The 258,832-nt window shown below is 26.6% G+C and overlaps 23 protein-coding genes and 1 long non-coding RNA gene across 34 annotated transcripts; 16 read left to right on the top strand and 8 right to left on the bottom strand.

The window, feature by feature from the left end:
- The first annotated feature begins 16,199 nt into the window (after positions 1 to 16,199).
- On the top strand, positions 16,200 to 21,040 carry LOC149033324 (uncharacterized). Its single transcript, XR_016175734.1, has 3 exons — positions 16,200 to 16,336; positions 19,984 to 20,108; positions 20,853 to 21,040. It is a non-coding gene; the product is annotated as an uncharacterized LOC149033324 (long non-coding RNA).
- A 1,784-nt stretch (positions 21,041 to 22,824) lies between these two features.
- On the top strand, positions 22,825 to 25,716 carry LOC149033323 (uncharacterized). Its single transcript, XM_089169863.1, has 4 exons — positions 22,825 to 23,801; positions 24,025 to 24,431; positions 24,833 to 25,004; positions 25,401 to 25,716. Exons 1-4 carry the CDS (start codon positions 23,505 to 23,507, stop codon positions 25,635 to 25,637), a joined length of 1,113 nt encoding a protein of 370 aa, XP_089025989.1. The 5' UTR covers positions 22,825 to 23,504; the 3' UTR covers positions 25,638 to 25,716.
- Positions 25,717 to 27,210: 1,494 nt separating this feature from the next.
- On the top strand, positions 27,211 to 28,735 carry LOC149033322 (putative odorant receptor 92a). Its single transcript, XM_089169763.1, has 6 exons — positions 27,211 to 27,498; positions 27,577 to 27,983; positions 28,062 to 28,161; positions 28,263 to 28,364; positions 28,450 to 28,608; positions 28,682 to 28,735. Exons 1-6 carry the CDS (start codon positions 27,211 to 27,213, stop codon positions 28,733 to 28,735), a joined length of 1,110 nt encoding a protein of 369 aa, XP_089025889.1.
- A 1,179-nt stretch (positions 28,736 to 29,914) lies between these two features.
- LOC149033321 (odorant receptor Or2-like) lies at positions 29,915 to 31,997 on the top strand. The gene is made up of 6 exons (XM_089169762.1): positions 29,915 to 30,558; positions 30,647 to 31,053; positions 31,147 to 31,246; positions 31,474 to 31,575; positions 31,661 to 31,819; positions 31,894 to 31,997. The coding sequence occupies exons 1-6, from the start codon at positions 30,271 to 30,273 to the stop codon at positions 31,945 to 31,947; spliced, it is 1,110 nt and encodes a 369-aa protein (XP_089025888.1). The 5' UTR covers positions 29,915 to 30,270; the 3' UTR covers positions 31,948 to 31,997.
- Positions 31,998 to 35,020: 3,023 nt separating this feature from the next.
- On the top strand, positions 35,021 to 36,547 carry LOC149033320 (odorant receptor 4-like). The gene is made up of 6 exons (XM_089169862.1): positions 35,021 to 35,314; positions 35,407 to 35,774; positions 35,912 to 36,011; positions 36,088 to 36,189; positions 36,262 to 36,420; positions 36,494 to 36,547. Exons 1-6 carry the CDS (start codon positions 35,021 to 35,023, stop codon positions 36,545 to 36,547), a joined length of 1,077 nt encoding a protein of 358 aa, XP_089025988.1.
- A 1,316-nt stretch (positions 36,548 to 37,863) lies between these two features.
- Positions 37,864 to 42,173, top strand: LOC107068975 (uncharacterized). The gene is made up of 12 exons (XM_089169861.1): positions 37,864 to 38,151; positions 38,226 to 38,632; positions 38,722 to 38,821; positions 39,069 to 39,170; positions 39,257 to 39,415; positions 39,523 to 39,572; positions 40,659 to 40,941; positions 41,033 to 41,439; positions 41,538 to 41,637; positions 41,714 to 41,815; positions 41,888 to 42,046; positions 42,120 to 42,173. Exons 1-12 carry the CDS (start codon positions 37,864 to 37,866, stop codon positions 42,171 to 42,173), a joined length of 2,211 nt encoding a protein of 736 aa, XP_089025987.1.
- Positions 42,174 to 43,631: 1,458 nt separating this feature from the next.
- Eaf6 (chromatin modification-related protein EAF6/MEAF6) lies at positions 43,632 to 46,578 on the top strand. Its single transcript, XM_015326027.2, has 4 exons — positions 43,632 to 43,842; positions 44,191 to 44,394; positions 44,489 to 44,525; positions 45,222 to 46,578. Exons 1-4 carry the CDS (start codon positions 43,771 to 43,773, stop codon positions 45,554 to 45,556), a joined length of 648 nt encoding a protein of 215 aa, XP_015181513.1. The 5' UTR covers positions 43,632 to 43,770; the 3' UTR covers positions 45,557 to 46,578.
- Positions 44,809 to 50,799, bottom strand: LOC107069066 (uncharacterized). Of its 4 annotated transcripts, none has more exons than XM_015326023.2 (5): positions 48,410 to 50,799; positions 47,796 to 48,105; positions 46,920 to 47,213; positions 46,637 to 46,839; positions 44,809 to 45,053 (listed from the first exon to the last, which is right to left on the bottom strand). In XM_015326023.2, the coding sequence occupies exons 1-3, from the start codon at positions 48,508 to 48,510 to the stop codon at positions 46,929 to 46,931; spliced, it is 696 nt and encodes a 231-aa protein (XP_015181509.1). In that variant the 5' UTR covers positions 48,511 to 50,799; the 3' UTR covers positions 44,809 to 45,053; positions 46,637 to 46,839; positions 46,920 to 46,928. The 4 variants fall into 4 exon arrangements, with proteins under 4 accessions (XP_015181509.1, XP_089026075.1, XP_089026074.1 ...); XM_089169949.1 differs by having other exon boundaries at positions 46,637 to 47,213; positions 48,410 to 48,462; positions 49,359 to 50,799; XM_089169948.1 differs by having other exon boundaries at positions 46,637 to 47,213.
- A 148-nt stretch (positions 50,800 to 50,947) lies between these two features.
- Positions 50,948 to 52,662, bottom strand: bonsai (28S ribosomal protein S15, mitochondrial). The gene is made up of 4 exons (XM_015325847.2): positions 52,250 to 52,662; positions 51,911 to 52,044; positions 51,412 to 51,607; positions 50,948 to 51,319 (listed from the first exon to the last, which is right to left on the bottom strand). The coding sequence occupies exons 1-4, from the start codon at positions 52,483 to 52,485 to the stop codon at positions 51,058 to 51,060; spliced, it is 828 nt and encodes a 275-aa protein (XP_015181333.1). The 5' UTR covers positions 52,486 to 52,662; the 3' UTR covers positions 50,948 to 51,057.
- A 222-nt stretch (positions 52,663 to 52,884) lies between these two features.
- On the bottom strand, positions 52,885 to 164,801 carry LOC107069037 (midasin). The gene is made up of 24 exons (XM_015325960.2): positions 164,643 to 164,801; positions 164,332 to 164,564; positions 163,757 to 163,990; positions 162,622 to 163,679; positions 161,062 to 162,536; positions 160,660 to 160,927; positions 160,368 to 160,549; positions 160,066 to 160,252; positions 159,344 to 159,994; positions 158,767 to 159,244; positions 158,322 to 158,694; positions 157,913 to 158,230; positions 157,528 to 157,836; positions 157,232 to 157,456; positions 156,702 to 156,830; positions 64,496 to 64,643; positions 64,128 to 64,354; positions 63,779 to 63,990; positions 61,914 to 62,911; positions 60,664 to 61,832; positions 56,219 to 60,588; positions 53,647 to 56,133; positions 53,319 to 53,559; positions 52,885 to 53,206 (listed from the first exon to the last, which is right to left on the bottom strand). Exons 1-24 carry the CDS (start codon positions 164,721 to 164,723, stop codon positions 53,024 to 53,026), a joined length of 16,236 nt encoding a protein of 5,411 aa, XP_015181446.2. The 5' UTR covers positions 164,724 to 164,801; the 3' UTR covers positions 52,885 to 53,023.
- LOC107069038 (uncharacterized) lies at positions 95,759 to 155,327 on the top strand. Its single transcript, XM_089169947.1, is given in 12 exon segments — positions 95,759 to 98,968; positions 99,851 to 99,962; positions 127,632 to 128,221; positions 129,669 to 130,187; positions 149,511 to 149,712; positions 150,113 to 150,365; positions 150,879 to 151,133; positions 151,249 to 151,368; positions 151,796 to 151,870; positions 151,872 to 151,979; positions 152,260 to 152,571; positions 152,874 to 155,327. Coding segments are annotated over 9 exon segments (1,512 nt in total). The 5' UTR covers positions 95,759 to 98,968; positions 99,851 to 99,962; positions 127,632 to 128,221; positions 129,669 to 130,177; the 3' UTR covers positions 153,051 to 155,327.
- A 1,516-nt stretch (positions 164,802 to 166,317) lies between the features above and the next one.
- Positions 166,318 to 172,144, top strand: Usp16-45 (ubiquitin specific protease 16/45). 4 transcript variants are annotated; one of them, XM_015325966.2, is made up of 8 exons: positions 166,318 to 166,454; positions 166,537 to 166,738; positions 167,026 to 167,196; positions 167,409 to 167,630; positions 167,780 to 168,039; positions 168,124 to 168,335; positions 168,414 to 169,186; positions 169,292 to 172,144. In XM_015325966.2, the coding sequence occupies exons 2-8, from the start codon at positions 166,565 to 166,567 to the stop codon at positions 169,811 to 169,813; spliced, it is 2,334 nt and encodes a 777-aa protein (XP_015181452.1). In that variant the 5' UTR covers positions 166,318 to 166,454; positions 166,537 to 166,564; the 3' UTR covers positions 169,814 to 172,144. The 4 variants fall into 4 exon arrangements, with proteins under 4 accessions (XP_015181452.1, XP_015181451.1, XP_015181453.1 ...); XM_015325965.2 differs by having other exon boundaries at positions 166,323 to 166,454; positions 166,534 to 166,738; XM_015325967.2 differs by having other exon boundaries at positions 166,366 to 166,738; positions 168,124 to 168,320.
- On the bottom strand, positions 170,972 to 197,741 carry Regnase-1 (zinc finger CCCH-type containing protein regnase 1). 2 transcript variants are annotated; one of them, XM_015325969.2, is made up of 8 exons: positions 197,516 to 197,741; positions 196,703 to 197,343; positions 175,981 to 176,212; positions 175,361 to 175,844; positions 174,919 to 175,204; positions 174,488 to 174,827; positions 174,073 to 174,382; positions 170,972 to 173,917 (listed from the first exon to the last, which is right to left on the bottom strand). In XM_015325969.2, exons 2-8 carry the CDS (start codon positions 197,294 to 197,296, stop codon positions 173,566 to 173,568), a joined length of 2,598 nt encoding a protein of 865 aa, XP_015181455.2. In that variant the 5' UTR covers positions 197,297 to 197,343; positions 197,516 to 197,741; the 3' UTR covers positions 170,972 to 173,565. The 2 variants fall into 2 exon arrangements, with proteins under 2 accessions (XP_015181455.2, XP_015181454.2); XM_015325968.2 differs by having other exon boundaries at positions 196,703 to 197,741.
- An 808-nt stretch (positions 197,742 to 198,549) lies between these two features.
- LOC107069062 (fatty-acid amide hydrolase 2) lies at positions 198,550 to 202,634 on the bottom strand. 2 transcript variants are annotated; one of them, XM_089169959.1, is made up of 10 exons: positions 202,278 to 202,366; positions 202,001 to 202,059; positions 201,649 to 201,854; positions 200,983 to 201,209; positions 200,453 to 200,782; positions 199,979 to 200,274; positions 199,797 to 199,892; positions 199,567 to 199,725; positions 199,272 to 199,454; positions 198,550 to 199,199 (listed from the first exon to the last, which is right to left on the bottom strand). In XM_089169959.1, the coding sequence occupies exons 2-10, from the start codon at positions 202,025 to 202,027 to the stop codon at positions 199,107 to 199,109; spliced, it is 1,617 nt and encodes a 538-aa protein (XP_089026085.1). In that variant the 5' UTR covers positions 202,028 to 202,059; positions 202,278 to 202,366; the 3' UTR covers positions 198,550 to 199,106. The 2 variants fall into 2 exon arrangements, with proteins under 2 accessions (XP_089026085.1, XP_015181501.1); XM_015326015.2 differs by having other exon boundaries at positions 202,001 to 202,634.
- A 359-nt stretch (positions 202,635 to 202,993) lies between these two features.
- Positions 202,994 to 204,827, top strand: Chmp1 (charged multivesicular body protein 1). 2 transcript variants are annotated; one of them, XM_015326003.2, is made up of 4 exons: positions 202,994 to 203,177; positions 203,421 to 203,521; positions 203,846 to 204,311; positions 204,405 to 204,827. In XM_015326003.2, the coding sequence occupies exons 2-4, from the start codon at positions 203,500 to 203,502 to the stop codon at positions 204,517 to 204,519; spliced, it is 603 nt and encodes a 200-aa protein (XP_015181489.1). In that variant the 5' UTR covers positions 202,994 to 203,177; positions 203,421 to 203,499; the 3' UTR covers positions 204,520 to 204,827. The 2 variants fall into 2 exon arrangements, with proteins under 2 accessions (XP_015181489.1, XP_015181490.1); XM_015326004.2 differs by lacking the exon at positions 202,994 to 203,177 and adding an exon at positions 203,209 to 203,333.
- Positions 204,583 to 210,343, bottom strand: LOC107069055 (uncharacterized). 2 transcript variants are annotated; one of them, XM_015326000.2, is made up of 14 exons: positions 210,203 to 210,343; positions 208,561 to 208,712; positions 208,355 to 208,482; positions 208,122 to 208,170; positions 207,914 to 208,034; positions 207,640 to 207,725; positions 207,407 to 207,558; positions 207,153 to 207,301; positions 206,842 to 207,081; positions 206,580 to 206,760; positions 206,238 to 206,499; positions 205,742 to 205,905; positions 205,564 to 205,680; positions 204,583 to 205,463 (listed from the first exon to the last, which is right to left on the bottom strand). In XM_015326000.2, the coding sequence occupies exons 2-13, from the start codon at positions 208,710 to 208,712 to the stop codon at positions 205,589 to 205,591; spliced, it is 1,776 nt and encodes a 591-aa protein (XP_015181486.2). In that variant the 5' UTR covers positions 210,203 to 210,343; the 3' UTR covers positions 204,583 to 205,463; positions 205,564 to 205,588. The 2 variants fall into 2 exon arrangements, with proteins under 2 accessions (XP_015181486.2, XP_015181485.2); XM_015325999.2 differs by having other exon boundaries at positions 204,583 to 205,680.
- A 1,425-nt stretch (positions 210,344 to 211,768) lies between these two features.
- On the bottom strand, positions 211,769 to 213,527 carry LOC107069058 (uncharacterized). Its single transcript, XM_015326005.2, has 6 exons — positions 213,371 to 213,527; positions 213,072 to 213,214; positions 212,865 to 212,992; positions 212,717 to 212,768; positions 212,504 to 212,645; positions 211,769 to 211,942 (listed from the first exon to the last, which is right to left on the bottom strand). The coding sequence occupies exons 2-6, from the start codon at positions 213,212 to 213,214 to the stop codon at positions 211,931 to 211,933; spliced, it is 477 nt and encodes a 158-aa protein (XP_015181491.1). The 5' UTR covers positions 213,371 to 213,527; the 3' UTR covers positions 211,769 to 211,930.
- A 3,797-nt stretch (positions 213,528 to 217,324) lies between these two features.
- On the top strand, positions 217,325 to 218,930 carry LOC149033319 (uncharacterized). The gene is made up of 2 exons (XM_089169960.1): positions 217,325 to 218,283; positions 218,446 to 218,930. Exons 1-2 carry the CDS (start codon positions 218,038 to 218,040, stop codon positions 218,608 to 218,610), a joined length of 411 nt encoding a protein of 136 aa, XP_089026086.1. The 5' UTR covers positions 217,325 to 218,037; the 3' UTR covers positions 218,611 to 218,930.
- On the top strand, positions 218,637 to 220,237 carry LOC107068954 (odorant receptor 13a-like). The gene is made up of 7 exons (XM_015325832.2): positions 218,637 to 218,776; positions 218,860 to 219,121; positions 219,207 to 219,329; positions 219,447 to 219,537; positions 219,615 to 219,751; positions 219,869 to 220,001; positions 220,103 to 220,237. Exons 1-7 carry the CDS (start codon positions 218,656 to 218,658, stop codon positions 220,151 to 220,153), a joined length of 918 nt encoding a protein of 305 aa, XP_015181318.2. The 5' UTR covers positions 218,637 to 218,655; the 3' UTR covers positions 220,154 to 220,237.
- Positions 220,238 to 220,309: 72 nt separating this feature from the next.
- LOC107069069 (KICSTOR subunit 2) lies at positions 220,310 to 222,624 on the bottom strand. Its single transcript, XM_015326031.2, has 9 exons — positions 222,385 to 222,624; positions 222,157 to 222,303; positions 221,879 to 222,030; positions 221,671 to 221,811; positions 221,454 to 221,592; positions 221,191 to 221,384; positions 220,966 to 221,116; positions 220,779 to 220,889; positions 220,310 to 220,699 (listed from the first exon to the last, which is right to left on the bottom strand). Exons 1-9 carry the CDS (start codon positions 222,463 to 222,465, stop codon positions 220,529 to 220,531), a joined length of 1,287 nt encoding a protein of 428 aa, XP_015181517.1. The 5' UTR covers positions 222,466 to 222,624; the 3' UTR covers positions 220,310 to 220,528.
- Positions 222,625 to 223,788: 1,164 nt separating this feature from the next.
- LOC107068955 (uncharacterized) lies at positions 223,789 to 225,059 on the top strand. The gene is made up of 2 exons (XM_089179859.1): positions 223,789 to 224,322; positions 224,407 to 225,059. The coding sequence occupies exons 1-2, from the start codon at positions 224,078 to 224,080 to the stop codon at positions 224,636 to 224,638; spliced, it is 477 nt and encodes a 158-aa protein (XP_089035985.1). The 5' UTR covers positions 223,789 to 224,077; the 3' UTR covers positions 224,639 to 225,059.
- Positions 225,060 to 226,802: 1,743 nt separating this feature from the next.
- On the top strand, positions 226,803 to 231,531 carry LOC107068956 (odorant receptor 94b). Its single transcript, XM_089179858.1, has 9 exons — positions 226,803 to 227,270; positions 228,099 to 228,221; positions 228,322 to 228,442; positions 229,033 to 229,297; positions 229,400 to 229,522; positions 229,602 to 229,692; positions 230,335 to 230,471; positions 230,539 to 230,671; positions 230,853 to 231,531. The coding sequence occupies exons 1-9, from the start codon at positions 227,049 to 227,051 to the stop codon at positions 230,901 to 230,903; spliced, it is 1,266 nt and encodes a 421-aa protein (XP_089035984.1). The 5' UTR covers positions 226,803 to 227,048; the 3' UTR covers positions 230,904 to 231,531.
- Positions 231,532 to 232,124: 593 nt separating this feature from the next.
- LOC107068957 (uncharacterized) lies at positions 232,125 to 234,663 on the top strand. Its single transcript, XM_089169768.1, has 3 exons — positions 232,125 to 233,423; positions 233,760 to 233,967; positions 234,221 to 234,663. Exons 1-3 carry the CDS (start codon positions 233,065 to 233,067, stop codon positions 234,497 to 234,499), a joined length of 846 nt encoding a protein of 281 aa, XP_089025894.1. The 5' UTR covers positions 232,125 to 233,064; the 3' UTR covers positions 234,500 to 234,663.
- Positions 234,664 to 256,466: 21,803 nt separating this feature from the next.
- Positions 256,467 to 257,871, top strand: LOC107068959 (uncharacterized). Its single transcript, XM_015325836.2, has 2 exons — positions 256,467 to 256,491; positions 256,790 to 257,871. Exon 2 carries the CDS (start codon positions 256,831 to 256,833, stop codon positions 257,869 to 257,871), a length of 1,041 nt encoding a protein of 346 aa, XP_015181322.1. The 5' UTR covers positions 256,467 to 256,491; positions 256,790 to 256,830.
- Positions 257,872 to 258,832: the final 961 nt, after the last annotated feature.

Raw genomic sequence — 258,832 nt, 5'->3', positions numbered from 1 at the left:
AGACCTGCGAGAGACTATCGAAATTTACCACAAGTTTGTTATTATCTTCTCTATGTGTACCTAGCTTATAACATAATTACCTCTTTGTCTAGGAAAACAATTAACCGAGTTTCCTTGTGTTATATAATATAAGAACCACTCATAAGATTCCAAGAAGCTTTAATCATTATTATTATTAACCCTCTTTTGCGTTCGATAAGTTACTCTCTCGGTCATATCACACTAGGTTAACGCGATAATTCGAAATATAATGATTCATAAATGCCATCAAAAATACATACGTCCAAAAACAACAAAAAATATTAAATACATTAGATACATGTTTATATAAAGCTTCTTTTTCGACTATAATTAATTTGAAATAGACACTCAATATCAGACATCAGGAATATTATTTTCAAAATTACGAAGCCCCAATAAGCATGGAATACGATGATCAAATCAGTTCAAGTGAAAATGAATTCGATTTTTCGTCGATTAAATGACCGGTCATTTTATTTGACCCATAAACCCATAATCCGGATAATGTTCGAAATAACAGATCATTCCCTCTCTCTCTTTCTATATATATATATGAAATAATCTATTATTAAACTCTAACGCATGACAAAGTTTCGATTTCGTTTGATATCATTGCCCATCCTCGCACTTTGCGACAAAATTCAGGATCCACTACGAGCGGCAACGTGCGGAAACTCGAAAATGGTGATACAGTTTTGTCGACACAACGCATAGTGTTTTGACAAGGTATACTATTCCATTTGTGCAACAACGAACCACTTGAATAACGCATGAGTTTAACAGATATGACTATTTGATTGTCACGAATACGTGACAATCAAATACCACACACTACCCGGATATACATCTACGTATGCCAGTGAAGCGAGTAAATGCGCACTCATTCTATCGACGCTTTCAAACGATGAAATGCTTTTTTTAACCGCCCCCCCCCCTATCTCCACCCTCCTACCCTTTCACCCTCCCTCCCTTCAACCGAACACCGATCAAACGATAAACGTTCACGCACTATCATTTAAACTATTTATTTTCTATCCATTAATTATTTTTTATTCAATATTTGCTATTACTAAAAATAAAAAGGAAAAATAGTATAAGGAAACAATAGTTGGTCAGGCTATTATACTATATGATTTTTTTATATAATAAAATTCATCGATTATTCAAATAAAATATGTTTTCTTTTTCCAGCAAATAGTATTTAATACGTTCTTTGTGTTTTTTTTTTTTTTGTATGTAATAAGTATTATATCTGTCGAGAAATTAGGCGAAAATTAAAATTAGAAATTTTTAGTAAGATAATATGAATTATCCTATATATTAAAAGGGATAAATGTATTAGAAAATATTTTTAATTAATATTATTTACAATCATAGATATTTATAATAAAATATTGACGCTCGTGTAACTTTTGAAACAATCTGATCCTTAAAAAAAATACAACAACAAAAAACAAAAAAACGTACCAATCATAAATTAAAACAAATTTACATATCAATTACAATTGTATAGAAAAAAAAAATTGATCGAATGAATAAAAATATAAAAAAAATATATAATAATAAAAATAGTAAATTATTTAATATAGAATTTTCCAAATATAGAATGGTATTAGCTCGAATAGAAATTTCAAATCGTTCTAATGGTTTAAGCGGTGACTGAATACAAAGCCACTATGAGGTTCGAAGCTCATTCAGAGATTCGACTGATTAACGAGGTATAGAGAGTCATTGCGTAAATCGGCCTACACAAGGGAGTCAATGAAAGGCACTTAATTGCATTTGGATACAATGCTTCGACCCTGTAATATTCTCTCGTACGCGTTTTACCATCCGCGTTGTCAGCTATTGCCATGTTCTAATTTTCTATCTAGAAAGTTCATTCTCTCTGTTGGCCCATTTTGTTGTTCCTATTAAACGTCTCATAAAAAACTACGCACGATGAGAATTTTCTTTTGTTTTATTTTACTTTGTACTGTTGTACTCTCTTTTTTTTTTTTAAATAAACAACATTTGAATAATCTGTTTTACCAACATTTTTTATTTTTTAATCTGTCACGTTTACTAATATTTGACATGATTTAAAGAAATATTTTATATTTTATATTTAATTATAAATAGAATTATATCAAAGATACAATTGGTTCAAGTTCATTTGTTTAATATTCTTTTTTTCCTCAGCATTGAGTAGCATGTTTTGTATTCATAGAACATCTTATAAAAATTCAATTTGTTCCTTAGTAAAAGAGAAAAATAATTATATTGATAAAAATAAAATAGTTGTTTTTAATATTATTTAGGAATAAATCAAAATCACAGTTTCGTCAAAATATTATGTAAATAATAACCTCCCTATCTCCCCATGTTGATCTTCATTCGAATTGATATCGAAAATCCGAAAAAATAATTTACTATTATATAGAGGAATATTTATTTGCAAAAAAGATTTAATCATTCGATAAAAAGCACGTTTACTACGTTGTATACAAACTCTTTATTGATTTATGCATATCATTCATATTTTTTTCTTTCTTTTAGAAAAGTGTAATTTCGAACTTAAAAGAACTTTGATATCAAATTATTTTTTTTATGATTTTCAGTACTGAAATGAGAGTTTGAACGAAAATTTTAATTAAAAAGTATAACAATAAAAAAAAAAAGAATTGCAAATAATTCTTTGGAACTTTGAAAAGTTATTAACTGTTACAATTACTATCTTTCTTTTTCTTTTTCTCTCTTTGTCTCATTTTTTTTTATAAAATAGATATCTTTGAGGCAAAGTAAGTACACTTCCACGATGTAAAAATAAATTTAACTGCTTTTCGAGTGGTTATGTAACCCACAACGTTTATGGAAAATATGGAAATGAATTATTAGTTTCTCTTTCATAACATACACACATATTTCCTTTTACTTTGTAAAATACATTTGAAACGTTTAAATTGTACCTCCTCAAATATAGATTTATCAACTTAAATATAATTTCCCAGAGTACTCGAAGTTATCTTTTTACTATTTTTCCATCTTTTTTTTTCTTTTAAAGAAGAATGAAATTCGTATAATTTTTAATTAAAATTTTCATACATTTAGAAAGTTATATGTCATTTTTATCAATTGTTTTACTGATGCGATAAATGTAAATTTTTATGCCAGATTTTAAATAAAACATTTTGGACTATTGACGCTGCCAAAGGAAAAGTAAGAGGTGTGTTGATACAAAGAATATTAAATGGATGGAAATATCATTCTTTTGATTATTGCAACATTAACTTGCCTTTCTCTTCACAATTCTCACTCTTCTCTCTTATGACGAAACGTTTTCAGATGTGTTACCGATTTACATACTACACATTTTTCTATATCGTTTAAAGTGCTTTTTCTTACTATACTATAGCGTTAAAAGTGTTTCTTCATATAAGATGTTTAATAGAATGATAATTATTTTATTAACAAAATCTCAAACTATGCATACTTCATCTTTATAATAGTAACAACCCTTCATAATTTTTACAGATTTATAGTTACTGTTAAATTTAATTAAAATTGGTTGGGGATCAGGTTGGTTGGATGATAACAAACTTGAAAGTACAACTATTATTATTTATTATAACTAATTAATTCAAAACTTACATATTTTAATGGTCATCAAAGACCAAGCGCAAACGCGTATACATCACGTGGAGCTATATATACGACTAACTACGGTAAAACAAAAAGGAATCATTCGAAGAAATTCGGATCGAGTCGGCCGCTGCCGCTCAAGCTTATCAGCAATATAAACTGTACATACTTCAACAGTTACTGTTATGTCACGCTACCTTATCGATACTAACAATTAGCAGTTATACTAGTGATTCACACGCAGTATTCCAACTGCTAGGCTAGTTAGAAAAAATGCAAGTATTTCGAGTAAATAGCAAATAATATCATTTTTTAGCAGTTAAGACAAGTAACCATTAAAAAAATATTCTAGTAGTTTCCATAATAAGAGGCAAATAATCAAGGCTACATGCACCCATTTCCAACAACTCATATAGATTATATAGTAAGATAAAATGTTTGCATAAATTATGATAATAAGACAAATGACATGACGCTAGAATACGATAAAAAAAAAACTCATAAGTAAAAATAAACCAAAGAAAAAAAGTATGACAAGAATGAAGACAGGACTATTCAATACGAGATGTCAAAACATAAAAACTTGAATTAGGTAATTCAAATCATCGTTGTTATAAATACTGAACAGAGATTTATGTTTCTTTAAATAACAATAAAAATTTAATTAAATAAAAAAAACCAATTAACTTACTAACACTATTAATAATTATTATATATATTTTAATTCTAATATGAATCACTGCTAGTAATTACAAATAGATTTAATTACCATTGTTATTGTTATTTCACATACGAAAAATAGGTTAATCGAAATAGAACGCCATTCTCGTTTGTGGGAACGGAAATTTTAGTATCATAGTGGTGATACAAAACCGAGAAAATTGAAACCGACGTGAGAATGATCGATAAGTGAAGTTAAAAAAAAAAATACAAGGAAACTGCAAAACTTTTTTGTTTTTCTCTGTGTTGTTTAAAACATGCAGATGTTGTATGCGGGTAATACAAACCGACGTCATGTTGCAAGTCAAAATATTCATTTTTTTGTTTTTCAAAATATTACGAAGAACAAAAATGACTAATAACTATTATACTCTTTAGCATTCATTTATTCAAATTATTTTTTTTTTTTTTTTTGTAACTCCTGCTTCCAAAGTTCAATTTTGGAGTCTTGCCTAGCAACCGTAAAGTCGCGTATTCTCGAGATGGTTGTAACTATGTAGTAACTATGGTTGTCACTATAGTAGCGTGCGGGAAAGTAGTCGGAGTTGAACTTCCCAACCGATTGACCGTGCGGGAATGAAAATTAACTACAAAAAATGTATACGATTCATAGAATGTATGTGTTCGTCACTACCACTACATTCAAACCATCAAGCGTACTGAGATTAATTCTAGCGTCTGCGCATACCAAATAACCACTTATGAAAAGCAGCCTGTCGATCATATGTTCAACTCTGTGCAATTCCTAACCATAACTGCGTGTATTATTTATATTATTTATAGTAATTTTTGATAACTAATATAGTTAAGCTAATTACAATATTTCTTTATAAATGAATAATTTCTCTCTATTGAACTTTGAAAGAAGTCGTTACAAAAAATATTGTTCGATGCATATGTTCTAACTGAGGCATTCACAGGGCTTAATTGAGACACTCGCCAGAAGAAACGGCGCGTTTACGACAAGACCGAGTACGCTTACCAACACTCGCCTGACGACTCGTGGGGGTAATCTGCGTACTCGTCCCCGTTGTAAACGCGCCGTTTCTTAGGCTCGTGTCTCAATTTTTAATCCCTGGAATGCCTCACTTCGCACATATGTATCGAAAATATCTATTATGTACTAATACGTTATCGGAATGTAAAGATAATATTATTTTGATTATATTAATATAAATTCTTTTTATTTTTATAATAAAAGTAACATGTGTTCGGTTTATATTCGATTTGCTTTTTTTTCCTATTCAAAAATGCAACTCGCACATACATTATTCGTTTCTTCAGTCTAACGAAAGGTGTTGATTAGATTCTACCTCAGTATTTCTTTAGTATACTGTATTTTAAATTGAAATATTATTTATTTATTGTACAATGCAATCATATTTGAATTTGTTGATTTAAAATACTAGACACTATGTTGTTTAATGAAATATAAAATATAAAAACATTTTTTTAAACTTAATCGAGAAACTAATCGAATATTTTTATTATAAAATAATTAAATCAAAAAAAGAAAAAAGTACATTCTAAATAATAAATAATAAAAATGAATAAAGTTGATTATAAAGTTATTGAAACCCCCCCCCCTCAACTCGATGACATTATTTTAATAAATCATAATCAATCATTTAATTTTGACGTTAGATCGATTATTTTTTTTATAATCAACACTGCACCAACGACAACTCGTAATAAAAATATTACTTTACTAAAAGCTGCATTTTAGTTAATTACATCATGGAAAACAACCCCTAAGAAAGAAGAAGAAGAAGAAGAAGAAGAAGAAGAAGAAGAAGAAGAAGAAGAAGAAGAAGAAGAAGAAGAAGAAGAAGTAGGAAAAAGAAAAAAATAGAAATAAAAGAGGTAAGAAAAAAAAGGTAAACTGGTGGTAAGATCCATCTTGAGTTGCGAAGATTAAGCGAACAGTGAAGGAAAATCGGAATTGGGATAAGAGTGGAGGAAGTCAAGCGCAAAGTGAAACAAATCGTCGTATAGGGGTAGCTTTGGGGATTACCAACATACACTTCTTGATCTTTACCTGTTCCCCTTGAACCCTTACCGAAGACCCCTCTTTAACCAAACTTTACCAAAACGATATCAAAAATCCTACTAATTTTCTTCCTGACAAATCTTCAATTTTAAAAAAATCCCACGGATTGATATAACGCAAAGTAAGAAAAAAAAAGAAAATAAATATGTATGAACAATAAATTGTATGAATAATTTATAATAATCTACATTCTCTCGATTGAAATTATGACAAAAATTCGTGCCTAAAGATGAATGAAATAAATAATACGAGTAATAATTGTAGCTACCTTGCAAAATGTTTTTACTTTCTCTTCGAATTAAAAAAAAAAAGATAAGAAAAGAAAAACAAACTAAACAAACAAACAAAAGGAAAAAGAAGAGAAAAAAACATCTAACATAGTTTAATATAAAGACAGGGTGGGTACATTGCGTGCAAATTATTAACGATGGCCGATGGCGACGAGATTAGGTTTGAGGAAGGGAGGGAGAGGGGTTGGACGTCGTAAAAATCTTAATTACAGAATAGTTTGTCCTTGCTCTAGAAGGAAGGAAGGAAGGAAGGAAGGAAGGTAACCTGGCAGCCGGTGCAGAAATCGTCAAGGCAATTAAAACTTCCGGACGGTAAGTTTAATGTTCTCTCTCTACGTTCTATGCTACTCCGATAAAAAGTGTAAACGGTAAATGAGATTTCGACGGGATAAACTAGATACCGAGAGTGAAAGAAACACAGAAATAGAGAAAGAGAGAGAGAGAGAAAGGATCGAAATCGAACCGAGTTCTAATTTTTTTTCTTTCCCCACCCCCTCCACTTTTACCTTTCCACCAAATTTTCTTATGTTTTCTCGTTAAAAGGTAAAACTGAAAGAAGTGGGCGGATGGGTTGGGGAACTGAGGAGTTAAAGTAAGGCCTGGTTCGTTTGTTTCTTTTTTTTCTTAAATTCTTTTTTTATTCTTGTTGTTGTAAAGAAACGAAAGGGTCGAAGTAGAACAGGATGGAGGGTCTTAATGTAAGGCCAGTTGTATAAAGGAACACATTAGCATGGCTAACAATAAGCTATAAAGCAGTAATAGGTGGCTATGCTTTCGTAGTATTATTAGTCAGGGCACAGCATAATTATTACGCCAATGTCGATTACCATTGACGATAGTTATTACGTATTCGGTTAAATAATCTACAATGGTACGTACTACTGTGTACCACGTATATAATTTACTTACGTAACGTTCAAATCAAAGTAGTTTTGATTATCTCTTAAAATTGACATTTGAAAATTTATTATTAGTTCATAGTTAATTTACTTTTGCATAATTTTCAATATTATTATTACTTTTTTTTATATTGTTCGTTATTACTATAAAATATGTATATTATATTATATCTTTCAAATTATAGCACGAATGAAATTTCATTTTCACTCATATTTATATGTAAGAATAAATCTAGTATTATAATTTGATTAGAAATTATTAATCATGTTATTGGTATTATATAATTACATTTGTGTTTGACTTTATTGATTGGTATGAATAAAAAATTATATTTACTCGTAAGTAATTTTAATATTAACAATTTTATATTCGATTTTATTCCTAATAGGATTAATATGATTTTACTTCGATAATATTTCTGTTTTATTTCAAAATTAATTATTTGTTTCTGTATTGAGTAAAGAGAAACATTCTTGACCGATTTAAAATATACCGACCGTATAAAACAATATCGTTCAAAATGCATATTTGAAGAACGTGAAATAGAGGAAACAAAAAAAGAAAAAACAATTAACATGATTTATGTTAACTAGCATCAACGTTTTGCTCATTTGTAAAATTTACATTCTATCGAGTTTGCCGCGGTCTTTTGTAACGATTCGATAGAAAGCACCAATTATTATTGCTAACCGAACATTCCGTGGTAATACGTTTTATTACGATTTATCACGAATTTCGTTTTACCCCTTTTTCTTTCTATCGCATATATTATATTTCGTAGATATTTTTTTTCAAGCGTATATTATTTCGATATGCAATTCAATCGTTTTTATATGCGTACATTAACCTTATTTAAATAATATTTCATTAAAAGAAATCAATAGAGATAATAAATACATCGGAAAATTTTATATGTTTTTAAATTTAATTAAAAAGTATTTATGATTAAATCTTCGAATAAAGAAAAAAATTTAAATTTATTCATAATAACATTAATTAATAAAGATGATCAGATTTTAAGTATCAATATTAATATATATATATATAATATTTATATTATATTATATATTTTTATATTTATTATATATTTATTATATATTTATTATATTTTATGTTTATTGAATTTTTATGTTATATTATATTTTTATTATATTTTATATTTTTCATATTTTTATATTATATTATATTTCTTATTACTTTTTATATTTTTTATATTTTTATATTATATTATATGTTTTTATATATTATATTTATATATTATATTATGTATTTTTTATGTAAAAAATTCCTAATAAATATATAATAGTCTATCGATTCGCATAAAGAATGAAAGAAATGAAATGAGTATGAAGTATTGATTAAATAAGATCTTATATTATTATATTATAGATGGTTGCATTTAATACATAATATTTAAAAAGGTAAAATATTTTCTTTTGAATGAAAAGAAGTGTCGTTAGAAATCAGAAAAATAAATCTCAAGATCTCGATAGTAATCTACTTTTAATATCCTGCGTCGAAGAAATCTCGATGAACCATGTTCCTCTTGAATCGTTTCGATGAAAAAAAAAAAGGGAAAAGGTTTTAACCGTTGAAGCGAGAAGGTCGAACCAGACGTGACTCCTTTTCCTTTGAACGGAGATTGAGAGAAGAAACGAAAGAGGAAAGGAAGGAAATAAAGAAAGAAAGAATGAATGAATGAAAGAAAGAAAGAAAGAAAGAAAGAAAGAAAGAAAAAAGCAGAAAAAAGAATAAGAAGTAGGAAAGAACGAAGGAAGAAAAATAAAGTATAAAATCTCCAATCTTTGCAGAAAAGAAACGAGCTTTATCAGTGGCGGATTTAACGACTGCATAGGACCCCAAAATACCAAAAAGCCCTCTACTTCTTTAAATTTTATTATCATCAGTATTCGAGGAAAATTAAATTACGGTTTTTATTTTTTTTTTTTTTTTTTTTTTAATAAATTTAATCGAACGCGTTATGGCATGAAAATTTGTCTACATTTCATTTTCTAACGTCATAGCGGGAATTTATTTTGAAACTCTATTTTCTGTTTTTTTTTTGTTCTTTTCTTTTCATTCTAACTTTACTTTGAGGATAACGAAATTTACTTTTTTATTTCCCCCTAAGGGATTACCCTTAGGGGCTACCACTTCGCTTTATCCGCTACTGTGTACTACTCGACTCTTCTCTACATCGAGTTGTAGAGACATATGAAAGATCATCTGAAATGCGTTCAGATTTATAACAAGATATTCTGATTCGACAGTCTTGAGACCGTATCGAGACGTATTCATCATTCAACGTCGAAAAGAAGTGTCTCTCATCGAACACATACAATCCCATTCGCGAGTTATTTTTGATAAGATAGATCTTACTTCTTTTCTATCCTGTATCTATATGTAAACGAGAAAAACATCGGGAATTTTCTTTTCAATTCTTCTTGAAAATTCTTACAAATCCTTTAACTAAATATCTATTACTTTCTATACTGAAATATTGTATTGTTATTTTTTTATCAAAAATTTAACTCCAACATTTTTTATAATATCTTATAAACAAGATTAATCTATATATTTTTAGAAGATAATTTATAACACTATGAAAGGACCCTAATAGCACAAAATATTGAATACATGTAGATTTAATATTAAAAAGAGATTCAATGTCTTTTTAATATTAAATACACATGTATTCAATATTTTGTGCTACTAGAGGATATAGAAATAGAAATAATATAATATAATAATAAAATATAATAATAAAATATAATAATATAATATAATATATATAAGTCAATTGAATGATATATTTTTTGTGCGCAATTACAAAACTTATTATGTTTAACACATTTTTTTCTAATATAAGTTGTTATATAAAACGTACTATTATATTATTATTTATACATAAATAATAATTATATGTTTGTAATTGAAATGTATGGTGTTTATTATATAGAGGAGGGTTGAAAAATTCAGAACCTATCATGCAGTATAATGCAAATTTTTATTTATTTAATTTAGATTCTTGAAACGTTTAATTTTTTCATACTTAAACGAAACAAATGTTATAGTAGTATTTATATATAATATAATGGAAATTCACTTTATCTTTAATATGTAGAGAAGGGCTGAAAAGTTCAAAATGTAGCATGTTAATGCATTGTACGAAATAACATTTACGTATATAAAATACATATAAGTATATGTTATATATATTATATATAAAAGAAGAGCAGTTTTCCTGCATATAGGAATGCTGAAAAGTTTTGAATCCAGCATGCGGGTGTAGGGGTGTAATAGAATGGCCTATTATTTCGTACATTAAACAAAACGAGTATTCATCTTGTAAATTGTTTGTATAAAATACCACACAAAACAACAATACATAGTTTAATGTTTAACAAATGTCTTTCTTTAAAGTATAAAGATATATAAAATATTAAAATATAATATAATAGTTTACAACGTTAAATTATGGGTTCAATCATTTGAAGGATAGCTGTAAGAAATTCATCAAATATTAAAGTTGATGAACAAAAAAGACCACCAGTGTAAAGGATTAATTAAATTGGCATATTTAATATTAAAAATATAAATAAAAGTTAATGTATAATAATTCGATTAAGAAAGATATTATGATGATATTTTCTAATTTTGAGAAATAAAATTTTACAATTTAGTGTTAACGAACTATAGAAATACAAAAACTCAATTATGTTGATTAGTAAGGTAGTATTATTTTTATTATACCGTTTTATTGGTTACTTTTTTCTTTTCTTATATTTTCTTTTATCGAATATTTAAATTGTTTGGACGAGTTCATAATACCAATTGTAATCTATTTGATCTCGTTAGCTGGTAAATATAAAAAAAGAAATCGGTATGTGTATTAGGATGTAAAATTAACTAGTTCCTTTTTCCTTTGAACTTTACGGATTCTTCGAAAAGACGCTTTAAATTCTAAAGTACCCTTTTGGGAAAAGGATTTTCAATCTTAAAGTAACTTAAACTGTCTTCGAAAGTCTTCAGGAAAACTTTGCAAATCGTTTGGTACGTACTTCGAAACGAAAAACTTGAGGTATCCTTGCAAGATTACTTTATTACAAGCTTCGATAATGCTAACGTTTTATTATATCATCTCTCTTTTTTTTCTTTCTTTTTTCTTCTTACTTTTTTTCCAATTGATTCAAACTGCCAATTAAACTTTTACTCGCATAAGGTGTCATACTTTTTAAACCCTTTTCAACACCATATACTCGAATATATACTTGAGTACTTAACTCCTTATAAAAAAATTAAATAAAATCAAAAATAAATCGTAACTTCGTTTGAAAGTATTATATAATTAAACGTGTATAAAAAACTTTTGGAAAGATCGATAGAAGAGATTCAATATTTTAATTCTAATCTCTTTTTTTCTTTTCATTGATTTCATTGAAATTGAAAATGAAACTTTTTACAACTCAATATGCATATTTTTAAAAAATTTGCGTAATTTTAAGGATACTTATCTTCCTATGAAAAAAAATAAATAAACGATTTTATTTTAAACATCAAAACGTACACGCAAGTACAAATAAAAAATTGACCAAAAAAAAGCATTGATTTAAAATCTTACATTAAATTTAACTTGTTATAAGAAATTGACAAAACTGATGATTACGTTCAAAAAAAAATTACCGACCATACACATTTGCAATTCATACACATTACACACACACGGATAAATAAATAAATATATATATATATATATATACTAGATAATTCCACGTTGTCTCTCATCCGATTTTAGTGGGCCAGCAGCACAGTTGACTTCTTACTTTATCAAATTTTATGGGACGGTAAGCTCGAGTATTTTCCTGTTTGCAAGATCCGAACTCCCACGGGGGCTCAACGAGGCAATCTGTAAAGTACACACAGCGAGAAATGCCAAGGAAATACGGGATTACAGGAAATTGATAACTACGATGGCGATGTTTGTTACTAACGGATCCCACCTCTCTTGGCGTGTCTAACTGCTTTTATATTTCTCACTACTTTTTCTTTTTGAAGTAAAAACTTCTTCAGAATGGGGGTGATTTGAAAAAATGAAACACGGCAGCGATTCGATGCAGCGGCCACGATTCTAAGTAAGAAGAGAAAAAGAGACAAACATGTAGAATTGTGCCTGCGAGAGAATGAGACAGAATATAGCTATATAGGTTTTCCTATTCTCGGTCTCCACTTTATGCCCTCCTTCGTAGTTATCGCTCCAAATTGTATATGTGTGTGTTTGTGTGCAACTGCATAATACGAAGCGTGGACACATATAATTTCGATACTAAACCTCTTTGTAGGTAGGAGCGATAGAAAGGTAGAAGAATAAACAGAACTAAGTGTGTAGGCGACAAAAGAATAAGATACAAACGAACTGACGATCGAAATAAAGAAAGAAGGTATGTGATCTGTTTTTGTAAGTTGTTAAGTTGTGTAAGTCTGTGTTAGTCTGGAAGGTTCTCGAACAATACCGATGCTTTGTTTATTGCATGAGACCGGAAGTTTTGGAAAAATCGAGAATAGCTTGCGGATGGATATAAAGGAGTGAATATTGAGTCGTCATGAGTAGTCGCCAGTCGCCAGTCGTCATCAGTCGTCGTTCTTCGTCGTAATTCAGTTGAAAAAGTTCAGTTGCTTATATCGGTTATTATTATAAGATTGTGAAGCCTTTATATTGTATCTTTTCTAATACATATTTTAAATGCATATATTTTGTCAGTAGGTTTAAACTGGGTGTACGCTAACCTCACACCTCTACACTAAACCCAATCCTAAATGTATATATATAAATATGAATACAATAATGAATCTTACTTTTAGCTAATCTATAAATGTGTAAATGAGTACTTATACACTTCGCATTCTAGTCTCTTGATCGGTCACCGACTCGATCATCGTACGTGACTAATAAAAGAATAGCGCGCGTGTATTCCCACTGTATGGGCCTAGCAGAACGCTACTTATTTTATGACGAATTATATTTCCCTCGATAAATATCCTACGATTTTGATGCTATCTTTTAGTTTTTCTCTAAAGCAAATCTTTAGTTTTTTCTCAAAGAAAAATCATTTTTTTTAAAAGCATTGAAAAAAATGTTTCTAAATTGTTCTGTTTGATATTACAAAAAAATAATAATAAAGGAACAAAACAAACATTTAAAACCTTTTTCGTTAAAAAAATATATAATATTTTATAGTCAAAATTACTACGTCGTGATAAATAAATAATAATATTGTTATTGTTGTATTTTAACTATACCATACTATACCTTATTATGCTTCCAAAGTGAATAGGAATAAATGGTACACGTACTTCATATCCATCGTAATTTAGAAAACAAACAAAAACACACACACAGAAACTAGAACGGTGTTACGAAGAAGAAAAATTCTTTTTCGATTTCTCATCCCCGCCCTCACTTCCCGCTCCGTAAACTCGGTGAATTATTTTACAAAACTACAATATTCAATTTAGATTCCCAATATATACGCATGCCGATATTTTTCTCATTCCCAAAGTGATAACTATATTTTCTACTCTTGGAAAAAAATAGTATTACGGTTCGTAGTAACGCCACTTTCTCGTCTATAGATTTTTTCGTTTTTTTTTTTTTTTTTTTTAATTTCATTTTCATTCGCAAAAATAGTAGTTCAAAGTGAAATAAACTCTTTTACCAAATTGATGTCGTACTAGACATCAATGTATTGAGGTTTTTATGACAGTGGATTGAATGAAAACAAAATTGTTGTTAAAAAAGATTTATTTATAGAATTGATTTTATAGTATAAATATTTGAAATATTAAATAAATCATGAAATCAATATATATGTATATAATTTTATGATATATATAATATAAATAAGCCCTGCCACAATCCTGACTCGTATATTATCAAAGATTTATATATTATCCTTTTTATTATATATATTTATTATTTATTTATCTCGAATTCATTTCATTTGTGTATTTTTCTTTTATTAAAATAACTAATGATTAGTCTTTGATTAAAAATCCTTTTCAAAGTTGCAATTTTGATGTCATAAAATGAATAATATCGTTAATAATTCTTCATATAATTCTTTCTTTGTTCTATTCCAATTTATTTTTTCTTCTGTCTGTCTCTCTCTCTCTCTCTCTCTCTCTCCCTGGTTATTTTCTTTTTCATTTTTCAACGTTTATCCATTCAAAACTACCCGTTTTACTTGCAACTCTGCACAACGCACGTACATACGTACGTATACTCATATGCGTCAGAGTTCGACGATAAAAATAAAAAAAAAATAGAAATATAGTATAAAAAAGTAAAAGAGAATAAATAAAAATAAAAAAGAAAAAGAAATGTAAAAAATATGAGGAGAAAAAAAAAGAGAAGAAGGAAAAGAGCGCAAGTGAAATCCATTTATCTTTACGGGTAAGGTAATAAACGGTGTGTGCTAACAAAATAAATGTTTCGCTTTTGATGCGTTAGAAATTGACATTTTGACAAAAAATTATTCGTTCGTTGGTTGACGTTATTTTTAAACGTAAAAGAAAAGGGAAAATAATATAAAACCCCTTTACGAAATTCCATTAACGTTTAAACGTATAGTAACTTAAGAAATAAATAAAAAATGTATAAAATAATCAATCTCGTTTCAATAATTTACACCTAATACAAATTACAAATTTATTCGTATTATTTAAATTCGCGTAATTGATTATAATAATATGATAAGGATTATAACCAATTAAAGAGTTCCTGTAATTTTAAATTATGAACAATTTCGTTACTAACTAAAATCCAATTTTTTGTCTGGAATTTAAAATGAAAAGTTCTTTTTTTATTTCATGCAAAAGTTATCGGTTTTCTTATGCAGACAAATTTTTTTATGATAAAAAATGTAGGTTTCTATTAAAAAAAAAAAAAAAAAAAAAAAAAAAACAAGAAAAAACGCAAAGTTAACTTTAAAAATATTCGATGAATAAAATATAACAAATGGTATTATAAAAATATGTAATATTTTCCCTTTAAAATCAAATAATTCTTATCTGAATGATAATATTTTTAAATTACTGCATTTTTCAGATAAAACTTTGTGACACTTTATTTTAAACACCTAGTTTATATTATAATAGAGTATTATCATACAATATGTCGAAATCATAGAATGCTTATTCACCTTATTTATTTTTAAAATTCTTTTCCTTTTTTGATTTTTAGAATAAATCTTCATTCGTTTTGTAAATTTTAAATATTATCTAATCAATAATATACGATGAAATTTTTCCATAATTAACATAATATAAAAACTATAAATTAAGAAAATTAATGAAATAAAGATAAACAAGTTACACAGATGTCATATAATTTATACTTATGTTAAATACGAATGAGTTTAATGATTCGTAACTCTTTAAATTGGAGTTAAACGTTTTAAATCCTTGAAGTTATTAAGAAAGATAAGAAAATATTATTAAAAGTCCAATAATAATTGTCCATTTAATGTTATCTCTAAAAGAGATAAGTGAAAGATAACACAGAAGAGTTATTGGAATGTGTTATTCGACTATGATTTTACTTCAGTATCAATTGAACTGATGTAAAGAATTGACGTGAAAAAAATAAAATAAATAAAGAAAAAAAATGTTACGGCAATTATTTTTTCTAATATTTGTTTGCATCTTTTATTCCATCTGCAACGCACAGAAACTTCAGGTATGTACTTTTAAACATTTAAAAGAATCTCTTCAATTCCCGGAGTATTCATTTAGGACGTTGAGTCAACGCCCTGCGGCATGTGACTTTTATATATAAAAAAAAAGGGTACTTGTAAAACAGAGAAAGAAAGAGAGAGAGAGAGAAGAAAGTAAAGAATAAACGCAAACGACATTGCAATTTATAATTTATTTCTTGAATGTATCAGAGTAATTGAATTTATTTCAATCATGATTAAAAAAATATTATTTAGTGCTTATATATATATATACATGCACACATATACAGAATACACGAATTGCTTTAAGATTATTTCTTGCAATAAATAAATATTTATATTTATATTGATTTAAAAAGATTAAACGCGTTGTTCATTAATAGTTAATAATATATTTGAATATTTGTTTATTAATATTTTAAATATATCGTCTTTAATATTAATATATAGTAAATATATTAAATAATTGTAACAATATTTATATGAGAAAGTATTTAAAATGTATCAAATATTAATATACAACTTGATAAAATTACAAATATTAATAAATATCTATATTTAAAATATTAATTAAATTAATATTTATACTATAATAATAATAATAATAATAATAATAATCTATAGGAAATAAAAAAATATGAAATATGATTGTGATAAAGTTTTAATGAAGTAACATTAACAATGGGTTATTTTCGTCTGGGTATTTAAATACACCTGACAATTTCCGTAAACATTTGGAAGCTTCGAGAATCGTAAAGTTCCTAAGGTAATACCAAGCCCCGTGCATAAACTTATCGGTCGCAAAAAAAAAAAAATAGACACCGCCAAGCTGTCGTGCGATTAAACCGTTTATACTTTTAATATTAGTATATACCATTCCTCTGAAGGAACGTTGTTAACGAGATAAGTTAAACAATAAGAAGTCCTAATGGGAAAAGGTACGAAAGTCAACTCGTCAAACTTTTATGCGACACAATGTAATCAACGTATTTTGATTTTTACGTTTTTCCGTCATTATTAAGAAAAAAGTATATATTTTTCTCTATTATTATTTTTTATTACACGTAAAATAACAAATTTATTATTATTATTTTTTATTATCCGCAGATAAAAATAAAATTGTTAATCTTTTTTATAAAGTAACCTTTTCAAAAGAAAGTATTAATATTTTTTGTTCTGTATTACAACAATAACAATAATATTTTATTTCTATTAGAAATCCATTTTTTAATATTCTATAATATTATTTATGCAATAGTATGAATAATTGTATACTCGAACAGTTCTTCTGCTTCAAATATTTGTATTTTTATTTTTTACAAAAAAAAAAATACATTTTTCTATCTTTTATTCTTTCATCCATTTTCTACATTGAACATTTTTAATCTACATTTACTATTAGCATATTTCTTTTTTAAATAAATACATTTTATAAATCGAATATTTTTTTCTGCTTTTATTATTCGTACACTTTTTTATAATATTTTCAATTAAATTCTTTACTTTCAATCCGTGAAATAAAAATTATTTTATTTGCAACATTTATTGGATAAACACTTAATTCTTTTTTTTTCTACAGATAAAAGTAGAATTTCTTGTTAATTTTGAAGTATTTGAAAGAAAGATAGAGAAGTGTGTTCGATCGATGAAGTTAGAAGAGAATCTTCTGTTAGCTTTTACTATTTGTATTCTTTCTCTTTACCTCTCTCCCTCTCTCCCTCCCTTTCTCTCTTTATCGTGGTTGTTCGTTATCACAGTAAAGTTGAAGTAACGAGAGAAACCATCTTACATTCTTATTGTACCAAACGACGATCAAAGTTTTCCTTTGGTTAATTAATTCCCACTTGATTTCACGAACACGTATAACTTTCTAGAAAATACAATGATCCAGTTTGTCTACCGTTTGACTGTTAGTTGTCGTTGACCAAACTAAGAAACTCAAAGAAAACAAACAAGATAGGATAGAATAAATAAAGATAAAGAAAAAAAACTATGTGAACGGAGTTATATTTTTAAAAATTAAAGACAAATAAAAAGAAAGAGAAGATAATAAAGAAAAATATAAATAGAAAGACAAAATTTTTGATGGTATAAAAATTTTCTATTTTTTATCATTGCTTAAGGGGGGGGGGGGGAGGTAAGATTAATTCGAACAAAAAAAGGCATGTTTTTGTGAATTTTTTGTGAAGACACAGTTAAAATCTATTTATTAAAACCAATGATATATATACATTAAAGTATGACATTCAAAGAATATTGTATAAAATTTTCACGAAGAAATATTTAAAAATACGGCAATGGCAGCAATTATTCGGACGTGTTTCAGGAAAAAGCAGAATTGCGGGGCCCCTCATAACTTGGTGCTGGACCATCTGAAATCAAAAAATCAAAGTTCATTCGTTGGATAATAGTTTTCCCCAGGTAACGCTGGAAGGGTTTTCCGAAATTTCAATTTTTCACTTTTTTAGAATACTTTGAAGGGAAAAACAGGATTTATGCGAAAAAAAAAATCGGCTAAAAAATCGCGTTTTTCCCTTTAAAGTATTCTAAAAAAGTGAAAAATTGAAATTTCGAAAAACCCTCCCAGCGTTACCTGGGGAAAACTATTATCTAACGAATAAACTTTGATTTTTTGATTTCAGATGATCCAGCACCAAATTATGAGGGGCCCCGCAATTCTACTTTTTTCCTGAGACACGTCCGAATAATTGCTGCCATTGCCGTATTTTTAAATATTTCTTCGTGAAAATTTCATACAATATTCTTCGAATGTCATACTTTAATGTATATATATCATTGGTTTTAATAAAGAGATTTTAACTGTGTATTCACTAAAAATTCACAAAAACATGCCTTTTTTGTACGAATTAACCTAACCCCCCCCCCCTTTAAAAGGATTAGAAACTTATTGGAACTTCGAATTTTCATTAGAATTATTTTCAATAATTTAATACAGGTGCATATACACCAAGTATACGAATTTTTATTATGCAGAATTTCATTATAATTGTTTCAGTATTTAGAATCGTTTATTTTATCACTTCAAATATTTTTCTAATTTAATACAAATGTTATACAAATATTTTACTATCAAAAAATCAAATTTTTTATAGATTATAAATCGGTGTCAATGATTAGACCATGAATAATCATTTAAAAATTACACGAAGATCGTATATTTACGTTTTTATATAATCAACATCAAAGATCCATACAAATATTTAATTAAAAAAAAGAACAAGATATTTTTTCAATAATAAACATTTTGAAAATTGTTTGAATAATGTAAAAATATGAATGGAATAAAATTGACAGTAATTTAATGACCTTTGAAATGTTACTATGCAAGATTAAACGTGAAAAATGCCCATCTTCTGAGTAGTTTTTCAAAATAACAAAACTTTACTAAGAAACACGTTTTCGAAATTCGTATTACAACGGAAATATTTCTAGTAAAATGGTCATTCGGTATAGTAAAAGTTTGTAAGAAAAAGTTCAGAGAATTTCTCTTTCTCTCTCTTTCTCGAAATATACTATATATATAAAAGATATCGTCGTAACATGCAATTTTCTTTAAAAGCGTATCTTCCCGTATCGAAAGTTTCGTGATAAAACATTTTATTGGAGTCTTTCTTACATTGAATTTCAGGAAACAAAGACGGAAATTCACATTGGCAATAAATCTCCTCTCGGAGAGTCAATGATCCTCACAGTGGTTATGGTTTGTTGTATGGGTTCAGTATTGATGATACTCATACCAACAGCATTATATCAGTAAGTATATTACAATTTAATCAACATGCTTATTTGATATAACGTGGAATAAAAGAAACTGATATATCAATATCTTATTCGTTTATCGATAACGTATACCTTATTTATCGATATAAAAAACGTGAGATTAGAATTTTATGTTGGGTTGAATTCTTTGATATAATAGATTTATCAACACTTATTGTATACATTTTTTTCCTTGAAATATAGTTTAATATTTTTATCATAATTTTAATTTATATTATCTGATAGATTAAAGTTAATAGAAAATTGCATATAAAAATATATTATATTTATATTATTTATTATTATATTATTAGGTTATATTGATATTATGATTTTATTATTGCAATATTATTTTCGGATTATCATCTTTTTATATTAAAAGATAAAATGTATAAAAAGTTTGATATTATTAATCAAATTATATACTGGGTGTGTGTTTATGAATTAGTTAATATACAGGGTGTCCTAAAATACGAACAAATTGTATTCTACATTTTCGTGTATAATTATCTTCTGCTATTTTACACCATCAGTTTAAGGACACCCAGTATAAGCTGATTTTCAGTATCAAATATTTTTACATTTAAATCTATATTTATTAATAACCGTCTCATATGGTCAAAAGTTTTTTTATTTAATATCTAAATAAATACCAAACTATTATTATATATTACATTTAAATAAATACTTTTAATTTCCATTTAATCTAATTTCAATTCTTTGTTTGTTTTTTTACAGTAAATATTGTATTAAAAAGAACGATGATGCTATCTAATGAAATACATTAGAAAAGCAACCCTGACGCAACCTTTACACGAAGCCTTTGACTCGAGCAACTTTTTTATAAACAAAAAAAAGAAAAAGACAAGGAAACACAAAATTAAGAACATTATTCGATTGTAAAAAAAAAAAAAAAATGAATAAAAGAGTAACAACAGAGAATAGGAGAAAGAATTGATGAGAGGAAAAAAAAACGGAAAGAATGGGTGGGCGAGTTGAAAGTAGGAGGAGAAGGGTAGAAAAAGGGGGGAAAATGTGAGGGGGGGTGGAATTTTGGCGACGACACGAAATCGTAAGCTCAATAAATCGAGGAGAATTAATCGTATATCGTAGACGGGAACAAATACGAATTCGATAATTAATCCGTTGATCGGTTTTATGACTCTCCGTTTGAACGACACTTCTCTACTGGTTATATTGGTGTTAGTGGGTGGTAGTGATAGTAGTAGTGGTAGTGCTATTGCTCGTACAGATCGTACGTTTTCTCTTTATCCGTTCGTTCTTGTTTTAACTTCGGCCATTTGGCAACGAACGCTGATAATGGGACAGCTAGGTGGGTAGCCGTACGAACGATTTCATCGAACGATCCCGATTATTTTGGATGAAATGCTGTGTGTATAACCGGGCCGAATAACAATAAGCCGAAACGTGCAACACTAGTTTCTATCGAATCCACAAAACGACTAACTCGCAACTATTATTATGTCGATGGTAATTTAGAGATATAAATCTAATACGATTATTGTTTTATTCGTTTAACATAAATTTACATTGGAACGATGATAAACAAAATTTCATGACAAAATACAAAATGTTCATCTATCATATTTGATCTAGATAAAGAAAGTATTTATATACGTATTATTTTTTCTTTGAATATTTCATCAACTGAATTAATGCGTCAAAGGATAATATTCAAACGTGTTTTTAATAAGATTATTTTTCTGTATTTTTGTGTTTAATATAAATTAATAATGTACAAATTTGTAATCAGGTCAATCGATATTTAACGTGTGTCAAACTTCTTTTTTTTTTTAGTATTCGTGTAACATATTTTTAATAAATATATCGACTTTAATTTATAAATTGTTACGATAAGATTATCGTTTAAATATTACCATACATTTTTATTTCAAATATAAAATATTGGAAATATTTTCATTATAATACGAATACCATAACAAATTATTAATATAGGTATCATAAAATTATTGAAACGTATAAAATTATGGTAAAACATTACTGAGAACTAACTGGAAAAAAAAAAGTTTTAATATTTCTCTTCTAAATTTAGAAAAATAATATTAAAATACTTTTAAAGTGAAATTCTGTGATAACATTAGTATGAATACGTATAATATAATTAGAATTTCTAAAAGATCGAAAACATTGTATGTATATAACATTTTCGTACGCTTACATTTTATGCATAGAATATCAAGGATAATATTAGCGAATAATCTTTGTTTAGATAATGTACATACAGTTTACATATATATACACTAGACAGATTCGAAATACTGAAGTAGGACGATGTCAGTTCTTTGTTTATCTCCGTCCAGAGTATCATGCGTCACGTATTTTCCTGTGAATATTATTTTCTCTCAACTCGATCGAAATTCTACTACTTTATTAATAATTATAACATAATTTGAAATATACTTTATCAATTAATACTATAGTTTCTATGATATTTCCTAAAATTGAAATAATTAAACTTTGATCGATATTTTGTACTTATATTGTTTTCAAATTTTATTAAAACAATTGGAAATATTTCTTTTGTTTCAAAATCAACATCAAATATTCTTTTTTTTTGCAAACCGATAATAATAATAAGATAACAATGATTATAAAAAATGTTATACTTTTTTATCATCAAAAATGTATATTTTTATCTTAGGTTTATCAAGAAAAATTACAGACATTTCGAAATTGTTTCTTTAAACGAATAAAATAATATTTTCAAATATAGGTAATTAATTTTAAATAATAGTAGATACCTTATATGATTAATCATTTTTTAAATGTACAATATATAAATTAAAATATAAAATATATGATTTATTTTTTTGTTTAACGATGATGTTAAAATAGTATAATTAACAACGAATGAACAACGTAGACAAGAAATTCACGTTTTCTATGTACTTAGATATTTTAGTTAATTTGCACAAGAGCATATTACACAAACTGAAATATACCTTGTCGTAAAACGAACTGAACTAACTTCACTTTCCAACCTTACATATCCTTAAATATGTAAACGTTCGAAACCAAGAGAAGTAGAAAGAAAGAAAGAGAATGGTAACAGCTGACTGTAGATTTGCACTAATAAATGGTAATTAGACAAAAATAGAAAGTAACTATGGAATGCATGGTGCAAGAATATTTCCTACTTCTTGGAAAATTCGATAAATTCTTGCTGAAGCAAGGATAAGGAAAACTTAGATTCTAACAGAAGACAAAGAAGACTATAATTTATTCATAGACCAATCGGCAAAGCATTTACGTTTCAGGATTCTAGCTTTAGTGTAGAAAATGATGATGATAAGGAAGGGTTGAATTCACGCGTGTTAACATTTACTTTCTAAATTATTTTTCATCGTAATGCTTGTGCCTAAGGTCAGTCCAGAGAGTGCATTAAAATTTACTAAACTTGGTGTATTACCATTGGGTTCTTGGCCGCCATCAATAAACGCTACTAAAAGGGAACTCATATTACGCGAAATCAGATGGTGGATATCGTTCTTAATTATTTTATTATTTTTATTTGCTGAACTTTATGGAATACGTAAACATTATCAAGATTCGGTGATATTTACCCAATCAATTTGTTTTTTTATGGGTTCCTCACAAATTTGGATTAAAATGATTATATTTAAAAGTCAATCATCGAGACTTCAGGTAAATCATTAATTTATTAAAATTAAATAAACATTTATCCCTTGATTCAAGCAAAAACGTATAATCAGATAAATTAAATTTCCACCAAAATTTTCTAACGTGCTAATTTAAATTGTCTATAATAAAAGAATAAATCACAAATAAAGGGTAACGCGTAAATCAAGGGACATATTATATTCGTTAGAAAAAAAAGAGAAAAGAAAAGGAAAAATATGACTCGTAGATGGTAACCATTGAGATGGAAGACTTCATCAAAAAGATGAACAACTTTGAGAGAACGATTCTGCAGAGATACGTCGACAAAAGTGCCATGTTTCATCTTGCGATGACATTTAGTTATTACACGATTTGCGTGGCCTTCATCATGGGACCTATAATATTACCACGTCCATTTCCAACTTTTGCGGAATATCCTTTCGATGTTAAATCTCACCCGATTTACGAAATCATTTATTTGCAGCAAGCATTTGTTGGAATCCAAGCAGCCGTTGGTGTTACTATCGATTGTCAGGTTGCATTTTTACTTTGGTTTACAGGAGCCAGATTTGAAATGTTAACGATTCAATTAAGTAATATAACCAATGAACACGAATTAAGATCTTGCATTAAATTACATCTCGATTTATTAAGGTAATCTTTTTTATTAAATTATATGTTCGTTTCTTGTTAATAATTTATATTGATATTAGTATTTAGTATTTATTAATATTTATGTAATAATTAAATTAATCAATAATTTATATAATATTAAAAAATTAATATTTCAATTATTTAATATTGTTAATTAATATTTTTAAATTGGTATCGTTAAGTCGTGAGTTGAGATTTTATTTTTCGTTTATCATTTTTTAATAAATGTAAGTAAATCAACACATTGTTGAGTCACGAATAAAAATTGTTCAATATTGTATTAATCATAATTTTAAGTTTTAACATTGTTAAATAAAACTACATAGAGTTTTACTAGTTGTGAAATAATTAATAGAAACTGAAAATGTTTTTGCGTTTATCTATTATCTCAAATTTTTCAGATATGCAGAAAATGTTGTTAAATCAGTTCGTTTTATCATACTAACCAGTATTGGTGTTTCATCCGTATGCATAGTGTTCGGTGGAGTGGAATTTCTCTTTGTTAGTTATTTATTTCCTTTTATTTTTTTTATTTTTGTTTTTTTTTCGTTTTCTTTTCTTCCATTGAATTGTTGGAATTAATGATTGGTTATCGCAATAGGCAGATTCGATAACACTGAAACTTCAATTCGTTTCGTTGATAGCTGGATCGATCTTCGAATTATTTTTATGTTGTAGACCTACTGATAATCTGATGGAAATGGTAAATAAATTTTTCAAAAATATACTCATTAATTTTATAGTAACCATTGAATTCAAGCAATTTTTGATTTTATATTTAAAGTACAATCAAAATCATGAATATAATATTTTGTTATAATTTATATCAATTAAATATTGTATGGAATAAAAAAAATTTTTATATGCTCATCAATGATGTGTAGCAGTATACAAAAATTATAAAAATTAATATCCTTAAATTTAGTATTAAAAAAAAAAATTATTAATTATTAATTTATTGAATTGTAGAGTTTAGCCGTGGGATTAGCAGCATATGAATCTAACTGGATCAACAAATCCCCAAAAATAAAAAGTAATTTATATTCTTTAATGCAAAGATCTCAAAAACCTGTGATTGTAGCGATCGATGGTATATTACCTCCGTTGTCCTTGGAGTATTATCTATCGGTAAGATACACAACTAGGATAACTTCAAATGCTGAGTGCAAAGTACACGTAGGAAAATTTCATTCACTCCTTTGGTAAAAGATACTTTTCCATTGAATCGATGAAATCGATAATACAGTACTTCGTAGTTAACACAAGTACAAATTAATACCAATTTCCATTCGTCGGTATTTCTGTAATCATAAATAAACAAAATTATTATTTTTTTATATTTAATAAAACAAATAATTGATATAAGAAATCTTGTTTTTCTTTTCAGTTTTTAAATGTATCCTTTCGATACTTTACAACAATCCGAGCCGTTTTCATATAATAATATTTAAAAAAAAAAAAAATAATATATATATGAAACATTATCAATTCTAAAATATTAATGATAATATTTAAACTAGACTTACGTAATTAAGAATAACAATTGTTAATGTAAATATGAAATATCATTAAAAATTAAATAATATTTTATTTCCATTTCTACTATCACTTCAATCATTTCGTATCATAATCCTTGTATTTTTTATTCATACATATTATTCGAATAAATTCGAACTTTAATCCTTTGCACTAGGTTGTCCCCTCTGAGGGGACATGAAAGTTTATTAACGATTACGGAGAATGAACTTGTTCCACCGCAATTTTTTAAGAAACACGTGTTTTCCTGTAGTTTTCTATTAAAATGGCACAAAAAAACAAATCGAAATATGATAAAATTAAGAAATATATAATAATAAGATAATAAAAATGATAATATAATAAGAAATATATATATATATATATATATAAGAAAGATAAATAAAGAAAGAAAACGGGATTGTATTGTCTGTTCTGACAGAAAAATATCAGGTGGAAAGCGGCAAACAACATTTTATTGTGAAACATGTACAAATCAACCTGCTATGCATATTGGGAATTGCTTCAGACTTTACCATACCGTAGAAAATTATAAAAAATAAATTTTTTTTTTGGAAATATGTGTTCTTCTTCAATGTCCACAAATACATATAAACCAAATTTCATTACAATTCCTTACTTGGTTCTAAAATTGTACTGTATAATATCACGTTTCCAGGGTGTACGTTTTCGCGAAAAAGTGGCGTCGAGTTGCTGGTAGGTAACGTGTACAATAAATGAACTGAACTTCATTGTAGATAGAAATACGTCAGGTTTCAAACTAAACCTTACTGTTACCCAATCTAAATAATTATTTATTCTTCTCTCTCTCTCTCTCTCTCTTTCTCTGTGTTAGAATTTTCCAACTACAATGTAACACGTAAGAAAACTTATGCGAAGGTAAAAGGGTAGGAAGGAATCGCTTATCTACTCGGAACACAATAATTTAAGATAATTATAGATACGTGTTGCAATATACGTGTAGCGTGCAAAGAACACCTAACTAATTTATAATACCTTCGACTATTGGAAATAGTGGTAAAACACATTTCAAGAGAGAATTCAAAATTAAAGTTTACGTAAGAATATCGAACGAACAATAAACAGAAATGTCTTCCACGCATTTGTTAAAATAGTACAAATTCCGAACAACAGATCATCAGATCTTTGTGAACATTGAACAATTTTGTATTCACGAATAAAGATTTCAGATCAGACTGTCGAATCGGTCAGGTGAACGAAATAAATATAAATAAATATCATCATGAAATATACTATTGAAGAAGCGTTAAAATTTACCAAAAGTAGCGTAGCTTTAGTAATTTCATGGCCACCTCTGATAAACGAATCAAAAATCAAATTATTCTTTTTAGATATATATTTATGCATATCATTTATATCAGCTCAAACAATTTTAATCGCTTTGGTGAACACGATATACGCTTGTCGGGATAATATAGAAATTATGATACGAACAGCATGCTCGTGTTTGGTTATTATAGAAATGAGCATAAAAATGGTTGCGTGTAGAGCACAACGTTCCAGTTTGCGGGTATATTGAAAAATGATATGTTTATTTTATCTATAAAAAAAATTTGTAGTAAAATAATCATTTCATCGTTTTTTTTAGTCGATAATATTGGAAATGGAAAATATTATCAAAATAGCTAAACCATATGAAAAAACAATTTTAGAAAAATATGTGAACAAGTGTGCACCATTACACATGTATCTAACTTTTGGATTTTATTTAGCCGGTATCAATTTTATCATTGGACCAATATTTCTACCGCAATCGTTACCAACCTTTACCGTTTATCCTTTCGATATAGAACCACATCCAATATACGAATTTATTTATTTTCAACATGTTGTTGCTGCTTTGCAAACATGCGCAGGTGCTTCGATTGATTGTCAAGTTGCCTTTTTTCTTTGGTTCGCTGGTGCAAGATTTGAAATGTTACAAAACGAAGTTGCAAATACTGTAAACGAGCATGATCTCAAATGGTGTATACTGAAACATCGTCATATTGTCAGGTAATATTTATCATTATTGTAAATTAAATATTGTATTTTGATTTTACGATTAAATAACTTTTTGATTTTTCCGTACAGTTATGCAGAAAATGTCGTCGAAGTTGCACGTTATGTGATTTTAACTACTGTCGGAATTACGACAACATTAATCGTGTTCAGTGGATTCTTATTAGTTTTTGTTAGTAACATTTTATATTAAAATTATTTTTTAATAATTTGTATAATGTTAAATATTCAATTAAAATTTTTTAAAGTATAATAATATTTTTTTTATAACAGACAGATTCAGCGGCAGCCAAATTTCAATTCTTCGTTCTAGATATTGTCTCAATTATTCAGTTATTTGTCAGCTCGTATCCGGCTGAAAATTTAATTGAAATGGTATAGTTTGTTCACATTTTTCAAATAATCATAAATATAATTGATCTGTACAGTTAATAATATTATTAATAATTTTTTATGACAGAGTTCTGCGATCGGATCGGCAGCTTATAATTTAAATTGGGTTGGAAAATCCAAAAAAATATCGAAAAACATACTTTTTCTCATTCAAAGATCCCAAAAACCAATTATAATCAAAATTAGTGGATTTATGCCAATATTATCTTTATCTTACTATATGTCGGTAGGTTTGCATTAATTGTAAAATAATTTTGATACTTTAAAAGACGCAGATAATATTATTTTAAATGTTTCAGTTCTTGTCCTCGGCATTCTCGTATTTCACAACAATGAGAGCTGTAGTTAATTAAATAATAAAATTTTGAGTATTTCTATTAATACACATATAGTATCTATCTGATGGAAACACAGAATTTTTAATCAAAAATTAGATTTCAATAATAACAATCTTTAGAATATCATTTTCTCATTTCATTATAAACCCGAATATGTATTTAATAAAAGATGAAGAAAAATGATTAAAACTGTGGATAAAATTATCGAATTCGATGTTAAAAAAAAAAATGTTGGTTTTAAATTAAATTTAAAATCTAAAGATAAATGTGTTCTTGAAGGAAATACGAACAACTGAAAAACTATGACCATTTTTTATTTGCTTTCGAAAGGTCGTTTTATAGTTTGAACAAAAATAACGTTCGTGCACTAGCGAGTAAATTGTAACTGGTGAAAACCGTAAGTAAAGTTATATCCTAAATCGTTCGTTCCTGAACATTCGAAAAATCCACGAATCGTAAAATTGCACCTTAGTGAAACTCGTAGATACTTAAGTATATACTCGAGAACGTGTACATGCTCGTATAACGTGATACGGTGACTCGCATTTTCGTTTCACGAAGATAATCCCACCTTCCTAGCACAACCTAACACTTCGACGAACTTTCAACACAAATCTCGTGCAACGCTAATCCCATATTAATGCCAACTTTCGGATATTTCACTCTTACTTTGCATACAACATATTCAACTCACAATTATAAGAATTACGCTAAAGTCATCAATATTATAATTGTTTTTCCAAGAGAAATTTATTATTCTTCTAATCTCAATTTTTTTCATCATTTTATCCTTTAAAAATCCTAATATAATAGAAAATTGGAAAGAATAAAATTGTAAAATTAATTATATCCTACACACAAATTTGTTTTATACATTTATTATGATACTTTAATCAATATTAAAACTTTTTTCTTAAAATTATTTCTATTTGCAATACAAACTACAAAATTCGATTTTTAAATTAAATTTTTACGATTCAATTCAATTCGCAAATTTACTTTTTATTTAAGTAATTGTAAACCTTGATACAAACTTCCAAAATTTGTTCTTTACAAAAATAATCTAACAACTATCTCAACAGCTCGTTCATAGTTATACTTTGAACTTACCATTACTTAAATAACGCGAGAAAAAGAAATGTATCGACTATCGAAGTGAAACAATGTACGATATAGTTACGAAGAATGATACAACCTTATTTACTTATTCATGTAAAAGTAGTTCAACGAAGGAAGCTACGGAAGAAACAGCTTAACTTCTTTCCCCATGATAATTAAAGATAATAACAGATATGTGTAAGAAACGAAACACACATTGCGTGTAAAGAACTTCTGACTGATTTATTCCCTTCAACGAATGACTATAGTGGAAATTACAATACGTTCTATCGAGAGAATTTAATATGAGGATTTACGTAAGAATATCGAGCGAACAATATACGAGAATTTCTTCAAATAATTTGTTGAAATAAAATCGAAGAAGAAAATTCTCTGTACTTTAAATACAAACAATTTCTAACAGATTACCAATAACGTTAATTCAAATTATCATGACATTTACAACAGAAACAGCATTAAAATTTACGAAAAGTAGCGTAGCCTTGTTAACTTCTTGGCCACCGTCAATGAACTCATCTAAAACAAAATTGTTTTTTCTCGATTTATATTTGGTTATTTCTATGTTTTGTGCTCAAACGTTGTTATTAATGTTGTTGTACAGTATATACATTAATCGAAATAATTTAGAGATAATGATACAAACAATTTGTGTAATAATTGCTGTTATACAAATGAGTGTAAAAATGGTAACATGTAGATTGCAACGTTCGAATTTCCAGGTGTAATAAAATAATATATGTATTAATTCGTTTTATTTAATTTGAAAAAAAACTATTTAATATTAATTTTTTGTCTTTATCGTTTTAGTCGATAATCGTTGAAATGGAAAATATTGTTAAACAAGCAAAACCATACGAAAAAGCTATACTAACAAAATATGTTAACAGATGTGCTATGCTTCACCTATATCTTACCTTTGGGTTTTATATAGCTAGTATAAATATTGTTTTGGGACCAATATTTTTACCACAACCATTACCAACTTTTGCTGTTTATCCGTTCAATGTGGAAACACATCCAATATACGAAATTGTTTATTTTATGCAAGCAATAACTGGTATACAATCATCTACAGGTGCTACGATTGATTGTCAAGTTGCTGTTTTACTTTGGTTCGCTGGTGCAAGATTTGAAATGCTGCAAATTGAAATAGCAAATTCTGTAAATGAGTATGATCTCAAATGGTGTATCATAAAACATCAACAAATTCTCTAGTAACGTATATCAATAAAATTAATTATAGATTATATTTTTATTTTTACGATAAAGTGAACATTTATCTTTTTTTATTTTTTTTAATTTTTTAGTTATGCAGAAAATGTGGTTAAAACTGTACGTTTTGTGATTTTTTCTACCGTATGCATTACAACCATATTAATAGTGTCCAGTGGACTTTTATTCCTTTTCGTTAGTATCTTTTTATATGCAATAATAATTTACAATAATATATTATCATATTTGCTTATATATTTAATCATAATTTCATTAATCATAAACATAATTGTTTGAAATAAGGTTTGCCCAAGATATCAAGCATAATTTATTCATACGTGTAAAATAATTTTTTTTTATTGTAAACTTTACGATTTATTTGTATAACTTTTAATGTATGCTTTTTTTTGGTTCGATAATAGACTGATTCAATAACTATCAAATGTCAATTTCTTCTTCTGGATATTGTCGCCAGTATTCAATTATTTGTCAACTCGTATCCAGCTGAAAATTTAATTGAAATGGTATAGTTTGTTCACATTTTTCAAATAATCATAAATATAAATGATCTGTACAGTTAATAATATTATTAATAATTTTTTATGACAGAGTTCTACGATCGGATCGGCAGCTTATAATTTAAATTGGGTTGAAAAATCACAAAAGATGTTAAAAAACTTACTCTTTCTTATTCAAAGATCCCAAAAGCCAATTATAATCAGGGTTAATGGATTTTTACCAGCATTATCATTATCTTATTATATGTCGGTAGGTTTACATTAATTATAAAATAGTTTTAATACTTTAAAAAAACGCAAATAATATTATTTTAAATGTTTCAGTTCTTGTCCTCGGCATTCTCGTATTTCACAACAATGAGAGCTGCAGTTAATTAAAAAAATTGTTTTATTATCTCTATTAATACACGTAAAGAATATATACTGATGGAAACACAGAATTTTTAATCTAAAATTAGTTTTCAACAATAACAATCTTTCGAATATCATTTTTTAATTTTATTATCAATCTGAAAATATGTATTTAATAGAAAATGAAGAAAAATTATTAAAATTATGGATAAAATTATGGAATTCGATGTAAAAAAGAAATTATTGATTTTAAATTAAATTAAATAAACTAAAGATATATGTTACTTGAAGGAAATACGAATAACTGAACTTTTTATTAACCTTCGATAGTTCGTTGTATTGTTTAAACAAAAAAAAATGTTTATTGTTTAGAGAATAAATGTTAAATAGTGAAAAAAGTAATCAAATTAATTATCAAAATTGTTTATTCCTAAACATTCGGAATTGTAAAATTGAAATTAAGTAAAACTCATAGATTCTTAATTATATACTTTAGAACGTGTACCTGTTTCATATACCGTGATACGATGACTCACATTTTTGTTCCTTGGGGATAATCTTCCTTCCTACCACGACCTAACACTCAGACAAACTTTTAACACAAATCTCATGCAACACTAATCCCACATTAGTGTCAACTTTCGGATATTTTACTCTTACTTTGCATATAACACATATTCAACATCCAATTATAAGAATCACGCTAAAGTCATCAATATTCTAATTATTTTTTTCAAATTAAATTTATTATTCTTCTATTCTAAAATTTTTTTATAATTTCATCATTTAAAATCCAAAATAATAGAAAATTACAAAGAGAATAAATTTATAAAGTTAATTATTAGGTTGGTAAGTAAATAACTGCAGATTTTGTTGATAAGTTGCCTTTCAAAATTAGCAATGACTTACTTGCCAACCCAATATATTATATGAATTTGTTTTATTCATTTATTATAATACTTTTATCAATATTAAAACTTTTTTCTTAAAATTATTTCTAATTGCAAGACAAACTACAAGTTCGATTCTTAAATTAAATTTCCACAAATTTATTTTTTATTTACGTTATTGTAAGCCTTGACTCAAACTGCAAATATTGTTCCAGTCGTGGAATTATTTTCTTTACAAAAATAATCTAATAATTATCTCAACAGCTCGTTCATAGTTATACTTTGAACTTACCATTACTTAAATAACGCAAAAAAAAGAAATGTATCGACTATCGAAGTAAAACAATGTACGATATAATTACGAAGAATGATACAACCTTATTTACTTATTCATGTAAAAATAGTTCAACAAAGGAAGCTACGGAAAAAACAGCTTATTACTAGCTGCAAGATAAGTTATCTTAAATCGTATTTATCTGTATGTTATAATTATTTCATTACTGTTTTAAATATTCGTAATAAAATTTGTAGAAAAATTCATACTCTTTTATATAATGAATTTTTTGGACTATAAACATTGTAATCTTTTCTTTTAACTTTTGATGAATTATTTGCTTTGATAATAGACAGATTCAAGGACGATCAAATTTCAATTCCTCATTTTGAATATTGTCGCTATTATTCAATTATTTCTTAACTCGTATCCGGCTGAAAATTTAATTGAAACGGTATAGTTTTCTCACATTTTTAAAAATAATCATAAATATTAATAATCTATACAGGTGATTATTTGATTAGAAATTTGTTATAATAGAGTTCTGAGATTGGATCGGCAGCTTATAATCTAAATTGGGTTGAAAAACAACGAACGATGTCAAAAAACATACTTTTTCTCATGCAAAGATCCCAAAAACCCGTAATAGTTACAATTAGTGGATTTATACCGATATTATCTTTATCTTATTACATGTCGGTAAGATTTTCGTTACTTTAAAAATTATTAGTATGTTCTAAAATAACACCTGTATTTGTTTTTTTTTTCAAATACATCAATTTATTTTATTATTTGAATTATTTCAGTTCCTGTCTTCTGCATTTTCATTTTTAACAACATTGAGAGCTGTAGTTAAGTAAAACATTTAATCTAATTTTTTATATTTCTGTAAATGTCATTGTATTTATTGATGAAACTATTATTAAAAATTTAATTTTAATAAAAATGTTCACGTATAATATTATAACATACATTTATTTTTAATAACTCCGTCTATAAAAATAGATACGATTAATATCTAAAAATTATATTTGAAGATTGTTTGTAACAAACTTACTTTCAATTCGATGTTTAAATTCCTGAAACATACACAAACATATACACACACGCGTGAGAAATTGTACTGTAGAAAATAAAATCCTTTCAACTAATGTCAGTTTTCGTTGAAAGAAAAGAAAGAGCTCGCTTATCGTATAAACGGAATCTAGAATTTATTTCTTAATAACACCTAGAAAGAAAATCTAACATAAGAAAAAAGAAAAGGTGGAATAATAGAATTATCGAGTATGCGAAGGAATAAGCGATAATTATGAACCATAAGAAAAGCCACACACACTATAAGCTTCTTAATTTATTCATCCTTCGAGAAAAAAAGGGTAAGGGAAAGAATAAAGCAAATAATACGTTTGTCTACATGCACATGATGGAATACGTAAACACAAATGCAATAGGTGTAACGATGAAATACTTTTCTATTACATCTTCTAGACTATAGATTTGAAATTACAGGAGAAATGAAGACAATGAATCAAAAATGAATCTAAAGTCTATTTAAATGATAAATCCTAAAATGAATTAAACATAGGACACTATTATTCGAGAAATGGAATAAATCAACTTAAAATTTGATGAAAGCACGGATGCTTCACTTACACACACACACACACACATATACAAATGATGACTTTAGACGCATTAAAAAGTAATTGATAATAATTCTTACAACGTGGAAGCAACATTGTGCACATAATTCATCTAATGACTTATTTATATGCTACTGTAATCTCACATACATGCACAGTTATATACATCATTTTTGAAATGTACTTGCAAGAAGTTTGATTTCTAAATTGTCATAATCGAATATCGAATTAATTCTCGGAAATATTTCTAACTCAAATGTCAATAATTTTAATTGAAATTTAATTTTTTAAAAATGGTATGGAGCGTTTCACTGAATACTGCATTGAAGTTTACTAAATTAAGTGTTATCATAATGGGCTGTTGGCCACCACCTTTAAATGCAACAAAAAAACAATTATTATTACGTGACCTTTATTGGTGGTCAACGTTTGTGATAGCTTTACTTTTGAATTTAACATTAATTAATGGAATTTACGAGTATCGTCATAATACTTTAATTATGATACAAACTACGTGCATTTTGGCAGGTGTTTTTCAAATGTGTTTAAAAATGATCCTTATGAGAATACAACGTTGGAAATTTCAAGTAAATTAACAATTATATCCTGGTATTTTTTTCTTTTTTTTATATATATATCTATCGTTTGATATTTTGATTTTCTATTTCTTTTCACGCAGTCAATAATACAGGAAATGGAAAATTTTGTGGAACAAGCCAACTCGTTTGAAAAAGTCATTTTACAAAATTACGTGAACAAGTGTTGGATATTTCATTTAACAATGACCATTGGCTTTTATGTGATTTGTTTAGGTCTTGTTCTAGGACCAGCTATTTTATCACAACCATTTCCAACTTTCGCGAAGTATCCTTTCAAAGTGGATTCACATCCGATGTACGAGATAGTTTACTTTCAGCAAGCATTTATTGGAACACTATCAGCTGTCGGTGGTACCATTGATTGTCAAAATGCGGTTTTATTGTGGTTTGCTTCAGCGAGATTTGAAATCTTGTCTATCGAATTAACAAAACTTATTGATCTCGATAATATAAATTATTACATAAATAAACATTTAAAATTACTCAAGTAATTAATATTCCGATTATTTTAATTTAACTTATTGTCTTAATAAAAAACAATTAAGATTAATAATTAAATATTATTTGTCCTTTATATTTTTTTAGATATTCACAGGATGTTGTGTTAAGTGTGCGTTACATTATTTTGATCACCAATTGTATTACATCTTTGATAATGATATTCGGTGCATTGCAAATTCTTTTTGTTAGTTGTCAAAAATTTATTTCTATTTTATTATTTGATAAAATTAATTTTTAATCAATATTTTTTTCAATAACAGGCAAAATCAACAACCATAAGAATTCAATTCATCATTTTCGTAATTGGTGCATCAATACAACTGTTCATATCCTCACGTCCAGCTGAACATTTATCAGAAATGGTAAACAAAATTGAATCATTATAAAATGATTTCATTACAAAATTAATAATCATTTATATCTTTCATAAAAAGAGTTTAGCTGTTGGTCTATCGATTTATAATTCTAATTGGATTGGAAAATCTTCAAAGGTATTAAAAAATATGTGCATATTGGTCCAAAGATCCCAAAAACCTATAATCATCAAAGTCAATGGATTTTTACCAACGTTATCCCTTAAATACTACACTTCGGTAAAATAATATTTTATAAATAAAATGATAATTATTACAAATAAAAAAAATTCTAACAAACATCATTTTACAGTTTCTGTCATCGTCGTTCTCATACTTTACAACGTTACGTGCTATAGTCACTTAAAAAATAAATTAATCATTTAATTGTTACTACTAAACTAATAGAAAAAATAAATAGTACTAAATTAATAATAATAAATTAGTAATTATAAAATTAGTAATAATAGAATACTAAATTAATAGAGAAAAGTTTTTTATAAAATCATTATTATAAATAAAATATGGAATTGAAATATTTAATCCTAAAGAAATATTATAATTTACTCACATTTCTGTTCCTTGGGGATAATCTCCCTTCCTACCACGACCTAACACTCAGACAAACTTTTAACACAAATCTCATGCAACACTAATCCCACATTAGTGTCAACTTTCGGATATTTTACTCTTACTTTGCATACAACACATATTCAACATCCAATTATAAGAATCACGCTAAAGTCATCAATATTCTAATTATTTTTTTCAAATTAAATTTATTATTCTTCTATTCTAAATTTTTTCATAATTTCATCATTTAAAATCCAAAATAATAAAAAATTACAAAGAGAATAAATTTATAATGTTAATTATTAGGTTGGTAAGTAAATAACTGCAGATTTTGTTCATAGGTTGCCTTTTAAAATTAGCAATGACTTAATTGCCAACCCAATATATTATATGAATTTGTTTTATTCATTTATTATAATACTTTTATCAATATTAAAACTTTTTTCTTAAAATTATTTCTAATTGCAAGACAAACTACAAGTTCGATTCTTAAATTAAATTTCCACAAATTTATTTTTTATTTACGTTATTGTAAGCCTTGACTCAAACTGCAAATATTGTTCCAGTCGTGGAATTATTTTCTTTCCAAAAATAATCTAACAATTATTTCAACAGCTCGTTCATAGTTATACTTTGAACTTACCATTACTTAAATAACGCGAGAAAAAGAAATGTATCGACTATCGAAGTGAAACAATGTACGATATAATTACGAAGAATGATACAACCTTATTTACTTATTCATGTAAAAGTAGTTCAACAAAGGAAGCTACGGAAAAAACAGCTTAACTTCTTTCCCCATAATAATTTAAGATAATAACAGATGTGTGTAAGAAACGAAACACATAGCGTGTAAAGAACTTCTGACTGATTTATTCCCTTCAACATATGGCGATAGTATAAATTACATTTTACAGAGAGCACTTCAAATGAAGATTTACGTAAGAATATCGAACGAAATATTAACGAGAATTTCGTTGAATAATTTGTTGATACAAAATCGAAGAAAAAAATTCTTTCTTCGTTTCTATCTTTAAATAAAAACAACGTGTAACAATTTACCCATAACGTTCAATTCAATCGCATTAAATAGAAGGTAATTTTATTGTCATGAAACTTACACCAGAAGCAGCAGTAAAATTTACAAAAAGAAGCGTAGCTTTGTTAGTTTCTTGGCCACCGCCAATGAACGCATCTAAAATAAAATTGTTTTTTATCGATTTATATTTTTTTATCTCATTTTTTCTCGCACAAACATTTTTATTAATGTTGTTGTACGGTATATACGTTAATCGAAATAATTTAGAGATCATAATACAAACAATGTGTATAATAATCGCTGTTATACAAATGAGTGTAAAAATGGTAGCATGTAGAGTGCAACGTTCGAATTTTCAGGTTTAATAAAATAATCTATAATTATTTATTTATTTTAGTTTGAATATGAACAATTTACTATTAAATTTTTTTAGTCGATAGTCGTGGAAATGGAAAATGTTTTTAAACAAGCAAAACCTTACGAAAAAATGATACTTACGAAATATGTTGAAAGATGTGCTAAACTTCATATATTTCTTACCTTTGGGTTTTATTTAGCTGCTACAAATATTGTTTTGGGGCCAATATTTTTACCACAACCATTACCATCTTTTGCTGTTTATCCGTTCAACGTGGAAACACATCCAATATATGAAATTGTTTATTTTATGCAAGCAGTTACTTGTATACAAGCATCTACAGGTGCTACGATTGATTGTCAAGTCGCTGTTTTACTTTGGTTCGCTGGTGCAAGATTTGAAATGTTACAAATTGATATTGCAAATATTTTGGACGAGTATGATCTCAAATGGTGTATCTTGAAACATCGACAAATTCTCTGGTAACGTATATCAATAAAATTAATAATAGATTATATTTTTATTTTTACGATAAAGTAAACATTTATCTCTTTTTCTTTTAATTTTTTAGTTATGCAGAAAACGTGGTTAAAACTGTACGTTTTGTGATTTTTGCTACCGTATGTATTACAACCATATTAATAGTGTCCAGTGGACTTTTATTCCTTTTTGTTAGTATCATTTTATGATGCTATAATAATTGACAATTTAAATCATTAAACTCGATTATTAATAGCTGCAAGATAAGTTATCTTAAATCGTATTTATTTATATGTTATAATTATTTCATTACTGTTTTAAATATTCGTAATAAAATTTGTAGAAAAATTCATACTCTTTTATATAATGAATTTTTTGGACTATAAACATTGTAATCTTTTCTTTTAACTTTTGATGAATTATTTGCTTTGATAATAGACAGATTCAAGGACGATCAAATTTCAATTCCTCATTTTGAATATTGTCGCTATTATTCAATTATTTCTTAACTCGTATCCGGCTGAAAATTTAATTGAAACGGTATAGTTTTCTCACATTTTTAAAAATAATAATAAATATTAATAATCTATACAGGTGATTATTTGATTAAAAATTTGTTATAATAGAGTTCTGAGATTGGATCGGCAGCTTATAATCTAAATTGGGTTGAAAAACAACGAACGATGTCGAAAAACATACTTTTTCTCATGCAAAGATCCCAAAAACCAGTTATAGTTACAATTAGTGGATTTATACCGATATTATCTTTATCTTATTACATGTCGGTAAGATTTTCGTTACTTTAAAAATTATTAGTATGTTCTAAAATAACACCTGTATTTGTTTTTTTTTTCAAATACATCAATTTATTTTATTATTTGAATTATTTCAGTTCCTGTCTTCTGCATTTTCATTTTTAACAACATTGAGAGCTGTAGTTAAGTAAAACATTTAATCTAATTTTTTATATTTCTGTAAATGTCATTGTATTTATTGATAAAACTATTATTAAAAATTTAATTTTAATAAAAATGTTCACGTATAATATTATAACATTCATTTATTTTTAATAACTCCGTCTATAAAGATAGATACGATTAATATCTAAAAATTATATTTGAAGATTGTTTGTAACAAACTCAATTCGATATTTAAATTCCTGAAACATACACAAACATATACACACACGCGTGAGAAGTTATTCTGTAGAAAATGAAAACCTTTCAACTAATGTCAGTTTTCGTTGAAAGAAAAGAAAGAGCTCGCTTATCGTATAAACGGGCATCTAGAATTTATTCCTTCATAACACCTAGAAAGAAAATCTAACATAAGAAACAAGAAAAGGTGGAATAATAGAATTATCGAGTATGCGAAGGAATAAGCGATAATTATGAACCATAAGAAAAGCCACACACACTATAAGCTTCTTAATTTATTCATCCTTCGAGAAAAAGAGGGTAAGGGAAAGAATAAAGCAAATAATACGTTTGTCTATATGCACATGATGGAATACGTAAAAACAAATGCAATATTCGTAACGATGAAATACTTTTCTAATACATCTTCTAGACTATAGATTTGAAATTACAGGAAAAATGAAGACAATGAATCAAAAATGAATCTAAATTTGTCTATTTAAATGATAAATCCTAAAATGAATTAATCATGGGACACTATTATTCGAGAAATGGAATAAATCAACTTAAAATTTGATGAAAGCACGGATGCTTCATTAATACACACACACACATATACACAAATGATGACTGTAGACGCATTATAAAGTAATTGATAATAATTGGTACAACGTGGAAGCAACATTGTGCACATAATTCATCTAATGAGTTATTTATATGCTACTGTAATCTCACATACATGCACAGTTGTATACATCATTTTTGAAATGTACTTGCAAGAAGTTTGATTTCTAAACTGTCATAATCGAATATCGAATTAATTCTCGGAAATACTTTTAACTCAAATGTCAATAATTTTAATTAAGATTTAATTTAAAAAAATGGTATTGAGCGTTTCACTGAATACTGCATTGAAGTTTACTAAATTAAGTGTTATCATAATGGGCTGTTGGCCACCACCTTTAAATGCAACAAAAAAACAATTATTATTACGTGACCTTTATTGGTGGTCAACGATTGTGATAGCTTTACTTGGCATTTTATCATTAATTAGTGGAATTTACGAGCATCGTCATAATGCTTTAATTATGACACAAACTACGTGCGTTTTGGCAGGTGTTATTCAAATGTGTTTAAAAATGATCCTAATGAGAATACAACGTTGGAAATTTCAAGTAAATTAACAATTATATCCTGGTATTTTTTTCTTTTTTTTTATATATATCTATCGTTTGATATTTTGATTTTCTATTTCTTTTCACGCAGTCAATAATACAGGAAATGGAAAATTTTGTGGAACAAGCCAACTCGTTTGAAAAAGTCATTTTACAAAATTACGTGAACAAGTGTTGGATATTTCATTTAACAATGACCATTGGCTTTTATGTGATTTGTATAGGTCTTGTTCTAGGACCAGTTATTTTATCACAACCATTGCCAACTTTCGCGAAGTATCCTTTCAAAGTGGATTCACATCCGATGTACGAGATAGTTTACTTTCAGCAAGCATTTATTGGAACACTATCAGCTGTCGGTGGTACCATTGATTGTCAAAATGCGGTTTTATTGTGGTTTGCTTCAGCGAGATTTGAAATCTTGTCTATCGAATTAACAAAACTTATTGATCTTGATAATATAAATTATTACATAAATGAACATTTAAAATTACTCAGGTAATTAATATTCCGATTATTTTAATTTAACTTATTGTCTTAATAAAAAACAATTAAGATTAATAATTAAATATTATTTATCCTTTATATTTTTTTAGATATTCACAGGATGTTGTGTTAAGTGTGCGTTACATTATTTTGATCACCAATTGTATTACATCTTTGATAATGATATTCGGTGCATTGCAAATTCTTTTTGTTAGTTGTCAAAAATTTATTTCTATTTTATTATTTGATAAAATTAATTTTTAATCAATATTTTTTTCAATAACAGGCAAAATCAACAACCATAAGAATTCAATTCGTCATTTTCGTAATTGGTGCATCAATACAACTGTTCATATCCTCACGTCCAGCTGAACATTTATCAGAAATGGTAAACAAAATTTAATCATTATAAAATGATTTCATTATAAAGTTAATAATCATTTATATCTTTCATAAAAAGAGTTTAGCTGTTGGTCTATCGATTTATAATTCTAATTGGATTGGAAAATCTTCAAAGTTATTAAAAAATATGTGCATATTGGTCCAAAGATCCCAAAAACCTATAATCATCAAAGTCAATGGATTTTTACCTACGTTATCCCTTAAATACTACTCTTCGGTAAAATAATATTTAATAAATAAAATGATAATTATTACAAATAAAAAAAATTCTAACAAACATCATTTTACAGTTTCTGTCATCGTCGTTCTCATACTTTACAACGTTACGTGCTATAGTCACTTAAAAAATAAATCAATCAATCAAATGTTACTAGTAAACTAATAGAGAAAATAAATAGTACTAAATTAATAATAATAAATTAGTAATTATAAAATTAGTAATAATAGAGTACTAAATTAATAGAGAAAAGTTTATTATAAAATAATTAATATAAATAAAATATGGAATTGAAATATTTAATCTTAAAGAAATATAATTTATATATTTTTATTATATACATATACATTACATACATGTATATGTATATAATAAACACATACATTATATATATATATATATATATATATATATATATATATATATATATATATATATATTATATGTCCATTCAAAAGGTATAAACTTAAATTAATTTTATATATAGCGTGTATAAAGTTATCTTTTGTGCGTACCACATAAAATAATTATATACTAGAATATATAATTATACACCATGTATTATTCTAAAGCCAAAGAGGAAAATGTAGTAACTAACGTAACTGTAGCAAAAGAACAAGAAGGAAACATATATCCCTTTTCAGGATATCTCAATATGGTACCCTGAGTTTATGAAGATGGATATGCATTGTTATTATTCCTAACGCACATACGCATACATATATGTATAGTATAGTTACCTTTCCATTTATCACCGTTTCCTGTAATCGAACTTACTCTTCCGAGGAGGAAATAAAGTGCTACAGTATTATACATACACCTCTAATACTTTGATAAAACAGTCGAGGATTTTGTTATAATAATTCTAGGAAATGAAAATAACTAATTCGTTTTTCTTAATCCAGTAGTATTAGTCAATCATAAATGAGACAAAAGAACTAATTTTCTAATTTTTATAATTTGTAATACGAATAAATGTAAGTATTCATCGATTTAGATATAGTTAAATAATTCATGTAAATGTGATTGAGTAATATATTTTTTTTTAATTATAGATTTTCTATGTAACAATTTACCTGTAGTGAGATCTGGATAAGTATTATTTGCGATTTATCAAAATTTTATTGTAAATTATATGACGCAAGTACTGCTGCATATTTCGGTATATTTTTTAAGACATATTTTCTAATTTCTAATGTTTCATTTTTATTTTTTAACCCTTTGCACTCCGCACGATTCTTTAACGTTAAGTTATTTATATTAGCTAATACATTTACATTTATTTCAATAATATTTAATACCCACCCAGTATAGTTAAGTGATATTTAAACAATAGTACATTTGTTAATTTAATATTATTATTATATCAATCAATGTAATGTTATACAAATTTCTTATAATTAATTTTTTAAATAATTATTATTAATCTAATGTGTGTCAAAAATTATTTTCAAAGATTTCAAAGGTTTAAAGAAATTCGCGCCAACTCGTTCAAAGATCTATGATTGGTTGACATTATTTTAATTCTCAGAAATATTAAAATAAATAAACCACATTTTTGTTACTGCGCCTGTACGTATGCAACAGTAGTTTAAATTTTACTCGCACTTGTGGATACGGAAAACGTTCTATGTCCTAGAAAGTTATTTCTCTTTGATACAATTTTATCATTAAAAAATTATATATTTATATTATAATTATAAACATTTAAAAGTGAATCAATAATGTCGACGAAAACCACAGTGGATTTAAGAGCCGAATTAGCGGAACTTGTAAAGCGTAAAGCTGAAATTGCTGTAAGTAAAATATTGTTATTGTACTTTAATATAAAACAAAAGAAAACATTTATCAGTAAATTTATTGATCTGTTTAATAAATCAAAAGTAAAAATAAATTATTTTATGTTTATTTATAAAAAATAGTTTTAAATAAAACGAATTTTTATGCCTTAGACATGCATTGACTTTTGAGGTTATGTTGTTAGGTTAAAGTTCTTATTTTACACAGTATTATTGATTTAATTTTATCATTTTGTTGAAAATCTATTTAATTAAATAACTTTACTTGTATTGTTTAATTTGTTTGTAGATATATTATAATAATTATTTATTTAAATGAATTGAAATGTTGTTGTATTTACATAGGATACATTAGCAAATTTAGAACGTCAAATCTATGCATTTGAGGGAAGTTACTTGGAAGATACACAACTATATGGAAATATAATAAGAGGATGGGACAGATATTTAGCCAGCAATAAAAATACTAATAGCAAAGCTGATAAGCGTAACAGAAAATTCAAGGAAGCTGAAAGATTATTTTCTAAATCATCCATCACATCGATGGCGGTGAATAACTGTTCTTATTTACATGATTGTATCTAATTAATTAAAATGACATAATAAACATATTTGATCGGCTTATCTTAATTACTTGTTGCAGGCTGTTAATGGTCTTGTGGAGAACACACAAGAAAAAAGTAAGGACCTGAATGGATATTAATTATCTATTTATTTAAAAAATGAATATCTCAATGCCTTAGTTGTATTTTTTTTCTTATTTTCCTTTCTCTAGAACTTATTGCAGTTTTAATTAATTTCTTTCGCATAAGTAGCAATATTTATCTAAGTTTTCATTTATTGATTTTATTTATACTGTGCCATTATGCTTTATATATATATATTTTTTTTTAATATTACAATAGTAATTTTATAGTATGTAACATTTAAGTATTTGACTGAAATCATTGTTATCGAATATAATTTTATTTAAAGTTATAATTACTGTGTATACATTATGCATGAACGTTAAAATCTTAAAATGGAATTCTCTTCAAAGGACCGTCAATTAATTTTCTGGAAATCTTTTCATATGTGACTTCGCTATGATATAAAAAGTTATTTCTGTAATACGTCCAAGTGGTAGTTCTGTTAAAATCCTTGTTTTTAGTATCATAGAAATAATTTAGCTTGATCCTAGTGTGTGCATCTATTCGTCACTTCCATCGCTACAAATTAATGTATGATAAAAACTATTTAGTCGGTGTGTTTTTGTAATACGCTTGTAAGACAATGATTGCACGTATAATGAGCTTTCTTTTTCCATTCTACGCTTCTCTAAATTTGTTTAATTTTAATCATATTGTGTACCGTTAACCTCAGCCCGATCATTCCAGTTGAACGATACAGTGAATCGGAGTCTCAAATTGGAAACAGTGGCAGTGAGGATAATTGCAACTTCAACAATTCTAATACAATCTCTAGCAATAACAAGGAAACAAGTGGGAAGAATCATACTTCTGTACAAGCCGGATATACTCAAAATAATGGCACTGTTAGCAACCCTGATTCTGCTTCCACCACTTTCTCCAATGGACCTATGTCCAATGGCAACATAGAACATGTTCCTACACCAATCAAGGATTGCCATAGTAACAGCAAAGACTCCAATAAAACCAAATCTACTAATAGTGCTAAGAAAAATAGTAACAAAAGATCAAGAAACAGATAGAATTAATAATGATCATTAAATTACATGCTTCTCTTTGTGTTCACAAGTGACATTATTATTTATGGACAAATTTCTATTTCATCAAAGTAATTTAATGCAAACATCAAAGTGTATTAAGGTATCAAAGTATCGACATTAGAAAAAGGAATACGAGTCGTTGTTTACAAAAAATGAAAGAAAAATAGGTTTCAAAAAAAATGATTAAATTTGAAAAGCAATGTGCTCCGAATTAACTTTTTTAACCATTCGTACCTTTGATGTAAAAAAAAATTAAATTTAGCGCGCACAATGCGTTTTTAATAAATTAATTACGTAATTATAATATATAATTAAAAACAAAAAGAGAGAGAGAGAGAGAAAGCTATCAGCGTTCTTATAATTGCAATCATCGTCATTGTTAAATACTTATAAAATATCTATATTAATTGTATGGAAATGTTTTTCTATACAATAATAAGCTAAATGCAGTAATAAAATGGACAGAATCTTATACGTGAGTAAATTAATTATTAAAGGATATAATAAATTTGTTTTAAATGTAATTCGTAATGTACCTGTCCGAATGTAGTAAAAAAAATATTTTACATGTACTGTTATATTTCGGTGAGATATATCTCAATTCGTCCAGCTGTTTTAACAAATATGATGTGTGTGTGTGTGTACGCGCGCGCGCGCGCGCGTGTGTGTGTATGTATGAATGTCTTATTTTATTATTTTGTTCTTTTTATATTAAATATTCTTATTTCTGACACTTGCTTTATACAAGTGTCCAAGGTATTGCCGGTCAAACGGTTTCAAAGTATTCTATGCACAAAAATATGATAAAAAAGTTATACAACATAGATTGTATAACTTATTTTCGTGCATAGAATATATTGACATCGTTTAATCAAAAAAATCTCAAATATCTTGTATATTCAAATTCTTGATTCTTCTGTATAGTAGATTTTCTGTCTATACAGAATTATCGTTTATAGATAGATAATAAAAAATATTGAATAATAAATTAACTCCAAACAATACATGATTGGTTTTGTATAAATATAATAATATAGTATGTATTATATATACATTATGTACCTTAGATAAAATAGCTAAAGCACAGTCTAAGTTAGACTTCAGCGTTGTTAAGTACAAATTTGAAAAGTTCTTATATATGTTGAAGTCTCACATTCCTTAATTCATTATTTCTTATTATTTTTTATTATTTTTTTTTTTTTTTATTAGTATTATTAATTACTTGCAAGGAACTATTATTACATTCCGTCGATTTTTTTATGTTCCTATAAAAAAAATTAATAAGAATACAAATAACAATGAATATATTATATCATAAAAGTATAGAAGAAAAAAAATTGATTACCACGAAGGATCAATGTCGCAATTTTTGAATATCTCCATTCAAAATGGATGCCGGTACAAATGCTTTCACATTCTCTGAAGATTTGTTTTTCTTCGGAGGTTCACTTCTCGTGACTACGGCGTTAAAACCATTGTGATCATCGGCCGTGTAGGAAACTGTTCGAATGGTACCATCAGCTTCAACTACCGAGTATTCTCCCTTCACAGTATCTCCGTCTCTTTCTTCCCACGCAGATTTAGAATCGCCAGTATAGCCATCGATAACTCCGTAATTAAACGAATACTTTGGATAAGACTAAAGAAATAAAAAACAAATATATATTTATATATAATGTTAAATACTAAATCTGTCTTATCGTTAGAGTAAAATAGTAATTTTTAGTATATTTTTTAAAATTTAATTTATTCATTCAAAAATCGCTATTTATTCAGTTAATATTTTTATACGTTTTTTTGTATCAGTGTTTCTAAATAAACAATTTAGTATTTATAATAAAATATTTTGTGTACTGATGCAATTTTGCATTTATTAGAAATACTGAACCAAATTTGGTATACAGGATGGGTGATACAAACCGAGTAGAGGATGATACTACATAAAAAACTAACAAATCGAAAATATAGAATAAAATTAATTTAAAAAGTGTGCACTCGATTGAATTTGCAATCCTGAAAACTAAATTTTCTAATTTATTTTTCTCAAAATTTCAAAATTTCATACGAACAAATTTTATCTTACATTATCAACTTATGTTAATTTGTAATGTAGAATCTTTTTCTTTTCGGTACTATCAAAATTTACAAAGCACTCTGAATATTATTTTTTTATTACAATTTATATTTTACTCATTAATATTAATAATTATATTTTGTTTACCATATAATCGACATCCTTCTCAGCAGATTTTCGATCGGTTGCAACCACAGCGGACGCTGATTTGACGATGGGTGGTGCGACGTATACCAATGAAGATGTCCTTGGTAATGGTTTGTAGGATATCGGTGAAGATACCTTCACATATGTAGGTGAATGAGCACGACTAGAAGCATGGGAACCTCTTTTCACCGTCATTCCAGATTTAAAAGCACACGCGATAGCAGTTGGAATAGCGGCGTCGAGAGGTAAGCCACCAACCGATGAACATGGATAGAAATTTCGTTTACTTTCGAAATTTTCCGGAGTATACCTTTCCAAAAATAAAAAAAAAGATAAAGAAAAATACACCAATCTTAAATTTATGTAAAATTAACTGTACATTTTTATTGAGTTAACCAAAAATGTTACAATTTTTTATTTAATGCGTTCAAATTTATGTTAGCGATGAATGTCCTAGATGTTAAAAGATATTGACAATGCAATTATTTTTTGTTAATTGATGAAACGAATGAAGTATTAAACTATTATAGATTTTTATTATCATCAAATTGAAGAATGTAATTTATTCGAAAACATTCTTAATGATTTAAACATAGAAAATTTCTAATTCTTACTCTGGGAAAACGTCGGCACGATTAAACTGCAATAGGCAACATAAAAGGAGTATCTGAAAGTAAATAAAATAAAAAGAAAAGAAGAAATGTAATTTCGTCATCTTAGGAAGACATTCCAAAGAATGAAAGAGAAAGAAATGAAGAGTTAGAGAAAGAACTGTTCCTTATGGGAATCACGCGATCTTTTATGAGAGTTGCGTATGCGTGCACCAGATATATATCATTTGTAATAGTGTTCGTAAAATCCTCGTTGCATAATAGAAATGGAAACGATGAGTTTGTACCTTATAAAGGAGTGCCTCTCGTCTATTCGTTTGCTTTAGAAATACACAAATGTGTGTGTTCGTTTGAAATTAATTGCCAACCCACACGTCAATTTATCCTAACTTGTTCTCTCTTGAAACATAATTTAAAAGATACTTCTATCCTGACCTCTCTCAACACATATACACACACATACACTCACATATACGGAAGACACGACTTAGAAATCTAAGATAATGATCATTGTTAATCCTAAACTCATTTCTCTCCTAACTTTTTATTTTATATATAATAAACATATATAATTAATTAAAATTATTTATTTTTATTTTTTTTTTTAATAAAATTTAGAAACAATCATTAATTTTAATTCAATAATTTATTTAAAAATATTTAAAAATTATAATTAAATTTTACAGAGACACTCCGAAGATTATTTTCGTAAAAAAATCAATTTTTAAGTCCAAATTTTTATAACAAATAATTCCGTAATACTTATACTTATACACACACATACACACACATACATTTTCACAGAGCCAAAGCATCGCGTTCGCACGGTGATTTCGAAACGGCGAGTAGTTGCACGCGGGTAAAGATTAAAAGACTAATCCTTCTTTTAAAACGAATTAAAATATAAAATCAAATTCAAACAACCCTTATCAATCCTTTCGAAATGTTTTACCTCTAGCAACATCATCGTCGAACTTTTCTTGATAAAATTCTCTTTTTGTTTTCAAATCTTAAAAAAAATAAAAAAAGAGGAAAACCCTCGCGTAAAACAAAAACCCAAGAAACTAAGAAAGAAAATAAATGAAGTAAAAGATTGTTTGATATTTATTTTTTTTTTGTAAAGATTCTTGTTTGGTGTTCTACGAGAAATATTTAAAATCGGCAATTGAACGAAGTCTTAGCGTGCTCAGACGGTTGCAGCATCCAACAGTGCGATTCTCTTCCTTTATATATACCGCGAACGTTCACTCACATTTTTCTTGTCCTCTCTTCCTCTCAGTGAGCTCGTCCTAAGACGACCACTTTAACTCGGTGCAATCTAAAAGATCCATTGCGCACGACACGCGCATGGGAACGAGACGTTTGCTCAAATACGATTCTATTTAACTGCTAATTTTATTCAACACTTACATAGTCGATCTCATTTCTCCTAATGAAGCTCAAACACTTTCCTAAAGAAAATGATTAAATTTACATCATAGTTTCGACAATTATTACTTTCTTTTCGTTACTCTCATTTTCTTCACCTTTTACTCTCTCACCTCGATATTCTTCAAGGATATTCATTTTTAATTGAAGATGGGATCAATCTTGTTCGATCATTGTTGCAACCATGATTGATCTTATCGTGATCCTATAAATGATCATTTTTTCGAGGACTCGTTAAATATTCAATTTTATTTCTCTTTTTATGAAAAATATAGTATACAATATATATATAGTAGTTATAATCTAACTTTATCTATCGCGATTTTTAAATTGGAATATATTTGAGAAAAAAAAATATTCTATTTTAAAGTTCGACTATATTTTTCTCGTATAGTTTTTTTTTAATTATAATATACATATACGTTTTTTTGTAATATGTTAAATCAATTATGTTTGATCATCCGGATGAATTAATTTTCAATGTTTTTTTTTTATTATGTTTATAGATGCAGTATAAGAATATTTATATATAAACCGAGCAATACTTTTACGTGATCATATTACGTGAATATTCTGCTTATGTTCCCCTATACTTAAGAGAAATGCATACATAATAAAAGTACAATAGTGAAAGATTCTGGTTGCTAACCACTCCCTACAAATTTCTCCAATTATTTGCGCTCGTCTCGAGGTATTCCTATAACCGATATATGCTTTCTAACGAAACTATCCAAATCCGAATTAAAGTTGACAAACCGGATATAAAGACTCGTTCGATAAAAGAAGTTTCTTCTACCATTTTCGTCATGAATATCCATCAAACAGGACTGGACACTTTTATGCGTGAAAAATAATGTCAATTAATTAAGAAAAAGGAAACAGAAATTGTTTAAATACAATCTACTTTCGATTTTACGTGTTAATATTTTAACTCTTTGTATTATAATTATTTTTCTCTACTATATTCCTTGCCAATTCGGATTTAATTTTTCTAGTTTTGGTATTTCATATCAAAATTAGAATATTTAGAGTTTATTATTGTTTATATTCTTTTTTAAATATAGTACTGAAAAAGAAAGCTCATATGAATATTTTAAATAAAACTATTTTAAATGGATTTACACAAATAACTTTTTATTTTAGGGTAAATGTAATTTTGTTATTAATGCTAACATAGTTTGCATAATTTATAATTATAAAGTCGTCGAGAACAACAGGTTTTATTAACTCGTTTGTTCGTTAAGTACCTCGTTCAGTTGACCCCTTGCTCTTTCGATATCATCTTCCGTCACAGTTGGTTCCAAGCCTAATTCTAATTCCTCTTTTCTAATGAAAATAAGTTTTTCCACTTTATCTTTAAAAAATGTTTTCTGTTCTTGTTTCAATTGAGCTTTATAAGCATCCAATTTTGCTTGTTTTATTTTATCGCAATGCTTCTGCGTTAATTTTCTTAAAGAATCCTTCCTATAAGCTGGAGTATTATCTCTATTGAACAAAGTTAAGATAAAGAAATATATTAATTGCAATGTATCGTTTTAAAATTAATTAAGATATGAAAGAAAATAAGGTATACATACGTTGGTAAGGCTTTGTAAAAAAGATTTAATCTTTCTAAAATCCATTCATAACGTTTGTAATCCCATTTGCGCATTTTTCTCAAATATTTATTTCTCTTGTCTATTAATTCCCTTAAAAATACTTTCTCTCTTTTATCTCTAATATTATTTACCGCATTTTCTTGTAACTGTAGTATTTCAGCTGTCATTGCAGCAACTTAAAAAAAGATTTATTTGTTTATATATTTAAATACATATGAGAAATCAGTAACGCATAAACCTACCGACCATCAATATAATTGAAACTTCATTAAACACAGTATTAATTCTACAATTATGCGATCTTTACTTTATCCTATTTTAGGTTTATAAACTAAACAAAGTTTGTATGATAAGCTATATTGTTTTATTTTTTTTAAATTAAAATCCTTCAATTTTATTTAGTCAATTTCAGGTTGTTGAGTATCGGTAGGTTCATGACTAAAATTTTGTTTTGGTTCAATCATAAAATAAAACGTACTCATAACTTCTGGAGATCCACGGTCTGATCCATGTCTTTTAACCAATTCTATTATCTTCTCACTTCTTGTTTTTATAGTTTCTTTCCGAGGATAAAATTGTAATGTAACTAATCTTCTTACGATCTCATTGGCACTAATATAAAATTTCTAACTTTTAGATGCAATATTGCAAATATATACAAGATGTTCTTGTTATTCTTATAATAACTTTTTAATAAAACATTTAAAAGTCTATATTTATGCAACATTTCTTCCTTATTTTTATTTATGAAATATGTTGGTAAGAAGCTGGAACATGCTGTATATAATATTATGTACACTTGTAGAATTATACTTACTCTTGTAATTCTTTGGACTTTTCATATCCTGGAACTAATTGTGTTGGTTTTACATCATGAGGTATACCCAGGTCACCACTCTTTTCTGGTTTTGATTTTGGTATTACCGTAGGTCTAACCCATTTGATATTATAATCTGACAAATGTGTACCATATTCTTTTACAAAATATTGATTTGTTATTCTATTAATTGTTGTCTTAGATAAATTCTTACAACAATTAACTAATGAATTCATTTTGTTAATCTTCACTTTTTTTAATTAATAATAATTGCTTTAATTCAGCATCATACACTTGTTACTCCATGTAAACAGAAACTGTTTTTAAGGTTATGTATGATTATAAATGCAGGCAATTTTAGAATTGGAATTTAGAGATTAAATTAACTTTGTTTTTGTTAATTATATTCAATTAAATTTATAATCGTTAAAAATATTGTAATATTTTAATATTTTATTACACGAAATATTTATTTGTATTTGTAGCTCGTGATTGGTCATATTATAAAAGCACGTTTCCGATTGGTTAGACTAATTCTATATTTGAAAGCCACGTAATTTTTTAAATTAGTATTATTTAAAATTATGAAGGATAGATTCTGTAGATTTTAAGTTTAATAAAACAGAATCGTGTCGTTCGGTATAATAATATAATATACATTATATATTTTTTTTATAATAAATATACAATTGAGTATTAATATTAATATACAATTAGTAAATAATTAATATACATAAACATACTTAATAATTAATATATAATTGATTATTAATATTAAGCATCTATCTTCCCAACAACTTCGAACCATTGTCTTAATGCATCGCTTAAAACTTCAGGTAACATATTGATATCTCTCAAAATCATATAAAATGGAAATGGAAAACTATCCATGTAAGAACGAATTCCTAATAATTTACCATCTTCAAATACAGGCATCCTTATATCCAAAATGGAATCCTAGAAATACAAAAATTACCCATTGTTATAAAAACTTTTTCAATAATATCTTTCATAGTATCTGTCAACAATAATAATAAGACATATTTTAATAATTTAAAAAATATATTACCTTATTTATTGGATTATCCACTATTATGAATATAAGGAAAATATCTGTCATTTTTGCTCTTCTAACAGCATAATTTATTTTATCTGTTCCTTCTGAAAATACACCTCTACCATCGGATAATATAACAACCAATTTAGCATTATCAGAAGAGGTAGATTGAGTTTCAAACATATCTACAGTAAAGTCAACTAATTGTCCCACTGATGTCTTTGTTTGCTCAAATCTCATATTTTGAATTAATCTAGAAAAAAATATTGAAAGTAATCAATTAAATTTGAAATTCATATTTCATATTAAGAACATGTAAAATATAAAGCATGTTATTTACCTTGAACCACTTTGTTCTGTGAATGTTTCTCCTAAAGGATGTAAAACGCTTACACGTTCACCGAAACTTATAACGCTAAGTTGTCCTACTTCTAAATACGTTAAAGCTTTGCTTATTAATGATAAAGATTCAAAAGCTAATTCTTTGGAATGATTATCAGCCATACTACTCGAATCATCCAAAGCTAAGACAATTTGATAATCACGTTTAAAAGGTTTTGTTCTTCTAAGCCAAATTTTGTCTTTTCTAAATTGACTAGCAATAAATGGAATAATTTTTCGCATATTAATACGTTTGCCTGTTCTGTAGTCTCCTTTTAATCTTGTTGCTTTTGTAGGTTCTAAAACCAATCTTAATTGTTCAGACAAACCACGAGCTGCTGAATCGGTGACTTCACATAAACGATTCCATACAACTGCTGCTTCTTCAGTCGATGGTACATCAGTCCATTCGCTTAAGATCTTTTCAACATCTGATCTAGCAATTTCTATTACATTATTTATTGCACTATTATTCTCTACATCCATATTAGTATGAAACGTTGTATCATTTCCACGTTCTATTTTATATGTTTGAGCAACATCGCCTTCTACTTCAACATTCGTTTCCATTTGATTCATTTCAGTGGTATTTCCTTTTGCCGATGGATCGTCCTTATTTTGTTCTTTTTTGTCTCGTGCTAATGTTTCTGGATTTTGTTTGGGTACATTATTCTCTTCTTTATTATCTTCATTTTCATCCTGATGAAGATCAATGTCCATATTCTCTTCTTCCTCTTCTTCTTTCTTTTCTTCATCTTTGATATTTGATGCTTGTTGTTTAACTTGATTTTCGGTAGCTGCATCCATTGCATAATCATCGAATTGTTCGCTATTTTTAATATGTTGACACATATCAATATCATCTTTATCTTTGTTTGTTGATCGATCCTGTTGTTCCTGTTCTGAAATTTCTTCCTGTGTATGAATCATTTTCAATTTTTTCATTTCTGGTTCATTTGTGTCTAATAAACTTCTATTTTCGTCAGCTGTGCCTAAAGTTTTTCTTTTACTCATTTTTTGTGATTTACTTTCTTGATGGGATATAGAACTATTGTCATCTAAAGATGAACCTGCGTGACCACTTTCTTGTCTTTCTGATTGCGATTGTCCAACGCCATTATTTTTACTGTCATCTTGACTGCTTTCTGTAGGTGTCTCTTGTTTTTGTTCTGTTTGAGATTCTTGTATAACATTATCTTTAGATCCATCTTTACTAGCATCAATTTGTTCTGCAGCATCAAGTTCCTTGCTTGCATCATCTGCACTTGGTGCAGCCTTTTCTTGTAACTCTTGTTTGTCCTCTGTTTCTTCGTCTTTCTTTTCTTCTTCTTCTTCTTTATTTGTATCTTGCGTTGGATTCGATGTACCTTTAGGATCAGCATCTTCATCTACTTGTTCATCATTATCCTGATTTTCTGGTTCCCCTTGTTCTATATTTTCATCGTTATTAGTGTCCTCATTATCGTCATCATCAGAAGAAACATCCATTTCGTTCGTTTCTTCAGTTGTTTCTTTTGTTTCTTCTGTATCTTCAATTTCTGGTGGTGGTTTAGAATCTTTCATTTCGTCTATGTCAAATGGATTTTCATCACCAGGATTATTGTCTTCTTTTTCATTATCGTCTTCATCCAAATTCATGTCTTCCGGTAAATCCAATGGTTCAGGTTCTGGCTGTGGTTGATTTTTACCATGATAAGGATCGATTTGATCATCGTTATATTCCGGTTCATTTATTTCATTGATTTCTTTCTTCTCTTCCTCATGTCGCTCATCTTCATCGTGTTCTTTTTCATTATTTTGATCATTTTTGTCGGAACCATCCTTTGCAGTGAGTTCTTTATTACCAATCTCTTCGCCTTGTCCTCGTTCATCTTCACCATCTTTAGGCTCGTTATTCTCATTTTCAGATTCCTCCTCCTCATCATCGCCCCAAATTTCTTTATCCAGTTTTTCAGCACCTTCCTCTGTTTCACCCATTTCTTTATCCAAATCTTCATCTTTCTCATCATCTTTCTCTTCCTCTTCCTCTTCATTTTCATCTTTCTCAATATCTTGCAACTTGTTATCAAAGTTTTCAGACATTTCAATTCCGTTATCTTCTTCTTTACAATCTTTATCTTCTGATTTTTCTTCTTCTTCGTCAGGTCGTTTTGCATCTTCTAACTGATCTTCAGTTTCAATCCTATCGGAAACATCTTTTTGTCCTTCTCCTTCACCCAAACCCATTCCACCTGTTTTAACATCATTTCCTGTCTCATCTGTTTCACCCTCTTCTAAATCCAAATCTTTGGGAACACAGAATCCATTTGTTGCTAAATCCAAAAACACATTTAATTGCAAATACAATAATTTACACGTAACTCGGAAAGATGCAACTTGTTCATTTAAATAAAACTGTATCAATAAAAGATATTGTTCCATTAATGGGAGACATTGCAAGAGTAGCCTGTAACAAATAATAATAGTCATATAAATGCAATTCAATTGAACTATTTCATAGAAAAAAAAAAGATATTTTATAAATACTTTACCTCTTATGATCTTGATTTCCACCTATTTTGAACAAAAGATTGTTGAACAATGCAGATATATGAGAAATGTTTAATTCTTCTATATTCTTTTCTAAATCTTCTATTAATTTTTCTGTCAATTTATTCTTTTCGAATTCATCGTCATCGTTTTTATCGTTGACATTATCATCAGCATTGTTTAAAATTGGTGCATTGTTCTCAATCGTATTGGCTTTGTATTTCTTTTGTACGACAAGTAAAATATTTTTGACTAGATTATCTATACACTTTTTAATACATTCTGTATCATTTGAAGATAAATCTACGTTTTTATTAATCGGCAATTTTCTTAATTCGTTGAATGTATCAATGCTATTTTCAATTTGTGTTTGTAAAAATTCTATACTTTCTACAATAGGATGTTTATCATTCTCAGAAATAAAAGCTGAATACAATGCAGTTGTTTCCATTTTTAACGTTGTAATATGTTTGAAAGTATCTTCCAAAACTTGCAAATGATATAAGTCAAAAGTATTATCATTTATCATATTTTCTATTTTCGTAGAAACAAACACTGTGTTAAAAGTTTTTGAAATTGCTCTTATGAATTTTAAATTTTCTTTCAATTTAGTTTTTATATCATCCTGAATATTGTTGGAAGAATCAAATACTGGCAATGTAGTTTTTTCTAAAATTAATATGTTAATTTTGTTTTCCTCTGATAAATTATTTGGACAATATTGCATGTATAACAAAAGTTGTTCAAAACTGAGTTCCAAATTGACCATTAATTCTTTAATTATTTCAATATTGTTTTTGAATTCTTGAGAAATATCGATGTAAACGTTATCGATTTCTGATAAATTTTCAACAAGCGTTCTAAGAGGCTTATAATTAACAAATAATTTACTTAGAATTAATCTTTGTTTATTAGCCATTAACATCATATGACTCGAATAACCACGACAACGTTCTATGTTCTGTATGCCCAGATCGGTTTGTGCTGTTCTTAATATCGCATTAAGTGCATTTAATTTAATAATTGATTTGTAATAATATTTATCGCAACTTGTCCATTGTATAAGCATTTGTTTATCTACCTTTGACAGTTTGAAATATTTGTTTACGACAGAAATATCTAAGGGTGGTATCGTAAAATCAATAATTTTACTAAGATTATTTTTCCAAGTTAATATACCGATACGGTAGGATACACCCATTAAATTCAAAGCTTTGAAATAATCAGTTAAAGTCATTTTCTTCTGTTGCAAAATACTCTTTGCTTGTGATTTTTGTTTATTTTTTGGTAACGATTTATCAATCTCTAAATTCTTCAGATGGATACTCTGTTCTATGTAATCTTGTATAAAATTCTCAACGTCCATTCGAATTGTAGGATATGAACTCGTTAAAATGATTTCTTTGCAGTAACGTTTAGTTTTGTTCAAAAGTTTCTCACCACTCGAAACAAATTCGTTTTTCACGTTCCGAGAGCTAACATTTTTCGATTCGAATTTATATTTTACATCCTGAATGCTGATATCTTTAATTGTAGTCTCAGGTAGGACGAAATCATTCGGATTGATTACGTATTCTTTTTGAGCGTTATCGGTTTTTAAATTATTTTCTAAATCCGCGTTACTGTTTTTAGCTGTTACAGTTAAACACGAAAGAACACTTTGCTTCAAACTATTTTCGTATTCTTTAACAAATTTATGTAATGTTCTGTGTGTTTTGTCAACGGTTTCTTTAATTGACCAATAAGTGATATCATTCCAACGTACAATTTTAACGAAATCTTTCAATTTCTTTTCAATGGGTGCTTTTAGCGATTGAATTTTGATATTAACATCAGTTATAAATTGTTTGTAATAATGATAAATGTTCCACAATATTGCTAAAAGATCTTCTTTCTCTACCGAAGGATTAAAGTAAAGAACGTGACAGTGGAAAGTTAATAATAAAATAAGTCTTGTTTCAAATTCAGCAAGAGATGACTCGTTGATAAATCGTTCTAATAATTCTATTAATTTTTCTTTACTGATAGATTCATTTTCCTTAATGATATTTGCTGTCGTTGTAGATGTAGATTTAAACATATAACTCTCGATCAGTGTATACAGATAAAACCACCATTTTGATGTTTGTGATCTCATATTATTGAAAGTGGTATCGAGACAACTGTTCCAACAAGCTAATTCGAGTTTTCTCCAATCAATGATTTGTCGTTGCAATAACAATATTTCATTCATCAGACTATAATCAGCAGAAGCTTGTTCTTCCCATTTATTTAATTTTGCCAATAGCAATTCTAATCCCGTTAAAAATCGTCCAACGGAAGATGTTACAGGAAAACTATAAATTCTTTCTATTATAATCTTAATCAATTGCAAAACAGGATGTTCAGACCACATTTCTAAGAAATTATTGATTTTCATTAAAATACTATTACACAATGGCAAACATTGTTTCACTTGTTGAATGTTAGAATCTTTATAGAAATCATAAGGTTTTTGATGAGTTTTGATCATATTGTGCATCGTTTCTTGAACACTTTCATCTTCAGTAGTTTGTAATGATTGTGAGACTAACATTTGTAAACTGTTGTACAATTTTGAGGTAAATTTTTCATTCAAATTGTATTTTATACTTTTTAACAACATATCTGCTGTTTCATATCGTTCTAATAAAGGACGAATGTAGTTTGGTTCAACGTTATCATTTTCAGGATAGATCCATTCACATTTGACAAAAGATGTAACGATGATTGAATGAATTTGTTGAGTTTCTTTAATATCGTCTCGTGAAATGATGTTGCTGTAAGATTCTTGTAATTCTTTGGGTGCAACATTTTGTTCCAAAGTAGCATTTGTAGCATTTTCAATATCAATGAAGTCGTTCTCTCGGTAAGTTGGAAACATATTTTGAAGTTCGACAGTAAGATCATTCGTCTCAGTTGATTTATTTTTGTAAAGACTTTCTTTTTCGGCTGCTTTCTTCTCGCTTTCCTCTTGCTGTTGTTTCCATATTATTACTAGTTGTTGTAATAACTCGTTCAACAATTCCCAATTTTTCTTAGATAAATTTCTGTTTAATACAATGTAATTAAATAATTCATATAAACCACATTTAACAATTCGAAATTGTTCTTTCACGGAAACTGAAGTATCTACCAGAGGCAGCAAGCTTTTATTAATCATAAATTTAGTATAATTTGAGGTACACGTAGAAATTAAATGTAATAAATTATTTTGTCCTGTTCCTATAGTTGGATAACGAATCATGTTATAGATCAATGTTTCTAAATTACCTTCATTGGAATCTATTTTAACAGAAGATATTAATTTTTCTGTTTCATTCATTAAAAGAGATACTCCTTGCTTTAAATGTACCAATGCTACAAGTATAGGAAGAACTATGTCAGAATAAACAGAGTAATATTTCGTTTCTATTTGTTCTGCAAAACGTTTAACCGATTGATACCACATTTGTGCTTCTCTTAACGAATCTTCAGCAATTTTGATAAATTTTTTAGATGGTTTTTCATTGATCTTATTTATAACAAATGTTAAACGATTAATATGTTTGTAAACTAATTCATAAGATGTTATCATATTTCTGAAGTTAATAACATCGTTATTCAGCATTGTAAAATCTGCCGAAGCCGGTCGGAATGCTTCTGATAATTTCAACTTGTCTTTTTCTGTTAATATCTTTGTTAAATATTTCATCATTATTGAATATCGAGGAGGAGCATTCTCATAATTAAATTCTCTTTTTACGATAGAAGTCTGCAATGCATTTACATAAACTGTTGCATAAATATCTTGAATTTCTTCTTCCAAATATTTTAGTTTCAAATTAATCTTATGCACAGGATCAATGTAACCCAAATTTCCAAATATTAGAAGTTCCAAATAACCAATTAACATCCAAGTTTTTCCTCTTTCAACAATATCATTATCTGTATTTTCATTTGTAAATTTCTTTTCTATTTCACGTAATTCTTCTATCGGTTTCAAATATTCATTTGTATACACGTTTTCTATTTCTTGTCGTTTATGTTGTCCTTTCTTTTCAATTGCAGAAATAATAAGTTTATCTATATCATTTTCGGCATACATATCGTCAATAGCAGACACATATAAATTTAAATAAAATTTCATTACTGCAAAATCATTTGTGGCAATTTCGTAATTCGTTGATGTTAGCGTTACACCATTATACCATAAAATATGAGTTAAATTTTGTAATTGTTTAGTACGAATGGTATATGTGCCTAACGTGGTTGCAGCAAGAATTTTATCTTCCTTCTGTTGTTGTTCTGTTTTTTGTAATATTAATTTGAATATTAAATTCATCAATACAGCTCCACTCGTGTATTTAGGTGCCTAAAAATATACAAATAATTATTAATAAATCAAAATACAGTATATGTCTTTTATATTATTATAATAATACTTTACCTCAGATACTTCGTAAGAAATAACAGAACTTTCTATATCGTCTTCACTTATTCCTTTCAAATGTAAAAGCATTTTAGAATCTTTCACGGCATAACTGTTTTGAGAAAATTGAAATAAGAAGACGCATAATTCAAAAATTAATGTCATTTGTTCATACGAGTTAATTTTTTTCGTATGAATCATAGATATTATCGCAATCAAATTAGCAGGTATGCTGGGTACTTCAACAAAATGTTTTAACCAACTGTATTCAATTTGAAAATTATTTTCTAAATTAATTTCATGGTTTATCTTATTTTCACAAATCTTTTTATAAGAAGTATGTGCTAATAATAAAAACAAGTATTCATAAATAGGCCACATTTGTATATTGAAGGCAATCGAGTTTAAATCTTCTTGATCAATAGCATTGACGTTTTGTAAAGCTTTGGTTAATTCTTTATCTGTGTGCAAATTGAAAAAATCCGAATAACAAAAGCTTTTCATTGACATTATTTCATTTGAAATAGATTCGTACAAATCTAATTTTAAATACATTTGCGTCCATAACAATATCATTTGTTTACGGATTGAAATTGCTTCGTTAGTTCGAATAAACCAAATTTTAAGTTGTTTCTTTAACTGGTGATTATTAATACCATTATTGCATGGTAAAAAGTTTCTTAATATTTCTCTCATTTGTTCGTGATTTTTCAATAATTCTTCAGAATTATATGGTAATGGTAATATCAATTGTTTCTTAATCAGTTTTGTTATTTTTCTAAATGGATCAAGTTTAATTTCACATAATAAATCATTGATCTCACTGACCATAGTTAATAAAATGTCTTTGTTATTAATCGTGTCTTGAGATAGCATGGAATGATCTTGACAAATTCCATATATTTTAAATATAAATTTAATCAACCATCTGTAATGTACTTTCAATAGCAAAACTATTTTGTTCAAATTGATATTATTACTATTTGATTTATCTATTATAATATTATTTCCCAATTCTACGAATCTGTTCAAATATTTTAAACCTTCTCTAATTTCTATGTACATTTCGTTATTTATTAATAAACCTTTGTCTCGTAATAAAGAACAAATGCATACGTTTATACGATAAACCAATTTTACATAATTTATAACAAGTGGTTGATTTTTGAATTTCGATGTAAGTTTATCTGTAAAAAAAAAAAGACAAATTCATTATTATTATTATAACAATAAATAAACATTATAAATATTAGAAAATATAAACTTACTGTGAAATATTGCATTGGAGTATTCCTTAATAGATATTGTTTTGTTTTTCTTAGTCAACAAATTTGCATCCAAGATCGTATCATCTATAATAATCATAGTTTGCAGATATAAAAGTAAAGATAGTTTATTTGCATCGTTCATTATTTCATTGTTCGCATAGTTAGCTGCAAATACAGGTAAATATCCAAGATCCCAAGGTAATTCCCTATTAGGAATATGAAAGTCAAATGACGAAACTTCACTCGCTAATAATTTGCTCTTTTTTGCGAGATCCTTTAAAGTATCATTATTATCAGGTAACTTCTCATACCACAAACTTCTGATCTCAACATCGGCTAATGTAGATCTTTCATAAAAATTAATCAATAAATGTGGTAAAATATTGTCGAGTTTAATTTCATTTAAATTCTGCAAAATTTCATTCATGGATTCCATATCGAGAATATCGTTCCAATAAACCGATGTTATCTTTTTTAAATTACTTTCAAGTGAATGATTAGCGTAGATATTAATCGCCGATCTTAAAAATTCACCTTCCTGTCTGATAATGGTAAGTTTAGAATTTTCTTGTAAATTTTTAATACTCCATGTGAGTGCATCTACATCAACGTAATTATCATTGGTATTCTGTTTCATTAAAATATCAATAAAATCATTGATTAATTCGAATATTTGTTCCTGCGTTACTGAAAACTGTAGGGATTTGTTTTTGATGTATACATCCTGGCAAACAGTTTTTATTGCTGAAATTGGATCAAAACCACGTGTAAATCGTCGAGCCGACAGAAATGCTGAATGCATTAGATCATGTATATTGCAAGAATCGGCAAAATAGTTTGTTTCAACTATTAATTTAAATAATCCATGTAAAGCTTTTTGATTAAAACGATTGGTTATTCCAGAATGATACAACATTGATTTCAAATCTCTGTCATTGTAATTAAAATTTTCTTTAGAACCAAGCATGTATATTTCAACGCCACGATTACGCATTGCTCTGAAAATAAAAATATAAGAAACGTCAGAGAAATACTCTACAAAGGTAATAAACTTAATTAACACGCTTTTCTACCAAGCTGAATGTACATTTAGTGTCATTATCATGTTATGTGTACAAAAATGGTACACAGGTCTAATGTATTTGCAAAATTTACTTATATATACATATGTATATTATTTTATTATTATATAATATTATGTATTATATATATATATTTTTGTCTACACTGAAAATTGATATTTTTCTAACTTTAATATTAATTTTAGCGTTTACATCATTTTCAAGGTATGTATTATTTTATATCGTTAATCAGTGTTTCTTTACACCATAAAATATTTTCGTAATGGTATAAATTAAATTTTTAATATATTATTTTATATTTACAATTTTCAAGAACTCGCTATTACGCTGTATTTTTTACTTATAATAGTATTAATAATATTCTACAAATACAATCGTTATTACTGTATTTTTAATGAATCAGAAGAAAAAAAATTACAATTTAAAATTACGATAACTGTCTCGATATCTTTTACAAATTAATTATATCACTTTTTTATTATCAACATTGGTATAAATTTGTAGTTATCATCTTACACAAGTCATTAAAAATATAACCCAGTTCAATAATATTGGGATTACCGTAAATGAGTTAAGAAACACCAGGTTAATATAAATCATGAAGAGAATTGCATTTCAATAAATTAATTAACACAATGTATGATATATACTTTCAATAATCGATATTTGCTAATAGTAAGATATTATTAAAAGCAATTTAATTAACATTACTCTCACTCTTTCTATCTTTTTCTCGATATTCTTAATAAACTTTCTTTGACTTTTTTTAATTGTTTAAATTACCTGGAAATTTCTCCGTAATGAGGGTCCATCGTTAAAAATAATCGGAAATTTTTATGTGGCTTAATGGTAACCACATTTCCTTGATTATCCACTCCTCTTTCACCAATGGTTAGTACACCATTTGGTTCTAATAATCCATTTAAACGATCTAATACTGCTGGACTGCACTGATTTACTTGATCAATCAAAAGCCACGTTCCATCACGAAGACACTGAACAATTATTATTATTATTATTATTAATATTGTTATTTGTTTTTCATTGTTCACATAATCATTATTTTTATTATAGTACAAGAAATATAATAATTCATATTAAAAAAAAAAAAAAAAGAAACAAATAATCTTACTTTGACCAATACGCTGTCAACCCATTCAAACTTTCCACCAGCATTTAAACATTTATCTTGTTCTACGGATGTTGACAATGTTTTCAACTTAGTTTCGATTTCTTCTAAGATAAACTCGTAAGATGGTTCGAAAGTTTTTATTTTTAAAACTAGTTTTGACAATTCGTTGATTTTTTGCAAAAATAGTTTAGTTTCCGATGCCATTGTTCTTATATTATCACCATCATCTGAAGTTTATGAAAAATATAACGATCAATATATGAAATAAACTTTCTTAGCTATTCTTAAGATAAAAATATCATCAATTTTATTATTATTATTATTATTATTATTATTATTATTGTTATAGATGTAATAAAATAATTTACCGTTTGAAATATGTTTCACATTTTCTAATAGAGTATGATAATTGTCAAGTTGTTCCAAGTCTCCATTGTGTATTTTATTCTTCAAACTTTCCAAAAGTAAATCTTCCGTTCTTTCCAATAATTCTTCCAAATGTCGACTGTAATCGATCTAAACAATAAAAAACAAAAAAAATATGAAAATAAATGAAACATTAAACAAAATAGATTAAAAAATATAAATGATAAACTTTTACAAATTGGTAAAGTTTGAAAAAGTAATCAGTAAGTGACCAAATTGAAAAATATAAATTATGTAAGTATTATTAATTTATTATTTTAATAATATTATTTATTAATATATATAATATAATATTATATATATATATTTTTATTTATTTATTTATTATTTTTATTATTTATTAATATATATATATATATAATATTATATTTAATATTATAAATAAATTTAATATTATATTATATCATATATAATATATTACTTTCATAATCATAAAAGTGATCTAACTATAAGTCATATATCTTTTGTTTCACAATATTTAAAAAATTACATTTGAACACTAAATAAATTCTATATAATATTGAAATAACAAACACTGTATCTAAAGGTTTATTTTTAACAATATTGTGAAAATTGCATTGATTTAATTTAGTTTAAAATAATGTTATGTGAAATGACAGATAAACTCATTTTTTTCTTTTTTAAATTTTGACTTAGACCACTTTCATAATTATGGGGATAATTCTTCTTAAAAACATTTCAAGATTAGCAACCCTTCCAACATTTTTCTTTTTGTTTTTTTAACTAATAATAAACATCGTATTTATTTTATCGATGTTCTTATCATCCACGTGATATATAAATATTTCATATGTGTGAACTTTTGCGTAAACGTGTTTATGGTGGAGGAAGGAGAGGAGGAGGAATGGGACAATGTGTTTTCGTGTAAAAATTTCATCACACGTTCGACATTTATGAGTTTAGACAAGCCGAACACGTCGTGATATCAGGATCAAACTTTTTTGATCCAAGGACACATTATTGTACCTACTCACCACCTACGAAAGTTAGATTTTTTTTCTCTCTCTCTCTCTCTCTCTCTCTCTCTTTCGTACGGGGTGGGGAAGAAATTAGGGGTCAGAAATATTCGACCTCGAGGTTAAACGATTTCCTTTTAAGGAATATACAGGAGAAATGAGAATGGAAGATGGTGAAATGTGGTAACGTCTAACTTCAAGCTCTTTCCTAGCTGTTTTATTATGAAGGAAACCTCGTAAATCACGGTGATATAAAATGAACTCGTCTACTACTACTACTAACTCCTCTTTCCCCCTCCCCCTTTCCTCTTCTTACTCTTCTTCTTTTCATCTTTTATGCTTTTCCTGACGCCTCATCGATCTGAGGAAAAGGATAATATCCTTTATATGCCATTTTTATTATAGAAATATTTTTTATATTTACAAATATACATATATAACATAAATATGTTGACAAATAATACATTTGGTTATACGCGCGTATGAATTTATTTGATTTAAAAATGAATTTTCATTTTTTAGTTTATAAAGAATATTTTCTTTTTTTTTTTTTTCATTTATTATCTCAAATGTAGCCAATTTAAAAAAATGCTACTAAATCAAAATATCTAATCGCAATTGTTTTTACATTTAAAATAAAATCTTTATTCAGATTTTGTTAATTTATACTTTTAAATATTTATTTTTTAAATTCTATATAAATATTTATTAATCTTTATTAATCTTAAAAATGTGATATTTTGAAAGCTAATTATTTAAACGATAAATTATTTGATCTTACTGAGAAAATTGTTATTGCATTTATTAATTTTTTAACACACTAGTTAATAATAATTTTATTGTTATTTTTAAAGGAGAATTTTATAACAGCAAAGTTAATTTACCGTATAATTTTTCGATTGAATTATATTATATTTTTAAATTTATTTTTAAAGTTAAAAAAAATATATATATATATATATATATATATATATATATATATATAAAATAAATAAAAATATATATATATTATATTTTTATTTAATACAATATATACATTAAATAAAATTTATTAAGAAACTTTAATTAAATGAAATATATATTTTTATTTATTTATTTATTTATTTAAAATAAAAAATATATATTTATTTAAAAATAAATAAAATCAAATCAAATAATAATAATATTAATAATATCAAATTTCAAATCAATTGAATTGAATTTGATTTATCCTTTAAATACACTATATACATCTCTATATCATGTATATATGTATATATGAGTATATAATATATCAATCTATGAGAAATACACGCATTTTTCGATAAATTCAACGGATATTTCGCAGCTGGTGCAAATGAAAAATTTCATTTTCGAAAGAATATATCCTTTAGGATTATCCTTAGGAAGAGGATCGTCAGAAATATTCGCTCGCGGTGGAATCAACGTGATTGATGGGCTTTTTCTTCAGCCTATCCTTCCGTTTTCACGTCACTATGGATTTTCACGGCTATTTAGCTCCAAGTAGTTAGACATTTTTTTCTAACGATTCTTCTTCTTCCTCTTCTTCACTATCTTCCCCCACTCCCTTTTTTTTTTTTTTAAAGGGACAATTCAACCCAAATACGCCGTTTATCCATTTGAAGAAGATGAAAATTATTCAAGAATTTAACATAAATGTTGTACAAACTTTTTTTTAACCTTTTCTTTTTTTTTTTTTTTTTAAGAAATCAACAACGTGTTTTTTTTCTTTTTTGGAGATGAAAGTCTTGAAAGATTTTGATAATTCGTTAAATTTTGTTCAAATAAATCGCGGAAGATTATTAAATTTCAAGAAAATTCTTAATAAAATCTTAAAATAGTCTCTTGACAGATGTTGCCATAGTTCAATTGGCACTTTTCTGATATTGGACGACAAATTTCTACTCGTTTTTTTTTTAAAGGATGATAACGCGAAGAATTTTCCGTAAAAGACGAAATTTCATTCAGAAACCTTAAGACTTCTTTCATTGCATGAATCGACTTTTACCTATCTAGCGAAAATTCAAATTTGAATGTAATTCAAATAAATTGAATTCACTAGTAGTAGAAAATAGAGTTCCTTATTCATTCTGGAGAAAGGAGGAACGTAAAATTCGTCCAATTTTATTTTCCTTTTAAGAATCAATTGATTTTTCTCTTTTAATTGGCTTTATATCTCATAAAAATTTCTATGAAAATTACCAACGTAATAACGAGTTATAAATTTATTCATAAAGAGATAACAGTCGACATATTTTTGTTTTCTTTCTTTTTATTTTCAAAAACATGAAACCCACATCATCCACTCCAAAATTTCGACCAACTTCAAAAAAAAAAAATTTATTTTATAATTTAATTTATTATATGTTAATTTATTTAATAATTAAATATTAAGATAACAGTTGACATATATATATATATATTTTTTTTTTTTTACCAAAAACATGGAACCCGCATCATTCACTCCAAATCTTCGATCAACTTCAATGAAAAAAATTAAAAAAAAAAAAAAAAAAAAAAAATTTTCCAAAGAAAATGAAAACAAAATGGATTGATTTGGAATGAAATTATTTGTTTATTTTGTTTTGTTTTTATTTTTGTTTTTATTGACAGGACAATGGAAAATGTAGTAAAAAAAAAAAAAACAAAAAAGAAGCGAATGGATTTTTAGGGAAAATTGCTTCGAAGAAAATGCTATTTCTAAAAGAATATTCGTAGCACGTAATGCTCCAGGAGGATCGAGCTATGAATCAAAAGCGGATATACCAAGGGATAAAGAAAAGAGGAGGAACAGGAGGAGGAAGAAGAGGAGGAAGAGGAGGAGGAAGAAGAGGAGGAAGAGGAGGAGGAGGATGAGGAAAGCGAGCAAATAAACCCGTCGGCATTTTGGTAACGAAGGCTGGTGATAAAAGATTCCTCGTTTATACAGATTCGCTCGTGTCACGAAACTTGCCAGAACCAGAGATGATCGATTAAATCCTAAATCGATCGATTTTATTACATTTTCTTTTTTCTTATTGGTTCTTAACATGTTTTATCCGTGTTTGCAATTCGTGTTATAATAGAATTGCAAAATATAATAAAAAAGAGCTTTTTAAAAAGAGTATCGAAAAAATTCATGTCGTAATATTGGTTAAAATATTTTTAAATAATCTAATATCTTTTTATTATTATTCTTTTTTTCGTATCAATTAAAAAAAAAAATGTAAGAGCTTTGATAGGACCCATTATAAGCCTCCCTTCCCCCTAAACGAATATTTAATTTAAATATTTTATTTATTTAATTTTTATTATTTTTTTTATTATATTGAATTAAATAATAAAAATTATATATTTTATTACAATATAATAATTTAAAAATATTAAAATAAAAAAAAATATAATAAAATATATTATTTTAATTATTTTATATATATATATTATATTATATTATTTCCCTACATAATTATTTCCCTAAAAATCCATATACATATTATATATACAATTTGATATATATGGTTGTTTTTAATATAATTTTTAGTATAAATTAATGTTATCAAATTTGGTCTCATAGTAATAAGGTCTCATGGTTAATATGATTACTGATTAAGAAAATTGTTAAAAAAGAATAATTAACATAATTGGATATTATTTATTTTTTATTTTCGAAACACGATCTAATAAGAAAAACGATTTCAAGATAGAAATTGACCATTTTGTCGTTCTTCGAATTTCTTCTTCTTCTCCTTCTCTGTCCATTCAGATACACATGTAGAATCTTAATTCGATATCTCAGTTTCAAGCTAAATCTCAAATAATCTTTGTGTGTTGGACGTGTCCAAATTGAATTTAAAGTACTTTCCTTTTGTTATTTTATTTTTATCATTATTATTAAAACTATGTCAAGAATACAAATAGTTGGTCATTCCAATAAATTACTTTTCTTTTTTCGAACAATCCAATTAAAAAAGTAAAAGTATAATAAAATAACATTTTTTGATATTAAAAATGTGAACGTATCGATCACATCATCATCATCGTCATCATCGTCATCTTGTCTGATCAAAGTAAAAAAAAAAAAAAACAATTATACGTTTCATCATCGTGTAATTAAAAGTGAAATGTTACCTGTGTTGTTTGATGGTAGTTAACAAGGTGTTCTAATTAATTTCTTAATTAACGTTTGTATAAGAAGTAGATAAGTTTGAAAACAAAAAAAAATAAATCATAAATAAATCATAAATATATATATATATACAGTATATGTATATTTTATAATTTATTTTCTCATAGATATTTCTCAACAATTCTAACTTTCTGTTTGAGTAACATTCTTATCATCCAGTTAGAATCTTTCCCGTTCGAGAAATCGTTCAGGAGAAACGTGGATTGTTCCTGTAGACTCTTGCGATTTCTGTCTATCCAAGCGTGTTGATTAATCGGCCATTTCTAATTGGATTGATCTTAGCTTAGAATCAAATGCTAGATAGAAAATTTACCATGTTCTTTTTCTTCCTTCCTTTTTTTTCTTCATCGAGAATCAGAATCACAAACAGATGAGGGGGAAAAAAAGGAATTTAACGTTTCGTTGAATCAACGAAATTAATTTTAAAATTTTTAATAATTTAATAATAAATTAAATTTAATAATTAAATATTTATTAAATTAATTTAATAATTATTAATTTATTTATATTAAATTAAATTAAATATAATTATAATTTTTATTTTATATTAAAATTTTATTTAATTTAATATTTTTAATAATTAATTAATTTTATTTCTTTCAAGAATATCTGCGATTAACCCTTTGAGTGCTGAATACTTTTTACTGAAATATTTTGTAGAAACGGATTAATTTATTATTAATCAGATTCTTATAATAAATTATATTTAATAATTAAAGTTCTTCTTTCTGTAAATATAATTTAATTAATTAATATAAACATTACATTATTTTACATTAATATTAACAAACACGTATGTATATGCATTGAACAACCACTCTAGTAATTTTTATCAAACGCATATATAATCGTCCATAACACTCTAAAGGTTAATAATAAAATTTTATTTTTATTTTTAGGATTAATTTTATTATAGGATTAATTTTAAAACGTTGATAAATAATTGGAGGGTAGGGGTAAGGGAGAGGGGTGAGGGAGAGGGGTTCAGAGTACGAGAAAAATACTTGTTGCAAATGTATAAGTGTATTTTTTAACGTTTATAAAATATGCCAATAATGTTTGGATGGTTTAAACAATCGTTGAGTATCCTACTTGGGAATATACGTCGGTGGCACTTAAAGTAGAAATCGATATCAGGTACACTCGATATCGATTTGGAATTTACGTGGCACATGCGAAAACTACCTTCTGCAAAGCACGTTTATGTTCAAATACTTAAGGCATCCTTCTCTCTCTCTCCCTCTCTCTCTCTCTCTTTCTATTCAATTTAAAGTGTTCCTCTTAGCAAGATTTCTAATTGCTAATAAAAGATAAAAAGAAACTGAAAAGTTTCTATCATCTCTTATAATTTTAATGAAGAATCTTATTTAAGATTTCTTAAACAAGAAAAGTCAAAGATACATTTTCAAATGAATTATTTATAATAAAATAAATCATCTGATGGTCGATTTTTTTTTTTTTATGCGTTTCAAATGTCGAAGCACTTAAATGTATTTTTGAAAAAAAAAAAACAAAAAAAAAACCAAAAAAAAAAAGAAGAAACAAAAAGGGGGTCAATAAAACATGTGGACGAGTAATCAGATTTGGGAAATATTTTAATGGATACGCAAATGTACAGGGAATTTGAATTTTTCGATGTAACGGATGTAAATTATTAATTTTTTTTTTTTTTTAAAGGAAAATATATATATACACATATTATCACTTTTTCATAAAATTGATGAATTATTCATTCATTTGATACATGAGAATGTAGGAATGTAAATTTCGTGTGAAAAATGGAAATAACAAATAAAAATATTTTTTTATATTTTATGTGAACGTTCGTGTGAACGATTCACACGTTTAGATATATATATATATATATATATAATATACTGATGCATGTGTATATATGTATGAAGAATTTATATACACGTCGTACTTGAATAGAAGCAATTTAGAAGGAGTACCAAAAAGTATTGATTCTTGTTTGCTTAGAAAGTAAAAGTTGCCCATTTTGCTTCGAGTAGACCGCATGAAAGGATCCGATTTAAGGTTTATGTGGTACCTTCTTTTCACCTTTCCTTTTTATTCCAGTATTATTGTATATTCACACAATATTAATAATTCATTTTTAACAAGATTTATGTTCTATTTGCGGTAACAGATAATCTATAAATATGTATTACTGTATACTCAACCATATAAGTTGTTCATATTTTATTTTTGTGCTTTTCCAATTTCAAAAGATAAAAAAATAAACAAAACAAAAATAATAACGAAATATATTGAGTTGGCAACAAGTAATTTCGGCTTGCATCAATAGATAGTATAATGTTTGTTTCGTTATTCTTCTTTTAATGTTAGAATTTTTTAGTTATTTAATTTAAAGTTCATTTTTTGTATAGAAACAATTGAGTTTTATTTCACACTAGAAAACCGAAATTACTTTTCTGCCAACCCAATAAATAATTAACAATTTTCAATCTTAACACTTTAATGGCCGCACGTCTACGCAGTCAAACGTAGTCCGTAATAGTCTTGAAAAATTAATTTAAAAAAACTCTATTAAAGTTACGAAAAAATTAACTTAAAAAAAACAACAACAAATTTAATTTTATATAATTTTAAATATATAAAAAGTGATAAATAAATAATGGCCAATAAAGGTTGTTCCGAATATCACACACATGTTGTGTAAGCGGCCATTAAAGTGTTAATTATACAAAAAAGAATTGTAATAAATTTCAATTAATTAATTATATTTAAAAAATTAATTAAAATAGCCTGATAATAAAATAAAAATAAAAAAATTTTGAAGTAAATAAAAATATATAAAATAGAAGAAACCGACAGTTTTCAAAGTTAACCCCTTCAGATCCTGTGCAGATTGTAATGTACATAGTACTTTATCTACATTTATTCTACAAATATTTCTCAAAATCTAAATAATCTTTATATTAATCTTTATATTTTATTATAATAATCTTTATATTAATTATATCTAAATAATCTTTAAATAAAAATAAAAATATTCATTTTAGTATAAAAATAATTTTGTCTTAAGCGAAAAAAAAAAGAAATTCGGGTCTGAAGAAGTTAAATTGTGAGTCTCTTTTAAAACTGAACGATGAATTTGGCATGAGACTTGAAATGAAGACGAAATGAAAAGTATTCATTGTCGATAAATAAAGAAAATCCTTTACTGAAAGGAAAGAAATAATCTCTCTTTCTCTCTCTTTCTTTCTGCGTTAATGACGAGTACCACACAGTGACTTTATTTTTCCTTTGGTATAATATTATTCATCAAATAAAAACAAAAACAAAAACAAAAACAAAAATAAAAATAAAAATCATATTTCACATAGGTAGGTAGGTAGGTAAATGGGGTATATATATCACTAGATATACAACCATTTTCAGTATACCTATTTCTACCACACAAGTCAAAATGACTGATGTATAAAAAAAATGCTTTTTACAGCTTTCAGTCTTTATTTACTCTTAAAAGATAACAAAACGCTTAATTATTTACAGAATTCAAATGTTACATATGTGTGTGAAGTAGAAATTTTGAATTAAAATGGCCCGACCAGTCAAAATGATTGATCTGGTATATCTAGTGATATATATATAAATATACATATCATCATCAAGTAGTGCAAGAACCCGATGAGCCTGAGACTTGAGAGTACAAGAACCTGCACAAATTTAACGAGCGTAACACGAAGAACGGCACCCTACTGTAACTCCCATCGTTAGCGGGACACGGGCATTCAAAGGAGGAGAAGGAAAAGAGGAGAAAAAAAGTGTGAGAGAGAGAGAGAGAGAGAGAGAAAGAAAAAGAGAAAGAGAAAGAGAGGACCGACCGTCCTTTTGGCTATTGAACGTACCACCTTGCAAGAAAATAATCGTAAGGTCGATGACTCTGAAAAGGGTTGGTACGCGAAAGAAAATTCTACCTTCAAGGTGTTCGCCTCGGTTCGCAGAGACACTCCGGGCCACTTCTCTCAATCTTCCATTTTATCTTTTTCTTTCTTTCTCTCCCTCTCTCTCTCTCTCTCTCTCTCTCTCTCTCTCTCACTCTCTTATTACTTTTATCTATCTTCTCTCTCACCCTCCATTCGTCTCCTTCTCTCGTTCTATCTCTACTTATATCCTTCTCTTTCTCTCTATCTCTCACTCTCTTGCATTGTTTCTATCTCTTTCTATCTTTCATCCACCACCTATATTTTTCTCTCTCAAACATTGTAACTATCTTTTTCTGTCTTTCATCCACTATATATCTCCTTCTCTCTCTAGATATTTTTTTTCTTTCTCTTTCTCGTTCATCTTCTCCCCCTCCTTCTCTCCACAACTTTTCTTTCTATCATTCTATCTTTCTCTCTTAATCATTTTTCTTTTTCTCTCTCTCTCCTTCTGTTTCTGTCTCTTTCTCTTTCTCATTCTTTTTTTTCTGTCATTCTCTTTCTTTCTTATTTTATCTCTTACACCAACTACTCGAACTTTCTTTCTCTCTTAATTTCTCTCATTCTCATTCTTTTTCTCTCTTTCTTTTACCGTGCACACTACCGGGTGTTAAAAAAAAAGAAAAGAAAAGAATAAGACGATAAAAGCACACACGTACCCTACCTACCCTACCTTTGGCCAATGACACGAATTTCGTGAATTCGTTCTCTCAATTCAACGTCAAGTATCCCACAAAAAAGGGTAAGTTGGTTGGCCCTTGAGTGGCAATCGAATATTAATTGATTTCTCGTATACATACATACATACATACATACATACATACATACATACATACATGCATGCATACATACATATATATATATATATGTATATAATTATAAAAAACTTTATTATTTTATATATATTATTTTTATATATATTATTCCATATATATCGAATTTTTATATTATATAATATATATAATATATAAATTATATTATAATTATATAAAAATATAAATTATATTATATTATATATTAATTTATTATAAATTGTAATTATATAAAAATATAAATTATATTATATTATATATTAATTTATTATAAATTATAATTATATATAAAAACTATATTACTCATATATATAGCGAATTTTTAAATTATATTATATATGCATAATAATATTACAATTATATAATTATATGCATATATATATAATAATAATAATAATATAGTTTTTTATAATTATAATTATTGATCGTTATCAAAATATATTTATTTTTATTTTATATATTATCTCTTTTTTCTTCTTCTAAATATAGGTATATGTAATTTTGCAACTAATTAACATATAATTGAAAATGAGATTTATTTCTAGAGAAATTTTATAGATTAGTTAGCTTAGTATGTGTTCTACGATGATATTATTATACATAAATTAACAATAATCCACTTTACTGAAATTTGCATTCTCTTCCTTCTCCTTTTCTTTTGCATATTCATTCTTTTCTCATTATTGCTTCTTTTTTTTCTCTTTCCTCTTCCCCCTCTACCCTTTTTTCTTCTACATTTTTTTCTTCTTCGTAGATTCACGAATACAATGACATCGGTGAAGTGGTTTCGATAAGATTTATGCGTGTAAAGCATTTTCTATAGTCTTCTTTTTCTATTTTTCACCTTTCTATCCACCCCCCTTTATTTCCACCTCCTTCACCCCCTTCCCCTCTTCCATCACTCCTTGCCATCTCATTCTTTTCTCTCAATAACTCGTTCAATCAATCTTTTTTTCTTCTTTTTCTTTTTTTTTTTCTTTCTTCAAGTTGAAAAATCTTTGACTCACTTTAACGGGCTCTTCTTCCTCTACCGTTAAAATTTTTCATTGCCTTTACGAGGCCGACATATATATTTTACTCTTTCCAATTTATTCAAGTGAGAACTACTACTACTATTACTATTTCCACTTTTCCTATTATCTATTTGAAACAGTAAATGATAAAAAGAATGAAAGAATGAAAAATGAAAGTTGGTCAGACAATTAAAGGGGGTAAGTACTATCGTTGAACAAACTATCTTTCCGTGATCCTTATCGATCCAAAAAAAATCAAGAATAAGGGTTGAATGTAAGGGTCAATAATAGTGGTGGATAAGGATTATTTTCGAAACAAAAGAAAAAAAAAGAAAATTAGTTAATATCTTGCTCAAGTGTGACATTTATCTCTTGGTACTTTTTCTTTTTCTTTTTTTTTTTTTTTAAACTTTCTATTGATGACAATGTCAAACATTTAATTTAATATCTTTTAGGATGATACAATTATCCGAGATAGAATATTCGATCACGAAGGTATTATGTACTCTTTTAATATTTGCCATATTAAAGCTTGAAGAGACAACGAATTTCTAAAGTAAATGAACTCTTAATTGATCTACACACTTTCAATTATTAATTAATTTTTATTTTTTATTTTTCACGAAGGTGAATAAGGGATTTGATTGAATTAGTAAAAGATTTCCTATATTGAAAAAAAAATCATTGATGTTTACCGTAAAGATATAAATATATTTTATGTATTATATATATTTTATGTAAAATGTATTATTCTCTGAATTAGAAAAAGGTTTCCTATATTGAAAAAAAAAAAATCATTGACCTTTATCTTAAATATATAAATATATTTTATGTATTGTATATATTTTATGCAAATTAAATTATTAGTTATATAATTATAATATAATATATAATAGCACATAAAATTATTAATTATAATATATAATAGCATATAAAATTATTAATTATAATTTAAATTACGTAATTTAAATTATTTTTTGAATTAGAAAAAGGTTTCCTATATTAAAAAAAAAATATATTTTATATTTTTATACGTATATATTTTATGTAAAATGTATTATCTTTTGAATTCGAAAAAGGTTTCCTATATTAAAAAAAAAAAAAATCATTGACGTGTATTTTAGAGATATAAATATATTTTATACCATTAAAAAGTTTTCTGATTACTTTATTCTACGTTTAAAAATACTTTACGAAAAACGCAAAAAAAAAAAAAAAACAAAGAAAGAAAATTACTTTCAACAAATCATAAAACCTACACTGAAAGTAAACATCGTTTCATCTGATCTCCTAGCATAAAAATTTTCTATATTTGCATAATTCAAAAATATAATTATAATATACAGAAAAAAAAATAAAACAAAAAAAAAAGAGAGGAACAAAAGAAACTTTTCTATCATTGAAAGAACATATTTGCAAAATCTGTTGAACTTTTCTCAATACACCTGGTGGTTTTCCTTTTATAATACTATAAAAAAAAAAAAAAAAAAAATCAGGTCGCTTCGCGCGAATTTCTTTTTGTTCATAAAACCCTGTACCCGCCGCCTTCCTCTTCGTCCAGTTTTACTTTTTTTTTTTTTTTAATTTTTTATTTTCCAATGAACGTGGTGACACGGATTATATAAAACGTTCGGGATGATACGACACGGCTGACGGAAATCTGTGCAACTGGTGAAATTAACGGATGACATTAAATCCCTGTTCGTGTATTCGACGTTATCGTATCGACGACCACGAATCTATATTTCGTAAAATTCCCAAAAGAAAATAATAATAATAATAAAAAATAAAAAAATAAAATTTGAAAAAAAAGAAATTAAAAAAAGTAAAATAAAAATTTATTAACAATAAAAGAGAACACACAATTGTTTTACGAATAATTATATAAAATAAATATATTATAACAAAAAATTAATAATTAATTATAATAAATTATTAATGAAATATTAAAAAAAAAAACCATAAATTTAAAAAATAATTTTTCCTCATATTTACTTATGGAATATGTATATAATAATAATAAATAATAATAAAATATATGGTATATAGTAATAATAATAAAAAATAAAAAAATAGAATAAAAATTTATTGAGAATAACAAAAAATACACAATTGTTTTACGAATAATTATATTATAAAATATTTATTATAATATATTATAAAAGTATAATAAATAAATTATTATATTATACTATATAATAAAAAAATTAATAAATAATTACATTATTATTAGTTGGCATTAGGAACTGGAAAGTTCATTGCCGCAAATAACAAATAAATAATTATAATAAATTATTCATAAAATATTAAAAAAAAAAAAAGAAAAAACCCCTTAAATTTAAAAAACAATTTTTGCTCATATTTACTTATGGAATATGTTGGTATAATTTTGCGCGCGAACATACGCGTGTGTGTGAGAGAAGGGAGGTGAGGAGGAGGAAATAACTGAAACACTTTGCATAATGATTGAAATTTCGATAAGAAAAAAATTCGAAACATCGCATTTGCCTAATATCGGAAAGCATTAGGCAGCACTTTATTTAAAGAATGATGTTAAAAAAGAAATCTTTTAAAAAATCAAGCCAACGGTTATTATGTTAATATTAATAAAATACGTCATACATAATGCAAGATTATTCGAAGGTATATATGTATCTATTTTTTTTTTTTTTATAATCCTGAATGCAAGATATATTATAATATCAATAATAACATTCAATCGATAAATTGGAACACACCAACGTTGCTTGCATGATTTATGCAATCATTTATGTAACATAATGTTTAATTAAGGTTTATTTCTTGAAATAAACCTAACACCCGTTCTTCATTCGTAAAATATTAAAATAAAAAAAAAATAAATAAATAAAATAAAATACATAAAATAAATTAATCGTAAATTCGTTACAACGGAATTTATTAAAGAAAGAAATTGTTCTTTTTATTTTGTGTATCATTTTTTTCCTGTAGTTAACCGTTTAGATCAGACAAAGTTAACTTAGCGATTAGCAAGTAAAGCTTAAGAAGAAACTTGACTGGTAAGAAACTGACATTTGCAAGTTGAGTAAAAGAGACACCAAAGATGCAGCAGCTGTTGTTTTACGACACTCACTTAAGTCTAAACTTTTCCAACCTAGTCATATTCTCGCTTGATTAGCTTTTACGACTAACCAATAAAATACCTATGATGTAAATGAAAGTTCGGTTAAATTAAAACATTAAAGTACTTCATTCTTTTTTTTTCTTCTACTTTATTTTATTTTATTTTTTAAATCATTTGAGACCACTTGCACACCGTGAGTGCAATCATACTTTGCTATTATCAGTTATTTTGAGTAAAGTATTCGTCGAAATAAGACTTTTTTGGTATAAATAGTATCTTTAAAGTATAGAAATAATAAATTTGGCATTGTAAAACTGGTAATATAATAAAAAAATTTTATTTATATATAGTAGTTTATATTCATATAATAGTAATTTTATTTTCGACAAATAAAACAGAAAAACCAAATTTGGCATTGTAAAACTGGCAATATAATACAAAATTTTATTTATATAATAGTCATTTTATTTTCGACATATAAAAAATAAAAACCAAATTTGGCATTGTAAAATTGGCAATATAATAAAAAAATTGTATTTATATAATAGTATAATATATTATTTTATTTATATAATAGTAATTTTATTTTCGACGAATAAAAAAGATGAAGTTCCAAACTTACAAATAACACGTTCAACGTTTTGAAGATTTAGAAAAAAAAAAAGAGACAAATAAGGATATGTAAAATGTACAATGTATATGTAAAAAAAAAATATTGAAAAAATTTAAAAATAATAAGAGACTTGTTAAATTCGAATTGCAATTTGAATTGGTCGAAATTTTTGATGAAGTGTGAAGATTTTTTAAGTCACAAAAAAAAATTGTTATTATACACAAAAATAGGAATTTAAACAAAAAAAAAAAAAATGAAATTTAAGAACACTTTTGGAAAATGTAATCGTATAAAATAATCCTACTCCCCCATAGAATTTTATCAAAAGTAATCCAGTTTTCGTCCTCATCTGACTAATGCGAAACTCTTTTATTGAATTTCAGAGAAGAAAGTAAATATTCTGTGGAGTATTTACTTTAGAAGCCAAGTCCTCTCTCTCTCTCTATTTCTCTCTCTTAGTGATCTGGAAACTCTATATATAAGAAGATTTTAATAGTACCCAATGAAGTATTAGGATTTTAAAAAGGTAGCAGTTCCAAAAAAAAAAAAATAAAAAAAAATGAAAAAAAAAAAGTAAAACTAACGATAAGTAACAAAATGAAAAGAAAAAAAAAATAAAACAAATGAGAAAATCAAATTTCGTTTTTGATCAAAATGCAACTATGTGTTTGAATTCAATTTCAATTTTAAATTGAAAAATATTTTAAATAATATATATAAACGAATGATGATTGGTCAAAATGTGTCAGGGTCTTATGTTGAAATTTGAAACAGGGTTGAAAGTTGAAACATGGAAGACAAATTTTACATTTAATGTAAAATCGTTTGATAAAATAATTCTAATTTTAATAATAGTATATATATATATATATATATATTTTTTTTTTCTTATGAAAATAATTTTAAAGAAAAAGTTATTAAAAAAAAGCAGAAACAAAAAGAAAAAGAAAGAAGGAAAGAGAAAAATGAAAAATTGAAAATTAATAAAGAAATACAAAGAGATAGATAGATAGAGAGAGAGAGAGAGAGAGAGAGAGAGAGGAAGATAGAGAAGATTACTAGATAGAAGGATAAAAAAAATATGTATTAAAGTAAAAGAAAGAGAAAGATTAATAAAGAAAGAAAAGAGTGAGTGGGAGGTAAAGGGAGAAGAAGATTAAGAATAAGCGAACAAAAAAATTGAGGGAGTTAAGAAATAAATTAAAAAAGAAATTAAAAAAAGACAAAGAGAGAGTGAAAAGGTGGGAAATGGAAAAAAAAAAGATATTAAAAGCGAAAGAACACAATAAAAAGTTGAGAAACAATAAAAAAGTCAAAAAAGAAAAGAAAAATGAAGAAAAGACAGAAAAAAAGGTGAGAATAGAGATAAAAAATATTAAGAGTGAGAAAGAACAAAAAATTTAGAAATAAACAAAGAAATCAGAAAGAAAGAGAAGGTGAGAAAGAGGAAAAAAAAATATTAAGTGTGAAAGAAGGCAAAAAAATTGAGAAATAAATAAAAAAAGTCAACAAAAAATGAAGAAAAGACGCAGAAAGAAAGAAACACTTCTAAAAAGAGAGAGAGAGAAAAAAGAAAGAGAGAGAAGAAAATTGTGTACGAGTGAAGTTGGTAGGTGTGGGTTGATAGAAGGTACAGGTAAATACTCGTACGTTGGAAGTCTTTGATCTTTAGAAAGAGAGAAGGAGAGAAAGAGAGAGAGAGAGAGAGAGAAAGAGAGAGAGAAAGAGACAGAGTGAGATCACATTACATGGTCCAGTGTCGTTGTAACGTCATTGGCTTTCTGCTAACGAGGAAATATCGCGAGTGGTAGAAAGCTTTCTCGACTCTTAGAGGGAAAGTTAGTGGGTTGTGCTTGCATCCTCTCTTTGAGAGCGAGAGAGGCTACTTTCCTCTAGGTAAACACAATTGTCAGTTAAATGCCACTCGCGAATTCTATCTCTTGTGCGTGTAACCACCATTTTGCCTCCACTAACGATTCACTACCTCCTACATGGTATCCGAATTCCATTCCCATAATACTTCTTCCTAACCAAACTAAAATTACCTTTTTCCTACGAGAATTCTAGGAACCCCCATTTTATAGAAAATCTGCCAACGAAAGCTGTTTCTTTTCTTCTTTCCTTCCTCTCGTGTTATACTCGATTTCAACTTATTGAAAGAAGCTTTAAAACCTTTGAAATCATATATATATATATATATATATATATATATATATATATATATATATATATATATATATATCATCACATCGAATGTGACCAATACAGATTTTCGAGAAAATAAAAAAATGTCATTTTTGAAGTTTGTCTAAGGTAATAGTATTTTTGGTTGTTACCAGAACGTTGGCATAGTTATTAATGTTTCTCTCTTCCAATGATTTATATATCGTATATTATTTCGTCTATTACTGCATAAAAATTATATATATATATATATATAATTATATAATATAATATATTAATATTTAATATATTTATAATATAATATATTAATTATATTATATATATTATATAAATAAATAAATATATATTATATAATTATATATATATAACGATTCAACTCTCTAAATCGGATTCAAATTCCATTCCCATAATAATTCTTCCTAACCAAACTAAAATTACCTTTTTCCTACGAAAAATATTTATATATTATTTAATTATATTAATATATAAATAATTATATATAATATAATATATATAATTATTATATAATATATAATATATAATATATAATATATAATATATAATTGTATATATATGCAATAATTATTATTAATTATTAAAAATTATAAAAATTATTAATTATTAATTTATAAAAAAATTATTAATAAAAATTATTATTATATTAACGTTCTGCATATATATTCTGACGAATAAATGACTTTTTTATTTTATTTTCTATTTAAATTTACTAAACCATTACTAAATGAAAAATTATGAATAGGTAGTGCATAAAAATTACATATGTAAAATTACACATATATGACAATAAAATATTTAACCGATGTACATTTTATCCAATCACATTTATATATATCAGTAAATACAAATACTCACCCAGCAATATTAAAAAAAAAAAGACAAAAGAAAAACAACATCAAAAATCGTGTTCGTATCGTTGGAAGTATCATTTTCAAAGAGATCAATATTTTTATCAGTATTAGGTACCCTTACGGTAACATCAGATATTAAATGGAACGACTATTCTTGATAAGAAAATATCTATTCGGTTAGGTTCTCGAAGTAGAGTTTATCGAGGTAGCCTAACGAAAATAATCTTAGCACATATGTACGTGTTCACAAACGTATAAATACAAACGTCTGTATGTGTGTGTGTTTTTTTCCCTCTCTCCATAAATTAGAGATTTCTCATGGGATCGTATCTTTCGTAGTTAAAACAGGATCGATAGGATTCTGAAAGCTCTTCTGGCTTTTTCTACGCAATGTAATCCCAAGACTAAAGCTCGACTAAACATTAGTTCTGTCTAGGATAATCCACGAAAAAGAAGAAGGAGTAGGAAGAGGAAGTGGAGGAGGAGGAGGAGGAGGAGGAGGAGGAGGAGGAGGAGGAGATGGAGGAATAGGTCGTCGTGTCGTTTACGATGTAACCAAAAAGATCTCTGAGCTAACCTTAGTTCAAAAAAAGCATAAAGAGAACCCCTTCAGCACGAACTATTCGTGAAAGTTGAACATTGCTAAAGTTAAAGCTTAGGAAACGTGCGTTCCACTTTAAAATCAGTTCGAAACATTTTCTTATACTTAATTCCATTTAAATTCTAAACGTTTCTCATGTTCTAAACTAACCGAATATTTTGAAAGTACATCTATTATTTAAACGTAAACGTATATTGTATTGTTTATCATTCATATATTATTATTATTTTATTTATATGTATATGTGTATGAATGTATGTATGCATGCTAATTTGGTTTTAAGGAAAATTCAATAGATATAGATTAGTTCATATGTTTATAAGTAATGAATAAATGTATATAATTGTTTATATTACACAAGTCACGTGATATATAAAGAATTTTGTGAAAATATGAATTATTTTAGATCGCAACGAGTTAATTATTTTCCATTATTCAAAGCTTTTCTTCACTCACCGTGATATTTTATTAAACTTTCATGACGATTTTCCTCTAGATACTCGTTTCAACGAATTACACGTTTTAAGAGAACTTTAAAATGGAATTAAACGAACTTACAAGATTCGTTGAAGGAGTTTTAATTCAAAGAAAAATCATTTACTTTTGGGGGAAAAAATTTAATTCCTTATTTTTCACAAATGTTCAAAAATTTCGGACTTATTTTTGTGAATAGGATTCTTTTATATTATATATCATGAAGTATATCTATATAGTATATATTAATATATTATATATAGTATATTATATATGATATATTAATATTCTATATATAATATAGGTATATATTAATTATAATAGCTAATATATTAATATATAATAAACTATATAACAAATTTATATATATATATATTGTATACTGTATACTATATTTATATAGTATATAATATTATATTATATTAATATAATATAATATAATAAAATAAATTATATTACTATTAAATTAATAACTAAATTCGTTATTAATATATATTACTATTGATATTAATATTAATATAAGTAATAGTATAGTATAGTAATATATTAATATTTATAATACTAATATATATTATTAGATTATATAGTTAATTTAGATTAAATAAAATATTAAAAACAAAAATTAATTTCCGAACAACTTAATAGTTTAAATTATTCCACGTAACATATATACGTTATATTTATACATATACATATACAATATATATGTAAAATTGTTCTTTTACATGTTAATTCTATTGAAATTAAATATCTTGACGCGAAATACAAATTCACGTAGTGATATTTCACATAAAGCTTTCAAAAAGCTTATATCCCTTAACACAAGTACATCGTTCACTTCTAAGAAAATGGCTCCTCTATTCTTGATTTCGCTAAAGTTTTGCAATCCTCCATAGCAGTTTCGACACACCTACGAGAAAAGTTATTTCCACTTCTAAAAGAGAAACGTCTCTACTATTTCTTATGCATATCTAACACAACAAAGTAATATTGAAAAATTTATACGTACAATTCTTTTCAAAAATAAAAATAATATAATTTTATTGTTAGAATTTAAAAAAAAAAATTACTAACTCAAAAAATATAAAATAATTACAGCAACAAAAAATTCGAATTGTTTGTGATATAAAAATTCCATGACATTACAGAGAATTAAATAATTTAATTTAATGATTACGTACACCTTGTTGTGTTCCAAAAATAAAAACTCGAGTAGTAGTTGGAATAAAAAAAAATTGAAAAAAAAAAGTTGCGGTAAAGGATGAAGTGTATGGGAAGGGGGTGTGGGATGGCGGTGTTTAGAGAAAGGAGAAGAAGAAAAAAAATTAAAAATGAAGAAGTCGATTTCCTCCCCCTTCTCACCCCTACCCCTCGGAACTCTAGCGAAGCAAAATGCGGGAAATTAATTAATCCCGTGTTGCTTTTATTCTCATGAAGATTCGTAGGCGTAGGAGGAAAAAAATCGAACGAACGAACGAACGAACGAATAAAACGAATGAACCAACGAACAAACTCGAAGAATTTAATTCCTTTTTTTTTCTTTTTGATTTTTTTTCTCTCTTTATAAACTAAACACAATTTCGTTCGAATCATACCCAACATACTCCCTCTACTTGGAATAACTTCATACATATTGTACTATGAAAAACTTTTGAACTTGTTCGCTTTTGAAAGTGTACCTCTGATATTCGTTTGAATTTTCAACTCTTTATGATCCTAAATTTGCTTTGCGATTTTAACACGTTTTTTTTTTGGTTAATAAATCGTGAAATAATTCTAATTTTAAACAGAACATTTTTTTAATTCGATTAAACTCACGTATAAGCAGGACTGTAGTAATCTTGCAATTTTCATACTCAATTTATTCGAATGTTAATATTTCTTTAGTACAATAAATCATTATATTTATTTTTTATTTCATCTATAAGGTTTTACATATTTTCAAAATATAAATTTCTGTTATTATATAGTCCAATAATAATAATATTATATAATAATTGTGACATTACAATACGCAATAAAATTATTCTTTTTTTTTTATAGATAATAATTTAAAAAAAATATAAGCACCTGTTTGAAGAAAATTATTCACTTACTAAAAATATATATATATATATATTTATATTTTATATTTATATTATATTTATATTTATATTTATAATTATATTTTTATATTTATATTTGTATATATATAATTTTCATTCTTAATATGAGATAAACAACTAAAATAGCAAGTTTTATTTAACATGAGAAGAATTGGAATATCTTTAAATTGTTTGAAAATCATTTAGAAATTAATAGAAAATTTGATTGAATGGAAATTTTAATGGTCGGTGCTATTAACGTGTACGTATGTGTGAATTGGATATGAGAATTGGTTGACAATCAGCTCGTTAAATCGTCTTATTCGAGAAGATAGATATGTCTCAAGAGAAGACGATCGTCACGGATTAATTAAATGTGATTAAACTCAAGAGAGGAGAGTAGTACCAGGTGCAGGAACTAGTCCTCCTTCTTCCTGTACAACGAATTTCGTTCATTTACGTGAAAATCTTATTTCCCTCTACGTAACAAGTACGTTGCTATCATAAAAAAAGAAAAAGAAAAAAAAAGAAATAAAAAAAATAATTCTCTTAAAAATAGGAAACTTTGTAAAAATAAAATGAACATTAAAATTAAAAAAAAAAAATAAAAAATAAACAAAAAACCAGAAATTCTAATTCACCAAAAGGGAAAATGAAATTTAAATAATAATTTTTAATAAAAATAATAATAATTTTAATATAAATATAATATAAATAATAATAATTTTAATATAAATATAATATAAATAATAATAATTTTAATATAAATATAATATAAATAATAATAATTTTAATATAAAAATAATAATTTTAATATAAATATCATATGTATATACGATATATGATATAACAATAATATAAAATAATAATTATATTATAAAATAAGAATAATATGAAACAAAAATTCTAACTCACCAAAAAGAAAACTCAAATTTTCATTAAAAATAATATCATATGTACGATACATGATATAACGAACATATAACGTGTAACTTTTTATCAAAATGTTTAATTATTTATATAAAAATTATCACACATACAGATAAATATTCTCGACAAATATACTTTCATTTTATATATTAATATTTAATTTATTGTTTTAATTCTCATTTTTTATCTTACGAAAATAATTTATAAATAAGTTACGTTTATTTTGTACTTGTTAAAACATTAGTTTATTCATCAAATATTTAACTTAACTTGATTTAAAGTAATCGATTCTCTCCCCTCGACTCCCATTGAAAAAGAGACGGTCAACAAAGAAATGGGGTTGTGGAATCGAATTTTCTAAGAGAAATTTTTCGATCGTCTCATCCCTTTTCTCATTTTTTTTTTCTTATTCGCAACACGATAAGCCATTTGAAAAGGTCCCTCGGGGTAAGAGAGGTTGAATTTGTTGTTTTCTTTTTTTTTTTTTTATTTCTTTCTTTCTATTCTATTTTTTTTATTTTTGGTTAACTCATGGCAGGAAGATAAACGTGGCATCCGTTTCTTGAAAGCAACGCAAAAGAGAAATTTTTTCGCGTTGCACAAAACTCGGTTTTAAAACAAGCAAAGTTTATCATCCTAAGGTGGGTGGGTATTGAGTTACAACACGATACACATTGTACCTTTTTTTTCTAAGTAAATTTGCATAAGTCGTTGAGCTATCAAAGAAAAAAACAAAAAAGGAAAGAATATCATACTACAGAGTTAGGGTGGAAAATATTTGAAAGATTCGATGTAGTAACCTCCTCCAAAGAAACAAAAAAAAAAAAATGCAAAAAAAAAAATTCATCCCTCTCTCTGTTGGTTTGTCGCAATCGTTGCCACCCCCTTTCCCTCCTACAGCCCACCCAACTCCTTTTACATCTAAATTCGTAAGTTGTTCTACACGTTCTTTGAATTCCCTGAATTCACCACCACGTTCCTGTCGTGACTAACGTTTTTCCAGGTCTCCTTTATTTCTCTCTCTCTCTCTCTCTTTCTCTCTTTCTCTTTCTCTCTCTCACTACACTTTGTCTCCATTGAAAGAATCGTTAGAAAGCTTATAAAATATTCGATAACTTCGAACCTGCAACCCCGTCGACTATTTCTCTCTCTGTGTCTCTCTCTTTTCGATGTTTGTTTTTCGATCGATCGAATCGAACTTTTTGAATAAATTATTTTTTACCCCCTAAACACACACACACACAGACACATCATAGACAGACTTTTTCTTATTCGTTTTTCGTTTTGGTTAAGTTGGGAAACAAAACACGCGTAAGAATTAAATATAACAATGTTAAATAAAAGTCAATTATTATTTGTTTTCAGTATAATTTAAACGAGTTTAATTTCTTTTCTTTCTTTTAGTGAAAAAAAAAAAAAAGGAGAAATCGAACTAAAATGATTTGATATCGACAACGTTTTTCTTTTCGTTTATTTTGATAAGAGTGTTAATTCAGTTTAACGAATTGTTTTTTATATTTTTCTTCTTTAGATTTAATTTAGTTTCTACTTTTTACTTAATTTTTTTTTTTCTTTTCTTTCTTTCTTTCTTTTTTTGATCATTGATTGTTTGATAAAATTCAATCTTTCTCATAGTTTAATTGTTTGAACACTTATTTCCACCGAAGATGTCGAACGGACAGCCTTTCTTGAAAGTTTCGATTGAAAAAAATTATTAATCGATTAAAAGTTCTACCGATTTTTCATTAATACAAATCCTTTTGACTATTCTTATAATTAAATCGTTGAATTAATTATATGTGACGGTATATTTAAATAATAATATTTATAATAATATTATTATAAAATAATAATAATAGAATTAAAATAGAAAAATTAATATTTTAATACAAATCTTTTTGACTATTCTTATAATTATATGGTTGAATTAATTATTTGATGTTATATTAAAACAATAATAATAATAATAATAATAATAATAATAATAATAATAATAATAATAATAATAATAATAATAATAATAATAATAATAAAATAATAAAAATAATAAAATTAAAATAAAAAAATTAATATTTTAATACAAATTTTTTGACTATTCCTATAATTAAATCGTTGAAATATTTAATTGATAATATATTAAAATAATAATAATAGAAATAATAATAATATAATAATAAAATTAAAATAGAAAAATTAATATTCTGTAAAAAATAATTCGCATTGTAACGCAAAATGATATCTTAACATCAAAATATGTAATGCAATCTACAAAAACAACACAATTAATAGAAATAGATAATAATTTATTATCAAATAAAAATACGCGTTGAATGGTAAGTAAAGAGAAACTGTAAAAAACAAGAAAACAAAAACAAAAAAGAAATAAAATAAATTATCCCTGATTCGAAGAAAAATAAAGAAGAAAATGATTTCGATATGTTGTAGGAGAGTCAGCAAGATCGAAGATGAGTTAAGATCCCCCATGAGGATTCTGACATTTTTCATCCAGTGAAATCTGTTGAACTTTTGACACGATCTTCTCTTTCTCTCTCTTTCTCTCACTTTCTTTCACTTTTTTTTTTTAAATAAGTTTTTTTTTCATATTTTTCTTCCCCTTTTCCTATTTTTCCTATCTCTATTCTTGTTCTCAAGAAGCATTTTGAAAGAAACTTTTTAGAATATGTGTTGGTGATGGTGGTGGTGGTGGTGGTGTCCGCCGAGTACTAAGGGAGAAATTCCAACAAACGCAAAAGCCAACGAGATATCTAATGGAATGGACGTTGGCACGCCGCAGTAGGGATCGATGTTGTTTTATCGGTTAAGAAAACAGAATCCAAGTGTACGCCTCTCTCATCCTCCTCCTCCTTCTCCTCCTCCTACTCTTCTCTTTTCCCTTAGACTAGGAAACCCCTCTACGAGTTTTATTTTTACATTTGGAAAAAGTATAAAATGAATTGAACAGCAAAGATATTTCACATAGAAACTACTACTAGTATATAAAAAGTTTCAACGGTTATTTAAAGAAAATACACATGGTGCATCATACACCATCTTCCTACTCCTCCTCACGAATTTGTTCTAAAATGTTCAACTTTAAACGAATCATTTATTTCCCATAAATAAAATAAAAGAAAATATTTTCAAACAATAATAATACCTACCTTTTGTAATATAATCTTGAAATAAATTTACAAAGCTAATATTTTAAATATATTTTTTGTACAGGTTAGAATTTGGAATTAACCTCTTTTTTTACTAGCGGGTAGTAGCACAGTGTTGCATATGCTTGAATAACTGTATATTATTAAATTAAAAATCTAACAATAAATATAACAAAATAAAATATTCGATAATATTTTAAAAATCTTCAAAGTGTTCATAAATAATTTTCAATATATTTTTTGTATAGGTTAGAATTTGGAATTAAATATTCTTTTTTTATTAATCGGCAATAGCATCGAGTTGCCATGTTTGAATAACAATGTTTAACATTAAATTAAGAATCTAACAATAAATATAACAAAATTAATTACTCAACAATATTCTAGAAATCTTAAAAATGTTAATAAACTTCTGTAAATTTTGTTACTTTTTTTTAATAACAGTAACATCGAATAAACTCACCCCCTTAGAGGTTTACTAAAATCAACCGATAAAAAATATAAGCGTATTAAAAATCAAATTGTCTTTTTTTATTTCGCACATAAATTTCGCGTTTTAGTTTCGAATTTTTCTCAAACAATGATCCCCATCCACTTCTCTACCCCCCCCCTTACTTTGCATAATTATAACAACAAAAAATAGAGTAGGGAGAAAGGAATTTGACAAAGAATTTAGTTGCAGGGATGAAACAAAAAGAGCTTTGGGAAAGATTACTGCGGTAAATCACAGGAAGTGTTGTGTGGTGGTAGTACTACTAGGATCGATATCTCGATCGATGATACCCCAGGTGGTACATTCTCCTGCCTATCGGAAAGCAATGAATCTTTTATACAGCTTCAGGCCAACGAGAACAACGTGTTGGTTTGGTTGGTTGGCATGCGTGCAAAACGTACCGACGAAAAAGCGGTTGTCGCTAGAGAAGAAACGATATCTATCGATGTCCAAAAAAAGATGGAAAAAAGATTTAAGGTGAACCAGAGAAGGTTGTGGAAAGAGGAGAAAGTGTGTAAAGGATGAAAGAAAGAAAGAAGGAATTGGAAGGTTTGAAGAGGATTGGGAAGAGGATTGGGTAGAGGATGTAACATCAATTTTATTTTATCTAGCCACTACCAACAGAAGGTTATCGTTACTTTTATCAGCATTTTGATGTCCTACGAAAGAATTCTTATCCTAGCTATGTTCGAAAAAAGATATCCTGAAATTTTTACACACTTTTCTGAACTTTTTTCTTTTTTTTTTTTAAAGAAACGTGATGATCTTCTTGAAGAAAAAAAGAAAAGAAAAAAATATTATTAAGTAAATTATTATTAATTGAAATATTAATTAATTATATTACTAAATATTAATTATATATATATTATAAAATATTAATTATTAATTAATTAAGTTAAATATTATTAAAAGATATTATTTTTTATCTTTTCTTCTTTGTAGAAAGGTGAATTTTTTGTTTTTTTTTTTTGTTTTCGTTTCCAAGTTTTCTTCTACGTCTCTCAAAACCAATGCCAATTTTTCTCTTTGCCAATTTTTCCTTGCTGTAAAAAACTTTCATTGATCTACTGAACTCTAATTGCTAGGGTCAGCGGATTCTCCTGAAATAGAATTTTTTGTTTTTCTTTTTAGTTTTAATTTTTAATTTTATAAAATTTTTTTTCATCATTATATACTAAAGATATTATTATTTTTATCATCACACATTTTTAACTCTCTAATCAACTTAATTTACTTTTGAAAAGTTTTTCTATACATTCCGTAGGACACATTTTGTTTGAATTTTTTTTTTCAAAAATAAAAAAGTCTCGTGAAAAATCGTGAATTGTCTTTTATCATCGTTAAAATTCCAGTATTAATTATCTCTCTCTCTCTCTCTCTCTTTCTCTTTCTCATTGTCCTCAAATTTAATGATTGATAATAATAAATGTACTCCCCAACCCCAAACGATAAACCGTGGACAAGAAAAATGTGAGAGAAAAATTTGCAATTCGAGAAAGAATTTAAAAAAGAAAAAAAAGGATAACCAGTGACACCTTTAGGTTCTCGTTTAACATGCATAGAATTTTTCAATGTAAAACAGACGTAGAAAAACCACACCACATGTCATCCACTACATATTATACTAAACATACATACAGACACACACACATATTGTGATCTTTCTGTCCGTCATTTTTTCTTCTCTTTTTCAACTGTTCAACAAATTTTCGTTGAGAGAAAATTCAAGAGCAATAAGGATATAAAAGTAAAATAATAGAAATTCCATTTTATCGCGACTGGAAAAACACGAACGTGAGTTAGTGCTATCCGAACTAACAAACTCGAACATTTTCTCTTCTTCCTTCTTCCCCCTCACCCTTACCCTCACCCCTCAATCCACCCTTGGCCCCAACCCTCATTCTCATCCTTCTCATTCTCCTAACCCTCCCTCTCTCTCTCTCTCTCTGTACAATTGAATTCACGTCAGAAAATACGAATGAATTTTCTTTTGGTTCAACGTTAAGAAATGAGAAAACAAACCGTAAATAATTCTCCATAAAACACTCCAATTAATTCGTTCTTTTTTTATTTCTATTTTCTTTTTTTTTTTTTTAAACTAAAACCAATCTTTTTCTTAAAAGGCAGCAAGAAAAAGTCTTTTTTGTATTCTTATTATCATAAGATTTATATTAAGATTAGAACCACATTGAGATTGGTTCTAAATTCAAATTTCAAAGATTTCGATCAATTCTTACTTTTTAGTATTCGCCCCCCCCCCCATAATTTTATGCGATTCTCTTTCTTTATTTATGTTTTTTTCTTTGTATCCCCTTTTATTGGTTTTTATATTTTAAACACTTGCTATCTTTCGAATCTCATAACTTGTAGTAAGAATTTAAGAAAGCAATCTAAATAAAAGGATCTCTCGTTCGTTGACTTCGTGAAAGTGTTCAAGAATTTTTCCTATGTGATTTCTGTTAAACGATATCCTTCTTGACATTGATAGATCAATTTTTAGATCAATCAGAAACCTCGTTCATCACATCTAACTCCTTCTCTTCTCCCACCTCCTCCCAACTATTCATCTACTCCTACTTCAGCATTGCCATTACTACTTCTTTCTCGTATATAATAAAATGGTGGTGGTGTAAGTTCGAGAAAAATACATTTTACAAAGATTTTTCATTAAATGTTTCATTAAATGTTTCATTAAAATTGTTTGTAGTAATTAAATTATATTATTTTACATTTTTTTTTTTGTATTCGTTTGTAACTAAATGATAAATTTAGTACATATTTTATACTATATTATATTATAAATTTTAATTTTATATTATAATTTATATAGTGAATAATAATAATAATAATATATATATTATATTATTATATATTATAAATGATAATATTATATTATAATATAATATCGTATAAAATATATAATATAATTATATAATTTATACTATACTATAATATATATATATAAATTATAATATATATATATAAAATTATTATATAAATATATGTAAAAATAAAATATATAATATAATAATATATTTTATACTATACTATATTACAAGAAGTATATATTTTATACAAATGTATAAAACTTTTCTTGAAACCTTTCTCATACCATTTAATAATTTATTTCTATTACAAATGACATATTATTTTGATTTTTTTAAATTACAACAATAAAAAGATGAAAGTGATCATTGATGTGATTGATCACACATTCGTATGATTTTTAACGAAGTTTTAAAAAACATATTCTATAGAAATCGTTCAGAGATTTCTTTTTACAACATTGAATTTATACGAGAAATAAAATAATATAAAAAAAAATAAACTGCAATATAAAAAATAGAAATATGTACTAGGACTGAAAATGAATTAATATTCGACTCGTGAACGTCGATAGAATTGTCATATAAGTTATGGAATAATTATTCTAGTGGAAAGTTAGGTAACTACGTGTACAGAATACCATGATGAAATAGGTAAATCGATTAAAAATACCTATTTTACAATAAAGTATTTCCATACGTATCGAAAATACAGCAATCTTTCATATTTTCTGCTCCCACGACAAAAATGAATACACTTTGTAGGAAAAATATTCTTAAATAATTTCAAATATCGATGAAACCCCTTCCTTTGCCCCCTTCATCTCTCAACATATTTTAAAACTCAAATTTTTATTGACATTCCCAAACTACAATCTGATAAAAAATAAAAATTAAAAAAGAAAAGAAATATTCTACAATCCGAAACAAAAATTCAGCTTAAAAGATTTCAATAAAAACAAAACAAAAATGAAAGCAATTAATATTTTATAATTACATAAACATTTTACATTTAACCCATATGTGCAACATCGTAGGAAATACAATTACTGTCAATTATTTCGATTTTTTATTCCTTTTTTTTTTTCTTCTTTTGTTCGATGCAATAGCAAAGTTTATGACACAAACAAAAATAGAATAAGTCATTTCTTGAATTATTCAAAAAAAAAAAAAATATAATAAAGAAAACAAAAACAGAAAAAAAAATACGAATCCATCGAAAACAAAAGTTGCTCAATCACAAAAGAGAGAAAAAAAGGATACAGTAAAAGGGGTGAATAGGGGGAGGACTATTTTTGGTTCACGCGTTAAAAAAATTCACCTAGCATAACACAATATTCGACTAAATGAAGTTGACTTTTGTTTTCTTTATGAAATACAAAAAAAAAGTATTTTTTTTTTAACCAAGAAACTAAACATTATTTTTTGATACCGGATGAAGAAAGTGTTTTTTTTTTCTTTTTTATAGAATGAGACAAAAAAAGAGAAAAAATTTGAAATGGTATTTTATTATTGTCTATTTCAATAGAAAAAGTACAAAAAGTTGCTGATCCGTTGATTTCAAATTACATAGGTGATAAAACTAGATCAAAGTTCGCATTCGTTTACGTTTATTTAGAGGTAACAGGAGGAAAATTTATCGAGCGGAATCTTGAAACCATGTACGTGTATACTAACATATATGTGTATGTGTATATGCGTGTGATCTCGTACATATTACTCGGTTACATCAAGTAAACGACATTACAGATTTGTTCAACGACTCATGTGTCTATTGTGAAAGAAAATGTTTAAGTACTTTAGTTTTATAGGATGTTTGTATTGTAAATTATGAACAAAATTGAAACATCATTAAAAATGATTATTTAATAATTTAGGTATAAATCATATTTTAAACAGAATAAATAAAAATAAAGTTAATATTTCAGTAATATCAGAATAAATATGTTTCTCGATATAGGTTTTGTTGATACGCAAATATCAAACTGATATTCGATTTTAGTTTTATGTATGTTTTAAACCATGTACAACAGTGGTACAATGATATATTTCAAATACGTCATATTTTTGTATACTTTATAAATCTTCTTATTTATTAATCAACAATGTTATTTAATTATTATCCATTGATATTAAATATCAAGCTCAATTATGAATAAATATATATATTTAATGGGGCAAATATTTCCGTTCTGTATTTAAACTTACGTAACTATTCACTTCAGCCAAATGAAACAACATTTTTAGGACACACATCGAATATCTCGTTTTATTTTTATGTCAATGGGGTCAATAATATCCTATTTTAACAAAAGTGCTGACTTCGAATCATTCGATTATTTTTTTTTTCGGTGAGTATTCATAATAAAAAAAATAAAAAAATACACCACCATAACGTGGTACGGAAACAATTCAACAACACCTGCCATATCGTATTAAATCGTTAAATTAATCGGCTTGGTGACTATTAAAAACCATTGAAAATTATTGAGTGCACATGGGTTGAAATTGAATATCGGTTTGATATTCATCGTACCTCTAGAGGAACGCATATTTAAAACATACTAATTTTGATAATTAAAAGTAACTTTTTTATAAAAGAAAAAAGAACAAAAATAAAATAATCTTCATATATGTCTCAATACATTATATTACATATATATATGTAAATATATAATAATTTTATATTATTATATATATTTATACTTTACTATTATTATATATTTTTATATTATATATTATTTATAATATAATATGATATTTATATAATTATAATATTAATTTATTATAAATATAATTAATTAAAATTATAATAATATAATATAAATTTATAAATTTATATATTATATAATATTATTTCAATATATATTATATTAATATAAATATAATATATATTGAATAATTTTAAGGTATATTTAAATATACTAATTTTGATAATTGAAACTAACTTTCTTTAAAAGAACAAATTCTTTATGTAAGTCAATATAAAATAATTTTATTAACATTCGTAATGTTGGATAGGCATTCGTGAACATTCTAGATCCTAAAAAAGAAAAAAAAGATCACCATGACTTATATATGCCACTATAAAAAGGTAACCAAGTAAGAGGTAATAACATTGATGGTACGATCGTTTCCTACCCACAAAATGTCCCTATCGGCTTCTATTAAATGGATTTCGTTGTTCCAACACGCTCGAATAAGCCGATACAGCAAATGCAACAAGGACAAATGCTATTTGGTTAGACGAGTGCATGTACGTGGCATTCGGAATTAACACTTCATTAAACTATTTCACGCTTGTTAATTTTTTCCTTATTTCTTTTTCTTCCTTTTTTTTTCTTTTTATTCTAACGAACGTATTACTTGAAAGAAAAATTTAAATAAAAGTGAAAAGTGTATAAGGAAAAAAAGAAATAGGTAGTCTCGTTTTAAATAATTAATTGTATGATTTCATAAAAACAGATCATAAAAATTCAATCCGTTTAAATTTTGATATCCCGAAAAAATTGAATAAAAATTTAAATAAAATCAGTATTAAATATTTATAAACAAGAAAATTAATAATTGATCACTATAATGGTTTTATCAATGATCAAATAGAAAAAGTATTGTAATCAATCTAACATTTTTTGTATAAATATTCGAAATTTATTCAAAATTAAAAAAAAAAAAAAAAAAGAAAAAAGAAAGAAAAGAAAGAAAAATCGTTTAACTGTGCAAAGACAAAGTGGGTTGAAATTTAGCAGAGAAAACAATTTGACGATCCATTCAAAAACGATCATCCATCCTACATTTTTTTTTTTCTTTAATCCTTCTTAAAGCAAAGAATCATATTATCCGTAATTGAAGATCGGAAAGCATCGAAATAAATCGATTCTTTTTAATATCCAACATTGATTCGAAAAATTCTTTCAATTTTTTTTTCTTCTTCTTTTTCTTCTTCTTCTTCTTCTTTATCTCAATCGGTAGAATAAATACGTCAAGATTCAATGAAAGAAAATTTACGATCGATCAGAAAATAAGTGATTTCATTCGTGTAAATTCTTTCTTAAATAAAAGAATCGTTTTTATCGATGATTAAATATCAGAGCCATCGAAATAAATGTTTCCTTCTTTCTTTCGAATAAACAACAACAATATATTATCACAGATTTTATAAAAGAAAATTTCATATTGAAAAACATTCAAATAGGTCAATTCTTTATTATGTTGAACGTTGATTCGAAAAATGTTTTATTTTCTTCCGTCCGAATGATAAATATAATATCATTTTCTTCAAATAGAAAATTTGCAATAGAAAAATCTTTCGTAAGATAATAAAAATTTATGAAAAATATGATTGGAAAGAAAATAATTTTTTGTTTGTTTTGAATCATTCAAAACTCCTTTTTTCTCTGCAAACAAAATCTGAATAATATAGGATTGGCAAGAAAGTAATTTCGGCTTGCACTAATAGATAAAGTTATGTTTGTTTCGTTATTCTTTTGTTAATGTTAACATTTTTTTCTTTTGAGGTTTGGTAGTTGACACTTTTAGGTTGCTATAGAAACAAATTCCGTGTGGTTTTGTTTAAAACTGTTAGTTTAGAAACAATTGAGTTTTATTTCACACTAGAAAACCAAAATTACTTTCTTGCCCCAACCCAATAAATTAAAATAAATAATAGAAATTATATAAACCAAATCAGATCTTTAGCAACGAAGTTAAATTTGACCCCAATTGGAAATAATTTAACAAAAAACAATACAAAAACACTATCATCAAATAAATTTACTAACCCTACAAATTTAATGATCCATAAAAACAATTCCACCCCTTTATTTAAACTCTCTTCTAACTCTCGAGAAATTTAAGAAAAAAAGTACGAAAGAAAATACTCTAAAATTGTAAACAATTGAAAAATTGAAACGATTGTTTAGTCGATTTTTGATGATACTTCCGGTACTACCATGATATCTGAGTCGTGTCATCGTTAAGGAAGTTGTCGTAGAAAGAAAGAAAGAGAGTAGGTATATGTGTATGTGTGTGTAGAATATGGCGTTGGTGGATAGCGATGACGTTAGTGTTGAGGGATGGATAGTCAAGGGATGCTGTGGCAAAGAGCAAGCAAGCAAGCAAGCAAGCAAGCAAGAATACAAGAAAGAGTGAGAGAGAAAGAAATAAAGAGCGTGCGTGGAACAGAAAGAGAGAGAGAGAGAGAGGTTAGAGGAAGAGACAGGAACTGAGGGTGGGTTGCTAGAAAACGAGAGAGAGAGAGAGAAAGGAAAGGGCGGGACGTAGAGGGCTGGTAGGGAGAGGGGGTTCAGGGATGGTAGATGTGGGTGGAGGGCGGTGGACCAGGAACAGGAGGGAGAGACTCGGCTTCGAATCAGGGGTTGCTTTCAGAGGACTACGCAGTGCTCTCTCGTCTCGCGAACCGAGAGAACGAGAAAACGGAAGAGAGAGTGTGTGTAAGAGAGATAGAGAGAGAGAGAGAATCCGTGTCGCGTACTAAATTCGAAAAGTACAAAAACATTCTAACTTATCGGCCGTGAAATTTGAATCTTAGTTTATATTCTAACGAAAATCAAAAAAATCCTTCGATTTTTATCATTAAAAAAAAGAAAAGAAAAACACCCTAACCAACCCCCTCTCGCTTCCACAATTCTCTATAGTCCTATTTCATTTATCAACTTTCGCAATTTATCGAATACAGTTAAACTCTTTTTACCCGCCAAAAATTTTGTACGCTTCAACGTAATCCCATTCTATATTTATTTTATTGTTTATTTATATAAATTTGTATTAATCTTTTCTTCTTAAATATTTTCTTCTTTTTCTTCTTATTTCGTTGATTACTTACTGAAACTTGTTTTAATTACATTGGTAATTTTTTTCTTGATTTTATATTTTCTTATTTATTTATTTTTTTGTTTTTGTATTTCTTAACAACACTGACATATCTTTATTTTTATTTGTTAACTCTTTCTTTCTATATCTCTCTCTCATTTAAGATATATATACTCCTTTTCCCTCCCATGACACACCCCCGTCGAGTACTCCGAACGTGACGATCTCTAGGGATGAAGCCTCAACCGCTGATTAACACGTCTGGATTTAGAGATCGCTCGATGGGGATAAGTTAACGCTTACGGAAAGCCCACGGCAAGGTCTTTGAGGTATTTCTTTAACCCTGAACACACATACATACACAAACTGTAACATCTTTTCTTAACATGCATTGTATATTCGTCTATCCATTTTTTTATTTTAATTTTTTTCTTCCTGCCCTCCCCCCACCACCATTTTTTTTTCTTACTTCTGATCTTCTTTAACAAAATTCAACGCGAGATTGTTCATTAAAAATATTTGTTTCAATATATCATCCATTTTCTTTTTATTTGTTATTTTTGGAGCGGAAAGAAGGAGAAAAAAAAAACAAATCAAATGATATCTTCGATATTTCGAGAGATATGGTTGATTATCTTTTTTAGAAATGTCTCTTATATTCTAACACATTCATAAGCGCGTTTACACGTGTGTAAATTCGATCGAAATGCATTGAGAGTGGGTAACTTCAACACACACACATACACACATACACGGACACAACACACGAGATACACGCCCCTTTTTCACAAGGTTGAAATTTTTTAAATTACTTTTTCCTTTTTCTTTTCATTTTTTTTTTATAGTTGTTGTTTTTATTATTTGTGTTTCGTTCTAAATCATTTGGGGACTTTTTACCACTCTAATCGTTGACCTCCCGAATAACAACAACAATAACAACAACAACGTTTTTTGGATGAAATATGTTCTCTGCGAATTGATGATTGTTTTTTGGGAATTCATATACAAATGATTTAGAATTTTTTGTTCTATTTCTTTGATCTGAAATATATGTTTAATCTTCTTCTTAACACACGATGGAAAAGTTTTGAAGAAGTTGCTTGAACTTTCTTTTCTTGTTTTCTTTTTATTTTGTTCTGCACCAAACAAGTTGAAGTTAACTTAAAAATAAAAAAGAAAAATAATAATCGTCCTCTCGGCAAAATTCGAAGGAAGAATGGAAGAAGAGATAACGGTTGGATCTATTTATACCAAAGTCTAAAGTGTTGCCATTGGTGGTGGACGTTCAACTTCGAAGACCTGATTGGTTCGTTCGGTTTCACAGTATGTACTTGCGTATATGAGTCTGTTATTGCATAACTATACATTTTCATCAAATTTAAAACACATCTAAATTGTTCATTCATTATTTTACATTATCATTATTATTGTTATTTGTTTAATTGTGAAACCTTGTTTAAATAAATAATAAAATCGTTTCAACAAGTTACATCTGTTAGCATACGAATTTACAATAAACTTTTCAAATTTACAATTAATTATCTTCAATTATTTTTATTTTTTTTTCCGATAAATTCCAGTATCAATGGTTGCATCAAAGAAAGGAAATAAAAAATTGAACAAAATATTCGATTAATTTAAATAAGATTAACCTTAATTTTGTATTTGTGTTGTTGTTCAATTAACATTCCGTTTTAACACAATTAACAGATCTGTATTCTACCCATTGGGTTTACACTACTCTTGCATACAACAAGACCATAACTTTACTCTGCTTCACTTTGCTACGTCATTGGCAAAACCCCAAACCCTATACGTAAAACAGCATAAATTATTTAATCCCATTCGACCAAGCACAAACGCATCATCCGTTTCACTGTAATAATACGTGGCACTAGGTTCTAATCTTTTGTTGATCGATATAGAACACAAAGTTAATTCACTATTTCATGAAAATCCTTTTAAGACTCGAGATAATCATTTTCTAATCAAAATGAATAAATTTATATCTTTCGATTAAATACAAATATATTCTGATAATATCTATTTTGATAAAAATGATATATGTTCATATTTCCATTGGTTATCAACGAGATATAAGAAGATTTTATTTTAATGGGGATAATCTAATAGACAATGTTCAAATTTATAAACAAAACAAAAATTTAATATGATAATATTATCAATATGTATTAGTTAACTTCAATTTAACCCTTTTCGAACGTATCAAATGTGGACATGGGTGTCGTAGTGGTCGGAATTAATTTATATATAATAAAAATAATATTTTTAATATATAATATTAATAAAATTAATTAAATATAAATAAAAAAATATATTTAATATATATAATAACTAAATAAACTAAACTAATAAACTAATAGTATATTTATAATTAATTATTAGTATATTTAATAGTTTTATTATTATTATATATATAAGGTTAGCACTGTTTCTTGTGTGATGGCTGAGAGAAGACATGCGTCCAAAAAAGAGTTAGTAGTTAAGTTGTTGTTTTATAATTAACGTTTAAACAAGAATTAATGAAACAATTAAATTAAGATGATTCTTTTTTGTATCTAACGATCAGTTATACTATGAAAGAAAAGTTAAAACATTTTAGACAACCCCAATTTTTTTCTATACCTATCCTACCCAACATCCAACTTAAACCTTTTCTTCTTTCACATTATTCTTTTTCTTTTCAACAAAACATATAACGATTATCTTTTCTCACTTTTCTTTATTCTACTTCTAACAAGAAATAGAAACGGATATAAGTTAGAACAAATGATCGTTTATTTTTAACGAATAAAAATGATCGGAGTGTTAATAAACGTTGAGACTCGGTTTTATAAAAAAAAATAAAAAAACAAATTAACAAATAAGAAGTAATAAAATCGTTGATTTTTCTTACCGATTGTTATTATGATATTTCACCCCTTTCTGTGTCCCTTCTTCTAACCCAACTGTCGAGTTAAAAGCTTATTTTGAAATTCGCACGATGTTACTAAGAAATTATGTAGCCGGAGAGAGAAAGAGAAAGAGAAAGAGAAAGAGAGAGAGAGAGAGAGAGAGAGAGAGAGAGAGAGAAAGTACAGTAACGAACCAGAGCGTGGAAGGGATTTTCCTACCCCTTGTGACAGGGCTTAGTTAGTATTTATTGGTGTCGACTGCAAAGATGTTTCTTTTGTTATGTATTATAATGATAGTCCGATGATTTTAACGATTCGAGTATATTACGAATAGAATAGAGTTTATTTTTATTTTTTAAACAATTAAATTACAATAAATTATTAATAATAACACTATATTAATTAAACCGCAATATGTTTTGGAAATAAATTTAAAAATAAAACCCCGAGGGTAGTCTTGAAGACGATAGATTTATTTTTATTTATTTTTTAAAAACAATTAAACAACAATAAATTGTTATTAATAACAATTTACTATTATTAATTATATATATACAAATATAATTAAGTAAAACACAATATGTTTAGGAAATAAATTTAAAAATAAAACCCCGAGGGTAGTCTTAAAGAAGACGATAGATTTCTTTTAGTTTTTCTTTTTTTTTTTTTTTAAACAATTAAACTACAATAAATTGTTATTAATAATAATTTACTATTATTAATTATATATATAAATATAATTAAGTTAACCAAAATATGTTTTGGAAATGATTTATTTTTACTTCATTTCTTTTTACTGATTATCTAACAAATTTAGTAAAGAACAATCATGTAATTATTTTTGTGCATTAATTTAGTAAATGTTTTTGTTGTAATCGATAATTCTAGTGTTGAAAGAATTACTAATATTAATACAATAGTAAATGGCAGCAAAGTATATATATATTGTTTTTCAAATATAAAAAAAGATATATAGGTTTATTTAAAAAATAAAATAAAACAGAGTGTCTAATCTTGAAGACGAATAATGAACAAATTGAGCCATTTATTTTGTTAGTAATCTAACTTCATTTTGTACTTTTTCCGTGCAATATTTTTTTACGACAGTTACTACACAACTTACATTTGTAAATGTTACTTCGGTCAACGATAAAAACAAAACAAAATATTAAAATAAACTTTGGCCATTTTTTACAAACTAAATTATGTGCTACAATAATATATGCAATAATATAATAATAAAATAATATATAATATATAATAAATAATTATAAACTCAATTATGTGCTATAATAACTTTTGTTGACAATGATAAATGATATTATTACTACTGAATGAAACTACAACAACAAAAGTTACAAATTTATATTAGAAAATTAATTCTATAATGATAAAAAAAAAAATTTTTTTAAATAAATTAGATTCCATTAACGTTTTAGATTTCAACTATAAATAATATATATTTAGAGTTTTGGATAACAGTTGAGAAGATTTACGAGAAACTTACTTAAATTATATCAATGATAAACGTCTTTCCATGTATCGCTAAACTCCCTAGGAGTCTGATTTTAGTTGATTCGTCGTTGGTGTGCCTGTTTCTGTCCCTCTATATATGTTTGTGTGTACATGTCGTGCACGTGTATGTATAATCTGATGCATGCATGTTACTTAGTTAGTTTTCCTACATATATATATATATATATATATATATATATATATATATATATGTGTGTGTGTGTATGTATGTATGTGAATGAACGAACCAATGTATGTAGACTTGGCAGTACATTTTGTATGCAACGATCACCTGCCGATACGTTGTGAGATGTTTCTCAACCCAGAACTGTAATTTCCGTAGAACTCGTGTTCCTTCCTTCAAAACTAAAAGGAGAAACCACTTTGTTGACTTCAATCAACAGCGAGTTTGTCTGCCACCGTAGCGGACAACTATCTTCAACTTTAACTTCATCATTGCCACAATCCTACACCTCATCCCCCTCAACATCCCAATTTTCATCTTTTATCTTTCTTACTTTCTCAATTCTTTCTCAACCACCCACCCCATCCCTTTTTTCTGTTTTTATCTTCTTCGTTTTCGAATCTTCAATTAGGAGATAAATCTTGCTATTCGTTTTGGAACAAAACTTTTTTGAAATAATAATTGCACATTTGATTTAGGGAAAAAGAGGATTTAGGAACTTGTGAAAAATTTTTAACATAAGTTATTCGTTAGTTTAAATGATCATTTATGGTTTTCATAAAATATTATTATGTGATTCATAAAATATTTTTTGTAAACTCATAACTTTTGAACCCTTATCTTTAATAGTAGATTAGTTTTTTGAACAATATATTTAAATAATTATTTAAATATTATTCATTATAATAATTATATTAATTAATTAAAATATTAAATATTATTTATTATTATTATTATTATTATTATTATTATTATTATTATTATTTGGATGATAAACAAACTGTTTCTAAATTTGAGGATTAACCTGTTAACCGGGGCATTCTCTTTTTAATTACGCACCTTTTTTTATTATTTATTTATTATTATTTGTACTTAAAATAAATGAAAAGACTATAAAATATATATTTTTTCGTTTATTTATATATAAACTACAAAGGTTTGTACCTTTACCTTTAAAACAATACGTTTGACGTATTTATACGTTCCACCCTGTTAACAGGTTAAAATATAAAAAAGAATTGTATTTTTTGTTTGTTTTGATTTAATTAAATTTTACAGATAATTATTTGATTATATGTGTATAATTTTGTTACGAAAAGATTAAATTGAATAAATTCATTTAAAGTATGAGAGACTCTTTTTAATTTGAGTAATCTGCTTAACACTGTCAAAGCTGACAAAATACCGAATTGCAATATCGAGTTTAGTAATGAAGCAGAGAAGGGATTACATTCGCCTATACTCGTCGTGTGCTATCGCTATTTTCATACTTGATCGAAACTATATGTATATATATATCGAATTAATTCATGATAAACTAACGATCACCTAATCTCGTGCAAAATATTAAAAGAATAATATTTTCATACATTTCTTGTTTCTATTTTTTTTTTTAATCAAATTTTGATTATACGTTTTAATCATACATTTTATTTAGGGTACATAAAATTTGTTGTATCGTTATTTATCGATACACATCAATTATTATATTAATTAATTAAATGAAATCACCCGTAACAGATATTACTTTAATTATAATTCTACTTTTCGATTTTCTTGACACTCGCGTTAAAACATTGATAATCAATTTCATTATTATAACACGATTATAAATTATTAATCTTTTTCCATAAAATTTAAAGAAAAATTTAAACATTAACAAAGAATAATAATTCTTCTGATTTTAATATCATTAATATTAGATAATTAATAATAATTGATTATGCTTAATAAAATTAGTAATATATATTATATTAATTAGTAATTATATTAGGGCATAATTAGAATTAAGTATATTGTCAAGGGAAACGAACATGTAGGGGGAGAGGGGCCTTCGGGGTAAACACCCTAAAGGGGTATACCTGAAAAATAAACTTCTTCTTCTTCTATATTAATTAGTAATATATATTACTATGAAAATACAACGATGATGTCCTGAGTCATACATTTTTCGAATTGTTACCAACTTCAAAAATATTTCAATAATAAGAAAATAAAAAATGTCGAAAGAATAAATATTGTAATATTTTGTTTGTTTGTTTAAGTCTCTTAATATTGAGAGAATATTTTTCCAAATATTTGAGTAACCAACGGGTTGAACAGCAAGTAATTTTCTTCTTGATTTAACTCATCCTCTCAATTCATTTATCCGAGTATTCAAGCTTTCGTTATAATAACCATGTAAATTATTATTGTAGATTATTTTTACTTGCATTTTCTTTCGCACAACACCCCCCCCCCCAACCTCCAATTCTTCAATCCCAACTCCCGTATCCCCTTAGTTTGACTTTTAAAACAGTTTATATCACTTGTATTTGGAATTGGGAGAATGTTCATGTTGTACGTTACGTAAACGAGATTATACGACGTCGTTCATCACGTTCGACTAAATATGTATGTATACGATTTACGTTGCGATTAAAAGCAAAAAAAAACGAGAATAGGATGTCCTATTTTTGGATGAAATGTAAATCATTCTAAAAATGACTATCGTATACGTGGCTAAAGTAATAAATATGTTCATTTGTTTTTTTATCAAAATATAAATTAGAAAGTATTGTGTATCAACGTAATTTTGTTTTATTAAAAATAGTACACGTTAAACCTGATGAAAAAAGTGTGTGTTATTGATATATATATATATTAATATTTATTAGTAATATATTAAATAATTAATTTTATATATTAATATATATTATATATAATAATATATATATTAATTAGTAATATAATAAATATAATAAATATAATATATATATATATTATATTATATATTAGTATATATTATACATAATAATTAATGTTACATAATATAATATAATACTATAATAATTAATATATATATTTTTTTTTCTTTACTTTTAAATAAATAAATAAATAAATATATATATATATATATATATATATTTTCGAATTATTAATTGTCAAATTTAATTACAAATTTAAATATAGTACCGACCAAAATAAAACTAATTGATTTCGGAAGATTCATAAAGAATTTTTCTTTTCAACATTTTGCTATATATATAATATTTTGTGTGGATATAATCAAAAGAAAAAAGAAAACAAAAAGTTCAAGGTCCCCGTTTCGGTATAACGAGTAAAAAAAAAGGAAAAGATAAAATGAAAATGAAGAAATATGACTGGTAATAAAAATGTTAATTATTTATGAGTCGTGACTTTTTTATCTAGAATATTTGATATTATTAACTTCGTGACCATTAAACCTAACAGTTTCATTTCTAACAAACACAGAGAGACACTAACAGAAATATGAATGATTTAAACTCAAGTCATGGAGTGGCAGTTTATTGTGAAATAGAACAACGTGTATGTTTGAAGAATCTTTTAGTTAATTAAAAATTTTTTTATCTTTCGTTGGGTGAAATTCCATTTCCTCCTCCTCCTCCTCTCCCCCTACCCTACCCGTTACACCTTCCGTTCCCTTTATCAACAATTTTGTTTCACTTTAATCGGATTTCAACTATGTGTATCGTTGAGACGATAAATTCTTTAACTGTTAAAAAAAAGTTTTTTTTGTTTGTTTAATTGTTACGAACAAAATTATCCCCCATTTTTTCCATTCTGTAACTTTTGAGACTATAATTATTAAATTATTAATAACATTTAATTAAAAAAAAATTAAACATATTTAAGAATATAATTTAAAAAAAAATATACATATATATTTAAATATATATATAAATTATAAATAAATAAATAAATATATTGTATTATATATTTAATATTATTATAAATATTATATTATATATATATATATAGGATGCTACTGCTACACGTTATTGTGACTTTGTTATAAAATGTTGATTTAATATAATTCTAAATTATTTAGTAAATTATATATAACAATATACAAAATAATACCATAATTACAATCAAATAAATAAAATAATAATACTCGTAAAAATATAAAAAAACAAAGTTAGGTTATATCATAAATAAACCTGAAAAAAAACCTACGACGTGAATATATCCAAATAATTGAATTATAATACAACGCTATCTATCGAAATCTTACAGTACCTAAAGTTTTAAATAACCTTAAAATACTAATTCCTTACATAAGCAATAAAAAAAATAAAAAATAATCGCGATCAAAACTATCCTATATTCTAAATTGAAAAAAATCACACAAAATAAACAAAATTTCATTAAGATCGGTTCAGTATTTTCAAAGTCTATTGGAAACAAACAATGTGACATCAAATTTTTATATATAAAAATGTAATTGATTTTGTTCTGTTTCATGAAACAAGTAAAAAAAAAAAAAAAAAAGGAACAATAAAGTTCAGAATAAATACGAAGAATATTTTTGTACGCGTATGATATTTTTTGGTCCAACATAATAAAGCAACGAACGAATAATAGGGAAAGAAAACTATATTGAAGTATAATAAAATTTGATGGAAGAGAGGTTTTTTCTGATTGCTAAAACTATGAGGAGAGGACGTAGGAGGAAGGAGTAGGGGGAGGGGGAGGGGTTGATTTTTCCGGTAGCTCGTTTCGTATAAAATATAACCACAGAAAAGACAATCGATGGCTTTGACCTAACCGATAAAAAGGAAAGCAAAAAAAAAACACTCGAAAAAGATAGAAAGAAAGAAATAAAAAGAATGGGGGGGGGAAGAGAGAGAAAGAATGAGATCGAATTACGATCTCTAATGCATTTGAGTAAGACGAAAAGTGGCAAAGAAAAACGTCCTTTCACTCATTCCTCGTATTCTTCTGAGAAGAAAAAAAAAAAAGATAAAAGGAAAATGATAAAGAGAGAGAGACAGAGAGAGAGAGAGAGAGAGAGAGAAAAGAGCAAAAAAAAAGTAAAGAAAAGAAAATACGATCTGACAAATTACGTCCGTTCACATAACTACACGGTTAAACTTGGAACTTGCGTGACGAAAGTACAATTCCGCCCTTTTTTTTTTTTTCTTGCCTTCAACCCTCTTTCGTATTACTCCTCTTCTTATTTTTTTTTCTTCTTTTTCTTCTCCATTAACGTCGAGTACAACGAAACAGTTCTTTTCTAGGTTTTTAAAAACTTTATTTTCTTCTTTTTTTAACTTTTAGATAAGGAAACATTTTAATGCAACTCATTTATTGTTTCTACGACAATACTAAGTACTATTAATACGTAACCTTTTCATTATTTGCGACAACTTAATTTAAATCTATAAGTAATGTGATAAATAATATTGAAAATATATTTAAATAAAAATATATAATTCAAAGGAAAAAAAGAAATAAAAAGTGTGTTATTAAAAATATATCAATGAAAAGAATTAATTAATAAAGAAAAGAAAGAAATAACAAAAAGTGTGTTATTAAAATTATATATTGATATAATTAATAAATAATGAATATAATTATTAATTGAATAATAAATGAAAATAATTAATAAACTAAAAAAGAAATAACAAATGTGTGTTTTTAAAATTATATCAATGAAAGTAATTAATAAAGAAAAAACATAAATAACAAAAGTGTGTTTTTAAATTAAGTAATATTTATAGTAGTATCTTTGTATTTTTTATTAGTATTTATTGGGTTGTCCGGAAAGTTCGTGTCGATTTTCAATAGATGGCATTAAAGTTTTTTTGCTAAAAAACCTGATAAGTTCTGGAAGCACGAAATTTTTAAGTATTATATTATTATATTTATTATTTATTATTACATATAATTATATTATTTTTATAATATTTTATAATATTTTTAATAATTAATATATATAGTTGTATTTATTATGTAATAAATATATATATATATATAAAAAAAAAAAAACTTAAATGGTTTGCATTTCAATCTTCCGTCAAAATCGGCACGAATTTTCAGGACAACCCAATAGTACTTTTTTTTAGTAGTTTTTAGTTTTTAGTTATTAGTAATTTATTAGTTCTTTATTAGTATTTATTAAACTAATCAAAATAGCTTATTACAATTAAAAAAGTTATAAATTAAAATGATATCAATGCAAATAATGAATTAAATAAAATAAGAAATAATAAAAGTGTGTTATTAATTAAATTAATTAAAATAGTTTGTTACAATTAAGAAAGTTTTAATTGGAAATAAGAATTCCTATTACAAATGTAGTAATCTTTTTCTTCTAATATTAATTGTGAATATTTCATTTCAGTACAAGTAACATAATAACAAAGAATAACTAAACATATAAAATAATAATATGAAATATGAACATTTCAAGAAATAATAATGATGTATAATAAGGATGTATTCACTATCCTCATTTTTTTCTTATTATTTCTCTTCTTCATATTTAAATATTTAATATTATTTCAAGTAATGCAAACAAAAAAAAAAACAAAAGAAAAACAAAATAAAAAAACATACAAAAATCCACAATTCTAAACATCAAAAAATTATCTTCGAAATAGAAACACACATCGAAATCTAAACATTCTAACAAATCCAATAATAATTCTAATACTATCTCTATCTCTCTCTCTCTGTTTCTCTAATTCATTCTCGTACGTTAAAATAAAATTTCTCGAGCAAATAAAAAAATGAATGTAAAAGTAAAAATAAAAAACATAGAATAATCCACAATTGTAAACATCAAAAAATTATCTTCAAAATAGAAACATACATCGAAATCTAAACATTCTAACAAATCCAATAATAATTCTAATACTATCTCTATCTCTTTCTCTGTTTTTCTAGTTCATTCACGTACGTAAAATAAAGAAAAATTTTTCGAGCAAATAAAAAAAAACGAATGTAAAAATAAAAATAAAAAAAATAAAAACATAGGAATGAGGAATAAAAAGGGAATAAAAGTAAAGGAAATCCCCCCACCCCCTCCCCTCCCCAGAAAAAGAATAAAACATAAAAATGAAGTAATAAACCGTATGATTGTAATTAAAGAACAAAAAAGGGTTATCGTACTACAGAAGGATATCGCATATTCGGGGTAAAATTTGAAACGGTACTTGAAAACACTCCATCAAAACTCGTGTGTCTAAAACGAGCCTGTTAAAGTGGGTTGGTTAGTTCTTCCTTCGTTCGTTGGTTCGTTCGTTGGGTTCGTTGGGTTCGTTGGATTCGTTGAATTGGTTGGTTGGGTTGGTTGGAATATCTTCTCCGATGACAACGGTTCTTTTTGCCGATAAAACGGTCACGTGAAAATGCTTTTACTTCTCAAATACCTTTACGAGGGACACGCGTACTTTTATTGGATATGCAAAAATATTTCTAAAATCGTGTTTCCATGGACAGACACAATGTTGAATGAAACTATGCATAAAAAATATTAAAAGAAAAATATTCCAAATATTGGGTTGTTCGGAAAGTAATTTCGTTTTTTTTTCTTGACACAATAAAAGGCATTAGTTGATGTAAACCGGGAAATAACAACACGTGAGATTGGTGAGAAATTAAATTTATCAACTTCAACTGTTTATGTCCACTTAAAAGGCCTAGGTTTAATCTCGAAACAAAAATTGTCTTCATTTTCACAATAGAAAAACGAAATTATTTTCCAAACAACCCAATATTACGATCAAAATGTATAACTGTCCCAAGATCAATTTGTAAAATGTTCAGAGGGTTTTGGTTTGGTCAATCTATAAGAACGTGTTTCGAATTTTTAAGGTTTTTTGTTGCATCGTGAATTTTGTTCCTCATCAAAGACGGGTTTACGTGAAGATTTTTTTTCTCACCAAAGGCTGGGTGGAATTACGTTAAGATTTTTTTCAGGGTTTTTATTTTCTTTTTTTTTTTGAGGTTTATTTGCGAGGTTTTTTTTTTAGGTTATTTCAGATTGAAACAAATATTTAATATATGAATATATTTATATATATGGAGGTGGGTGGGTTTATGGAAAGTGAATCCGAAAACGTTCGAAGTTGGGATCGGGACCGGCTTCTTTTATTCCGTTTCCACCTTTCCGCTTTTCCAAGTGTTTTCCAACAACCTTTTTCCTTTGTTCTCTTTTTTCTTTTCCATTTTCTGTTGTTGCTCTCTCCCTCTTTTCATCCATTTTACTCTCACCCTTTTTCTCACGTCCTCCATACTTCTCCCCTTCATCTCTGAATCTCATTGTGTTGCCCATGAGACGATAATCCTTAAGCATTAAGTACTTTCGTTCCAAGTATAAAGAAATATACGGTAAAAGAAATTGAAAAAAAAAATGAAAAAAAAAAAAAATAGAAAGATTTTTTTTTCATTTTCAATCTCACTAACGTTTCTTTTTTTTTTTTATTTAGGAAATTATAATCTTAAGATATTGAGCATATTTTTTAATTAAAAATCTAACCATATTGGAGAAAAATAATTTTGAAAATATTTCAGATATTAAAAAGCTGGGGGCTAATTAGATTTTTATTATGAAAGGTTCTTTTTTATTGAATAAATTGTTTAATTCTAAATTTTTTAAAACTGAGAAATAGAAAGAAAAAAGAAAGAATTTCTTTTTTAATTTTTAATCTCCTTACGTTTCTTTTTCTTTTTTGTTTGGGAAATTATAATTTGAAGATATTGAGTATCCTTTTTAATGAAAAATCTTAACATATTAGAGAAAAATAATTTAAAAAATATTTTGGATATTAAAAAGCACAATTGAAGGATAATTAGTTTTTAGTTTTGGTTATGAAAGTATTGAAAGTTATGAAAGTATTTTTTTTTATTGATCAAATTGTTTAATTCTAAGAAGAAAAACAAAAAAAAAGATATTATTTAAATTAATTTTGTACAATTAAATTTTCCATATTCCCATAGGTTTTATATATAGCACAGTTTATAATTTATATGTTTGTTAATCATGATATATAACTTTATCGAACTGGACATCGTTTACTACTACTACTACACTACTACTACTACAACTACTACTATTTCTGGACAATCGTTGGTTGAAACGAATTCAACATCACTGCTATCCTTGTTTCCGCTTCTCTCTACCGGGTCTGACAAACGACAATGTTCAGTGAATAATATGGATAGGTGGTTTTGTTAGTAAAACCATTAAGATCCTATAATTCTTCTCTTAACCTAAACTTTCCTGACTATTTTTCCTTCCTTTCCTACTTTTGTTTTTTATTAGAATTTATCTATTATTATTCTATTCTAATTGTATTTTTATTTTTATTTTTCGAACTTCTAAATTTGAAATCACATATTCATAGATTTTCATATATTGATATATATGAAACGTTATGTTTTTTTATACTATATATTATTATATATATATTTAATATATTTATAATTTAATTTTTATATTATAAAAATTAAATTAAAAATTTTATTATTATTATTATTTATGTATATAATAATTAATATAGTATATATTTTGATATTTAATAGTATATTTATATTAGATAAAATATAAAAAAATTAGTATATTTAAAAAAAATATTTTTAATTTTATGATAATTTTTAATTTTAAATTATTAATTATTATAGCAATGAATAACTACTATTTTTTTTAATAATCACTATTTAATATTAGATCCATTAGATAATATTAAATAAATCCAACAATTATGGTATTTAGAAAAATTTTTGTTTTGACCACTACCAAAACAAATTGTTTTATAAAGAATTGAAAAAGAAAAAAAAGGATTAATGCCTAAAAGTTTTGTTTTATTTCTATTGAAGTATCTCAGATAGAAATTTATTACCCTATCTATTCGTAGATATCTATCTATCTATCTATCTACTTTTCTCTTAGAAAAATACGACCTGTATAAAACATGTTTATCTTCGAAGCTCGTAAATGAATCTTCTTGGGACAACGAAAATCTTTCAGATTGATTTTCATTCCCTTCCTAACCCTAACCACTATCTCTTTCGAATGGTTCATGCGGGTAGAAAAATTAAAAAAAGTAAAAAAGAATATAAACTCTCTAAAGATAAAAAGGAAAACCGGAAAATAGAATGGGAACAAAAAAATATAGGGGGAAATGTAGCGTGGAAAAATTATATTCAAATAAAACAACAGGAAGTTGAAGTAGTAGAAGTAGAAGTAGAAGAAGAAGAAGAGGAAGAGGAAGAGGAAGAGGAAGAAGACAAAAGAAATAAAAGATAAAATAAAGTTATTTCACGAACTAATATCGAATAGATAAACAGCTGAAATATAAAAGCAAATTTTTACAAAATTAAATTCTCCTTATTTTTCTAAATTTTATTTGTTAACTTTTTAGATTGTACTAATTGTAAGTTATGCTAAAAAAAATTATGCTTTATTTTTGTAGATTTTATTTATTAATTTCTTAAATCGTAATAATTGTAAATTATGATAAAAAAATTATGCTTTATTTTTGTAGATGTTATTTATTAACTTTTTAGATTGTACTAATTATCAATTAAGATAAAATAATCATGCTTTAATTATCTAGATTTTATTTATTAAATTTTTAGATTGTAATAATTATAAATTATGATAAAAGAATTATGCTTTAATTATCTAAATTTTATTTATTAACTTATTAGATTGTACTAATTCTAAATTCTAATCAGAGAATTATACAAAAATTTATTTATTTCTGACTATAATTATTTTAATTAATTATGCACCAATTCTAATCTAAAAAAAGTTCTATTTATATCGAAAAACCATTATAATGTTTATCAATATTAAAATTTTCACCTTAAAATCTGATATTAAATTAATATTTATTAATATATTAAATAAAAACCGCATTGTGTGGTATTTCAATCGTTTCTTTTCTGTCGAGAAACGTTTACAATTTAGTTCAATACATAAAAAAAGGGAAAAAATAGTTGCAGAACTGTAATACTGAAACGGAAATAATATCGGTTTTCCAAAAAAAAAGAAAGAAAAAAAACTGAAACCAAAACCGAAACCGATATGTTCGAGAACCATTACATCCATTACAGTTATAACCTTTTTATTTTTTTTTATAACCCACATAACTGTTTTTAACCCCCTTAAACTACACTAACCAACGATGAACCGAAATTTAATAAATTGCATTGAAAGATTTTATTTAGAAATAAACAAAATCAGCAGATTAATTTCTGTTTTTATTCTAATTTTCGTTATTTTTTGTTTTGTTTTAAATATTATTTTATTAACTATTTATTAAACAACAAAATAAATAGTATAATTAATTGAATTAATTAATAATCAATTATATTGAAAAATATAACCACGATTAGATTATCTTTAACGATTACAATAATTTAATAATTTTACGTATAACAAAAATCATAATTTTTTTTTATTATTTAATGTGTTTAAATAATAAATGTTAATAAATGTAATAAAATAAATATATTAAATTAAACACATTTTATAACATAAATATTATATTTTTAAACAATTTTTTGAATATATTCATAAATTTTTGTATTGGGATCTCTAGCATTTGAATACGCTATCTGGTGGTTAAATTCAAAATTAGAGTAGATAGGTCGAATTGCTATGCCACGCCTTTGCCAGAGATCCCAATAATCTAACCTAAATCGTAACATATTTCTCTTTTATTTGATTTCTCATATTTTAAACAATAAAATAAAAATATTCGTAAGTTTATATTATTTTTCTTATAAAAATTGTTCATATTGACGATATGTACCTGGACAAGAAACCAATTTCTTTTTTTTTCTTTTTAGTACACACATCGTGAAATGAAATAATTCCATTTAACAATTTAGATTGCATATTAAAAAGATACAACAACTAGGTTGTTTTATTGTATCACTGAAAATAATAGAGTAATACACCTCAGTATTCTTTTCCTATGACTATGATTCTCTTCTCATAATTCCTCTTTCACAATTACTCTCTCTCTCTTTCTCCTTTCTCTTCCTCTCTCTCTTTCTCTTTCTCGTCAATACCGTGAGAAAGTTGCACCTGACTGTATTTCACTCACCTTCGAATTCTAGTTAGTTCTAACCTAATCATTTCCTTGATTTATTTCACAATAAAGATGAAATAAATTACTTTTACATGTCACAATACTATTTGCATGATAAAGATTAATTTCATTATTTATAATAAAATAAGACAATATTGTTTATTAAATTATACATTTAGAAAATTATATTATCCCTTTTCTCGCAGAATTTTATTATAGTTCCATCAGATTTAATCCTTTAACATTAGATATACCACCATTTTAAGTATACTTCTACCACACTAGTCAAAATGACTGGTGTATACAAAAAAATGTTTTTTGAGATTTCCAGTCTTTATTTACTCTTAAAAAATACGAAAAAAATGTTTACCATTAATAATTTTATTAGATAAATGGATTTATAGATATTTTTAAATAACAAAACGCTTAATTATTTACAGAAATCAAATGTTACATGAAGTAGACATTTTGAATTAACACTAGATTTACGAACTGAGCCAATTTGACTCATTTCAAATTTTTTTGATACAAATATATAAAACTTAAATATTATATTTTTAAAAATATATTTTGTTTTTTTAGTTACGTAATAAAAAATATTTAAATATTAATTACTATCCTCTATTCAATCCTTCATTTAAACAATGTTTGTAAGTCATTAAAAAATATTGAACAAAACATCCGTAAATCTAGTGTTAAAATGACCCGACCAGTCAAAATAACTGGTCTGATATATCTAGTGTTAATTTTTAATCTAAAAGGGCTTATTTTAATATTATAAAACGATCAATCTACGATGATAATAATAATAATAATTATTACTATCGTGAATATAAAAAATATTTTATTAAAATAAATTGAAAATGATTCGTTTCGTTTTTATTTTTCTCTTTAAGATTTTAATATTCGAGTTAATATTCGATTTGTAATTTTCATAGTTAATTTTAAATGAATGAAAGAATAGATCGTATTTTAGGAAAGAACATATGTCTGAATAAAAAAAAAAATAAAAGAAAAAAATAAACAAAAATTTTGTATGAGAAAACGAGTTATGTGATTTATGTACATGCTCACATGATGTTGGAAAGAAACTAAATTTAAACGATTAAAGTTAGTTCGTAAATACCGATCAATCTTCATTTATTCTCTCGTAACATATTAAATAACTGTGGATTATTTTTCCTCGGATAAAGAACATTTTCAATTGCTACAAATTTTACGAGAATAAAAAGCAGTAATAATACGAGATACGATAATAAAACCCATCTTGCTTGTTTGATTTCTTCTTTTTTTTTTTTTTCTTTTTTTACAACAATAATTGCTAACAATAATTTTCTCGCAAACTTCACAAATTAACGATAAATTTCAATTATCATTTCTGATGATCTACTTTTTTTTTTGTTATCGATTTTTTAATAAAGCAAAAAATGGAAAAAGAAAAATATGAATACTTTATTGCAACACCTTGTAACAAATCGTGAGAATACGAACTGTAATATTCGAGTGTTTGATTAATCAATGATGTCAACAAGCTTCCTATACTCAATTGACATTTAGTAAAAAAAAAAAAAAAAAAAGAAGGAAAAAGAAAAAACTTGTATTTATTGGGTCAATATTTTAATAGATTGATAATTCTTAAGAAAAAAAAATAAAATATTAGTATAACATAAGTGGTCAATATTGTACCAATTAAATAGTTTGTATGAAATGCAAACCAATATCTATTATAAATACTCATAAATTATTATTTTATATATTGATCAAAATATATATGAGATTATTGATTAATTATTTAACAAAATATTGATCAAATAAAGATAGAAATAAAATGTATAATTGTTATAAACATATAACACGAAACTCTACATATACTCGAGATAAAAAATAAATGAAACATAGTTGTATTTCTAAATAATGTATTAAAAGAACATAATATGTATTCTTAAATTTCCTATTTTCATCGTGAGGAATGCATCTGTTTTTGGACTTATCAAAAATGCATTATACGATCTAGGACACGAAACAGAGACTTCGAATAGCATACCTAGAGTAAAATCTCACGACAGTATTTCAACTATTCCTTTTTCTTCATATTACAACAAAAATTTCTTACTAGTCGTTCAAAATTTGTATTTTAATCGTTCATAGAATATCTCCCCGAAACAAATATTTAAATAATTGAAATGAATAAAACAAAATTTTTATTAGAACAATAATTAATATAAGAATATTCAAATAAAATTATTTAAATATTTGGTTAGCAACTAATTTATTACGAATTTTGTCGACAGATGGTTTTAACACATTCTTTTGTTTTGTTAACATAACCTATATTGTTTTCTTATTATTTGGACTTCCACCTTCTATTAGCAAATCATTTAATTGCCAACCAAATAGTTCAAAAACTTTTGGTCAACCTAAACAAAAAATGTTGAAATTTTCTACTACTGTTCTAAATTTGTTTATTTTTTTATTAAAGAAAACAAAGAGTCAACCTATCCTTATAAAAAAATTTTTATAAGAATAATAATTAATATGAGAATATTAAAATAAAATTATTTAAATATTCGGTTAGCAACTAATTTATTACGAATTTTGTCAACAGATGGTTTAACATAACCTATATTGTTTTCTTATTGTTTAGACTTCCATCTATTAGTAAATTACTTAGGCTAGTTGCCAACCTAATAGTTCCAAAATTTTTGGTCAAACTACCAAAAAATTTCTCTGAAATCTTCTACTACTGTTCTAAATTTGTTTATTTTTTTTTTATTAAAGAAAAAAAAAAGTCAACCTAACCTTATTCGAGGTTCTAATTATCAAGCGCAAAATATTCACCACGCAAACAAATATATGTCCATAGTGGTGAATTGACATAGGTTCCAAAAAGAAACCAAAAAAAAATCTCCCCCTTCTCCCCATTCTACACCCTTTCTGTTTGACATTCATTTATAACGTCGTTAATCAATAAAAGGAGTATCGCGGACCGTACTTGAGCTAACTAATTAAACTTGTTTGTATTGGACTCCAGGCTCGTTAAATAAAATTGAAAAATATTCTATCGCGAGAGATGATAGCCAATCCCACTCACCTATTATTACTACTACTATTTCATTCGGGTTATAATTTCAAACAGAGAGAGAGAGAGACATGAGAAGACGCAGTTAAATGGAAAATATTGGATTATATGTATATTCACCTTCGATACAATGAGAATAATTTAACAACGAGTTGAATGTTTTGTTACATTTTCGCAAATGTCTTTTATAGAAAATTATTTTCAAAGAAAAATAAACAAAATATACGATATGAAATTCCGTTTGACATTTCATTTTACATAAATTGTGTGATGTGTGTGTATATTCATGTTTATTTCTTCATTTGAGATTTATTTGCATTAAAATATAATAATTTAAATAACCATAATATGTGTTGCTAAATATCGTATATTAAAAACAAATACTGTTATATAATTTAATATTCGTATAAAAATAAATCTAAAATGGAATATTGTTTTTAAAAATTAATAGATAAATTATTAATTTATTTTGCAAAGCAAATATTTAAAAAAAAAAAAAAAAAAGTAAAAGAAACAATTTGTTTGATAAAAATTTATTAACGATATATGAATAATATTTTTTTAAAGAATGATTTTAGTATTCTAAAAATGTGACAATTTCAGGAATCATAAACCTTTCTAAATATCAGATATTATACAAGTACATAGTTATACATCCCTTAACAGTTGCGTAGAAATTAAACCCTTGGAATTATTTCATGCAAACTATTCCAGATGGATATAGTCAACAAAGTTTCTCTAATGTCTTGTAAACGTATAGATAAACTTTCTACTAGACTCAGACTAGAACTGTTACCACTAAGACACGTTTGATAAGTGAATACTCTGATAAATACCATGATAAATAAAAAATATTCAAATACGAATATACTCTACCCGCATTATCCAGATTATTAATAACAAATTTTCACTACAACATAATCCATTTATTATTATCTATTTTAGTAAACATAATTATTGCAGAAATACTAAACTTATCAGAACTGTATTATAATATTCAAATATATTTAAAATAAAATTGACCATACAAATAAGATAATGATAATCGTCTAATTAAAAATAAAATATATTTATAATTAAGTTATAATATTAAAATCAAATTATATATATGGTGTACCTAAATTGAATTTAAATTTTAATTCAATATCAAGTAGCAACTTCTTCTTCTTCTTCTTATTTTTCTCTCTTTCAAAGTAGTTAATAAAGTATTTAATTTTTATGATTATATAATATGTGGTTTATTAAAAAGTATTTGTTTTATTTCAAAAGAAATCTTTAATAGAGTTTGAAATCTTAAAAGGAAGAGAGAGAGAGAGAGAGATGTTAGTAACCGTAGTTAATGACAAAGAAACAGTAGGAACGTGCGAACGACAATAATTACGCTCTGGTACAACAAAATATTGGAATATCGACAGATTCGTTCGTGTGAATGCTTCTAATCGTACATTGAACAGCTGTTAATAACTAACCTGGGTATTTTCAACAAAAATCTTTGATTTTTCTTATTATATAATAATAATAAAAATAATAATAGTAATATTATATTATATTATATATATTTATATAAATATTATAATAATTATTATTACAAGATATTATAAAAAATAATATAAGATATAATAATAATAATATTATTCTATTATTATTATATTATAACAGTAATATTATTAATATTATTATTATTATTATTGTTATTATATATTTTGCATGCCGAATTTCGAATGAAACTATTCTAGGAAATTCCCAATTTTTTTTTCACATTTTGTTCCACTTTCGTTAATTAAATATCGAAGAACAATTGTCATTTGTTTAACACAAATTTTGGAAATGCGCATTTTATTCACGTCTGAACTTTTCTCGAATATATGATTTAGAGATGGACTGAACATTTAATACCACGTTATAATTTTAGAATGAATTCGCGCATTAGTCGATAAAATTTATTACGAGTGTTCGTAGGTGTTTCTGAAATTTGATATATATTCTCAACTGGACTTTAGGATAACTTGTTTTACGTTTCCGCAAACGTCATAATAACGTTTCGAACTTGTATTACATAACGTATTCGTTAAACGTACTTTACATACGTTATTTTAATAATTTGTTACATTTGTACATATTATTACATTTTTATAATACGTTATTCAAGTTGTACAATTTTTAATTCTATAATACAAAATGTGTGGTATACAGCAGCAACATTTTAAATATGATTTGAAAGTATCTAAACAATTGCTATTTTATTTAAAAAATTTTGTTAACAACAACAACACACGATCGTTTGAGACTGCACTTTTATCGAAAATCCTTAAAAGTGTCCAACAATAATTGACACAAATTGTAAAATGGGATATAAAAATGTTTGACCAATCTAAGAACTTTTAGCACACCTTGTAGTTAGAAAGTAAGTTCTTTGAAGGCAATTATACTGCAATCTAAAAGAACATAAAATTTCTCAAACGTCTAGGTAGGTAGGGCTCGTAACGAGTAACTATCTCATAAACGTTCCAGGTGGTAACTTTATTCGCTTTCTTTTTACAACCTAATTCAGTAATCTACATGTATGTGTTAAGTTCGGTCATTTAAAAAAAAAAAAAAAAAAAAAAAGGGATCAAAAGAAAAAAGGAAAGGTTCTTTTCTTCAAATTAATTTTCATTTCATTCATTTTCTTTTCAATATATATATTAATATAATTATGTAATCCATTTTATTTTATTTTAAGTAATAAAATAATTTATTTCCCATTTCCTTTCCTGTAACAATTTTTCTGACCAAGTGCACTGTCATAATTTTATAATAATAATACCAAAAAAAAAAAAAAAAAACGTATATATATATAAATAATATTTTTTTTTCTTATTCTTCTTTTTATACGTAGCGATGTAACGTGAAATTAAAACGAAGTGTGGGAAAAGTGCATTGTAAAAAATAAAGAAAAAGGAAAGAAAAAAAAATAATAAAAAAAAAAAAAAGGAAAATATAAAAAAAGGAAAGAAAATATAGGAGAACGTTTCGTTTGAGCTGCATATTAATTTTCATTTTGTAACCCAGTGTGCCGCGACAGTCCTCACTAGGGAAAACCACCTTTCGTATTCAATTTTCCACGTTACTCTCCAGTTATTTAACGCTCCGACTACGATCTCGGACGTCTATATATATATATATATGTATATATAATACACGTATGTAAAACGTAGTGGTCTAACGAAATATCAATGTGAAATATTCCTGGGTTGTCAAACTTTTTCAAAATATTCAATCTTCATTGATACTTCGATTTTTGTACAGTATGGTAACCATATTAAACGAACTATACTTTAAATTTCAATTGTAAAATAATGTAGGAAAATAAAAAGCATAAATAAAAAAATAAACAAGTTAGAATTAGAAAAAGGTTCAATACAAAAAGATGAAACATTAGACGAATTTTGCATATATATATAACATATTAATTCTTTTATAAATAAAATATTAACTTTTTATTTTTTATTTATTTTATCTAAAATATGATTTATCTACGTTAAAATAAATAATCACTTTTAATAACGTTTCGATTTGGTTTATAATTTATGAATAATTTGGATTGTTAGTTTTGACAAAATTTGTTCAGGATATTCTCAAAGTAAAATTAATTATTAGAAAATGTTTGAGATGATAATAGCGTTAATGAGATTATAACAGTGTTAATGATTAGTCGTATTAATCTAATTGAGATTATAATTCTATTCAAAGCATATATTATTACTACTTCCTCACAAATTGCATTTCATCGATAATGATACATATATAATACATATGTATCAGTTTACGTTCACTTGATATTATTCCTATTCATTCATGTTAAATCATACCTAAACTATTTGCTATTCCTAAAAGGCCCCAGTACGGTTAACCACAAGCACGACCTGATAGAATATCAAATTGTTTTTGACATTATTACGTTTATACATTGTCTCTAATTCGTTGAATTATTTCCTTTCAAAATGTTAGTTTATAATAATCAATATTAAAAATGGTTTTAGAAAAAAAAAACAAGCACTATGTGTGTGTGTGTGGTAAAAATTAAATTTTTTGTTGGTTTTTTTTATGAAGAACAGAAACTTGAATACGAATTATTTACATTTGATTTTTCTTCTTCTACTTTGTACATTGAATTTGATTAAAAAAATGATAAAAATCTAATTGCAGTTATAATGTTTCTAATAAATATTTTTTAAATCATTTACTTTTTGTTATATTTTTGTAAAAAAAGAAAAAAAAATTAAAATACATTTTATCGTTTAGAAGAATTTTTTTTATTTTTTTAGTGTCAATCTCCGTTCCTACTTTTTTTTTATGTTAGCGTATCAACTCTTGTAAGTATAGGAATTAATAAAGAAAAAAAAAGAATAAGGAAAAGAGAAGATATAAAAGAAGGTAGTTTCTTGTAAGAAAATAGGAGGAGTGGGGAAAAGAAAGATTATAAAAAAAAGAAAAAGTAATGTAAAAGGAGCTTTTGCCTAGTTAGGAAGTATAAACGACAGGATCTTTCAAGAACAGAGTATTCTCATACTCAAAATCACTTCTCGTATTCTAGTTTAGTAGATAAATGAGATTTCGCGCATCTGAAGAGCTTGAACCCACTCGACACTACCCTTCTAAACTACCCTTCTAATCTACCGTATAAACGTATCGTTATAACAGACCAACTTACTACTATAATCCCCGGCATTTAATTACATTAATTACACTCGAAGTAGCAATTCATTCAAATAATAACCTCAAACAAAATGATTACTGTTTTATCTTGTTTTATAACAAGGATAAAATAGGAATCATCATCCCCCTCCCTACACACACACATACACACATTATATTTTTCTCGAAAATATATCCTTTGAAAATATGTAATATATATATGTAATAAACAATTCATATGATATTATACTACGTTTCATTGTCATTGATATATTTAATGTGACAAACGTGTATCCATTGAGTCGTAAAATTGGATGCATCGAATTGTTCTATATATATATATATATATATGTTACATTCGTGATAGAAATTTTGTCTCTGTGTTGAAAGAAATATGTGTTACATTTGAAATAGTCGATAAAAGAAAAATTTGATTATTTCGATAAGAATATAAATAATTGGAAATGTTTGAAATATTATAAATACAAATTTGTTTGACACGTTACTTGTTTATTTGCATTTGATTATATGACATATCACGTTATGTCTACTTAAAATAATAGATGTTATTAAAAGTTTAATTTATATATATATATATTAATATAAATATTTTTTTTATATATTTTAATTTATAAATATATATTATTAATTTAATAATTTTTATAAATTATATTATTTATTATTTATTTATATTATATTATTATATTATATATATATATAATAAAACAAACATTTTTATGACACAATGAGGTCAATAATATTCTACATTTAATAAAAGTACAAACGACTAAACGTCATATTTTGACAATTTCATTTTCGTAGGAATTTACATAAAAAAAAAATTCAACAACCTACAATATTCAATATCATAACAACATTCAACACCTACAATATCGTCTTGCATCGATAGCATTGAGTGACTACTATTTAAATCAGATAATTATTTATTCCACATAAATTGAAATTAAATATCAGTTCGATGTTTATTTTACGACTAAACGTGACGTACGTTTAAAAAAAAAAACACATATATTAATATTAATAAATTCAAACTTAAATACTTTTATGTTCAGAAATTCATTTTTTTCTACAAAATGTAAAAAAGAAAATGATATTCCTGTCAATAAATAATCCATCGACGTTTCTTAACATTGTGTGTCCATCATTTTATGGACACACATGCTATACTTTAGATGAAAATAAAGGAGAATGAAAAATTTAATGACTAAGTGAGAGAGTGAGAGAGAGAGAGAGAGAGGGTGATTAAGGGACACGCTTATTAGCGGTGTCCGTGCTTTCAAATTGGTGATGACAGGTGACGAAGAGGATGACGTAACGGTTGACAAGCGATAGGGAAATCGATCGATCATACTATATGCGTTTAATACATCGTGGTTTGTTTCTACAAAGGAAACCGATAACTGAGGACCAATTCATACGAACAATCTAGCCTAGAGTCGATTTGTTAACACTCGATGCATTATAAATCGAGATACCTTCACTCCTTCGTCTTTGTACAATCAACAACACGTAGTCATTGATATCATCAATCGAATTAACCTAAGTTTTTTTCTACAATCTTGACATATTTATATAAATATATGTATACTAGGATGCTTTGGTCATACATTGCTGTGGCTTTGTTATAAAATGTTGATTTAATATAATACTAATTATTATTAATACTAAATTATTAGTATTAGTATTATTATTATAGTATTTATATTATAATAATAATAACTATTATTAATACTATATTATTAATATTATTATTATTATTATAGTATTTATATTATAATAATAATTAGGTATTATTATTAATAAAATACACAAAATAATATAACAATTACAATGGAATATATAAAACAATAATACTCGAAAAAAATATAAAAAGTAAAGTTAGATTATGCCATATAAAAATCTGAAAAAAGAAAGTATAACGTGAATGCATCAAAATAATTGAGTAGTGATACAGCACCATCTATCGAAAACTTACAGTATCTAAAGATCTAGATAATCTTCGTCACTCAATTTAAAAAGAAAAAAAATGAGATAAAACAATTATATTTTTCAAATATTATATTTTTGAAATACATTTATTTTTATATATGAAATTACACGCACGTATGTACCGTTATATCAATTTTTTTTTTATATATATATTTGTATCAAATACAATGAAATATATATGAATTTATTTCGATGAAAAATCTAGAAAATGGCGGATGAATGGCAATGGAAGAATATTCTCATATTTATTCAAAGTAAGAAAAATAAAACACTAGTGAGGTTAGATAGCACATTGAAAAGGATAGGTACGTGTTCATGTGCATATATTTGATATGTACACTCGTACACGCATGCGTGTTTATACGTAACACGTACATGTATGTATGAGTATGCACGTCGCGATAACTTGGCGATAAAGTTCTTGCTCGTAAATATTAGGATAACGCTGTTCTAGTTTGGATATTGGCACATACGTTTTCATGTATGATAGATCGATCTCACTCGATTGATCGATTCATGTATTCCAGGTTGTATCGTATGAATATCAAGAGTGATGTGTGTGTGGGTGATCAAATTTTAAGTGTATCTTCTCTAAACTTAACAATTTTCTACTAAATCCAATAATTACAGTTTCATTAATCATTGAAATATTAATCAATCATATTATATTATAAATATTTATTTAACAAAAATAGATATTCATATAAATAATAAATAATGTAATAAATAATTCACTTCTCTTTCTTTTTATATTCATATATAATATAATTATTATATATAATATATAATATAATTATTATATATATATATATATATATATAATAAATATTTTATTTTTAACAATTTTCTACTAAATCCAATAATTAAAATTTCATCAATCATTGAAATATTAATCAATCACATATCATATTAAATTTTATTAAACTAAAATAAATATTCCTATAAATAAATAATCTAATTAATAATTTATTTTATTTTGTTTTGTTTTTTTTTAAATTAAATACTTGTATATAAATAATAAATGATAAATTATTCGATAAATTAATATTGCAGAATTTCATGTATTAATAATAGATAAATTAAATAATTAATATTTTATTTATATTTATATTATATATAATATAATAATTATTAATTTATATTGTGACAATAAATATTTTTTTATGGAGTATAAAATTGAATAAATAAAGATAAAATTATAGTCCAGGATATATATAGATATATCATGGTATGTGTGTTTATATAAATGAACTATATATACGTGCAATTAAAGAGCGGAACGGATCATAATTAATAGGGATATCTAATAATCTCTTACAATTACGGAAAGAAATATATATATATATATATATATATGTATATATATATGAGGATGAGAGAGAGACAATGGTGGGAAAATGACTATTACGATAGGAACTCTCTACAATGGCGTTTTGCCAGAATTAATTGGACGATATTATGCAGTACTTTCAAGTAGTAATATCCGAAAATTCTTTGACTATATAATTACTAAACTATCATTATCATAATTTGAAAATTAAACATCTGATACAACAAATACAAAATAACATTAATATTTGCATTAACGAAAAATACATTTGTTTTCATAATTATTTATACAAAATATTATTAAATATTAAACATAAACAACAACAAAATTAAATCATTCAAATGTTTTTGTTTTTTGTTTTTTTATAAATATCATAAAAAACTTTTAGATGATTCTAAATAATTAACAAAGCTTTTAAGAAACTTTTTAATCTCACGATTAAGATTATAATTTAACGAATTCGTATTCTAGCAGTTTTATAATCTCCAAATAAAAATTAATCTACATAATACTTACAAAAAAAAAATTTCTAATTAATATTTAAAATCAATTAATCATACAACCAAATATGTTGAAGATTAATCAACGAAATATTTATTTTTGGGTTCCATTTTGTTTAATTTAATTTTAATCGTGAGATTAAAATTATAATTTAACAAACTAATATATTCTTGCGATTTTATAATCTCAAAATAAAAATTAATCTACATAATACTTACAAAAAAAAAACAAAAAAAAAATCTAAATAAAATTCAAAATCAATTAATTGTATGAAACCAAATATATTTGACATTAATCAACGAAATATTTATATTTAGGTTCCATTTTTTTTTTTTTTTTAATTTAATAGGATCGTATTGCAAATGAGATTTCCTTTAAAGTATAACAATTGAACAGATATTTTTTTTCTCGAATAGATTGGAAATAGAATAAACAGGACGTTTATTCAATGTGAAAATAATTGAAACATCTGATCTTTTCACAAAGAGAAATTCATTGATCCTTCACAGAGAAAAAAACAAACAATTAAAAACAATGTTTTTTTTTTTTTTAAACTAGCTTACTTGTTTTAATAAAGTACTAACGATAATTGAAGAACCCTTTTAAGTCTACTACAACGTGAATATGTTAACACGTGAAGCTCAAAACTTTTCAACCCTCATTCCTAGAACGTTAGGTTCAATATACTTTTCAACCAATTCCATAAATATACTAATTAAAATTACTACGCTTATCAAAACACAAAGAGAGAAAAAAACACCGTAAATATAAATGAATTTTTTTTTGTTCAAAATCAATGATCCAACCCATATTAGAAACATTTTCTATCAATTTCGAGATATCATAATCGTTCGTTCATTCATCTATTTCTATTTCTACTTCTATCATTGAAATAAACAAAACCTCAATCCCCAAAAAAATAAAAGGAACTGTAAGAGAGAGAAAGAGAGAGTGCAGTGTTAAAATCGATGCTGAACTTTGACACTTAAAACGTTGAGAAACGTTTCAACGAATATACTTGTTCGATGTTAAAGTGGTGTGTGAAAAAAAAAATAAAATAAAAGGAAGAAAGAAAATAAAAGAAACAAAACAAAAAAGAAATAAAAGAAAAGAAGAAAAGAAAATAGTAATAAAAAAAAAAAGAAAATAAAAAGGTTGAATGATATTCATTCAACGATCCGCGTTATAAGAAAAAAAGGGTTCGAACGTTTTAGAAATGCAGCTGAACTTGTGCAATTTCGTTTGGGAAAGTTTCAAAGGGACGTCAAAAGGATCTCTTGGAACATTTCTTCTTACTTCTTCGAGAGTACACGAAAATGGCGAAGGGAGTGATGCCGGTGAAAAAGAAAGAGGAAAGAAGATAGAAAGAGAAAGAAAAAGTGCTGGATAAATTCGTGCTTGAAGAAACCAACGAGCTCCGATCGAAGGAAGAAACTCTTCCCCCTTTGTTCTTATTCTTATTCTTCTTCCGTTGTTTCTAGAGAGAACTTTCAAAAAAAAGCTTCTACAAATAACAGTGAGTTATCTTTTTAAATATATATACATATACATATACATATATATATATATATATATATATATATATATTTATTATTTTTATAACATTTTGTTTGTTCTTTCAATTCTAATATCAAAATTGCAAAATTGTGCATTAAAACAAAAATATATTAAATAGTATTTTGATAGAATCGATTTGTATTTGTTAATATATCTTTAATTTATTGTTGTAATTATTAATATACATTAAATTGAATTATTTTAGATTGAAAAAGCTTTTTAAAATCATTTGAGGTTACGTTAATCTTCTATAACGCCATGTTTTACTGTAATTGCACAATTACATTTTATATGATGATATGCATATGTGTAATTTGCATTATTATTTATTATTAATAAATTATTTATTTAAATATAATTATTCCTATAAAGTTATGTAATATCTATAAATTTAATTATAAACAGTTATTTGTTATTTAAAACTTATCGAGAAGAATACAAACTTTCATTAAAATATTTTCTTTTTGTTTTTTGTTTAGTTGAAAATAAAAATTTAACGTTCGAATAAAAAAGAAGAAGAAAAGAGAGAGAGAGAGAGAGAAACAAAAAAATAAAGAAAAATAGGGACATCTGTCAAAACAATAAAACGTTGGAATATATGTATAAATAAAAAAAAAAAAAAAGAAATAAAAACCGAGCAAGTAATTTTTAGATTGATAGAAAAAAAAGAAATAAATTTTTTATTTTTGTATGGCAATAAAAATTTGTCAGGAAAAAAAAAATGAAAGAAAGAAAATTCTGAAATTTGCCAAAACACACACGCGTCTCGGACGGATAATAAATAAATATATATAAATAAATAAATGATATACGGATAATAAATATATATAAATAAATAAATGATATACTGATAATAAATATATATAATAAATAAATAATATACGGATAAATAAATATACATAATAAATAAGTAATATACATAGATAATAGATATATATTAATAATATTAATTAATATTATATTTATATTAATATTAATTTTATTTTTTAATATTATATAATATTATATTATATTATATTAATTATATTAACAAATATATATTATAAATAAATAATATATGAATAATAAATAAATATATATATATATATATATATATATATATATATATATTCTTTTTTTTATTAGAATCAAATATATCATTTTTAAATTGATCCGCGAAAAGAAAAACATTCGTGATATTATTTATAAAAATATTTTTACAATACGCTTTGATGATCAAACGATAAAATGAAATTAGACCAAAAACAATTTTAATACAAGATTGAAATTAATCCTACGCAGAAAACACAAAAAGAAAGAAAACAAAAAATTCAAAAGAAAAAAAAAAGAAGAAATAACTTTTAGAAAATATCAAACGAGATAAGAGCAAATTAAAGTTTATAATTGTCCTTCTTAATTTTATATAGATAACGTTGAAAAGTCAGGAAAAATAAAAACAAAAGGAAGAAAAGAAAAGAAAAGAAAAGAAAAGAAAAGAGAAAGAAAGAAAGTTGAGACGAAGAAAGAAGAAAAAGGTACGCAGTGGCGGCATTTAAAAAGCCGAACAACGGGCGGTAAAAGTTCAAAGATCGTAGGTGTACGATTCGAAGATCAAGGACAAAGTTACACAAAGAGACAAAACTTTCTAGAGTGAGAGAACATCAAAAAGAATGATACTTTATTTCACGAGAATTAATCGATCGACGACGAGTCTCACGTTTCATTCGTTTAAACGTTCTAACCACCCTCCACCACCTACATTTCTCAAGTAAGATACCAGAGCCAATTAGGAGCAAAGCATCTTGGACACGTGGATACAAAAAGGTGTCAGAAAGGACAAAAACGGAAGTAGACTCTTCTCTGTGTGTGTGTGTGGTGGAAAAGGAAGTCTCTATTCGATTAGAAAAAGTAATACGACGAGGGATAGTTTGAAGAAATGGCCGCTGGTAAGTTCAAAAGAAATAATTCACTTCATATCAATTATTTTCATTGATTGGTTTATATTAATTGGTTTTTTTGTGCTATTTATTACTTCACTTTTCTTAGGTCATTAAAATACTTATAAATGAAATATTATACTTTGGTATATATATCGTTTTGTTATTTTTTAAATATCTGAACAAATAAGCAAAGTTTTATTGCAATATTGGTAAACCAAAAGTTTCTATACAATTATCAATATCCAATATATTGTGTGTTAAAAATAAAAATATTAAATAATCTATATATAAAACAATATATGATATATTATATATTATTAATAATATATAAATAAATAATATTTATATATTTATATATTATTATTTTAATATAATTTTAATTAATTTAATATTTTAATATAATTAATAATAAAAATATTTAATAGAATTATTTTAATATAATTAATATAATATTAATATTTTTATAAATTAATATGTAAATTTTTAAATTTTTATAATTATAATATACAATATTTAACAATATTTAAATAAATAACTACTTTATAAATTAATATATAAATATTATTATTATTATATTACAATATAATAAATTTAATAATAATATTGTAATATTATTATTAATTTATTATTTATAAATATTATTTATTTATATATTAATAATAATGTATAAATAAAATAATATATATAAACAATATATATATATATATATATATATATATATATATATATATATATATATATATATATGTATTATATTATATTATTATTAATATATATTATATTATAATTTAGACTTGCTAAAAATTAACCATAAATATTATAAATATATATATATATATATATATATATATATATATATATATATATTTTATAATAAATTAACGAAACCATTAAATTAATCAACGATATTGTTTCTTTAAAAAGCAAAGGAAAATAAAAAAGAAAAAAAAACCATTGTAAAATATATTCTTACATAAATGAATTAATTACTAAATTATTTTGATATCTTTTGGAACTTATATAAAATAAAAAATAAAAGAAAGAAAAAGAAAAAAAAAGGATTTGACTGGTATATTTTCGGCACGTGAGTAAAGTATACTCAAACTAAGGGGGTTACATATAGATATCCAAGATATATACCCTTAGGGTACTTTTGGAAAACACATACGTAATGCATGTAGTGCTTCGAGAGTAGCGTAATACTACGAAAGTTACACATACATACGTAAAGGATGGTTCAAACTAAAGGAAAACGACCATCTCGTTTTCCTTTTTCTTCCTTAAGAGCCGCCGGGTCTTAAGAAATGGACTAAAAACAGGAACGGGGAAAATTAAACATTTAGAAGTACTATCGAGTTGCCTCCCACCCTTCCACCCTTCCACGTGAAATTAGATCAGCGACAGAAAAAGAGATAGATAATGCGAAGACCTGTGTTTGTGTGAGTGGGTGGGTAAGGTATATAAATTTTAGTTCGTGTATGTGTATAGATTTCAATGTATATATACGTAAGAATATGCTTATATATACGAAGGGATGAGAAATAGTATCTGATCTTGTACAAAGAAGCTTATGGTGTTATCGACCTTACTGCGTAACATGATATGTGTACACTAAAGTAATACTCAACTAAATTTTCAAAAATTCTATGAAAACAACAACAAAATAATTTAATAAAATTATTATTCCAAGTGGTATAATATTGTCGTATAAAAATTAACTTTTTTAATATTTATTTTATTTTCATTTATATTCATAATAATTTTTGTTGATAATTTTTTTTTTTTTTTTTAATAATTACTCGACATATTTTGTGATATACTAAATTTTATTTTAATTTATATTCGCGATAATTTTTGTTGATAATTTTTTTTTTTTTAATAATTATTCGTCATATTTTGTGATATATAAAAAATATTATTATTATTATTATTATTATTATTATTATTATTATTATATATTTGTAAAATTAATAAAACAAAAAAGTATGAAAAGATTGAAATTATTAATGATAATATTTAACCTAAACTTTTAGTTAATCGATGAAAAAAAAAAATTAAAATTCTTTATAAAAAATGTTAAATGAAGTGGAAGTTGTTATAGTTTAAAAATAACCAAAAAAGAAAATAAAATTAGTTTTCATTTAAAAGAGAAAAATTGTGTTCAGTGTTCATTAATGAAACACCCCATGAGATCGATAAGAGGAGTTTTCTCACGCTATACGTGAAACGTTAGCATGATTGTTGTCGAAATGAAATTATAGTCACTTTAATAAAGAACCCCTTGAATGAAAGGCTTGAATGGATAGGATTCATCTTTTGTCATAGTGGTACTATTAGTAGTAGTAGTAGTAGTAATAGTAGTAGTAGTAATCTTACGATCTCACGCGAAGCATGACTCGACCTTATTTTCAATGAAGAAATCTTTTGCTTTCACATTTATATATTATACTAATATTATAATTTATATATTTTAAATGTAAATACACAAAATTTGCATTTACATATATTAATATTATAATTTTATTAAATTTATTTTATTATAATTATTTATATAAATAATAAATAATAAATTATATATTATTTATATATTTTAATTTTATTATTATTTATTATTATATATTTTATTTTATTATTTAATTATATTTATTTATTTTTAATTTTATTAATATTATTATTATTATTATTATTATTATTATTATTATTATTATTATTATTATTATTATTATTATTATTATTATTACTATATATAAGTTATTAATTATAATTAAATCACATTTTCATACAAATTTAAGACTCAAATTTTTGGAAGGGTTTCTTCTTCTTTTTTTTTTATTTTTTTTTTAATTCTAACAATTAAAAATAATTAACTCTCTCCATGTTTATTTATTGTATTGTATATTTTAATTATACCAATTAACTTTGTGAAATAAATTTAAAATGAATAGATATAAATTATATTTTTATACTAATTTACGAATCAAATTTTTAAGAAGGATTTATTTTTCTTTTTTATTTCTTTTTTTTATTCTAAAAATTACAAATATTTAACTTACTTGAATTTTATTTATTATATTATAAATTCTACTATTTTTATTTCTTTTTTCTTTCTAAACAATTTCATCAATTTAAAAAAAGAAATATTATTCTACATTTTCCTATTATTTAACTTTGATAGAACGAAAAAAAAAGTATAATTATTATAGCAATAATAATAATAAAAATAAATATCAGCGTCACGCTGAGAAATTAATACCTACTTTCATAATAATAATAATTATTATTATTATTATAATAATAATATTAAAAACTTTCAAACTCAATATCCGTGAACGTAGCTTTTGTACCAGAGCATTGAATTTTTATAAGCGATCGTAAAATGTAAAATATATTTCAACGTTTAAAAAGGAAATTTCCTATTATTAAAAACGAGGGAAAAAAAATAAAAATAAAAATAAAAATAGACAAATAAATAAATAAAATAAATAAATAAAAAAAGAAAGAAGAGATTTTATTTTAAATGATTTTTTTTATTTATTATAAATATTACCAGCCGATTTTCCGAGAAAATTTTATTTTATTTTTTTTTTATTTAAAGACAATGTGTACACCCTGAGGCATTTGTAAAGGAAAGAAGGAAAGAAAGAAAGAAAAAGAAAAAGAAAAAGAAAAAATGTTACGCGTTTGTATGCATGAAGAACAAGATGAAGTCGAACTATTGCATCCGGACAAATTTTCTTTTTATTTTCTCTTATTTTTTTCCTCTTTTATCGTCCTCAAAGGAATAAAAAAAAAAGAGCAAGAAAACCTTCCTTTGAGATCGCTGTTACAAGTTAAACGAGATGATACACAAATAGAAAAGTAAAAGAAAGAAAAAGAACAGGAATAAAACTCAGTGAATCGAAATTTAATGTCTTAATTGCTATGAAACCCTTTTCCCCCTTCTTTCCTCTTCATTGTGGTTTCTATGAAACAAATTTAAATAGAAATGTGAATCAATGATCAAATCACCACGTGTAATGGTGGAATAAAAAGTAACATTAAAATATGTTGCTTTGTTTCTTCAACGGAAACGAAACTTTTATATAACAGTCCGTATCACAAAAGTGACTTTAATGAAGGCTCAAAAAGTTTATTTTTCTTTTTGTTTTTAGATTATCTCTAGAGTAACTTTTTAACAGGATTTTTCACGAACGTAACATTATTAATTTTGGTTTTTTTTTTTTTTTTTTTTTTAGACTTCGAATACTTCTATTATTTCTAACTTAAACTATATTTTTACGAAAAACAAAAAATTATATTATATAAACATTTATATTATATATATATATATATATTACATTAATTTAAATTATTTAGTAAATATATAAATTATTTTTATATTTATATTTATTAAATAATACATTTAGTTAAATTATAAATAAAATTTATATTATATATATATATAAATATTTATATTATAGTATAAATATATATTATATAATAATTAATTATAATAATTATTATATATTATGTAATAATTAATTATAATAATTATTATATATAATGTAATAATATATATATCAAATTATTTATTTATATTTTGTAATTGAAATGTTGTTGCAAAAATATATTTATATCACCAATATAATATTTTATTATTTATATAGCATATATTAATGTATATAGCAACAAAATCTTCAAATAATTCAGTACTCAAAGAATTAACTACACCAATTATATAGAATTGGAAATATCCCGAATTTTATCAAAATAGGTAAAAACAAAAAATAACAACTTTTGACGCAGCCTGTATTTTTCTTCTATTCTGCATACTCCACGAAGCGTATTTTCGATCCCAAATGCGAATTTTCCAATGACAAATCTTTCCGAAAGAACTCGTACGTAGATTTTCACGTTTTATCGTCGAAGCAAATAGCAAAACTTTCGATAAAATTTTACTTGGCTCTGTGGGGAGTGGAAGAAGGAGAAATATCTTTTGGCAAACGATACGTTTCAAAGTTTTGTTTCTTAAAGTTTTGCATTAATAATTATAATATATGCGAATTAAATGAAGTACGAATAGACGTAAAAGAATGAACAAAAAAATAAAATGATTGATTGTAATTAATAATAACTTTAAACCAAAAAAATAAATAATAATTACATTATCTTTCGAATAAAAAATGAAATACGAATACACTCAAAAGAATCAACATAAAGATAAAATGATAGAATGCAAATAATAATAATTCTAAACCAAAGAAGAAATAATAATTAAATTATCTTCTGAATAAACAAACAAAAAAAATTATTTCTCCAATATTAATCTTTCAATAAAATAATTTGTTTATTTTTTTTCTTTCATACAATTATGCTCAAAAATTAAGAAAATTAATAACCAAAAACAAACGTGAACGTTTGAACTGTATAAAAACAAATTTATTTTTAGATCGTGCGAAAAAGAATAAATAAAATCGCCAAACTCTTGTAAATATTTAAGCAATCTAAGCCAACAAAAAAAAAAAAAAAATAGGAACGAAAATAAAAAGAGAGATAAAAAAAAAAGAATCATGAAAAATACAAAAAATGTAAGAAAGTAATAGAAACAATATATTTTAATTTATTTATTTTTTTTTTTTTTTTTTAAGAAACTCATGCGAAATCTCAAAAGTATATGTACTTCGTGTTTACTGAAGAAAAACCTTTTAAAATTCCAATAGAGTATATCTTTCTCATGGTGAAGTAACAGTATAGCCAGCCCAAAAAATACAATAAGTACTTTCTTCTCGTATCTTGTGTTAAAGAATAACTAGTTTTTCAAGTTGCAAGCTACCACTACTATCACACCAACTACCATCACTACGTAGGACACACTCACTACATAGAACACATTCATATACTATTTTAGCTCTTTTATTAAAGATATGTAAGAAAGTTTCTTACTATGTAGCTTAGAATTTTTATTAGATTTCGTTTGAAGTATAGCACAAGGCATTACTTATTATACGTAATATCTTGTGCACGTTCCAATAGTGTACGATAAAAGACCCGTTGAGAGGAAGGTTGCAAAGAGATGATGGTAAAAGGGTATATTACAGAGTATATACACATATAAAGGGACGGGTCAAAAGTTAAAACTTGATTTTATAATTCAATTGGGCTAAATTTAATAAAGAATCAGCAATAACTTTAATTATCTCAAATTGAGTTAATTTTGTTCGAAAATATTTATTTAAAAAAAATATATATATACATACCATAATATAAATATATACCATAAATATATATATATATATATATATATATATATATTATTACATTATTATATTATTATTATACATGCACTATATATAAAAATATATTAATATTAATTTAATTTATAAATATATATTTATTAATATTATTAATATAATATAATATTAATTAATATATTAATGTAAATATATAACAATATTTATACTTATATCTATATATTTGTTATTTATATAAATATATTGTACTCTAATAAGATCTTTATAATGTGTTTAATTAAATTCTTTTATTTGTTTTTATTTTTTTATTTTTTTTTTTGTAATTTCAGGATAAGTTAAGTTTCAGCATAAATTGGCCTAATTATTTTCGTATTATACATGACAAATTAACTTTGTTTCTTTATTTGAATGCGAAACTCAAAAAAAGATACGCAAAAGTGTAATAAAAATCCGAATAAAAAATTATTATAATAATTAATCTATTATTAAATAGAATTTTAATTTTCTATTAATCTATTATTAAATTATAATAATATTATTAAATTTATTATTAATATATAATTAAACTAAAATTTTTTTGAATCCAGGTGTAAATAAAATTTAGCGATTTACTCACATCCCTATATTTATTCAACATTTTATGGAATAAAATTAAAAAGAAAAAAAACAGGTGAAATCGAAATAAAGTGTACAAAAGGGGGATGAAAAAAAAAATGGATAGAAAACTAGATAGATAGAATTCTATCAGTACCGTAATATTATTGACCGACTTAACGATAGTATATCGAACATACTTGAAAGCAAATAGAAATGTTCTTATACCTTTGAACGGTAAATGTATTTTGCAATGTATCAGCCATCCGACCCTTTAGTTACATACCCAATCAAGGGGAATACGGATTGGAAAGAATATTTTCAAAGAAAACGTAAAGAGTATTCTCGTCGTTCTTCTCTTCCTATGCTTTTGCATTGCTACAAAGTAAAAGGAGAGGAAGTTTACTTTTTCTGTCATTCTTTTTAAAAAGGAAAGCGTTCGTGAAATATAGCTGGAATAATATAATGCACCATAGAACAAGTTTATACCCAAGGGACGAAAGGAAAAGAGAAAGAGTAATAATAATAATAATAATAATAATAAAAAAAAAAATAAAAATAAATAGCAAGCGAGAAAAAGATAACTAAAAAATTATTTCTTTTTCTTTTTTTTTTAGTGTATCTCCAATAACACACCGATACAACTTTTGAAACAATATAATTATCGAAATTTATATAATATTAAAAATATAATATATTAAATAATATTTTTAATATTACATCGAATTTTTTTTATATAATTAGGGAGATGGGTAATTTTATTTTAATAATTATCGAATTTTATATAATATTAAAAAAATATTATTATATATATATAATAATATATATAAAAATATATATTATATAATATTTATATATATAAATAATATATATAAAAATATTATATATATATATATATATATATAATAATATTTTTATACAATATGCAAAATATAATATTATTATATTATTATTAATATTTTTATATATTTTATTATTATTAAAATAAAATATATATAATATATATATTTATATATATAAAATATAAATAAATTAAAAAAAAATATATATATATATATATATATATATTTTTATTATATTATTATTAAAAATTTAATATATAATATATATATAAATAAAAAAAAGTAGGAAATAATAAGTCAAGTTGAATATATAAATAAATCCAAACGATTCCGTAACAATATAAATGGGGTTACTTAATCTACCCATCTATCTATTTATCTATCTCTCTCTTTCTCTCTTTTTCTTTTTTTTATGTATTTTTCTTTCTCTTTTCATCTTGCCAATGCAAATTACGAAAAGAAGAACGCGTAAATGGTCGAAAGAAGATACAAGAAAAGAATGATAATAAAACTTACGTTCTTCGTCGTTAATTTAAACCCGCTCAGCACGAGATACTTTCGCCCACCCTATTTCTTAATCTTTATTTTCGTTTTTATTTCTTTCTTTTCTTTTTTATTTTTCTTTTTTAAGAACTTTAGCTAAACGTTAAATCCTTGATTTCACAAATTTACTATTACCACACGCGTAATTCGTTTACTCTACCTATATTTGTCATCATTAAAGTTACATTAAAGTTTAATTAACAATTTGAATATCGAACTATTGTTTAAACAATTTAATTTAAAAAAAAAAATTTTAATAGATATTTATAGTAACAAATTGAAAATGTTTTATATTATATTTTATTACTATTCTTGTGTGTACAGTAAGTACAATATATATGAATCTAAATAAATAAAAATAATAAAAAATAAATATTAATAAGAAATATTAATAAAATAAAAATATAAATAAACAAAAAATAAAAAAGGAATATCAAAAAAAGTAAATAAATGTTTATAGTAGAAAATGGAATATGTTTTATATCATACGTATTACTATTTATATACAGTACGTACGATACATATATATGAATCTAAATAAATAGAAATAATAAAAAATAAATATTAATAAAAAAAATATTAATAAAATAGAAATATAAATAAAAAAACAATTAAAAAAGAAATATTAATAAGAAAAAAATAAATATTTTTATTAACAAATAGAATATAAATCATACGTATAGAATAATATCACGCGTATTACTATCCATATATAATATATATATATGTGTGAATCTTTTGCAAATTCGTGTATGTGTTTGTAAAGTAGTTTAGATAAGAATCACAAATACGGTTCGTACAACTCCATCAGCAGTTTGACTAATGCAACCGATTTGGCGTATGTCCCTGTGCCTGAATTTCGTGTCTCCTCACAAGATCGTTGAGATAAAGCACGTGTAATCGTATCGAGAGAGAAAAAAAAAAAAAAAGAGAAAAAAAGATGCATCTACGAAAGCGTTCCAGCGAATTTCAACGAAATAAAATATTACCTATCGGGTTAAAACCTTTACAGACAGTTCAGCATAAATCGTGAAGATTATATCAAAACCAATACACAATTTACATCTTGCTAAACGTCGTGATTTTTAAAAACGCGCTCGAAGTTAGGATTTATTATATTATTTGATTCCTGTGAACTTTTTAACATATTTTGTTCTCGATAATCGTAGAATTTTTTATTCCTTGTATTAGATATCAGATAATCGTTATCAGGCTTCCCATTGACCACCAACGACACGAGTTAGTTTTAGCAATACCGCAAATTCCAAGTTTTTAGGCAAGATTCCAACGTTTAACTTTCGACTAAACGATGTTAACTTTTCATGAACAGCAATAATTGGAACATCACGATAAACGTTTAGAACCACACCGAGATTTAACTTTTGGATAAAAATAATGTATTAAGAAATAAATTCTTTAAATTGATCATCATCTGCACAGAATATAAAATATAATAAAATATCTTTGGCTAAAATAATACGTAAACTTTAAATAGTACTGACAATGATTAATGTAATATTGGAAAAATGAAAATCGTACAAAATTATTATTGAACTCTGTTCGATAAGAAAGAATTTAAGCTTATATATAGAAACGAAGTAAATCGTGTTTGAAAAAAAAAAAAAGAGAGATAAAATATAGAAAGGAATGACAAAAATTTATCACACGCCGGGAATAAAATAGCCAAGAAATTCCTTACATCCGATAGAATGCGAGCTTAAATAAAAAAATAAAAAAAAAAAAAAAAGTAAAGCCAAAAATATCTTTTGGAAAAAGTTACTTATGGTATGTCACATCGTAGGAATGTGAGATTCTATTTTAACCAAAGTGAACTTATATTCAGAGTTATGAAAATGATTCATGGTTATTTTTCAATCAATACAATTGAATTAACTTTCCAATAAATTAAACACGAGAAATATTAAAAGTTACAGAGTTAAAATTAAATAATAATTTTATAAATAATTCCCGTAATATTTATAAAAAAAAATATATTTTTTAAATCAATAATAAATTTTAGGTAAATATTATAAATATATAATATATAAATAATTTATTTTATTTTATTAAAAAAAAAAACCATTAATTTATTTGTTAAATTCAATTAAATATAATTATAATTTTTATTTCGAATAAAAATGTTATTTAATTTTATTTTTGTTCAAGATTAACCCTTTTTGAGTGCTTAATACTTTTACTTAAAATATTTTTTAGGAACGAAATAATTTATTATTAACCAAATTTTAATAATAAATTATATCTAATAATTAAAGTTTTTCTTTTTAAATATAATTTAATTTAATTAATATAAATATTACATTTAGAGAGATATTGGATGAGAGTGGAAGGGGGGGCGGAAGAATGGATGAGGAAGGTGGAAATTTGGAAAGGGGGAAAAGAGGGACAAAGTTTGGAGGAAGGAGGAGAATGCGGAGGTGCAAAGGGGGGAGATGAGGAGAGAGGAGGAAAGGACGAGGGTTGAACGGAATGTAAAACGATTGTAACCCTTTGGGAAATCAAATAATGATTATTCTATTCCATTACATTATTTTACATTATTATTAACAAATACGCATATGCGTCGATAGATTACTCTGGTAATTTTTACTAAACGCTTATATGCGTCCATAGCACTTAAGGATTAACATAAATCCAAAACTTTAATATCATAAAAATATCTTGGCCCAAAAATACCGTTCAGAAAAATGCAATTTTTTTTTTATATCTACCTTACGAAAGCATAGATTGAAATATAAAAGAAGTCAAGATTTTCAATAACGCAAAAGTCTTCCAAAAAAAAAAAAAGAAAAAAGAAAGGAAAGGAAAAAAGACGAAGAATCGATGGTTTTTTTAGAAAGAGGTTTTTCCGCACGAGGCAGGCAGGCAGGCAGCTTTTATAGATTTTGTCCAATAGAGTCAATGCAGTCACTGCATTGGAAAATAGGTTCTTAAACAAAGGTCAAAGGTTAAGCTATACCTATCTATACCTACGAAATTCCATTTCGCATCGGCACGTAGGGAAAAGGTACATCGACCTATCCGTTGGCAGTGATGCGAACACGTCATCAATTTACACACTGTGTCCCCGTTTCGCAATACGTACTTCTCTCGTTTATCTCTATCTCTTTTTCTTTTACACATCTTGACAAATTTTCAAATCAATTTAACCCGTTAAACCGGAACGACAAGTTTATTTCTCAAGACACAATCCTCATTTTTCTTCTCTAGTTAAAAAAAAAAAAAAAAAAGAAGAAGAGAAATTTCTTATGCCAAGAGTCTTCGTCAAGATTTAAATAAATTATTAAATCTAATATTTCATTAATATCATTTATAGAAAGAGAGAGAGAAAAAATATTTATTTTGGTATTGAAATTTCATTAAAATATTTAATATTTGAAAAATATTAAATTTCATTTAATATATTATATATAAAAATATAAAATAAAATAATTAAAATTGTTATTTAAATAAAATAATTAAATAAAATAAAAAATTTTAAGTTTTAAAATAAAATAATTAAAATTGTTACGACAAATTTCAATTATTTTATCCGATCAAATTTGCGTCAAACCAAAAACAAATTTATAATTTTTTTTATTTAATATTTTTTAAGAAAAATTTATTATTTTAAAATATTTTAAATTTGTAGAACAAAAAAATATAGTTATTAACTTAATTTATTAGTTTATTTTAAAAGAAAAATGCCTAAATATTGACACACTTTGTGCCAAATAAAAAAAAAAATTATAATTTTAAGAGATTATTATTTTAAAATATTATAAATGTTTAGAAACAAAATATAATTATTAACTTACTTTTTATTAGTTTATTTAAAAAAAAAAAGCCAATAAATAGCCACACCTTCATGAAACGAGGTGTTAATAAACTAATTCCAATATTTATAGGTTTGTGATTGGTAGATAGCAATTTTGAGTGTCAATGAAGCTTACAATTAGTCCTTTCAAAGATATATATGTATAAAGTAAGAGAATATTCCAGTAATCTTTGCTCTTGTAAGAACCGATTAAAACATAATTCAAATGTAGAATTAGTGTATGAAATACTAGTGTTAAGTGACGGTCAATATTACACCGTCATAAACGCGTATTGATGGTTATGTATTGACACAATTTGGTCGAAGGATAATTGCAAGGAAATTGCAACACGTGGGAAGGATAAATGCGTTGTAATTAGAAACGAAATTGTAACCAACGCCCATTAATAAGATCCTCCCACCCACTCGATTGGATTCAATAAAAACAAGTGTTCTTTGATAAAACACATGATATAATCATAGTTTATTTGAATCAATTTTGGATTAAATTTGTAATAATTCATATTGTCAATCATCAATGACAAGAACTTCGAAAAGTTAGGTTCAATCTATTTGGAGAATACCGTAAATACCATGAATGCATAAAGCGTTAACATTTAGAGTAGAAGTCAGTTAATTTTCGAAGGTAGAAATTCGCTCGGCAATTCGGTGGTGTATTTTAATTAAAGGGGTTGTATAGTTACCTAATGAAATTGACCCTTGAGTTTAGGTCAAAAGTCTCCTCGAGCGGTCCAGCAGTCATCATATAGTTATGTCAGTGAATTTTTATCTCCCGTTTATAAGAAGTAGGTAAAAAGCGACATGTTGAACTTTCCCTCTTTCGGATCCTAACGTTTATAAAAAACCACACTCGAGAAAGACAACTTTGTGTTAGAAATTTCAACGAATTTTCTTCTAACATTTAACACACGCCTTTTCATTTCTAACATTTTCTTTCATCAATTACTTTTTTCCCTTTACAATTATTTTCTATTTTTTTTTTTTTTTTTTTTTTTTTTTAATATATATTTAATATATCCAAATTATTATATACGATAAAAAAAAAAAAAAAGGAGAAAAAGAAAAATGACCTACGTAACAGATGTTGTATTTTATATTCGGGTAAAAAATAAGAAAGAGAAGAAAATAAAATTTTACTGGATTACGCGAGATAAATTACATTAAATATGAGAAATCCTCGAATTTGTGTTTTCATTTAATGCATATATCGTGTAAAATAAATTAGTTCTCGTAGCTAAAATTTGCGTAAATGGAGATATTACTATACTTTATTAATTATTATTAAATATATATCTCTAAATAAATAATATTTATGTTTATTAATATTTATGATGACAATATATATAATTATACCTTTAATATATTTTTATTTAATTATTTAATTATATATCAATACATATTATTTATATTATATATTTAATTATTATTAAATATATATCTCTAAATAAATAATATTTATGTTTATTAATATTTGTGATGATACATATACAATATAATTAATAATTATACCTATTATATATATATATCAAAGGTATAACTATAAATAAAAAAATAGTTAATTGATCAATAATCTAGGAAAATTATGAGATTTTGCCAGAAGCATATATCAAGAAGCACATGAGAGCCAATTATTAAAGCGAAGGGAAGATAATTAACATCTTTGATGCCATCCACCAAAATTACTTGCTGGCTTAAACGATCCTATACATGTATATAACATACACGCATGAATATACATATATAGAGATGAACATCTTTCTAACTGCATTGCAGATCAAAGTTCAACGTTAATTAATAATATATTCTAACGTTATTATTTTTCATTAAAATTTGTAATCTTCATTTTTCGATAATTTTAAATTCAACTATTAGAAACATTATGAATAATAACATTAATTAATTGACTTTAACAAGCTCGATGAATATTCAATCACGTGCTTCCACTTTTGTCATTCCATCGAATTAAATGTACACACTGTGTATTATAAAAGTTTAATTATAATAATAGAATAAAAAAAAAAAAAAATTGCGTAAGCAACTTTTGATTTAATACAAAGTACTCGTGCACGAACAATTTTTTTGTTAAGAAAAAAAGAAAAAAAAGTAATCTTACTCTTCAAAAACTTCATTAATTCTTTTTCAAAGTATTAATGAACAAACCAAAGTTAGATATTTTAAAAGAATATATTAAATTTGACAGAAAGTTTCGTTTGTATTTCAATGCAAAAATGAAAGAATAAATTGTTTTTTTTTTTTTTTTTTTTTTTCATATTTTTTATTATCTCTCCTTTTTCAAATCGTTTGAAACAATTTACGGATCAATTTTGTTAAGTTCTTTACCGATATCACGATTACTAATATCTACCAGAAAGAGTATTGTTCAATTTTATCAACAATTTTATCGACTTTTCCTCACTGATTGGTTTATCACAGAGCAAAGTTCATCTTTGACATTTAAATTTCCGGATTGAAATTGTTCGATCAAACTTTGTACTATGCGTTACCGAAACGTACCACTTACGTCATTTTCCTAAACAACAACACAGTTATTTTTATATTTTTTTTTTTTATTATTAAAGTCTCAGTTACTTTGAGTTGTTTTTTTTTCAAATTATTATCTTTAATTGAAGTATACTAATAATAATAATAATAATAATGTCTTAAAATAATAATCGATTGAGAAACGTTGTAATAATTTTAAAAATCAGTTCGAATCGTCTTTCGTTATCTGGGACTTATCATCGAAAAGCTTCTTCTGAGCACTTTGCAATCGTATTCTAAAATGGGGTTAAAAGGATTGTAGGTAGAACGTAAAAGCTCGCGGCGATTTAACGAATTTATTTCGGGATGCATAATTGGATTTACTTTGACTATGCTAACGAAACCTTCATTCTTTTCTATCTCTTTCTATCTCTTTTTCTCCCTTCATCTTTTTCATTATCTATCTCACACACCTTTTAAAATTAGGGTAAACAAGTATTCTCATCCATTTTGAGATCAAAGATACATTAAATTGATTTAACATATATAATCTAATTTATAAATTAATAAATTGAATTTCTGTGTTTGTATTGTTTAATCAAATTATATTTTAAAATAAACAAATATTGAAACGTGTTGAAAAATGTCATTACTTTAATTATGACCATGGAATATTTCCAGCATTTCTTTTTTCTTTTTTGCATTACTCAAAGTAATTATAGAATAAACAAATATTAAACGCATTAGAAAAATTTCATTAGTTTGACTATGCTAATATAAAACTCGATCCTTTTTATCTTTAAAATTAGTTTTAACAAATATCATTTTAAACCAAAGAACTACTCAACATTTTCATTTACGAATTGAATAAATAAAAAAAAAAACTTAGTTTCTGGTTGCTCTTTGCTACAATAAATAAAATAACTTAACACAATACAAATTAATAATCTGATCCTATAAAATTCATTTTGCATATTTGTACATTTATATTGTAATTTGAATGAATATTTGATTGTGGGTGAATATCTGTATTTTCAGTTGAATGAAATCTAATTTAAAATTACAATTACGTTAGAAAATATTATGTTGACTGAGATTACTCTAAGTAAATTGATTAATTGTAAGAATAGTTCAATTTCAAATAATTTGATATCTACGGTTTTGAAGTATATCGAATCACGAAAAACTCTGAGTAAAGAAGATACTTTAGGCATCATCTTAGGTAAAGCTCGCAGCAGCAAGGTAAAAAGACCTTCCTCGAAACGGTTCGTTTGGCACTTCAACTTTCTCAATACTGTAAGAGGATCGAAAGTTCAGTCCAGAACGTTAAACTTTGTTCGTTCTATCGTTTCAGTTCCTTCGTTCGTTCATCTTATGGAACGTAATAAAATCATTGTGATAAATAGGATCATTTGTGGGGAAAACCTTAATCCTATATTTCTTTTTTTTTCATTCAATAAAATTCATTTTAATTAAAAAACTATTTATGTTTCGGTAATTCAAAATTGTACGATGGTATTTTGTATTATGTGAATAATATAATTAATTCTTCGTTAAATACTAATCAAAAAAATAATATCATCTTTTGGAAAAACTATAACTCATTTTTATAATATAAAAAAAATAAAATTATTTCTAATTAATGAAATATTTCTTTTTTTAACAAAAACCGAATTACATATCAGGGATTGCTGTTAATTTAAAATATACATATTATATAATATAATAAATATATAATAAATTCTATATAATTTATATTATTTAAATAATTTAGTTGTGATTTAAAAAATAATACGCAATAATAATTTTAATAAAAATACCGATCATTAATTAAAAATAATAAATAAATAAAATTCATATATTAAAGTACAAAATAATAATCGCACACAATTAAAAGAGAAAATTAATGAGAAAACTTATTGATGAGTATAATTAGTAACACTTAGTGGTACTTTTTTTTCTATTTTTTTTTTTTTTCATTATCTTTTTCACATGAAGCATTATGATTTCCATAACCGCGAGAGCGAAAAGTTTTTTAATAGTGTCCAAGCAGGAAACAATAGTCGTCGCTAAAAGGGCGGTCAATGCATATTCATGTTGGCAACACGTAATTCAATTCTACCACCGTAGAACATCAGTAACAGTCACTAATTATTCCGCCCCTGCATTGTCCTACGCGAAAATTTTACACTACGTATATATATTCTACTACATACATTACTAATAAATTTAACAGCAATAAATGATATTATTTTGACGTATAGTTGAGAAAAAATGTTTATCATTTTTCTTTTAATCTTTTCATTTCAAACGAAAATAATTTGAATAATATATAATTAATAAATAATTTTTAACTGCACCGAAATATTTTCAACAATTTTTTTACACTATATATATTAAAATATATTAACTATATATATAAAATATATAATTACCTACACTATATATATATATATATATATGATAATATATTATAATATCTATTATATATTATATTAATATATAATATAATATATAATAATAATAATAATATATATAATATATAAATAATATAATATATGTTATAATATATAATATATATATATATATATATATATAAATAAATAAAAATATAATGTATATATAAATGTTATATGTTTTAAAGATTATAATATACATATATAAAGATTATTATATATATGTTACATATATATAAATGTTATGTTTTTTTAAGATTTCTGCTAAAAAAAAAAAAAAAAATATTTTTATCAGATTTGACTAAAACTCACTTATTTAATTTCTAACGAAATATTATTCAGATAGAATACAAACTAAATTCTAGGAGTATTCCTAGATAAATTCCACTTGGGGGTTGATCTTTGACTCTCTTTCTCTCTCACTCTCTCTCACTCTCTCTCTCTCTCTCTCTCTCTCTCTCACTCACTCTCTCTCTCTCTCTACCACGATTCTCTATCAATTATTCAACAGTGATCTTACGTTTCTGAATTTGGTTTAAAGGTAAAGCTAGAGAAAAGTGTATAAGCTTTCGTGTACATATATACATATACAGTGTGTAGATAATATTTTGGTATTCCTTTCGTGTTAGTTTACCGTACGTGTTACGCAAAATATAACAATGAATAATTCTATATTTGTATTCTCTATTTGCACACACGTCAGTTGTAGAATAAAACTTAATCCTTAGTATGGATATTAAAAATAATTATTATAAATTCATTCAACAAATTCTTTTCAAAGTTTATCATTAAACTCATTCGTCAGACTTGTATAATTAAATATGCAATTAAACAACAAAATGTAAAAAAAAAAAAATGTAATAGCAAACATTACCTAATAAAAGAAACTAATATTAATTATTATATTTTTATAATTAATATCAAACTCTCATTCGTCAGACTTGCATAAATAAATATGCAATTAATAAACTAAATGTAAAAAGAAAAAAAAGTATTAGGAAACAACCTATAAAAAAAACTAATAATAATAAAGTATTATAACTAAAATATATAAAATATTATATAACTAATATTAAATATATATTAAAACTAATATTATTATTAATGCAATGAACTTTCTGAGTTCCTAATGCCCATTAATAATAATTAATATTATTATTAATAATAAAATTTACTAAACAAGGAGAAAAATTCGATAACCTATTGAACGAATTGAATAAAAAAATAAAAAATAAAAAGTTAAGTTTAGAAAATAATTTGGTTAAAATCTAAAGTTAGATTAACATCAAAGGGATACATTAGCTGATGGATATATACCTGTTAGAGTACTAATAGCAACAGAAGTTTAGTAAGCCTTCGGTTATTAAACAAGAGAAACTGAAGTGGTTGATGAGAGCATACCGAAAACGTGGTCAGAAATTTCACCAGTTGATGGAAATAGCTGAGATTCTCTCTCTCTCTCTCTATCTCTTCGGTTTCATCGATAATGCAATCATTCGACAAAATACGAGAGAATAATATGAAAAGCCTTAAGGGATGGTAAAGTCGGAGAAGCTGACGAGTCATTTAGCTATAGGCGACAATATACAGCTGTTTGGATCCTTTGTTGTAATAGCATAGTAGGTGAACTCGAAAGTTAGTACTACAGGGTCCTTGTGGTAATAACAAGCTAATGGCTTTCTACCTGAAAGCTTCCAAAAGAAAAAGAAAAGGAGAGAGGGAAAGAAAGATTAATGGATAAAATGAATAATAAAACAATTGGATGACTAAAGAATCGTGTCCCAGTAAAAATAAAAATAATCTTGTTATTGGATTGTAATGGTAATAGCTGCGACAGCAGACAGTCAGACACCACTCCTCTGTCTACAACTAGCAATAAAAGAACGAGAATGATTTGTGATAGAAGAGAAAAAATACACACACACAAAAATGACATAAAAAAAAATATCTACTTGAGACAAGTCTCAGATATAATATTGTCAGTGATAACTTCGGGTAAAAGATACAGAGGGAATATGATTTGCAATATTACAAAATAAAATAAAAATGAAGGACTTACTGTTTATGAGATTATAGGTTTTTATTAGATTACTGTTTATTTGTTCAGTATTAAGATATTGATATTTTTAATATAAATTCTATTTTTAAAGTACTGCTAAACCGAAAAATGTTAAATAATAAATTTTACAATTGATTTTTGTATGAATTGTAAAATAGAATGAAAAATGTTGAATATTGACCCCTAAATAAAATCACTTTTATGCATCATAATTTTTTTAAATTCTATTTTGAAGAAACTGATTAATATTAATCAAAACTTTGTTTTCTTTTTCTTATGTTTTTTACAGGCTCAGCGGTGGCAATGATAGGTGCAAACTTAAGGTTCGGCATAGTTGCCTCCGGAAATGTCACATCCAACGCTACTAAAGTGTTTCAGTGTCATCCCGGTGGTGTTGCAGAAGCAACCGTTATATTTAGCCTTGGTGCTCTTGGAATGGGTGCAAACATTATACTCATGTCTTTGATATTAGCAAAACAACAATTAAGAAGGTATTTTGTAAACTAAGAAAATAATGTTTGATAAAACGAAAAATTTCATATTCTCTTGATGCATAAGTAAACCTGATATAAAAACAATATATCATTTAATATTAAAATAAAAATATAAAAGAAATACGAATAATGCAGTTGAACAAAAATATCATAAATTAAATATAATCAATATGTAAAAGTTTGTCAATAACTTGAACAAATTGAACGATCGATTATACAAAAATAATATTTAAGTATCCAGTTACGTATAATAACTGGAATATTATTCCCAACAGTAGTTGGCCTACTTTTGTCACACATCATAATTCTAGAATACACCCAGTGGATTTGGATGAAATTTAAATATAGATTCCCCTTCATATAAAACCTATGAATTACAAATAAGATGAATTTTCAGATGGTCTCAGGGCTTATTATTCCATCAAGCAATGGTGGATTGTGCGAGAGCTGCAATATTATTGCCTTTGGGTTCGAGCATTTTGAATTGTCAACCAGTTAACAAATGCTCTTTAGTCGAGACAGCTTTCCTACTACTTGTAACTGTTTCAACGGTGAACATGCTCACAACTGTTTTAAACGATAGTCCCGTATTCCCAGAGAGCGACGAGGAAGCTGAATTAACAGCTCCTTTGCTTATGGACTCACCACAGGTAAATCTGATAATATCACGACGAATTATAATCATCCTAATTAAAAATTTCAATTAAAAACTGATCGAACATTCTAATCAAATCATTTCGTGGTTATCACGATAATTGATGATAACCAATTGAAGTACAAACCACAATTGGCTTATATTTGAAATTTAATAAACTTAATTGAAACTCAATTTCTCTCGACAAATGTCCGAAACTTCGAACGATAAATTAATCCTAATACTATATGAACAAGTTAATTGTACCTAACGATCATGTCCAAATTTTCGATACAAATTCTACAATCTTCCTCTATCCTGTTGGATTAAAATAAATGACTGAACGGTGAACATGCGTTGATTTTTTTGTTGTCTCCAAAATACTTGCTATTCACATATCAAAAAAAAAAAATAAAAAATAAAACAAAAATAAATAATTCCTCTAAACGTCGATAACAGGTAAAAGCGATAAATAACGTTCCAAAAATTGTGATATGTATTGATTTATGTATGTATGTTTAATTTTCAGTGCGTACTATTTGGTACCTTCATGATATGGTTTGCTAGCATAACCATAAATCTTGGTCCTACGTTTCTAAGCGGTGCATTGGCAGCTAACATGGAAAGTGGACACAATGCACCGAGTTGTCCATTGGTGCATGGACCCTTTCGTCATTACATTCTAAATGTTCTTTGGATTGTTATTAATATCATTTGTGTGGCCCTCACATTATTTCACTTACGAAAACTACATAGAGACTTAACCAAAGCTAATGTAGAAGCTGTACGTATCACACATATACCACTTTTTCTAATTATTATTAACGATATCATACAAAAAAAGGATTATAAATCATAAATGATAAATTAATATTTTTTTTATTGAAATATTTGTTTAGGTTCGTGTAGCTGGTCTTGTTACTACATTGGTCAATGTCACTGGTGCTCATCAAAGAAGACCGAGTACTGTTCAATGTGAAGATGACACAAACGATTCTCGTACTCCAGTTACACCAAAAGTAAAATTTCATTTTAATTATTAAAGTGAAAACTTTTTTTAGAATGGGTGTGATTTGAAAAATGAAACGCGGTGATGTAGTGGGGCAAGGAAACGGACGATGTAGTGGGGGAAAGAAACGGCCTTAATTTCATATAAAATGCTAAATATTATTCTAAAAATATGCATAAATTAATGACAATATTAGAGTGCAATTTTTATCATTATTTATAAAAATATTTGATTTACAAACATTTTTTAAAGCGTTTTATTATTTACTTTCTTTGTGATTGTGATTTTTATCATAAAAGTACTTAATTTTAATTATTTAATATACTAATTGAATTTATTAATAAATCAACACACACCAATAGAAATTGTTTGCATGTATCATCGATTATAGAATAATCTGTGTATATTTATGAATTGATTTAATATTTTATTTTCAGAGAAGCAGTGCTTTGGAAGAGCACAGAAAGATGCGAAATTATTTAAGAAGAATGGAACAAGAGGGTGTACAAAGGGGTAAAAATGTTCCTGGTTATTACAGCAGCGTACGTGATATTTTGGGGACCATTATTTTTCGTCACGCTAGTGCATCATCCTATCATAGGCAACGCAATTGGTTATGAGGTAAAATGTACAATCTATCTTTCCTAAAATTAACTTAAGAACCTTTTTACAATTCAATTTTGTTATATTATATATTTTGGACCTTTGTTTTTTTTTTCAATAAATGTGAACCTAATGTGCAACAATTTGAAATGTGAACCTAATTTTCTTGATTCGTCATGAATAAAATATTATCTTTAATTTATTTATTTTTTAATCAAAATATTAATCGAACCTAAATTCGAAGTTAATGTTGATAAATGTAAACCTCTTATATCAAATTTGTATTCACTTGTTAAAGGTCACTTTGCATATAGCCTACGTTCACGCATTCGTAAATCCAGCTTTATTTTTGACATTGCATCGAGGATTGAGACAAGGAATGTCAGATGTATGCTGTACCTGTTGCGAGAGCATAGCACGTTGGATTTTAGGTAGTACGACAAATAATACTATCCAAAGTGTACAATCACCAAGATATGAACAACCATTGAACGTACCATCACCACCGGATCCACCCTTAGTACAACCTATATCAGCAGCCGCTTGTGATCTTACCGATGTTGCACTTTTGAAACCACCTTTACCACCGACAGCTAAACATCTTATCGTTGTAAATATATATTTTCATTCCTATATATTTCTATAAACAATATTTGATCTATCAACAAATTTTAGGTCCTTTTTAAATATAAAAAAAAATTAAATAAATAAATGTTTCTATTTATGAATTTTTATCATACCAAAACAAATGAAAAATTGATTCTAAAAATTTAATAATAAATTTCTATAAATATTTAATCACATTAAAGAATTATTGTTGATTGGAGTGATCAAATTAATTTGCATTAAAAAATGTGATTCATCTTTGAAATGGAGAAGTTTCTTATTATTATTATTTTTTTAATTTAACAGGACGATCAAATACCACCAGATCCATGGAGTTTAATTTCAAGATCGAAGAGTAGTACTTCGAGTCTTTACGATGAAGAATTATCAAGAAGACCGAGTCTTTTATTACCACCACCACCCCAATTGAGTGATCAACAAATAACGATGAGTCCTACAAGCAGCGATATACCGAACGATTAAAAATGTTCATCTACTATATTAGATTATTATAAATATGACATATGATTTAATTTATATATGTGTGCACATACGTATTTATATATGATATACAGAATGTTTTGTAGTATGTGAAATAAAAAATCAGAAATGAACAGGAGACACAAATTAAAAACCCTGTTTATTACAAAACACCCTGTATATACATATAAAAAAAAAGAATCTTGTCTAATTAATGAAGAATTTTATTATCAAAATGAATCAATTATTCCAATATGGTGTAAGAAACGAATATATATCTTTTTAATTAGATTAGAACAAAATGTCATTGTGAAGACATAATCGATTAAAGATTAAAAAAATTTGTAGAATCTAATTAAACTAATCGAAAATCAGTAAATTACGAATCGAAATAGAATTAAAATTATCATTTTAAAATGATTATTTAATTAAGACATTTTAATCTTTTCAAAATTATCTAATATGAAATACGTGTGTGTCATATAACTTATTAAAAATAAAAAAGATATTTATATAATATTAGAAAAGAAAAAAAAAGAAAGCATCCCTAATACAACCCTATAGTTAGATAAATAATTCTATATGTGTGTATGCAAAATAATATTTGCAGATAAAAAGAAATACACGAAACATACTATTTATATCTCTCCTTGCATTCAACGAATGATAAACTTTTTACAAACATTTTTATTCGCGATAAATTAACCAAGAGAGAACAACAACAACAAAATTTATTCAAATGTTTTAGTCACAAAAAAAAGGGGATGATTATGAGAGAAGAATAAAATCAAATTTAAAATTATAGATGAAAAATGAGAATATGGAAAAAAGTACGCTTATTATAATATTATTCATCTTATTTTACCGGAAGTGAACACAAAAAGTGTTGCGGACATCTTTTTTTTAACAACCAAAAACAAAACAAACTTCACAAAAATCTCATTATTGTTTCGCAAAAAACAAAAACAAAAAATAATAAAAAATATTCGAAGATATTTGTTAGAAGAAAAAATTATGCTCGTAATTGTATTAATTTATCTTTTTTTAAATAATTAAAAAAGGAATGAAAAGGAATTAAAGTAGATTAATATATTGAAATAATTTGAATCAAATATAAACTATAATATTAGGTTATCCGTAAAGTTCGTGCTGATTTCCGGTAGATGGCATTAAAGTTCTTTTGCTAATAAAAAAAACCTGAAAAGTTCTGAAAGGAGGAAATTTTCATATATGGAAATTTTGAAGTTACCCTTAAAAATGGAGAAAGATTGTGAAACAGAATGGCACTTAGATATAATTAATTAAATATATACCAACAAAACAAAACTTAAATTACAAAACATTTCAATGTTTCATCAAAATCGGCGCGAATTTTCCGGACAACCCGATAAACATAAAATAAAAGAAACTACAAATTGGAGTTTCGAAAGTATTAATAATATAATATAATATAAATAAACAAATATAAATTAGTATTATATATAAAAACATCATTATAAATTGATAGCTTTTATAATGTTCATTATTGAGCGTGCTATTGAATGTTAAATTAAATCATTATCGGCCGATGTTATTATACATTGCACAAAAGGTATACCTGTTGATCGATAGTTTCATACTATTTGTAAATTGACCTCTACTCAATTTATATTGCATAACATTAAATAGAACGATAACTAATAGAATTGATAAGGAAAAATAAAATTACAAAATGGCACGTACGAACGCAACAATTAAAACGAACTAATCTAATCCTAAATGTAATCAGTGGATTAAACAGACTGAAATTTTCATTGATAGAATCTAACGACAATTTTTTGACTTTGCTTTTACGTCATTTTATATGATATAGATATTCGTACAACCGAGATAAAGAAAGAAAAAATATAAATGAAAATACAAGGAAAAAAATGACCCCTCCCTCCCTCCCTCCCCCCACTCTTTTGTAAATAAATTTAATAGTATTTTAAGGAAAACAAAAGAAATAAATTATCTTACAATTTAAATATTATATCTAAATGTATCTGTGATCGCTTATTAATGTCCTAGAATTTTTCTCTCAGCAAGAACAAAATAAAATAAAATAAAAAGTATTATATTGAATATTAATTATATTGAAAATTATATTATGTATAGATTATGTTATAAAAAAAAAAAATCTAGATAGGGTGGAACCACTGTGAACAATTTTGTATAAAAAAAAACCATGTAACAACGCGTATAATACAAAACCAGCTATAATTTGGAAACAAAATCATATAGGGTATATGATTGTATGAACTTTTGTTCTTATTTTAGTATATTAAAACCATCCCTGAAATTATGTTAACATATTCTAAAACATCCTGTATAAATAAGTCATTTACAGAATACAACTGATAACTACAATAATTGGCAGGAAAATTTTTTCTCATAAAATAATATTTTTAAATATTTTTCTTTTATACAGAAAAACAAAACAAAACATTGATCTCTAATTTATTGTTTTTTGTGTTTCCTAAATTTTGTATACTTTAAGAGCATGAAAATTATGAGAATATTATAATCAATTAAAAAGATTAATTAACGAATCTCTGTGAAAAATATTTATGAAGTAAAATGTCGGATATGTTAATGATTAATTGAATATGTTAATGTTAATGATTAAAAAGAAAATATGAGTTGACCAAGAATATATAAATAAATTAATTAATAAAAGAAGAAAGAAATGAAAAGTGAAGAAAATGTTAAAAACTGATATTAAAATAGCATACGATTTGCTATGAAGCAGTCAAATGCATATCAATGTACAACTATTACTATATATATATATATATATATGTATGACTATTACACGATCATGTAATAATAATTAGATGAAATTAAAAAAACAAACAAACAAACAAATTTCAATCTTTATAAATGACAAATATTACACGTACAGAATATAAATTATTTTTTAATATCTGTACGTGTACGTATTTATTTGATTTACGCGTGTGTGAATTTTGTTATTTATTAACTTTAACAACTTTGATATCCCCCACAATCACCGAAATCATTTCTACATATATATATGTACTAAACTTAAAATTTAATTCAGTTAATATTTAGATCACAATTCAGTTTGATTCGAATGATGAACCAAAGAAAGTTTTAGTTTGAAACTAAAAACTTGGAAAAATGAAAGACGTGTCGTCTTCCGCCAAACATGTATTAACAAAATATTTCAAATGCAAAGAATTTAGTTATAAATATACACAAGGTATCCCAAAAGTTACTTTACTGAACTAAAAAAAAAAATGGTAAGATTATTTTTTAGCAAATTTTTTGAATTATGGAAACGGTCATAATTAAAAAAAAAAGAAATATAAAAACTATAACCGGAGACTCATATCTTGAAATAAGAAAACAAATTATAGTAATTCTATTAAAATAATGAATAAATATTGATTGTAACATAATCCTGAATAAAAAAAATATAATGAATATTAATTGTAATATAACTCTAAATAATATAAATAAATATTGATTGTAATATAATCCTAAATAATATAATGAATATAAATAAATGAATATAATAAACCAACGTTGATTTTTCATTTAACTTTTCTATCCTCATTAAAGTGACTTTTGGGACACTGTATAAATAATGAATTATAAATAATCACTAACCTGTTCAAAACTTCCCAAAATTTCTGTTGTATCCATCGCTGAATTAACTACAATGCACTTCAGCTTTTGTCCTATTAAGTTAGCTAGCAATCGAACTACACTACTCTTTCCACATCCTGATGAACCAACCTGTAATAAAGTAAACATAAAATTATAAATAAAAATAAATACAAATACGTTATTCCGCAAAAATTGTTTGAATATAAATACAGAATTATATTGAATATGCATTACAAAATAATATTTATCTGTTCTTATATTTTTATCCGCGCACATTTTAATTGCTATATTAAATTTGTGCTTATAACAAATCTTTTTTATTCAAACTTTTTATCCGTACTAAATTTTCTTTTATTACATCGTCCAATTTAAAATCAAACCACCTTCTTCAGATGTTTGTTAACAAAGATATATATATATAAATAAGACAACGAAACGTAGGATAAACATAAACCAATTAACTAAAAGATTTGATAAACACGAACCGATTAATGAAGATCCTACTGTATATTTAAAAGAAAATTACTTACAAGTATAGACATCCAATTCATTTGAACGCACTGAATTAATTGTTTTAAAGTCGTCCATTGATCCCTCAACACTAATAAATTAGAATTACTATAAATTGTGGTTGGTGATAAAGGTATTATTACATCATCTACATAAAATGTATCTTCTGAAATGTATACAGAAGGTTCCAATGGTGGAAGTGGATATTTTTCTATCGGGAAATGTTCTTCATATGTTTTTCGAACCTAAATGTATTATTTAATGTTATATATTATTATAATAATTATACAAAAATAAATTATTCTAATTATCTTACTTTTTCTTTATCTATTTGTGTACGCATTCGACTGACGTAAATAAGTTCCACCGTTTTTCCAGGATTATAATACATTTCTTGTTTATTCAAATAATCTTTTGATACTTTGACTGTTAATTCGCACCACCTACTGATATCTCGTAAATTTAATTCCCATGGTGAACCAATGAAGCCCCAATTTACACCAATTTCTGATGCCAATCTACTGTTAAATGTAACCATTTTATGAATTAATTCAGTAGATAATTCAGGGAATTGTACATTTAGAATCAGCATTAAATCACTTTCGGTCAAAGAATCAATGAACACCTGTAATACAATTAATTTAATTAATTCATTTATTTAATTTTTAATTAATGTTATAATTAATTATAAATGCACTTACTTGGCTAAATCTATTTAAAAATGACTTAGGAAGACCTCTTCTAGCACCGCCTTGTTTTAATGGATTTTGACACCCAAATAATCTGGTACCTGACTTTATCGAAAATGTTTTTCCAAGTTCAGGTATATAAATTTCTCCTCGATGATCAAAACAAGCATTAAGACCTTCCAATACAGATTGAGAAGCTAAATTTAATTCGTCTAATACAATCCAATCGCCAGCTTTCAAAGCTCGTAAGAATGGTCCATCTCTCCATGAAAATTCACCCCCTTGACCACCTTCTACAGGAAGATCTGCACCAAACAAATCAGAAATATCCTAAAAAAAAAAAACAATATAATTATTAATAAAATATAAAATATAACAAATTATAAGTATCATAAAATTATTTATATATAAAATAACACACCGTTTGGTCACTCAAGTTAATTCGAAGTAATGCGTGTCCCGATGCTTTAGCCAGTGCACTAACTATACTTGTTTTTCCGACACCCGGACTTCCTTCTAATAAAATTGGTTTATTCAACTGTAATGCTCTTAAAAGTTTCAATGCATTTGATTTCGTAGTATTTGGTAAAAATGTGAACTGTATATCTTCGTGTATGACTTGGGGACCTCTTGTAATATAAAATGGTGAGATACCAAACATATTAGTTTCATCATTGAAAGAAACATTGGTATTGTTATCAAATTCTTCTGATAATTCAGAATGCAATGTATTATTTATTTGATGTTTTATGTAGTCAAAAGTAGTAGCTTTGAAGTCCATTAAATTAGTCGATCTAAAAAAATAACAATTCAAATATTATTTTATTCGTACATCTATAAAAATAAAAATATCATTTGATAATTACCTTTCTAAACTCGTTAATCCTGATCCAAGACTATCGACATAAGTCAAACATGCACCATGATAATACGCATCACCAATATTTAATTTAATATTTTCGCTACACGTGCATGTATTTATAAAATGTACCCATGTTAAAATATCACGTATACTGACAACTAATCTTTTTCCTACATCAGTTGTTGGTAACCATTTAATAAAATTCAATATCGCTTTTGCGATAGATTCTTTGTAAGATAATAATTTATCATCAAGATTGTGTATTATTATGTCATTTAAATCGTTTAATTCTACGCACGGTTCGCACCAGATTTCTGTAAAACGATTTCTGAGCGCCGGCGACAATTCTTTTTTACCGTAATCTCCACCAGGATTCATTGTACCAATAAATACAAATTTATCATCCGCTACGATAATACTGTCATCTTCATCGTCGGTTAATTTCAATCCTTTTTCAGCCAATAATAAACTACGTTCGGGTTCTATTCGAAATTAATTTAAAAAAAAAAAAAAAAAAATCATAATTAATATAAAATTAATACAATTACATTAGAAATGAATTTATTTATTACAATACTTACCAAGTAACGAATTTAATCTTTCCAAAACACTGTCATCGGCTAAAGAAATTTCATCGGCTAAGAAAAAATCGCCTTTTTCCATAGCAATAATTAATGGACCATCGACCCATTCGAAAAGTTTGGAATTATCAGAATTGTTGTGTTCTCTAACTGGTCTTAAATTACCAAGAAAATCAGAGGACTCCGTATGCATATGACAATTAATACTTCTTAACGTTTGCCCATTCAATGCAGCTATTAATTGGCACACGGTAGTTTTACCACAACCAGTTTCACCGACTAACAAAACTGGTTCTTTAAATTGACAGGATTTTTTAACTAACACTGCCATTCTACGCATATGATAAGTCCAAACAATATGATTAAAATGTTCATTATTTGCATTTAAAAGTTCTTCCAATATATGTTTGGTAACTGGTGAAGTTTTGTTGTGTAGAGAAAACAAATTATCCGGATGAACATCACGTTTTAAATGTTTCTTTATAGCTTTTATAATCTCATCTGCTTCTTCCGTTTTACGAACTTTCGCAGTAAGAACTAAATATCCTTCGTCAGCTAAATGTTGACTCCAATCGTACAATTCATTACCCATATCTGGTGCTAATCTATATCGCTCGCCCCATCGAAATAGATCACGTAACGTTATAAAACCTGTATCGATAATATTTTCAATAATAAATTATTATACGTTATACATAAAATTAACAATAATAATATCGTACCTCGTTTGCCAGCAAACGCAGCTGTACTTTTACGTCTTATTTGTAAATCTGTCATAACATTGATCACTTGTTTGCAATAAGATTCAGGCATTTGACATCTTTCGCGTAATATTATTTGCAATTCATTGGGAGGAATTTCATCGAAATGTAACTCAACGAATCTATTTCTAAATGCTCGTGACAATACCTAAAATCAAACACATCAATTTAGGAATTAAATTTTAAATCTCATAATCTAATTTTTTTAATTCTTGTTGTACAATTAATTCAATTATTAAATACACTTTGTAATTCTGAGTTACCTTTCTACCACCATATAATCCAGGTGGATTTTGTGTAGCAAAAAGCATGAAATTATCATGGGCCTTAATAACTTGCTGAGTTGTTGGGATAAACAATTCTCTATTGTCGTCGAGAACTCTGTTCAATGCTTCTAAGACATCGCTTGGTGCCAAATTTAATTCGTCCAATATAATCCAATGTCCTAATTAATATAAAATTATTAATATAGAAATAATAAAACATTTTTTTTAAATATCATACATAAAAAGAATTAGATGTATTTATAAAAAAGAAAATATTAATTTAACATACCTTTGCGCATTGCTTCTACCAAAATACCTTCTCTAAATACCAATTTTCCTGTTTCATCAGCAACGTAACTTCCAATGTATTCTTGTAAATCAGTATGCTCGTGATTATTAATCCGAACGCAAATATGGCCAGAAGCTTTAGCCAAATATGTTATTAAACTAGTTTTTCCTACTGACGTATCACCTTGTAACAAAACAGGTATTTTTCCAATGGACACTACTCGTACTAAATCTTTCAAATTTCGTCTAACAGTTTCCGTCAAAATGTACTGAAAAATATTAACAAATGGAATATAAATTAAACAGAAAAATATTTCATTTAAAAGAATGATTATATTATTTATTTGTATATACTTATTTATATATTTACATGATAATAGATGAATAAAAAAGAAATACTCACATTAGTTGGTGTATTAGGAACTAAAGTACCCTTAACAACCCAATATCCTTCAAAGCATATGTAATCTTCATCGTCTCCACATTTTGGTTTAGATATAGGACACCCAATTACTGCTTTATAATTTTTCTCACCCAAAATAGCAGAAACAATCATTTTTTGTACGATTGGATAAGAATCGTAATTCAACTGTGTCAAGAAACTTAAACAGAAAGCTTCGTACAAAGATCTTTTAACATTTCCGCAAGGATTTGACGCAGCAATGCTTAATGCACGACATAATGTTCTTAAACTATAATGAGGTTTGTGTCCAGTTCCATCAAGTAACGTATTGGCAGCTGCTTTTCTTATTTTTAAATAAAATTTAACAATTTTTTCTTTTTCATCTACAGACAAAGTCATACCTTTAAGATACGAATGCACGAGTTTTTGTAAATCAGAACGTTCAGTTAATTCATCAACATAAAATTCGGTAAATCTATTTCTCAATCCAACTGGTAAATCCTTTTTACCAACATCAGTTGCTGGATTCATACAAGCAAATATTGTAAAATCTGGATGCCTTTCTACAGATTCGTTATCACCACGTTCTAATAAGGACAACGATCCAGATGATTTTTCCAATAATCCTGATAAACATTCCAACGTTTCAGCATTTGCTAAATTAATTTCATCCAACAATACCCAATGTCCTTTTCTCAAAGCTTTTATTAAACTTCCTTCTACGAATGAAAAAACTAACGAATATTGAGCTTTTACTTGTAACTCCAATTTTTCTAATTTCTCTCCCAATTGTTCCCATCTCTTTCTCAAATCTGTGTAATTTTCATTCATTTCATTACCGTCGTCTTTCTTTTTCCTTTTAATTTCATTTTTTCCAGTTACGGTATATTCTTGTTTTTGTAATTGTTTCAAAGCTGCGTTAGTACTATGTCTCATTAAAATTACAAGAGTTTTCCATTGTTCTTGTTTATAACAAGATGCAATATGTTTCAAAAATTTCTCATTTGGTTTAAGTGCAAAGTACGATTGAAATAGGAATAAAAATTCTTCTCTAATTGGTGATATCAAAAACTTTAATTCTACCGGTTTGTATCCTCCCAGAAGATCAGCGCTTTCACTTTGTTGATTCATATTAATTACAATCAATGTATGACCTGTACATTGTGCTAAATATTGTATAGCAGTTGTCTTTCCTGTACCAGTTTCTCCTACTAATAAGACTGGTTCTTTCTGAACGACACAACATGCAATACGTTCAAGTAAGCAGACGGTTGGTCTGGTAAAAGAAAAATTAGTTTTAATCTCTGTCATCCTTACGTACTCTGACTTTTTACGTAATAATTTTGCTCTACCAACTATAAATGAATCAGGATTTAAGTCGATAAGAGGTGTATGTTTGTGAAAGAAATATTCTGCTTTATCATGCACTATTTTAAGCATAGAGGCGATCAATTTAATCGCATCTAATCTTTGTTCTAAAAGAAAATTAATTACATTTAATTAAATTCTTGAAAAAAAGAATGATAATTCAAAAATAAATACAAATAACGATTATCTAACCTGCATTGGAGATACAACAGCAATAAATATCAATAGCGTTTTGAAAAATTTTCAAAGTTGAATCAGGTGAAGAAACATCGAAGTCTATGATGGCTCTTGAACACCATTTCATGAGATCTCGAGTAGATATCAGTCTTCCAGTATTAAATCGTACATTCGATATTGTATTAGTGTGATTATCCATAGAAAAGTTCAAGTAAGTGTTAACTAATATCGATGAAACGGTCTCTAATGCAGGAAATAAAGATGGTATCAAATGGAGTAATTCACTAATTGTAAAACTTTGGATATCTATACAGAACCAATGTTTCTGCAACAAAGTTGATGCTCCTGAAGTTTGTTTTTTTAATCCTGTTGTGGATGGCATCAATCTTTGTGTAACAAATAATTGAAATCCATTTTTAGCATAAATATTATCTCTATAACCAGGTACTGAAAGTGTTCCAGTTTCTAATAAATTATTTAAAACGCTTGCGACGTCTAACGCAGCATTATCAATATCTTCTAAAAGCAGCCATTTACCATCAATCACTGCTTGAGTTAATATACCTGGTTGCCAAACAAATTCACCAGGAATATCAGTACATTTGTACATTCCTAATAACATTTTAGAATCAGTTTGTTCACTTAATTGTACTTTAAAAAAATTCGATGAATCATGTCCTGTGATTCGTGCCAAATATTCAACTAGAGTTGTTTTACCACAACCAACGAGACCTTGTAAACAAATACACTTTCTAGATGAAAGTGCCACAGCCAAATTCTGTAAATTTTGATTTACAGTGTCCGTTAATACAAAAGCATGATCAGTCTCTACTTTATTGGAATTAAATACCGGCAACAAAACGTTACCAGCTAATTTTACATATGGTAGACTTTCAAATAAATCGTTCATTTTATCTAAATTATTTGATGAATTTTCTAAAGCGAATGGTTCCAAATAGCTTTCTTCATGTTCAGTAAGAAATGGTTTTATATCACCGATTAGTTTTCTTGCGTAAGATAAACGAACGCTTTCGGCCATACTCAAGATTATACTGATGCATTTTAAAGCAATCCTGAAAAATAATCAACTAATAAAAGAACCCATTCATTTTTCTGTTTTAAATAATTTTTAAAAATCAATTAAACGTACCATTTCACTTTATCTTCTTCGTGATTCAAATACTTGTAAAATTTTGACCAATTCCACTTGTATTTAAAATCTGCTATAGATGCTGATAAAATTTGATAACTAGCTAATACGATATCGTAATCCGTTATATTGAATTCAATTTCCGTGATATCGAAAGACTTCGATTTCTTATTTGGTGTAATTAATTGCAACTCGAATGGTGCAGGATGATGATTAAAATATTGTAAAACATATCTAAACAGTATAAGATATACATATTAACTTATAGTAATGAAATATAACATTGTTAAAACTTAACCCTTATCGGTCGTCAGGTTTTTTATATTGATGATTCTCACTGATATGTTGTAAATGGTTCCGATAAATATTGTTCAACACACAAACAAACAAAATTGTTTAATATTATAAGAATAACTTATTATTTATTAGAAATTATTTACTTTTTTGAAGGAGCAATACAAATATATGAAATTATTAATTATTAATAATTTTTATTATTTGTAAGTTACTTCCCACGTGACAAATAAGGGTTAATATAATTTATATGAAAAGAAATAAATAAAATGTATACTTACATAAGTAAATCGGGATTTATATTAACAAGCTTGGCAAGAACAACACAATTTACTTTATGATAAAAATCTTCACCAAAATCAGAAAACAACGTGTTTTTCGAGAGAATAGCTGAAGTTATGAGAACCGGTAATAAATTCGGAAAACAATCTGCAACATCTTTTGTGTAATTTGGATTTAACAGGAACTCTCCTAATATCTGAATAATATTCTTATAATGAGTGTCGTTTAATTTCTAAAAAGAAATAATAGAAAAATTAATAATTATATTTTAGCAATTCTAACCAAAAATAAATTTTACAATGTTACTTACATCCAATTTTACAAATTTAATTAATTTTTTCGAATAAATTTCGTTTCGATCAAAGAAATTCAGCAATTGTTCACTATTCATTTTGAAATGTCATTAAATTAATAAAAATATAACAAACAACTTCAACAAGTACGATGAATCCTTGCCGGGATATTACAAGATTTGTTTTTGCACGTGCTTCTTTCAATAAGTCGAACAGGTTTATTTGAATATAATCTCACAGAACGGAAGTTATAGAACGGAAACAAATGTAGAAGAATAGATTAATATTAAGTATTAATTATTAATATTAAGTTTAGAAAAATTTCAAAAAGAATTATAATAATTTATAATTTATTATAAATATTTTGTTATAAAAAAAATTTTTAAAAGAGACTCTTGTACCTTTAATACCTGCCTTAAGGTTTTCGACCAATCATCTTCCATGTTGATGTTCATTCAGTACCAATAATAAGTCTCCAAAAGCTTTTCAAAATTCCTATTGGTCGAAATTAAAAGTTTCTACGAACTGTTCTTAAGTTCTTAGAGAAGATTAAATGAGAAAAACAAAATTCTATTTATTGTTGCAATATTTGTAAATAAAAATCAAATCTGTAGGTAAAAAAAAGTAAAATTGCAGCAGACGAATGTATCGATGCAAGGTTTACAGAAAATACAAATTCAATTGTTTTTATACCAATAAAATACGTAATTTCTGAATAATAACAAAATATCTTGGATTTTCCTCTCCATAAATGTTTAATGATGATACAATTTTATTGAAAGTAATTTATTGAGGGAGTAATATAATTTGTAGCTGGTGGGGGGGTTATTCCATATGCTGGTCAACAGAGGGTATTTACAGAAGCGACACTAGATGGTGCAACGATCAACGATTTACACCAATAGCAAAGGCATTGAACAAGCGCGGGTTGCCTAGAGGGACACGAATTTGCACAAAAGATTTCTTTCCAGTTATTTTTTATCCGAACGCTGAAGATGAAGCATTCGTTTTAGTGTCAGTCTAGTCTATACCACGTGTAGTATTTAAATAATAAATACTCTGCTACCACGTGTCTCGATTCATTACTAAAAACAATAACTAAAATCTTTTATAGTTAGTTTAGTCTATACCGCGTGTAGTATTTAAATAATAAATACTCTTTGCTATTACGTGTCTCGATTCATTACTAAAAACAATAACTAAAATCTTTTATAGTTAGTTTAGTCTATAACGCGTGTAGTATTTAAATAATAAATACTCTTTGCTACTACGTGTCTCGATACATTACTAAAAACAATAACTAAAATCTTTTATGATGGAAATTATAAATTGTGGTCATATAACAAAGCGCAGGCGGATCCACGACAATATAATTCAGTAAGTACAAAAATTAATTTCTTCTATATATATAATATATTCTATATAATATTAACATATTCGCGACTGGCACATTTTTTCCTTTTTTAATACTGAGTACCAACAAAAATAATGAATTATTTAGATTTATATATAAATAATAAAATATAATAATATTTAAATAATTAAATATAAATTTATTATATAAAATTTATTTTTATTGAATTTTTTAAATTTAAAATGAGATGTGAATCATGTCAGCGATCGCGAATGTGTTAAGGCGGGCCACTCGCCTATTCAAATTCAGGCCTCAGTTGGATCATCTGTTTCCGTTGATAACCAGTGCTGCTCGGCGCGGGCCGCCTCATAAGTATTAAGAATTGAACTATCTGGTGCTATGAATGTTCAATGGAACTTATTCGAGATAATAAGTTATTATAAATATATTCTATCTTCTTAATTAAATTAATTTTGTTAGTTTATCTTTCTTTATTTATTTTTCTTTTCATATTTTTTTCATATTATATTACCTAAACTTTTTTACTTTATTAGTAGGAGCCAACAAGAGCTCCTAAGGTTAATTATGTACGAAGTTCCAATAACACCTCAGTCATTAAAAATGAAGAATGCAGTTAAGAGGAAATCAACGTTAGCAAATCATATAAATAAAAAAAACGGTATATCAAGCATACCAAATTTAAAGGATGTAAAAGGCACAACAATAAGCATAGAAGTAAATAACTTTCCCAAAGTTATAGTAAGTTTATATACATATATAAATAAAGGGTATTACCAATCAAATTGTGTGAGTATATTATAAAAGAATTTAGTTTGATTTATTTATAACTTTATAATTTAATTAATATTTTTAATCGAACTTCACATAACAATATTTCTCTTATTTCCACTTTAAAAATATATTCTCGTAGTTTTGCTGGTAAACCCTGGAACATTTTGTATATCTGTATACATAATGTTTTATATAAATTGTATTAACTATAAATGCATATTAATAACTTATACATTTTGTGTTTTAATAAATAGGGACTACAAAATTTAGGAAATACCTGCTTTCTTAATTCTGTTATCCAATGCTTAGCACGAACACCATATTTGATTAATGTATTGGAAAATTTATGCACTCCAGGAGAAAAAGTTGTGATACCAGGAGGAACATTCAAACCTAATCCTAATTCTGAAGAAGAAATAGAATTGGTAAGTTTAACACTTTTACAAAATGCACAATTAAGTTATTATAATTTTGACTAGTTAAATCATAATAAAACGCTATAATTTGTCTATGTCAAATAAGTTAGAAACGTATCACCAGGCATGCCTACAGTAGTCAAAAGGTTAATAGATGAAAAATAATATACATAAATTTATGTACATTGATATACTCATTTAAATGTATTTAATATTTATAGCCACCTATTATATCCGAGTTGGAAAAAGTAGGACAATTTACTGCAGTACTATACAAAATCTTGAAAAATATACAGGATAGCAAAGTCCAACAATCTTTCAGTCCAATAGAATTAATAAATGCATTGAAAAAGAAATCTTTGCAATGCATGGACGGCGGGCAACATGATGTGCATGAATTTCTTAGACATTTGTTAGACGTAGTACGTACTGAAGATTTAAAAGTAAGTAACGTTTATAAATAAATAAATATATATATATATATAGATGTGTGTGTGTGCGTGTTGAGTTAATTTATTAATAATCTATCTTATCGTATAATTATGAAACAATTAGATTTGTATATTATTAAATGATTTGTTTTATTTTATAGAGATTTCAAGCGGTAATTATAAAAGAATTAGACGTACGAAATAAACCACAGGAAACTATAGATAGTGTCGTCAAAGCTAAGGTCAAATTTTATGGTAGCCAAATAAATAAAAAATTACTTGGCCCTGAACCTATATTCAGGGGAACTTTAGTTTCGACATTAAAATGTTTGAAGTGCACACATTCATCCCAATATATTGAACCATTTTTAGACTTAAGTTTACCAGTCATGGCTAATAAACCACATCCTCCTGCTTCTAAGTAAGTCAACATTTATTTAACTCTTTAACAAAAAAATTAACATATATAGATCTTGTTTAACATTTTTTCTTGTTTACATTATAGAAGGAAAAATAATGTATTCGAGGAAACCTATGATATAAAAGGAAACAGTTATCCAAGTCCTGTTAGCAATTTGTCGAAACATCAGCAGAAAAAAGAAAAGAAAGCTGCTAGAAAAAAGCGTAAAAATAGACATATTTCCGTCGACCAGTATTACGAGGATATGTTAGCGAAACCAATTCAAGTTATAGAAGAGAACGGTGTGTTACAATCCGGTAAAATTTCATTTACGTTATTTTAGGTTTATTCTTGAATCATTTGATTCTAATGTTTTCTAATTTTTGTTTCATTAGACCAGAGTGATGCAGACGTAGAAGATAATGTTGAAGGAGAGAGTATACTTAGAGAAGTTGGAGAATCTGGATACAGTTCAGAAAAAGCCTCGACATTTTCTAGTCCTGTATCCCCTACCAATGATCAAATTAATAGCAATCAAAAAGCAACTACACCTGACAATCTGAATGAACTTGAAGAGAAAATTCCGGATAATAGATCGATAGATAATATGGAAAATTCTCTAGATTGCAATACTGTTGACGACAGTGCCTTAAACGATTCAAGTTTTCCACCAATGAATGACATATTGCCATTACTTGCAACAGATTCTGATAGACACAGTTCGGATAGTAATTCAAATCATAATAATCAGGAATTAACAGCGACTCCTATTAGCAGTCCTGTTGCATCCAAAGGTAGTCCTACGAGTTCTTTGTTAGACGTACAAAATGTGCCAAGCATAGACAAATTAGAAAGGATAGTTTCTAATAGTGACGATGATTCTGTCACGAATAAACAAATTTTATCGAATTCTAACGTTCGAACTGTTTCACATAAAAACAAAATGACTAATGGTAATTCGGAAAGAGAAGTTAATGCTGATATTAACGACATAACTTCTGGTTTATCGCAATTGGATATTACTAATAATAGCCATCATTCACCTACCAAATACTCAAAAAAGGATGAATACTCTATACAATCTTGTTTAAATGAATTTACGATGTTAGAATTAATGTCCGGTAGCAACGAAGTAGGTTGCGAAAAATGCACCGAAGCAGAAAAAAAGGTAAAATACTTTGATTCATTTTATTCAAAATTTATCAATAATATTATTTATATTTTATTATGAATGTGTAATTTAATTGTTCTTGTTGTTTTATATCTTTTTCAGGTTAAACCAAATTTTACTAAAATGGTTCGAACATCGCATACCAAACAATACCTCATATCCTCCGTTCCACCAGTTTTAATTTTACAATTAAAACGATTTCAAGCATGTAACGTTTCTTATAGAAAAGTAGGTAGACGCGTTGAGTTTCCAATGATGTTTGATTTATCTCGCGTTTGTAAAAATACCAAGAAACCAAGAATGTATGCTCTCTATGGCGTTGTTGAACATAACGGTACAACGATTGATAATGGACATTACGTTGCATACGTGAAAACGAGAATGCCGTTAGAAGAAAATGATTCAAGGTGGTCATTTTTACCTAAAAGAGATAGCAAAAATGTTGAAGAGATTTTAAATGATGTCAATTCTGACTCAGATGAAGCGACTGCCAAAATTGCTGAATCGATAGAACCACCACCAGGAAAATGGTATTACGTTTCTGATACACGGGTAACAGAAGTTGACGAAACTACTGTACAAAATTGTCAAGCTTACCTTTTATTTTACGAAAGAATTCTTTGAAATTTGTTTATTTATTTAATTATTAGAACTTCGTTTAGAAGTTAATATGTATATATATTTATACATATTATATAAATTATATACATAGATAGGATAGATATTTTTAAGTTAGAAACAAAATTCATAAACCAATTAAACAAACAATTTTAGCTCACAAGTATTTTAATTTATATATCTCCAATAATAAAATTTAAAACTATATACACTTACAAGATATTATTTTTTTAAAATATATTCTGTCTTGTGAGGTAAAATTTAAAAAATTGAGAAAATATTTCAATGATTCCAATTCACAGAACATAGATTCATTTTCAACTGAACTATTAAGAGTTGTAATGTTGATTAAAATAAAAGTATTGTGTGTTTAAAGAAAAGAATAATTAAGAATTCAAGATAGATCATCTATTTCTTATGAACTAAAATTGTGGTAATAATTTTTAAGTTAGAAAAATGGAGAAAATATTTAAAAGATTCTAACTCGCTAGACGTAGATTTATTTCAACTAAAATATTTCAAATTGAGTAGTCAAAGAAAAAAAAAGTGTTAGTTCCAAAATAAATAAATTAATGTCTTGCGAGTTAGAATGATTTAAATAATTTGTATAAAAGTTAACTATTCATATATATCTTACGAGAAAATTGAACGGTGTAAATGCATTTTTTTTTATAGACAATGAGATTATTAATAAATAAACAAACTGCCAGTTCCACGTACCAAATTTACTCTTTCTGTAGAAGAGTTTTTACTAAGGACATTTTAAACAAAAACTTCCTAGCATATTTGATTAGACTTTTATATTGATTTATATTTTTTCTTTTTGAAAAATATAATAATAATATTGTTAACTATTAACTTCAGATTTATATGCATAAATATTATTTTCATAAAATCTTATTTTAAGTCAGCTTATATAAATGTATATATATACACACACATATAATGTTTTATTATAAATATCAAAAAATGAAACCCTCTTTTTCTTGTATATGTAAAAGTCTGTGTTTTATGAATTTGTGTAATTACATTTATAATTAATATATAAAAATGTATTTATTGTCTTTTGTCCAAAATTACCTATAAACCAATTTTTATTTTATTTTGTTAAGTAAGATGATTATAGTTGTATGAGCGGCATCTAATAACTTGAACAAAAATATATTATATTTCATTAAATAGAAAAACATTTAATTCACAGTCCATCCGTAATAACAGTGATACAAATTTATTATACATAGTACATATATTATATACATATATATATATATATGTATATATATAGAGCATGAAAAAATGAAAATTCAATGATTCTTTTCATCATTGAATTTTCCTTTTGTAATAGTGCAATTTTTTCTATTCAAATTTTGGACAACGTAAGTGGACAGAGTTATTGCTGCATACTGTATATATACATACATACATATATATGTATACTCATATATTTTTAATAATATTAACATAGTAATAATAAAATAATTATAATAATAATAGCAATGTATGTTGAAATACATCAAAACACTTATTCTTTTGCTCGATTGAAATGATTATCAATCATGGCAATATATTTTCTGTTGCAAACATTATAAAGATATAGTTTCAATTTCTTTTCTATGCAACTTTGACAAATGCTAAGAAAATTCTTTATTGGATGACGTACAAGATCAGAAACTCTTGTAATTATGTGTTAAACAATACATGGTATTGCGATACTTTATTCCATACACATACACACATATATATACACTCTGTGAAGCGTCTAATTTTATTATAAACCTTTACTATTCATTTATTTGTAGAATAGATTTTTGCTTAACAAAAAATAGACATTTCATCTCGTGTATTTATATATGCTTACACATATATATATTAACATTTTAATTTTTCATTAAATAATCATAAAAAAGATATCTTTCTATTATCTCTTTAAACTTCTTAATTATATATGTTACCTTTAGCCGATTTCTTCGGCTTATCATAAAATTCATCGATGATCGAAAAGAAATATCTGTACGCTACATTGTAGCGATATTATTCATGAATAAGCTAAATTGTTTTTATTCTGATTTTTTTTTTTTTAAACGTAACGTGTGATAGTGATACACCCAATTATGCACGTGTTGTACGAAAATTGTTGTAACTTCGCTATTTTTTAATAAATATTTTTCGTTAAAAATTTATTTGAGACATTCCTAAAACTGTATTTTACAGTATGTTCAAAAATAAAAATATATCGTTCTATATTTTTGAATGTATGAATTTTTTAAAAATATACAAATTTTTTAAGTTTTCTGAGTAAGGATTGTTAGCTTTCCTTTTTACAACAATGCTATAGTATTATCCATTCTTATTTCTTTTTATATTTTGAAGACAAATGTTCTGTTAATCGTACTGTCCTATCGGATTTAATCTACAGATCAAATTTCAATTGTATATTTTAACCATTTGCCTATAATGAATTCATATTATATCTATTAAAGTATGTAATTTTGTCTTATTTCATACTTTAATTGATTAGTATAATTATTTCATGGTTTAGCTGGTTACTTAACGATTCAATGGATTTCACGCTTTAATGGTAACATATATTAATATATATTAATATACAGGATGTCTCAGAGTTTACTATACAAATTGTGGAAATATATTCTACAAGTTAGTTTGGAAACATTTTATTATAGAATTATATACAAATCAAAAAATGCAATACTATTTCAATTTCGTTTGTTTATAACTTTGTAATAAAATATTTCTCACTGCGAATTTTAAATAATCTTTTTCTCTTATTTTTACTCATAGAATATGTTTCTACAGTTTGACTAGTAAATATTGAAACACTCTGTATAATGATAAATAGATACATTTAATAACAGAATTATGTTTCCTTTTTACGTTTGTTATTTAAAATCAATTCATTTTAAGATACATTCTCTCTACCCAAGAAACACTAGTCAACAACGACTAGTTGGAAGAAAATGTTAATCTTATTGTGGACAGATAATACACAAGGAATATATAAGTTACTTCAATTTATAACATAACGCGATTATGCGAACATGTATAATTGAAATAAATTCTCATTAATAATTCATTTCAATGTTTCAATTTGTAAATATATTTTTTTAAACCGAGTGGAGATTTGGGAATAGATTTCAAACGTGTAATAACATTGCGTTATTCAAATAAACGTACATTTTCTTACACTAATAAAACAATCGAATGATTTCATGTATTGTCTGTTACTGAATAATAAAAAACGACGATTTGCTAATGGATAAAAAAAAAAGAAAAATAATATAACTTAAAATATATCAAACAAAGTTTCTATAAACAAACAAAAAAATTGCTTATGTTCCCATTTCTCTACTCTCATGGAGAGTATTGAAGTTGAAAATGATGTATGATTATTTGAAAAATCTTTCCATACGTATCCTTAACTCTGTTCATTTCATTATTCATATATTTGTTTGTTTTTCTTTTTTCAACTATGGAAATATAAAATCATTTATTATAATGATTTGATCATTATGATCTTTCATCTATTATTACAACTTTTTTTCTAAAAGTATCCCATTTTGTTATCTATGTCCGATGATTCGAGAAAAATCTGTCATTTATAGATTAATTCTGTTACATCGAAGTTTAACTTATTGTTAAAGTCAAATTGATCACATCCATTTACTGTACAAATGATATATTACCATACCTGTTTGGTTTAATTGGATATTGACAAAGTTTTTTTTTTTGTTAAACTTTTACTAATTTTTGGGAAACATTGCTAAAATTGTGGCACATATTTGTTGGGGATCTGTTTCATGAGGATTCATGGCCATTGCTGCTTGTACCTGTTCCTCGGGGAAAATATTAGCAAGGTGATAATGCAAATGACGTCGAGCGTCTTGGGTTTGTGTATTCCAAACACCTCCGTGTAAATTCGTTGACACTGACGACGGTGATGGTAGCAAATTTAATTGTGGATCTGACGTACCCAATCTAGAAACACGTGATGGTGTAACTAAATTCGTACTGCGTGGAGGCCAAGCACGATATGAATCTGGTGCCGAAGCTATGCGTGTTACGTGTTGATGAAGTCCTTCAGGATGATCCCAACTGTATTATTAAGAAATAAAATATAATTATACAAAAATGAAATTGAAAATATAAAATTTGTTCAATCTCTGACACAGTGTTTCGATTTTTAATTCAATTAAGTTGGAAATTGGAAAGTTATTTAATATTCAAATATTAATTAGGATAAAATATACCTTATAGGCACTGAATAAGGAGATTCGTTGCTGGCATGTCTTGTAAGTGGCCTATGTTGAATTGTTGGATGACCACCAATTATAGATTGCTGGGAATGTTTCTGTTGTTGTTGAGGTTGCTGTTGTTGTTGTTGTTGTTGTTGCTTTGAAGATGGTGCCGTGTGTTGTTGATATCTTCGCAATTGATAAAGACGTGGATCGCATGCCGGATTTAACGTCAATTGTCGTTGTAATTTTCTATGCATATTAACTGGTTCCCCATCAGAATTGTTAACTCTGGGCGTGGCCCAAGTAGCTGGAGAAACATATCCTTGAAACATAAATAAAACATTATTTATCCGTTAATTTTATTCATTCTTAATTGAAATATATCTGAGATTCATTAATATTTTAATAGCAATTTTGTTATTTTTACCTTGCATATTTTGTACAGCTGATATTTGTTGTGCATATACAATTGGACTAGTTGTCGACAAATCTGTGGTGACATTTTCAACGGATCTACTTTTAGGGACGGATGATAATGATTGTGAAACATTTGATGATACAGCAACTGATCTTGCTTTACAAAGGGGTTGATGTTGCGTTGTAACATTAGTAGTAGGCGTGCTAGAGTTCAAAGGCAAACTTAGACTCGGACCTCTAGCTTGAAGATGACGTTGAGCGTGTTCCACTAAACGTTCCGTTACAGATTTATGTGGATGAGGACCTCTTTCTGGATGACGAAATTTGCATTTGTTTCCATAGGTACATTTCTATAAAAATAATCACCAATTATAACATCGTCAATTAATTAATCATAATAAAGAAAACAAAACATTTTTTTGATTTTAATATTGGTCTAACCTTTGCATAAGGGCATGGTGGAGCAGGATCAGTTTTTTTCGGACCAATTCTTAAGAAATTTTCTAAAGTAGGTCCACTTCTACCAAGCGGATCGTCAGGAGGCATAAATCTGTCATTAACAAAACTGTACATCAAAATCCTCTCTTCAACGACTCTTCGGAATTCTGGATTTTCTTGTGCCAAATCTCTATAATTATCATTACTGACAACTATCCCATCTTCTTCAGCAGCTAGTTTAAGAATATAACGATCGTCATAACAGACCATACGTTTACCACCAACCAATCTGTAAAAATTCAACGAATAAAAAGAAAATGTTATACACGCACGTTATATCAAGTTACATCATCAAATAAAATTCTATGCTTGCGGTTTGTACGATCTCGTCGGATAAAAAAAAAAAAGAAAAAAAGAAATATGTGACATATAAATATAAACTCACCTGGATGGAGTGAAAACGAGTAATCGATCTCTTTCGAGTTCACCTAGAATTTCTTGATCGGCAATAGGATTATCAGGTCTCGATGCTTCTTTACGCCACTTTGGTACAAAAACAGTGATCTCTCTATGTCCTCTGGCTTTAAACCAATCAACACAGATTTTAATACCACGACATGAAAATACTTCTTTATTACCATGGCTCATAGCCACGTTACTACCATCAATCACGACTGGCCTCAAACATGTGGTAGTTGTCGTTAAATTAGATCTTCCACCGAATTCTTCGTTACTGCTCTCTCCGTCAAAAAGATTATCACTTTCATCAAGACTTTCGCTTAATTTTGGTGAACAACTAGCACCGAGTTTGATCAATTCTGCTAGTAATTCGTTTTGACCAGGATCCGGGCCTAATTTTTGTAGAGCCGCTTGAACCAAACGTTCCGTGTATCCAAGTTTTAAAGCGAATTCTACTCTTGCCGTGTATCCTGTTGATAATAAAATTGATAAATTGGTATTAGCCATGTTATGTTGTTAAATATGAATGATTAAAAGATAATAATAGTTGTTGTTTTTGTACGCTCGTGATTACGGTCATGATACACGTTAAAATTTTTTGTTAACCTGGACTTTGTGTTGGAGTATGTCCCTGAACGGTGACATACTCAGCAAATTCCGCGGCCAATGTGTCTGAAGTAGTACGGGACACGTCCGAATGCGTGGAAGACGACAATCGTGATTCCAATGGCGGATGAACGTTCGTTGAATCTTCAGCTTCGTAATCACTGTCGTACGAAGAATCTTCAGCGTCTCCACCATTATTGCTACGACTTAACACCGTGCAATCGACGTATCTCTGAAAAATAAATAAAACTTATGTTATTATATGTTCTCATGAAGATTATTCATTCATTATGCTATTTGTTTTTTACTTTCTTTTTTTTCGTTAATCAAACATACGTAATGAGTCAAGAAGAATTAGCATTTAAAATAATTCAACATTTTCAGTATCAAACTTAAATTTTGTTTTTAATCGGAATTTTCTGATGAGATTCGAATGGGAGATTAGTTCAATACTTTGCTTCATGAATATTTTAAAGCTATCGAACAAGATAAAAATAGAATTGATTTTATACTTGAACTTATGTGTTTCTGAGTTTTTGAATAAAACAGAAATAGAATCGTACTTATGTACTATTTTGATCTTATACTCTTTGATGTTTTTGAATAAGATTGAAATTCCATTACATTTAAAATCTTTTTTTATTCGATTTTATATTTAATCTTGGATACTTTAAAGTATTTTAGATAGAAACATCAATCGATTAAATTACTCGACTCGAGTTGATCTTCTAATTTCTATTTTTGCATCTTCAAGCGAACACTGTTTCAAATTGATTTGATAAGCAAAGAGGTACCAGAAACGAAAGCAAATCAAGATATGCATTATAAATAGGATAAATTTTCAATATGAATCATAGTAAAAATATTTTATTTTTCATTAGAGATAAGAGGAGAATATTTAAATGTTGATCCAATTCATGGTACACTCCGATCATCTTGTAAAAGTAATTACATTTATTGGATTTATATCTAATGAAATAAAACAGTGTAATGAATAGATTTATGTTGTCAAAGTTAGCCTAAATTAGTCCAAGAGAGTATACAGAAAAGACCCTTTTGTAAACTGTGTATCATATTTTCAAACTTTCATCTTATAAAAGAATCAAGTGTACATTCAAGTAAACTTAACTAAAGATTATTACTATATTAAATATAAAAAGAAAAGAAAAAAAAAGAAAATGAGTTGTATTAATCATTTTTATCCTAGTGTAACAATAAGACATTAGATTTGAATGGTGAGAGAAAACAGGGAAAAATCATAAGAGAAATCAAAGGTTCCGTTGAACGGATTTACACAAAAGTCTGGCAGCATAGAACTGACGTTGAACTATCATCCTTGTATCTCGACTATCTTTTCATCTTATCGAGGATACTAGCTTCCTTCGAGCGAAGCAACAACTGCCTGGATGCCTGGCTGCCTGCCTGCCTGCCTGCCTGCAAGAACTCGGCAGCCAGTAAATAACGACTTGCGGATTTATGGTTACATGCGTATACATATGTGTAAGTACGGAACCACGCAAGTCACCTACCCCTCCCATCCTCAATTCCTTTCCATTCCTCCTCCTCCTCCTCCACCTCCCACTATTTCTACCTGCACGCAAAGATTTTTAGGGGCATAAACGCGTGGGTAGAACAACTTGTAAGGATTGCAATTGCAATAATCTTTATTATTATAGCTAATACAAATTACGATCGTTATTTTCATTAATTATCGGATTTATAAAAAAAGAATAAACAAACAAAAAAATAATAGACAAGTAGATTGTAAATAATATTGTGTAGGTGTATGTGTGTATGTTTTTGGGTGTGGGTGATATATATATATAAATATAATATAATATATATACTAATATTACTAATATTATAATATACTAATATTTATACTATATATGTATACTAATATTTTGGTAGTTATAATTTAGATAAATATTAAATAAAAAATTATATAATATAATATATATTATATTTATACTAATATATATAATAATATACTAATATTATAATATTTATACTATATATGTATAGTAAAAAATATATCTTTATATATTATATATATAATATATTATATATTATATATCTATATTTATATAGTATATATCTTTAGCAATGATAGATAAAAAAGATAAAAATTGATGTAAAAATATGTGAAAATGATTAAAAGAAAAAAATAGAAAGTAACTTCGAACTTTTTCGAAGATTCAACAATGAAATAATTAATTGATCGAAAATTTGAACAAGATATTATGATAAATAGGACATAACACACTCGTTGGCGGATGCAACCATTAACGGAGATCCAGGTGAAAGTAGAAAGACTGCGGACCATCAGGGTCGTCCATCCTGTACCATTCTTAAATCTCTTAAGTCTCCTTTACATACACACGCATATACATATATATACGTATACACTACTAATATACAAATGAAAAGGAATGACGAGTAAAACGTTAATAATTTCTACAAACTCATCAATATCCTGAAGATTTCTTCGTAAGTCATACGATTTTTTTCTTTGAAAATGTAATGAAAAAAATGTTGGAAATTCATGGAAACGTGAAGAAGACCAATGATGAGAGGAAACGATGAGAAATTCTGTTAAAAGTTTACTTGTATTTATTCCGTTAGAAATCCAAGATAAAAAAATGAGAAAACAATAATAAGAAGACAAAAAACCAAAAAGAAGGGGGTGTGTGTGTTTGTGTGTGTGTGTATGTATACGAGTATAAATTAACTTTAAAGTGTATTATACACTTACTTCAATAAATTCATAAAATAATTAGACGTTCATTGTGAAATATAAAAACAATATTATGTAATAAATTCAAAAGGAGAGTTGTCAATTGAAAAAATATGAGATTGAGATTTGAATCGAAAAGTTTGCTTATCTTTGTATAAAAATCTTCACAGTTATCAGTTTTTATTTGTTTCTGAACTTTGAAAATCAATATCTAATCTACTAATCCAATTTCATACTTATAACTTACTCATACTTGATAAATTCACATACACATATATTATTTTGTTATATAATTCTGTTTCATTTTATAATTTTAATTGGTTGGTAGAGTTATTATATGATTTTATTAGTTATTTTATGAATTATATAAATGATAATATAATATGATATATATTTTAATACATATTATAATATATATAGTAAAATATAATATTGTAATATAAGTTATATATATTATTATATTATTTTATTACATTATAATTTTATATATGGTAATTATATTAAATAATAAATATAATAAATATAATATGTTATATTATATATTATAAGTTATCATATATTAAATATCATATATTACCATATACTACCATTATACCATATTATTACTATATATTATTATATCCATATATATATATTAAATTTAGCTTCCGAAATTGGGATCGGTTTAAGGCCATCGTCGTACACCGAGTCGTCGGTAGCATCCGTAATAAATTTCTCGCTAACCTTGCGTCGTCGCCCACCACTCCCGGATCTAGTCTAACGCACATACGTGTGTATTTATACACATGTATCTACCTATCTATGCATGTATTGTATATATGTATACATATATAGATATACGTAGCAGAGCACGTAAGAAACCAACCTGCATATACGTGACCTACGTTCACGGAACACACAACACACATGCATACATACATACATGCATACATACATACATGCATACATACATATATATATATATATATATATATATATATATATATATTTGTGTATGTAAATATACTATACAGAGAAAGATCAGAAATAAGAACACCGATAACAAGATATCGGTATTACTTACGTCGTAAGATTTGACTAATCGATTTGACTACTTAAAATTTTTTGTTTTAATATTATTATAGAAATATTTGTTTATTTATATTAATGATGCGTGTAATATTTATTTGATGATATTGTATATTTTAATTATTTTCATTGATAATCATTTTATAGAATGTTTGAAACAATTTATCTATTATTTATAATTTTATTTAATTTTCTTCTAAATTAATTAATATATTATTTATAAATGTTTTATTCTTATCTTATAATGTATTATATTATCTATAGTTTTAGGATTTCATCAGGGTTGGGTGTCAGACTTATAAATAAATATGAATTAATTTATGTAAACATAAAATAATAATAATAATAATAATAATAGAAAAATTAATAAGCATATCAAATAAACAGGTTACGAAACCCTGGGATTCTTTGGATGCAATGATCTCTGACGTAGTATAAAAAGGATAAAATAAAATAAATATTATAAGGAAAAAAATTAAAAGAAAAAAAAAAAGAAAAAAATATAAGTTGATCTCCTTCCGCGTGTCGTATTTATTTTTTTACTCGTTTTATGAAATTGATTCTTGATCTGACACAAACTGTGTGTAACTCTATGTCGCAACCGTAGACATTACAATATGCGATGACCTTACGTCATGGGGTTTGCCGAAGGTCCGTTCTTTAACCACGTGTCGTCGGTATATACATTGCTTGAACACTTTCATTCTTATTCATGTATCTTCATTTCTAGATCTTTTTATTGTCTATCATTAAATTCAATTACTTAATCGTTAATACATTAATGATTTGTTAAATCAATCAAATTCAATAAATAAATAAAAAAAATAAAACAGGGAAAGTTGATAAATTGCCCGGAAAGTTTGTAACGTGTTATTAAAGTGTTGAAAATTAAATTAATTTTCTGTTTTTTTTTTTAATTGTTACAAACTTTTTAAACAATTAAATAATATTAAATATATATATTATATTACATATTGAGATATAAAAATATGTAATTTTAAAAAATTGCACAATTAATTTTTTAATTTTTAATTTTAATTTAATTAAATTAATTTTTTTATTTTATTTTTAATTTAAATTATAATATTAATATAATAATGTTAATTATTTATTAATTAATTTTAATTTTAATAACTAACCTTGATTATTAATACTTAATTATTGTAATTTTAATTTTATAATATTTAATTTTTAATTTTTAATTTTTATTTAATTAAACTAATTTAATAATATATTTTGTTATATATTATAATTATAAATATATTATTATTTATTGTAATCATCAGAAGAATGTACATTTGAAATAACAGTTTTATAATACATCTATAAAATTAGCTAATAAAATTAGCATAAATACAAGTGTGTTATAGGTCAATTTATTCAATATTCCAATTAACAAATGTAAAATGAAAAATTGACTATATAAAAAAAAAATAAGTTTTTTTCTAAATCGTTAGAATGAATGACGTATGATTATCATAATTATAATACATTCATACGATTAATAATATTTCTTTTTCTTTTTTTTGATTATTATTTGAATATAGATTATTAATCAAAACATAACAGTTCGATTGAAAAGATGAGAAAAGATGAGAAAATAGAAATAAAATAAAACGTTTATAATTTTTTTTTCGCATGAACTCAATCGATAAATCGATTCATTGATTCTTTCCAATCGGATCATAGGATCATTCGCCTTGACTGACTCGAACGAGAAAGAAAAAGCTCAGCGAGGACGTTAATAACGGTATTCGACAAGATTGAAACAAGAATTGCGTATCGATATCGGAACGATCTCTTATCCACATGTATTTATAAAGCCGTTCACAAGCAGAGAGAAAAAAATACCAACATTAAAACTTCACTTTAAACACATTTTTCTTCTTTTTTTTTTCCTCTTAAATTTCATTACCAATTAGAATTCCATCGAGACACATTTTTATATTGAAAAAAACAAACAAATTTTTTTTTCCTTAATAACAATGATTTTTATGATAATTTTACTATTAAACATTGATCATTAATTATACAAAATATTGATCAAGTAAATAGAAATATTGGTTTTTAATAATTAATTAATTTTAATTATAATTTTCTTAATTATTAATGCCGATTTTTGAGATCAAATTTACATGGATTTGAAAATTAAAATATATAATTTTAAAAAATAATTATTAATTTTAAAATAAAAAATAAAAAATTATATATTATTATGTAAAATAATGTTATATATTATATATAATATGTATATAACATTATTAATAATTAATATATAGCATTATAATATTAATATATATAATATATAACAATATGATATTAAATTAGTTCAAAATAAATTAAAATAGAAAATAAAAAATTATATATTATATTTATTAATATTATATAATAAATTTGTAACATTATATATAGTATATAATGTTATAAGTAACATAGCATAAGTAACATAACATAATATTATAAGAAACATATAATATACTATATATATATATAATGTTACAAATTTATTATATAATAAAAATTATAAAAATTTGTTAAACCTTAATGCAACGATAATTAAACAGTACCAATTATTTTTATTAAATTATGAAAAAATTTTGGAATTTTTTTTATTATTCATTTCAATCTTAAAAAAAAAAAAATACGATCACCATAATTATAATTATAACTAATAAAAGATGTCACAATCGTTAAATTAAACTTAACCCCATATTTTTTTTTATTATTATCAAATATATTTCTAATTAATTAACCGGAAAGGGGACAATTATGGTTGATATCTAAAAAAAAAAAAAAAAATTAAAAATGAATAAAGCATCATCAGATCAGACAGATCGCAAATTTCTTCGAGGTTGGCAGAAAGCAACGTATATACACGTTGTGCACCCCTGCCGACAAGATATTCTCTCACGGAACTGGTTTCACATGATTGTACTGGAGAGAGAGAAGAGAAGAGCCTCCTCGACGAAATTGTCCCCTCTCCTCTCTTTCTTCCTCTCCTAAACCTTCTTCTTCTTCTTCTTCTGCGGATATCCCCGAAACTGGTTTTGCGGTGTGGTTAGGAAAAGCACCAAAAATAAAATAATAAAAAAAAAAAAAAAAACACAAAACAAAAAAGAAATAATTTCTCACACACCACACACGCTCATCCATAAATCATTTAACCCACGAACCTGAACAAATGATCCAGGGTTGACCAAAATTTTTGCTAGGTGGTCTAAAATTATTCTTAAAATGAATTTTAAAATCTTCAACGGATGTATCAAATTTTTGTCTCAATATTTAGAAGATTTTAGTAAGAAATTACAAGTTAAATTTTGAAAAAAAATAAAAAAAAGAGGAAACATCAGAAAATTAATTTGATTTAAACTGTTTCAATAAAAAAGAAAAAGTATTGTTAATATTTGAAATAATTGAAGAATATACTTTGAGCGTGTTAAAAAACATTCCAGACAATGTTTTTCTCTAGACTAACAAATTTCTAATTTTGTTTAGTGAGAGTACGACATGAGGATGGACGTATCATGGAAATATCTAACGATGATCGACTTTCCCTAAGAGATATTTCATGTTTCGAAAGTTCCGTGTTCTTTGCCTATTCCCATTATGTTTCTTACAAATACAAATTAATATTTAACATCGTACAAACAAAATAAAAATAATTGTAACCCTAAAGCGTTAACCCTTGCATTAAATTTCTTTTTCAATAATTCAAGAAAACTAAACACCGTAAGCATAAAAATTTAGTACATTGAAAAAAAAAAAAGGAACAAAAGTAATAATCATTATCTAATTTTTAATTATGCACAAATCTCAAATAAAAAAACAAAATCTTGATTGTATCCCCTTCAAATTAAGTTTACCAATAAACTCATAAAATTGTACTCTAATTTTCTAAGATTTGTTACATTTGAATTAAATAAATTAAATTTTTAATTTTAATTAATTTCATTAACTTAATTTAAATTTTTATTTAAAATTTTTTTATTTTTATTTTTTTTATTTTAAATTTTAATTAACCTAATTTAATTTAATTAATAATTAAATTAACTATTTATTAAAATTAAATGAAGTTTAACTTAACTAACCCTCAGATTTAAAATACCTCCTAAGAGAGCCCCTAATTTAGGATACTTTTAAACCCTTGAATACTGAAGTATATAAAGATTTTTATACATATATTTATAACAAATTTAATTTGTTGCTATATAAATTAATATGTAAAAGTAATACATTTTATTTGGAATATACTTATATTGGTGATATAAATATATTTTTGAAACAACATTTCAATTACAAAATATACCTTTTAAACACACATAAATCTAGAATATAATTTTCAATTAAAATTCATTCAATACATTCTTAATCCTTTGAATGCTATGGACGCATATATGCGTTTGATAAAAATTATCACAGTTGTCATATGTTTTTGTTTATATTAATGTAAAATAATGTAATGTTTATATTAATTGTTTAAATTATATTTTTATATAAAAAAACTGTAATTATTAAATATAATTTATTACTAAAATCTAGTTAATAATAAACAATTCCGTTTATATAAAATATTTTAGGTAAAAGTATCCAGCACTCAAAGGGTTAATTGATATCATTAATTAAATCGAATCCCAATTTGCAATTACAGAAAAGAAAGATTGAACAAAAAAGAAATATCCTTGTAGGAATAATAAAAAGAAAGTTTTAGGGGTGGGGAGGGGGAGGGGGAGTTGGGGTAACATAAAACAAGAAAATTTCAAGGCACAATATTCTGATGAAAGAATATCAAGAAAGTCGGAGTTACGTAAGACGTAAATTCATTCATCGTTTCACGAGCTTTACGAAGAAGAAGAAGAAGAAGAAGAAGAAGAAGAAGAAGAAGAAGAGAAAGAGGTGAAATAGGTGAAGGAGTAAGAAGAAGAGGAGGGGAATGAAAGAGGGGAATTGAAGGAGGTGAAAGAAAAGGAGAGAAGGTCTGGAGGTTTCAGGCTAGGCAGCCAGCCAGCCAGCCAGCCGATCGAAAAGAGGGAAACTAACTGCATCTGCCTTGTGAGAGTAAAGTGAGGTGGGGAATGAAGGGAAGGACGGGGAAGGGTGGGGAAGGTGGGCCAGGCAAAACCCGCTTCCGGGTTGGATACTCGTTCTCTTCTGGCCTTTCGCGCCGATCTCGAACAACGCGGCACTAAAGGTAAAGTGGACAGCAGCAGATTGATTCGCATTAATCGTAGTGTAACCCGGTACTAAACACCGGGTTTTACACTCATGGAAAGTGTGCCGATTCCGGCTACTACTTTGAAACCACGCCTCTTCTCTCATACTACTATTATTCCCTTCGCGTACCAACTATCTTCAATATTTTTCTATTTTTTTTAAATATCTTTACCTTGTTCGAATTTATATTCGTTTAAAAAGAAAAAAGAAAAAGTTGAATTTTAATTCAATATAAATATATTGAATTTTATTCGTATACAATTGGATTTTGAGGGGTATATGTATATAAAATGAAATTTTATTTTATTTAATATTTATTTTAATAGAATGAAATTTAAAAAACAATTATTTTAATTTTATATTTATTTTATTTTTATTTTTATTTAATTTGTTTAATTTTATATCAATACATCTATATATTTATATACATAATTTAATTATATATTATTATTAATAGTATAAATAATAACATTAATAAATATAATAATAATAATATTATAATAATATATTATAATATTATTATTTATAATATTAATAAAAATATAATATATAATGTATATATTATTATATTATTATAACATAATATTTTATATAATTTATAATTAATATAATAATATTAATAATATTATAATTATTTAGATTATATATATATAGTCTATAGATAATATCAATAAAAATGATATTATTTAAATATAGATAATTAAAGATTTCTTTAAATATATAATAAGATATTATATATATTTTAATATATAATATTAAATATAATTACATATGTATATTAATACAATACAATATATATAAATATATATATATATAAAAAAATAAAATAAAATAATATGTATATTTATTTTATATGAATAAAATTTCATGTTTTCAATCTTTCATTTTGAAATGAAATTTTAATGATGACGATTTAGATTTCATATTTTATTTCACAATTTGTTCACGATATTAAAATTATAATATGTTGTAATACGAATGAAAAAAAAAAAAAAGAAAAAAAAAGGAATGAAGATTCGGTAGAAATAAGAAAGTCTAAAATATTGTAAACTTATTTGGATAAACATTATGTCATTGGATACCAACACGACGAATTTTTTTCCTTCATTAACCATTCTAAAAAAGTTCGACTCGTTTCGTTATGCAACCTGCAACGAGTCGAACCATTCGCTTTCGAATCGTTTGTCCTATGAACCGGACTGAAAGTCTATTTTGGTTACGCGTAAATTTACTGATAGAAATTGTATAATCGTAGAAAATGAATCGTTCAAAAATATTTTAAATTGTTATTCAAATATTCTAATAAAGAGTTCAATTTATAACTTGAAATATTCTACAATTGCTTAACAACAATAAATATCAAATCAATCCTCATTTCTGTTATAAATGATTAAATAAATTAATTATCATATTAAAAAGCATTTATTATTGATAAAAAAAATGAAGAAAGCATTATCAATTCTATTTTTCTTATCAGACTTCAAATGACGTCAAGAAGAATGCATAAGTAAACAGTGAAATAACAAGTTTCTTCGTCTTTACAAATCAAAAGTATTTATATAAGCATGATCAATTTATAAATTAGATTAATAATATTATGACAAAAAGAAACAAAAATAAAAATAAAATATTAGATCAGTGATTAAATTTTTTTCGTATTTTCCACGATAATTAAAATCGTATGACTTTAATAATATTAATCAAATCTATATTAAAACTTATGTGCATTTGAAAACTGAAATATTTAAAAATAATTAAAACAAAAAGTTGCAATATTTGTTCATTCAATCGAAAGTAGTCACATCTCAAAAATAACTTGAAATTTGATTACAAAAATAGAAGAGAATAATTACCAAAGATGTTAACAAAATTTTTTAATGATGTTTATGAACATGATACACAGTATCCTTAAATATTACATAAAATTAATTTCAACATTTTCAATCTAAAAAATTTGAATATTGAAGATCCATCTAACTCTGATCGATCAATCAGTAAAAACATGATGGAAAAAAATTGATTAAAAAAACCATCACATTGATAATCATGATATCGATAAATAATTAAACATTGATTGGAAAAAATTGAAAGCATTTAGTGATGGTTGTATACGAAATATGTGAATGAAACAAATTCGTTTGGACTTTTGCGTTCAAATACGAAGAAACTTTTTCCCCGATAAAAAACGAATAAAAAAATTAAAAAAAAAAAAAAGAAAAGTAATACAAAATAATAAATGTATTAGTGAAGAAGAGAAAGAGATATAACATGGGTGCGTTTAGTATCCTTTCATTGTTGGTAGAAAATGATTACGAGTAGGCGGATGTAAAAGCGGATACGGCCTCTAAGACGCTTCAGTGTGTTCCTACACACATATATATATATATATATATAAAAAGCAACTCTCCCGATCGTTGTACTTTCTTATCGGTGTCTTATCAGGTTGAGACATAGTCAAACTAATTAACAATCGACCAGTCGATTGCTACCAACGAATCGATGTAAACCGGATGACAACTAATCGGCTGGATAATTATAATCTCGTTAACGTCATTCTGATTGCGTTTTACTTGTGTACCATCAAAACGCAGAGATTTATCAAATAATCATATTTTTCGTATCTGAAACATTTGTCGAACAATTGCGAATGTTTACGAACATATTTTAACGAAAACATTTATCCCGAAACTTGTTTATTTTTCTTACATCACGCGTGTAGATAAAAACAACAAATCTTCAACAAAAACAAAATAGAAAGAAAATACATTTTATAATTCTAATGATTTTTTAAAAGACGTGTAAATATAATTATTATTTAATAATATGTTACAAATTAATTTATATTTCTAAAATACACGTGTTATATGTAATTTTCTTATTTAATGCTTTTTAAATGACTTATTATATTTGAAATTATTTTTTAAACTGCTTTTATAATAGATACAGGTAATATAGTTGAAATATATGTTATGTGAGATGTAAATGCTATGGAAAAATTGCGAGAAGTTTAATAGAACGGCGTCGTTCGTTCGTTCGTTCGCTTTCTCGGAGAAATTCGAAACGTGCGTCGTCGCGTCGTTTCTCTCCTTTGGTACTCACCTTTCCCGCGACCGTCATTCCAATCTCGCTTGGTACCGCGAGTTCTCGAGAAAAAGAACGTAGCAATTCCGTTTCGTTCCAGTAAGTTCAGACAACACTATGTTAGAGAAGAAATGATTTTTTTCCTTCAACTAATTTTAGACTTCAAAACATTCCCAACAGATCCTCTTCTTTTCTACACTGCACTCTTCTCTATAATCCTAATATTTGATTTATTCAAAATATAATTATTAAAAAATAATATATACAAATAGCTTGAAAAATGTAAAAAAAAAAAAAAACAATTGACTCGATCGAAATAACCAAAATACGCGTATGTGTTTCAAAGATGTTAGGAAAACACTTTGATATTGATTAGAATAAAAAAAAATAATAGAAAGAATCTCGAAAAATGTTGTCAAAAAAAAAGAATGAAAATGATAAACGATTCGCGTTAATATGCGTGCGCACTCGGCGAAAGCCGCGCGGTGAATGGAGTGGTCGCTTCTCCGCGTGGCTGGCGACGTCACAGATTCTATCCCCACTCCAACTCTACCCCACCACACTTTCATCGCGCGACACTAGGCGTCCTGGTTCCACCCTTCTCCCCGCCCCCACCACTAACGCTCCTCTTACGATCGATCTGTAAGCCTAATCGCACGCGGAGAACGTTATTCTCTCTTCACTTATAAACACCATTGGAAAATTCTACTTTGTAATTTCTTATGACACGTTCACGTGTCCTATGTCAATTTTATTAACTTTAAAAAGATCCATCCATCTGACGTTTAATTTTATTTTATTTTTATCCCCCCAAGTGTTATTTAATATTTTACATCCGACATGATTGCTTCTTCTTATTTACCTTCATCAAAATTTTATTATAATTATTCCTTACTCATTTCTATAATAATAATATTGACAGTATTAGGTTAGTATTTAAAATATGTATGCTATTACAGCATAAAAATTGTTATTAGCATTTAAAGAAAATATTTTAAGATCATATCAAGGTTCACGTTATAAACGTGTTTATAATTTCTTTTTACATATTTTATAATGACCAAAATTGATCACTTCCACTTAATGGTTTTTATTTGTTTATTTTAAAAAAATGTATAATTGTAAATTGGATTTTTATAATTAAAATAATTTAAAAAGAATTAACGATATCTACTTAGCGATTATCGGTACGAAATCGTCACCGTTTTCGATCGCTTTCTCGATCGCAATGGACAGAGTTAGGGTGGTTTGATCGTGACCGTCGTGGTGCACGCGTCACGGTAACAACAGGGACGTCATGTGTTCCCATTTTAAAGTGGATTATTTTCAATGACTATAATATAGTTGACACAATTAATACTAATATTTTACTAATGAAAAATCACATTTATTCCAACAGCATTATTAATCCAAATTGGATTATTACAAAAATTAGAATTAATCATCATTAATTGAGAATCATGTCGTTAATTAAATTTTAACACGTATAATAATTAATTTTATCGTGATAATAATGAAGATAATTATGTAATGAAGGGGTAAATAAAAAGAAATAAACTATGGGAATAAATGGAACAGTCAATGGCGATGGGAATGCTTCGGACAGCCCTGTTATCGAAGGATGTAAGAGTACCGCACGATGCACCGCACAGTGCATCGCACTAAACCGTGGCAGTCGTGTCGAATGATCCTAAGGGATCGCAAGGGAATCGTGAATTGCATCCAACACTGGCACGATTCTAGTCAAATCGTTAAATCCTTATGGTAAGAAAAGAAGAAGAACAACGACAAGAAGAAAAAGAAAAGGAACATTTACTGAACTTACAATGTGAAAGGGGACAGACACGTCCTAGTAGTAACCAGAAGAAGATTTAGAACACACAAAAAAGGAACCGACAAAAAAAATAAACGGAGAAAATCAATGTTATCCGGTATACTCGAATAGAATGAAAAAGTGTATATAGGTTTGTATATGTGTAAAGGAGTTCGTGAACATCCGTTAATAAAGAAGCACGACTTCCGGATGTTGATGTTGAAAAGTAGGGCACAAGTCGTGGTGGCGTGTGGCAGAGGCCTTCGGCCATCACCGATCGCCGACCTGGTCTTTCTCAGGATTATACTTCCAATTGGCTTTCTAATTGAGAAGCTATACTTGGATCCGGCTTTATGAGATCTTATATTCATCATATATTTCATTTTCTTTTTTTTTTTTTTTTTAGTACTGCTATTAATAAATCATTTGTAATATTAGTATTATGGTATAATTAAAAATGTATGAAATTATTTGAAAAATCGTTATGATAATTATTTTTAACTCTTTGCACTCGAACTAATCATCTTCAACACTCGAAACGATTTGCTGCATATTTGATGAATTTTTTACAGTTATCTTGAAATATTTTCCCATATACTTTGATATTTTATCTTCTCATTCGAACTCCATTAAAACTGAAAGTCGAAGTGTAAGTTCAATCTCGTGTCTGACGAAGACCCGGCTTAGGATCGGGCATTGTATATATAAAAATATAATAGCAATAATTACAGTATACTTAGTATAGTACAGTTATACTGTATTTCAAATTTATGTTAGATCAACTACTGAGTAATGTTGGAATATTTCATAATTTAATAAATATAATATATATAATAATATAATAATAAAATATAATATATAATAATAATTTAAATAAATAATAACAATTTTTTAATGAAAATTATTTAATAATTTATATCTAAATAAATAATATTAATATTTTTTATATTAAAAATCTGAATAAATTGCTAATTGAACAATCTAAATCATTTTGTTCGAACATATCAAGTGTAAACGTACGTCAAACTTTATACTTAACAATTTTGAATCTAAATTAAGCCGAAACCTTGTCTCTAAGGTGTCCTTATAGATAATATTAATGCGTTAGAGTAGGATAAACGAATATGATCAGAGAGAAAGAGAAAGAAGAGATGAAAAAGGAAGGGATAGGTGAAGTCAGAGAGGAAGCTCGAACGTGTACGTCTCTACAGGAAAGAGTTATGTATATATAGGTGTATATATATGTAGATATATATACGTATATATATATACCTATATAGTACGTACTACAGGGTGCCACCTGCCCGATACTTCTCGAGGAAACGGTCAAAGACCCGATAGAATGGCGTGGCACGAAGCGCCACCTTCTTCCTCTTTAAAGGTCTCTTCACAACAAAACCCTTTATTAAATATAATAATAATAATAATAATTCTTTATTATACAGGACGCCGACAATATAATTCTGTCCATCTTGAATAGCTCCTTTATTTATAATCGTGGTAAAAAATTTCAAAGGAAAATAATTCAACAGTTGCAAACAGGAAAATCCAAATGGTAGAAGGTAAAGGATTGTTTCTCACAGTGTTTTTTTTAATGAGATTTAAAATTAATTAATTGCCAATTAATAAAAACCTGGGTTTATTGTGTAATTAAATTTAGTTTTAGCTCACATTTTATATCTTATTACATATTATTTATTATATTATGTTATAATTATGATAAAAACAATTTTCTCATACACTAAAAATTAATTTTGGTTTCGAAAGCATGTTGACGTTCACGTTCTAATTTCAATAATCACCAATCATGTTGTTTTTATTAATTATCAATGAGAAGGTTAAAGAAGTCAATAACCTTTTATAGTTTTATGGTTTATTGGCCAGAAGCAAATACGTAAGCAGCAGGTAGTTAATTTCTGAAACGAGAATCGGTAATAACAAACAGCTATGTTCGACGAGTTCTCAAGTTGACGTATGGCATAGGATTAGCCTGTCGATGGAAAGCTACACCTATAAGGTGAAAGCCGAGTATGCTATACTAACTACGACATACCAACCACGAATCGTTTTATCTTATTATTTTTCCATTCAATGTTTATTAATCTATTTCATTTTATAAACTTTAAAATCCATACAAATATCATAGGAATGGTTGTATTATTTATAATTTATATCAAATATTATATAATAATACAATTTGTGTTTCTGAGTTATATATACATTTTTTTTTAAAAACCACATATTTTACTATAACTCAATAGCAAATAAATATCATAATAAAAAAAAATAATATTACGAAATACTGTCATTATTTCGTAAAAAGACAAATTATATAAAATAAAAATAAATATGTAAAACATCGATCGGAATAAATTATTCAAACAAATTGACATCGACGTAAAATTTATACGAAAATTTTATGCAAAAGATTAAATTTAATATATTCACTAATATATGATAATAATCAAAATAATAATCTTTGTATATAATATAGATAAAAAAAAATTATTAAATACGCGTCGAAGAATTTTTAATTAAATAAATCCCACATTCCACTTATGTGCTCATGCATATTTTACATACGCATTTGCACATACATAATAATCTTAAAATATGCGTTTCGTTCACGAAGTTAATACACACACACATACACGTATATATATACAAATATATAAATAGAAAGAGAGAGAAAACCGCGTGCTGTTTGACGCGCGCGTGATCCCGGATGCAACCAGAAGAAACTCAACTCTCGAAGATGCGTTGCGTTAACCCACGCGTGACCTCTATTCGATCGTCCACCCTCTAACGATTCGATAACAAAGACAATTAAACATATACCAGTAAAAGTTAAAAAAAAACTAATAATTATTTACTAGAAATAATTTTCAAATTCAAAGACAGCATACAATTGGTTTCTCAAAATTGAATCAAAAATTCTTCGAATATGACCAATAGTAGTATACAAATATAATTGAATTTATTAATAAATTGTATTACCCCATAAAGTTTATTCCAAGATGACTATTTTTTTTTATACTTATGTTAAAACGGTTAGTTGTAATTGACAAGTATAGTCGTAATGTTGAGAATGTAATTACCATTTGATATTTAAGACAGCTAGCTATGGTGATTTCTTTGAGAAGTGTCTACCTAAATTGTGTCGTAAAAATGGCTATAACAGGAAAAACAGTCTAACGTTAAAACAGTAAAAACATAAAAGTAGCTAATAAAACTTGGAAACATGGTCAAATAGGACACACGTTTGCACAAACTTGTTTTCATTATTTTGGTATTCTTTAACAAAAATCTATATATTATCAAAGTAAGTCTCACATCTTGTATATAAATTGTTGAAATATATTAGACAGTTTTCCAAATTCATTAATGCATCCAATAATGTTGCTTGTTTTGATCTGCCCTTTCTACTTTGTATGATTTTTATTAAATGCCTTATATATTATATCCACATTCACCGATCGTAAATTGTATTGTGACCACATTTCTATTTAAATAGGTTAATGGATTAATTTGTTTTAATCCAACGTTACACTTGATAGATCTACATAAATATAATACACGTAAGTAATTATATCTATTTATCTGTCTAGAGAATTTTAATCGTTCCGATAGCAGTGATATCGTAGTATTTGAATAACAATAAGTCACTGCCATTGGTAAAACTGAATGAGAACTTGTTCAGAGAAGTGCGTAGGTTGTGTGTTCCACAATGGTTGGAAAGAAGTCGGCCTTCGAAGAGTTCCTCTAGCTTATACACTTTCAAATTCCCGAGGACCACTAAACCTTTATGAATATAAACATAACACACAAGTGGGATTATTTCGATCATGAATGATTGAAACACCGATTAAATTTTCAAATTCTATTCGGGTTTTAATATTGTTCATTTTTCATTCATAGATTTAACAGATAAATTTCTTACTTCCGTGTTCGAATATATTTGAAAAAACAACAAAATTAAAATAAAATAAATTACTTTGCAGAGATTATTTTGTACGATTAAATATTTGCTTGAACATTTATATGTTTGTAAAGGATTTGTACGAATATACCTATTCGAATTAATATTCTTTAAATAAATTTGCATTTTTAAGATTTCTTTTTTTCAAAATAGGTAAAAACATTACAGAGACAACCCTGACGTGATCCTAACGCAAATTTTGTCTGAAAAGTTTTTTTAGAAAAAAAAAAAAAAAAAAAACGTATTAAACGTTAACTTTAATCGTCACGAATTTTTTGGGACAATCCAATACTTTTAGGAATAAATATAGATAAAAAAAGTATAGTGTTTGAAAATGTCTACATTCCAATCCCTATGCGAAATGTATATATTTATAAATGTATGTATTTATATTTATATATATATATGTATTCACGTGATCGATAGTGATCCTTACAGCATTAAGATAAAATTTTTTCGAACTATTACAAAAGAATTCTGCGCATACATATATGTATGCATGTGATCAAGATAAAATGACGTCAGCTACCAAAAGGTACTGTCGTATATCGTTTAGTGGCGATCACGATCTCGATCGATTTATTCCTGTGAATTACATCGCTCTACCTTTCTCTATATGGTTTACATTTCGAAAACACTTACGTCAGATGTTAAAAGGTTCATAATAACGAATTAATTCGATTTTGATTAAACTTTAAATCCCATTTAACCTTCTTGCATTTATTTTCTTTAAACTAATACGGTAAATGAATTTTTGTTTATGAGATTAAGAGGTTTTCAATTCTTAAATCAATTATATTTGGTTGGGGAAAAAGTATCTTCGTATTTACCTGATAGATGATTTCAAAACTAGATAACTTTTTTATATTAACTATCGTTTTCTTTTTATAAACCACGAAAAATTAGAGCACGCAAAGAAGAAATGAACAAATTAACTCGTAACAGTATACAGTACAATGAACGATTATACTTTAAAGAAATAAATAAAAATTCCAATTTAAAATTTGAAGTATAAATAAATGAAAACGTTTCCAATTATTCTATATTTTGTTAGAACACAATTGAAATAATTTAACACCTGATATCACAGTACTTTTCAAGGATCACCGATCTAAGAAACAGATTTCGTGACAGATCGCGACAAACATTCTTTAGTAGCCTGTTAAACCATTCTCTTTCCGTACACGGTGAACGGTAATAGGAACTCTAACATTAGCTCATCTAATAAATTGACGGTGAGCAGATAAAATACGAGAAAATTCAAAACATTGATTACTATGCAATACACGTCAATTTTCTAATCATATTACTGTTCAATTTGAAAAAAAAAAAATAATGTTCGATTCGAAATCTCATACTGCAAATCAATAACAGTAGCTATTTTTCTTTTTCTCTTATCTAACTTCCCGCAACGTTAAAGTAAACACAATTTCTAGGAATGTAATAATTTCTAGTTGGAATGAATATAACAGGAAATATCTCAAGATTATACACAAATATTTTCTAATAAATTAAACGAAATAAAATTGTCAATCAATTTCTCTTTTTCTATTCCCCAAAATTATGAAACTATGTGAAATTAATTTTTTTTTTTTTTTTTTTTAGATTATGTATAAGAACTATACTTATGTATTGTACATGTTAACAAGAGTAAACAGAGGACAATGATCTACAATCGATGTAACGAGGAGACTGCTTGGCGTCGGACCTTTTATCCCCCACCACCTACACCTAATTCCCGTCCTAATTGGTTGGATTTAAGAGCAGTAACCGGTAGCACGTGCTCGTAGCACGTGCCATTAAGATTTCAACTTTGTGATTCTTCTTCTATAAATATTTCTTATTTTTATAATTATTTCTAAGAATCTTTACTATTCTATGATTCATTCTGTCTATTATTCCTGAGAAATTTAAATCTCATATAACTTTGGTATTATTATTATTATTTCAATTAATTTTATGCAATAATTTTGTTCTATCAATATATTAATGTTGATAATTATTTGTTGTGTTTAATAAAACACGTATTTTTATATTTAATTTCATTCTTGTATCTGATTGTAAGAAATAATATTTATACATATGGGATACATACAAGTATTTTATATACATATATATTTTGGAAATGGCTTTATAAAATAGCACAAAAAATAGTAATACAGAATTTAATCTTTAACAAGTGTCCTTCTTTGAAGTATAAAAATATATAAAATGTTAAATTGTGTATGAAGTCATTTCAAGGTAGCTGTCATATTTATATTTAATAATAATTGAGTGTGGTTTATTAAATATGATTAAATAGGAATGATTGAAATGAAAAATAAGATTACAAGCGATCGAATAATCTGATTATGACTTGTACCAAATTCAGATCCGTGACACGGATCTTGTCTCCATTTAGGTTGAGGTATATAAAATATATATGTACATATATACAAAATGTCCCACATATATTCTGATAATTATAACAGGGAATTCAAACAAAAATTAATTTTATGATTTATTTTATATTATTATAACATAAAAAGAAATCATAAATTCAATTTTTTTAATTCCATTGGCATAATTACCGGCACCATATACAGCATCCAACCGAATAACGTAAAAGTTTCTTTTTTAAATTTGTTTAAAAATAAAGTCTCTCTTGCACAAAAACAAAATTCTATTCTATATATATATTTTCTTTTTATCTTATTCTTCCATAAAGAATCTTGAAGCAATTCTCTGTGCCCACATTTGTAAATATTATTCAGCTTAATCCTGTATAAATTGAACATAAAAACATAATGCAATTGAATAAAACAAGAATAACAAACCAAAAAAAGAAACTTACCTTAACATCATAATGAATATCGTCAGAAATGGAAATGAAATCTTTGCTCACTCCCGGAAGCAACATCATCGTCGTCGTTTCCTCCTCTTTATCCCCCTTCTCCTCGTTTACATAAGGACATGTAAGAAGGTCTTTGGTAGAACGAGGGTTCTTCTCTCCCTCCACTGGATCAGCAGAACGTATACCAGTAATACCCGAAAGGGATTCCGTTAAAGAGCTATCTTCGAGGATTCGAAACATCATCTCATTCTCGTTGGAATCGTCGTTGAGATAGGAGGTGTATTCCTTTCCCTTCTTACCGACATCAACAAAATTATCGATTCTTTTTTTCGATTTACCCTTCCCCTTTCTATCATCGAGTTCAGCCTCTGGCATATTCTCCCCTCCGAATTCATCCATATTCAAAACGGTGGAGGATTGAACGAGGCTCGTCATCATCGTTGTTGTTGTTGTTGTTGTCGTTGTCGTTGTCGTTGTCGTCGTTGTCGTTGTCTTTCCACCACCACCATCAGCAAACGATTGCTGCTGTTGCTGTTGGTGCAAGCTTTCGAGATTTCTACGATCGAGCCGAATACGTGAACGAGCCTCGCCCATCTCCTCCTCCTTCTTTGATACCTCTCCGACGTCATTCGTCGCATTCGCTGATTGTAATACCGACAGAAAGAGAAAGAAAGATAGATAGATAGAGAGAGAGAGAGAGAGGATTGAGTGACAGGAAAGAGAGATACAAAAAAAAGAGAAAGAAAGAGAAAAAAAAATAAAGAGATGTAAGAAGCGTAGAGGACGTGAGTCGCGTATTACACACGTACACACCGTGTCTTGATTCCAACTACATGATCTGTCCGAGTCGAGACGCGATTCACTCCCGTTACCGCGGGAACGACTGACGCCCTCCCTACGTCTGTCCTCTTCATCCACCCTCCTCCACCTCCAACCCCCTTCACCCACCACCTTCCTCCTCCTCATTCTCTCTCACCTCTCTTCCTCACAATCGTACTCTCCTATACGCACCATAAACGCGCTGCTCATCTTTACCACTAACTCGGGGCGCACATTCTGCTGCTCAGAGTGAGAGAAAGAAAGAAGAATGTTCTTACTTTTCTAATTTTCACAATATACTTTTATAATTTCTTAACACCTAGTTAAACCTATGTTGTTTATGTATACTTTTTCTTTTCTTTTTGTTCTTAATTAATGTATTTATGTAAGATATATTTGATCACAGTGGGTGAGTCGACAAATCTTTTACTTCGACAACAAATCTTTTATTTTCTTATTTTTTAAGTAAAAATTAGTTTGATCGAAATAAAATTGTTTCTATGGTAAAAAACTCATGAATTTTCAAATCACTCATGTATATGATTATATGAATGTGTATACATGCGTGCTAGTAATTTTTATAATATGAATTTATTTTTTCTATTTATTTTATAATTATACATCATGAATTCAACTTTTTAAAATTTAATCTATTATTAAAACTATCAATGTGCATATACACCTATTCTTAGTATTAATGTAATATATTATTTTGTTCATGTTTCTTCTTATTATTTTTATTTTGTGCGTACTTGAACGCATCTGTACATGGAAATATTTTTAACTTCTTACAATTAGTCTTATTTTAAATGATTCCGCACTTTTTAGCACTTTCTCAATTGTCGCGCGCTCTAACGGCGAGCAGTTGAACTTACAAAAGTTCTTAAAATTAAATCGTATTTCATGAGTTATAATTACTTTTATTTATATATGTGTATACAAATACTCTTATAATTTATTTTCATGTTAAACAATATGTTATAGCAAATGTTCTTTTTTGTTTTTAATGTAATTTTTAACAATATAAATACGATACACGTGTAGTTACAATTTTATTAGATATTTTATAACCACCGTACATATTTTCTGTTTTGTATTTGTCATAAATTTAATCTCGTCGATATATATTGTATTTTTAAGTATTATTATTAAATTACAAATAATTTCCATAACTTAATTTTTTAATTTCGTAACTTATAAAATGTGTAATAAAATAGAAATTTCAACAATAATTATTAATAGAAATATTTTAATAATAATAATAATAATTATAATTATTAATTTCGTGAAGTATCGAACTGTATGCGCATTATTGAACTTATATTTGTTCTCTCTCTTATTATTTGTTCGTATTTTTAGTATAATATCATGACATATAAAAATGAAAAAAAAAAAATAAAGATAGTAATAACTAAACAACTTCATTAAAAATAAATAAATATTAGCTTGTAAACTAATAAACAGCTTTCCCATATATATTAAATAATATCCCTAGAATAGATCAATATAAAGAAAATTAAACCCAATAAGAATTGTAAATACTTATACAAAAAAAAAGAAGATAATAAAATATTAATGTAAACACTTAAGGGGGTGGTTGCACCCAACCACCGAATGCAGTTTCTAATTCTTTTGCTACAGCGATACATAAATGATCATGGTATGGAGCTGCAATTACCTAAACCATATAATTCAAAAATTTATTAAGTAAATTTGTATTAATTTTTACTTTTTAACAACTTTAACATACCTGAATACCCAAAGGCAAACCATCGTAGTCTAATCCAAGTGGAATTTGTATTGCTGGAAATTTGAGAACATTGAAGAGAGCAAAATAAGAAAAATTATATGGTCTCAAAAATGAAGAATAATGATGAACAGCAGGAAATGGTGCAGAAGGATAAATTAAGACTCCATTTCTTCCTAAAATATCCTGTTAAAAAAAAATAAGACAAGGTTTTAATCATTACATCAATATTATAATCATTACAATTAAATATAAAAATTGTATATTTACATATTCTAATAAAAATGGTATTACGTACCAATAAATATTGTCTTATCTCGACAGTAAGATTTCTAGCCCATTCAGGATTTTCTTTTGGAAGCAAATCTGCATCTATTAATTTAAGTAATGCGGGAAATGTTATATCGGATTTATTAAACAGTAATTTTTTAATTTCTTCTACTGCATCTGCACGGGACTGTAAGAAATTAATTATATGAATGATATGATATTTAAAATATTCATTATTTTCACAAACTATATTATTACTTTTCCATTAGTTAAATCTATCTTAAAATCAGCTTTTTCTTGAGTCATCCAATATCTCCATAATCTAAAACTGTATTCCGAACCAGGTATTTTGATCTACGTTAGGATAAAAAAGTATTTATTTGTATAAAACTGTAAATAGATATAGGTTTATCAAATAATTTACTAAAGAAAATAAATACCTTAGTAGCAGGACTCTTAGTTATTTCTTCAAAATGTTTTACTGTCCTATCAAATGCAGAACGCATAGAAGAACACACTCTACTGGTTCTAATATCTCCAGAACTTTTTTGATAAAATATTCTCAATTTTGTTACATCCACTGGATCATCTAGTTTTAACATTGATATTTTTTCACCTACCAAAACTTTTAACATCGGTGTTAAGTCTTCAGCAAATTTACAAATTGGACCTACTTCTGCCATTGATTCAGGATAATATTCATTTCTTAATCCAACTCCTTTCAAAGATGTCACTCCTATATCAATAAGAAATATTAAAATATATTTTGAAATAATCTGGTCCAAAAAAAGAACGTATATAAAATATTATACGTTTCTTTGAATTAAATAAATATTTTGAGAAATGTATGTGTGTACATTTACTGTGTAAAAAAAAGTTTTCTGTATATATTAGTAAATACAATCAATTGTTACCTTCACTAGGTTTCAGTCCAAATACTCCGTTGTAAAATGCTGGAAGTCTGGTAGATCCGCCTATATCGCTTCCAATTGATATAGCTGAACCACAAGACGCAATAATAGCACCTTCACCACCGCTACTTCCACCAACTGTTCTGGTTGTATTGTAAGGATTACATGTCTGACCATACAGGATGTTTCTCGTTTCAACCCATTGATTAAGTTCTGGAACGTTTGTTTTAGCAATAAGTATACCACCAGCTCTCCTCATATTATGAACGACTGTTGCATCTGCATTTGAACGATGATTTTTACGATTAAGCATCCCCATAGTGTGCAATAAACCTATAAAGAAAACAAAATATATATATAAACAAAGATTCGTTGGTAACTACTCTAGTAGCACAAAATATTGAAAAATATTGAAAAGACATTAAATCTCTTTTTAATATTAAATATACATGTATTCAATATTTTTCAATATTTTGTGCTACTAGGGTAGGTAATATTTAATTAAAGTCTTAATATATTTTTAATCTACTTACCTTCCGCTTTGATACTTTCTTTAGTTGTATATGGAACACCTAAAAATGGTTTTTGTTGTATCAAATCATCCATATTTTTATAGGCATCTAATTCAAAATCAATTTGTTTAGCATCTTCTATTGCTTCTTTAAATCTATCTTCTACTATTGCATGGATGTATTTGTCAACTTCTTTACATCTTTCAATAAAAGCTTTTACGACTACTTCAGCCTTTATCTCTTTTGATCTAAATAAACAGAAAAAAAGAACAATTATTAAATGAAATATAAAAGTTTATTAATAAAAATGAAAATATATGTGTACACCAAGTAACATAAGTATTTATACTTCAGCCGCCAATTTGAGACAATTAATATCTACTCGTAATGTAATATTTTTATATTCTCTTCTACACTATTTATATTAATTTAATGGCAAAAGAGTAGTTCTTGTTGTAAGAGAAGTATAATTTGACATAAATAATAAGAAAATTAGTTTTGCAAAGTTGCCTAATCGTTTGAAAAGTTTTTGATCTTAGTTTTTCATATAGAAAAGTTATCTACAGTTATCAATTATCTACAGTTTACAGCAGAGGTGTGAGTACGAATACTCCAACGATTTGCTGTATATAATTTTGGAATAAATTACATGTTGAACTAAAAAAAAAAATTGGATGGAAAATTTACCTAATCTTCTCCGCTAATTTAGATGCACTTTCCAGCAGTAGAGGATTCGTAACAGGTGGTATTTTACTTACATGTCTCCCGTAACATAATTCAAATATAAAAGTTACTACATAATCGAATAAACTGTGGAATTCAATGAAAAGGCATTTTAACAAACTTAGAATGAAGTTGTTAAGTTTTTTCATGAACGTAGGTTCCACATGTTTCTGAAAAAAAAGAGGAAAGCAAATAAAAGTTAATATATTAATTGAAAGATATTGAACTAATTACTTTATTACATGATAAATATATATATATATATATATATATATATATATATATATATATATATATATATAATAAAAATAAATACCTTAGTGTAGACTTTTGCAGTACACATGTTAATTTAATTAACAAGTACAATGTAATTAACTAGAAAAATACTTAAAGATTGTTAAAATGATAGTACAACGATAATACAGAGAATCAAATAAATTTATACGAACTCTTAACATATAATATTTATATATTAAATCTAATAAATTCGTTTTACCAGTATTTAATGAAAAATTTAATAATGAATCAGCAAATAAATGTGAATAAATTACATAAATCTGTAATGATATTCAAAATGGAATGGGATTTCTTACTTCTCTTGAATTTTTAACTGACATTAACTGATTCTAATTAAATTTCTTTTGTTCGTTTGAAAAACTATTTCGCAATATATAATAACTGTTTATATTTAGTATATAGTAGGGATCCTATAGGAGGGATGCGCTATGTACATTGCTGGGGGACCGGAACTCGATTTTGCGCGCGAATGATTCAAACATTGAAATAATTATGAAATAATGAATTGCATCAAATACAGAAAAAAATGAACTATATTTAATGATAATTAAAAATTTATATTAAAATAGAATAGGTTACACGAAAAAATTATTATAAATTCAAGCGGTCCCCCAAAATTTTCGGCCAATGGCACATGAGCTGAATATGAATGGCGTATCCCTCCTACAGGATCCCTAGTATATAGTATATATCTATATATAAAATTGTTTCTAACTTACCATCAGTAGGTAACCACAAATCTAAACCTTAAACTATATAAATTCGTAGGAAATTAATATACATGTATATAACTACAAATATTCATTCTTATTTATGTTATTCTTCCATTGTTACATATTCATTTAAATAGTATATTTATTATCTACTTTCAATCAACATTTCTAAACTGTCAATTTCATTTAAATGGATTCAAAAAACAAATTTTCTATGTCAACCAATAGAAACTGGTATCCTGTATGTAACGTCTTGTATATAATGATTATTTTCAATTAATTGGACAAAAATTAACTTGTGCTGTTGTATTACAATCCACAATAATTTAAAGAATTTACATGAAATCTGTGAGATCATAGCTATTATTTATTGGTTATAATTTGTATGTGTATAAAATTACTAGTAGGTTGTGCATCTTATGTATGATCTATCTTTGGTATATAGAATATTTCACAGATTATGACATGAGTGACAAATTAGTGGTGAGTAATATTTAACATAGGACTGACTTTTAAATATATGTCATTGGTCATTATAAACACATGTATATATAACTCATTTTCAGAATTCGTATCTATGCATGATTTTAATGAAACATTTAATGACGTGTGATTTTGACAGTTTTGTATTATCACACTGTAATCAAACTTCTTGTTTATCTTGTTGTTAGAAAATTATATTGTTATTTTATGTTATTAATATATATATATCACGTGTCATTCTAGCGTTAAATTAATTAAGAGATTAATTTTTAACTTGAGAGGTTGCAAATTATCCGTCACAACGGGGATCGAACAATCAGCCATGTCCGTCTCTCAGATGGAGAGTATCCTTTTTATTATTATTTATCAAATTAATAATTATTATTTATATTTTATATTGATAAATATATTTAATGTTTGATTTATGTGTTTAAATTATCTGACAGTCAACTGTTATTGAAATAATCAAAAAATTACAATAGAAAATTGTTTTACTTTTGTGTGTAAATAAACTTGTTATTTTAATCGAATTTATAGTTTAATAAAATATTTGTTTACTATTAACATTGTTCTATTATTGTATATAAATTTCAATATTTTAATTTATATATTAAATATTAAATATTTTTGGATATTTAATGAATAATTCCTTACATAATGGAAAATAGAGAATTTATTCAATTTAAAGTTCGCTGTAAAAGAATTAGAAAGAAATTCGAAAAAATGCGAGAAAGAAGAAAAAATAGAAAAAGCCAAGATAAAGAAGGCAATTCAAAAGGGAAATATGGAAGGTGCAAGAATACACGCAGAGAATGCGATTAGGCAAAAAAATCAAGCTCTCAATTATCTGCGTATGAGTGCTAGAGTCGATGCAGTTGCAAGTAGAGTACAAACAGCATTAACAACAAGAAAAGTAACGCAATCTATGGCTGGTGTGGTCAAAGCAATGGATGCCGCTATGAAGTCAATGAATTTAGAAAAAATATCTGGTCTTATGGATAAGTTTGAAAGTCAATTTGAAGACTTGGATGTACAAAGTTCTTACATGGAAAATGCTATGTCCCAAACAACAACAACTAATGTACCACAGAATGATGTTGATTCGTTGATGCAACAAGTTGCTGACGAAGCTGGGTACGTTTTGTTTTATTGTTTGTTAATTGTATTTAATTTATTTTTTTTTTTTAATTTTTCTTTCTATTTAATTAATATTTATTTATCATTTAGACTTGAATTAAATATGGAACTTCCACCGGGACAAGAAGGAAGTATTTCAAGTAATGTATCTGTAACTCAAGAACAAGATGAACTTACACAACGGTTGGCACGCTTAAGAGAATAATATATATTTACTTTGTGTAATAGAAATGTTATATATATCTATGCAATTACAATGAAACAGATATTACTGATAAAATTGGACTTAATATTCTGTATTTTAATGGTATTAATATCAAATGTTAGTTACATTGTCAGATACATGTAGATATTTAAAATAATACTAATCGCATCTCCGATACACACAAGAGTTAAAACGTCGGTGTAACTAACAGCTATTATTATCTATTATAATTTACTCGTTTCTATATTATATATGTTTTTATATTTGTAACATATTTTTATTACATAAAGTATTTTTCTTTTTGCAAATATAGTTTTGAGTCAATTTCATTTCAATTTAAAATATATTTACATTTTTAAAATCAGAAAATTGTTTGGTAGAATTTTTGCATTGAATATTCAACTATTTGATATGTTTGTAAAATGATTAAAAAACCAACGAAGAACCTAAATATGGTGTGCCTTTTTGCAATATAATAGAATTCACAATATAAAACTAAGTAGATTTATATCAGATGACTATGTGTACTATTCAAACTTTCCGATACATAAGTATAACTACTAAATATGCTTTTAATGTTGTAATACTGCGTTATTAATACTACGTACATAAATATTTAAAAAATAATTTAATATATACTTTTGTATTCTTATTAACTGTATATCTATATCAGCAGCTAATTTAATTAACACATGCTTAAAGAGTATTTGTTAAAGCACAACTATAATTATAAATATACTATTTATATATTACAATGTATATAAATAATAATAAGAGGATTAATAATAATGATAAAACAAAATATAAATACAATTTACAATGATTTTTGTCCGCTATTATCAAATTGTGCAGAAAGAACAAATATTTCGTTAGAAAAATAAAAAGTTTCTGTTTTGTTTATAACTCTTTCTTACCCAAAAGAATGGAAAATCTTTTGTTTTCGTCTTAAATATAAATAATTCGTATATTTATTTGTATCTATTTTTAATTATGTAAAGAACCTGTATAATATTAAATAGAAAGTTTGAAGGAAAGGTAGCTTACCTTTAAATATAATACATTATATTTCCTAATCTGAGTCATTGTTATAACATTTTTTAATCCAAAGTATATCATAAGGAGTGGCTTGTTCCAAAATAATCTTGTTTTCTTGATGTAATTCTTAAAGAAGAATTTTTTTTCTATATAAATACTTTTTACATTTTATTAAAAAAAAACTTACCTAAAAGTAGAAGAAAACTACGTGAAGCATCAAATTTGTTGTAGGATTCAGGAGAAATAAGATCAGTGAATTTAACCATTTCAGAGTCATGCCAGAGAACTTCTAATAATGCAAGTAACTCAGTTTTTGTCAAATGTGAGTCTTTATATTTCGAAGTTTCCAAACTAAAAAAAAGAAAAGAAATAATTATGTACAAATATAATTTAGAATATTCATCAATTAAGTATAAGTTAATCATTTATAGGAAATCCCGGCTTTTACTAGCCAAACTGTAGGAACATATTCTTTCTATAAGTGGAATGAACAAGTGGAATAAGAAGAATATCTTATAAAACATATTTAATCGAACTTCAAGTAACATTTTTTTCTTATTTCCACTTGTAGAATATGCTATTGCAGTATGGTCGGTCAAACCTGGGACACCCTGTATATGATGTTTTCTATTTTTATACTAAAAATAAAAATACATTTTATACTTATAATATACAAAGCTTACGGTTGATCGATTCCTTTCTCATGCATTGTAACGTCAGGAACATCATATTCTACAATATTTAACATTTCAAAATCTTGTTCTATATTCTGTATATTGGTTTGATGGTTAATTTCTGATATTGCAATTTCCAGCTGTGAAGTCTTTATTTCATCAGCAATAGTTTCTTTCATAGATTTTTTGGTTTCTGGAATTAATCCGGATAATTCAGACAATTCTTGAGTTTTGTTATCTTTTGTTTCCAAACGCATAGTTTCAAAAGTTGCTAAAAATGTACACATGACGTTAACATCAAAAGTAAAATAATAAATAAAAAATAAAGTTAATTTTTAATATAATAAATACGTTTTTCTAACTCATATTCCATAAGCGTATCTACTCTAGTAGGTGGTATAAGATTATGCGTGTAAAAAAGGTTATTTAAAGGACTGTTCCATTTGTTTTTGCGAATGGAAAGAAATCTTGCTGGTACTTCTTGAAAAAGAAGTTCTAATGTTAACGTATTTACATCGAAAATTTTCAATGGCTAAAAAATAATAGAACACATTTAATGTATGCATTAAATATAGTTTAAATTCATTTATGTATTAAATTTAATTGAACTTACAACGGTACTAACTCTGACATTATTGATACACTTTCGTATTACTTTATGACTGAGTTGAGTATTTTTGTCAGCAAATACTCTTACTTTTTTAGATTTACTTTTACTCTGTTGGGAAATGTCAGAAATTGATTCTAAATCTTCTAAAGTTTCTGTAATACGTTCTAAAGCAACAGGAACTGCATCGACCTCTGGTAATGTAATTTCAACATTACTTGGAAATATTATATCTTCGAACTTTAACTTAAATAATAATTGACTCATTATTTTTCATTGTTAATAATAATAGTGTAAATTTTGTGATAAAATCATACACGTCTTTTTTTAGTTGGAGTTTCTATTTGTTCTTGTACAGTAGGCTGCCTCTTTCGAGTTATCGAATGAGTACCTTCTTCTGGTACAAATTCATTAGCAGTTATTTCTGGTAATGGCATTTTCGACAATGTTTCATAGTATTCTTCACCTAAACATAAACATAAATATACATTAAGTACATAGCAAGATTTGTAATTATTATAATTATTACACAATCATTTGTCGGTGATATTGAATAAATGTTGTTTCATACCATCCATAATTAATTCATCGCGTACTTGTAATATCATTTCTTTTTCAGCTTTTTCATATGGTATATAAAATTCTTCAGACTCTCGCAAAGTATTTGCGTAGTAAAGAGATTTATCATTTACATCAGTGATGTGTATTCTTTCAAACATTTCTCTGTATTATAAGAAAAAGAATAATTCTCTTTCAATATTTTTCATAAATAAAAATATTCGAATAAGAAATAGAAATACTAACGTTGAAATTTCTTCATTGGGTCGATTTAGAAAATTGAGTTCTTGTTCCGTTAAAGCACCAAATTCTAAACATTCAGCTTCATGCATCTGTATAAAGTATATATATATATAATTATGCATTAGATTTTCTCGACTAGTATGTTACATTCAAATATTTATATTATGATTTTTACAGAAAACAATAAAATAATGTTTTCATATAATGTTGAAACATTTTTTCTATTTGAAAATAAAATGTTATTTTAATAATTTTTATATCATAGTCATATATTTACCAAATTTTGAAGTTTAGTATTAATATCCAGTTCATGAGGTAATAATTTAAAATTTTCATGCAATTGTTCGCTATATGGTGTAAGTACGTTTAAGGAGTCATGTTTGTCGTTCTCATTATCTCTGTTTATAAAAATAATTATAATTTATATTAAAATTAAATTCTCTCTTTTTGAAATATAAAGAAAAAAGAAACAAATCATTGTATACCTTTTATCAGAAGCCTTGTTAAGCATTTTTTCCAGTTCAATTATATCTTCTAAAATAATAAAGATTAAACGTTCATTATTGTTTTTTACATAGTTCCTTGAAATAAATCTAATTTTTTATTTTATCTTATAACATTTTTGGATAATATAAAACGTATCTTTCCATTTTACAATAGAAAACTATTTTTTCATAGTATTTATGAACTAGTAAATATGAAGTAAATATGAACTTACTTTCTAAATTAGAAACTTGATATGAATGTATTTTTGTAGCACCATACATCAGTTGGAATGACGTATAAAGAATCTCTTTATTAGATCGTCGAATATTCATCGTTATATTCATATTTTTTATATCATCACTTTTGAAAATAAATACATTTTTTTTTATTAATATTTGTAAATTAAAGAAAAAAAAAGATATCTTTAATTATACTGACCATATTTCAGAAACATTAATTTCATTAACAGTTTGCGATCTAAACTTTTGTTGAAACTTTTTTGTACTGAGTGTAGCAGCTAACCAACATTTTGAATATTTTCCTGTTTTCGTTCTTAAATAAGAATGAAAAACGTCATTTAGATCAGACATCTAAAACAAATAAAAAAAAAAATTAATGAATAAGTAAACTCTTTTAAACCTATCTTTTATTCTTTTCATTTCTTTTTTTTTTTACAATAGTTATAAGACATCATTTTTGATCATTTTTAGACAATTATTTTTTGTTTAAAGTACTTAAAATTTGTTTGAAAAGAAATAAACAAAAATATTTGTTAAATAAGATATGTTAACTTTTTTTCTTAAGTATAGACATTATTTGATTTGTAATTTGTATTATTTTTCAAATATAAATTATCGATTTTGTTGATCATATTTTTTAAGTATTTATTATAACTAAAAATATTTCAAGTTTTATGTATATAGAAAATTAATAAATCAATAATTTATATAAAAAAGTTGTTAATATATTTTACTTATATTTAAATATTAAATGAAACCAAAAAATGCAGGTTTTCGAATTAACGGATTTTATTCTCGATAAAAATTATTCAATAATTTAAATTATATTACCTTCAATAAATATCTCTCTCTCTTTCTTAAATATATTATCTTAAATTAAATAAACAAATATATTCTATTATATTTACTTATTAAATATAATTAATTTTTATACTGTATATAATTACATTAATTCAATACTTTCTTTTTACTTTTTAAATAATTAATATACAAATTTGTTCATTCGAAATTATTTCGATAATCACAAATTAATCGATATATCGAAATGTTTGCCGGTAATCATCTATATAACATTCTTCGTAGTCAACTTCATTACGCTGCAATACTTAATATTTTAATAATATATGAAATTTTTGTTTATTTAAATATTTTATATTTGATATAATTATATTAATATATTACATAATACGTATTAATGCAACTTAAAAATTAAAAAATACAATCATACTATTATTATAATAATTACGAATAATTCTGTTCTATAAAAAATTATTTCAAATATGTAAATATGTTTGCTTTTAAAATAAATGATATTACATAATAAATACGTAATAATAGAATAAAAGAATGACTATTACACAAATTATATGTATTTTTTTATCCAAATGATATCGTAAGGTGCAGCCTGTTTTAATATAATTCTTTTTTCTTTATGTAATTCTAAAAATAATTTTTATGCTTAGAAATGTTTTTAATATATAAAATATTTGAAAATATTTGTGCATATATAACTTCAGGGGTGGTTTCAGTATATTAAAATAAGAAAAGAAATTCAAATTATTATAGATCCAATATGACACCTTGTTTCCAAATTACAGTTTCTTTGTATATTTTAAAGGTTGTTACATAATTTTTATAGAATTGAAATGATCATCTTCAACTTAAATACAGACTATAAAAATATCAACAATTGTTTAAATTTGAACTTTTTTTTTCTTATTTTAATGTTTCATAAACTAACCCTGAAGTTATGCCTACATGTTTACAAATATCCTATAAATAAGAATATATGTATTGATGATAATTCTATAAATTTACAAATAAATTTTTAAAATACTCACCCAAAAGAAATGTGAAACAAAATGAAGCGTCTAATTTACTGTAATGATCTGGTGAAATTAAATCGGTAAATGTTGCAAGTTCATTGTTCTGCCAAATTATTTCCAATAATGCTAATAATTCTTGTCTCGTTAAGAAACAAGATGGAAATGATGATAAATCTGTGCTATAAAATACATAAACAATTATTATTTCTGTATTTTGTGTTCTATAACATTATTTTATAATATTATTATTTTATATAAAAAAATTTAGTATATGTATGTTACCTTGCATCTGGTATAAATAACTTTTCTGTGATTTCTGGAGATTGAAATTTTTCTGGTTCAGAGTTACTTAATTCTATTGCATCATGAAATTTAATTACTTTTGGAAGCTCATTTATACTAATGGCAATGCTTTTCTCTGAACTTATATTTTTGCTTATTTCAATGGATCTTCCAATTGCAGATGACAAATCAGAGGGAAGTTCTTCGGTTTTATTACTTTTATCCATTAAACGTAGAAATTCAGTAGCTAAAAATTTATATTGATGTTACAATCATAGTACAAATATCTAGAAATAATAATAACTTTTTTTTTTTATATAAGTAATACATTTTTCTAAAGACTGTTCAGATTCCATATGCAATTCTTTTTCAGTAGACGATAGAATAATATCCATGTTAAAAAGTTTATTTAAAGGACTGTTCCATTTGTTTTTGCGAGTGGAAATAAACCTTGCTGGTGCTTCTTGGAAAAGAATTTCTGATGTTGTTATATTTACATCGATAACTTTCAATGACTAAAATATAATAGAACATAATTAATATATAATCCAATATTAATTGGATCATTTATTATGAAGTGGTATATGTCCATTTTTAAAACAAATTAAGAAAACATCATTTTCATTAATATTAAATAAAGCATCAGAATTATGTTTTCCAAAAATGGATTTACACCACTTTTATAAGTGGTTCAATTCTAGAATATCAATTAAATTCATTCTTGTACAAAATCTGATTAAACTTACAACCGTATGAGCATTGACATTATTGATACACTTTCGTATTACTTTGTGACTGAGTTTTGTAATTTTGTCAGCGAACATTCTTTTTTTCTTAAATTTTCTTTTAACCTGTTGTAAATCTACATTAATTGATTCCAAATTTGGCGATGATTCGATGGAGTAGTCTGCGGTAGGAACTGGAATTTCTTCAGTTTCTGGTATCATTGTTATTTCAGCATTACTTGGAACTGTTATATCTTCAAATCTTAACTAAAAAGATCATTCTCAAATTATTCCTAATTGGTAATAATAATAGTCTACTTGTTTAGTAAAATATATACATATTTTCTTTTGATTGGTGTTTCTATATGTGTTTCTTCAGTAGACTGTCTTTTTCGAGGTGTTAAAAATGTACTCTCCCTTGGTATAAATTCTTGCATAGTTATTTCTGGTAACATTGTTTTTATATAAGCTGCATGATGTTCTTCTTCGTCTAAAAAATAAGTGCATTAGATCAAGTTGGACAATTATCATCTATTGTAATTTTGACTTATTTCCTTTAAACATAATTTTCTTCTTACTTGCTATGATTATGTCATCACGATCAGAAAATGAAATTTCTGTTTCTAATTCATGCCCCGATACATCAGGTTCTTCTAAACTTGGCAAAGTTATTTTATTTGCAGTAGATGTATCACTTAATTCTCTGTCCAGATTAGAATCAGTGATATGTATTCTCTCAAATATTTCTCTAAATAAAAAATAAAACAAAAGTATAATAATTTCAGTATAAAAGTATAAAAAGATAATGTTTCATAATATCATCACAATTTAATAGATAAATTTAATATTAAAAGGAAAATTAAGGATTATTGGAAAAGGAAATAAGGACACTAACAATGAAATGTCTTCGCCATTTGGAAGGAGAAAGTTCAGTTGTTCATGAGTTAAAGCACCGAAATCCAAACATGTAGCATCATGCATCTAAATAATTATACATGCATATATAGATAAAATAAATAAAATAAAAGGAGTTATATACAGTGTCATGTAACTAGTGGTACAGACAGTTGGTTCAGTTTCAGTTCAATCAAAATTTCAAAAAGCATTTTTGTGTTTCTTAATATGTTTTCAAATATTGTCAGTACGATATTTCTTATATGCATTCCTTTGTACCATCAGTTACAAGTCATTTAGTATATAAGAATATATAAGTCAAGTATACCAATTGACATAATAATTCGAACGCAACAAATATGAATACAACATGATGATACAACATAAATACAACAAATAAATAGTTAATATTTACCATCGCTTCTATTTTAGTGTTTATGTTAAATTCATCACGAGCAACAGATGAAGCATTATCTAATTGAACATCATTAAGATCTTGGATTACAGAAGTTATGTTATACAAATTTAAATCTTTTACTACAGTAGTTCTTTCATCTCTGTAAATTAAAATTTTCTTTTATGAATTTGTGTTTATATTGTAATAAGTATTGAAGAATTAAAATATTACATTTTACTTTTTTTGTGGTACAATACTTTTGTATTTATTTGAAAAACTTGAGCTAAGACAAACAAGAAATAATTAATTGATAATTGTTTTCACAGTATATAAGATTGATTTGTTTAAATAATTTAATAAAATATATATAATAACTTACTTTGTAAACTGGTGGTCTGATATAAAAGAAGTTTTGCTGCTCCATACATAAGTTGGGATGACAAGTATAAACTAAATCGTCTACTAGTTTCATTACTTTCTATTTGAACAGTATTCATTATTTCCATGCTGGAAAAAAATTAATACAGATATTATTAATTATTCTTCAAATAAAAAAAATAATATTAATAATATATTTGATATTTACCATAGTTCACAGAGATTAATTCTATTCACGGATGATGATTTACACATTTGCTTGAATATTCTATCGTTGACTGTTGCAGCTAACCAACATCGTGCAAGTTTTCCTTTTTGTCGCAGAGAAAGCAGTTCATGCGAATAAAACATCTAATTTTCATTTTTAAATGAAAATAGTAAATATGTGTTATTAAAAGGGTTAATAAATAAACAAAGTTAAATTTTTAGCTTTAGATTATTAAGATGTTAAATTACTAATTGTTACGTTATATAGATCTTATAATTTTACAATAAAGATTTACATACCTTTTACGAAATTAATAACATAATTTATTCCCGATAGGAATTATTTATAAGTATATCAAGAAACAAAGAAATAAAAATAACCACTTTTCATTGTTTTCCAGATGTTCTTAAAAAAATAAAAATAACAACTTTTCATTGTTTTCACGATGTACCTACAAGCACATCTCATAGAGAACGGCATCTTATAATAATTTCGATCAAGTTTCTATTAATTATAGTTGTAAATCTGAAATAGATATTTTCATTATAATTAAACATTTTATTAATAAACATATTTAAAGTCTTTGATAAATCTTAATAATATTTAAAATCATATTTGTTATAGAACTATTGAATATTGTATTCCTTTTTAAATTTAGCGCGAAAACATTTACAGTTATATGCTCGCTGATTGGATGAAAACAAAACTGTGCACAACTGTTCTGCGCATACTAGCGCGAAGCAATTGTCTAATTCGAATCATCTAACCATTTTGGATTTTTGAACTGTATCCAGTTGATAAGGCATTATTTTTGTCATCGTATTTTCAAGTAAATAACAATCCTCATAATGTATTTTATCCTCATAAATATCAATTGATTTCTTTAAATTTTATTGTTAGCAAGTCGAGATATTGTTATGTTTTAAAAAATATTCGTAATGATAAACACTTCTACATATTATACACGTCTATATATTTATACACGCGCGTTTTTAATTTATTTTATTTTTAATCATTAGAATCTTACATATACAGATTTGACAAACATTTTAAAAATTGGCAAAAATATGGCAGGTCCACACAGATATATAATTTCTCATCATTATACAGGGTGATCTGTAATTGGTGGTACAAGCGAAACGGGTATGATTCTACATGAAAAAATAAATTGAAAATATAGAAAAATAGTTTTCGTTTGAGGCTTTGTTTTCGAGAAAATCGACTTTGAATTTTCGCAAAGTACGCGTGCACTTGATCATGTCTTGTTATAACGGACCTATAAACTTTTCAGAAATACCCAACGAACTTTTCGGAAATACCCTACGAACTTCAGGCTCTTCGTTCACGAGGCTCGTTTACCAGGCTCTTTCACGAGGCTCGTTTACGAGGCTCGAGTACGCTTAACGTGAAACACAAAACGCTTAACGTGAAACGCTTAACATGAAACGCCTAACATGAATCGCTTCACGTGAAACGCGAAACGCGTATACTAGTATTACTTAGTAGGGTAGGGAGGGAGAATAGCGTTCACTTAAGGAAAATACGCTGTATTTTTCAAAATATTAATGGTACTTCAAAATTTAAAAAAATAACAAGTTCTTTAACTAGTCAGTAATCAACATTTTAACACCAAACGTATTTATCTTTGACTTATAAGTATTGGGATCTTTAGCACTTAAATACGCTATCTAGTGGCTAAATTCAAAACTAGAGCAGTTAGGACGAATTGCTGTCAGCTGATTTAAACTATACGATATTTATGTGGAAATATTTATATTTTTAATTTTATGACTTGCTTATTTATTATTGAAAGTAGAATTGAAAATAACTAGTATCGTTAAACTAAAAAGTTGTTGCAAAGAATTTTTTGTTTGTTATGGAGTTCCCAGCAAGAAAAAATAAAAGTAAAGTGTACTGCTGTGTATTTAGTTGTACAAGCATAGCTTGTCGTGATGAAAAAATTAGGTTTTTTCAAATTCCACCTCGTAAAAAACAATTTGTTTATTGAATAAATAAATTTGGTGATAAAGAAATAATTGATAGACATATAGCTTGGGTACGAGCGCTAAAAATTGGAAAAAGTATAACTCCCAGTATGAAAGTCTGTTCACTCCATTTTATTAAAGATGATTTTTTACCTTCACGTGAGCATTTTCAATAATTATTTTTTCTGGTTATTATTGTAAACAAAAAGCTAAAATACTTATAATATTACAATCACCATTTGGTACTTGCTCACACTTAATCACATGTCCAACATTTAAAACACTTTCACCACCAACAACATTTTTATTGCTTGGTTTTGTGCAAGTAAATTTTAAAATTTCTTGCAATGTAAGTTTCATTTTATTTAATTTAATTACAAAAAAATTATAATGTTATACAAGTTATTCTCTATTTTGGTTTTATAAGTAATGCACAGCATCCTCCAATCTCTAGTTCATATTTTTGCCGCTAAGGTAAGCCACGCCCCTGCCAGAGATCCCAATTAGGAAATCATTATAAAAAAAACAGGCTTGAGCGCCATTGCCCCTAACTTTGGGTAATGCCGCTCAGGCTAAGGGGTAATGGTTATATTGCTTCCTTGTTCGCCACTTGTAACAGATCCGACTCTTTTTTGTCTTTTTTGGCCAGCACCTTTCCTGGGTCTGTCACCTTGGTGATACCAGTCTCGTTTGCATTGTAAATGTTGTTTGGAAGGAACTTATGTTTTTCTATTAACTCACCAAGTTTGTCGTAGAAATGCGTTATTTCCTTTTTGTTGAAAGCAGAAACCCTATTTAAGCTAGTTACTTCAGCTTTGCGTACAGAAACTGAAGGGTTGCGTCTCATAAAACCGTGTACCCAATCCAATCCAGCTGTTCTGCTGCTTCGATCAAAATTATTTTTGATATTGTTGAGCACAGCATATTTATAAACGTGTTTACGCAAATCTGTGACACTGAGTCCATAGTATAGCGAACCCAGCAACTTAACTTGTTCAGCAATGTCATTTTCTTGCTGTGGTGTGAAAATAGGCTTACGACCTAGTCTTGGATTACTCATATTTTCATTTTTTAGTCGATCTCTCAAAGTAGTAAATGGCATGTTAAATTGTTTTGCGGCTTTTCTTTTAGACATCCCTTCTTCGATCGCAGCTTTAGCAGATTGAAGGTCTTCTTCGCTCCAAGCCGAGTTTCGCGATAAGAAACTCATCTATAGTTTCTTTTATTCGTGTACTGCGTTATTAGAGTCACACGAGTGAGTGAGTGAGTGCAAGGAAAAGTGCATCAAGGAATACTTCGATGGACCTGGTGGACGAGGGATGCAGCTGGGACCATTTTCTACGAAGTAGGAGTGTTTTGGAGTCACCACAGAACTTCTAATGCCAACTGTTCATATAACATACATATGAAATTTTATTTTAATAAAATGTCACATCTATGTTATATAACATTGGTAACAAGTGTGAATGTCGGACAATAGGCATCAAGTAAGAAGAGGCTAATTGTCGAAGAAGCCCCCACTTAATTGTGGCTCAAGAGGGCAACTACAGACTCAAGAAGTCATTTGCAAATTCAACAACATGGTTGAATTTTTGCGAATAGCTCGTTGGTTATTTCATATTTTATTGTTTTATTGTTTTGCTCGTCAATAATTTATAGTGGTTTTTAAGAATAGAAGTAATTAATATAGTTTTCTTTCTATTATAGGGGAACATTGTTGAAATTACCAACTCTCTCTCTCTATCAGAGATTTTTATTGCCAAAAATAAATAGAGTATTTGAAAAATTTGATTTTATAGAATACAATTCTATTCAGAATTCTCCCCTCACTTTAATATCATATCATTTTGTAATTTCCTATTACCCCACACGTTCATCACTTTTCATTTTTCATTTCATTCATAGAAACTAATTATTTTATAATATTTTTTAATATATCTTTTTGTTGGTAGGTATTAGGAACATAATTTTCATATTATTTTGTTTCAGAATATGATTAATTCTAATGCACTTGTAAGTGCATCGGGTTTTTCATCGAGAACTTGCCCTTCGATTTGCAATCGTTTTGCCCTTCCCATTGCATCTTTTCAGACCTCCAAAATAATCTTTTTTTTTCTTTTTTGGGTATTAAAATTTTTCTCTGGTATTCTCGATAATAATTGTAAGGATTTTTTATGGTGGTACTCTTATAGCGGAGTCTAAGAGTCAGGTTCTTTCCTTTCAATTATAATCGGATGTGGTCATCTTCAGGATGCACATCTCTCTTGGGTCTTAAGAAGCGGTTACCTCCTCGTGGTTAGACCCGGGCAATGGTATTTTACTTTCAGTATAATGTATATCATATTTTAATATGCTATACATTCCATTACAAGTAAAATCCAGCCAAAGACCGCTTACCATAAACATTATAATTGTAATTAGTTTCTTGTAACTTCATAATTAAAATCATATTTCTTTTATTCCTTTCCTTGATTCCTTCTATCCTTTTCATCTATAGAAACTAATTACATTATAATGTTTTTTAATAATTTTTATATTTTTACAAATACTACATGAAACAATCAAAGATTATTTAAATTTTACTTTGTTTTAGAAAATGATTAATTACAACGCACTTGCAAGGCACCTTTTTAAATAATTTTTATACTTATACAAGTATCACTAAGTATTTCAAGATTATTGCAATTTAATAAATATTTTACTTTACTTCTCAGGATAAAATTAATTTTCCAATACACGTGTTTGGATTGATTTTTAAATAACTTTTATATGTTTATTATACTCTTGTAATTCTAGACAAATACCACTCACGATCTATTGATCTTTGCAGTCATAGAATAATCTTTTGTTTTTCACTTTCACAAATCCTATACTATGCATCCATCCCTTGTTCATCCTTTGAGAGAATTGTATATACTGTCTATAATAGGGTGGCACGTAATTTCATTCTATTACGCTAGTATATCCAAAGGGAATACATAATGAAAGCGAACTATACATGCGTGCATATAATTGCTTCGACGAAGAAGTGGGACTCGATTGATCATTGTATTCCACCACAAAGAAAACCGAGACTAGACGAGATGGACGAAATTCAGTATCAATATATCCGTTACAACAGATATCTTATGAACGTTCTCGGCCAATGGCCATATCAGAGTACCATAGAAAGGTTCCTCGTCTCTGCTCTATTCGTGCCAACTCTTGCTATACAGTTAATTCTTCAAGTAAACATATTCAATTCTAAATATATTACAAACAATCAATTGACTAATTTAAAATTTGAAATTAAAATTTTGCTCGTACAAATAATTTAGTTTGTATATCAAATATATATCAAATATTATAAGTTATATTATTATTGTATATAGATTAAATATAAATTTTAGGGTGGTGGTTTAATATGTGCTATAGTTGACATTGATGCCTTCATGGAAGGTGTAGCTCCTTTTATCATAAGTTTTATGTGTTTAGCGAAGTATATCAATTTTGCTTATAATTTTGAGCAAGTACGTTCGTTATATTATCAAATTGATTATAATTCCTATGCATAAATATAAAATATATATAATCATTATATGTCATTAATCATGACATAGATGAAGGATTTATTTACGACGATGATAAACGATTGGAAATTTTATATGAAATACGATTACGAACGTAACATACTCTGTCGATATTACGAAGTTGGAAAGAAAGCTACTTTTGCATATTCAGGTTTCGAAATCTTTATAAACAATTATTTCTTTTTACTTACAAAAAGAAGAAATATATTTTTGATTGTATCATTTTGTTTAAAGCTACTGTGTATGGTTTGATGTTACCATTTATGATGGTACCAGGTTTAATAAATGTGGCTAATGTTTTGGGAGTTCTGAATTCAACGGATGACAAACCCTTGCTATTTCGAGTTGAATATTTCGTCGATGTGGAAACTTATTATTATCCTTTGTTAATACAATCTTATTTTGGTACTATTGGATATATTACGATTGTCGTTGCAATTGATACGATTAATCTGTTTTACGTCCAGCACGGTTGTGCATTATGTGAAATTTTAGGGTAAAGCTTTGTGTTTTTAAATATTTACATATATAGTATTTTTAATTGTTCTTTTTTTTCTTAATAAATATCAGTTGCCTTGCAGATATTATTTAGAGAACATCGTAGAGGGTGACGATTTAGAAATAGATCTAACTCCAAACGTTCATGATGATAGAGCTCATTATGCTATGAAAGAATGCATTAAACTTCATAATCATGTTATACAGTTAGTATACAAATCGATATCACAGTTAGTTAGAAATATACAGTTTACGATAAGACTACTTATCGTACTTTGTAATTATATTTTTTATATTTTTTTTACTCTTACATAACTCAAAAGGTACGCCAATAAATTGGAAGAGAATTGTACGATCTCTCACTTTTTTCAATTAATGTTTAACATGATTGGTATAAGTTTTACAGGATATCAGGTTGAGTAACTATTAATTTGATAATCTTATCTGTTTCATTTCTTTGTAAAAAATATTTTAACTTACTTTTTTATTAGGCTGCCATGAAAATGGATGAACCAGACGTAGCTTTAAGTTACGGTGGTTTTACGTTGACCTTAACGTTTGTTGTCTTCCTTGAAAGTTGGCCGGGACAGCAACTATTGGATCATACTGATCGTATTAGTGAATATGTGTAAGATAGTGATCATGTGCATTATTATCAGTTCAAACCATTTTTGATAGGATAATACAAAAAAAATATTGAAGGAATTGATGCAAATACTTATCCCATATTTCTTTTTTAATTTAGTGTGAGAGGAAAATGGTACCAATCATCGTTCACTACTAGAACAGACTTAAAAATCATGCTAATGAGATGTGTAAAACCAATTCAATTGACTGCTGGGAAATTATACGTATTAAATTTAGAGAATTTTAGTAAGGTAAGATTTTTATTACATCCTGTAGGATAAAAGAAATTAATTTTAAAATCTTATTCATTTGTGTCAATAGTGGATTGTTAAACGATGTTATTTATTTCAAGGTTGTCAAAACGTCCTTTTCATATTTCACGGTTTTGCGCTCTGTACAATAATTATTGAAATTTATGTTAAATTCACGAAAAATATTATAGAATTATATAATTTTTTAGTCAATAACATTTTTGTTGGATCTTGCAAGTTATAATGAAATGCATTTCGTTATTCATCGGAAAATAAATTGTGTATAACTTATAAAGAAAAGCTAATAATATATTAAAATCATTTATTATTTCTAAAAAAAAAATATATTTTAACATTTTATTGTAAAAGTATGCTGATTTTGATCGTTTATTTTTCTTTCTTTTTAACTTTTTTCATTAGTTTTAGAATATTTACAACAATAATTAAAATATGATCAAAGTTTAAATATAAATCAAACGGATTATTACGTACATTTTGTCAATTGAAATTGTTTATTCTAATTTCGCTTATTTAGCTAATTTTAAAGATTCGTAAATTTTATTGCATTTTATTTGCGTGCTCATATCGGACATAAATGTAGAAACATGTCTTTCTTTATCTCTCTGTTTTTCAGTCTCATAAATAGTTATCAAAGTCATTCTGGGATCCATATTATACAGTGCATATGTACATAAATCCTGCAAAAGATATTTTTCATTTATAAATTAACTACACCAAAAAACTACAAATTATTAAAATAAATTATCAATTATTAACCTTTAAGCTTTTAGCATAAATTATTTTATCCATAGTGAGAAGTTCTGCATAGCGTTCTTTTATCTTATTTTGAATATTATCCCAATGGATAAATGGTTTATGAACAAACGCCTAAAAAATATAATCAGAAGATTACATTTTATATTTAATCATTTCTAATTAATGTAAATAATTATTTTATATTTACATATGGACAACTGACAACAATTGAAAACTCTTCAGACGTTTCAAATTTTCTGTCTGAATGTCTGTAACCTGCTCCTGAATCCTTCATTCCTCTAGAATCAAACACTATTAAAACAGCTACCACATCATGCTTACGTTGAAAACTTTGAATTCTAAAATGCATGGACAAATATTAGATCAAATTTTAATCTTATAAATTTTTGTAAGCATTAAGAATATAATTTACTTATGATAATAATCCACACTTTGTTTACTCATTATACTTCTCATTTCTCCTGGAGTAGCTTGTTGACTCAGCGTCATATGAAAATATAAAGAACATTTAGCTAATATGGCATTTTTTAATTTTACTAACCATTGATACAATGCGGGCTGTTGATTTGCCTTAAGAAATGTAGCACCAAATCCTAGTTTCCATGACTAAAAATATATATAGTTATTATATAAGTGTTATTAACAGTACATATACTATTTAATATAATTACAAACCTCTTTACTCTGTAAAGTTCTTTCCCATGCTGACATTCGAGTTTGGGCACCAAAAAGTGCCATAAGCGTAGGTAAAAATCTCCAGTGTTGTATCTCTATATGCGCTTCTGTTAATTGAACCAGTATTTCACATTCCAAACTAATAATTTAAGTTTCAAATTAACTATATATTTGTTCTTTTTCATATAATAAAGAACATAGTTTAGGAAGCACTTACGTCAAAGCTGTTTTGATAGCTGTTAATGCTAAATGAGTACAAGACAAAGAGTGGGCTTGTACTATTGCATTAATTGATTGTAATAATTCTTGATATTTCATTATTTTGCTGTTAATACTCATACTGTACATTTTTTCATAACTAAAATATATAATTTCTAAATAAGATTTATAATATAATAGAATATAGAGAAATATACTGTACTAACAAATCTATCAACTGGATCCTTGCCCCAATGAATTGATAAAGTTGACTAGAAACTTCTGCGACTATGGCACCAATGGTGTTTGTTCCTCTTGTCATTTCTTCTAACCTTCTAAGATCTGACTTTAATGACTCGTAGACAGTTTTTAAAGAATTCTAAAAAACGGTGTTTTGTCATCAAGGTCTTGTTAAAAATCTGATTATTGACATATTGTTACAAGAAACAAAATATATTATACATTTGAATAATATTTGTTAAAAAAGATTATATAAAGTACATACATCTTTTCTCAAGAAGCCTTTGTTTTTTGTATGAAGAAAACCAAGATCTGCATAAGAACGTTCTGTAAATGCTATTTGTGGTAAAGTCATCAACAACATTCCCCATGGACCCATTTGTGTTTGCCTGCATGATTCTCGCTCTTTTTCCTAAAGATTGAAAATATCATAAGTATATTTTCATTAAATGTATTCATCAGGACTGTAAAATAATAAATGAAAATTACTTACAACTAATTCTTTTGCCTTATCACAACACAGCTGTGTAACCTGAGTAAAAAAATTATTAAGAAATTCCTCTTCGTGATCCATTTTCTAATATTATTTACATTAACTATGAACAAGAAAAAAGAGATACAGAGTATTTTTTCATTCTTCCATATTGACATCTATCCACACCATCATTTTAATGTTCATTATTTATCACATCACAAATAAGACTTAGTTCTAAAATGTTATTTTCAGTTTATTATTCTCTTCTCTGTAAAGATAAGACAACATTTGACTTTATCTACAGTAGTTAATATTTTACTTATGGTAAATTATCCAATAACTATCTTTACCATCTTACGGTAACAAAATACACTTTCTAAAAAAAGTTTAAGCTAAAATAAGAATTTACAGTAAGAGCTATATATCAGTAGATAATTACATTTTTGTCTTTAAAAGTAATATATCTCAAAAAAAAAAAAAAGAATTGTATTCCTTTTTTTCTATCAAAAATAAAAACAAGATAAATTATCGATAAATTTTTAAACAATTTATTTTATAAACTTTAAACATTTCTTTTTACTAGTCACCACCAATTAAATTATATTTATGATGTTAAAGTTGAAAAACTTTTCCAAACAGAATGAAATAATGACACTGCAATATTTTTTAAAAGATGTTGATAAAATCATAGAATATTATTGCATGAACATATTTTATTGTATAAAACGAGAGAAAAAGGGCTGTTATGTAAACGATCGCGATCATAAGTCCTATACAATGTTTCCATCCCTTGTTCATCCCTTAAGAGAATTGTAAATACTGTCTATAATGGGGTGGCACGTAATTTCATTCTATTACGCTAGTATATCCAAAGGGAATACATAATGAAGCGAACTCTACACGCGTGCATATAATTGCTTCGACGAAGAAGTTGGACTCGATTGATCATTGTATTCCACCACAAAGAAAACCGAGACTAGACGAGATGGACGAAATTCAGTATCAATATATCCGTTACAACAGATATCTTATGAACGTTCTCGGCCAATGGCCATATCAGAGTAACATAGAAAGGTTCCTCGTCTCTGCTCTATTCGTGCCAACTCTTGCTGTACAGTTAATTCTTCAGGTAAATATATTCAATACTAAATATATTACAAACAATCAATTGACTAGTTTAAAATTTGAAATTAAAATTTTGCTCGTACAAATAATTTAGTTTGTATATCAAATATTATAAGTTATATTATTATTGTATATAGATTAAATATAAATTTTAGGGTGGTGGTTTAATATGTGCTATAGTTGACATTGATGCCTTCATGGAAGGTGTAGCTCCTTTTATCATAAGTTTTATGTGTTTAGCAAAGTATATCAATTTTGCTTATAATTTTGAGCAAGTACGTTCGATATATTATCAAATTGATTATAATTCCTATGCATAAATATAAAATATATATAATCATTATATGTCATTAATCATGACATAGATGAAGGATTTATTTACGACGATGATAAACGATTGGAAATTATATGTGAAATACGATTATGAACGTAACATACTCTGTCGATATTACGAAGTTGGAAAGAAAGCTACTTTTGCATATTCAGGTTTCGAAATCTTTATAAACAATTATTAATTTTTACTTACAAAAAGAAGAAATATATTTTTGATTGTATCATTTTATTTATAGCTGTTGTGTATGGTTTGATGTTACCTTTTATGATGGTACCAGGGTTGATAAATATGGCTAATGTTTTGGGAGTTTTAAATTCAACGGATGACAAACCCTTGCTATTTCGAGTTGAATATTTCGTCGATGTGGAAACTTATTATTATCCTTTGTTAATACAATCTTATTTTGGTACTATTGGATATATTACGATTGTCGTTGCAATTGATACGATTAATCTGTTTTACGTCCAGCACGGTTGTGCATTATGTGAAATTTTAGGGTAAAGCTTTGTGTTTTTAAATATTTACATATATAGTATTTTTAATTGTTCTTTTTTTCTTAATAAATATCAGTTGCCTTGCAGATATTATTTAGAGAACATCGTAGAAGGTGACGATTTAGAAATAGATCTAACTCCAAACGTTCATGATGATAGAGCTCATTATGCTATGAAAGAATGCATTAAACTTCATAATCATGTTATACAGTTAGTATACAAATCGGTATCACAGTTAGTTAGAAATATACAGTCTACGATAAGACTACTTATCGTACTTTGTAATTATATTTTTTATATTTTTTTTACTCTTACATAACTCAAAAGGTACGCCAATAAATTGGAAGAGAATTGTACGATTTCACATTTTTTTCAACTGATGTTAAACATGATTGGTATAAGTTTTACAGGATATCAGGTTGAGTAACTATTAATTTGATAATCTTATCTGTTTCATTTCTTTGTAAAAAATATTTTAACTTACTTTTTTATTAGGCTGCCATGAAAATGGATGAACCAGACGTAGCCTTAGGTTATGGTGGTTTTACGTTAGGGTTAACGTTTGTTGTCTTCCTCGAAAGTTGGCCAGGACAGCAACTAAGGGATCATACTGATCGTATTAGCGAATATGCGTAAGACAATGATCATGTGTATTATTATTAGATTAGATCATTTTCAATAGTATAATCCAAAAAGAACCATTGAAGAAATTGATGCAAATGCTTGACCTATATTTCGTTTTTTTTGCTGTTTTATTGTATTGTCTTTTTTTTCTGAAGTGAAAACTTCTTTAGAATTTGGATGATTTGAAAATGGATGCGACGAAAAAGCAATTGGTATCGATAAACAAAACTAACAATCTCGATGAAACGAAAAGAACGGCTACTTTAGTTATAAGAAAAAAAAGACAAACATATATAAATCTATAGGATATAGCCTGCGAGAGAATGAGATAGAATACAGTATACAGTTTTTCCTATTCTCGATCTTCTCTTTATGCGGTGCTTCATAGTCCCCACTCCTGGCTACTAAGCATTGCACATGTGTGGTTTTGTATGCAACTGAATACTGCGAAATGTATTAATTACAAAGTTAAAGTTAAAATTTTATCATTATTTATAAAAATATTACGTCTGTAGGCATACAACCCTCCAGACACATTTGAAATTGTTGCTAGCGAGCGCTGTTAGGAAGAAATTTTTTCTGCCCGAAAGAGAAGCAACCCGTAATACACACCTGTATAAACACTTGTGACAGAAAAATATTCCGTCCCAACAGATGGCGCTCGCAAGCAACATTTTTAAGTGTGTCTGACGGGTTGCATTCCTACAGGCGCCAATTTTTATAATTATTAAATATAATTACAAAAAAATTAAAGATAATATTTTAATAATATTATATAATAAATTATTCTACTTTTGATACTATGCATTCGTCTCATTCTCTCGAAATTTGTTTTTTTTGTAGGTTTTACTTCTAACTTTTTTTGATATTTTAGTATCAAAGCAAAATGGTACCAAACATCGTTCGCTGCTAGAACAGACTTAAGAATCATGCTAATGAGATGTGTAAAACCGATTCAATTAACCGCTGGAAAATTATACGTCTTAAATTTAGAGAATTTTACTAGGGTAAGACAGTTAATACATCCCTTAGAATAAAAGATATTAATTAAAAAATTGTATTCATTCTTATCAATAATTAATTGTTAAATGATTAATTTCAAGGTTGTCAAAACGTCCTTTTCATTTTTCACGGTTTTGCGCACCGTACAATGATTATTATAAATCTATGATAAATCCAAGAAAAATTTGAATCATTGTGGTAGATGAATACATAAAATAAATTATGATTTTCTTATCGTTAACTATGTATGAGTATTTGTGATTATAAATAAGCATATTAAGCTTTGACAGAAAAATACAATTGTTTTTTTAAATCTTTACAAATGCCATCTCTTAAAAGAAATTAATTAAAGACAAAAGTTATTCTTGAATATCTTTCTTGAAAATAAAATATATAATAAAAAAAAATATATTAAATAAAATATACTTTACAATTTTATATTAAATTTAATTAAATATAAAATTAATTTTATAAATATATTTTATATATTTAATATATAATTAATTTTATATTATACAAATATATTATTGCTTTATATTAAACAAATATACTTAAACAAATATAATTTATAAATTTTACAAACTATAGTATTACATTTTATACTCACGATGTTAATCACTTCGCTTACTGTTCTCGGATTTAACTAAAATTCGTTGATTGTCTTCACCCACGAATTTGTAGTCGACTTCGTTGAAAATCGATATCAAAGTGAAATAGAAAGAGAAAGACAGAAGAACAAGAAGAAGACGAAGTTTTAGAATGGATTTTCCCTAATTGCAAGTTTGAAGAAGATAAAAGCATCGAAAAGGGTTTAAAGGAACAAAGCTAATTACTCATATGTAGACCATAAAACGAAAAACCTCGAAACATCAAATACACACATATGTATACAGAAATATACACACATGTATAAAGTCTATCAAGGGAATGACATTTTCGCCATTATTAGTCGCATCGATTAGGCCATCATAGTATGAAATGAAACACCCGATCGATTTTTCACAAGCTGCTACCCTACCTAATTATAGTTCGCTTATTTCCATCATCAGACATGTAAATCTTTCGTTATTAGGGCTTAGGTAACATTTCAAACAGAATGTTCGATGAGTTTTCGGTATTGCTTAACGTCAAATCGAAATTTTTGTTTGTCAAACGAATCGTACGATGTCGAACTCATCGAAATGGAAGACACGCAATTTCGTTATATGAAATTTACCAGAAGATTAATGCAAGTTGTTGGACAGTGGCCACATCAGAGTAAAATGCAGAAGATATTGGTTTCATTTATATATTTGCCATTTGTTGGTGCACAAGCTGTTTTACAGGTATTACTTATTCGATTATACATTTATTATATTATATAATATATATTTATATGTGGTAGGCTTAAGTATATATGTTTTACGAGTTATATTACAGCGTGAATTCTTATAACGCACCAATGATTTTACGACTTTTTCATATAACGCGATTACTCGTACTAACGTAAGTGTTATATTATAATAAAATGTAGGGAATTTATCACATCAAAAGATGTACTTTAATTGATCATTACAATGTTGTTCTTAATGGTACCGATATTTTATTTTTCAGCTTCGTAATTAATATGACTTTGTTTCATTTTATTTTTGGCAACCAAAATAATTTTCTAGAAAATATAATGTATACCCTAGTAGCACAAAATATTGAAAAATATTGAATACACGTGTATTTAATATTAAAAAGAGATTCAATGTCTTTTACACATTTTTACATAACTAATGCATCATTTTTTTCATGAACAGATTGTATAATGCACAAATTGTATTATTTTCATATCTTTATATCAATTCTTTCGAATCCTGATGATGCAAGTTTTTTTTCTAAACAAAAACATATATGTACCCACTTGTATCTAAATAATTTAATTAGAAATTCTTGTTTAGTTAAATCTTAATCGTTCATAATATGTTATCATGATATTTAATTATAATAATAAATTTAGATAGAACGTATATATTCAAAAAAATAATATTCCCAATAACAAATGTTATTTAATGAACTTTCTAAACATGAGTTTAATGTATGTATCCGATCATTGTCATAATTGTACAATAATTAACACATTAATGGACGTATTATTGAAGATGATGACTATGATATTGTATATTAAGGGTGGTGGTATGATTGCTGCATGGAATTACGACAGTGATATCGCTTTGGAAAATTTCGCGCCTTTCCTGGTCAGCCTGATGATCGTCGTGAAGATCGTTAACTTTATTTTCAACAGCGGCAAGGTATGTACCACCAGTGTGGTTATATATATATATGTATAAGAGATAAAGTTAGACCTCTCCATTAAATATTACCGTCATATAAAATGATATCTTCTCATAGATGAAAAAGCTTTTGGTGACGATGCAAGACGACTGGAGAATGGCCATGAAGAAGGACGAAGAGATTCGTATTCTTCGTGATTATTATTCCATTGGAACGTTGTTGAGCAAAGGTTATGCTGGTACAATCAGATTTATCTCTTATAATTCTTTACATTATCTTGGAATTGTATTTTTTATTATTTTTTTAAAATAATTTTTTGGAAAGAACATTTACATCGACATTTTGTTCTTTTTAATTATTTTATATTTATATTTCTAAATATTAGTATTATATTATGTATTATTTTTAAGAAATAAAATTAGGGTTTTAATTTTTTATTAGAATTTTTTTTTATAATAGAAGATACATATAAATTATGCTTGAAAAATAAATAATAATATATTTATTATATTATTATTATAATTATTAAAGGAAATATATGAAACTAATAATATCAATTAAAATTGTATTATATTAATATAAATATAATTATTAATTTATTAAATTATATTAAAATTACTTTAATAAAATATAATAATTAATAACATCATTAAATAAGATATTATTTAGAAATAATTTACAAAGATTTATTTATCTATTTGTAGAAACAATATGTATACCACGTATAATATTATACAATATATAAAATACATATTATATAAAAGTATTTCATTGAAATATTATATAATTTTAAAGATAATAGTTGAATTTTATTTTTTTTTTTTTTAGTATGTGTTTACGGATCTATGATGCCATTTTTAATGGTTCCAGTGATGACACTTTCATCACAATTCTTGGGTTTAGCTGGAAACGATACGGAACAATATCCATTGATATTTCATGCGGAATATTTTATTAACATGGAAAAATATTATTATTTCGTATTGATACATTCTTATTTTGGAACTATTGGATTTTGTGCTGCTGTTGTTGGAATTGATTCTATGTTTGTATTTTATGTTCAACATATTTGTGGAATCATAACGATATTAGGGTAAATATTATATAATATTGATTTTAACATAGAAAAAAATGAAAAAAATTAATTTTAAATTGGTTATATAATTTTTGTTTGTTTTAATTTTGATACTTTCAGTAATCGTTTGGAAAATGTTATCAAGGACGGTGACATGAACGTCGATGTTTATCCAGATAAAGCAAATGATAAAACTAGCAAAATCGTTGGAGATTGCGTTGTATTACATAATCATATTTTACAGTTAATATCAATTAAGGAATTAATGTTAAAATATACGTTTGTGTTTAATACTTGTTTCATTTTGTTGTTTCTTTTTAAGATACTCTCAAACGATCGAATCGGCGAATACAATATCTTTTTTTGTACAACTTGGACTTAACATGGTTTGCATTAGTTTCACAGGATTTCAGGTAAAATTTGTTAAATATTATTTTTAACTTTTACGAACGAATGGCAACAAGTACATACGTGTTCGTATGTGATGTTAATTATCTTTAATTAATAATAATTATTATTATAATTATATGTTTTTTTTTCTTTAAATGAATAGTATTATTCACTTAATATAATAAATTTATATATTATATATAGTATTATATATATCCATATAATATTAATATAGTTATATTAATAATAATATCGTTATATTAATAAAAAATATAAATTATATTATTAATTATAATAATAAAATTATTATATATAACTATATTATAACTAATATACTATAATAAAATAATACAGTTATAATATATCATATAACTAATTATATTATACCTATATTATTTTATTATAATATATATAATTTTATAATAAAATAAAATATTATTTATTAATAATAAATATATAATAAATAATACATTATCGAAGATATTGATTCAATCATCAATCAAAGATCAATCATTTCGGATTAAAAATGTCGTTATAAAAAAAATTGATAAATCCTTGAGAAAGAATTAATTTAAAACAACAACAAATATGCTATATCATACAAATGAATTATTTTTTTACAACAATATTAAATATTAAATATTAATATTTTTCTTTATGATCAGGCTGTGATGCATTTGGATAAACCGGACGAAGCGTTCAGATATGGTTCATTCGCCATTGCACAAACTTGCCATTTGTTGTTCGAAAGTTTACCAGCTCAACAATTATATGATCATAGTATACGTGTATGCGAATATGCGTAAGTATTATTCTCTATAAATAATACATTTTTTGATCTTAATTTGATGTTTAACTTTTATCATCAGTGCAAATGGAAATTGGTATCGTGCTTCATTGAGAACTAGAAAAATTTTAAATCTAATAATACTCAGAAGTCAAACACCCATTCAATTAACTGCAGGCAAATTTTATCATTTGAATTTGGAGAATTTCAGTGCGGTAAGAAGTAAATAAAAAAAATAATAGGAAAATGAATGATATAATAATCAATTTGTTTTCTGCGATAATGTTCGAACAAAATATTCACATCCCGTACAACGGATTATCATTAAACATTGTTGAAAATAATTATTTATTATTATTACATTTAATTAATTTCTTTTTTTGTATAATGTTTAAGGTTGTACGAACTTCGTTCTCCTATTTCACAGTCCTCTGTTCAATGCGATGATCAACAAAACTGACCATAATTATTAGTTCAATCTTCGAGTAATGGATTAGGGGTTGGATCAGTGACAAATTACCTCAAAGAAGAAACATATTCTAGTTTTAAAATGATATATCATATATTAAATAGTGTATATAATTGATAATTATGAATGTCATATGTATCTACAATTACTTAGTATTTTATTTACAGTTTTTCAATGCAGAAGTCACGATGGAAAAATAGTACGCGTGCCTTTACTGCCATATGTTTGCCTTCTCTAACTAATTCTTTTATAAAGATCGACGACAGATTGCCGAAATTTCAAAAAAGGAAGAGGGGAAATAGAAATCTATCATACGGGAAAGTTCTGCTCTAATTGGATCGAAAATTAGTTAGCTCCGATGAAAGGTCCAATAATAAAACGACCTTCTAGGATGATCATGATTTTTTAGTGGAATCAATGAAAATTCATTTTCAACTAATCATTATATATATATATTTCAATGCCAATTCATTTTTCTAACGATGAATTAGGTATATTTATAATTCGTAAAGATTATTTCAATCAAATGGTGTAAAAATAAAATGAGAAACAATTTTCTCGTACCCTTATTTACTATTATTTGAAATAATAGTACAAAAATTTCGAAAAATCCTAATCCTTAATCACATTGATAAAATCTGAAGTGAATTTTTGAGTAAAAATGATCGAATTCCCGTTAAGTGAAATCCCCCCATATTTGAATTCGTCCGTCCTTCCTTTCTTCCTTCCTTCCTCTTTTACAGAACACTTCATTTATCCTGAGATCTTTTAAAATAGAGCACCTTGCGAAGAGGGTCTTTCCTCAAGGTAAACCGTCGTCTTTAGATGGATATCGCTAATTGTCTTAAGGCAAATGCCTTTGGTAGCACGCGACCGTTGTACCCTCCACTCGACACCATTTTAAACTCCTTAGTCTATTCACTTTCCCGCCAACGAAAAGATTATCTTGGTATCTTCTTAGAATTTAAAGGGATTACCTCGAACGATTCCATCGATTCTACTCTCTTTATGTCGTCGGCCCTTTCTGTTTAAAAAAAAAACAAAAATGAACTATCGTAATAAATTATCAACGAACCGTAACAACTATACATATATATATATATATATATATATATAAATCCTGTGTTACAATATTTGTCTACTAATAACTCTGAAATTACTCAAAAAATCTTAATGAAAATTTTTGTATTTTATGTCATTTGTTCCAACTTAAAATATAGGATAGTTTTATATCGATTATTTTGTATTTTTTATTGCAAATTTAAGGATTTATTATTTAGAGGTTATCTAGATCTCTAGGTTTCTGTAAGTATTCGATAGATGGCACTGTATTTCAATTTATTTCATGTACAACAAATTCTACAATTGCTTTATTGGTATTAATTTTATTGGATCGTTGATTATAACATTGAAATGATATTTTATTGTTAATAGTGATTAACAATTTATCGAACATTTCTATGAAATATTTATGATCCTTTTTTTTTCACGTGTCCACGGTGTCTCTTTAAACTTCATGGAGTTTCTCGCAGGTACGTCATGAACAGGAAGCAGGCAGGATGTGTGGTGGCATTCTCTCTAGGAAGAGGAGTTCGCGAAGGGAAATGAAAGAATTGTGGAGAGGGTAGATAGAGTCGAAGGAGGAGTTGGACTGGGCCCACCAGGTGCACGTATTACCTATAAGGATGAGCACGAAACCAAGTGGGAACCATATGTTGATGCGGCAAAGAACACTCCTGGCACGCGCCACACTCAAACTCGAGCCTTTACACCGCGAAGATCTCATCGTGTTTTCTCTCTATCACTTTTTTCTTCTTTCACGAAACTTTCTTTATTTAGGTTTTCCCTTTCTTCTTTCTCCTTTATATTCGATAAAAGTGAATTCGAGAATACCGGAAGGAAAAGAAAGAAATCCAAAAGATTTCACGAGTTATATTGTGTGTCACAACTCTCATTGTGAGAAAGTAGAAAGAGGAAGGAAGATTAAAAAAAAAAAAAAAGAAAAAAATATGGCCAGGATACGAGTACTTCGATCGTGAAAGTGAAATTCGATTGAAGTTTCAAAGTGAAATCCAAGCTAAGCGATGTTAACGAAGGAAAAGCGTTCTCTTTGAACGAGAATATGTTCTGGGCATATTGATGATCATTTTTGAGGAAAAAAGAAACAGTGCATGTGCAGGATTTCAACTGATAATGGCTTTACTTTCTAACCATCATAGCGATTATCAATCCTGTTCCTCGGATATGCTAATGTCATCTTATCCGACATCAACTGGTAGGACATATGATTCACTGTATCCCTCCCCATACAATTCACCAAATTGCGAACAAGTTAAAACAATCTATGGGGAAAATTATGTCTACAAAGGTGAATTAACCCCACGAAGAGAACTTGAAAATCTTGATTATGCTAAAAATTTGGAAGCTGAGTATTCGAGGACACCGGAGGGATACGAAAGAGGACCTTGTGGTGTTATGACACCCGTTACACCACAACGGTTAGTTTGTTCCTTTACAAGGATTCTCTTTCTTGTGTGTGTGTGTGTTGCTTGTTAGTTTCTTTTACTATTTTTCTTCTTTCTATTTCCTAACGATACATTTTACAGGACAAAACTTCGAATAATTGAAAACTTATCGACGATAATCGGTAACTTTTTCTCACTTTCATTTATTCGTAGCACTAATCTTGTTTTGCACGTTATTTTAATCGTTCACAAATTTGATCACCTGTTGACCAAATAAGAAATGTATCTCACGCACGATTTAATGTGCTGATTTTCAAATGTTTAAATGCATCATCATCATCATCATCGTCATATCAATGATTTTCACAGATACGATAGTCAACATCAAATTGATCATGGAATGTCACCTAGGACGACTTTGTATGAAGACAATTCAATGGAATATCATTCGACGTCTTATTGTTATGAGAATATTGTACAAAAATCCAAATATCAATCTGTAGAAAGTGACAAAACACTTTGTACGAACACCGAGTCGCGGAGAAATTGCTGGGATGGGATATCTTCGACAGTACAGGTTCGAAACATTTGTTATTAACAAATTCTCAGTGTTCAACAGGCTTCATTCAATCTAAAAATATCTAACAAGAATTATTTTTGTTTCATTTTAACACTTTCGTGTGTTTTTACCATTTTTCTGAGAATTAACAGCACACACGGTTTCTGTTCTTTCTTTTGAGCTGAGTCACCCATCATCCATTGCTTGACCTTTATATTTTATTTAAATTATTTTTAATTGAAAAACAAATATTTGTGTGTCGGGATTATAGAAAAATCAATCATCACCAACGACACAACCGAGAAGAGGAAGACGACGTTCTAGCGACGTACCACCATCACCGAGTGTTTTAAAAAGACGCAGATTGGCCGCAAATGCGCGTGAAAGACGTCGCATGAATGGTTTGAATGATGCATTTGACAAATTACGCGAGGTTGTACCAAGTTTAGACAGTGATCATAAGCTAAGTAAATTCGAGACACTTCAAATGGCTCAAACTTATATCACCGCACTATGTGAATTACTTGAGAAACATGATGGAAAAAGATAAAAAAAGGTGAGCTACATTGAAAGATTGTAATATTTGATAATTTAATAATTTACAAAATTTGTATTAATAGTTATTAACATTAAACTTACATTTCATGTGTATTATGTATTCCCACCGTGAGTCATCAAAAAACAAAACTATTTATCTTAATGTAAAATAAAATTTTAGGTAATTGGATAATGAAGAAAATTTTTATACAAAAAGTTTATTTATAAGTGAATAATGTACATTTTTATGCGTTTATTTTTTATACATTTTTATGCATATAAAAATTAATTAATCTATTAATTCTACTTGATAAATATGTAATTTGGAAAAGGAAAAAATTAATTGCAATTTTGTATTCTCACAGTGAGTGATCAAAAAACAAAATTTAAAAATAACAAAACCATTTATCTCATTGTAAAATAAAAATTTTAAGTAATTGGATAATGAAGAAAATTTTTATACAAAAAGTTTATTTATAAGTGAATAATGTACATTTTTATGCGTTTATTTTTTATACATTTTTATGCTTATAACAATTAATTAATTCGATTAATTCTACTTGATAAATATGTAATTTGGAAAATGACAACATTATTTGCGATTTTAAAATTGCTATGACTGATTATAAAAATAGATTATAATATGCGATAATTTAACACGATATTATTATTTAAGTATTACGTTTTTAATAAATATTATAGATTAAACGCGCACACAATAACAAAAAAGAAAAAAACTGATTGTATTAGTAGTGTTACAATATGAAAAGAGAATTAATAGTATGACAAAGAATGTGCCATTGAATGTTTGTTAATACTTTTGATTTGGTTTGTTCACTTGTATCACTATGTTCCTTTTTATCATTAATAATAATTCATTAATTTAATATGTCTTAAAAAATGTAAATATATTTAATTGTAAGTAATATTTGATGTAATATCTGGTCCGTATCATGTGTGTACTTAAATGTATAACAATTTTTAATTTTAAATTAATACAATAATGTGTGTAATTAATGAAATGATGTCCAAAGATTAATTATTAATAGAAAATTAATTTAATAATCACATTTTTACACGATGTAATTACTTTTTCGTCCAATGATCTATAAAAATTATGAATTTCGTTTAAAAAAATATTCCGTCCCATGTTCGTAAGATAAATATATATATATAAATATGTATAGTTATGTTAAAATGTACTTTTTTAAAGCAAATGACAAAGTATAATACTTTTCTTTTTTAGATAAATAATTAGAAAATTAAGAAAATAATATACAGCTTCAGACCAAAGAAGTATTTATGCAAAATCATAATTTCGTGTATCATCACGATTAGTTTTTCTTTCCGAACAGTATTCTCGATAGATTTTAAGCATCAAAAAATATTGTATTAATGTAAGATCATTATTATTATTATTATTATTATTATAATTATTATTATTATTGTGTAAGAAATTTTGTAAATAAAGTATCGTGAGAAACGAATAATATTGGTTTAAGATATCATCATCACTCAGATGAAAACAGCTTGCAAACAATAAGGAGATTATATTTGGAAAAGCAATTTCAAACCCTTTTTCTATTTGTATCTTTTTTCTCTGTAAAAAAAAAAAAAATATGAAAAGAAGAAAATTTCGAATCAAAAATTTAGGACAGCAGAAATATAGGTGGAGGCAAACAGATCTATCATTTCTCAACAGTCGTGGGCGGACAGCGAAAAAAGTGAACGACAATGGGGGTTGAGAAGTTCGTCAAGTAATTTGCACGATTATTTTCCTTTTTCATGGTGTCAAACGTTCTACTATACTGTAAAGGATTTTGATTAAAATATTGTTCTTTCTAGGTGTTATTTCATTTCATGTTATATGCTATTAAAAATCAAATAAAATGAAGAAAAAGAAGAAGAATTTCTTTTCGTGAAGTGACAACGTTATTGTTCGAAATAAAAGGGAAAAAAAGGGATACCAAAGAAAAAAAAAAAGAAAAAATGAAAAAAAGGTGGAGAAACAAGCAGGACGGATTTAACGAAGCGGTTAGCGGAATTTCTGGGCGTTACTTGAAATGGTCAAACGAGAAAAAGGATCTTACAGAAAATCGATTATAAATGCGATTTTCTCTGACCGTAACCTTTCCACACCCATTTGATTCAAAAAATAAATTAACAAACATAGATGACACATGAGATTTCCTTTTTTTCTATCGTTTATATTTCAACTGTTTTTAAATAATTTTAATACTCTGTTAAACCAATATTATTTCAAATATCTAAATGAAAATGTTTATCAAATGTTTTTCTATATCAAAAAAATGTCGTGGTACCATTTAAACGTTTAATATACATATATTTGTATGTAAATATAATTAATTATTATTTATATATTAATATTATATATTTATTATATAATATTACTTACTTATAATTAAATATTATAATAATATAATATAATATATAATAAAAAAAAATAATAATATAAATATATATTAAAATAATAAAAAATAAATAATATTTTAAATATATTAAAATAATTATATTAAATTATATATTAAATATTATTAATATTTATACTGTAAATATAATATTATTTACAATATAAAATATAATTTAATATATAAGTATATAATGGAGTGTATCACCTCAAAGTTAAATTAATTATTTTAGTATAATTATTGTAATAAAGCTTGACGATATTTTATTAATTGAAAAATCGTCAAAAAAAAAAACTTTACTTTAGTTTTCGTTTAAGCAAACTGAAAAGTATTCTATTGAAAATATTGATTTAAAGAATCGTGAAAATAATCGATGAGATGTAATAATTCGTCATGGTACGTTGCAGGTACGAAGATACGATGCAACCTTCGATCGAAAAATTTTGTGACATCTCGCTACCCTTATGGTGCTAAGAAAGAAATAAGACTAGACGTATCGAGGTTTACCACCATCTGACACCGTATCGAAAGAATTTGCCACCAATCCTTTCGTTCTAACCCATAAACTCGTTAAACCCTTTTCTAATATCACAAACATCCCCCTTTTTTTATTATCTTATTTATTATTTAATTTTTTTTTTAAAATCCACACAATTTTTCTTCTAAAAATATATTATCATTAAAATTGCATAATAATGAAATAATTGTAAAATAAAAATTTTTTCTAATATTTTATAGATATGAAAATTTATGAGAATGAACAATTGTGTTGTCTTTAGTTATTATTTTTTTTTTTTATATAGTCATTCATCCAACGAAAGTTAAAGATTGCTGAAAAATAAAAGACGAATTAGTCGCGGCGCAGTCTCTTAGTTATAGGCCGACAAAAGGAGTTGGCTATTAGATTAGTCCTCGAAAGAACTTGCCGACAAGATGACTAAGGTATCCTGCTTACCAACTTCGAACTCTTCTAACTGAAGACGTTGTCGTTTAGAAGCAAACGAATCCGAGAAAACTGTTTTCTCAACGGCTTTACAGACTTCCCTGCATGGTGATTTCAATGCGTGGAACCATCAGACATGTTTTTTTTTCTTATCGTCGAAAAGAAATGATGGGAATGACTGTTGAATTATCTCGTTGTGTGTATTAAATATATATATAAAATATAATTATATATTTAATTATTATACAATTATACAAAAATTATATAATCCTTTGAGTGCTATGGACGTATATATGCGTTTGATAAAAATTACTAACGTGGTTGTTCAATGCATATACTACGTGTTTGTTAATATTAATGTAAAATAATGTAATGTTTATATTATTTAATTAAATTATATTAGATTATATTAATTTACTATAATATTAATTTAATATATTATTTATTATATATTAAATTATATATTAAATTATTATATTATAGAAACAACAACTTTAATTATTAAATATAATTTATTATTAGAATCTGGTTAATAATAAATTATTTCGTTTCTACAAAACATTTTAGGTAAAAGTATTCACCACTCAAAGGGTTAATGGTTAAGGGTTATGCAATGTTTGTATTATTTAATTAAATTATATTAGATTATATTAATTTATTATATATTAATTTAATATATTATTTATTACATATTAAATTATATTAAATTATTATATTATTAAAACAAAAACTTTAATTATTAAATATAATTTATTATTAGAATCTGGTTAATAATAAATTATTTCGTTTCTACAAAACATTTTTGGTAAAAGTATTCAGCACTAAAAGGATTAATTATACAAAAAGAAAAAATATAATGTTACCAAAATAAAAATTCAATTTCAAATTTATATTTAAATATTACCAAGATAAAATTTATTTTGAAATGATACTTCAAAAATTTTTAAAGTTAACGAAATGTTTTTTTCTTAGGGGAACATGTTATTGGACAGTAGGGAAAAAATAGGGGAAATATCGATCTAGTAAGATTTCTTAGTTGACTTCAGAACGGGACAACACTTAAAACTATTTCACTCGCGTTCCAATGACCGTACTAACTGTTTTAACTGTTAACTGTTAAGTTTAGTTTTAGTTTTTTTACCCTCTATTGACGGCTGTCATTGTGCTAGTGGTTGCACGATGTATAATACTTTGCACTTGTATGTGAGTATTAGGTAGTGTGTATACTGTACATTGTACTGTACATCGTTTCTTGAAAGTTTTTTAATCAATGTATCTCATTCAATATTAAGATTAAAATTTGTATAGTCACGTGTAACATGTATTTTCATTTTTATATTTAAATTAAATTCTTCTCTAATGTTTTTTAAATAAATATGTCGAAAAAAATAATTAATATAATCTAATAGAAAATTAATAAAATGACCAATATAAAAACTTGAAGATATTTCACGTCAATCGCGTGTGTGGATTATTTAATTTATTTATTTTTTTCACAAATTGACATATGTATGTTTCACACATGTATATATATGTAATGATTTATGAATATATTTGATTTACAAAGATTTATTTGTAGATAGACACGTCTTTGTTATTTAATCGATAACATATGTTATGGGAATTAATTTTATGGCGAATGTATTTGATTATATTTTGTCATGGAAAAATAAGATGAAAACGATGACAACGAAAGTAGAAAGGACAAGCCACAAATGACTATTTCTTTCTCTCTCACTCAATGGCAGATGCCCGAGAAATTATGCAAATCGTGTTGTGCTACAGAAAGTGATAAAAAAAAAAACAGGTTCCTATATAATATATTTATGATATTTTTTAGAAATAATTTTTACACTTTTGAAACCACATATCTAAATAAAACCTAAAACGTGCAACTCATTCTTCTTCTTCTTTCCATTTTTTTTAAATTTTTTATTTTTCATCGTGGCAAGAAAAGATAAGAGAAAAAAAAATGATGAGAAACAGAAAAAAAAAAGAGAAAAGGAAGAAAAAAGGAAAATGAAAAGCAAACGATCACGCAGATCCTACACGTTTGTATATATATATATACCTATCTCCCGTTTTTTTCTACATTCAGCTTCCTTTACACTTCCTTTTGCATTATTCTTCTTCTCATCGTCCTGTATATACCTCTCCCTTATTTTTTATATTATTTATCTTCCTTACAGGAAACATATATTTTTTTATTGGAACTGCGTCAGTTGCTTCGAAATAAAGGAACCGGTAAGCGAGTCTCAGAACCCTATCATCAGAGTGATAACATATGAAACATTCTCTTCGTTGGTAAGCTCACGTGTGCCCCCCACCCTCATCCCCTTTCTACCCCCTCCCCCGTTAGAACATACGTAAATCAATTTGTTAAAAATAGAAACAAAACCAAAAAATATTCTTCATGTGTTTGTGTGTATGTGTGAATAAATTGTAATATTATAATATTACAATTAGTATTTATAAATATAAATAATATAAAATATATGAATAAAATTATTTCTTTTTCTGACTCAGAACACATACATATACGCAATATGTTTTCTTACGTGTAGTAACTCTCCAAGTGTATACTCCCAGTGGGAGCACATGAAAATTCATAGTTTGTTATACGTATACCCCATGTCGCGAGTATTATTACCAAGTCTTGTAACATTGTATTATCGACACGGCACGCGCCCTGTCCGAAATATGGTGAACAGATGAGCACGATGAATACGTTCTCGAAACTTTGCGGTACCTTATTCACGGTGAATCGCGAAAATGATTCCAATGTCGTGGTATATAATGATTTCTTCAAAGACTTTCAAAACAAAATATATATATATATATATATATATATATATATATATATATATATATATATATATATGTAAATATATAGATACTACATATGTGTATTAAAATAAAAAAATAAAAAATGAAGAAGCTCGCGTACGCCAAATGTTACTTACAAATCTTTGGAATAAGGAAGATAAACATTTCTTCCATGATAAAACTTCGTCGTCGTTTAGTATAACATTTTCTTACAGTATATATAGAGATATATTTAATTTAACAAACGTATCGCAACCTATAAAATTGAAACCGACGTATTCCGTTTCGCGACTTTATTACGGCACGCACGATACTTATTTTATTTGAATTATATTATATCGTTACACGGAAATGGATCGTTAGCTATCGAACTAGTTGAAAGAGAGAAAAACAAGAAAAGAAAAAAAAATAGAAGAAACGTTTATTCTATCGAGCAATTAAGATGTAGTTAACCCTCTGTATCTCTCTCTCTCTTTCTCTCTCACGTTTATGGTAGCCCAGCAATTGACTACGGACACGCTTCGTTGGCCGGGCCTGTAACCGATGCAACAGATGACACTGACTTCTCGATGGCACCAGCCAACCTATCACGAAGGGTACACGGGCCATCCCCCCCATTTGTTGTTCGTCCCGTGGACTCGTGCCATGTGGTGATCCCTCTCTTTCCCGACCCAAAAACCAACCCCCGACACGTCATCGAAATACCTAATTTACTTTTCGACTACTTTGACTTTTTCCCCTCACCCCAATCCACTTCTCTTCTAACTCCACTCTTTTTCATTCCCTGTTACTTTACTTTGTTATTATTTTTTTTTTCATTGTTGTTGTTAGTTTATTTTTATTCTAGAATGACGATGACGATGACTGTTAATATAATTGTAATGTTTGTTTTAAATACATTTGAAAATTTCATACAAGCATAGGTTGATAACAAATAACTTAGAAAACCGGTGAACGATTAGTAGAGAAACGTTAGATCGCAAGGGTTAAGTATCTGCATTTTCTTGAAGTAACATCTTACGGTATATTTAGAAGAAGAAGAAGAAGAAGAAGATTACTAGTCGACACATGATGATGAGAGAAAGAAGAGAGACTCTTATACTATCTTAACAGAACCGATCGGTACTCTCTTCGCGACTAGGTTCGCGAACGATTTTCTCTTAAGTTCGACAGGAAACGTCCATTAGAGAGATCTTCTCGAAGGTGGATTTATGGTGCCGAGATCTTTATTTTTCTTCATTCTTTCTTTCTTTTATTTTTATCTGCCTGAATGGTCCTTCTATTGTCTGTCTCTTTCTTTCTTTTAAGTGCTATGGCCACGTGGCTAACCTATTTGCCATCATCACTTACACGAGTTCACGGCCTGCTACTAATTTTACGAAGTTTTTTTTACAGTTAGCACCAATCGGTATTGTAAACCATAACTACTACCTTTCATCGTAGTCGATTTTTATTACCCTAAGTTTCTAAGCGAAGTGTCGTGTTTATAAGAGGGCGATGAGTTGTCAAACGATAAAATAAAACTATTAAATTATTTGATCACTTTTAAGAATTTGTAAATTAAAATAATCTATTATTCACAATGACATTATTAATTTATCGTGTATATCTTTTCCAAGGGGTAGTATTTTATGACTGAGAGAAGTCAATTGATCAGTGTTAAGATTATATTTATTATACTATAACAATATTTATGTAAATGTTTCTTTAGAAATTAAAATCTTAACATTAATGTATCGATTTAATTATTTATTTAATATTAATAATATTATTATATGTATAATATACCTTATATATGGTAATTAGATATAATAAATATTATATATTTATAGTATAATTATATTATACTATATTTATATTTATAAATAATATAAATTATAAATAATTTATATTATATATTTATAGTAGAATTATACCGTATTATAATACTAATATGTATTATTATATTATATAAATATGTTGAATTGATTCACAGATATATAATCTTCAATTTATTATAAATAATAACTTCTTTAAGAAAAAGTTATTATATTATTATAATAATTGAACGAGATACTAAAATGTTTAAAAAACCATTCTACATATAACACAAAAATGATTTCGTTTAGTTGGAAATGAAGAAGGTTTAAATCATTTGTCCAACTATAATCACTTGAATACGATTATACATAGACATATATACATAGATGATTGTGACTGTCAAGGGAGTAAAAGGGAGTAGAATAAGAAACGAGAGGGAGTCGGTAGGGCATGACCAACATTGTGTAGGGTGTTTCGTGCAATTGCTCTCACCCCACGTGCCAGTCGCGTGGCAGCCGAGTGAGTCTCTCGGATCGCTGGTGGATTGGCGATGAGCTCGCTGTGGCATGCAGCAGGGGCCACCACTTCGAAGTTGTAATGTCGTAATGTCGTATATTTCTCTTTCTTTCTTTCTCTCTTATTCTCTTTCTCTTTCTCTTTCTCTTTCTCACTCTTGTGTGTCATGTGCGAGAAATCGTTGGGCTCGACGAAGCATGACGGCACGCGACTATACCTTAGAGAAACAGAATGAGAGAAAATAAGAGAAAGAAATAAAGAATAAAAGAGAGAGAAAGAATACTTCTCAACATTGAAGAGAGAGTCTTAGCAAACGCATCCTTTTTAATACGTTAAACCGTCCACTCACCTACTCGAGATATACTAACTTCGCGTACTCTCACGAATTCCACTATGTGAAAGATGGGAATAGCAAGAACACACGACGACAAACGATGAGGATGAGGATGAAGATGAGGACGAGGACGAGGACGAGGAGGACTTGTTGCAGATTCGAAAGAGGTTCGAACGTTGTCGATCGGGCGCACATAAACGAGCGTGACTCGACGGAATTACGTATCCGTTGTTTAGAATTTATTGTGGCTAACGGGAAGATGATGACCGTACGATTATCCTAAGTATCGTCTTTTATCCTTTACCGTACATCTCTCTCAATCGTTCATATCTAACGCTATGTTTAGTCACGGGAATTTAAATTCTTACTCCCACATGAATATATCGAAGTTTTTAAACAGTGTCCCTAAAGGATTGGTATAACAAAACAACAATCAAAAAATGGGCATCTTAGTGGGTTTTATATGAGGTCCGACATACTTACTTATTTTATTCCTTTTTTTTTGGTACTTTGTTTTATTTTTCTCTCTCCTTTTTCTTCTAAATATATACAGAAGTCCTGCATTTGCGAAGAATAGGTAACCGAGCGTGTCGATTCTTTTAACGAACCTCATGCATTTCGACCGTTGACCGCGGGTAAGAGACTTGTGAGATATCTTTGAAATCTCCCGCCACACGTGAAAAGGTGCCACGTGATCTTCGAGCCGTGACGATGTCTCGTCGTTACGAACGTTAGAATGAATATGTTCTCTTCCGTAAGTATACATATATATATATACGTTTGCGTTTGTTTGTATGTGTGTCGCGTGAATTGCTAGAACAGACACGCGCCAATTTTTCATTTAAATTTCGCGCTTTAATGTCTGACCGAGGTGAAGACTTAGCGTGCGTGGTTCGTTTCGAATTAACCAGAACTAATGCTACTGCTGTTTGTGCTTGCCGTGTTGGCACGTGCTTATAATCTTCACAAAAATTTCATTCTATTTTTTTTCACATAGAGACAAAAGAAAAAAAATACAATATATATATGTAGGTATGTATGTGTGTCGTTTAGTTCTATGAAATATTTTTCTAAAGAGGGAAGAGAGCAGCGATTTCCGTAACAGTGTGTAACAATAAACGAGGGGTAGGTTCCGCGACGATGCGTGTCGAGAAATAATAAAAAAAAAAGAAAAAAAAACAAAGGTAGATCGATTTCAATATGTTACCTCGACTATGTCTAATGATTCATAAATTGGCTTTAGCCCACCCCAGGTTATAGACATACTATATATTATATACTATATACTGTTACTACTACTACTACTACTACTACTACTACTATAGTTCTTTAACGATCACGTTAAAGGTGGGCTTATAACGATTGAAAGGGCCCACCTTATTATTCGACGATTATTGAAATAAAGTTTGATGGGGGCAAATTCGATCAGATCGATTCAGATCGATCGAACGATCTGAAAATCTTCACTAGTTGATAAAAATAACACGTAAAACGGAAGGCATCGTAATAAGATATTAGCATGATTTTTTGTAAATTGATAATAACAATAATCGTCTCGACAATTTATTATTAACACTAAACGTAACCATCACAGGTAATCTTCAAATTATGTTGATTTTCATTTTTTTATATCTTGAATGAATATTACAATGTTTTTATTATATTTTTGTCTTCTCTGTTCGAGAATTTTATACAATAATTGTTATTACAAATATATTAGGTGGACCGAAAAGTTATGTCACTTTTTAATCTCAAAATTCAAATAAGTTTTTATTATTAATCAATAATCAAATTAATTAATCACATTATCAACAACCTTTTTCTATATGCAAATTCTGGTATGCAAATTTTTATAATATTGTAACGATAAAAATCATCAATCGTTTTTTTGATTTAAAATATTAGAAATAATTTAACATGCGTAGTAACGCAATTAATCGGTCCCCCTAATACATAGTTATATTTTTATTATATAAAAATTGTTTGATTGTTTCTTTTGTCTTTTTATTTAGTTTATATTATTATTCATTAATTATAATATTAAATCAATTATTTCTTAAATGTTAAAATAAGATATTAATCTTAATATCGATGATATAAATCAATAATACATATTATATCGTATGAATATTTACAACTTTTGATAATTGTCGACACCCTTCTTACCTATTCCAATTAATTTAGAGGATAATTAATCAGAAGAATATCTTCACACGTTGTTGAGTCCACCTTGCGTGTTATCTTTCTTACAGCCAATCGGAAATGAACGAAGGTTATTATACTAGGGGGAACAAAAAATACTAAAAAAAACCTCGTGTGTCCTTATTATTTCCGTGATAGGAAGAATTTTCAAATTTGAATAATAGTAGTAGTAGTAGTAGTAGTAGTAGTAGTAGTAGTAGTTGGAATAAATGAAAACTATCCTTAATCATCCATATATATACATATATTTCTCTGTCTCTCATTCTTTTTAACTAACAATCATAGAGTGCAGTAAGAATGACGAGGCAGATGTCAGAACTCTTAGGTACTTCCTAGGTGGCGATATTGTTGGCAACATCTGGCCAGCCGTTATCCGTTGCCAGGGTAACGTCGTTGATCCTATAATTCTCCGATTAACGCCGTGCACCAAGAGTCCTTTTTATCTCTTTCTCTTTCTCTTTTTCTTTTTTCTTTTTTCTTTTATTTTATTTTATTTTTATTTCTTATACACGGCACACATATAGTAGCACACAGCTCGTGCGCTAACATACGAAATGATACCTGCGCACCGAAGGATTTCATGCGGTTCTTTACGGGAAAACGATGCACCTAATCGACGCTGACTCGGCAGTCGAAGCTTGAGCCTTGGACTCCTAGACTGGCTTCTGTAGAAAGTTTTCCTTTAGAGACTCTACGATCTCTACGATCACAACTACGGCACTGTGATGAGCGTGTTAATTAAATACGGCGCCGGATAAATGACTAAGCTTTGCTACTGCGAACTCGTTTCTTATATTTTAATAAGTATATATAGTTAATAGTATTAATAGATTATATATGTCAGTACTTTTGAATGATGTTGAAAGAAATGATCTATAACTTATATATTTTATATAGTTATATTTATCAGTTATTTGTTATAGTTATTAATTATATAGGTATTAGGTAATTACAGTTATAGTTATATATATATATATATATATATATATATATATATATATATATATATATATATATATATATATATAACATAGCACAGGATATCATATAAATATTGAATAGTTTTTTTTGAACACCCTATATATATACCTGTAATATTATGTTAGCATTGAGATTAGATATACACCTATGTTGCAGTAGATATACTATTTAATAACTATAATATAAATGCAAATATATATATATATATACACAAATCTATATATAGATTGATTAGAAACATAAACATATATGTATATGTATACATGTGTGTGTTATGTATTGAACGGTAATATCTTTTACTATTATCGAGCGAACAGTAAACACACTATGCATCATCCACGACTATGTAGTAATCGACATTTAAACGATGATGTATTATAGTTTCCTACGTGACGCACCTTACGATAAGTTTTCATCTAGTGACGATTCTCAACGTATAAAGTTCGATAATATACGCGTATCCTTGTGACCTTTAGATCCTATCATAAATGAATAGAGGAGCATCACTTTTTTGTTATTTTTTTTTCTCCTCCTTACGTTTCTTTCTTTTTCTTTTTCTTTAACCCCACTAGTTGGTGGTCATCTTCGAAACGGATCATTGGGACGTAAAGTTGGTAACGGCGGGGTTCACGGCTTCCCATAAAGAAGAGGCACCGTATATATTTACATAGGCTCGCACGATCATGAATAAATAAATAAACGAGCAAGTTAAGTTAAAGAAAAGTAAATAAATAAATAAAACGATCAACGATTTGCATCGTTTGTGCACCATGGCAACTACTACTACTACTACTATTACTACTACTACTACCTACACCGACGGCTAACTTTTTGCTCAACTTTCCTCCTCTTCTTCTTCTTTCTTTCTCCACCTCTTATTTCTTATTCCAACTCTTTTACTTGTCTCATCCTTTTTCATCCATCATTTTTCCTTTCAAAGCCCCCGAGGCTAGGGAGCCCTTTTACGAGGCGGACACCCACCCAACAAAGCTAGTTATGGGGTACTTGAATTAGTGATTTCCTAGAGCTGACCCCTTGACAACAACACACACGGATTATTTTATTTCAATAGATATAATATGAAAATCTTTAGTCAGTTGTGTCTACGATCGAGAATTTATTCGTGTTAATACTTCTGGAGAAAGAGACATCATTTTTTCATTGTCCCACTTTTAAAATCTCGCAAGAGAAAACTTCCATGATCTAGCAATATTACGAATCTTAACAAGTAAAAGAAAAGAATTGTTGATGAAAAGAGAAAAGAGTTTCATAAATGATGGATAATTAGAAATGATGTATATTATTAATCATATCTGTTGACTGATTCAACAAAATTTAACGTTGATCGATGTAATAGAAAATAAATATAAACTTTGATTTATATTATTTTCGTAATTATTAACACATTGATTTCAATGAGAATAAAACTTTGATAATCATAAACAAAAGTTAACAAAATTTTTATTATTCTTTTGTACCGCTCTTGATAAAAGTAAATCATCAGTGTTCTGTATATAAAAAAGGAAATTATGAAAATGAATTTAAGTCATACCCCAGTTGTGTGTGTTATCTAAATTCTTATTAGATAAATATCTATGAATTAAATATAAAATTATTTTGTTGACGTTGTTTAATATAAAATATATATAAATATATATAGGAGACAAATAAAAGGGAAAGAGAGAGAGAGAGAGAAATAAAATTAAAAAAAAAAAAAAAAGAAACAAAGGTAAAATCATTGGAAAGAAAATTCTTGGCAACGTTGTTAACGTCGAGTAGTAACACATTATGATCACATGAAAGATCCACGAAGTTTCCCAAGACGGTTCTATGATCTCTCGTAGGAAGGTCTCTCTCTCTCTCTCTCTCTTTCTTTTTTTCTCTCTCTCTTTCTCTCTCTTTACTCGCGATTCTTACGAAGAGTTAAGAATACTCGACTAACGATTCGTCGACTCCCGCGAAGCTTCGTCATGCTTGCAAACTATCCCGGACGAGGTAGGAACGAAGAAACTTGGAACGACTTGGACTACGACACGCACACGTATGTTGTTGATGCATATTCTAGCCTGGTGCATTTGTGAGTTAGTGTGTGCGAATGTTTGTGCGCTCGCGAACAGCTCACGAGGACCTCGAAGATATGCTTTCTCGGTATATCACCCGGTGGAACAGTGACTGTCACAACTTTGAGCCTTCAAGAAGATACAAACGAAGGAACTACCGGTATGATGAAACTCAAAACCAAGTATTTCGAGTTCTGTTCTAACTTGAAATGTTTTACGAATATTTATTTATTTATTCTTATTTTTTGTTATATATGAATTTTTTTTTTTTTAATTATAGGTATAACCACATTTTTCACATGTTCATTTATAATTTATTAATAACAAATTAATGTAAATTATTTGAAAGAAGATACACCGGAAATATTATAGACCATAAAAGATTAAATCCCATTTAACTGCATAGTCATTAAGTATTCTGCATATCAAACGTTCCTGATCTTCGTTTTATATCTGTTATGGAATATTAATGTCAATGAGAATTCCTTCCTCTGAACAACCATTTATATATCATTTTGTTACTTTAAGTTTCTGTTCGTTACATTCAAGTATTCTATATATCAAACGTTCTTTAATTATACTTTTCTATACATTAGTAACTATCAATCACTAACATTTTCTGCTTTTCTTTTTTTCAAATTATACAACTTCAATTACTTTTGTTTTACAGTCTCTCATTCGTAACAATTCCAATGATTCACTAATCTACGTATCAAAAAATCATTAATATTATTTCTCATATATTATTATATTAATTAAATTAAAAATTGTTCACTATTCGATTAAATATTATATTATTATTAATCTATGTATATTTTTTAGTACGATCAATTTATATTTATTATTAAATTAATTGAATTTTATTTATTATTATATTTTTAATTTAATTAGAATTATTTATTACAATTAATATTTTAGTATATCAATTTATATAAAAATATATAATTAATAATTTATATATGTATTATATAATTTATAATAAATAATTTAAAATTTATTTAAATAAATTAAATAATTTATAATAAAATTATGTAATTTTATATATAAAAATATTATAATTAATAATTTATAATATATATTTTTTAAATAATACAATCAATCAATTGATTATTATTTCTTGTTTCTTTTTCTAATTTACGTATTAAAAAATTATAAATCATATTTCTGATCTATTACTTAAATTAAAAATTGTTCATAATTCTTCTAAATATTTTATTATTATTGCAATTTATATCTTAATATATCAATTTATATATTTTTACTTAATAATATAATCACTCAATTGATTATTGTTTTTTCTTCTCGTTGTTTTGATTGGATTCTCTTATGTAATAATTATAGGTAAATACAGAATCACAGCATCGGGCGGGTGCAAAACAGGCAGTTCGAGATAATTTCATTAGTATCAATTAAGTCGTTCTCTAAGGATCGGCTTGAGAGTATTTTACGATACGAGATAATGTCACGGAACGGCGAGTTCTCTCGGCTTTTGCTTTGCCATGCCATGCCATACCTTGCCGTTTAAAAGTACACTCAACGTCTTCTCAATTTGCTCTTGAGCACCCAATGCTTTTCTCGACCAATGCCGCGGTAAAATCGCAGTAAATAAGTAATTAGCACCGTTACCTGAATGCGTTATGTCGAGATTCAACGGTATTTATAAATAAACGAAAGAAATAGACACAAATGAAGGAAGAAGGAGAAAGAGGAAGAAAAGGAAGAGGAGGAAGAGGGGGATGAGGAAACAAAACAAACAAATAAAAAATAAAACATAAAACAAGACAAAACGTTTTAAACCTATAGAAATCACTGTCCAGTGATTTTTCATTGTATACAGGTAATGGACAGATATATATATGTATACATACGAATGATATGAACATACAGGAAATGAACGATGAACCAGAAAAAAAGAGCTTTGAGTGTTGTCATTAATGGTGGTTTTATGTGATGTTCCCCCCCCCTACCTAGACCCTGTTTCTGTATATACTTTTAAATGCACCATTTTTTGTGTGTGTCTCGCTTTCAAATTCAATACGAATACGATGATATTATAGTGTGTGTGTGTGTGTGTGTAGTTGTTAATTAATAATCCATGTAAAACACACTTTGGAATAATATTCATGATGCTCGTTTTCTAATGAATTAATAAATGTTACAAACTTACTGTAAAAAATTGAAAAAAGAAAATGTTATAAATCGTATCATAAAATAATGATTCTCTTTTAAGTGTTATTACAAAATATACGATATCCCATTTTCATCATTATAGAAACTCTCGTGAAAGGAGAATAAGAAAAAGAGAGAGAAAGAGAGAAACGAGGTGGGGAGGATTAACGTCTTATTTTCTTTTTATTTTGTCAATTTTCAATTATTTCTAAACAAGGAAGAGACTCTCGTTTGTCGCGGTAAGTTCTTGATAGCATTGAGCGTGGCTAATGGATACGACAAACTGTTAATGGGCCAATAAAATGCTAGGAATATATATAACAGAAATAGAAGCTCGTTTGATCCAGGGTCAAAAGAACGAAGAAGATGCAGCAATAGGAAAGGGTGGTGGTGCTGATGGTTGTAATAGTGATGGTAATATAACGAAGCACATACAAACTTTTACGGAAGGGAATTTAACGAGGACAACGATCGAAAAAGGAAATTACGTTCATTTAATCGATCGTATATTATCGAGGACGGTAGACAGGAAGTCGATGCATCGATAAGCGAACATAAATCATTATTATTTTACTTTGGAAGAAGAAGAAGAAGGAGGAGGAGGTGGAGGAGGAGAAAGAACTCTTCTTCTTCTTCTCTTCTTGTCGAGTATATCCGAGCAACAGTATGTATATTTGCTGTCCCAAGAAAGCGTCGTATTTTACAGCACGATGAATCGAATAAAGGCGTCGTGTGGAACCTTAATGACCACCTTGATTGCTCGTGCTGAAATAAAAAAAGAAAATAAAGAAAAGAAACAAAAAGTAGCAACCATTCTCCCCCCTTCCCCATTACTACCACCAGTGTTCTTAACAGTAGTACCAAATCTTTTTTTCTAACCCCTTCTACTTTTAATACCTCTTTTCAAATTTAATATAAGTAATTCGTTTTTTGTATCTTTTATCTTTCTAGAAAATTTGTTTCTATATTAAATTTTTTTCAATAGTCACTAATTGAATTAAAAGAAAGGGAAAATATGTGTCATTTTAAATGAAGAAATAATTATAAGCATAATTATTAGTTATTAATAGTATTATTATAGTGTTATTTTTTAAATTAGTATTATTATAAAATATAATATTAATATATTAATATTAATATATTATTATATTTTAAAATAGTATTATTAGTATTATTTTTTTAATTATAACAATTTTCCTAATTAACACGTACAATTTAATAAAATTCCTAGACAATCGTATATATGTATGACAATCTATATATATATATATATATATTAATAGTATAATATTAATAATATGTATTATTTATTAATTAAATTGTTATAAATTTGTATATGTATTGAGTTGTTTGCGCGGAAAGTAGTTTCGTTTTTTCCTGACACAATAAAGTTGCATTACTTTATGCAAATCGGCAAATAACAACACATGAAATAGGTGAGAGCTTAAATTTATCAAATTCAACTGTTTATGCCAACTTAACTTCGAAGCAAAAATTATCTTCATTTTTACAAAAAAAAAAACAAAAAACAAAAAATTACTTTTTAAACAATCCAATATTTATATTTTATGTATACGTATGCTTTTAACTGTTCCGAATATCTGATGTGTAAGTAAAGTACACTGAAAGAAAAATTTCTAATTGGAAAATAATTTCTTTTCTAGGATTATCTCGGTCAGAAATCATTATAACGAGGTCAAAGAAAGCACAAATCGAGTCAACCAATCCATTTCGAGGACTAAAATTTCTTACAAGTTGGAGAAACTCGACTAACTAACATCTACGCCCACTGTTCATTTCTTTTTTCGAAACAATCATTGACTGTGAAAGAGGCTGAAGAAATTGGCAGGAGATTTAAACCACATTGTTTTGCGCTAAAACTAAAAAAGAACAAAAAAAATATCTTTCGAGTGGTCCGAAAGTGGTCCAAAAAAGGGGATCACAGGGTAAAACCTGTAATTAGAACACCTTGAGTGTAATTCTAATTAGGGGCTCTCTCTCCTTTCAGTCATAAATCTTTGACCATTATGAGGGTCATGTTTGGATGAACCCTAAAAGAAGAATAGACCTTTTTGATCATTTAGCAAATCAAACCAACCCCACTGCTTTCAAAAAGAATATATATAGGATCGAAGATATTTCTTTTCTTTTTCTTTTCTGTTGTTCTTCTCAACCTCGACCTTAAGGTTAAACCCATCGTTTAAAAGATTAATATGTTTTTTTGTCTTTATGCTTGTTCTACCAAAATCATTTCGTATTAGTGATATCAACAAATTTATATAATAGATATATATATTTATTTAAAAATATATATATTATAAAATTATATATAATTATATTTTTAATTATAATTTATTATTAATAAATATTATATAATATTATTTTAAATTATAATTTATATAAATATATAATATTAAAATATTATTTTATATATAAAAATATTATAATAATATATATATATATATATTTTATTAAAAAATTTTTTTAAAATCGTAATAAAAAATATTGACCACAATTAACAAAAAAAAATTGTATTATTCGCAACACAACGAATTTAATAGTAGATTAAACTATACGTATTTCATTAGATATCATTGCTTATCATTTTCTAATTTGCATGCTTCCAGTGAATTACGTCACACGTGTATCTCGTCATTTTCTTCCTATTATTACTCATCACTATTATCTTCCAATTCCGTGCGTAGATATCGATTAGATGTAAAATAATGAGTCCCATTTCGCTTCGTACTGTAACAGGGAGCTAATCAGACTACAAGGATAATCCATCAGAAGTGTCGATTAATTATATTGTATTGCAAAGCCTGAGGTGTGTTTTATACAAAATAAAACGATAATATAGAAAATTTTATAATAAAGATTGAGAGGAAGAGAGTTACTTGATGTTATTCAAAAAAAAAAAAAAGAAAAAGAAAACAAAACAAAACGAAAAGAATTGAAAAGAAAAAATTGTATCGATTATTAGAATAGAAAAAATAAAAAATAATAATAATAATATTTTTCAAGAAATAATACCGGTATTCTTTCTTTCATCTTTCTCTCTCTCTATATTTCTGTCTGTTGTCTGTCTCATCGACGTTGCAACGTGTTGCTAATACACTGCAGATACCATCGCATCTGTCGTTGGATATTTTCACGTCGTGGATGCCGCTAGTAGTAGCCAGTGTGCATCAGTCAAACGTGTCATTATCTTGTAAATCATTAGCGATTGTCCGAGCCGTGAATCGTTGTACCGATGTGGTACCCTACTCGTATAATAATCAATTTATGCTTTACATCGAAAGCAAGAAAATCGATTATCGATCGATCTACGAGACAGGAAACGAAATGAAACGAACCTACGAACTTATGAAGAATATGCAGATATATTCTCGTAAGAACGATTTATTCCTATTTTTCTTTTTTTTTTTTTTTTTTTTTGTAAACTCTAAAGAAAAGTCAAATATGAAGAAATGGGAGAAGAGAAATGCGTGAGAAAAAGAACCAAGAAAATAAATGAGACAAAGTACATAGTCATTTCTAGTATATTAACTAACGTCGAAATAGTTGAACCTCTAACCAACTACCAAAAGGATTTTTCTTTTTTTTAATCGTAAATCAAAGGACGCGCGTCGTCCGTAGGCGTAAACATTGGAACTTTTGTGGAAACGAGAGCATGCCCTTTCGTTCACTAAAAGATTAACCCTCCTTCTCTTCCTCTTTCTTTCTATCTCATAGGTCGGTCAAAGTAACAGAGAGTTTCTCCCAAGGATCGGCTCATTTGTTGCGTATTAAGCGCAGGATAACGAGCTTTTAAAGTCTACCGCCTTTAAACCGAGCCAACCAGTCAGCAGCAGCCTTCGTCGTCTCATCGAATTCATGGAAAATGAACGAGGGAAAAGGACGATATTTCATGCCGACACAACGTTTATTCTCCTTTATCTACTCTCTCTTTCCTTTTTTTCTTGCTTTCTTTTCTTTCTTTTTTTCTCTTGCAACCTCTAACCCCACCAGTCCCCTCTTCTCATTCCTATTTACTCTTTTACGATCAAGAATGAGTTAACATAGACGAACAACATATACGATATTTTCCTGTCGTTTAACTATGCGAATATTCTTGATTTTTTTCTTTTTTTTTTATTATTATGTCTTCCTGTTTAAGAATAAATCCTGTAATGCAATATCTATCATTTTCCATGATATTGTGTTTACAAATATAGGAAGATGTTAGGTGATGTTTAGTAAGTACTGTTAGTAATTGTCTCTAAGTGTTAGGACAAGCACATAACCGAGAGATTTATGTTTGCCATCGAATACCAAAATAGTAACTTACAATGAGATACGTAAATATAGTCATTTTTTTTCCGTAAGTGATTCGCGATAGGTGGTAAAGATGATATACTTAAGTGATATACGTAACACACTATTATTGAAAATAGGAGTCATTTGCTTTCGTAAACTTGGAATGCATTTTAGTTGTTAAATCAATCAACAATGTAATTCAAATTTTCATTATGACTCATTATATACTTATTTTTACCGTAAAAAAATCGTGTTTATAAGAAAAAGTAAAGAAGTAATCGTTATAAATATGTTTTCTTCTTAGTGCGAGTCAAATTCTAACAAACAACTCCCAATGGTTAGTAGCTGTTGTTTTTGAAAGTTAGATTTTTTTTTTTATTGACCTGTCGTAGATCTTTTACAATGACCATTCACACTAATGGATAGACTTGTAAGGCGCCACTTCGTGCTCGTAAACCAGTCAAAATGTCGACGCTTTTCTTTCCTTCTACCCTCTCTCCCTCCTCCTCCTCCTGCTTCTCCGTGCGTTTAAAATCTGCTGACAAAAATAACGGGATTGCGGTGGGTTTTTTCTTTTGTCTGTTGTTCTCGCTGGTAGCTCGTAAAATTTGTCACACGTTATTTGGGGTTTCTTCTTCGGAACTAAAAAAAGAAACGGTATCACAAAAACGGATCCTGTGAAAATAGCGTAAAATATCGAATACCATTGATGAAAGATTTTCTTCGATAAGGCAATAACGAGCATAACACGAGCCACTTTATAACCTTTAGAAAATAAGAACGATAGAATGATAAGATTGAATAAAATTACGTATATTATCGTATTATTTATTATTCCAATTGTGACCAAAATTGATATATTTAATGATTTATTTTGAATATATAAAAAGGTTGGGTTAAATGGACGTGAAATATTTCGATAATTCAACGAAAAATAAGATTTAAAAAATTGTTTTCAATCCACGTGTAAAAAGAATTAAAATATAAAAAGGAAAGAGTTCACCCATCGCGAGAAAAAAAGAGAAAAAAGGGGAGGGTGGTGTGAGAGAAAAGAAAAAATAGGAGGAGATTTAAAAAAAAGAAGCAAAAACAAAAAAGAGAGAGAAGACAAAATAAAAGAAAAAAAAAAATCGTGCCACGCGATCGGCTTCTTTCTTCTCGTATTTCTTCTCGTTTATTTCCTTTTTCATCCGTCGATCGAATTTGACTTAAAGAGAGCCCCCAGCAAAGAATAACCAAGAAGAAAGAGGAAAAAGAGCATGAGAAGAGAGAGAGAGAGGCGTGTCCGGTCTTGCGGCTTCTACAAAGAGATTCCCACTTCCCCATGGATCCCTTCCACTCCTCAGGGATCCCCTTCCACGTGGGTCCCAGAAGCACGCTCTCTCCCTCCCTTCCTTTAAGTCCCAAGAAAAGCAACCGGCATGGTCCAGGCCACGAGATCGCCAGGTAAAGCCAGTTTACGCAACGCTTCCGTACGTGAAGCATCCGATACGAGTCAAGATTATAAGTGAAACTTCATTTTTATCTTATCGTGAAAATTATATCGAAGTTTTTTCAAAAAGGAATATTATTATGACATCAAATCGAACGTATGTATATAAACAAATTTAAAAAGAACAACATAAATATAATAATAAATCACAGTTAGATAAAAAAAAAGTACAAGGATAAACGTCATTTGGTTATCGACATATTATCCAAATGTGAAAAAAAAAAATTTTGTTCTTTAATATAATCAGTAGAGAAAGACTATACCCACGATAAACGTTGAATCCCGTGGCTAGGATGACCGCCTACGCGAACTTCCAGCAATACGATCTGATGGATTCCGAGGGTTATGGTTCGGCTAGTAGTCCTGAATCGAATCAACGAGTATCTTGGGCTCATCAGGAGGTTTATCCTCAACCACCAAGATCACGAGGTAGTAGTTGTGGTAGCGTTAGTTCATTGGACAGTCACAATCATCAGGAATATCAAGAGATTGGTCCTTTGAACGGTGCATTTCACGTTACCACTACGGCTAGCTTTAATTTCGCCGAATTTTACGAAGGTTATTATAAAGAGGGATACAGAAATGATCATCAATCTCAAACGATGATCGGTAATCCTAAGGAACGTGCTAAAATCGTATTCAGAATGAACGATCATCAACGTATCGATGAGATCTATCAAACAACACCTTTGAACAGTACTACGACGTTTAACAACGAAACCTTCGTCACGAGCAAACAGGAATCCGGTTACGCGCCAAAAATGGAACACCATCATCCCACGAACGTAGTATTCGGTAACGACAGGTGCGAGTTTTCACAGAAGCAGGATACTTTTTTCGTTAAGAAAGCTTATGCCATTGCGAAAAGTAACGGTCTCACTCATTCAGGAAGTAACGAAGTTGGTGGACCAGACGTCGTTGGTGCTTACGGTCAAAGGTCAGACGTGCTTTACTTTGGTAGCACCACCTGTATGCAAAGAAAAGACCCTTGTGCATCGAACAATCAAACAATCGAAAATGATCATCAAGTCAGGTATCATCACAATCAAAGGAATGAAACTTTTCGTACAACGGATTACGTTGAACACAAGGACAAAGAATCCGTGCAAAAGATTAAAAATGGTACTGCACCGGGTGTCGAGGTACTTAGGAGAAGAAGATTGGCAGCTAATGCAAGAGAAAGAAGAAGAATGAACAGTTTAAATGATGCCTTTGATAGGCTACGTGACGTTGTACCTAGTTTAGGTAACGATAGGAAATTAAGCAAGTTTGAAACATTACAAATGGCACAGACTTATATCGCTGCGTTATATGAACTTTTACAAAGAGAATGAATATACGAATATATTATCATTTGTTTCTTTTTTTTTTTTTTAATTTCCGTTTAGATTATTAAATTACAATCGTTATAATATCTCGCGATTTTGAATGATAAAGTAAACGAGATTAAATCTAATCGATTAGTGCGTGGTTTGTGCATATAGCTAGATACATATATATGTATATGTATATATATATATACATGAAAAAGAGAAAAAGAGAAAGAGAAAAAGAGAGAGAGAGAAGGGAATATCGATTCGAATTCCTTATACAGCCGGTGAGTTTAATCAAGAGCAATAATTACAGCAGTTTCGTGCCGCGCAATATTTCATCGCTAATGTTTCTCCCTCGTGCCACATTGCCGCGAGATTCCACGTGACTTTTTCCTTACCGATCTCTTTCTCTTTCTCTTTCTCTTAAAGATAGTATCGGTAGCCAAAAGAAAAACGAGAATGAAAAGATGCACAAAGTATCGTAAAGTCGAGTCCTGGTTGCTCTTAGCCGATAAGAAAGAATGTAAAATGTGATTCTTTGCTAATTCGATACTTTCCTGTGGAGAGGAAAAAAAAGGAGGACCTTTTGAAAGGGCCTAGAGAAAGATTCTCCTCTCTCTCTCCCTCTCTCTCTTTCTTTTTTTCTCTCTCTCTCTCTCTCTCAATTGTAAATAAATCTCACAGGTGATCGTCTCGAAGTAACACGCGCGTAGGCGTACATTTCTGTCTGTCTGTCTGTCTATCTGTACATAAGTAAGTACATAAATAAGTACATATATATACGATTTAGTCTCTATCTCTCTCTTAGCTTTTAAATTATTAAATCTAAAAGTTTACTTATAACCAAACGAAAACGATAAGACAATTTTCTTTAACGAAATGAAATTCTGTTTAAAGAAATGATCATCGTGTTTAATAATAACGGGAATGTTATATGTTAAAATGTGAATAATAACTTGAATGAAATAATGATTTTTAAAAT

The sequence above is a fragment of the Polistes dominula genome, unplaced genomic scaffold (assembly GCF_049000335.1).
Source record: "Polistes dominula isolate Pdom_NZ unplaced genomic scaffold, Pdom_raw_medaka contig_49, whole genome shotgun sequence".
Lineage (NCBI taxonomy): Eukaryota > Metazoa > Arthropoda > Insecta > Hymenoptera > Vespidae > Polistes > Polistes dominula.
The sequence above is the reverse complement of the archived record's forward strand: the minus strand, read 5'-3'. Positions and strand labels throughout refer to the sequence as shown.

Coding starts and splice junctions, on each gene's coding strand:
- LOC107068975 (XM_089169861.1), top strand. CDS start 37,864: ATGAAACTTACACCAGAAGCAGCAGTAAAATTTACAAAAAGAAGCGTA. Junction 41,440..41,537: donor GAACATTTAAAATTACTCAG/GTAATTAATATT, acceptor ATATTTTTTTAG/ATATTCACAGGATGTTGTGT. Junction 42,047..42,119: donor CCCTTAAATACTACTCTTCG/GTAAAATAATAT, acceptor ATCATTTTACAG/TTTCTGTCATCGTCGTTCTC.
- Regnase-1 (XM_015325968.2), bottom strand. CDS start 197,668: ATGAGGAGGAGGAAGGTGGTGGGTGAAGGGGGTTGGAGGTGGAGGAGG. Junction 175,845..175,980: donor TACTCCAACACAAAGTCCAG/GTTAACAAAAAA, acceptor TATTATCAACAG/GATACACGGCAAGAGTAGAA. Junction 173,918..174,072: donor CCTTATTCAGTGCCTATAAG/GTATATTTTATC, acceptor TTAATAATACAG/TTGGGATCATCCTGAAGGAC.
- LOC107069055 (XM_015325999.2), bottom strand. CDS start 208,712: ATGTCTGATCTAAATGACGTTTTTCATTCTTATTTAAGAACGAAAACA. Junction 208,483..208,560: donor ATTAATGTTTCTGAAATATG/GTCAGTATAATT, acceptor TATTTTCAAAAG/TGATGATATAAAAAATATGA. Junction 208,171..208,354: donor TCAAGTTTCTAATTTAGAAA/GTAAGTTCATAT, acceptor TTATTATTTTAG/AAGATATAATTGAACTGGAA.
- LOC107069062 (XM_015326015.2), bottom strand. CDS start 202,027: ATGTGTACTGCAAAAGTCTACACTAAG. Junction 200,275..200,452: donor TGGACTGAAACCTAGTGAAG/GTAACAATTGAT, acceptor TTATTGATATAG/GAGTGACATCTTTGAAAGGA. Junction 199,726..199,796: donor TAGATTTAACTAATGGAAAA/GTAATAATATAG, acceptor AATTTCTTACAG/TCCCGTGCAGATGCAGTAGA.
- bonsai (XM_015325847.2), bottom strand. CDS start 52,485: ATGAATTCATTAGTTAATTGTTGTAAGAATTTATCTAAGACAACAATT. Junction 51,608..51,910: donor TGGATCTCCAGAAGTTATGA/GTACGTTTTATT, acceptor TCTTTTTTTAAG/TTGCTGCAATGACAGCTGAA. Junction 51,320..51,411: donor TTTTACAAAGCCTTACCAAC/GTATGTATACCT, acceptor TTTGTTCAATAG/AGATAATACTCCAGCTTATA.
- LOC107069066 (XM_089169948.1), bottom strand. CDS start 48,510: ATGACGAAATTACATTTCTTCTTTTCTTTTTATTTTATTTACTTTCAG. Junction 48,106..48,409: donor CGTGCCGACGTTTTCCCAGA/GTAAGAATTAGA, acceptor ATTTTTGGAAAG/GTATACTCCGGAAAATTTCG. Junction 47,214..47,795: donor AGAAGGATGTCGATTATATG/GTAAACAAAATA, acceptor TTATTTCTTTAG/TCTTATCCAAAGTATTCGTT.
- LOC149033319 (XM_089169960.1), top strand. CDS start 218,038: ATGAAAGCGAACTATACATGCGTGCATATAATTGCTTCGACGAAGAAG. Junction 218,284..218,445: donor CTATACAGTTAATTCTTCAA/GTAAACATATTC, acceptor TATAAATTTTAG/GGTGGTGGTTTAATATGTGC.
- LOC107069058 (XM_015326005.2), bottom strand. CDS start 213,214: ATGTTTTATTCGCATGAACTGCTTTCTCTGCGACAAAAAGGAAAACTT. Junction 212,993..213,071: donor ATTAATCTCTGTGAACTATG/GTAAATATCAAA, acceptor ATTTTTTTCCAG/CATGGAAATAATGAATACTG. Junction 212,646..212,716: donor TACCACAAAAAAAGTAAAAT/GTAATATTTTAA, acceptor TTTAATTTACAG/AGATGAAAGAACTACTGTAG.
- Chmp1 (XM_015326003.2), top strand. CDS start 203,500: ATGTCCGTCTCTCAGATGGAGA. Junction 203,522..203,845: donor GTCCGTCTCTCAGATGGAGA/GTATCCTTTTTA, acceptor AATGGAAAATAG/AGAATTTATTCAATTTAAAG. Junction 204,312..204,404: donor CAAGTTGCTGACGAAGCTGG/GTACGTTTTGTT, acceptor TTTATCATTTAG/ACTTGAATTAAATATGGAAC.
- LOC107068959 (XM_015325836.2), top strand. CDS start 256,831: ATGACCGCCTACGCGAACTTCCAGCAATACGATCTGATGGATTCCGAG.
- Eaf6 (XM_015326027.2), top strand. CDS start 43,771: ATGTCGACGAAAACCACAGTGGATTTAAGAGCCGAATTAGCGGAACTT. Junction 44,395..44,488: donor CATCCATCACATCGATGGCG/GTGAATAACTGT, acceptor TACTTGTTGCAG/GCTGTTAATGGTCTTGTGGA. Junction 44,526..45,221: donor GGAGAACACACAAGAAAAAA/GTAAGGACCTGA, acceptor CGATCATTCCAG/TTGAACGATACAGTGAATCG.
- LOC149033320 (XM_089169862.1), top strand. CDS start 35,021: ATGGTATGGAGCGTTTCACTGAATACTGCATTGAAGTTTACTAAATTA. Junction 35,315..35,406: donor TACAACGTTGGAAATTTCAA/GTAAATTAACAA, acceptor CTTTTCACGCAG/TCAATAATACAGGAAATGGA. Junction 35,775..35,911: donor AAACTTATTGATCTCGATAA/TATAAATTATTA, acceptor ATATTTTTTTAG/ATATTCACAGGATGTTGTGT.
- LOC107068955 (XM_089179859.1), top strand. CDS start 224,078: ATGTTACCTTTTATGATGGTACCAGGGTTGATAAATATGGCTAATGTT. Junction 224,323..224,406: donor GCATTATGTGAAATTTTAGG/GTAAAGCTTTGT, acceptor GTTGCCTTGCAG/ATATTATTTAGAGAACATCG.
- LOC107069069 (XM_015326031.2), bottom strand. CDS start 222,465: ATGGATCACGAAGAGGAATTTCTTAATAATTTTTTTACTCAGGTTACA. Junction 222,304..222,384: donor ATAAGGCAAAAGAATTAGTT/GTAAGTAATTTT, acceptor TTCAATCTTTAG/GAAAAAGAGCGAGAATCATG. Junction 222,031..222,156: donor AAGGCTTCTTGAGAAAAGAT/GTATGTACTTTA, acceptor ACCGTTTTTTAG/AATTCTTTAAAAACTGTCTA.
- LOC107068954 (XM_015325832.2), top strand. CDS start 218,656: ATGAAGGATTTATTTACGACGATGATAAACGATTGGAAATTTTATATG. Junction 218,777..218,859: donor AGCTACTTTTGCATATTCAG/GTTTCGAAATCT, acceptor TTTTGTTTAAAG/CTACTGTGTATGGTTTGATG. Junction 219,538..219,614: donor TAAGTTTTACAGGATATCAG/GTTGAGTAACTA, acceptor CTTTTTTATTAG/GCTGCCATGAAAATGGATGA.
- LOC149033322 (XM_089169763.1), top strand. CDS start 27,211: ATGAAATATACTATTGAAGAAGCGTTAAAATTTACCAAAAGTAGCGTA. Junction 27,499..27,576: donor CACAACGTTCCAGTTTGCGG/GTATATTGAAAA, acceptor CGTTTTTTTTAG/TCGATAATATTGGAAATGGA. Junction 28,365..28,449: donor CTGAAAATTTAATTGAAATG/GTATAGTTTGTT, acceptor TTTTTATGACAG/AGTTCTGCGATCGGATCGGC.
- LOC149033321 (XM_089169762.1), top strand. CDS start 30,271: ATGACATTTACAACAGAAACAGCATTAAAATTTACGAAAAGTAGCGTA. Junction 30,559..30,646: donor TGCAACGTTCGAATTTCCAG/GTGTAATAAAAT, acceptor TTATCGTTTTAG/TCGATAATCGTTGAAATGGA. Junction 31,054..31,146: donor AAACATCAACAAATTCTCTA/GTAACGTATATC, acceptor TTAATTTTTTAG/TTATGCAGAAAATGTGGTTA.
- LOC107068956 (XM_089179858.1), top strand. CDS start 227,049: ATGAGTTTTCGGTATTGCTTAACGTCAAATCGAAATTTTTGTTTGTCA. Junction 229,298..229,399: donor GGAATCATAACGATATTAGG/GTAAATATTATA, acceptor TGATACTTTCAG/TAATCGTTTGGAAAATGTTA. Junction 230,672..230,852: donor ATTTGGAGAATTTCAGTGCG/GTAAGAAGTAAA, acceptor ATAATGTTTAAG/GTTGTACGAACTTCGTTCTC.
- LOC149033323 (XM_089169863.1), top strand. CDS start 23,505: ATGCTTGTGCCTAAGGTCAGTCCAGAGAGTGCATTAAAATTTACTAAA. Junction 23,802..24,024: donor GTCAATCATCGAGACTTCAG/GTAAATCATTAA, acceptor TATGACTCGTAG/ATGGTAACCATTGAGATGGA. Junction 25,005..25,400: donor CTTTTCTTCCATTGAATTGT/TGGAATTAATGA, acceptor ATTGAATTGTAG/AGTTTAGCCGTGGGATTAGC.
- LOC107069037 (XM_015325960.2), bottom strand. CDS start 164,723: ATGAATAGTGAACAATTGCTGAATTTCTTTGATCGAAACGAAATTTAT. Junction 160,928..161,061: donor TTCCTAATACACCAACTAAT/GTGAGTATTTCT, acceptor AATATTTTTCAG/TACATTTTGACGGAAACTGT. Junction 157,837..157,912: donor TTTTAAATAGATTTAGCCAA/GTAAGTGCATTT, acceptor ATTGTATTACAG/GTGTTCATTGATTCTTTGAC.
- LOC107068957 (XM_089169768.1), top strand. CDS start 233,065: ATGATCATTTTTGAGGAAAAAAGAAACAGTGCATGTGCAGGATTTCAA. Junction 233,424..233,759: donor ACACCCGTTACACCACAACG/GTTAGTTTGTTC, acceptor TGATTTTCACAG/ATACGATAGTCAACATCAAA. Junction 233,968..234,220: donor GGATATCTTCGACAGTACAG/GTTCGAAACATT, acceptor TCGGGATTATAG/AAAAATCAATCATCACCAAC.
- Usp16-45 (XM_015325966.2), top strand. CDS start 166,565: ATGTACGAAGTTCCAATAACACCTCAGTCATTAAAAATGAAGAATGCA. Junction 167,197..167,408: donor CTGAAGAAGAAATAGAATTG/GTAAGTTTAACA, acceptor TAATATTTATAG/CCACCTATTATATCCGAGTT. Junction 167,631..167,779: donor TACGTACTGAAGATTTAAAA/GTAAGTAACGTT, acceptor TTTATTTTATAG/AGATTTCAAGCGGTAATTAT.